Source organism: Octopus sinensis, linkage group LG3 (genome assembly GCF_006345805.1).
Source record: "Octopus sinensis linkage group LG3, ASM634580v1, whole genome shotgun sequence".
NCBI classification, from domain to species: Eukaryota; Metazoa; Mollusca; class Cephalopoda; order Octopoda; family Octopodidae; genus Octopus; species Octopus sinensis.
Window position 1 is genome coordinate 148,871,240 of NC_042999.1, and position 288,358 is coordinate 149,159,597.

Genomic DNA, 288,358 nt, shown 5'->3' on the forward strand with positions numbered 1-288,358 from the left:
TTATTAGAGTCTACCGTAAATCCTCGAATATAGGGGATTTTTAGGGGGCTGTACCTCTAAAAAACCTAAACCTTGTGTATAATACGCACCACTTCTCTAACTTGAGTCGTGCATAATTAAGCTAGCAGCACCTAGTCGAACAAACACTTCTGTGCATACCTAATACAATAATGGTGATGTTCTTAACTGTTATATGGGAATGTAAATATGTTTGCAAATTGTTTTCGTTACATGTTATTCTGTGTTCGGAATACTATTATTTTAATAAATGTTGCTTACTGCAAGTTATGGAGGATTCTTTTTTGGCTTCATTGCTTTCAGGCTTAGCTTAAGGTATTTTCATGCCCCACATCACAAAATGTGTCTGAATAAACATTGCCAGACAGCAAATAGAAACTCGGACATTGCTTGGAAAATATTTTTCATTTTTAACCTTGTATATAATACGCACTAGGGATTTTGACCTTTAAATTTTGGGAAAAAAATGCGGATTATACTCGAAGATTTACGGTATTTCCATCCATCAAGAAGCCTTTCATTTATCTGGTGGCAAGGCACCTTGATAACTGAGAGAAAATCTGCTCCTCAGTAAAATATATGAGAAGTTAAGTAGTCAAAGTAAGTTCTCAGACTCCAGATGGGTGTTATTTGTAAGTAGGGTCATCCTTCTACTCAAGAATAGCTATGTGGTTAAAAAGTTAGATTTGCAGTCATGTAGTTCTGGTTTCAATCCTACTATGTGGTACCTTTGGTAAGTGTCTTTAGCCATAGCCCTAGGAAGTCTTATGATTGGAATTTGGAAGATGAAAACTTTTAGGAAAACACACACACACACACAAATAAACAGACAGATAGATAGATAGATAGATAGATAGATATAGATAGATAGATAGATAGATAGATAGAAAGAGAGAGAGAGAGAGAGAGAGAGATACATACTTACATACATACACACACATACAGACATACACTCACACATACTGTACCATCTTAAGGCATGGGCACACTGAGTAGTTGCCCAGTGCCCATAGGTCTAAGGTCCAAATTCTAATCTATGTATGCTGTGGCTTATTGTCAGTAAGTAAATTCCATAGGGCTCAATGCATTGATTTGCCCAGGGGCCTTCAGTGGTGCTAAGACAGCACCATATACCTATCTATCTATCTGTCTGTCTGTCTGTCTGTCTGTCTGTCTGTCTGTCTGTCTGTCTGTCTGTCTGTCTGCCTGTCTGTCTGTCCGCCTCCTCTTCCGCCTCCTACTCATCATTATCATCATCATCATTCAGTTGTGAGGTTCCAGTTTGAGGTACTGGAATTGTGAGGAGCAGAGAGTCATCCCTTAGTTAACATTACCCCAAGGTCCATTCTAATCCAGAACAGTAGCACTTGTCAGGGTCTCATCAATGGGTTGGCACCTTGCTGTACTAGAACCAAAATATCTAGAAGACCTGTCCACCACAGTAGAAGCATTAATTCTCTCACCCTCCTCCAGCTGAAGGGGTTGTTTTTGTTTTGCAAGTGCCCTCATGCTGGTCCAAACAAAAAGCACCTATGCAGGTCCATGTAAAAAGTACCCATGCTAGTCCACATGAAAACCACTCATGCCCTTCCACATAAAAAGCACCCAGCACACTCTGTAAAGCAATTGGCATTAGGAAGGATACCCAGTTGTAGAAACCAAGGCAAATAAGGCTGGACCCTGGTGCAGCTGTTCATCTTACTAGCCCTGATCAAATCATGCAACACATGCCATCATGGAAAACATGTTAAATGATTGTAGGCAAAGCTATTTGAAACAGGTTCGCTTTGCCCACAAAATATTACTGGGAGTCAACTACAGTTATCACCCCTGTTGAATGTTCTAGAACATTCCAAGCAACCTTGTTTAGCTTCCCCTTTGCTAGCATAAGAGGTGTAACTGCTAAACTACACACTGTAGGGTGTGAGAGGTAACCTCGACTACTTAATAGTGAACTCCAATTGAATCTCTCTCTCTTTTCTCTAAGATGTGGCAAAGTCAATATCAGAGAGAGAGCCAAGCACAAAGCTTCAATGTTTCTTCCACCAACAACTCCCTCATGCACTGATACAAGTGTTTGTCATCACTTACTGCACCAGAGGTATAATACAGCCATTGAAATAATGACCCAACACAGTCATTAAATGATGATTATGATGGTTATGGAGGCTCCTGCTACTTCTGACAAAGCCCTTAGAAAGGTAACTCTTCTTATTTCTTTATTGCCCACAAGTGGCTAAACATAGAGGGGACAAACAAGGACAGACAAATGGATTAAGCCGATTACATTGACCCCAGCGCATAACTGGTACTTAATATATCTACCCCGAAAGGATGAAAGGCAAAGTCGATGTCGGCAGAATTTGAACTCAGAACGTAACGGTAGACGAAATACTGCTAAGCATTTCACCCGGCGTGCTAATGTTTCTACCAGCTTGCAGCCTTGGGAAAGGTAACTCTTCTAGGAGAAAGATGCCTAGACATAAAACTTGCTGTCAAAATAGTACCAGCCATCTTTCAATGTTTGAACTAGAACCTGTTGTGGTGTCTAAGAGAGTATCGGAAGTGTTGGAGATGCTTTTGTCACTGAAATCCAATGACGTACAGATGTCTCTCCAGTTTTTCATTCCTTGATCTGTTTTGTATTGTATAACACCCTATGGCAATGGACATTTGCTCACATGCAAGGATGAAAGTAAGTCAGAACAATCAGGTTGAATGTGAGACAGCTATCATCTGACAAGATGAGGCAATGTATATATACATTTGTGTGTGTGTGTGTGTGTCTGTGTATGTTTGTGTATGTATTTTTATGTCTCTATGTATATAAAGTGTGTATGTGTGTCATGAATATGTGTTTATCGTGAACACACATATATTTATATGGAGAGAAAGAAGAGCAAGAGGAGGGGAGAGAGAGGAGCAAGGAGAGGGGAGAGAGAGGAGCAAGGGGAGGAGAGAGAGGGAGAGATGATAATCGTCTTGGCATGTAGGATGTTGAGATCAATGAAATCAACTACTTGTGCTCGCAAATATGTGTGTGTGACTATATATGTATATGTATATGCATGTGTTTTATGTATGTGTGTGACAACTGGTAGATCCAATCATTACTTATAATAGATTATAATTAGTTAGTCAGAGGCAGGGTCCTTCCCAAACTGGTGCAGTTGATATACTTTTTAAACATCTGTAGATAATATCTGCAGGAAACGAATAGTTGGGGATGGGATTCCAAAGGCTGCAGTTCTAGAAAGGTCTTGGGGCCATTTAGTACAAACTGTACTCTCGCAAACTTAATTGTCTGCTCACCTTATCTAATACACACACACCTGTAACTTGAGAGGGTGCTCTGAAATATCCTCTTCACCATTTTCTCTCTCTCTTCCCTTTCCTTTTCCAACAGGGGTAGCCATGGTATCTCCTCTATTGCAAGACACCTATTTCTGTACCCATATTCATGCCCTAACTTCCCATCCCCTGACGCAAAGCTACATCCACATCCCTCGATACTATATGCCCCTCATTTCAGGGGGCTTGTCTAACAGGTTACCTGGTAACCTCTCTGGTTCTGGTGCTACAGAGAAAGCACTCAATATGCTTTAAAATGGTTGGTGTTGGGAAGGGCATCCAACCAGAGAAACCATGCCAATTGGGAAGAGCATCCAGCCGGAGAAACCCTGCCAAAACAGACAGTTGAACTTGATGCAATCCACTGACTTGCCAGTTCCTGTCAAACTATCCGATCCATGTCAGCATGAAAGAAGGGCATTGAATGATGATAACGATGATATTAATAATATACAGGGGTTGGACAATATAACAGAAATGTCATGATGTAGCTATTTTTTTCTATTGGCAATATGAAAAACTCAAAATTGTTCTTAGTCTTTCTATATATATGATTTTTTTTTAGGTTCTTTATGTAGTCTATAAATACCTAGCACTTCATGATACAGCCCTCTATTTCTTATTTTTAGCAGATTTTTATATTTAAATAAGTTGAACTACATGATCTGTCTGATTTCCAAAGAGAACAAATTGTTGGAGCGGAGCTTCATTCACTAAAACTGCTGAATTGTTTAATGTTTTGAAAGGTACAGTCACTAAAATCATGTTGACATTTCAAAATCAAGTTAACACCAACTCTGGTATGCATAATTTTTAATGGAAAGCAAAGCTCACAGAGAAGGGCTACATAATAGTGAAATATATATTGTGTCTAAAAACAACTGAACTACTGCAGCAAAAGTGACAACAGAACTAAACTGCCACTTTACAAGCCCCGAGTCAACCAAAACTGTTTGACATGAGCTCCATAAAGCTAGGTACCATGTGAGGGCTACAATTGCTAAACCTTCCCTGTCCTCCATCAACACCAACACCAGTCATCAAGTGGTGATGGGGGGAGAAACATAGACACAATGACTCACACACACACACATGCCTGCATGCACACATATGGTAGGCTTCTTTCAGTTTCTGTCTACCAAATCTACTCACAAGGCTTTAGTCAGCCTGAGGTAATAGTAGAATACATTTGTCCAAGGTGTCATGCAGAGGGACTGAACCTGGAACCATGTGGTTGGGAAACAAGGTTACTACTGCTCAGCCATATGTATATATCGGGGGGGGGGGATCAAGGACTTTTTTGGGTGGGGTATCGCCCAAAAGTATTTAAAAAATACTATATAAGGTGGAAATCACAATTTGTAACAAATGGACACTTTTTATGTATTCTAAGTTTGTTGTAGCAGACCATATGCATATGAAACAGTAATGCTGGTAAACTGCTGGAAATAAGATAACAATGTTATTATATTTGCAATGGCGTGGTTAGAAAGAGGTTGCCCGGGCAACTAGGGCAACACCCCTGCATCTGCCACTGTATATAAAAAGGCTCTCCAATTGATTCAAATGGAGTATTTTACAAACACACTTGAACTTCTGATCCACAAATATGCTGTTTCATCACTATGTTTTTCTACTGATTCTTCTGTAGCTACTGTTCCTTGGTGCTAACTAGTTTTGTGCTATCATTTAGGCCCACTCAACTCATCTGTTTTATAATAATATAATAATAATGAAATTATTGTATACAGTACTCAGGTGCACTATAACTGTTAAAAGTGTGTATAAAGCATATGCAGTAATGTACAAATGTCTGGGAAGTGAACAGTGTATGAGTCAGATACATGCTTGTGTGTGTATGGAGGGGAGAAAATCTGGTGTAGTGTTGGCGATTCTCAGGAAGCATGGAAGTTTTGAAGGATGCAGTGCTCCAACAACTAACAACTGATGCCGGCAGTTTGTTCCATACTTCAGCAACTCTTAGCGTGAAAAAATGTTTCTGAAAGTCATGGGAGCTCTGCTGTTTTCTGACTTTGTAAACATGTCCACGGGTGTTAGATAGGTGGAGTTTAAAAAGGTGCTCAAAGTTATTGTTAGTAAGATGGTTAATAATTTTATGGGTGTCTGCTAAGTCAGTTGCCAGATGGCAGAGTTTCAATGTGTCCATGTCCAGGGAACTTAGGCGTTTAGAATATGGCAAATGCTTGATGGAGGGTATTCTCTTGGTTGCACGTCGCTGAACGGTTTCCAGACGATTGCAACCCCTTCCTTCCAGAATAGTAGTACCCTTTACGTTTCGATATTTTCCCTTTTTCATGCGACAGTCATCAATTTGCAGTGATTGAAAATAAACGCGACTGCTATGGGCGCAACACCTTCCTCCAGACTAATTCACGTTCACAAAATAAATAAATAAATAACAGGAGGAAGAAAATCAAACAAAATTTGAGTTAAACTTTGTTCTGAAAATCAACATCAGAATGTCTGGCAATTTACCATCAATAACGGGTAAATGTTTCCTGTAGAACGGCATATCAGTTGAGAGAGAGAGAGAGAGAGAGAGAGAGGAGAGAGAGAGATCGCCAGGAATGTATTTATAAATGTATTAGAAATATAACAGCTACCACAGTAAATCAATATCACCTGTTCCCCCTAAGCCAGTGATTCACCAACGGTGCGCTGCAAGGGGTATCTAGGTGCACCGCGGATTTTAAAAAATATTAAGGTTTTAGAAAATCTATACCAATGCCTGAGTGTCTTGAAAAACGTTGTTCTCAGTTTTGTTAAACACAAATATGATTAATAAAACAAGCTACGCAATAGTTTTTATCATTTTTTCTGAATTTTCAACTTTAAAGTATAGTTTATTTGTTTGTTCGTTTGTTTTTTTTTTCTAAATTTCTATGTGAAATGTGCCAATATTTTTTTATTTAATCTTCAATGCATCATGAAATAAAGAAAAAAAAATTAAGCAACAGTACTATGCGAAGTGCGCGTGTGAGCGAACGCACGCGTTCTGCAAGTAGCGCACTAAAGAATTAAGCGTGTGCACACTAGTTAATTACCTAAAACAATGTAGTAATTCATAATTATACACATTATACAGTCAATGTGCACATACTTTTGTCACAGTAGGTAAAAAAGTACATCATGAGAATTACGCGCGCACTGACTGCTAAAAATTAGAAGGAAAATCAAAACAGATGTTTCTAATTATTTTATTATTATTGTGAACACAAATTAACTGGAACAAAATGTTTCAAAAAGTTTAATGCTTTAAAAATTTTTTGAACGAAAAAATAAAAAATAAAGAATACAGATAATTATTTATGAAAATAAATTAATATTGGAGAAATGCGGCGCGGATTTCAAGTAAAATTGTACGTGGTTATATTCCCTTATGAAACGAACTCTTTAAATATAAAGTTAGCTTTGCTATAACAACGTGTATGGCGGTTTCTTGACAAATTGAAATCAGTTTAAGACGAGTAGAAAACGTGTGTTTTATATTAAATGTAAGTCCTTGTGGTTGTAAAATTTGCTACAACATACACATTTGTATTTTCAACGATTTCTTTTGTTATTTACCGAAAATTACCTGTCAGTCTTTACAGTTCGACCGGCAATTTGTAATTAGCCGGGGGTCTTCGAATGCATGTGTGTATTTATTTATTTATTTTTCTGTTGAATCAATTTGTCTTTTAATTAAGTTATAACTTAATTTTAACTAAATGGAATTTGCTTTCTAACTTCGTATAGAGAGGACACCCCTGGTAGAATGCAATTAATGTCTTGTGGGTTTATTATTTCAAATTATAAGCGGCTCTTGTCCAGGTTGCCTTCCTTTTTGAAAGGTAACATTCATATATATATATATCATTAATATATACCTTCTTTTGTTATTTACCGGGGTAGCCACTTGCACGTCACTAATATATATATATATATATCAAAAAGAGATTAAAATAGAACATTAATATTAACCGAAATCTACTTAACACCCTAATTATTCTGACAACGTGATCTTTTATCAACAACGTTTCGTGTAGGAAGTAATAATTTTAAGCTAAAAAGTCTTGCATAATCTTTAGGTGACCAAATATTTGAACTTTTAGAAACATGTGATCAAAATGTTTCCAGTTTGGCTCTTCAAATTCTTGTTTAGATGGGGTAAATCCCGATACATTGCATACAGGTTGTTTCTCCCATTATCCCTGCTTTAAAATGTTTTCTAAATGTAAAATCTGCGTGTGTAAGTTTTCGGTGATTTGTATATGAATTGTTAATTAAAAAAATATTGTAATAGTGGGATACCCGTAAGTTAATTTTGAAGTAGGTGTGGCATTTATTTTTGAGTCAGTCATAGATGTAACTTTGATGTTCAGAAGCAACTCACGAAACAGAAATACCTTGTTATTGTACAAACAAACAAAATGTATTTTTTTGACTGCTTAAGTTATAAATAAAAGAGCTATAAAGATGTTCAACATAAAGTGTTATTTAGACATTAGCACCAGTTTGGGACAAAAAGAAAACGTGTGTGTGTTTGGACCTTAGCATCACTTAACAACTTGTATTGGTTTGTTTGTGTCCCTCTTAGTGGTTCGTTGAAAAAGTGACTAATAAAATAACCTTTGGGAGCAATCTGTTCAACTAAACCCTTCATGGTGGTACCCCAGCTGGGCCATAGTCCAATGACTGAAACATGTACAAGGTATATATTAATGGATTGATCTGGAGGAAGGAACAGATCTCTGATGTAAATTTGATGCAGTGATATTCCACTTGAAAAACTGCAGGAAAAACATGGGCCTGGAAGACCTAATTATCATTGACTTCAAGGTGTCAAACATTACCTATTACTTGTGAGTGAGAGTTCTCTTGGATTAAAGCAGTGATGTGTTACAATGATACAGTTGGAAAAATTAGTAACAAATGTATCATAGGAACATGTGACTTAGTTACTCTATTCTTGATATTTAATGAGTCTAAATTTTTAACTAGGTTCTCTGAATTTCTCTTTCTTCAATGAATTAAAGTATAATATATTGAAGAAATAGGTAACTAAGTGCAAGCATGGCTGTGTGGTTAAGAGGTTTGTTTCCCAACCCTGTGATTTCATGTTCAGTCCCACTATGTGGCACTTTGGACAGGTGTTTTCTTCTATAACCCTGAGCCTACCAAAGCTTTGTGAGTGGAATCAGTAGATGGAAACTAAGGATGCTCATTATATGTGTGTGTTTGTGTTTCCTTGTCTTAACATCACAATAGTTGTATGACAAGCATCATCATATAAATGGTCTCATTTGTTTCCAATCTTCCATGAAAAACATATCTTGCCATGGGGAAATATCTTGCTTGGAAACATGTAAAGATTGGCAACAGGAAGGGCTTTGACTGTAGAAATTCTACCTCAGAAAATTCCATCTGATCCATGCAGGCATAGAAAAGTGGATGTGAAAACAATGATGATGATTCATTACAGAAATATCTGTTTTTAATTGTGATTTAAAATTATAAAAAAATTTTCATGTTCTTCTTTTTGCCTCCAGTTGAATTTGGTTGACACAAAAGATTCAAGATGAATATTGACGGAGGAGGTTTTGGTGATCTGCTACAGCAGGCTGAACAAATGACTGCTGAGCTTGATATTGGGATGGACCTTCCCAGAGTAGAACGTAATCCACGCCAGATTCTTAAAGAATGTCAAACCCTCCTCTCACAAGTAGCTCCTGTAAACAAGGAAACAATGAAAGTAAAAGCGTAAGTAATCTACACTTGTTATGATTCTTTTCACTTTTAACAGGTACAGGTGCCTCTGTTGTTCAGATGCTGAACTCCTAACCAGGTAATGAGTTCAGTCAAACCTTGTCCAAAGCTACTGTACTGAGCTGTGCCTCTAGGTAAAGTACTAAACTCTGCTTGTCTCAGTCTACTTGGCTGCTAATACTTTTCATTTTTACTTTACAGTTGAGTATTTAGGAAGGATATCCATATGTAAAGAAAACTTGTTTTAACAAAATGAAAATATTTTAATTTTGACCTGCCCAGACGTGACTGTGTGGTTACAAAATTCACTTAACAGCCACAGTGTCCGGGTTCAGTCCTATTGCATGGCACCTTGGGTAAGTGTCTTCTGTTATAATCTTGAGCTGGCTGGTGCCTTTGGAATGAAATTGGGAGCAGAATAAAGGGTAAAATTAGTTAATTAATTAATAATCTTACCAAGTAGTTCAGTATGTTAAAAAACCATTATTGCTAAACTTATACAAAAATTCTATAATTATAATTAGGGTTCAGCAAAAATTTGCTTCACCACATACCGAAATTTAGAAATAGCAGTTAAACTAATATTTTAGTACCATAAGAAAATCTCCCAGACAGCAATACTCAACAACTCACGCAGGTAAAGAGAAAAAACAATGAATCCACTCGGCTCTGATTAACTGTATACGCGTTTCAGAGTTAGAGGGATGTGAAAAATGTAAAATCATATTTCTACTCTCTCATTCTCCTCTTCAGTACAGTAATTCAAGATTTTAAATTTGTGAGCCCTGAAAATTAACATACTTATCTGACCAAGCGACATCAGACAACGTATATCCAACGACCAGTACTTCCGAATTCAAACAGACGAATGAGATCTCATATTCCTCCTCACTCACCTATGTGTGCCAACGAGTAAAATTCCGCAGAAAACTGCAGTTTACTATCAGGGAGAGAATTATATTATCAATAATAATAAAGGGTAAAATTAATTAATAATTAATAGTTTTACCAAGTAGTTTGGTGTGTTAAAAGAACCATTATCGGTAAACTTATACAAAAATTCTATAATTATAAGTATAATTATAATTAGGGTTCAGCAAAAATTTGCTTCACCACATACCGAAATTTAGAAATAGGTCAATCTAATTGACTGGCCCCTACCCCCAAAATTTCGGGCTTTGTGCCTAGAGTAGATAAGAATATGTTCTGGTAGATTTAAATGTGAATATCTGATTGTTATTTTTGAGACACCGTTGTGTTTCAACCTCATTGTGTGTCTCCTCAGTTAAAGCTACTCCTGCCTGACTGATGAATCTAAGAAGCATGAACTCATTTATTTCAATCATCATTGTTGTTTTAACAACTACTTTTCCATACCTGCATAGGTTAGAAGAGTTTATTGAAGCAGATTTATAAACCAACTCTTATCCATTTTCAAGCAAGATCATATTTCCCCATGGCCAGGCATTTTTTTCACAGAATATTAGAGACAGGTGACACTCCATAGTGCTAAGACAAGAAGACACAAACAGACATATAAATATGTGTATATGGCAGGCTTTCAATTTCCATCTGCCACATCCACTCTCAAGGCTTTGGTTGGCTTGAGGCTTTAATAGAAGACACTTGTCAAAGGTGATACACAGTGGGATTGAACCTGAAATCATGTAATTGGGAAGCAAGTTTCTTAACCCCACAGCCATGCAAACAAATTATTTGTTCTCATCTGCTTTCTATTTTTTTTTCTGTTTCTAGTTCTCTTGTACTTGGGAGCCAAGGATATGATGTCTCAAAGGTGTCTCAACGTCTTGATACTCTGACTGCTAAGAAGGCATTTGAACCCCTTGAACCTGTACGAGACACTGATATTGAGGTAATGTTAATTATAATCAGTATTAATTAAATATTTGATCTTTGTAACCTATTATGTAACATCATTTGACTGCTCCTTCATACAGTTGAAACCATTGATATCAAATTTGGTGACTGGCATCCGTTGCTAGTGGAGCGCTAAGAGTACCATACGAGTGAGATCGTTGCCAGAGCAACAAGCTGGCCTTCATGCCGATGGCACGTTAAGCACACCATTCAAGCGTGATCGTTACTAGCACTTACTAGCACTTGTGCTGGTGGCATGTGAAATATTTTTGCGAGGTCGTCGCCAGTGCCCCTGGACTGGCTTCTGTGCAAGTGGCACATAAAAAGCACCATTTGGGCGTGGCCATTGCCAGTACCACCAAACTGGCACGTAAAAGCACCCACTACACTCTCAGAGTGGTTGGCGTTAGGAAGGGCATCCAGCTGTAGAAACCCTGCCAGATCAGATTGGAGTCTGGTTCGCCAGACCTCAGTCAAATTGTCCAACCCATGTTAGTATGTATGGAAAGCAGACGTTAAATGATGATGATGTTGACATTGTTTACGCAATTGAAACTATTGATATTTATATAGGCACAGGTGGCACCTTGGGCAGAAACTAAAAGAAGCCTGTCATGTGGGTGTGTGTATATGTTTGTTGTCTGTTTGTCCCCCCACCATTGCTTGACAGCGATGTTGGTGTGTTTATGTCCCCTGTAACTTAGCAGTTCGGCAAAAGCGACCGATAGAATAAGTACTAGGCTTACAATGGGTTCAATTTGTTCAACTAAAGGTAGTGCTCCAGCATGGCCGCAGTCAAATGACTGAAACAAATAAAAGAATATGATATCGTTCACGCAATTAAAACTATTGATATTTATATATTGTTGGTATTTTTTTCAGGGATTCCTTAAGAATGAACGGGAGAATGCTTTACTTACCGTTATCGAGAACGCTCGAAAAAATGTGAGTGAATATATTTTATTTATGATTTCTGTATTTTGTTAACCCATTCCTGCCAATCGTCTGTTTAAACTTACACTTAATTTATAAGGATATAAAACAAATACTTGATACAAATTATGATTTGTGTATGATCTGTATCAAAGAATGAAACATGTTCTTAATGCATATGCAGTCTGTATATGTAATATGGAAATATTTTTCATTCTTTTTTTTTTTTTTTTTGTGAATTTTACATTCAATTTCAAAATTCTGATGTAAGCATGTTATGGTGATTTCAATGAAATTTTTTTCAGTTGTTATTTAGGTAAAAATAATAGTATCTGAATTTTCAAGGAATTTCATTCACTAGAAAAATTTTGGCATGAATGGGTTAATGTAAATATTTTCTTTCTTTTTGTTTTTTTTTTGTGAATTTTACTTACATTTTCAAAATTCTAATGTAAATGTGTTATGTTGATTTAAGGATAGGTTATGACTGATAACATGTACAAACCTTTTTAATTAATGTTAATAAGGAATAATTAGCTTTTGGCTGAGTATTTAGCATTGGATAAATGTGCAGATGTGACTGTGTAGCTAAGGAATTTTTTCTACCACATGGTCTTGGGTTCAGTCTCACTGGTTAGCACCTTGGGCAATTGTTTTCTACTATAGCCCTGAGCTGACTAAAGTCTTGTGAGTGGATTTGGTAGATGGAAACTGAAAGAAGCCTGTTGTATATGTGTGTGAGTGTTTGTGTCTTCTTGTATTGACATAGTTTGAGAGTTGTAAAATGTTTGTTACTGTCATACAAGCAGTGTCATTTGTTTCCAGTATTCTGTGAGACCATGTCTAGTCATGAGTAAATATTACATTGTGGAAGTTTAAGGGTTGGTGTCAGGAAGAGCATCTGGCTGTAGAAAATTTGCTCTCTTTCTTTCTCTCTCTTCCTCTCTCTGGCTGGTAACCATGTACTACCTCTACAGCAAGACATCTGTTTCGGTCTCTCTGTCACACTCTAACCTTTCATCATCTTACACAAGATCACCTCCTCCAATGCCTCCTCTCAAAGGTTCCTTGTCTGGCAACATTACTTGGTGACCCTGCCAGTGCAGGTGCTATGTAAAAAAACATCCAGTCCACACTGTAAAGTGATTGGCATTTGGAAGGGAATCTAGCTGTAAAAACCATGCCAAAACTGACCTTGCTTGTGCTGGTGCCACATAAAAAGCATTCAGCCTGCTCTGTGGTGTGGTTGGTGTTAGGAAGGACATTCAGACGTAAAAACCATGCTAAAACAGACTCAGAAGCCTAGTATAGGCTCATGCCTGGCCAGCCCCTGTGAAACCGTCCCACCCATGTCAGCATGGAAGGAGGATGTTAAATGATGATGATAATTCCGTCCGTCCCATGCATGCAAAAGTGAACCTTAAAATAGTAATGTTGGTTATATGTGTGATAGTGTTTACATGATGCTTTTTCGTAGAATGGTCTAAGATGTTTGATTTTCTGCTGCAGACTTTAGAGACCTGTGAACAAAGACTGTGGGGATCAATGGAAGAAGAGTGGGAACGAGAAAAGCAGAAAATGTTGAATGCTTTGTTAGGAACAGGACACCAAATGTTGGATTATTCTCAGGAAACTGAGGTAAGTTCTTCTGTGCAATAATGTGCCATACTTTTGATCTGGATGTAGTTTTATTGAACATACAGAGACAACTTTTTTCACAGGACTGTCTTTTAAATGGCAGATTCATCAATGTTGAAGTGAGACAGTATAACATTTTTAGTATTCATTATATTGGGTTGTCCGGAAAGTTCGTGCTGATTTTTAAAAGAAAGAAAAAGGTCAATAAATACTTGCCATTACATTTTTAATCAACCAAATGTGAACCGTTTTGTTGCACAATGCGTCTCTATCTTCCCTTTAACTTGAAAATTCCCAGAATTGAGGTGGTTTCATGGCAAAGAATTCATCAAAGTATCTTTTTACGTCATCCAAAGAATTGAAATTTTTACCATTAAGACTATTCTGCAGAGACCTGAATAAGTGGAAATCTGAAGGAGCAATATCTGGTGAATATGGAGGGTGGGGTAACACATCCCAGCCAAGCTGCAGCAATTTTTGTCTGGTTCCCAAAGCATCAAATGCCAAAAATGAACTTTCTTATCTTCCATTTTAAAGGGTTACAGAATTAACACAGGTTATAGGAACATAAATTTTCTTCTACAAAAAGATAGCTTAAACTGTGCTCTGAATAGAGGTGTAGTCAAATCCTGTTTTATGGATTCAACCATGTTCTAAAATAAGTCGAAAGGTAAGCAACTATAAATCGGCACAAACTTTCCGGACAACCCAATAAAAATAAATATTTTAAATTCTTCTAATCTTTGTTTTTCTCTCCCTTCTCTCTCTTTATACCTTCTAGTTTGATAAGTGGCCTTTGAGGCAATTTTGTAACAGTTTGACTGATTAAAGTATACTCATGTATTGCAATTTTTATTGTTCCTGTTTGTTCCCACCCAACCTTTGTATGTGTGAATGAAGGAAGCAAACATTAACCAGAAAACTGAAAAGTCTGTGCTGTTTGAATAAAGTCCCTTGCTATATTTGTTCTGCACAAATTAGAGACACTCCCTTGTCACTCTTGTCATCATGAATGCCAGGAGTAAGTGCTTGTTTAATTGGAAATTTGTAATTATTTGTTCTGTTAATCACCAGTTAAAATATTAATGTACTCACACAAAGAGAGCATGGAACTTAGTCAGTGAGGTACCAACTGAGAGATCGGTGGTTTGTATCATGTTACTGACACCACATAATCTCCTGAGAAGACATTTAGGTTTTTAACTGTTTGGTCCATCTATCTATAAATAGATATTGCAAAGTAAGAAGGAGACACTGCTGTAAACCTTGCTAGTATTCATCATCATCATCATCATCATCAGTCTATTGTCCTTGCTGGTATAGGTTGGACGGTTTGACTGGGCTGGCATGCTGGAAGGCTGTGTCAGGATCCAGTCCGATTTGGCATGGTTTTCTACAGCTGGATGTCCTTCATAATGCCAATCACTCTGAGGGTGTAATGGGTGCTTTTACATGCCACCAGCACGGGTGCTATTTGCGTGACACTGGTCTCTGCCCAACACTTGAAAGGATCTCAGCCACCTCGCCTCCATGAGGTCCGTCCATTTATTTGTCATATTGAGTCAAACTTCCACTTTATATATAGCTTGAAGGAGCATGAATACCACCAGCCTGATTTGTTCTAAACAATTGATGACTTTTTTTATCAAAGCATATCGCTGTTTTAAATTTATTTTTAAGAATCCTTTTATTGGAGTGTCACTAAAATATATGTATACATACACATATTTTAGATATGGATATGTTTTTTTATAACATGATAATACAGGGAATATTTTCAGCCTACTCCTTATCAGATGGAACTCCACAGCATCTCACTTAAAGCCTGTAGTGAGTCACAGGTTTGCCATCACTTCCCAGGTTGATAGTAATAAAGTACCGGTCAAATATTTGGGTTGATATAATTATGCTCCTCCTTGTTCTTATCTTAGGAATTTTATGATGATGAGTCATTGGTGATTGTATGTTTTCTGTATTTTCTGTTGAAAAATACATGCTGAATTTTTTCTGACCAAAATTTACAACCAAAAATGGTTATGTTGGCTTATACACCAAGACAACTTTATAGGACCAAAATCTGCATGTTAAATGCAAGATTTGGAAAGATCATGAGAATGTTTGAATGTTTATGCTACATTATCAACATCATTGTTTAACATCTGCTTTCCATGCTAGAATGGGTTGATTGAGGACTGGCAAGCCAGGAGGCTGCACCAGGCTCCAATCTGATCTGGCAAGGTTTTTACAGTTGGATGCCCTTCCAAACGCCAATCACTCTAACAGTGTAGTGGGTGCTTTTTGTGTGCTACTGGCTCTGGGGTCAGTCAGGTGGAACTGGCATCGACCATGCTCAAATGGTACTTTTTATGTGCCATAGGCACAGGAGCCAGTCAGGTGGTACTGGCAATACTCATGTTTGAATAGTACTTTGTATGTGCCAACTTGTATGCCAGAAAATACAGTAACTAAAGTGAAAATGAATGAATTAATTAATATAAAGTTTTATTATTGTTTTGTAATTTATGTTGTTTTATTGCTAATTTTTACTAATGACCTTGTTGTACAGAAGATTAAAAATATTTTTATTATCTTTTTTGTAAATTCCAGCAAAGTCTTTTATCGGATGCCATTAGCATGCAAGGACGTAGTGCTTTGAACAATGTAGAAATGGCTTATGCTAGTCAGGTAATCTTACTTTAAAATTTTTTTCACCTTTTAAAATATTTAATAAAGATTTGAAGCCAAATTTAAACACGCTTTTGAAGTGATGCTTCTGTTTGAAGTATCAGAACACCAGTAATATTGGCACATTACCTGATATATAGGGCAGTAAGGTTATTAGTAACCTATTGGGTTGTTGTGGCACCACTTGACAATCTTTCACTCTTTATATAAGATATAACTAAAGAAGTTTAATCTGTTGCCTTCTCCAGGCTCATGTTAGGATTTATATTAGCAGGCATGGCTGTGTGGTTGAGAAATTCGCTTCCTAACAACAGTTTTGGGTTCAGTCCCACTGTATGACACTTCGGGCAAGTATCTTCCACTGTAGCACTGGGCTAATCAAAGCCTATGGCTGGACGTGTTTCTACAGAAGCTTGAAAACAAATGATGCCATTTGTATTACAGTAACAACTCATTTTCAACTATTGTATGATGTCACGACAAGGAGAACACACACACATGCGCGTGTGTGCACATGAAAGGCTTCTTTCAAATTCTGGCTACCAGCTCACCCAGAATGCCATGCAGTGGGACTGAACCCAAATCCATGTGGCCTGGAAGCAAGATTCATAACCACTCAGCCTTGCACCTACAATGTGTGTATTTAATTAAATTATAATTTACACCTGCAGTAGTAGCTTAAATCTGAGTAGTGTATGTATATATTTTAACTAAAGCAGGAGTATAACTTATAAGAGAAAAATAACTTGCATATCAAAGGGACTTTCTCATAAAGATATACTTGTAACACATTGTTTTATGCATTTTAGGTTTATATATATAACAAAAAAGTCCTTGAAGGTGGCATTCGTCTGAGTTTGCAGGATTTATTCATGGAAGCTGCTAATTCCTTAGGAGATAAGGTAAGTCTTCTTTTTTCAAATACTATACTAATGTCATCATTTAATGTAGGTTTTTCTTGCTGATATGGGTTGGAAGGTTTGACAGGAGCTGGCAAGCCGGAGGATTGCACCAGGCTTCACTGTCTGTTTTGGCATTGTTTCTATGGCTGGATGCCTTTCCTAATTCCAACCACTTTACAGAGCAGTGCTTTTTGTGGTTTTTCTGAATATTCCTGCTAACTATAATTTGTTTTATTTTTCATTAAAAATGTCAAACTTTGGATGTCATCATAATCGCATATCCTTAAATAACATTCATCTTTGACAAATAATGTTTTTCCAAACTCTGTATTTTTTCTAGTTAACTTTTTAATGATTTATACAATCTGATTTAATGCTAACTTACCAAATTCTTTTCATCTGTGTCATTTTCAACTTAACCCTTTTGCATTAAGATTACTCTCATGATGTGATTGTTTAGTCTTAGAATGACATTGTAGGGTAAGTGTGAGAGGTTGGATCTGGCTGGTTTGAGCATAAAACAGAATTGTTGGGCTGGTTTAAATGCTGAAGAGTTGCTTATTCAGTCTGTAAATTCTGTTTTCATAAGTTAATAACTGTACAATAATCTCTATTTACTAATGATTTACAAAGGCACAAGCATGGCTAATTTCAAGTTCGGTCCCACTACATGGCACCTTATGTAAGTGTCTTCTGTTATAGCCTTAGGGCCAGCTAAAGCCTTGTGATTGGATTTGGTTGATAGAAAACAAAAGAAGCCTGTCACTTATTATTGGTGCCATGTAAAAGTGCCTGTGTGGTGACACATAAAAGCAGCCTTGTGGTGCCATGTAAAAGTGCCTGTGCAGGGCCATGTAAAGCACCCACTACAATCTGTAAAGTGGTTGGTATTAGGAAGGGCTTCCAGCTCTAGAAACCACGCCAGATCAGACTGGAGTCTGGTGTAGCCCTGCTAGCTTGCCAGCTCTGGTCACACCGTCCAACCCATGCCTGCATGGACAACAGATGTTAAATGATGAATTGGCTATGTGTGCTTGTGCCTCCATGTCTTGACATTACATCATAGTTGTAAACAAGTATCACTGTCATACAGGCAGCACCCTTTGTTCCTGAGGAAATATTGCTTTGCTTGGAAACAAGTGAGAATTTTGCAACTGGAAAGGCATCTGGCTGTAGAAAATCTGCCTCAACAAATTCTACAAGCATGGGAAACTTGATGTTGAAGCACTGAAATGATAATGACAACCAGTTGAATGATTTCAATTCTCGACTTAGTCCTTTAATCATTGTATGAGAAGGAAGTTGGAATCATTATCATAGAAATTTGTTGACCTTACTTTTTTTTTATATTTCAGCTGGTAATCGATAAATTGTGGTCTATGGTTGAATTCATGGTAAATGTTCCAATGGTAACATCTAGTGCTGGTCCACCACGACAGGATAAGAAACTGCTCCAAGCATTTGTAGGCCAAGCTAGAAAATACCTTGAACACATGTGAGTTGAAATCTTCAATAATTAAACTTCGTTTTTGCTAATTTTAATTAATTTTCAAATTCGTTTTTTTTTTTTGTTTGTTACTGTTGTTAACGATGATGGAACCATTATTTGATTCTTTTCAGGTATGTAAAATATGTCACAACTATGGTGTACGAGAATTTATACAAGGCTAAGCGTGGAGGCAAACCTGGTACCTACAGTTTGATAAGGAGTTTCTTGAATGTTAAATACCCTACACCAATGCGAGGAGAAGTAATTACATATTTTCTTTATATGAAATCATGAGAGAATCAACAATGAGTTAGAACAGCGCTTCTTAAACTATGGGTCATGACCCCATTTGGGGTCGTGAAAATTGAATTCAAACAGTTGAATTTCAGTTTATATGTTATTTCACAAATGCATATTTAATACCTGGGGTTGTCAAAAATGGGGTCATGAATGAAAAAAGTTTAAGAAGCGCTGAGTTAGAGTATCAGTCAAAGATTGATGTTTCTCTATGCAATCACTAAACACTGTCTGTGGACAAGATACTTAAACTTTGCTAATTCAGTTCATCTAACTTTAAATAAGTACCATGTTTAGGTAACACCTCACCTCTGTAAGTAATGAGATCATTGCATAATTCAGTGTTCCAATAGTTTGAATTGTTGTTGAGCTGGATCCTGACAAATGTGGTTATTCCACAGTTCATTCCAGCCACTCCCATTTCTATTTAGCCAAAGTGAGAGTCATTTTGAATGAAAGCGTGTACTCTTTCATTCATAAGAGTATGTTATACACTTCAGTGAAGTGCAAGGCTACTTAAAACATAACTCAAATCCTTCCCAAACACATCATTTCAGGTGCAGTCCTGCTGTGTGGAACTTTGGGCAAATGTCTTCTGCACTAAACCCAGACCAACCAAAGCCTTAAGAGTGGATTTGAGAGATAGACACAGAAAGAAGCCTTGTGTGTGTAGAAATCATTAAACTCAACACAGTCCATTTGATCTTGTCAAAATATCCAATCCATGCCAGGATGGAAGATAGATGTTAAAAATTGATGATTTCTCTTTGTTTTAAATCTATTTTTAGGATGGATTGTTAGATGGTCATCCAGTCTGGGCTGTGATTTACTATTGTCTCCGTTGCGGTGACTTAGATGCAGTTCAGGAAGTTGTTAACAAAAGTAGGTGAGTATCTTGGATGTTATTAACACAACTTGTTTAATATGGCTTTTTAGAGAGAGAGTTGTGAACAATCTGAGGTAACTGGTGGATTGGATTGTAGTTGATTCTACCCAGTAGCCATCCCAGCATGAAAGATGGATATTAAAAACGACGATGATTATATATAGCACGTAAAGAACATCTTTGAATGTTGGGCCTCATGGAGGCAAAGTAGCTGAGTTTCTTTCAAGCATTGGACCTCACAGAGGCAATGACCAAGACCTTTGGCATTATGTCCTGCTTGAGAAGAAAACCATCAAGCTGAGCAAAATCACAGTTTGGAAGATACTGGTGTCACGCAAATTGGCACCTGTGTTGGTGGCACATAAACGCACTGTGGTGTCACGCAAATGACACCTGTGCCAGTGGGACGTAAAAGCATCTATTATGCTTTCAGAGTGGTTGGCATTAGTAAGGGCATCCAGCCGTAGAAAAACCATGCCAAATCAGGCTGGAGTCAGGCTCAGCCTTCCAGTGTATCAGCCCAGTCAAACTGACCGACTCATGCCAGCATGGACAACAGATGTTAAATGATGATGAAGATATATATATATATATGTATATGTATATATAAATAAAAGCAAATCAAGATCGAAATCAAAATGGAAATTGTAGTTGTGGCCGATGCCAGTCCTGCCTGACTGGCACCTGTGCTGTGGCATGTAATAAACACCATTCAAGCATGGGTTGTTGCCAGTGCCGCCTGACTGGCTCCCTGTGTCAGTGGAATGTAAGAAGCAACATCCGAACATGGTCAATTCCAATCTTGCAGCATGGAAAATGGATGTTAAACGATGATGATTTATATATGTATATAAACAAACAATTAAATCAATATAATTGTATATTTTATTCTTTTTCTTAATATTTCAGTCAGCAGTTAAAAGATTTCCCAGAAATTATTACAGAATATATGAAGAATGACAGAAGGTTTGTCCCTGTTAGATCTATTGTTACATGTTAACTGCTTATTCTTATCCTGCAGGCCTTCTAATATACGTATATATTCATGCCTGTAGATGAGATCTCTTGCACCTGTTGATGGCTATATACATAAGCAATTAGTAGTACAGTGAAAAGTAAATAGTAAAATAGCATGAATATTTACTATAGAAGTTTTCTGTTTTTTATCATCTCTCTCTCTCTCTCTATGATTGCAGAGAAACAATGATAATTTTCAAAGTATTATTTTCTGTATTTTTCATTCCACTTGAAATTCTTAGCCTTTGTTTGGTAGAGGTTCCTACCTGCTCTAGAATTACCCACTTTATCCTTCTGTTCCCTTTGTATCTCTTTCACATGCGGCCCCCACCTGCACCACCACTACACACACCCTACCCCTCGTCCCACACTTATACATATTTTTTAGTGAAGGTGCGTGGATTAGTGGTTAGAGTATTTGGCTCACAATTGTATGGTTGTGAGTTCGATTTCCAGTGGTATGTTGTGTCCTTGAGCAAGACTCTTTATTTCATGTTGCTCCAGTTCATTTTATTTCATATTGCTTTAGTCCACTCAGCTGGCAAAACCGAGTTGTACCTGTAATTCAAAGGGCCAGCCTTGTCACATCCTGTATCAGGCTGAATCTCCCTACGTTAAGGGTATGTGTATCTGTGGAATGCTCAGCCACTCACCTGTTAATATCATGAGCAGGCTGTTCCGTTTATCGAATCAAGTGGAACCCTTATCACAACTGGTTATACACATTCTCCACACAATTTCCACACACACTCACACACCATTTGGCCACATCTCCCTCGCATACTTACACCCTTCACTTACAACAGATATTTCTATTCATTAACCATCTGGTCTTTTTTACACAGACACACACACAACATTCCCCTTCTTCCCCACTTTCAGATACAAATACACCCTGATATATGTGCGTCTATACACCCACATCTTCCCTTCCAAACTCTCCACCCTATAGGACAGCATTCCTCCTTGTTTCTTACTTTTTGCTTTCCTTCCAACATTTATTTCTTTTTCTCACCACCACCCCTTATACTTTTCTTTTCTCTGTCAAAATTTGTTCTTGTTCTTCCTAATGTTTATTGCTTTTACACACATGCAGTTGTAATATTAAACTGACTCCATGTATTGTCTATTTATAGCCTTGGGCCAAGCACACAGACCAAAGTTCGTCATTATTACCGCAGAACCATCAAAAATAGCTCTGACCCTTACAAAAGGTAACTACCATTTTGAGTTTAATATTCTTATTTTTATATTTTTTATTTTGTTGCTGGCTTGTTTTGTTAAATTTTGTTTATCTTTAAATAAATTGTAAAACAGATGGAAGAATTTTACGAAATTTTTGACTAAAAGGTAGTTTACTCTGCACGAAACATCGACTGTATGTTGTGTTTGTGGGGAATGTGAAGCTACATTGTCGTGAAACATAATCATTCAAGTAGCAAGATTTAGTCACAACTTGAGAGGATTGATCCTAATATATATAAGACCATTTATTTTGATACCACCTCACCTTATACTACCCTCTAGTTCTTTAATACAAAATCCCTGTTTTAAAGTGATCTAAATAAAAACATTCAATTAAAATTCTATATTAACTGCATGGGAACTACATTATCTGATGTCTTCTTTTCTTTTTTTTCATAAACCTGTACAGAAGGATTTAAGGGAGATTTGGTTGCTGTTTCTAGCAAAGCAACCATGTAGAGACTCCAGGGTGTGAAAAGAATTTTGTATTGTGCACTTAGCCAAACCTCCTCAGCGTTGGTGATAACCAACCATAAACAGCCTATCTTTTGTATAGCCAAGATTACATATTCCATTATATCCTTGCTTTAGGAGAATAGAATATGATTTTAGGGAGATTTTATTACTATCTCTAATAGGTAGATGCCCTACATTTTGTTTGCTTATGATGTAGTTACAGCACCATCTCTCTTTCTCAAATTTGCTCAGTCAGTATTGTTTTTCTGTCTTGTATATTTCACATCTTATCTATATATTTTACAGAGCTGTGTACAGTGTTATCAGCCAGTCAGATCCATTAGAAGCACATGCAGAGATTGCAGATAAAACAGAAGATTACCTATGGTTGAAGCTTTGCCAGATCCAGTTTGAAGTGGATCCATCTGGCCAAGATCAATACACACTCCAGAAACTACAGTCTTTATTGTATGAAGAATATGGTAAGTCACTACCTTCTACCACTACCATTTTCTCCACCTCCAGTACTAGTAGGTGCAGGTGTGGCTGTGTGGTAAGGTGTTTGCTTCCTGATCACATGGTTCAAATTCAGTCCTGCTGCGTGGCACCTTGGGCAAATAGCTCCTACTATAGCCTTGGGCTGACCAAAGCCTCGTCAGTGGATTAGGTAGACAGAAACTGAAATAAGCTGAGCTAGCAGAAACGTTAGCACGCTGGGCAAAATGCTTAGCGGTATTTCGTCTGCTGTTACATTCTGAGTTCAAATTCCACCGAGGTTGACTTTGCCTTTCATCCTTTCAGAGTCAATAAATTAAGTACCAGTTACGCACTGGGATCAATGTAATCGACTTAATCCCTTTGTATGTCCTTGTTTGTCCCCTCTATGTTTAGCCCCTTGGGGGCAATAAAGAAATAAGAAACTGAAAGAAGCCCATCTTATTTGTGAGTGTTTATGTCTGTGTTTGTCCTCCACCACTGCTGGACAACTATTATTGGTGTGTTTGCATAGCTGTAACTTAGTGGTTTGGCGAGGCTAAACAAAACTACCACCCCCACACTGCTTCTGCTTCATCAGTGTACATAATACCTTGTTGATATTGATAAACCACACAGGATGGTGAGATGGCAGAATCATTAGCACACCAGACAAATCCTGAGCAACATTTTATTTGTCTTTACATTTCTGAGTTCAAACTCTGCCAAGGTTGACTTAGCCTTTCATTACCTTTTGGGCAGGTTGATAAAGCAAGCACCAATTGAGGGCTGAGGTTGGTGTAGTTAATCAGACTCCTCCTTCCAAACTTCAGGCCTGGTGCCTGTTGTAGAAAAAAATACTATCACATCTATATACCATCCTGTCACTTGTTATATTTTACAGTTGCACATCATTCTGTGCTTCACTATACCATCTCTTGCCTTAACATGAATCTGCATTTAACATACATGTGTTTTTTGGCATTTTTACTTGTATGCAAACATGTGCAACTGTTCATTTATTTCTTGTCTATTGTTGTTACTATTAGTCAATGAAAATCCTTATCAATCATTAGTCTTACTCTTTATTCACTCACTTTGATTAAAGCTGCTTTCTTGTGATGCCAAGCAGTTTATTTGATGATCACTCATCTCAGATGAATCAAAAACCAGTTCCAAAGAAACAGACAGTGGTTTGGATATGAGATGTTTTGATGCCACCTATTTGCTGTGGCTGATTTGATGATGCCTTATCTGACATCAGACATCTCAATGGTTTTTCTTCTCCTTCCTTCCCTCCAATGGACGAACACTTGTTCGTGTGGGTTTGAACTCCACTCGTGCTAGATATATGGTATTTTTTATAGACGCAGAAATGGTTGTGTGGTAAATAGCTTGCTTACCAACCACATGGTTCCAGATTCAGTCCCACTGCGTGACACCTTGGGCAAGTACCTTCTACTGTAGCTTTAGGCCGACCAAAGCCTGGTGAGTGGATTTGGTAGATGGAAACTGAAAGAAGCCTGTTATATATGTGTATATGTTTGTGTGTCTGCGTTTGTCCCCCCCACCATCGCTTGACAACCGATGCTGGTGTGTTTATGGTCCCCATAACTTAGCAATTCAGTAAAAGAGAATGATAGAATAAGTACTAGGCTTACAAAGAATTAGACCTGGGCTTGATTTGTTCGACTGAAGGCAGTGCTCCAGCATGGCCGCAGTCAAATGACTGAAACAAATAAAAGAGTAATGATTTATTGTTCTGTTTTAGGTGAAAGCCACTTTAACGCCTACCAACAACCATACCTCTATTTCCAAGTATTGTTCCTTACGTGTCAGTTTGAAGCTGCTCTTGAGTTCCTCTCTCGTATCGATGCTCTACGTTGTCATGCTGTCCATGTTGCTTTAGTATTGTTTGAACTGAAACTGTTACTGCTTCCATCCTCAACACAAGTCGCTCTCTGTAAGTATTGTTTCATTCTGCTGTTCTGTTTTTGATGCTATTCTTTTTTTTCTTTGAAGCTGTTCAGCTTTTGGCTGATAGATTTAAGCTTTTTAGGAAAAAGAAACAAAAATGAAACTTGAAGTTGTTCTAAATTTTCGTTTATTTGCATTATACAGAATGTTCTCTGCAGATATCTGTTTGTTACCGAAGTCTTTATCTTCATTAAAAGGCCTAATTTTTTAATGTAAATGTTTCAACACATAACCAGCTCTAATTTGAAGCAGGAAAATGGCAACAGACTTACTGGTGGAGCATAAACCATGTATCTGTCATTTGTGGAGTTAAAATACTGTCATCACCATTTAACATCCACGTTCCATGCTACATTAGATTGGATGGTTTGAGAGGATCTGTGTCAAGCTCTAGAATCTGCTTTGGTATGATTTCTATGGCTGGATACCCTTCTTAACACCAACCACCTTAGAGTGTACTTGGTGCTTTTATCAAGCAACCAGCATTAGTAAAAAGGCCATGCAGCTTACAAGACTATGAACCCTGAGTGGGGGCACTTTGGGCTGAGCAGGTTTCTTGTAGAGGAGCTACATGGTTATTCACGTTTAGAAGAAAGCGTGAAATGATCAGTTGGAGCTGCAAAGAAATAAATAGTGCTAATGTGGTTTCCAGGTGGCCTCTCAAAGCACTAGGGACATTTTATCTAACAAAAGGAAGAGCTGGAACACATTTGATCCTTGTGCTTGTGCCACATAAAAAAACAGCCATGCAGGTGCCATGTATAAAGCACTGGTGTCACATAAAAAGCCCCCCGGTACACTCTGTAAAGTGGTTGGCGTTAGGAAGGGCATCCAGTTGTAGAAACCATGCCGAAATGATAATTGGTGCCTGGTGCAGCTCCTGTCACACTGTTCAACCCATGCCAGCATAGAAAACAGATTTTGAATGTTGATGATGATACTTAGTCAGAGTTGGCTTGGTGCTAGATAACAGCAACAACTTCTAATCATGTAAATTCAGATAATTGACTTTGTTGATTACTTTGCTTTGTAGAATGAATATATATATATATAAACAAGTCAAATTGCGATAAAATAAATTATTATCGCTGGTATTTCTAGCACAAGCCATATATTTTTCATATATCAGTACATTAAGGCGAAATATGTGCTAGAAACACAGAAGCTAGATAAATTTAGTGAAATGAAGATAAAAACATTTACTAACTCGGTTCCTCTTAGACTGCAGTTTCGTTCTTTTCAGCAATAAAGATAATTTATTTGCTCAGGGAGAATTCATCGGTAAGAGCCCTGTTGTTCTGAGATCCTAACTCACTAGAAGCATGTGCTTCTAATGATTTGCTCTCTCTAACTAATCAGATCACTGCGCAGACTCAGAACGTCCCGACAAAACTAGGGATTTCTGGTATATTGTCTAACGCTCAAAATTTATCGAGAAATATGTAAACAAGTCAAATTGCGATAAAATAAATTATTATCGCTGGTATTTCTAGCACAAGCCATATATTTTTCATATATCAGTACATTAAGGCGAAATATGTGCTAGAAACACAGAAGCTAGATAAATTTAGTGAAATGAAGATAAAAACATTTACTAACTCGGTTCCTCTTAGACTGCAGTTTCGTTCTTTTCAGCAATAAAGATAATTTATTTGCTCAGGGAGAATTCACTGGTAAGAGCCCTGTTCTGAGATCCTAACTCACTAGAAGCATGTGCTTCTAATGATTTGCTCTCTCTAACTAATCAGATCACTGCGCAGACTCAGAACGTCCCGACAAAACTAGGGATTTCTGGTATATTGTCTAACGCTCAAAATTTATCGAGAAATATGTAAACAAGTCAAATTGCGATAAAATAAATTATTATCGCTGGTATTTCTAGCACAAGCCATATATTTTTCATATATCGGTACATTAAGGCGAAATATGTGCTAGAAACACAGAAGCTAGATAAACTTAGTGAAATGAAGATAAAAACATTTACTAACTCGGTTCCTCTTAGACTGCAGTTTCGTTCTTATAACTGTTCTAGTATTATTATTATTATTATATTCAGTAATTGCCTGGAATCAAACTTGGAATCTTGGGGTTAGTAGCCCATGCTCATAATCACTACGCCATATGCCCGTGGGCATATGACATAGTGGTTAAGAGTGCGGGCTACTAACCCCAAGATTCCGAGTTCGATTCCAGGTAGTGACCTGAATAATGATAATAATATTGGAAAAATACCTTAGGAATGAGAACCCAGGTTCGAAATTCCCCCAGGTCACCTAATGAAGGCTGGAGAGTACATCAGACAAAACATGTTAACAACAAATATCTGTCAAATGTATATAATATATATATATCTATTAAAATATTTTGTTTTGTGATGCAGTAACTCAAGATCCTGCAGATCCATCACCACAACGCCGACTGAACTTTGCTCGTCTCGTCATGATGTACACACGAAAGTTTGAAGCCACAGATCCACGAGAAGCTCTCCAATATTTCTTTTTCTTGCGGTAAATTGCTATGTTCATCATCTCTTTTTCTCTCCTCCCCCCTTATGATGGTTATAAATGAACTTCACTGTCATAGAGTAATATTGTTTGTTTCCAGTTTTCTCTGAGAAACATGTTTTGCCTTGGGGAAATATTACCGTGCTTGGAAGCAATTGAGAGGTTGTAATGGAAAGGGCATTTCTTGTAGAAAATCTACTTCAATAAATTCTGTCTAACCCTGTCATGCAATGGAAACATGAACATTAAATGATGATGATGATTATATGCAAACACACTCAATTACATATTTCATCATCATCATCATTTAACGTCCATTGTCCATGCTGTTACAGGTTGGTTGGTTTGACTGGGCTGGCACACTGGAAGTCTGCACCAGACTCTAGTCTGATTTAGCATGGTTTTCTATGGCTGGATGCCATTTCTAATGCCAACCACTCCGAGGGTGTAATGGGTGCTTTTATGTGCCACCGGCATGGTTGTCATTTGCCTGACATCAGGATGCGTTTACCTGCCAGTTTGTGTGACACCAGTATCTGCTGCATAACTTTAAAGTTGTTGGGTTGCTGCTGCAGGCTGTATCTTTACAGAGTGTTTTGTGAGAGAATTCAACCTGGACACTTGTCTGCGGTGCTACACAGTGGGATTGAACCTAAAATCCTGTGGTTGGAAAACAAACTTCTTAACCACACCGCCATGTCTGCATCAAGATTTGGTGTATCATTTCCATGGCTACAGCTTGACTCCAGTCCATGCCATTATGGAATAAGGAATGGCAACAACAAAAAACATGTTCTCTGGTTTATTTAACATCATATTCTGTATTCACTAGTGGTCAATGCCAGTGCCCCCTGACTGGCTCTCATGCTGGTGGCACGTAAAAAGCACCATCCAACGTGGCCGATGCCAGGTCCGCCTGACTGGTTCCTGTGCATGTGGTTCGTAAAAAGCACCATCTGAATGAGATCGATGCCAGGGTCACCTGACTGGCTCCTGTGCCGGTGGCATGTAAAAAGCACTATCCGAACATGATCGATGCCAGGCCTGCCTGACTGGCTCCTGTGCCAGTGACATGTAAAAAGAGCACCCACTACACTCTCGGAGTGGTTGGCGTTAGGATGGGCATCCAGCTGTAGAAACACTGCTAGATCAGATTGGAGCCTGGTGCAGCTGCTGGTTCTCCAGAGCTCAGTCAAACCGTCTAACCCATGCTAGTATGGAAAACGGATATTAAATGATGATGATGTTGACGCATATGTGTGTTACTCTTTAATGTCAACACTTGTTAAAGAATAATATGTATTCTACAAAAAGTATTGATAATTGATCAGTTTAATGTAAAATTGTTTCATAACTTGATATAAAAACAAAACATTGATATGCCTGTCTGTCTGATTGTCTACCTTTATTTTGTTCCTATTTTTCAAGGAATATAAAGTCTTCCACTGAAGGAAACCTTTTCATGTCTTGTGTGACAGAACTTATTTTTGAAACTAAAGAGGTTAGTACTTGATCATTTATTTTGTTTGATAGTATTATTATATGCTCTCCTTCTTTTATGTCATTAAATCTTAAAAGAAGCTAACAACGTATCCTCTACTACATGGTTGCTCAACCTGCTAGATACAGCAGCCAAGTCTCCCTCAAATGACACCCTGTCATATTTAAAGCAAACACCTTGAATAATGTGGTTCTAGATACATTACACCTGAAAATAAGATGTACTAGTCATGACTGAAATGCTGTTAGTCATAACTCTGCTTGATCAGATCTGACCTTGGGTTAAACAAGAAATCATTTTTAAAAGTAATTAGTTTTTAGTTTTGTCCCTTTATATGCTGAGCTCAACTTTGCCTTCTATTGTTTCATAGTTAAGAAAATAAAATACCTGTCAAGTACTGAGGGTGATTTAATTGAGTAATTTCCTCCTCCGAAATTTCAGGCCTTTAGCCTATCTTAGAAATTATTATTTTGCTTTTAATCTGCTATAGTCCAGGCATGTGCCGTCAGTAATTACTTAGGGTAGGCAGTTAGTGATATTTATGTAGTAAAATTTGCAAAAAAATAAGCAAAACACATGTGTGCGATTGAATTGAAGGCAGAATTACTTCTGCCTTTATAGCACAGAGAAAACATTGTTGTAGGAATGTACGCAACATGTGTATTACAGCATGTGGTTTTAATACTGAAATAGAAAGGCAGGGGCGAATTATTCCTACTTAATCTACAAAAAAAAATAAGGTATTTTGCATTTTATGCATAGTATCAGAGTAACCTTCATAATTTTATTGAATTAGGTGCATATTTTGCCACAAAAAGGAAAATACTACTATCAATTTTAAGGGGAGGAGGGGATTAGTTGAATGCAATAACCCCCAGCACTTGACTGGTACTCTACTTTATTGACAATAGGATGAAAGGCAAAAGTGACCTCAGTAGGATTTGAACTCAGAATGTAAAGGAATTGAAGAAATGATGCTAAGCATTTTGTCTGATGTGTTTACAATTCTACCAGTTTGCCACTTTATTAATAAAAATAAATAGGCACAGGAGTGGCTGTGTGGTAAGAAGCTTGCTTCCCAACCACATGGTTCTGGGTTCAGTCCCACAAGTGTCTTCTATTATAACCTCGGGCCAACCAAAGCCTTGGGAGAGGATTTGGTTGACAGAAACTACAAGAAGCCCATTGTATATATATATATATATATATTATATATATATATATATATATATATATAATGTGTGTGTGTGTATTTGTGTGTCTGTGTTTGTCCCCACACTATCACTTGACAACTGATGTTGGTGTGTTTATGTCCCCGTAACTTAGCAGTTCAGCCAAGCAGACTGATAGAATAAGTACTAAGCTTACAGAATAAGTCTTGGGGTCAATTTCTTCAACCAACACGCTTTAAGGCAGTGCTCCAGCATGGCCGCAGTCAAATGACTGAAACCAGTAAAAGAATAAGCTTACATAGTCAACCAGTTCCATCCATCACCAATATTCCTATTCTGGTGTTGTTGAATGAAACCAATAAATATTTTGCTTGTTTTTTATTGATTTTTTTTCAATGATTTCTTTCCAGTTTGAAATGATGCTGGGTAAACTCAATCAAGATGGTATTCGTCTGGTAAGTTTATCAAATTGCTTTTGTCATATAAATTTTTGTTAAGTGCTCTCTTATTTCTTTTCTTAACCCTTTAGCGTTCGCATTATTCTGCCAAAATTAATCCTTTTTTATCCACATTGCCTTGAACTAATCAGGCATTATCTTGGAGCTATGAGATTTTGATGAGGTACCTGTTAATTTTTAAAATGATATTGTAGAGTTGGTGTGAGAGACCAGATCTGGCCAGTTTGAACATAAAACAGGCAGAATACTTTTGGCCGGATATGGCCGGTTTAAATGCTAAAGGGTTAAATAAATATTTGTTAATTATTGATGTCATAAGAATTTATAAACATCAAAAGAATGTGAAATTAGTAATTTTTGGAACAGTGTCTTGAAGCAGATAAAGCTATAAATAAACAACATCTAAATATTAGGTTTAAAAAAAAACCCTTTGGGTGGAAAAGTCAAAGGCTGCCAATGAGACATAGACCCTACAGGCTGCCTTTTTCTCTCCAAAAAGGGTTTTTTAATCCAATATTTACATGCTGTAAAGTGGCTAACTGACAGAAACATTAGAACGATGGGCGAAATGCTTAGCAGTATTTCATCTGTCTTTACATTCTGAGTTCAAACTCTGCCAAGGTTGACATACTAGGGTTGATCTAATCGACTGGCCTCCTCCCCAAAAATTTTGGGCTTAGTGCCTAGAGTAGAAAAGAATATTTACATGCTGTTATTTATAGCTTTATCAACTTCAAGCTATACTGTTCCAAAAAAAAGGAATAGTTATGTTTTCTTTTAATTAAATTTCATTCAAAATTTTAATGATTAAGTCAAGACTTTTCTCTTTTCTTTGTAGCCTGGAGCAATCGACAAATTTCAAGCTGACAGTGAAGACATCATAAAATTAGTGGCAAAAAGTACCCAGGATAAAGGTTTCTTTGAAGAAGCTGTTAAATTATATGACTTAGCACATGTAAGTTATTTCTACCTGAGTCTTTTAATTTCTCAATTCATTTGGAATCGTCTTACAGTCTAAGATGATGGTGATGAGAACTTACACCTAAGTTAACATGTTCAAGAAGGTGAACAGAAAAGAGAGTGTGGTGACGGAAGAACCAGAAACCAGAAGGTTGGGGTTGCAAGTATGTGTATGTGTGTGTGTAAGAAGAGAGATGGGAGCGGGTGATGTATATAAATGGAAAAGGTGGTGATCAGATGTAAATAACTAAAATGGAAAATTGCCATTTTGTCAAAAATGTTTTGGGACCAGAATAAAATGAATTATAAAATTTGGGAGAATTTAGGCAGAGGTGTGGTTGTGTGGTTGAGAAGCTCATTTCCCAACCATGTGGTCTTGGGTTCAGTCCTACTGTCCAGCACCTTGGGCAAGTGTCTTCTGCTATTGTCCCAAGCTGATCAAACCCTTGTCAGTAGATTTCAGTGGATGGAAACTGAAAGAAGCCTGTTGTGTGTGTGTCTACTTGTATCTTCTTGTCTTGACATTGCATGATAGTTGTAAATGAGTGTTACTGTCGTACAAGCAGTGTCAGTCATTTCTGATACAATATCTGTTTCAACACAAGATTTCACATCAAGAATCTTGCAAAACAAATTATATATATATAATATATGGATCTTTACCTTTTGTCCTACAGATTTAAAAAATTATTTTTTCTAACTAAACACTTTGAAACTTCAAACACTGGTAGAATGTATCATATAAAACATGTTTTACTCTTAGCATTTTTGAGAAAAACATATTTATGAAGATATTTCACCTTAAAGTTCTCGTATTTCGGTAATTTCACTCAATAAATGAAATGTATTCAGCTGAATAAAATTACTGCTGTTGTTTGTCAAAAAGGACTTCCGGCGGTGTATATTTCGTTTGTCACTGTTATTTATGACAACCCTAACCCTAAAACATTAAAACCAGTACAAACGCACGGACGATGTCATAAATAACAGTGACAAACAAAAAATACACTGCCGATAGTTGTTGACAAACAACGGCAGTAATTTTATTCAGCTGAATACATGTCATTGATTGGTTGAAATTACCGAAATACGACAACTTTAAGGTGAAATATCTTCGTAAATATAAGTTTTTCTCAAAAATGCTAAGAGTAAAACATGTTTTATATGACATATTCTACCAGTGTCCGAAGTTTGAAAGTGTTTAGTTACAAAAAATTATTTTTCAAATCTGTAGGTCTAAAGGTAAAGATCCATATATATATATATATATATATATATATACACACACATACACACACACACACATGAGTTTTTTTTTCCAGTAGATGTCATTCTCTGTCATAAAGTATTTATGAAATGCTTCAGATTATTGGTAAAAACTGTAAAGGATATTTTGACCTTAAACAATGAACAATATTTTTCCTCCTTTTCAAAATGACTTCTTGTTTATAGAGGCCAAGGAAACTGGAATTAATACCTTTCAGAATATAATTTTATTCTTACAAATTCTGAATCCAAATGATGCTTGTTTTAATTTTGTTACTTCTACTTGCATTGTTGAGAAAACCAATACCAGTTATATACCAGTGTTAATTAAATCAGCTCTATTTTGTCCTGTAAAATTTGAGTCTTGTGCTTTCTTGAAAGAGATCATTATATTGAATTACCATTGCAAATTGTGAAATAATTATTTTTCAGTCACATGATCAAGTGATGATTTTATTAAACAAACTGCTGAGTGATGTTGTTTCCCAACCTAATTTACCACAGTCCAACCGAGAAAGACTCCGAGCTTTGGCATTAGACATTGCCCAACGGTAGGTATTAAAGCTTCTTTTAATGTTTTAGAAGATCTCTTATTGTTTCATATTATGTAATATATCCATTTCCAAGTAGATTCTCTAGTCTTGTTGCAGACAGCTGCTCTAGCATCTGTGGCTCAATAAAATGTACCCTGTCTATGTTGTAAAGTGTTGGCAATAGGAAGAGCATCTAACTGTTAATAAAAAGAAAGAAAAAGCTCTGCCAAAACATGACATACACTCAAAAAGCAGGTGGTGGTTTCTTATACTGCTCTGTGTGTGTGTGTGCTAGATGATGAAAGACCATGGCAAGGTGCAATGAGAACTTTGCAAGCAGTAAAATTAGAAGAGACAGAGGTAAGAAACTTTGTTTGTGAACTGGAGTTTGAAGACTGATCTCAAAATGCTGAGCTTTATGAAGGAAATGACAAAGGACAGAGATATGTGGTGTGTTGCTTATTCAAGAAGACCTGCTCATCACAACAGAATTGATATCTAAAAATCACAGTGGCACTTAAAAAAGCATTGGTGATGGTACCATGTAAAAAATTCTGGTGCTGGTGTCACATAATAAGCACTGGAAATGGTACCGTATAAAAAGCACTGGTGATGGTGCCACATACAAAGCACTGGTGATGGTGCCACATACAAAGCACTGGTGATGGTGCCACATAAAAAACACAAGTGATGGTGCCACATAAAAAGCACTAGTGATGGTGCCACATACAAAGCACTGGTGATGGTGCCACATAAAAAGCACCGTGATGGTGTCACGTAAAAAGCACTGGTGATGGTACCGCATAAAAAGCACCCTGTACATTAAAGTGGTTGGCTTTAGGAAGGGCATCTAGCTGCAGAAACCATGCCAAAGCAAACTGGAATCTAGTGCAATGCCTGGCCTTGCCAGCTCCTTTCAAGTCATCCAACCCATGCCAGCATTGAAAACAGACATTAAAGATGATGATGGTGAGTGAAAGCTACTGAAGTAGAATTAGAAGAGATAGAGGAAAGAGACTGATTCTATAAGTCAGCGATTGGTGTGTGTGTGTGTGTTAGTGAGTGAAGGCCTTTATCAATCAAAAAGCTGTCTTTTAGCTGGTGTGTGTGTGTGTATCGGGCAACAGCAACAATCTTCAGTCTATGAGTACAGTACTTTAATCTTTTCTTAACATGGGCAGAAGTTTCATCATCATCATTTAGCGTCTGTTTTCCATGCTAGCATGGGTTGGACGGTTCAACTGGGGTCTGGGAAGCCAGAAGGCTTCATCAGGCCCAGTCAGATTTGGCAGTGTTTCTACGGCTGGATGCCCTTCCTAACGCCAACCACTTCGCGAGTGTAGTGGGTGCTTTTTACGTGCCACCCGCACAGGAGCCTGACTGAGCTGGCAAACGGCCACGAACGGATGGTGCTTTTATGTGCCACCGGCACGGGGGCCATGCGAGGCTGGCAACGGACACGAACGGATGGTGCTTTTACGTGTCACCGGCATGGGGGCCAGGCGAGGCTGGCAACGGGCACGAATGGATGGTGCTTTTACGTGTCATTTGTGCTTGCGTTTATCTGATTTAAAAAAAAAACATTTTTGCTATCAGTATTCGGTATCTATTTTTCCACACCAACCAGCAATGATGATTTCTATGCTTACCACTTCACACGCACTCACATGCTTATGTGCATATATGAGTGTGTGGAAGAAGCAGGGTGGTAAACATTTTACAATTGGATGCTTTTTCTTAACCACTAACTTTCCTAACTATGGAGCAGAATCTGCTAAAGCAAGCAGTCTGAAGCACACATACAATTTCTTTAATTAGTCATGTGATTTCAACGAATCACTAATTTGTAACTCCCTTACTGAGAATTATTGACATCTGATTACAATGAACTTTATTAAATTAGATGATTAAGAAGTAGATTTATATTGATTTTTTTTTTTCCTATTTTGTTTTTCATTTTATTTTAACATTTTTAGCTGAGCTGTAAAAGTAATTGTAAATATTTATAAGTGAATTACAAAATTTGCAAAAAATTAGATTTTTATTAAATTAGTTTCTTCAATTCTAGTTTTTCAGGAAATGAAAAAAAAATTTTATTTATGAAAGTCTGCTCTCTATTATGTGTGTGTATATATATATATATATATATATGTGTGTGTGTGTGTGTGTGTGTGTGTGATTTGATTTGTGTATGTGATAGAATTATAGACCATATTAAATAATGGTAAATTCTTGAGAATGGCTTTAAGAGCAACACATTATTTTGGATAAATATCGTGGCAGAATATTGAGTGATGATTGACTATAATTAATTTTATTAATTGTATGATTGAAAAGACTATTTTGATTTACAAACTTTTTTTTTGAAATTATAAAGGTAATTTGAAATTACAAAAGCTGTGAAAAATTCAATTAGAAAAAATTTTTCACTTTGTTTTTTGTTTCTTCAATGAGTAGTCTTAGGTTACAGAATGGTTAAGGTTTGTTCCTTCCTATGGAAGTGGTGGCAGTTAGTGTATTGACTTTAAAAAATGTACAAGACATTTTAGTTGCAAATCTCTTGACTAAAATTTAAGATGTTAATGTTTCGAATAAAAGTTAGTTACAAGCAAAGCTGTGCAGTTAAGTCCACTTTGTAATCATATGGTTTCAGGTTCAATCTCACTGTACAGCATCTTGGGCAAGACTCTTCTGCTATAGCCCTGAGCCTTGTGGTGAATTTATTAGACAGAAATTGCAAAGAAGCTTGTCACGTGTGTGTGTATGTGTCATCATCATTGTCCTCATCATAGATCTGCTTTCCATCCTGGCAGGGGTTGGATCAGAACTGGTGAGCTGCAAGGATGTGTTGAGTTCTAATCTCAGCTTCCATATTGTTTCTACTCTGGATGCACTTCTCAATGCCAAATGTGTGTGTGTGTGTGTGTGTATATATATATATGTGAAGGCGCATGGCTCGGTGGTTAGAGCGTTGAGCTTACGATCGCGAGGTTGTGAGTTTGAATCCCGGACCGGGATGTGTGTTGTGTTCTTGAGCAAGACACTTTATTTTACGTTGCTGCAGTTCGCTTGGCTGTAGAAATGAGTTGCGACGTCACAGGTGCCAAGCTGTATCAGCCTTCGCCTTTCCCTTGGATAACACTGGTGGCATGGAGAGGAGAGACCGGTATGCATGGGCGACTGCTGGTCTTCCATAAACAACCTTGCCCGGACTTGTGCCTGGAAGGGTAACTTCCTAGGTGCAATCCCATGGTCAGTCATGACTGAAGGGGGGTCTCAGCATATATATATTTCTGTCTTACAGTACTAAGTGATCCTGTCAGTGCAGGTGCCACTTAAAAGCACCCAGTTCACACTGTAAAGTGGTTGGTATTAGGAAGGGCATCCAGCTGTAAAAATCTTGCCAAAACAGTCACAGAAACCTGGTGCAAGCTTCTGCCTGGCCAGCTCTTGTAAAACCATCCAACCCATGCAAGCATGAAAGATGGATGTTAAACGATAATGATGATGAACAAGAGGTTGCTGGTTTTAAGGGTATTGTGAAAGGCCTGGTTGGAGGTCCAACCTTCTGAGTTCTTTTACAGGGTTTAGAAAAACTGAAGGACCACTGCAATAAGTGTGTGAATCTGAGAGGTGAATTTGTTGAACAAATTTGTAATTAACTGATCCTCCTGTATTTTCTTTTACCTAAAGCCAGGAATTTTTCAGCATCCCCCCACCTCTCACTCTCTCTCTCTCTCTCTATATATATATATATGTATGTTGTTTTTCTTTACAGATACCAGTCACTTGGACATAATGCAACAAGGGATAATACCAATACTTTCTTCCTCATGTTAGACTTGATGACCTTTTTTGACCAATATCACAGTGGTAACCTCTCTGGTGCCTTGGAGGTTTGTCTTTGCCTTAATCTCTCTTCTATGAACTGAAATGAAGTATCTTTCCATCTCTGTGCCTAAACAATCAAGCTTAATCCTTTTGTTATCATACTTCTATTGAAATATGTTACCTTTGATTCGATTAATTTTTAAAATAATGAAGAATTTATCACAAAGATCATTGCAGACATTTGGATATGCTGCAAGAAGCTTGTTTCCCAACCACATGATTGTGGGTTCAGTTCCATTGCATGGCACCTTTGGCAAATGTCTTTTGCCATAGCTCTAGGCTAGCCAGAGCCTTGTGAGGGGGTTTGGTAGATGGAAACTTAAAGACTGTCTGGCACCTGTGCAGGTGGCACGTAAAAAGCACCCACTACACTCACGGAGTGGTTGGCGTTAGGAAGGGCATCCAGCCGTAGAAACACTGCCAAATCTGACTGGGCCTGATGAAGCCTTCCGGCTTCACAGACCCCAGTTGAACCGTCCAACCCATGCTAGCATGGAAAACGGACGCTAAATGATGATGATGATATAAGTAAATAAATGTACAGGGGAAGAATTCACAAAAAAAAACAAAGACAAAGACAGGTGGTGTAGACAACAAATAGATGTATTAGTATAACACTCGGGAAGTGAAAATGTCTTTAATGTTTCGTGACTATACTCTTCCAGAGAAAGGAACAAGGAGAGAAAATAAAGAATGTGTAGTGGCTAGCGATCTATCATGGCGAATGGATAAATAAATGTATATATGTGAGTGTGTGTGTGTTTGTGTCTCTTTGTCCTGTCATCACGTGATGGTTCACTATCATCTTTTCAAGTGTTGGGCCTCATGGAGGCGAGGTGGCTGAGTTCCTTTTGAACAGGCCTCATGGAGCCAAGGTGGCTGAGTTCCTTTCGAACATTGGGCCTCATGGAGGCGAAGTGGTTGAGCTTTCGAGTGTTGGGCCTCACTGAGACAATGACCAAGAGTTTTGTCGTATCTTGCTTGAAAAGAAGACCCATCAAGCTGAGCAAAATTGCAGTCGTGGCAGATGCTGGTGTCACACAAATTGGCACCTGTGTTGGTGGCATGTAAAGCCACCCCAGTGTCACGCAAATGGCACCCACGCCTGTGGCACATTACAAGCACCCATTACATTCTCGGAGTGGTTGGTGTTAGGAAGGGCATCCAGCCATAGAAAACCATGCCAAACCAGACTGGATCCTGGTGCAGCCTTCCAGCTTGCCGGCCCAGTCAAATTGTTCAGCCCATGCCAGCATGGACAACAGACGTTAAATAATTTTGATGATGATACAAGCAGTGTCATTCATTTCCAATGTCTTGCATCTGGAAATATTACCTGCTTGGAGACAAGTCAGAGTTGGTAATAGGAAAGAGATCTGGCCATAGAAGATCTGCCTCTAAGCAAGCATGGTAAAAGTGGATGTCAAAATGATGATGACTTCATCATAGTTTAAGCTGGTGTTTAGAACCAAATTAATAAAGAAAGGATCCAGAAAGAAATTTTAATGGAAGGTTGCAATTTTGGACAATTTAAAAAAAAATCTATCTCGACTTTATATATCTTTTTATATCTCTGTTAGAAGAACATTGGTGAATTAGTAGCTGTAATATACTGGAGCTATTTATTTGTTACCTAATCAAATTAATCTTTATCCTTCCAGGTGATTGGAAAATTGAAAGTTGTTCCGTTAGAAGTTGATTGTGTAAAAGACAGCATCACCAATTTCAATTATTTCTCAGATGAGGTAAAATATTCTTGTGAATCATTAAAAAGCAATCTGACATACGTTTGCCGTAGTTTTATTGTTATTTCAGTATCATTCTTTCTTTTTCATACAATACGTCATCTGTCTGACTCTCTTTCTAAATACCTGTTTATTTATTCTAGATTCGCAAATGTTTACCAGATATCCTATTAGCCACAATGCAAATCCTTAATGCCATTTACCGACAAACAAGGTGAGTTTGCATTTTTAATAACTGACCTTGTATTTGTATTTTGAGTTTTCTTTAGGAACAGGCATGGCTGTGCGGTAAGAAGCTTGTTTCCCAACCACGTGGTTCTGAGTTCAGTTCCTCTGTTTGACACTTGGGGTAAGTGTCTTCTACAGTAGCCCTTGGCCAACCAAAGTGGATTTGGGAGGTAGAAATTGTAAAAAAAACCTGTCACACGTCTTCTTTTCCTGACATTGCATGATAGTTATAAAATGAATGTCACTGTCCTACAAACAGTGTCATTTCTTTCCAATCCTCTGCAAAAACATGTCTGGCCATGAAGAAATGTACTTTGCTTGGAAATAGACGAGTCATCAGGCATAGAAAATATGCCTCAATAACCTCCATCCAACCCATACAAGCATGGGATTCTTCATGGAGACTAAAATTTGAAGTGGGGAAGAGAATTTCTTTATTACTGGTTTTAATGTAAACAATACAACCATCTTGTCACAAACGTTTATAACATTATATCCAATTTTTATAAAAATATAACATTCAAAACCTTACGCAATAAATCACCAAGAATGATAAAAGATTTGCTACATGGGACACCATGAAGATTTCTGGATAAAAACAAAAATATCAGTGTATGAACTTTTTTTTTCAGCAAGTTGTGTTGAAACAAATTTTGTTATGTCTAGGGAAAGTCATTATGTCAATATTGATAGACTCTGGAAGACCTGGGATGAGGTAGTGAAGCATGACCTTTGAATGTTGGGTCTTACAGAAGCAATGACAAGAGACCGTGACCTTTGGAGACATGCTATGCTTGAGAAGACCTGGTAAGCCAAGTGAGACCGTAGCCATGGCCTATGCCAGTCCGACTGGACTGACTCCCATGCCGGTAGCTCATAAAAAGCAGCATACAAGTGTGGTTGATGCCAATGCTGCCTGACTGGCCCCTGTGCCGGTGGCATGTAAAAAGCACCCACTATACTCTTGGAGTGGTTGGTGTTAGGAAGGGAATCCAGTTGTAGAAAGCTTGCCAGTCCTTAGTCAAACCATCCATGGAAAGCAGATGTTAAATGACAAAGGTGATGATGGTTCAGTTCTACTCCTTCATTATTAGTTAATTGGTTAATTACCTATCCATTTAACCCATTAACATATAAATGAGTGAAATTGAACCACTGTGTGTGCTATTAATATTAGTATAATGACATTCTCATGACACAAAATTTACTTACATGCATGAATTCACATAAAGAATTGTGCAAACCAAATGCAAAAAGGAAGTAAATCAGTGTCTGATGTTCTCCAGTTCATGTATTACATAATGATTTCACCCTTTGGCATTTAAACTAATTCTATGAAGCTCAAAAATACTATTGTTTCATGTTCAAACTGGTTGAACTTGGCCTCTTACACTTACACTACAGTGTCATTCTAAAAATACACAATCACATCATCAAAATCTCAAAGCTACCAGATAATGCATTTCAAAATATTTGTGGAAGATTGATGATAAGCTTGTTGACTTATAGAGTAAAACAAAACATAAAAGATGACATTGTCTCGATTATTGTTGCAGTAAAGTACCAAATATGTGGATTAAGAGGATTTTTCCTGTTTTACTGCATTCCTAATTCCTTATTTGTAATTAAACCTGAATTTGAGTTTGAAAACCACATGGCTCCGGATTCAGTCCAACTGTGTGGCACTTTGGGTTACTGTCTTCTACTATAGCCTCGGGCTGACCAAAGCCTTGTGAGTGGATCTGGTAGATGGAAACTGAAAGAAGCCCATCACATATATATATGTATGTCTGTGTTTGTACCCCCAACATTGTTTGACAACCTATGTTGGTGTGTTTATGTCCCTGTAACTTAGTGATTCGGCAAAAGAGACTGATAGAATAAGTACATAGCTTACAAAGAATAAGTCCTGGGGTCAATTTGCTCGGCTAAAGGCAGTGCTCCAGAATGGCTGCAGTCAAATGACTGAAACAAGTAAAAGAATAGTTTCATCATCATCATTGTTTAACGTCCGTTTTCAATGCTGGCATGGGTTGGACAGTTTGACTGGGGACTAGCAAGCCAGCAGGCTGCACCAAGCTCCAATCTGATCTGGCATTGTTTCTACAGCTGGATACCCTTCCTAATGCTAACCACTCTGAGAGTGTTGTGGGTGCTTTTTACGTGCTACAAGCACAGGAGCTAGTCAGGCGGCACTGGCATCGGCCACATTTGGATGGTGCTTTTTACGTGCTCCCGGCATAGGAGCCAGTTGGGGTGGAGTGGCTAGTATTGACCACGTTTGGATGGTGCTTTTAACGTGCCAACGGCATGGGATAATTTGTTTCTACTTCTTTCGTTAGGCTTTGTGTTGATGTTGATTTATGAAATCTGTCCTAACATTGTGATTGACTTCAGTTTTCCATTTTCTTGATAATTTTTTTTTTATATTTCTACAGAAAGTCTTTTCCTCAAAGTCCAGGACCAATCAAAGCTATGGGAAGTGGTCAGGAAGCTGTAAGTATCTGTTAAGTAACCAGTATATGAAGAGTGTTTTTCTGGGTAGCTGTTTTAAATAGTATAATGCTGTGGCCAGAGATAATAGATAAACCTGCTGTTTGATATAGGATAAGAGCAGAACAGGATTTCCTTCTATGTGACTAGTCATACTTGCAACTAAAGATGGAGGAAAAAAATGAATTTATTAGCATTTGACAAACAAAGCCTTAAATAGTTGCTAAAGTATTAGGTTTGTCTCATTAACTTTACTTTTTCTTTTTTACATGAATTTAACACTAGGGTCTTATATCTATGATGGAAATGATTCTATTTCTTGTGCTCTGAAAAATCTGTTTAATTATTTCTATAAGGTTATGTATATAAAAAAAACAAAACATTTAGCATGAAATGTTTCTATTTTGTTCTTCACTCGTTTATTACTGTTCTTATTGTCACTCATGTCCATTGTCTGGAAATCTTTCATCACACATCTGTGACTTCTTCGTCTTTGTGTGTGCTCCTCATCCATTTACTCCATTCTCTGAATGAAGTAGAGCAAAAGCACACACGTAGACAAAAAGTGTCGCTGAGTGATGAAAGATTTCCGGACGATGGACACAAGTTAGAATAAGAACAGTAATAAACAAGTTTCTGTTTTATTTTTCCTTTAAAGATCCAATGAAAAGCTTTGGGTTCTGAGAAACTAGTTTGTTTGCTTTGTTTTAGTAATTATTAATATTTTATGTAAGCAGGCTCATATTCTTCCAAATCCAACTTTGCTTTTATTTTATTTTATTTTAAACCTTATGTATCTTGTCCATGTGACAACAATGGATATTGTGCAAAATAAAGTTTGAGTTCAATCCCTGTCTTAAGCACGGAAAATATGGTTCTTGGCAGTGAATAGTTCAAACTGAAAGATAGTGTTTTATAAAACAGAGAATATGAGGGTAATAGTCTGAAAACACTAATATATTTTGGTCTTGTCATTTTAAACTGAAAGGAGTGAACAAAGTGCTCCCAAAAGCCAGAGGTGAAGTTTTTCCAGTGCTGGTGTCACTGTAAACACATATAGTCTGTTTTGCTTCCTTTATAAAGTTGAATCCAAGATAAGGTGGAAAACTTCTTTGTTGTTGCTTTCACTGTAAACAACAAGACCACTCTTTCACAGAAAGACTATCTAGTTATAAAAATATCCACCCAAAACCACATTCAATACATCACAGAAGTGAGATATATGAAAAGATGCGGCCTCGGAAGACTGTAAATCTAGACACGTCAGTGCATAGGGTTCCCCACTTAACATTACATAAAATTTTGGCTAAGACCTTCATTCAGAATAGGGCAGGTTTGGGCAGGGGTTTTTTTGGTTGTTGTTGAAGACTGGCAGTTACCCATGCATGCAAATCTTCCTTCATTGTGTTACCACTCTGCTGCAAGGAAAAGGCCACTGCTTTTAAGGCCAAAACAACATGACACCAGTGTTATTGCCAGCATTGTTGTTTGAGCCCAAAGGGTGTGAGAGGCTGGATCTGGTCAGTTTAAATGCTAAAGGGTTAATGGTTTATTGATATCATCATTTAACATCTGTTTTCCATGCTGGCATGTGTTGGATGGCTTAACCGGCACTGGTGTAGCCAGGTTCTGCACCAGGCTCCATTGTCTGTTTTGCCATGGTTTCTACAGCTCGATGCTTTACCTAATGCCAACCACTTTCCAGAGTGTACTGGCTGCTTTTTACATGGCACAAGCACTGACAGAGTAATTTTGTTTTAGTTCTATGATGGTAATCCAAATAAACAAGAGCAACTTTCTCATCAGATACTGCAAGGCATCTTCATCCAATGTTCCAGTGGTTCCATCAATCCTATGCAAATTGATAGTAATTAGAGTTGGATAGAATGGCATGTAGTGTTCCAACCTTGTGCTCTAAGTTCAAATCATACCAAGGCCAACTTTGCATTGTTCTGGGGTTATTTAACGAAGGAGTTTAGGCATGCAATTAACTTTGAATAACTTTAGAAAAGTTTGCCTGAAAGATATTTTAATATGCTAAAGTCTTTTTTTTTTGTATTAATTACTTGTAGGGACACTATTTTGTTATGAAATTATAATACACTACAAGGTATATTTTTCTTTTGTTTTTTTATCCTTCCAGAGTTTAAATCAGTTGAGAAGTAAAGCAAAAGCTCTGATTATGTTTGTTGGAATGTTACCATATCGACTGCCGGGAGATACAAATGCTCGCTTGGTTCAGTTAGAAGTGCAGATGAACTAAAGTGAAACGCCCAGATTTGTTGATCTTGGAGGAATGTAATCTGGAAAGACTTCTAAATTCTTTCCACACATTTGTATTTGTAAAGAGGAGGGAAACTGTATGAAAAAATTTTTTACGTATTAAAACAACCAATTAAAAGTAATAAATCATATATAATACAATATATATATGTCTTTGTAAGTTGGAATTTTTTTTTTTATATAAATCCTTTAGCATTAAGATTATTCTGTCAAATGTCATGAACCTCTCATAATTCTCTGTCTCCTCATAGCTGTTAACCTGTACCTTTTTGAACTTGCATATGACGAAAGTTCTCTTTCATATGTTCCTTTACCAGTCTTAAACTGGTAGTCAATGACCTGAGAATAAATTCTTCAACAGAAGAAAATTTAGTTTTCACAATCATTTGTCTCATTTCCTGGTGAGTATTAAGTAGACCTGGCTTGCAGGGTGGATCACTGGACAACATGATAGATTCAACGTTTGTCTTCCATGCCTGCATGGGTTGGACAGTTCGACCGGAGCTGGTCAGCTGAAGAGCTGCACTGAGCTCCACTGTTTGTTTTGGCATGATTTTTATAGCTGGGTGCCCTTCCTAATGCCAACCACATCAGAGTGGACTGAATGCTTTTCACATGGCACAAGTACTGACGAGGTCTCCAAGTAACTTGCAAGATTCTTTGAGAAGGAGTGGTTACTGGAAGAAATGAGTCTTGCTGTAGAGAGAATACATGGCTACTCCAGTTAGAGGGGAAGGGAGAATGATTAAGAATGTGAGAGAGAGATGGTAGCAATGTGCCAGGGCATACTCTCAAGGTACAGTGATGAGAATGTAAATGGGATGGCACAGCAATGCCAAGAGTAGGGAGTTCACATGAATGCAGGGCTGTGGGGTGTAGTGATTGGTAAAAATGGTATATGATGGGAAGACAATAGGATAGCAATGACACAGTGGGAAGGATTGGGCTACAGTAGTGGGGAGAGAGAGATGAGCATAGTGCATGAAGAAGACTTGTAGTTTGGTTTATTGAGGTAGGGTGAGCGAAAAATTTTATGTAGGCATAGGAGTGTCTGTGTGGTAAGTAGCTTGCTTACGAACCACATGGTTCCAGGTTCAGTCACACTGCGTGGCACCTTGGGCAAGTGTCTTCTACTATAGCCTCAGGCTGACCAAAGCCTTGAGTAGATTTGGTAGATGGAAGCTGAAAGAAGTCCATCGTATATATGTGTATGTGTATATGTTTGTGTGTCTGTGTCCCCCCAACATCGCTTGACAAACGATGCTGGTGTGTTTAGTCCCCGTAACTTAGCGGTTCGGCAAAATAGAGCGATAGAATAAGTACTGGGCTTACAAAGAATAAGTCCTGGGGTTGATTTGCTCGAATGAAGGCGGTGATCCATCATGGCCACAGCCAAATGACTGAAAACAAGTAAAAGAGTAAAGAGTTACATGTAGTTGGAACACAGTGCTTCCAGAACTCAACTAAAAAAAAAAAAATGTAGCTGAAGATACCCTCCATCAGACACCTACCATATTCTGAGCGCCTTGTTTCCCTGGGCATGGATTCACTGAAGCTCCGGTGTCTGGCGACGGACTTGGTAAACACCCACAAAGCTATCAACCACCTCACCAACAACACTGAACACCTTTTTGATCTCCATGTGTCTAACACACGTGGACATGCCTACAAAGTCAGAAAACAACACAGCTCCCATGACTTTCGGAAACATTTTTTCATGCTCAGAGTTGCTGAAGCATGGAATAAACTGCCTGCGTCAGTTGTTGACTGCCATGACACTGCATCCTTTAAAGCCCTCATGCTTTCCGAAATCCGCTGAAACTACACCTGATTATATATACACTTTAGATGAGTTGTAGTGCACCTGAGCACTGTACACAATTATTATTATTATTATTATTATATTAAGTCTGAAAAATAAAAAAAGGGTGTCTGCTGGAACATTTTTCATTGCTCTAGTTGCTCAAAACACCAACATTCATATTGGTATAAATCTTCCTATTTAAACTAGCACATATTTAAAAGAAAGCGAGAGGGAAATTTATTTGAAAGTTACACAGATATATCAAATTGAATCTTCATGCAGCCATTAATTCAATGATTTCTATTATATTTCATTCATGGCTTGAACATTATGAAGTTAAACCCCCCACTCAGTCCTTTTTTGAAAATTTAAAATTGGGAAGGTAAAATATTTTTGTAAATATTTATTAGGCACTTTTTTTCCATATAATTGACTTCCATGCAATAAATGTAGGATATCGTATCGTTGTGTATGGCCCCCACCCCTTTTTTTTAAAAAAATGAATATAAATGTTAAATCGTTTGGCAGCAATTGTTCTTTCTTGAATCATTCCATCTATATACACTCTCGGCAGCTACAAGTGACTCAACTTTGGGACTGTTTTCTTAGAAGATTAGTTCCACAAGAAATACTCCAGTACTTGGCACAAGTTTAACCTCACCCTTAAAATGAATGATGGTTTGAAGACAGTTTTAGTTAAGAGGTTGGGCCTTCTGTTGAAAATGATGTAACCATTATACCGCCACTTAAGTCCACAGTTCGTCCCTCTTTTGCCTGGAGAAAAAGATGAGATTAAGACATGGCTTTAGAAAAACATCATTTCAAAAAAATCCTTTTCATTATGCTAACATAGTTGTGATGGTTTTAACCCTTTAGCATTCAGTTTATTCTATCAAATGTAAAGCTTATTAATTCACATTCATCATCATCGTTTAACGTCTGCTTTCCATGCTAGCATGGGTTGGACGGTTCAACGGGGGTCTGGGAAGCCCAAAGGCTGCACCAGGCCAGTCAGATCTGGCAGTGTTTCTACGGCTGGATGCCCTTCCTAACGCCAACCACTCCGTGAGTGTAGTGGGTGCTTTTTACGTGCCACCGACACAGGTGCCAGAAGGGGCTGGCGAACAACCACGCTCGGATGGTGCTTTTTACGTGCTACTGGCACAGAGGCCAGGCCAGGCTGGCAACGGCCATGATCGATTGTTTTGAATTAATCTCATAAGTTCAAGAAACCAGATCTGGTCAGTTTGAACATGAAACAAGTATAATACTGGAGCCGGAGACAAAGAGTTTCAATGTTAAGGTTCATAATTTGCGTATTTGTACTTACCTTTTCACACTTAAACTGACCAACACACGTGGGCATGCCTACAAAGTCAGAAAACTGTACAGCTCCCATGACTTTCGGAAACATATTTTCACACTCAGGCCGTTGCCAGCCTCGCCTGGCCCCCATGCTGGTGGCATGTAAAAAGCACCATCCGTCCGTGGCCGTTTGCCAGCTCCGTCTGGCACCTGTGCGTGTGGCATGTAAAAAGCACCCACTACACTCACGGAGTGGTTAGCGTTAGGAAGGGCATCCAGCCGTAGAAACACTGCCAGATCAGATTGGGCCTGATGCAGCCTTCTGGCTTCACAGACCCCAGTTGAACCGTCCAACCCATGCTAGCATGGAAAGCGGATGCTAAATGATGATGATGATGAGAGTTGCTGAAGCATGGAACAAACTACCTACATAAGTTGTTAGTTGCCGAGACATTACATCCTTTAAAACCTCCATGGTTCCTGAAATTTGCCAACACTACACTTGATACACCCTCCCTCCATATGCATGCATACATGTATATCATGACTCTTACATTGTTCACTTTCCTGACTTTTGTACATAATTCTGTGTACTGTAAGTCTACCTTTGATGAGTTTTAGTGCACCTGAGCACTATATGCAATAATTTCATTATTATTATTTTTAACCCATGTGTTTTTTAAAACCAAACTTTCACACTTACCCTACAGTCTCATTTGAAAAGTAAACAATCACATCATCAAAATCAAAAGGCTATGTGGTCATGCATGATTAATTCAAAACAATGTGAATAAAAAAAAAAAAGCATTACGTTTGAGACAGTAATCTGAATGCTAAAGAGTTAACAGACATAGTACTGCCAGCTCATAGCTCAGTCCAACAGTAAATAAGCACTATACTTAGACAAGTGAGAGCACTCTACATCCGGCTTTTATTAGCTTGCAATGCTGAGTCCTAGTACTCTTAAGGGTTCACAATACTTACTTAGGTCTGCCATGAGCCCTAGAACTCATGAGGACAGAGATCAACCCAGTTTCCAAGACTGGAAAGGGGACTGTTATAAACTCTTCCTTGAAATGAAAGCCAGTCCATCACAGGGTCAACTCCCTATCTATCGCAGGAACTCATTTTCAGATGAGTGGACTGGAGCAATAAGAGATGAAGTTTGTTGCTCAGGAATGCAATGCACTGCCCAGTTCAGGAATTGAAACTGCTATCTTACAACACTGAGAGCAACATCACTAGACCATGACCCTCCACAGGGTTCACAAAAGATAAGAGAGAATCATTCTTAAAGACAAAGATGTCTAGCTAACATGTACCATGCTTTCACTAATTGTATTAGGTACTGAAATCGAAATCAAATTCGATGACTGGCATCTGTGCAAGTGGAGCCAGAGCAGCAAACTTGCTTCCATGCCGGTGGCACGTAAAAAGCACTATTCGAGCATGATCATTACCAGCATCGCCTTACTGGCACTTGTGCCGGTGGCATGTGAAAAACAACATTCAAGTGAGGTTGTTGCCAGTGCTGCTGGACTGGCTCCTGTGCAGGTAGCACGCAAAAAACACCATTTGAGTGTGGCCGCTGCCAGTACCACCTGACTGGCCCTCGTGCTGGTGGCACGTAAAAGCAACCACTACACTCTCAGAGTGGTTGGCATTAGGAAGGGCATAGAGCTGTAGAAACTCTGCCAGATCAGATTGGAGCCTGGTGCAGCCATCTGGTTCGCCAGTCCTCAGTCAAATCGTCCAACCTATGCCAGCATGGAAAGCAGGCGTTAAACGATGATGATGACTGATGTAGACACAGAGCCCCTATCGGTACCCCTGCTCTTCACCCAGTGGTACATCCAAGATGTGACAGCCATAGGGAGAGAGAGAGAGAAAGAGTAGCACCAGCACGCAGCTGAGTAAACTAGAGCAGCAGCATGAAATAAACAGAATGCACACAGCCTGGTCCAGGAAATGAATTCACAGGATGAGGAATCAAACCACTCAACCACACACTTTCACTGTCTTAAAATATTTAAGAAAATAACAGACTGACACTCACAGCTTTATAATCCAAAATCATTTCTTTGAAAGTGAGAAAATCGCTGAACGTAAGTAAGAGTTCAAATATTTCTCCTTCTAATTCATTCTTCCGAGCACTGAAAGAAGAGTAAAACCAATTCAGATGAAATGCTCCTAGAAATAATAGATAGGCTTAACGATTAGCTAAAATAATAATAGATTTTGTTGTATCTTGGGAGGGTCATTATACCAATAAACACAAGTACTGTTTCTGTTTCACTTCTTTGTTATTATTAGTCAATTGGTTAAACATTTAAGTAATTAATCAATTGTTTGATGAATCATTTAGTCAATCAACCAGCTAGGTTTGTCAAAGTCCCTTCATTACCATTCTTCACAACTGGAGTAAAGGCATGTTGTTGATGAAGTTGCAAATAGCAACAAAAGGCCTTTGATAAACTTAGCTGACTGATTGATGACCAAATAATTAATCAAACAATTGATTATTAGTCAAATTGGTTAACCGATTGGCTAATAATAACGATTTCCAATTTCAACAGAGGACCAACAATTTTTTAGGATGAAAAGCAAAGTCAGCTTTGGCAGCATTTGAACCCAGTGTGTGCGTGGGCATAATGACCCCCCCAAGATACAAAAAAAAAACAAAAAAATGTTTCAATACAGAAGTTCACATCAAGAATCTTGCAAACCAAATACAAAAATGAAATAAATAACATTTAAAAACCAAAAGGATTCACTAAATACTGATTACTCAGCAACTATCCTTTCTTTTTTGTGCTTACATGTTGAAGCATCTGAGAGACTGGTATATCAGACATAGTTGAATGCTTTACAGATGATAACAAGCACAAAACACTGTTTTTACCCAATTTCTCAAGAGAGAACAAGCTGGTGAGTGACATAGGGGAATGTATCCCTTGTAGTTCTGGGTTTATTAATGGCTGTGTGGTAAGAAGTTTTTGTACTGAACCTGGAATCATGTGGTTGGTAGACAGATACAGAAGAAAGCCTGTCATATATATATATATATATATCTTTCAGTTATTTCTTCTTCCTACTTGTGGAGAGTCACTCAAACTTTCTTAAAAAGCAGCAGGTTACACCAGAGTAAGCAGATGAATGTGAAACAAGGTGGGGGAAAATAGTACTCAAATACCAGAGGTAGAGTAATATGCTTTATTAATAAAGCTCTAAAGACATCACCAAAACTGTTACTCAGAGTTTCACACTCCTATTCATCGGACAAAACTATCCAACGAACAGGTATGTCATTATCCGACAAACGGGAATGTGAAACTCTGAGTAACAGTTTTTGTGATGTCTTCACAGCTTTATTAAGAAAGCTGGCAGAAATGTTAGCACGCTGGGCGAAATTCTGTCTGTTGTTACATTCTGAGTTCAAATTCCGCCGAGGTTGACTTTGCCTTTCATCTTTTTGAGGTCAATAAATTAAGTACCAGTTATGTACTAGGGTTGATCTAAGCAACTGGCTCTCTACCCAAAAATTTCTAGCCATGTGCTTAGAATAGAAAAGAATAAAGCATATTACTCTACCTCTGGTATTCAAGTACTATTTTTTCCATCTTGTTTCACATTTATGTACTTACTCTGGTAATATAAGCATGTACATTCACATATAAATGTGTGTCTTTGTGTTTTTGTCTCCCACAACCAGTATTGGTGTGTTTACATCCCCATCACTTTGTTGTTCAGCAAAACAGACTGACAGAATAAGTATCACGCCTTAAAAAATAAGTCCTGGAGTCAATTCATTCAACTAAAAACTCTTGAAGATGGTGCACCAGCATGGTTACAGTCTAAGTCTAATGATTGAAACAAGCTACAGATATTTGAGATCTTGGAAGCACTTATTGTTTGACCCAGTTTAGACCTGACCCAGCAAAGTTTTAATTAAAGATACTCCAACAGTGGCTAACTAGTTTCTTCCTTTGAGATACAGTCTTTCAAAAACTACATTATCCAACATGTCCTGTTAGTATGAAAGTGGGATGTGATCCGAGGAAGATTTGCCTATTATTTTTAGCAGGTTAAGGCTTCCTTTATTTGGCACAAAGAGTGCTTATTTAAATGGTAACAGAGCTTCATATGATCACAACATTTAGAGTAAACACTTGTATGCTCAAAGTGCTGCTGTACTCTTTTTCTGAATGAAGTAGTCAATGTCTCATGAATGTAAGTAAGAGTTCAAATATTTCTCCTAATTCATTCTTCCGAGCACTGAAAGAAGAGTAAAACCAATTCAGATGAAACGTTCCTAGAAATAATAGACAGGCTTAACGATTAGCTAAGATAATAATAGATTTTGTTGTATCTTGGGAGGGTCATTATACCAATAAACACATGCACTGTTTCTGTTTCACTTCTTTGTTATTATTAGTCAAGTGGTTAAACAATTGCTTGATGAATCATTTAGTCAGGCCATCCAACCCATGTCAGCATGGTTTGTCAAAGTCCCTTCATTACCATTCTTCACAACTGAAGTAAAGGCATGTTGTACTTCACAATTGAAGTAAAGGCAGCAGCAAAGCTACCCAGGGCTACCAACTGATGTTAGTGACAAGGATCGCCAGTGTTTATTTTAACAGCTAGGTGGACAGAAAAAGTATAATAGAACCAGGCTACAATGCAACATCAATAGACTGGTGACCCTTAATTGTTCAACAATTCAGACATATTCTTGAAAACTGCAACTTACATCATCTGGTGCATGAAGTCAGACATGGAAAACTGTGGCACTTTGCTTACAAGGCGCTCATTGAGGTATTTTTCCACAAGGTTTATCTGAAAAGTAATAATATAATTGATTAATTTATGGGTGAATTGGTGTGAATTATAGTACTGGGATGAGGAAAAAGTTTGTGCGCCATGAGTCACTATTGAACATGACATGAACTGAATGAACTCACACACTACAAAAATATATTTATTTATATATGCGCCCTTTTCAAGCCTAGCCAGGCTCATGGGCCTGGTTTCCTGGTTTCTGTGGCGTATGTGCTCCCCCTAGCTGAACGGGATGCCAGTCCATCGCAGTGTTACTCAAGAAACAGGAAGAAAGAGTGAGAGAAAGTTGGGCGAAAGAGTACAACAGGGGTTGCCACCACCCCCTGCTGGAGCCTCATGAAGCTTTAGGTGTTTTTGCTCAATAAACACACGGTCTTGGAATTGAAACCGCGATCCTCCGACTGTGAGCCTGCTGCCCTAACCACTGGGCCATTGCACCTCCACCAAAAATATATAAAAAAGCATTATTTTAACATGGCACACAAACTTTTTCCTCAACCTAATATATACAAGTTTCAAACATGTATTTCACAGAATCATTTTTGTGAAGAGGGATTTTCCAAATTTGAGGAAAAGAAGGCCATCATCATCATTGTTATAATGTTCACTTTTCCATTCTTTCATGAGTTGATGATGGTTACTGAAGGAGATTTGCAATGGGCAGATGCCCTTCCTGTTGCCAAGCCAGGTGATACATCTCAATGATAGACATGTTTGCATAGGATACTGGAAGTGAATGGTGTTCATTTACAACCATTACATGATGTCAAAATAAGGAGACACAAACACATACATCTATATAACTGGCTTCTTTCAGGTTCTGCATACCAAATCCACTCGCAAACAATTGGTTGACCCAGGGCTAAAGTAGAAAACATTTGCCCAGTGAGACTGAAGCCAAAACCAAATGGCTAAAAAGCTAATTTCTCAATCGTACAAACATGCCTATGTCTAAAATATATAATATTTTAGTACTAAAAAAAATTAGTATACTTTCAAAAGTTGAATATGGATTAAAGGGATATCTTATGTCCTGACTGTGTAGGATATGAAAATGAAATTCTAATTTCTTAAAAATTGAAACTGAATCCTCAACGCTCCTACATCAGCTCTCACCCTCCTCCTCCTCATCATTTAACGTCCATTGTCCATGCTGGCATGGGTTGGACTGATTTGGCATGGTTTTCTACGGGTGGATGCCCTTCCTAATGCCAACCACTCTGAGAGTGTAATGCTTTTACATGCCAATTGTGTGACACCAGCATCCACCACTTCTGCAATTTTGCTCAACTTGATGGATCTTCTTCTCAAGCACAAACATAATGCCAAAGGTCTCGGTCTAAATCAATAACTAATAAGTAGAACTCCATTCTATACAGTCACTCAATAATAGTTAAATGCATTTTAACACAAAATAGAATTCCCAAGAAGAAAGCAAAAACAACTATTCAACTTACATATTCTCTGTGTATATCTGTGTAAATGAATTTATTCTCTTCTGTATCAATAAATTCATGAAAATATCTCTCTAAAAAATTATGCTGTAACATTTGAAATTCCTCCTCTGAAAGCAGAAATCAATAAATTTCATATTTTAGCAATATTTCAAAGCAACATTGAATACATGTAACCAAGTAAGAGATAGATCATCATCATCATCATCGTTTAACGTCCGCTTTCCATGCTAGCATGGATTGGACGGTTCAACTGGGGTCTGGGAAGCCAGAAGGCTGCACCAGGCCCAGTCTGATCTGGCAGTGTTTCTACAGATGGATGCCCTTCCTAACGTCAACCACTCCTGAGTGTTGTGGGTGCTTTTTACGTGCCAGACAAGGCTGGCAACAGCCACGATCGGATGGTGCTTTTTACGTGCCACCGGCACGGAGGTCAGTCAGAAACACTGAAGTATTTTAAATGAAATATTTCAGAAAGTGTTGTAGGATAACTTACACTGAACTTTTGAATTTATTCATAGCACAAATCTTTCAACTTGAAAAATGTACAAAAATGATTGAAATCTTGATCAAGGAGATGACAGAATTGAGATATGTGCCCACCACAATAGAACTGATATCCTAAAATCAAGGTGCCACGTAAAAAAGCATTGGTGTGGGTGCTAGTACCACATAAAAAGCACCAGTGATGGTAACACATAGAAAGCACTGGTGATGGTGCCACATAAAAAGCACTGGTGATGGTGCTGTGTAAAAAGCACCCAGTACACTCCTGTAAAGTGGTTGATGTTAGGAAGGGCATCAAGCAGTTTAAACCAAGCCAAAACAGATAATGGAACCTTGTGCAGCCCCTGGCCTTGTCAGTTCCTATCAGGCCATCCAACCCATGTCAGCATGGAAAACAGGTATTAAATGAAGATGATGATAGTTATTTCTAGCAAAAGCATAAAACCTCAAATGTGGAGAGACAGGGAGAGAGTACAGTTAAGATTGACTCTAGGTTCCTGAGTGGTGTTTATTACATTGTTCCTAGAAGGACAAAGTTGACCTGGCAAGATTTGAAACTAGAAATGAAAGAGATCAATTTTCACCACTTCCTCCCACATCTCCCTCTTCCAAAGGTCCCATTTCCTCTGGAAATTAGCACTTCTTAATAGAACTGCCCTTTTCCATATGTGTCACATGCTCATACCAATGTAGTCTTCTCTCTTGCATGCAATATCTGATTTTTCTTATATCAAAATTCTGCATGTTATTGGATGCTCTACCAATTCCGTCAATTCACTGCCCACTATTACAACATCGCAATTGAAAATATAAAAGAAATGACAGTAAAATTAACATACCACTATAATATATAATTAAAAACAACAAAATTAATTAGGTAAAGTTTTTGCAGTTTTCAAAAATAATTCCTCAACTAGAAACTTTATAATATACCACAAATCCACACCAAGTCCTGATGCAACCAAAGAATTTTGCCACTCATGGTTTGCATTGTATATTCAACAAAGAATTACGGAAGCAATAAGGAAGTTTCATATAATATAGTTTTGACAATGAGAAATGTAAAAATAGCCTTGAAAGAAGAATGGGGGACAAAAGGAAAAGTGGGTTGATGACATCAACAATCAAGAGAAGACCCAAGTTCAACTTTTCAGCCTCAATATTCAGAAAGAAAACTAAGTTTCTTGGGGATAGAACTAAAACATAACATGTGAGATGAAGTAGAGAGTATAATGGGTTGATGGTGGTGGTGGTGGTGGAGGCTTTTTATCAGATCAGATTGAAGCCTGGTGCAGCCGCTGGCTTTCCAGACCTCAGTCAAACCGTCAAACCTATGCTAGCATGGGAAACAGACGTTAAATGATGATAATGAAACAAAAAGGAGATATAGTTCAGTCATTTTGTGGAAGCGCTTCAACAAACTTTGTTCATGGTTTATGGAATGTGTCAGCTATGAAGCAGTGATAACGTTAACCTAATTTGGAGCACAGTGTGAATGAAAAGGTTGGACTTTTGAGTTTTTTTGTCACAGCACCAGCTGCTGAGGAAACTTATCATAATTTAATGTCCGCTTTACACACACACACACACACACACAAGTATGTATAGTAGTTATTTACTAACCCATTACTACATCCTCTATGGCACCAATAATCATATCGAATTTTGCGTCACTACTACTTGACCTGTACAAAGAAAAGAAGAAAAAAGAGATAAAGGTAGAAGCAGCAAAATATTGCTTGAAAAATGTCAACTTAGCAAATAAAAATTACCAAATATTTTAATTATTGGGTCATCCCATGAATAATGCGATTTTTTTATACTTCAAAATTAAGATAAACAAATTTCTCTTCTATTCTAAAATATACTCTCCTTCATTTTCTACAATGCTCTTCTATCTTTCTGGTAGACTTGCAAGACCCCTCTTCCAAAATTCACATATTTGTGACACCAAAATACTCCTCCACTACTGTTCTGACCTCGTCTATAGAATTCATATTCTTTCTGTCCAAATGATTTTGAAGAGTGTGAAGTAAATGATAATCAGATGGAGAAACGCCCTGCAAATATGATGGGTGGGGCATCGTTTCCCATTCAGACTGTTCTAGCCTTTGGAATGTCATCCTCACTGTATGTGGCCAAGCATCCTCCTCATGGAAGAAAACATTTTGTCTTGAAACCAATGATGGTCGTTTTTCATCTAGCGCTGACTTGAATGATCAAATCCAAGCTCCTCTGCTAGTTCCTCAACAGTTACAATGGGATTTTGTTCCACCAGGGTTTGCAGGATGTCCTCATCGAGCTCTACAGATTTTCCAGGGCGAGGCTCATCTTCTAGGCTGTAGTTTCTGGCTTGGAATTTCTAGAACCACCATTGACACTGGTTTATGCTTATTGTCCGATCCCCGTAAACTGCTTTAATATTCCTCACACTTTCCATTGCATTGTTGTCTTTACTGAACTACACTGAATATGCTCCTTTGTCACTTCCATTGTAGTTTTGAAAAAAATAACTGTTAAAATCGAACTGCACTCTTCAAAACTTGCACTAAAAATAAGGACAAGGTAAAATTATTACCTGCTTTTATAGCAAGTTGATTCAGGTAGTTTATCCCGTCCCCATCCGACTTTTAGTTCATGCAATTGAAAACAATCGCATTATTTATGGGATGACCCAATATATTAAAAAAAATTTTTTTAATTATGTTTTATGTCAAGAGAAAAATCTCAAATACCGAGATACTGCTAAGTTTTCTTCTGCTGTTTGTAAGTCCATTCTCCTCAAATACCTAAGGAAAGAAAGTGTATAAGTTTCAGACACTGAGCTCATACAGATGTTTTAGTTTATGAGTAAAGTTTCAAATGCTTGTAGCAGGAAAATTTAGCAATCAGATCATTATATCCAACGTCCTGATTCGCTAGAATATTACCTGCATCATAAAAAATATCTGACCAATCAAGACTTGGCTCCAACAATAATTTCACATTTGGTGTGCTTCTTTCTGAGCCAAACCACCACTGTATATTCAGCGTAACTATCCCCATTGACAACAGATGGCAGTTGACCCAAGCAGTGACATAACACAAAAGCAATGAACAGATAGCAAATGAAAAACATTAGAAGACAGTAGCACAACCAGTGGCTAACCACAATGGAATGGACAAACAGCGACAGTAACACAAGAACCAGCTAACATTTTGACTGCTGTTACAGTAACACCAATCCAAGAACAATAATCTTCAAGCCCTCTTGATGTTTTTTCATTCATAGTAAAAACAAACATTCCCTTTGTTTATAAAAAGAGTAAATATTTTTGGAATCAAAAATCTCACAAGATTTCAGTGTTTTTCCTTTGTAACATGCTTATCAGCAGTTTAATACCCACTGCTTTACAATAACAAATCTTCATCTATTCTCATTGTCCATCCATGTAAAGCAAGACACCTATCCCAATACCCTTATCACACCAACCCTACAATATCATTCTAAAAATCAACAGTTATCTCATCAAAATCTCAAAGCTACAAGATACTGCATAATTAATTCAAAATAATGTGAATGAATAAACATTACTTATTTCAGAATAATGTGAAAGCTAAAGGGTTAAACCACATCCCTCAATAACCCCTTTTCAATCAAGGCTCCAGTCTAATTTGGCTTGGTTTCTACAGCTGGATACCCTCCCTAATACCAACCATTCTGAGAGTGTAGTGGGTGCCTTTTACATGTCAACAGCACTGGCCATGACTTTGTTTTCACTTGGCTTGACATGTCTTGTCAAGCATAACAAATTGTCAAAAGTCTCAATCATTTATCATCATCTCCACGGGACTCGATTCAACATTCGAAGATCATGCTTCATCACCTCATCCTATGTCCTCCTGGGTTTATCGCTTCCACAGGTTCCCCTCACAGTTAGACATCAGCACATCTAACTCGTGCATATGCATCACATGACCATACCAGCACAGTCTTCTCTCTTGCACACCACATCTGATGCCTCTTATGCCCAATTTTTCTCACAAGATGCTTACATTCCATTGCATATGTGCATTGACACTGCACATCCAGCAAAGCATACTAGCTTAATTTCTTTCAAACCTATGCATTTCCTCTGCAGTGACAGTGCCTGTTTCACTGCTGTGTAGCATGGCTGTTTGCACACAGGCATCATATAATCTGCCTTTCATTGAGGGAAAAGCTCTTTGTTACCAACAAAGGTAGAAGCTCTCTGAACTTTTCCCAACCTATTCTTATTCTGGTAGTTACACTCTTGGAGCATCCACCTCCACTGCTGACTTGGTTACCCAGATAATGGAAGCTATCTGCTGCTTCTAGGTATCCCCCACTGGCATTTGGTGAAGTCTATTTTCTGTACATTTCTAGTGTTTATTTTACCTATACATCTGTCACACGCAGATTACTAAAACAGATTACTCGGAAAACTACTTTCTCTATCAACCTACTTCTGCTATTGCTGTGTCTCTTATGTGTCTATAGCTTGCACTAAATACCTATGCCTTTTCTACATATCAAGCAGGGCCATCTCCCTGAAGGAATTTGTGATTTGTCTGTTTTCCTACTAATCAGGACTTTGGTCTTTACTAAATTAACTTGATTCCATACCTTGCTTTCACACCTGGAATTTTTTCTCTAGTTCTGGTAGTGAATCATCTATAAGAACAAGATCATTAGCATAGAGGAGCTCCCAAGGGCAGCCCTTCTCAAATTCCTCTTTATTGTCTGGAGGACTATGATGAAAGAGAGTGGGGGGCTGAGGACTGATCCTTAGTGAACTACTTGTACACTGACTTCATTGCTATACCTGTTGCCAGCCCTTACTGACAGGATCTCTGTACATGGCTTGTACAGCTCTCACCAGCCAGATAAGGGAGTGGGGGAACTTGTCAAAGGTTTTCTCCATGTCAACAAAAGCCAAATACAGAGGTTTATTTTTGACTAAGTACTTCTCCTGCAACTGCCTTAACAGGGATATAGCATCAGTGGTGCTTCTCCCTGGCACAAAACCAAACAGCATCTCATTTAGACGAACTCCCTTCCTAATAAGTTGATCCCCTCCATAACTTTCATCACCTGGCCCAACAGTTTGATATCTCTATAATTATTTCTGTCTAAGGCATCACCTTTACTTTTGTAGCAGTTGACTATGGTGCTGCTACACCAGTCATTGGGTGTGACTCCCTCATGTACAATCTAATTAACTATATGCATAACTGGAGTATAAATCACACTGCCAGATCTTTTAAATATCTCAGTGGTAATTTCTGATGGGCTGAGGGCTTTCCCCGTCTTCATATCCTTCATGGCCTTATCTACCAAGTTACTGTCTATTTAGATTGCTGGTCCCTCTGTTGGATCTACATTAGGCAGACTCTCCTTCTCTCTACATTCAGTAGCTTTTCATAGTAGCACTTCCAAACCTCTTTCTTTGCAGAGTTACTATCTGCAAGTGAACCATCATCCATGCAAACTCACTTCTCTCCCACAACATCACAATTTTCCCTGGCACACTGTCTTGCAAACCAAAATACTTCAAGCTGCTCGTCCTCATGTCACAGAACATTGGAAAACTTCTTCCTTTCTGCTTCACCTCTGGCTTCCTAGTATACCTGCTTCCTAGCTTCCCTCTTGGCTACCTGATGTAGTTCCTTGCTACCACCATCCTTCCAGGTTTGTTTCTTTGCTCTAATGGCCCTGTCAACCAACTGCTGGGCCACCATGTCACCCTAGACCTGGTACGAACTTTGCACCAGCCACAAATTTGGTCTGTGGCCTTCAAAAATATCACCCCGTGTCCAGAATGCGTAGTTGGGGATTCCATAAGCGTTAATGCACAAACAACTACTTTTCCTGAATAGGCATTGCTAAAATTGGGGTGTGTTTAATATAGCCGTGCGTCTTCAAAATGTGGTTGTTCCTATGTGATTGCTCGACCCGCTAGAAATAGTAGCTAAATCGCCCTCTACTGCCTTAGTCCAAGGTATACCACACATAGAAAAATAAATAAAGAAAAAAAGGGTGAGTATGTCTTTCTATTATATTTGTACTTGACCAAAGGTTGATTTGGAGCTAAACAACAATCAACAACAATTAAAAACAATAAAAAAAAAATGCAAAAACATTAATTTTGTAATACATTCGACCTGTGAAAATGTTTGAATTAAACACTTCTGAATCCTGTATGACAGCTGTAAACTACAAAACAAAATAGTAAATTTCAGAAATATCGACAACTAAAAACAGATAACTCGGAAAACTTTAAAATTATTTTAGTAGGGTATAAATAAGTTTTTGAAGTCAGTTGTCGTTCCTTCAGAATAACATTATATTATATATAACATCGTCATTCGCTTTATTAGAAATGAAAGCAAAATTAAAAGATAACTTAAACATTATCGAAATATTATATATATATATATATATATATATATATGTATAAACCAAAAATATTGACGCTACTTGAGAAATGTATGTGAGCTCTAAACGTTAACAGAAAATTTTAACTTAATGTTAATTTAATTTTCCACCCCATCAGAAAAATAGGGGCAAAAAAAACAGATTAAATATTTTGGTAAAAATCTAAACGATAAAAATAAACAAGTGAAAAAGAATGATTAGTAAAACTGAGAGGCAGTTGAATATTCAAGCCTGTCACAGCAAGTCTGATGATAATGAGAGCAGGAATAAGCAAATTGTCAATAACGGTTTAACCAAGTTTGCTGCTGACGTGAAGAAGCTGGTCTTGAAGGATAATTATCTTAGCTACAGAAGTATCAAAACATCTCGTATAAAATATTGTTGTTAAACAACAATGTGTATAGAAGATATTCTTGTAAAAAATTACGTTCTGCTTTCGAAGAAACAAGAGGATGAAATAATCTTTTGAACATACCTTATTGATAATATTTTTAAAAAAATTCAGTAATGAATGATGTTCGTCAATAAGGAGAACGGTGTCTCTACTTGTTGGAGTCCATTTTGCAAAAATAACCAGTGGCAGTTGCACTTCTAAATAGTGGGAATACTGTGTAAGTCAACGAATCCTATCTGACAGCTTTTAATAGCCTTTTTACAAACTAAAGTCAATTTAGGTACACAACAAATTTCAAGAAACAGTTTTTGTGCTGCCAGTCCCGCGTTTAAAGTCATTGCTGTATAATAAACGCCACGGGAAGACGGAATGTTGCTGTTAGGGATTTTTCTAATCGTCACCGAAAAAAACAAAAACTTTCTCTTTGTTGTTATGGCTTTAATTTACATTCAACTGATCGGTATTTCGTTTGACTATTCGACAACAGACTGGATAGTTACTCTAATTATTAACGTCTCTCTTTAATGAAAATATTATTTGTATATTTAAAAGGAAAGAGACATCACATTTAAATAAAATACGCATATTGTGCTCAGACATATCCGTCATGTTAGGATGCTTACTGTAAAGCCACGTGGTTATGTGTTCGATCTCAAAGCGCTGTACCTCGGCCGACTATCATCTTACTTGGGGTGCCTAATTATGCTTTGGGATCTTTTCGGTTTGAACGGCAGTTTTTAAAAAATAATTTCCACGTAACTAAACACTTTTAAACTTCGTATACTGGTAGAATGTGTTTATAAAACATCTTTTTCTCTTGGCTTTATTGAGAAATTCTATAATTTGTAAGATATTTGTTGTTTTTTCTTCAATTTCTGCAATTTCAACCAATCAATGACGTCTATTGAGGTGAAAACATTCTGTGCCGTATGAATATGTCCCTCGTTTAAGAAACAGATTGGGTTTATTTACATTTCTGAAGAAAGATACCCTTCCCCTCACCCCTAACCCTAAAACAGATTGAAATGCAACAGATCGATACTAGGGTCATAATTATGGGTGACAATTTCATATGACACCGCTAGAAAAAACTGCCGTTCAAACCGAAATGGTCCATGCTTTGTGATTGAAATTTGTTACTTGGAAACAATATGTATGTGTGTGTGTGTGTGTAGGCACACCTACACAAGTGTGCTCCTCACCGTCTTTGTTTCCTCATAACTTTCATAAAAATGGATATTTTAAAATGAAAATTTCCACAAATATACTATAGATTGCGGTTATATGTGAATTTGTTGTAAGAAAGTTTTTCCAGGGAGAGGAGTTTCGGAAAATCCACATAACTCGGCTTTGTTTCCTCATAACATTCAGAAAAAAGGGTATTTATTATTGAAATTTACTACAAATATCTTTCAGAGTGTAGATTAAGATTATTTCAGGATTTAATATGAAAATAAAAAGAAGAAACGTGGGCACACACAGGGGAGATGAGTGAAGACAAGCTAATGCAAGTTGGAGATGACCCTGACTCTTCCCCTCTCTATATTGGCTCCAACATCATGGAGTTGGTCAGCTTCTGGACTCCACAGTTACCAACAATGGAGACTTGACCCTGGAGATAACCACAGATGTCTGACCACTGGGGTCATGTATTCCCTAGGGAACCCCCTTTGGTGCCACTTCACTATCACTTGGAAGATGAAGCTCTGCATCTACAATGTATTGGCCTTCTCCATTCTCCTCTATAGTGCAGAAATATGACTAATGTTGAAAACCCTGGCAAAGGGGATCAATGGCTTCGATAGCAGAGCCCTGAGAAGCATTGAGATCAGATGGTACTATTGCATTACCAACAAAGAACTATATGTTTGCACACATTGGCCCACAGCCTCCAACCTCATAATTATCCATCGCATGTGCCGGTACAGATATGTCCTCTGTCTCCCACAATATCATCCTACCAGGTCTTTACTTTCATTCAATGCAACAACTGTGGGCTGGAAGAGGCCTCATGGCAGGCCTTGCACCAGATGGCTGCACATAATTGGGGAAGATCTCTGGAGGCTTTAATTGTACACATCTTTATTTTAATCATTGCTGCTTAGTGTACTTCTATTAACTAAGCAGTTTAAGATGTAGGAAAGAGCCAGACAGGTAGACAAAGAAGCAATATATTTCTTTATTGCCCACAAGGAGCTAAACACAGAGGGGACAAACAAGGACAGACAAAGGGATTAAGTCAATTAGATCGACCCCAGTGCGTAACTGGGACTTTATTTATTGACCCCGAAAGGATGAAAGGCAAAGGCGACCTCAGAGGAATTTGAACTCAGAACGTAACGGCAGATGAAATATCACTAAGCATTTCGCCTGGCGCGCTAACATTTCTGCTAGCTTGCCGCTTGGCAGAAACATTAGACAAAGAAGCAATAAAGAGTATCATGCCAGCATGGAAGGTGGACATAAATGATGATGATAGATGGTGTCGTTGTGCCATGTGCATCGGGTCCAGCATGAAGGCTGGCGAAAGGGTCAAGCAGTAAAATGGACAATCCAAGATTCCAGGAGATCAAAAGGCCTAAGTTTACTTGGCTGAGAACAATGAAGTAGGACGCAATAGGTGGAAGCTGAAACAGAAGCACAGAATAGACAAGGCCAGTGAGAATACATGGAGTATAAAGTAGTGCTTGAGGTAGTAACAATGACTTTGTAGTGACGCCATTTTGGAAGTCTTCAGTGCGCATGCACAGAGTTGGATTTCTTCTGGGAGGCCGCCGGAAGTTCCCTCATGCGCATGCGCAGAGAACTACCAGCAGCAAAACTCCCCGTGTATTGATCTCTCTTGCGAAGCTGACACCGAACTAAACAGACGCATTATCGCATCTCTCCCAAGCTGCCAACATGTGGTGAAGCTACACTATGCTGGAACGAAAGAGGTTTTGGTTCACGCCACTTTACTGTGACAAGCTCCATGGCTACCAGTTTGCCCTGAAGGAAATATATATGTAATTATTATTGCAAATCCAATAAATAAATAAATAAATATTTATGCTGTTGAAGATATTCGAAGTCTTGATTTTCCTTTGACAAATAATTTAATGTAATGGGATGAGACCTGTACCCCTCAAGTGTTCCAGACCTTTCATCTTGTTACAACTTATTCTTTATTTCAAAAAATATTTCAAAGTGAAGAAGGGCTTAATGGAGAAAAAAAGACGAGATAAATTTTCAACTCCATGCATGGAGCAATGAATAGTTCTAAATTTTAGCTCTTGTATAAGTTATTTGTTTGGTAAAAATATGGTATTTGTGGCATTGTACTGGGGTTACTCAACAAATGTTTCCAAATCTGTATAAATAATTATAAGAAAAACCATCATAGAAATGGAGTTAAAATGCTTTATTTTCAGAAAGTGAGAAAAAAAGTTTAAACCAAAAAGTAAATAAATGTATGCAATGTAATCACAGCAAAAAGGAGATTCTTTAAAAATATACAGAGCAAAATAAAATAAAAAGTGGCATAATAGTTGTGAAAATAAAGTGGCTGATACATTGGCCATTGGTGGTAGGCTTTGTGCCTACTTCCAAATGACAGGTTAGATTTAAGAGGTGCATACACCTGTATAAGCAAGTGCTGCAGTGTATTAATATGGAAAATGTACGTCAAATTGTGTTAAAAAAAAACTTGAAAAACTTATGAACGGAATGTTTACAGATGAAATTTGTAATCATCTTCACTCTTATCACAGTAAAATAAAGCCATAATGACAGAATAGCCTGGGCACTCTGCTGGTGACAAAGGGCCTCTCGCTCAGAGTAAAAGGTAGACTGTATGATGCACATGTACGAACAGCCATGCTACATGGCAGTGAAACATGGGCTGTGACTGCTGAGGACATGTGTAAGCTTGCAAGGAATGAAGCCAATATGCTCTGATGGATGTGTAATGTCAGTGTGCATACTCGACAGAGTGTAAGTACCTTGAGAGAAAAGTTGGACCTAAGAAGCATCAGATGTGGTGTGCAAGAGACGACTGCACTGGTATGGCCATGTGGCGAGAATGGATGAGGAAAGCTGTGTGAAAAAGTGCTACACCCTAGCGGTTGAGGGAACCTGTGGAAGAGGCAGACCCAGGAAGACCTGGGTTGAGGTGGTAAAGCATGACCGTCAAACATTAGGCCTCACCGAGGCAATGACTAATGACCAGGACCTTTGGAAATATGCTGTGCTTGAGAAGACCCGGCAAGCGAAGTGAGACCATAACCTCGTGGCCTATGCAAGGGGTGTAACCAGCCCACTTATGCGTACCTTTCCTTCATGGGACACTAAACACTGCTTGCGAAGACCTGTTGAGGCAAGTGAAATCAAAATCAAATTTGATGACTAGCATCTGTGCTAGTGGAGTGCTAAGAGCACCATCCGAGCGTGATCGTTGCCAGAGCTTAAAAGTCCCTCCGAATCCTCAGATATGTGATGAATGGTGTGTATATATATATATATAGAGAGAGAGAGAGAGACTTTCTCAAGTCCTGTATGTACAAGTGCAGACATATAGCCAAACCTGACTGAATGCTGGCTGCACAGAAAGCATGATTCCCATGAGGTTCTGCGCCTGCTATTACATCCCACCACTGTATCCATGGATTTTACGCTCACACTGACCTAATAAACCACCTCAGGACCCACAAAGTGTAAAGTTACTAATCTTTTCATCTTCAGAGACATGAAATATGAACATTACACCAACAGCAACAAAACCCAACTCTGAACATCAGATGCTTTTAAGTACCAGAGAATCTGAGCTGATTTTTGTGTAAATCAATACAAATTTGAATAGTGAAATATTTCTTATGCAATAACATGCTAGTTCTGTGGTCTTCATCCTCATTCAAGGAAATCTTGTTTACCTTGTAAGAGTAGCAGCATTGGGTTAGAACCAACATCAGTCTCTCAATGAAATACAACATCAGTATATGAACAATCCAACATAGGTTATAGAAATTCTGTTTCTAAGTTGATTGATTTTGGACCAATAGACAGTTTAACCACATAGGAATTGGTGGCTTCACTGCAACTTTATGTACAAAGCTGAAAGACTATTCACATTAGGTGAGATGGGTAGGGCACATGTTTGGACTTACCACAGCTGGACAACCAACGAGAGGTAGTTGAACTGTATTTTATTCCTCATATCACAGTTCCTTCGTACCACAAGCTATTTTGGCTCTCGTGTATAAATATATTTTTCCATTGTTATTGTCCCCTTCTACAAGATGGCAATGAAGATAAGAATCAGCTGCGATGCCGTCAGACCTTTCTGTGGTGAAGGAGATGTAATCACCTGGATCCGTAAGATCAAGGTGGTGGCCAGGCTACAAGGCATCGATGATGTAGCAGGCCTCACGGCCCTGAACTTGAAAGGATCTGCTAAGCTGGGAACAGGTCGATGAGTGTGCTGCTGAGGTTCGGAGACTGGTCATGCTATCTGTTTTTACTGGAGAGGGTCTAGAGAAGGAGGCACATCTGGTCTTTGTAAATTGCTTTCCCAACGACATATCACTGTGACTGCAACAACTGCCAGGTAGTGAGAAAATGACGATGAGCGAGCTCATTGCTCAAGGCCACATGTCAACACAAAACACCAGGCAGAAGGCAGTGGTGTTGGTAGCTGCAAAAGCCTGTGACGTAGTGCAACAACCGGTAAAGAATGAGGAGGGAAAACTGCCATGGAGCGACAGTGACCATTCATGAGCCGGTGCTTCAAGTGCCAGGGACGAAGCCCGGAGCCATTTGTTACTGGTGCAGGTAGACTGGGAATATCACTTGAAACTGTAGCCAGGGAAAAGGCCACAGGAAAGTTGCTGCCTCTCAAACTTACCCTGCAAGCAAGTAGAGGTGCTTGTGCAGTGGTGACAAATGTTATGATAAATGTGAGTCTTTACTTAATCTTATGATAAATCTTAATCCTTGACTTGATGTTTCCTTATAAATCTCATATCATTTATACTGTTGTATATTCTCACTAATTATCCTAGCTTATTGAATAAAAGATTTACTTCAAAACTTCTTATAACACATGTATAATAACAATCCATTAAATCAGTGTTTCACTGAAGGTCATAAATATCTCTGTACAGATATAAAAAAGAATTTTATGGCTTTAGAGTCTTTGTTAGCCATCTCCTTCATCAATCACGTTACGCTATACATTGAATAAAGGGTCATAACAAGACGTATAACTGGTGACACTAAAACTGTAAACAGGGGTAGGCTGTAATATTGCAGGTAAAATGTGAAATCTCGAATTGACATGATGTCAAAGATTCTGAGGGTGCCTCGGCTGGATGGGGGTAGACATCTGGTTCGCCAGTAAAACAGAACATTCTGGAAATATGCTGTATCGTGTTGTTTTGAAAGAATCATTCCCTAGAAATAAAATTCGATAAATAATTTAAATTTTATACAAACAAACAAATGAAGGTTCATCAACATCATCATCATCGTTTAACGTCCGCTTTCCATGCTAGCATGGGTTGGACGGTTCAACTGGGGTCTGGGGAGCCCGAAGGCTGCACCAGGCCAGTCAGATCTGGCAGTGTTTCTACAGCTGGATGCCCTTCCTAACGCCAACCACTCCGAGAGTGTAGTGGGTGATTTTAGGTGCCAGACGAGGCTGGCGAACGGCCACACTCGGATGGTGTTTTTTATGTGCCACCGACACAGGTGCCAGACGAGGCTATACAAAATACTTCTTCAAAACTGATCTGATATTTAACATTCAAAATGGTGTATATGCACACACATATACAATTTCCCCCCATGTTGTCTAAACTCTGAACTCTGTCTGAAATGTCAGAAACTCTATTTCCAATGGCAATTTTATCTCTACTCTTTCTGTCACATTTTTCAAACAACACAGGTCTTGCTGAAGGAGAACCCTACCAAATCTTCTGCCGTTTTGTTTGATATACAAATACACACTCATACATACATACATATATATATATATATATATATATAGTTGAAATTTATAGTGAAACAAAAGACGAAAACAGGTGTATGAACAACCAAATGCATTAGTTTGATGCTTGGGAAAATGAAAAAGTTTTTTATGTTTCGAGCCTACACTCTTCAACAGAAAGGAGTAAGAGAAAATAAAGAGAGAATGAAAAAACTTGTAGATTTCAGCAGTTCAACATGGTGTGTGTGTGTATGGGTGAGGACAGTTGTGTAAAGAAGTGCCAATTTCTAACTGTGGAGGGAACCTGTGGTAGAGGTAAAGCCAGGAAGACATGGGACGAGGTAGTGAAGCATGACCATCAAACTTTGGGCCTCACAGAGGCAATAATTAGTGACCAAGACCTTTGGTAATATGCCATGCTTGAGAAGACCCATCAAGCCAAGTGAAATTGTAGCCATGGCCACTGCTGGTGTCACGTAACTGGTACGTAAAGAGCATATTTTGAATGTTGGGCATCAAGGTGGCAATTACAAATGACCGAGACCTTTGGTATCATGCTGTGCTTGAGAAGTCCTGTCAAGCCAAGTTAAACCATAGTTGTGGAGATACTGGTCATGCAAATGGCACTTGTGCCAGTGGAACCCATTACATTCTAGGAGTGGTTGACATTAGGAAGGGCATGAAGCTGTAGAAATCATGTCAAATTAGACTAGAGTCTGGTGCAGCCCCTCAGCTTACTAGCCTTGGTCAAACTGTCCAACCCATGCCAACATGGACAATGGACATTAAATGATGATGATGATGTGTGTATGTGTGTGTATTTTACATATATGTTCATTTATCTACATGTGTTTTCATGCTTGCATGTTGCATGAACATTTTATTTAAGGTAGTCTTTTATAGCTGGATGCACTTCCTGATGCTAACCTTCACCTGTTTTGCAAAGAAGAGATCACTTATTCTACACAGCTTTAAAGGCATGAAGTATCTGGATGATTTTTTGACAGGACAAACAGAGCAGAACACTGCCCGTCATACTTTCTCACATGCAATTGTATATATAAACAAGCACACAGATATATATGCAAGCATAAACAGACAGACATATACATACATAAAACAGTCGTTTCAGTATTTCTCTACCAAATTCACTCACAAGGCTTAGGCCAGCCTGTGGCTATAGTAGAAGGCATTGCTCAAAGTGTTGCACAGTGGGACTGAACCAAAAATGATGTGGTTGGAAAGCAAACATCTCAACCACATGGCCATGTCTACACCAATGTAAACTCATTCTCATTAAAGATAAAACCACGCAAGAAATTATTACTAATAATTACCATAACTTCGTTTAAATAGTGGACATTCGATTCAATCAAGCCCTCTAGGTTCTGAGCAGATTTCAAGAGAAACAGCATCAAAGCAGTCCAGCAGATAATGACAGCCAATATGGAAACCCTGGAATACATAATTAATAGAAATGTGAATCTTCCCATGAAACAATTTGCTCTTTTTCCACTTATGTATTTTTAACCCTTTTGTTACCATATTTCTTATCAAGATGCTCTGTATTTCTTCCAATTAATTTACAATATAACAAAGAATTTAGTAAAATAACTTAGTTATCATTAAGCTAGGGTTAGGAACATAAATTGTGACTAAGGTTTGGTGGAAGATTTTAATTCAGAGCTTTTGAAAACAAGACATTTGTACTACAGAGCCAGAGGCAGTTTCAGCCAGATTGGTATCAAAAGGGTTAAATAACATCATACAATATTGTCATAAACTTTTCGTTTTTTTTTATTATTAAATGTTGATAATTATTTTAGTAACCATGAGATACATACAAAATATATTTTATTGTTTTCAGGTTTATATTTAAAAATAATTTGCTATATTTAGACCTGAAGATTCATAAAAGGTTGGTCTGCTAATCCTCTTCAGCTCATAAGGATCCATAGGACTAAGCATGTAATTATGATATCTATAGTGTAATCAGCCTTGTCACATTTTATGTGTCATGCTGAACCTCCATGAGAACTATGTTAAGGGTATGCAGGTTTGTGGAGTGCTCAGTCACTCACATATTAATTTTACGTGTAGACTGTTTCATTGATTGGATCAAGTGGTACCCTTGTCATCATAACCAACAGAATGCCAGTAGTGTAGGGCTAATGCTCCTACCTAAAAAAATAGCACAAGCTCTAATTGGGAAGAGTACCTGTTGAAGGGTAGACCCAGCAAGATGTGAGTCGGAGTAGTGAGAAAGGATCTTCGGAAGCTGGGCCTCACTGAGGAAATGACAAGTTACAGGGAGATGTGGTGATTAGTTGTACTTGATAAGACTTGTCAAGCTAAGAAAAGTTGCTGTCTTCCACACATACAGGCTTGTACTTTCAGGTGTTGGCGCCACTTAAAAATCACTCATGCTGGTGTTGCATTAATGCACCTGTACTGGCACTACATTAATGCATCCAGCACATTCTGCTAAGTGACTGGCGTTAGGAAGGACATCCAGCCGTAGAAACCATGCCACAACAGACAGTTGGAGTTTGGATAACTCTCTGCTGGCCAGCTCCAGGTCAAACATCCAACCTACAGCAGCATGGAGAGCAGATGTTAAATGATCAGGATGATGATTATGGGAGCATCAAAGACAATTCAAAACCAACAAGACTGAGACGAGGAAAAGAGGAGAAAAGTCACCGAAAGCCTATGTTCTATATGAAGCAAAGGGTTTAAATAAGTATTCTATTTGAGGCTCTAATAATTCTGCCAATTTACCTCCATTAACAATTTCAATTAGTCAGAGCTGGAACTGGTTACAGTAAAAGTATAGTAGCTAGGGTAAGGAGAAGTGCAGAGGATGTATAGTCAGCACTGGCATTGACCACGCTCGAATGGTGCTTTTTACATGTCACTGGCACAGGAGCCAGTCAGGAGGCACTAGCATCAACGACGCTTGAACGATGCTTTTTACATGCCACTGGCATGGGAGCCAGTCAGGCAGCACTGCCATCGACCATGCTCGAGTGATGCTTTTTATGTGCCACTGGCATGGGAGCTAGTCAGGCAGCACTAGCATTGACCATATTTGAATGGTGCTTCTTATGTACCACTGGCATGGGAGGCAGTCAGGAGGCACTGGCATCGACCATACTTGAATGGTGTTTTTTATGTGCCACCAGCACTGGCATCATACCAAGTAGAAAAAAAAAAGGAAAATTTATCTGATGACTCAGTTTAAAAAGTTATCAAAGAATCACACCTATTTCTTTACTATCCACAAGGGGCTACAAACAGAGAGAACAAACAAGGACAGACAAACGGATTAAGTCGATTATATTGACCCCAGTGCATAACTGGTACTTATTTAATCGACACTGAAAGGATGAAAGGCAAAGTCAACCTCGGCAGAATTTGAACTCAGAACGTAGTGGCAGACGAAATACCACTAAGCATTTTGCCCGGCATGCTAATGATTCTGCCAGCTTGCCGCTTCAAAGAATCACACCACCATCTCATTCTATTTGGTGAAAATACAATTTTGCTGTATTTTTCAGAAAGTAATAAATAGAAAAAAAAAACCCCACATATAGATACAGATTTAAATAGATATCAATGAGTCATACCATCGTCTGATTCTGTTTGGTGACAATTTGTTTTTAGCATAAATACTTTCAAAGAGGTAATAAAACAGAAGCATAACACCACATATGTACAACAAAATATAGATTTGGTAACGCCGAGAGGGATGTGACATATCAAATGATTCAGTTATCTCTGCCTAAAAGAAGAAAAGAGAATTATATTTACTTCACATACCATATTATCAAAACTGTTATCATCATCATCAACAACAACAGTGTTATTTTCACATGCTTTCTTTTTAATGCTACAAAGGACTGGGTGTCTCTTCCTGCAATTAGATCTTTCATTATAGACATAGGTATGGATGCACAATCACCTGGCTGCAAAGTGAAATTTGCAACCAGGTGATTCTATTTTTGATATCACTGTGCAACATCTCGGAAAGTGTCTTCTACTACAGCATCAGATTAGCCAATACATCATGAGTGGAATTTGGCAGATGGAAACTGTGTAGAAGCTTGTCACGTGTGTGTGAATCTATCTATCTATCTATCTATATAAATATATATATAAATTAGAAAAAAACCCACCTTTTATCAATTCAATAATGAAAAATTAAATTATTCCATTTAGAAAAATTACATATTATAGAAAGATTAGATATAAGATAAAAGACATAACAATGATTAAGTAATGTGCAAAATAATAAACAAACCATACATATTTGGTAAAATATATTTGTTATTCTACCAAATGTATACAGTTTATAATATAATATAATATATAATTTTTCTAAATGGTATAATTTAATTTTTCATTATTGAATTGATAAAAGGTGTTTTTTTTCCTAATTTATATATATTTTGTGAAATTTGATTTAGTATTTCTAAATTTAATTTTTCCCTGTAAGTTTGGAATAATATTCCCTCATATATATATATACCTGTGTCGGTGGCACATAAAAAACACCATCCGAGCGTGGCCGTCTGCCAGCCTCGTCTGGCACCTGTGTCGGTGGCACATAAAAAAACACCATCCGAGCGTGGCCGTCTGCCAGCCTCGTCTGGCACCTGTGTCGGTGGCACATAAAAAAACACCATCCGAGCGTGGCCGTCTGCAGCCTCGTCTGGCACCTGTGTCGGTGGCACATAAAATCACCCACTACACTCTCGGAGTGGTTGGCGTTAGGAAGGGCATCCAGCTGTAGAAACACTGCCACATCTGACTGGCCTGGTGCAGCCTTCGGGCTTCCAGACCCCAGTTGAACCGTCCAACCCATGCTAGCATGGAAAGCGGACGTTAAACGATGATGATGATGATGATGATATATATATATATATATATATATATATATTTCTTTTCTTTTACTTGTTTTAATCATTGGACTGCAGCCATGCTGGAGCACTGCCTTGAAGGATTTAGTTGGACAAATTTCATCCCCTTAGTACTTATTCTATTGGTTACTTTTGCCTAACTGCTAAATTATAGGGATGTAAACAAACCAATGGTGGGGGACAAACACATACTCATATACATACAGGGCATTTGAGCTAAATTTGATGATCTTTTTGCCTTCTTTTTTTCAGAACAGCTTGATGCATTGGTGAACAGTGAATGGTATTGTAGAGCATAAAGATTAAAGTCGTAGTTGAGAAAAAGTTAGCTGATATGGAGGACTGGAAACCATCTGAATATTGGAAAAAAATTATTTGCATCATGATTTGCACTGGGCATTAAAATGCTGACATCATGACTACTGCTCAATGCTCTGTGAACACTGTATAGGCTGTAAGACAAGATACAGACAGCAGCAATGGAGATTAGAAAACCATGGCCAGCAGAAGAGGCCACAACTGACTCTGACTGTGTCCACACACCGGAATTCGTCCTCACATCTTTGAATAAGGCCTTAGGTTCAATTCAGACAGCTATGTGAAGCTACTGGAGATTGGAGTCAATTCCTGTTTGGAGAAGGTTGTTGTTGATGTCCATGGGGTCAGTATATGACTAGAGTTATATTCAAGTTTCTGTGGAATTATGTAAATGAGAAGAAATCTTTTCTAGGAGAGGACAGCAGTTTAGTGCAGTGGACCTCTACCAACTGTTAAGATAGAGTGTCTCACTAAATACACAATAAAACAGCTGCAATAAATTTGACTTATTACTTAAGTCTTTTGTCTCCAATGAAGCATTGGCCATTGATGTTTTTGTTCCATTGTTCTTGACTCTGGCCTGCCTTTCTACCTCTTTTGTGGGTTCGTGTGTTTTTCTGAGGGAATGCTTTCCTCTCCCATGCCTTGCTGATTTTAAATTATCATAAATGCTTCTGTGTGGCCCTATACACATCCATTTTAACCACTTGGAAGTGGTGGCCCATATTATTCTAGCCTCTATGCTTTGACCTGTCCAGCACAGGAGGTATTACCAGGAGTTTGTGCTCAGCTAGCATAGCTCTCAAGGTCATCGAGACACACAAGCCATAAGGACTGGACCTCATGGTAGAAAAGATTTGAGCACATGACCTACGAATGGACAATTCAATACCTTATTCACATTGTCATTTACCATTGAAATTTGAAAAGAAATACTCACCAACAAATTTTAAATTATCATAGAGTAGCCCTATACAGATCCATTTTTAACCACTCGGAAGTGGTGGCCCATATTATTCTAGCCTCTATGCTTTGACCTGTCCAGCACAGGAGGTATTACCAGGAGTTTGTGCTCAGCTAGCATAGCTCTCAAGGTCATCGAGACACACAAGCCATAAGGACTGGACCTTGTGGTGGAAGAGATTTGAGCACATGATCTACGAACAGACAGTTCAATACCTTATTCACATTGTCATTTACCATTGAAATTTGAAAAGAAATACTCACCAACAAATTTAGAAAATCTGCATGCCAGAAGACTACACTGTCGTGGAATTTGTTGTAATCAGAAGATATTAAAATTGGATGACTGATGGAAAAATTATTTAGTTTCTCAGATAACATCTGTAATTTTGTAAATGTATAACCTGAAAGAAAAGATAATGATACTTAGAGTACTGACCTCAGTTTTAATCTTCCACCAAAATTTCATATTAATTTATGTTCCAAAAACCAGCTTAATGTTTATAGTAATTTCATTAAATTCACCAATACCAATGCCATATAAAAAGGACCCATGCCATCATCATCATCATCGTTTAACGTCCGTTTTCCATGCTAGCATGGGTTGGACAGTTCGACCGGGGTCTGGGAAGCCAGGAGGCTGCATCAGGCTCCAGTCTGATCTGGTGGTGTTTCTACAACTGGATGCCCTTCCTAACGCCAACCATTCCGTGAGTGTAGTGGGTGCTTTTTACGTGCCACCGGCACGGAAGCCAGTCAGGGTGGCAAGCATCTGTGCCAACTCCATGTAAAGAGCACCTGTTCCAGTGCCACATAATATGCACTCATGCCGGCGCTACATAAAAGGCATCAATACACTCTGTAAAATAGCTGGCATTAGGAAGAGCATCAAGCCATAGAAACCATGCCAAAACAGATGAATGGAACCTGGTGCAGCTCTCCAGCTGGCTGGCTTCTGTCAAACCAACCAACCCATGCTTACATGGAAAACAGGTGTTAAATTATGAATTTCCATTATTTTCAAAATTAATTGAAATAAAGGCAGTGCATTTCAACAGAAATACGGTAACAAAAGGGTTAATGAAATAAAGTTTCTTACCATGAATTTTGAAAAAGAAGTAGGCAGCAACAAAAATGAGGATAATGAAAAGGGTTATCAGTTGGAGTAGGTCAAACTTGTTTAATCTCATCTTTGCCATATCTGGCCAAATGGAGACACCACCACCAACAGCAAGTTTATTGGAATTTTGTTTGGCAGCAGCATGTTTATCAATAAGTATTTTACGTTTTTCTTCAATAGGTCGACCTGTAAGATATGAGTGTATTATAACCATAAAATGTTAATTTGTTTTCTGTAGTTCAAAGTGCCGATTACCACTCCACTCTTTCTGTACTAAAATGATCCAATGAGAGAGAGAGAGAGTGAGTCACATCACAAGCATGCAATCTGCTAGAAATAGCAGCCAAATCTCTCTCAAATCACATATTACTATCTTGAAAAAAGGGACGGACATATTGGATAAATAATAGTGTAGCAAATGGGGGTGGGGGCAATGGTTGAAGGCCCACTTCAGATGGCACTTTTAATGGGGTGACCGTTTTGAGTCTAATCTCTCTTTCTGTGCTAAAATGATCCAATGAGAGAGAGAGAGAAGAGAGAGAGAGAGAGAGAGAGTCACATTACAAGCATGCAATCTGCTAGAAATAGCAGCCAAATCTCTCTCAAATCGCCTTACTATCTTGAAAAAAAGGAAGGGCATACTGGATAAATAATAGTGTAGCTGGTGGGGGTGGGGGCAATGGTTGAAGGCCTCCTTCAGATGGCACTTTTAATGGGGTGACTGTTTTGGGTCTAATCTCTTTAATGCCTAGTAAATTTATAAGAAAACAGCAAAACAAAACAAAAAGACAATAAAATTTTTTGCTTTACCTGGTGTAAGTCGTAACTGTGCTAAAGTAGGACTCACAGTTTTCTTTGAATAACCAAGTCGTGTCTTTGATTCTAATTCCTCCAGAAATTTCTGTTTGATTATATAAAAATCAATTTCTGAAGACTCTGGTGGTTCTTGTTTCTTGGACCTGTGTCTAGGCTCTGAAGCAGTTACAGTTAATGTAGGAGTGCTTAGACTGGCTTCTCTTCTCATGGGAGTACTAGACTTGTGTGATATACAAGCGGTTGAAGAAAATTCTCGTTCTCTACAGCTAGTCCGCATCTTGGTAAGATATGATCATCTCTGATACAAGCCAGATAAATATTTCTGAATAAAGAATCAAAAACAAATTTAAGAGTTAATAATAGTGGTTCTCTTCACAAATCTTATGATTGGTGGAAATGATCAGAAAGACAACCAGCACTCCATTGCTTGATCCAACCAATGGAACAGCCTGTTTGTGAAATTAATGTGCAAGTGGCTGAGCAATCCATAGACACATGTACCCTTAACCCTTTCGTTACTAACCTGGCTGAAACTGGTCTTCACTCTGTAGTACAAATTCTTTGTTTTCAAAAGTTCTGAATTAAAATCTTTCACCAAACCTTAGTCACAATTAATGTTCCTAACACTAGCTGAATGATAACTAAGTAATTTTACTAAATTCTTTGTTACATTTAAAATAATTGAGAGAAAAACAGAGAATCTCAAAATAAATACAGTAATGAAAGGGTTAATGTAGTTCTCAGGGAGGTATAGTGAGACACAGAATGTGACAAGGCTGGCCCTTTGAAATACAGGTACAACATTTTTTCACCAGCCAAGTGGACAGGAGCAACTTGAAATAAAGTATCTTGCTCAAGGACACAATGCACTGCTAGGAATTGAACTCACAACTTTGTGATCATGAGCCAAATACCCTAACCACTAAGCCATGCACCTTCACAGGAAGACAACACATTGCAGCATTTAGTTTTGTTTCTTCAATTTCTAAGTTTAAGCCTTTAAAATAATAAAGTAAATGCGCCCTTTTTAAAGCCTAGCCAGGCTCATGGGTCCGTTTTCCCGGTTTCTATGGCATATGTGTTCCCCAGCTGGACAGGACACCAGTCCATTGCAGTGTTACTCATTTTTGCCAGCTGAGTGGACTGGAGCAACGTGAAATGAAGTGTTTTTCTCAAGAACACAATGCGTTGTTCGGTCCAGGAATCGAAACCACAATCTTACGATCATGATGCTGACACCCTAACCACTAAGCCACGTGCCTCCAAGTTTAAGCCTTTAGCATTCAGATTATTCTATCAAATGTAAAGCTTATGCATTTACATTGTCATAAATTAATCATGCATTATCTTGTAACTTTGAGATTTTGATGATGATGGTAGTTTAATATCCGCTTTCTATGCTGGCATGGGTTGGACAATTTGACTGAGGACTGACAAACCAGTAGACAGCACCAGGTTCTAATCTGATCTAGCAAGGTTTCTACAGCTGAATGCCTTTCCTGATGGCAACCACTCCGAGAATGTAGTGGGTGCTTTTTACGTGCCACTGGCATGGGAGCCTGTCAGGTGGCACTGGCAACAGCCATGATTTTAGGTGTGAGAGGCTGGTTCTCACCGGTTTGAATGCTAAAGTGTTAAAATTAATAGATTAATTTATTAGTGGAGCACTGAACTAAATTTTAAAAGTTAGTCAAGGAAATATGGGCAGTGTCCAAGAACTTAACAGGCCCATTCAGACTGTTGCAGTGTACCCCGCCCTCGATATGTGCAAGTAAATGTCTCGAGGAAAAATATAGGCAGGAAGGAAATTGGTGTCTGGTTGAATGCCTGCACCAGAGTGGACTCTGTTAAAGACATCAAAAGACCAGGTAATGATGTTAAATCATGCAGCTTAATGTCATTATTTGTTAGCATATTACCATTGTTTGATATATCAAAGAGTGACAATCAAATTATATAAATTACTTAAGAATAGTAATACAAATTGCACATCTATGTATATTATGTGTTTAGGTTGAACATGTTTCTGTATATGCTCAGGAAACATTTTCTAATCTGGTATGAATCATAACAGATATTGCTGGTGCAAGATCAACAACTTCTCATAGGAGCCAATATGTGTTTGGTTCACTTGCTAGAAATAGTAACCAAATTCCTTTCAGGCATCCCTACACAAGTGTACCTCACTGACTTTGTTTGCTCATAACGTCCATGAAAATGCATATTTTTTAATTAAAATTTTTACAAATCTGCTTCAGATTATGCAGATTTTGATTGTATCAGAATTTGCAATAAAAATGTTTTTTCAAGAGTGGGGAGGGGACTTTCTGAAAAATTCACAAAGGTTGATTTTGTTTCTTCCTAACTTTCAGAAAAATGGGTACTTTTTTTAAAGAAATTTCTACAAATATCTCTCATGGTATAGATTATAGTTATATCAGAATTTATGAAAAGAAAAGAGAGAAAAAAATAAAAAAAATGGTGGGCTTGTACACGTATATACTGACAAACATACCAATTTTTTTTAAAATTTCAAGTTTCATTGTGATGTGAACCCACCAATTTTTTTCCCTATTAATTTCCAATATAATCGTATTATACATAATTTGAAAGGTATTTATAGAAAATTAAAAGGCGTAAAAAGGAGACATTTGTCACCAACTCCTTACGTACGGTCGTTATTCCCTACATGAAGAAATAAAGTCAACTGGTGTGAATTTTCTGAAACTCCACTCCCCGTCCCCAGTAAAACGTTTTCCCCCCAAATCCTAAATTTTCTGAAACTCCTCTCCCCGTCCTCAGTAAAACGTTTCCCCTCAAAATCCTATATAATCGGAATCTACACCATAGAACGTTTCATTTACAAATATCTATGTTCCTAGAAGCTACGAGGAAACAAATTCGGGTGGAGGAGGGGACCGAGGATGGCACACTTGAGTAGGTATGCCCCCCCTCTTGAATAGTCCTCTGCTGTCTTTAAAAAGAGAATACGGGATCTTTTCGGTTTGAACGGCAGTTTTTTCTAGCGGTGACATATGAAATTGTCACCCATAATTATGACCCTAGTATCGATCTATTGCATTTCAATCTGTTTTAAGGGTAGGATTAGGGGTGGGGGAAGGGTATCTTGTTTTTCTTCACAAATGTAAATAAATCCAATCTGTTTCTTAAACGAGGGACATATTCATACGGCACAGAATGTTTTTTTTACCTCAATAGACGTCATTGATTGGTTGAAATTGCAGAAATAACAACAACAAATATATCTTACAAACTATAGAATTTTCCCAATAAAGCCAAGAGAAAAAAATGTTTTATAAACACATTCTACCAGTATACGAAGTTTAAAAGTGTTTAGTTACGTGGAAATTATTTTAAAAAAACTGCCATTCAAACCGAAAAGATCCAGAATACGTACTGGAAAAATGTAGTCTGCAATAAACTATGACTGAAAAGATGAGATGGCCATGGCTAGAACGCCTTTGATCATAGTGCTGCTGGACGTGGTATAATCTAGGGCTAAACTATTCACTATCCATCCAGATAAATCCAAAATTCTTGATTCATAAAACATTCTAAATTTGATCTCACCTATCTGTCAGGTAAATTAAGGGGTGTGGGTTTAATCCGCCCTTTAAATCAAAAGCAGATATACTTCTTTGTGTGTGTAGTGGTGGTGGGGAATCAAATAACTGTATAAAAATGGAAAGAAAAAGTTATTTTGCTGATATTTGGATCTCACAGAGCAATTAGATTACTTTTAAACGATTTGTCGTTAATAAAAAGAAACCGGATTTTCTTCTGTAAATGTTTAAAAATCACAAATTTAATTTTTTCGACTTAGCACCTTTTCAACGCAATAAGACGCAATTTTCTATTTGGTAAAGAATATTAAAAAACATGCCAGGAAAGTTGTTTTCATAACAAAGTTTATCAAATTGACAAAAGTAATTGAAATTATTAAAAAGAATATTAACATACATACAAATAAGGCAATAAATGTAGAAATATGAAGTAAAATTAATTAAACGACACAAACCTAAACTTTTGAAACATTCAGTCTGGTCAAAATATTGTCAACTCAGAACCCGTATCTAAAAGTTTGGAGACAATTAGTGAGTTAAAGAATATATTTATTAGTAAGTGTATCAATATAAGGGTATTACTAAAATATATTTACAAATATATTGACCCCTCTAAAATATATTCATACCTCTATATTTGAGTATTAACAATGAAAAGCATTTAGTGATATTAGATATGCGGTTTTATTTCTGAAGCTAGCTCCGGTTGTTTAAATTCCCCGCCACGAACAGGAATAGTTTTCTTTTCAAAACTCGTTTGTCCAGTTTGTAAGTAACCTTAGCTTTAATAATTGATCTTTGAAAGATTTTTTTACTTCCTTCACTGAATTATGTTATGCTGTAAATTATTCTAGTGTTTGAATGTGCAGTAAATTGTAAACAACCCAGGACTCGCTATTCTTACATCGCTGTTAGAATTAGGAGTTGGGGTTTGGAATAAGATGAAATGGTCATGGCTGGAACACTTCTGATCAAAGGTATACTCGATCAAGGCTGACCAAAGGGACTGGCCTGAGCAACAATTACAACTTCAACTCCAACCCTTAAGTTTAATATTCTTCATTAATTCCTATGGCTCGAGCATCCCTATTTTAATTTCAGATTGTACACATCCTTCTAGATCAGTGGTTTTCAACCAGGGTTCCGTGGAACCTTGGGGTTCCGCCAATACAGTCCAGGGGTTCCGCAAGAAGTTACAAAACTGCTAAAATCGGCAGTAATTTTTAAGTCTCCTGTGCAGATATGTGTGCATAAGACTATTAAATTATTGCACAGGGGTTCTCCGAGCCAGTGGAATGTTTCCTTAGGGTTCCGCTCCAGCAAAAAGTTTGAAAAGCACTGTTCTAGATAAATGATCAGATTTACTGTTTTATTCTGTTCAAAACCAAACAGAATGAATCAAGAGTTGTGTTTTATCTATTTCTAGTGATGTTTGTTTACTTTTTACAAACCAGAGTTCATATTTAATTTGCATCCAAAACAGTCGAAGCTAACATTCATTAACGGCACAATTATTTTAAATATATATATTGTCACAGATAGAAAATTATTTTATTTGGAAGTTAGCTATCATCCGACATAAGTCGCATTTAAAAAATATTCTTATACTGCTAAACTTATTGTCATTCTTAAAAACTAACAGTTCAAGAAAATAAAAATAAAATGTTTCCTAATAAGCACCACATAGCAACTGCTTTTTCGGAAATTTATTCGGATTTCTCTATTTTAAACGTAGTTGTAAACCAAACAAATAGTTACAAGTGAAAAGAAATATGTTTCTAAAATTTTCAATTGGTTAAGATTTTTCCAGTATAATTTCCCTCTCTAACGTACTCCTTTCAGAGAGTTACAGGTTCCTGAGTCACCACAGTGAAATTCTCACGTAGGCGTGTAAACACTTGCTTTATGCAAAGTTTTTTTATATACATATAATAATAGACTACATATATTTTCACCTGGTAAATATATAGTTTCGTGACTGCTATTGTGTCAGTTAATTCGTGGTGGAATCATAACCAGGTTGGTACATCATAAAGTCATGGAATTTTAATAAAATTTACAAGGGAAAAATTATGTTTTTATAAATTTTCTTTTTTTCAACCGCTCATCTTCTTGTAGCTGATAACTAAATACACTCTTCCATTCTAATCGCAGTTTTATCAAAAATAATTCTTAACATCAACCAAAATTCACACAAAGTTACCTGTGAACAAACACCTGCTCTAATTGATATACTATGGCACCTATCAGCCACAGCTCTGCTTCCTTGTGGGTAATTTTAGGAACATAAAGGTTAGGAATCGCCACCTCAGAGGAAAACAAGATGTGATGGTAAATTTTCAGCCAGTTTCTGACAGATTTGATGCCCATCTGTGTCCTTTCACAAGGAGGAGCTACTAGTCGTCTTGGATCTCCTGTACCACTGGACCCATCTTCACAGTAGAGGTAGTGATGTTAAACTTTGTGAATCTCTTCTGCTTATTTCACACAGATGATAGTTCAAATTGTTGTTGGAGGCCAGAAATCTGGGCCCTTCAATTTAAGAACAGGAGTCAGACAATGCTTTTTGCTGGTTCCTGTGCTTATTAATATTTTCCTTATCATTTCCGCACTGTTATCAGGAGAATGGGAAGGTAGACGGGACAGTATTGACTTCAGACTCAACAGGAACCTTTTCAACATCAGAAAGCTGCAGGCTAGTTTGTGTTTGTTAAGCTGTACATTCAGGACCTCCAGAAGATCTTTTCAGATCACAAGAATCAATACCTCCAAAATTAACTCTACATTACATGGGTGGGTTTGACATTTCATGTGCATGTTGGACTTGTGTTTTCATCATAGGATCCACTAAAGCTAACTATAACATGGAATTGGTTGGAAGACCAAAGAAATGGTTCAAAGCCTTCTTTGAGAAGAAACTACACCAACCCTCCAAGAGTGGAAGATCACACTTCATGTTGCCTGTTTTGACAATTTCACTGTTGAAAGTTGGGGTGGGAGTTGAAGAAAAGAGGGGGCAATGAATTCATTTAAATCCATCAGGAAATACAAGAAGAGTTTTGTGCACACAGTTACACCTGGACTTCTTAAATCATTTACATGTATAGTCATCAAAAGATGAACAAACGAAAGAGATGGCCATCATCAGATTCTGCAGACAACCATAATCAAAGAGAAAGGGCCATATTGATTCTGAACAGCCTTAAGCAGTAACTATACTTGTGTAGTGATTGTCATTAATGTTTTCAATAAGTATATATAATTTATATCTTATGATGTATAAGTAATTTTTATTTCCCGTTGTCTTTTCAGTGTGGTTACCAGAAATGAAAGTTAAGAAATGTTATAAAAATTTTGTACTGAAAAACAATGAAGATATAATTGGAAATTCTCAATAAAAGGAATGTAACTCAACAAGGAAATATTGTAAGAAAATTTTCTTTATTTCTTTAATTAGAAAACCATTTTTATGTTAGTCATCATTACTAAATACCCTGCATCTTTTGATATTATTCTCACTACAGTAATCCCTCGACTATCGCAGGTGTTACATTACATGGGCAACGGACATTAAATGACGATGATGACATTGTTACAGCTTATAATTAATATAGTTTATTTTTTTAATGTTGTTTCTAATTTAATACTTATAAGCTTTCCTTAATTTAAAAATATTAGTGGTCCTCTTCTCTAAGGGCTTAAATGTTATTTAACTCTAGTATACACATTTGAAGCAGTATTTAATTAAAATTGCCAGTTACTACAGTATGTCCTGTCATAACATCTCTTATGAATGTGCAGCGTTAAAAGTATAATAAATATCAGAGCAAGTGGAAAATTCATCATTGCAGCAGCCAGCAAGAATACTTGATGCATTCTGGCATTTTGGTGGCTGGCGTTTTCAATTTTTATCTCTCTCTGATATTTATTGTGTTTTTAACACAGCACATCCATAAGAGATGTTATCTCAGGGCAAATACAGCAGTAACTGGCCTATCAACTGTGTATATACATTAAGTATGATATATAGATGGCTATTATTTAACTATGTCTTTTGTTTTGTCTTTTAGGTTTTCTGCTTACAATTATGTCTGAATCATCTGCTGACTCAGTTTTTTCTGAAAAAGATAAAGAACTGTTTAATGAAGATGATTTAGAGAAGTTATTGGTCATCAAATCATCATTACGTAATCGACTGAAAGATGAAAAACTCTCTGAAAAAGCAGGTATTTGTAAATATTTACTAGTTTTTACCTTGATTTTCTGCATTATCATTGTTTAATGTCCATTTTCCTTCTATGGTTGCATGAATTAGATGGAATTTGGTGAGGCAAGTGTTATACAACTGGGTGCCCTTTCAGTCATCAACCCTCACCTGGTTCTTAGCAAGGTAGTATTTTTCCATGGCCAGATTTGGCCGATGCTGGTGTCACGTAACTGGCACCTGTATCGGTGATACATAAAATGTACCTTTCAAGCATTGGACCCCACAGAGGCAAGGTGGCCTATGCCAGTGGCATGTGAAAAGCACTTTTCATGTGTTGGGCCTCACGGAGTCAGTGACGAATGACTGAGACCTTTGGCATTAATTCAAAGCAATGTGCATAAAGAAGAATTAGATTTGGTAGATTAATCTGAATGCTAAATGGCTAATCTATCACCTGATTTAAAACTACATGGTATTTTGGGTGTCTTTAGCAGAGTCCAATTTATTGCAAGTGTTTGGGTCAAGTCCTCTGCCTTCCTTCCTATCAGTCACAGAAGCTCTGTAAAGTTTCATAGGCACTGTCTTATCTCCTGACTAAAAGATTAAAAAGAAATTGCTAATGCCTTTCATAAAGGTATGAGCATCATGCAATCCTATTGCTCTGTCTATAATTCAAGTATCTTTAGCTTATCTCGTCATCGTCGTTGTCATCATCATCATCATCATATGTCTGTTTTCCATGCTGGCATGGGTTGAATGGTTTGACAGAAGCTGGTAAGGCCAGGGACTGCACCAGGCTCCAGTGTTTGTTCTGGCATAGTTTCTATGGTTGGATGCCCTTCCTGATGCCACCCACTTTACAAAGTGTACTGGGAGCTTTTTACTTAGCATTAGCACCAGTACTTTTTATGTGGCACCATAACCAGTGCTTTTTATATGGCACCGTAACCAGTACTTTTTATGTGGCACCGTAACCAGTGTTTTCTACTTGGCACCAGCATCATTGCTTATTATAAATGTGATCACTGTAAAATAGGAGTAAATCTAGTTATTAGAGTTGATAACTTAATTTTGATTCTTGGTTGTAGTCATTATTTAATTCTCTTGCTTCTTTCAACCCATTTGATACCAACCTGTTTAAAAACTGTCCCTAGTTTTGGGTGTAAATTCTCTGTTTTGAAAGGATTTACATTAAAACCTATCATAATTTCATGGTAATTTATGTTAACTGTGCATCTTCTCTATAGGAAGGTGCTTGTGTATGCCCTATCATACTTCAGCCTCTCAGCACCTTGTATAAAGGTCTCCCCTCCACTCCCTTTTTTATTTTTTATCATTTCCATTCTTTTTTTGGTTTTGCAGTTTGGCAACCTCACTGGTGTCAGTGGCATAAAAAAACACTCGGTGAACACTATAAGGTGGTTGGAGAAGGGCATTCAACTATAGAAACCAAAGCTGACACTGGAGTTTGGCATGTCCCTGTGGCTTGCCAGATCCTGTGAAACTGTCCAACTCATGGAGGATGGTGATGAGGATTTTACTAAATTCTTTGTTATTTTCACAATTAATTGAAACAAAGGTGGTGTATTTTGCCTTTGTGCTATGTCACATGCATTTCACAGTTTTATTTAACTGGCATTCTGTTGGTTATGATGACGAGGGTTCCATTTGATCTGATCAACGGAACAGCTTTCTTTTGAAATTAATGTGCAAGTGGCTGAGGACTCCACAGATACGTGTAGCCATATAGTTTTCAGGGAGATTCATTGTGAGATAAATAAAGTGTTGTGCTTAAGGACACAATACACTGCCATGAATTGAACTTACAACCTTGCAATCATGAGCCAAATACTCTAAAGATTTCTGCATTGTACCTTATGTAAGAAACAACTACATTAGAGTAGAAATCTCAAGATTTACAAGAATAAAATTTTTCAAGTCATTTTGTTGTCTTTTTGAGCATCACCTGACAAGCCTCAGTTTGTTTCACTGGAAATAGGTACCATTTTCACATTGTTTGTATAGCGTTAGTAATATTCTGCTTCAACAATTCCTGCTCATTCACCCTCCCAGCTCTCAGCTAATTCAGGTGGTAGGCTTAATACAGTTCCTTGTTTAACACCATTATTGGTCTTTGGATGCCTTCAACAGAGTTTAGTTTGTTGCCAGCATTCAAGTCAAGACTAAGTTTTTCCTGCAAATCAACCATGACAACCTCACCAGTCTTGATGGTCAAAGTTTATGGGTAGCCACTGACCCTCTTATTCCGTGTTTCTGCTATTCATTCTTCCTCTTTTTCCGAGTTAACCTTGATGGATTGTTTTTTGTTGGAGCAATTGTTCTTACATTCACTCAGCCATGGAAAGAATGAAACTTATATTAATAATTAGGCAATCACTCAACTGCGATGTAACAATGAATCCTATATCATAGATTTAGGAATCACACCACCTTTGATAATTAGACAGTCCAGAACTAGCAGTGCCTTTCTTAGTGGCACACTACATTTACTATAACAAGGAATAAACCTATGACCAAGTGCTTGGTAGTCCTGCAGTTTAATCTCAGTCATTACACCTCCTCATCATCATTTAATGTCCTTGTTCCATGCTAGCATGGGTTGGATGATTTGACAGAAACCATTGGACCCAATGCCTGCATTGTGTTCCAATGTCTGCTTGACATGGTTTCTACAGTTGAATGCCCTGTCCTAATACCAATCACTTTAGAGCAGTAGTTCCCAAAGTGGGCAGTATTGATCCCCTGGGGGTAGTGGAAAGATCCATGGGGAGATTGAAGAAAAGTGGGATGATAATGGGGTGGCCAAAATGGGGTGATAGATGTAAAAAAAAAAAATAATAGGTTAATTAGGTTTAAGTTTTCTTTGTGAAATACAGTTGTTTTGAATTTGCTGTAGAAAGTGGTCTATATTTGTAGTGGGGAGTGTTAAGGGGTCACTAGGAATATGGCCTGGGTGCCAAGTGGGCAGCAGCCTGAAAATGTTGGGGAACTATTTGTTGCTTTAGAATGTAAACTAGGTGCATTTTTTGTGCCACTAGCTCTAATGAAGTTGCCATGCAACTTTCAACATCATGCCAACCCCCTAAGTAGGGAAGGGGCATATTTCTTAAGATTTCTTTAAAATGTAACTGGTTTATATATTGCTTAAAGAAAAACAATTTTTTTTTTGTAGAAGCGACTGTATTAGAACCAGAAGCAGAATCCAAGTAAGTGTGGTCTGTAAGAATTTTTTTATTGTTTTCATTTTGTTAACAGTTACACCAAGGCCAAATTTGCCTTTCCTCTTTTTGAAGTCAATGATGAAATAAGTACTGGTTAAGCACTAGGGTCAATGTAATCCTCTAGCCCCTCTCTCCCAAATTTCAGGCCTTGTACCAATCGTAGAAAAGATGATTATTATTATTATTATTATTATTATTAGTGGTGGCGGCGGGGGTGGGGGAGGATTAGCAGAATAGTTGGAGCATCAGAATTGAAAAACTTTGCCGTTCATCCTTTCGGGGTTGATAAAATAAGTACCAGTTGAGCGCTGGGGTTGATGTAATCGACTTACACCTGAACTTGCTGGCCTTGTGCCAAAATTTGAAACCTGTTATTATTTATTATTGGTGGTTTAATAGAATTGTTAATGTCAAAATTGGAAAAATTAAAAGCCTTATGATATTTGGCACTTTACATTCTAGGAAGGAGGTGTCAATGTAATCAACTACCCCCCCCCCACCAAAAAAGTTTTCTGGCCTTGTACCTTTATTAGAAACAATTATTATAGTTTATGGCTTTAATATATAGCAGTGTGATTCTCCTAAAATACATCATTAATCAAGCTTATTCGATTGAGAAATAATTGAAATAAAAGTGAATTATGTTATCAAACTCTATTTTTTTAGAATCAGTGAATTGATGAAAGAAGTCACCTTACAGACTTGTCGAGAATCACGAAGGAAGCTGATGATAGAAAGGTGAGCTTTACTCTTAAAATTACCTTTCAAGGTTATGTTTTGTCTTTTATCATTGTTGTTGATCTCGCCTCCCTGCAGGACATTATTGAGCTTGATTTGAAAGAAATTTGACTGTTATTTGTATTGACTGTATACTAACTTGCAAAGGCGGCAAGCTGGCAGAATTGTTAGCACACCAGGTGAAATGCTTTGTGGTATTTCATGCTGGGCGAAATGCCAAGCGGTATTTCGTCTGCGTTACGTTGTGAGTTCAAATTCCGCCGAGGTTGACTTTGCCTTTCATCCTTTCGGGGTCGATAAATTAAGTACCAGTTACGCACTGGGGTCGATGTAATTGACTTAATACCTATGTCTGTCCTTGTTTGTCCCCTCTATGTTTAGCCCCTTGTGGGTAATAAAGAAATAGGTATTTCATCTGTCTTTACATTCTGAGTTCAAATTCTGCCAAGGTCCACTTTGTCTCTCATCCTTTCAGGGTTGATTAAATAAGTACCAGTTATGCACTGGGGGTTGATGTAATCAACTTAATCCCCTCCCACAAGCTGCCCTTGTGGCAAAATTTTATAATCATTATTACTAACTTGCAAGTCGAGTGACTGTAAAAAGATTCTTTATTGGTTCATATTACTGTTTTGTTGTTTTCTGTTTATGCAACTCTCTTCTATATTAGTTACTGACATCCATCTCTCTTTCATCATCATTGTTTAATGCTGGCATGGGTTGGACGGTTTGACTGAGGTCTGGTGAGCCAGCGGCTGCACCAGGCTCCAATCTGATCTGGCAATGTTTCTACAGCTCACTACTTACTCTCTATCTTAATACCTCCCAAATTCTCTTTCTAATACACTTACTTCCTCTCAAAATCATTCTATCTTTAATCTCCTTTCTGTCAACACCTCAAATATAAAATTCTTCCCTGAAGATGGAGGCTGGTATTATCTGATGATAGAATCAATTTACAGTCATTATTTTGGGCCACCAAACCCCAAGAAACAGCTGTTGGACTTGTAATACTCTTTTCCAACCCTTTTAATTCCTATCTTTTCTAGTCTAGCATGGATAACAGATGTTAAATGATGATAATGAGGATTTAACTTGTATTTTTCAGAGTGCAAATTGGTCAGGTATTGATTGAAAATCTCTTTGAGAAAGATGAATCCACTGATGTCAAAGTTAGGTAAGCTTGAAATATATTTGTTTGAATAAATGCACATTTGTTTTCTTTCTCTCCCTCTCTTTTCATAAATATATTTTATGATGAATTTAATACTTTTTAAAACAAATGTTTATAATATTCATTTGTTGTCTTTGTAGCAAAGAATTAGAATCAGTTTTGGAAAAACAACGTAAACTATCAGTAGATATTCTGAAAAAACATAAGGTAATTTTCTTTTGCTTTTGTTTTGTTTTCACTTCTGGATTTTTTTTCTTCAGGTGTTTCTACTGTCATCATCTTCATCATTTAAAAAGTCTGTTTTCCATGTTGGCATGGGTTGGACGGTTTGGCAGGACCTGGCCAGCTGGAGAGCTGCATCAGGCTCCAATTGTTTGTTTTGGCTGGATGCCCTTCCTAATGCCAACCACTTTTAATGAGTGTACTCTTTCACTTGTTTCAGTCATGTGACTGTGGCCATGCTGAAGCACCACCTTTAGTCAAGCAAATCGACCCCAGGACTTATTCTTTGTAAGCCTAGTACTTATTCTATCAGTCTCTTTTGCCGACCCGCTAAGTTACGGGGACGTAAACACACCATCATCAGTTGTCAAGCAATGTTGCGGGGACAAACACAAACACACATATATATACATATATACGATGGGATTCTTTCAGTTTCCCACTTTTTGTGTGGGACCAGCTTGGGTGCCTTTTACATGGCACCAGCACAGGTGCTTTTTATGTGGCACCAGCATAGTAACTATCTGTTTTCAGGAAGCATAAATTATGTTTTGTTGCAGTGTAGATATCCATTTTTATATTCTTGGCCAAGTTGTTCTTTATTAATTGCAATCTAGAATGAATCTTGCTTTTTTTTTATACCAGACGTTTGTGATTTGTTTTTCTGATGAACTACTATTTTACTGACATTAACAGCATTCTGGAATATCATTGCTGGTAAAACAAGTCTCAATCAAAATAATTGGGCTGATTTAATTGATGGGAGCCCTCTTTTAAAAATGCGTGGCCTGGGGTGTATCAAATAGTTGAAGGAACTAAATGCTGTTTCCCTTACTCTCAAAGACGTGCAGGAGCACCTTTGCAGGTGTCATGCAAAAAAGCACAGTACACTCTATAAAGTGGTAGGCATTAGGAAGGGTACATATTATCATCATCATACATCTGTTGTCCACGCTGACATGGGTTCGACGGTTTGACTGGGTTGGCATGCTGCATCAGACTCCTATCTGATTTTGTATGGTTTTCTATGGCCAGATGCCCTTCCTAACACCAACCACTCTGAGAGTGTAATGGGTGCTTTTACATGTCACTGGCACTGGGGTGCGTTTGTATATATATACATAGAGAAATATGCCATTATTAATAATAATGATATAAGTAGCCAAAGCATGAACCGAACAGGCAAGTTTAAAAATGTAAAGGTACTTTAAAATACCAACTTTGCTATAAATAGGAGTGAAATATACTCCGATGAGTATCCAGCCTTAGAAACCATGCCAAAACAGACATTTAGAGCCTGGGTAGCTCTCCAACTGGTCAGCTTCTGTCAAACCGTCCAGCCCATGCCAGCATGGGAAATAGACATATGAGGACTGTATTTGAGAAAGGCACCAACATCCACTTTGTTGCAAGCTTTTGGGTCAGTTTGTAGAAACTTCTCTCCCTTCAACCAATCTCGGAAACTTTGTAATGGTTCATAGACACTACAATCCTCTGCTGACAAAATTAAAAAAACAAAAACAAAAACCCTTGCCAAGTTAGCTATTTCATACTGCCACCTGCACACTCACCATTATTCTTCTTGTCACCCATACTGTGTTCCACTGCCCAGGTCCTTGACTGACCATTATTTCTTTCCTCAGTCCCATTGTATGACAGCTTGACAGAATTCTTTTCCATTCCACAATTTTTTCTGTAAACATCAACCTTAATCAGTTTCAGATTAAGCTTAAACAAATCCTGTTATGGTGATTGATAAGCTGGACTATTAATCTAATGGAGATATTTAATGTTTTACTGTATTATTGTTTCTTAAGAAACTATATCAGAATACATAGTCCACTTATCTGTAAATGGGTGACCCGGTGATGGATTGGTGTTCCATTCAGTGGAAATGTTGGCCTGCCCTGTAAGGAAGTACATTGTGATCAGCTGTGTATAACAATATGTGGTAGTTTGGTTGATATATGAATATACTCAATCTTGATCGAATTCAAAAATTACTTTAAATTCAGTTATCACTATGGTAACTGAATTCATTCAACTGATTGTTTCAGCCAAGCTCTGTTTTTCATGCTGTTTTCTGTTTTCCCCCCCAGCAAACTGTTTTTTTGTTTTCTTTCCCAACCTTGCTGTTTCTCATGCTGTTTTCCAGCCAAGCTTTTTTTTATGCTGCCTTTTCCTGGTTTATTTAAAGCCAAGTTGTTTTTCATGCTGTTTTCTGTTTTTTCAGCCAATAGTTGCTTTTATGTTTTTTAAGCAAACTGTTTTCATGCTGTTTTTCTGTTTTCTTTCCCAACCTAGCTGTTTCTCATGTTGTTTTTATGCTGTTTTTCTGTTTTTTCAGCCAAGCTCTGTTTTTCATGCTTCTTTATTGTTGTTGTGTTAAAATATGGTGTACCCAATAATATTGTATTTAGTTTATTATGCAATGGAATTGAATAAGATTTCTGAATAATATTTAAATGACATATTTTTACAGGCACTGACTAACATTCAGTCTAAAGTCGATCAAATGAAAGTTGAGAACTTAAGTAAGTGAACTATTTTTTTTAAATCTTGATTCTGGCTGTAACTATGCATCAAACGTAAATTAAACCAATAGTACATTGGGAAAAATAATCTAGAATTTATATTTATTAGTGCAAAGGAAACAAGCTGGCAGAATCGTTAGCACACCAGGCAAAATGGTTAGTGACATTTTGTCCATCTTTACATTCTGAGTTCAAATGCTGATGTCGACTTTGCCTTTCATTCGTTTGGGGTCAATAAAATAAGTACCAGTTATACACTAGAGTTGATGTAATAGACTTACTCACTCCCCTGAAATTGCTGGCCTTGTGTCAAAATTTGAAACCAGTATTTAGCAGTGTTCCTCAAAGATTTTATTTTAAAATACATTTAAATAATCTTTGATCTTATAATAAAATACAGATAGGTTTTACTGTTTCAAGTCTACCCACAGATTAAGTGTTCCAAACATGACTATCCAGTCTTTCTTTTCAGGTATTGTACATTTTGTGCTACACTACTTAATGTACTTTTAGATAACTGTTTTTCAAGAGACTAGGGTGTCATCGTTTAATCTCCGCCTTCCATGCTGGCTTGAGTTGGACAATTTGACAGGAGCTGGCTAGACAGAAGACTACACCAAACTTCTGTGTCTGTTTTGGCAGGGTTGTTATAGTTGGATGCCTTTTCTAACACCATCCACACACAGAGTGGGCTGAGTGTTTCTTATGTGGCACAAGCACAGGCGAGGTCAGTTTTGGCATGATTTTTATAGCTGGCAAATGCCAGCCACTTTACAGTGTCAACTGTAATTTAAGGAAACTTTGGTTGCTATTTCTTGCAGGTCTAGTTATTACATAATGGATCCCTAGACATTGCAGTTGTTCCATCTTGCTGTAGAAAAATCTGCCTCAAAGACCTAAAGACATCATGGATGATGATATCTATAGGTGTTCGGGTCTCTTTGTCTTGACATCATGTGATGGTTGTCATATATGGGGTGTCCATTATTTCCAATCTTTTGTGAAAACATTTCCAGCCTTGGGGAAGTATTATGCTGCATAGTTTTGTGTTTATGATTCCACTAATTGGCAGAAATATCTCTTATTTTCCACTGTAAATGAAACCCTGTGGGTGCCTGCTTTTATATGTTCCAGGGATAGGGTATAGTCAGATGAATTTGTACTTGCTACGGTATTCTTAGAGATTAAGAATAACTGATTTAAAATTTTGCTTAAATATAGGCACAAAGGTAGCTGTGTGGAATCTTGGGCAAGTGTCTTCTATGGCCATAGGCTGACCAAAACCCTGCGAGGGGATTTGGTAGACAAAAACTGAAAAAAGCCCGTTGTGTGTATGTATGTATGTATATTTATATATGTGTGTGTGTGTCTTTGTCCTCCACTGCTTGACAACCAATGTTGGTGTATTTATGTCCCTGTAACGAAGTGGTTCAGCAAAAGAGATCAATGTAATAAGTATCAGCTTTAAAGTATTGGGGTTGATAAACAGGGTTCATCTTTTTTCTAGAAACAAACTGCAGTACTTGCACTCACTGCTTGTCAACATTGTGGTGCTGTCACTGGTCACAGCAACAAGTTGTCTATTCTAATAACTTGTTAAGTTGTTATTTATATATTAGTAGATGGCTCCAATGCCGGTGGCATGTAAAAAGCACTATCTGAATGTGATTGATGCCAGGCCTACCTGACTGGCTCCTGTGCCGGTGGCATGTAAAAAGCATCCACTACACTCTTGGAGTGGTTGGCATCCAGCTGCAGAAACATTGCCAGATCAGATTGGAGCCTGGTGCAGCTGCTGGCTTTCTAGACCTCAGTCGAACTGTCCAACTCATGCCAGCATGGAAAAGGGACGTTAAACGATGATGAGGTTAGGGGTTGATTCATTTGACTAAAATTCTTCAAGGTGGTGCCCCAGCATGGCCACAGTCTAATGACGGAAACAAATAAAAAAATAAAATGTAAATGCAGTTTTCAATAAATGCCCTTCTTTTTCCTTCAGGAAACATTGCTCAGAATCGTGAATTAATGATCTTTCTGGAACCAACAAATCAAAATCTAAAAACTGTTGTTGAGAAATACAATACAAAATCACAAGAGAGCAGGTAATTAGACTTTGTTATGTAAACATATTTGTTTTGTTGGATTTTTACCCTTTGAACGACAGATCAAGACATTAATTTTTTGTAACTAAACACTTTCGAACTTTGGACACTGGTAGAATGTGTCATATAAAACATCTTTTACTCTTAGTGTTATTGAGAAAAGTTTGTATTTTCAAAGTTATTTCATGTTAAAGTTGTCGTATTTCGGTAATTTCAACCGATCAATGACATGTATTCAGCTGAATAAAATTACTGCCGTTATTTGTCAACAACTTCCAGCGGTGTATATTTTGTTTGTCACTGTTATTTATGACATATTTCATCTCAGTTACGTTTGTATGAATAAATGAGTGTATCTGAAGCATGTTTACTTCATGGCACCACCATAATCGTTCGTCCATTTCTACTGCTTTTAGTTTGTTTTTTTTTTCCTGTTTTTCAGCTACTATTTTTAGAATGACTCTTTTGCCCCCCTCCCCCTCCAATTTCATCATTTTTCACTTTTTTTCATAACTTTAACCCTAAAACCCTAAAGCTAAAACCAGTACAAACGATGTCATAAATATCAATGACAAACGAAATATACACCGCCGATAGTTGTTATTGACAAACAACGACAGTAATTTTATTCAGCTGAATAAACGTCATTGATTGGTTGAAATTACTGAAATAAGACAAGTTTAACACAAAATAACTTCGTAAATATAAACTTTTCTCAACAACACTAAAACAGTAAAAGATGTTTTAAATGACACATTCTACCAGTGTCCGAAGTTTGAAAGTGTTTTGTTACAAAAAATTAATTTCTCGATCTACAGTTCAAAGGGAAAAGATCCGTTTTGTTACCTATATCTGCTTAATAAAAAACTAAAACGATTGATTCAAAATTTCAGGTTTCTGGAAGATTTAGCCAAACTAAAGAAAGAGAACAGGGCTTTCCAATATATTCTCCAAAGCTTAATTGCAGGAAGCAGTACTGATTGGGCAGCTGATCCAGAATTACTTTCTATTATGTTAAGGGCTGGTAAAGAGCTTTGACTAGAGAAAAAGACAGTAAAGCAAATTATTAATTAATGAAAAAAATTTGAAATTTTTAACGAAAAGATTTTATTTGGTTACATTTTGAGCCCATTATGGGCTAAACTGTACACCAGGATTGTTGGATAATCTACTGGTATGGTCCAATATTCTACAATACCGTTGATATCCTAAGGGGATTGAGATCTTTGGTTTGTGGTAGCAGTGATGAGGATATTCCTGGAGGGATGACTGAAAACTCATTCAACTAAAAATTCATAACTCATTCAAAGTTGTTTTTAAAATAAAAATGTAATTAAAATTCAAATTTAAATATATATTTTTGCTATAATATAAAAAAAAAAGGATTTTGTCTTTAAATAAATGTTCACAGTGTGAGATGACAAGAGTTGAGTTTTGATCTCCAGTGAGCGCGAAATTTGATATCTGTGCCTAAACCATTGATTGCAGAATATATCACAGTTCGGGATGAGTTATCATAGCCTGAAATAAAATATTTAAAAAATTTCAATTCACAGGATTACACCAAGATTTAAACAGTAAATTACATTTGGTCTTCAAGACAGCCTAATCATCTTGAGAGAGTTATTATGTACTGTTACTATTTCACTTCTTTATTTTATTAGTCAATTTGTTAACCAATTGACTAATCGTTTGATTAGTCATTTGGTTGATCAATTTATCAGTTAGGTTTGTGAAAAGTCCTTTCTGTTTGACAGATAGACCTGAAAAAGAACTGGAATAGAGGGCTTGTCTGGCAATGAAAGGACACTGACAAACATAAATGACTGATCAATTAACCAAATGATTGATCAATTAGTTAATTGGATAAGTAGTTAACCGACTGACAAATGTGAAATGAGAAAGTAAATAGAACCAGTGTGTGTTTTATGCTGGCATTATGACCTTTGCAAGATGCATAAAATGTTTCAAACACATGAGTTCACACCAAGAATCTTGCAAACCAAATACAAAAATGGAGTGTGTGTGTATATATATATATATACATACACTAGTTGCCATGATAGATCGTTAGCCACTACACACATTTTTTTCTCTCCTTGTTTTTTCTGTGTCCCTTTCTGTAGAAGAGCGTAGGCTCGAAACATAAAAGACTTTTTCTATTCCTGAGCGTTATACTAATACATCTGTTTGTTTTGTACACCATCTGTCTTCGTCTTTTGTTTTTTTTGTAAACTCTTCCTATATATATATAAAGATTCATTAAATTCATATGATCAGTCACATTTCTGAAGATTCAGTATTATAATGAAACTTGTGTACCATTATTGGTAATGGGTTTATATGAATATTTCAGGAGTTCTTGCTCCTTCTTGAGTACCACGTCCAATCCATTAACCATCCATGTACACATTCCTTAAACAGCCACTAAGTTTAGCAGTGTAACACTATTAGACAATTTGCATATCAGACACATTCCTGGCAAATGGTATGTACATATTAATTGCTGGTAAGGACATCATATTCCATTTTGAAACCATAATATACTACCAAGTATATCAAAGTATATATAAGTCAGTACTGTGGAGGCGCAATGGCCCAGTGGTTAGGGTAGCGGACTCGTGGACATAGGATCGCAGTTTCGATTCCCAGACCAAGCGTTGTGAGTGTTTATTGAGCAAAAACACCTAAGCTCCACGCGGCTCCAGCAGTGGGTAGTGGCAATTCCTGCTGTACTCTTTCGCCACAACTTTCTCTCACACTTCTGTTGGCCCGCTCACTTAGCCAGCGTGGTGGCGTTGTCTGAAGGCTAAAACAATGTGAAGCGCATTGTGACTAGCGATGCGTAGCAACATCTGATAGCCTGATCGGTCATGATATGTCAGTACCATGCTCTACATTTTGGGTTAGCCTTGAAATTCAGTACTTTTAAGTTACATCAACAGATTTTCTATAGAATTTAGAGCCAGCATTTGAAGTCATGTTTTGTATATGAATCATCACCATCATTGTTTAACATCTGTTTTCCATGCTGGTATGGATTGGACGGTTTGACTGAGGACTGGGAGGCTCCAATCTGATCAGGCAGTGTTTCTACAGCTGGATGCCCTTCCTAACACCAACTCCGAGAGTGTAGCAGGTGCCTTCTTTACATGCCACTGGCATGAGTGCCAGTCAAGCGGCACTGGCATCAGTCGCACTCAAATGGTGCCTTTTATGTGCCACTGGTACAGGAGCCAGTCAGGTTGCACTGGCATTGACCATGTTTGAATGGTGCTTTTTATGTGTCACTGGCACGGGAGCCAGTCGGGCGGCACTGGCATGAACCATGCTTGAATAGTGCTTTTTGGGTGCCAGTCAGGTGGCACTGGCATTGGCCACAACTACGATTTCACTTGGCTCAACAGGTCTTCTCAAGCACAGCATATTGCCTGACGGTTGAAATGCCTATGTAATCAATGGTTAAGATGGAAAAGTAGGTGGCTATGAATTCTACATTTGCTACATTGGATTTCCTTCAGCTTCATGAAAAAAAAAATCCAAACTTTTACCATTTTAATAAAACAGCAGCTTGTTTATAGACTAAGATTACTTACCAACCATTTGAGGGGTTCTGAATCTCCCTGTAATATACATTTAACCAAAGTAAAAATCCCAATTTCCTGATTAACACTTTCTTTTATGTGTTCATTCTCTTTCCACTGAAGTCGCAGCATTGGGAGTCTTTTCCTTTTGAATGCAGTGTGACTATGAAGATCCAGTTTCTGCAATACAAATCAAAATATTTTTAGATATCCAAAAAGGATTGTTGTGGTGGGAGTAAAAATGTGGAGGACCTCAATCTAATTGTTAAGCATAACGTATTGCTATTATTGGTTTAAAATTTTTGGGACAAAGTCAGGGCAGTGGGTAAGTTGATTACACTGACCCCCGTACATAACTGGTACTTATTTTAGTGACCCTCGAAAGGATGAAAGGCAAAGTCGATCTTTGTAGGATTTGATCTCAGAGCGTGAAGATGAAATGCCACTAAGCATTTTGCCCTACTTATTGCCATTATTAATTAGCATTAATTAAACAGGTTTTGAATTGATTTTGGACAGTAACATAAGTTGAACTAAAACGTTTTAAACTGATTCATCTGCTTATATTATATTAATTTCTTATTATCAATGCCATATTTTCCCCTTTTATTTTGCTAAAAGGGGCTCTATCCTTGCACTACCAATGAGGTTGTTTAACCCCAGGTCACACCTGATTGATAAAAATTATTTCAATCATAACCATCCTAGCATTCTGTGGACCTACATCAGCTGATGTCCTTCCTTTAAGATGACAGGCTGGGTGATTAGGGAAAAGTTTTTTCTTTTCATTTACCATGTTTCTGTTGAAATACATTGATTTGTTTAGAATTAATTTTGAAAATAAAGAATTCAGTTAAAAAAAAAACTTTTTCATTATTATATTGGTGCTTGGAACATAATTTAACATGAAACTTTCGGTGGACGGGTTTAATTTAGATTACTTTTAAACTATAACTTACATTGCAGTAGACTCTTTTAACAACTCCAAGCCTGAGAATGTATACATCAAATGAATGGTCAAGGATAGCCATTACCATTCCTTTCTCATATAAAGGACCACTTGCCTGAAACATAGAACATTAATCAAATTAACAAGAAAGCAGTTGCAAGTAAGTTAAACAAAATGAGATTCTTTTCAAAAGAGAAATATGACTGCCATGTATATTTCCATCTACTGTCATGTTAAATGCAGTTGAGATCAGTCTAACCCTTTCGTTACCAACCTGGCTGAAACTGGCTTTCTCTAGTAAATATGTTTTGTTTTCAAAAGTTTTGAATTAAAATCTTCCATTAAACCTTAATCACAATTTATGTTCCTAACATCAGCTTAATTATAACTAAGTTATTTTACTAAATTCTTTGTTATATTTAAAATTAATTGAAAGAAACACATAACATCTCAAAATAAATATGGTAACAAAAGGGTTAAAATATATAATAGAGAAACAATTCTTAACCCTTTTGATACCAAGCCAGCTGAAACTGCCTTTGGCTCTGTAGTACAAATGCCTTGTTTTCAAAAGTTTTGAATTAAAATCTTCCACTAAACCTTAATCACAATTTATGTTCCTAACATCAGCTTAATTATAACTAAGTTATTTTACTAAATTCTTTGTTGTATTTAAAATTAATTGAAAGAAACAGAGCATCTCAAAATGAATACAGTAACAAAAGGGTTAATGCGATAGTTTAACCTACCGTTGTTGTCAGCCTTATTATACCAATCAATATTCACTAACATCATAGTCTATTTAGTATTTGTTTGGATTGTTCTTGGGAAAATGTCAACCAGATGGTAACTAAGGAATCTCCTTTATCACATTTCCTAGCACACTACAAATAAAGCTAGTATTATAGTTTTATCCATTTATTAACATCTCAACAAAGTGGTTTCATAATATCAACAAAGATATTTTTTCGCTGTTATTTCTTTTTAATATCTGCATTGTCCAGTAACCTGCTGCTTACTGATAGATTCTTCTTGTTCTTTGGTTAGGGGTGGAGTGTTTGAGATTGCTTAGAGAAAACAGATTTGATATTAACACAAAATAATCACTTGTAATGTTAGCATGAGACCACAATTTTGAGGCTGGAGTGGACAGAGGTAAGCTCAGCTGATTCAGTTGACCCCAAGTATTTGACTGCTATTTTTATTTTATCTCCCCAAAAGGAAGAAAAGGAAAGTTGATCTTGGTAGGATTTGAACTCAGAATGTAAAAAACCAAAAGAAATAGTACAAGACATTTTGTCTGATTCTGCAATAATAATAATCAGAATCTCGATCAAAATGGAAATTGCAGTTGTGGCCGATGCCAGTGCTGCCTGACTGGTTCCCATGTTGGTGGCATGCAATAAGCACCATTTATGTGTGGGTCAATGCCAGTGCTACTTGACTGGCTCCCTGTGCCAGTGGAATGTAAAAAGCACCATCCAAATGTGGCTGATGCCAGTGCCACCTGACTGGCTCCCGTCTTGTTCGTACATAAAAAGTACCCACTACACTCTTGGAGTGGTTGGCATTGGGAAGGGCATCCAGCTGTAGAAACCTTGCCTGATCAAATCGGAACCTGGTGCAGCCTCCTGGCTTGCCAGTCCCCAGTCAAACCGTCCAACCCATGCCAGCATGGAAAACGGACATTAAACGATGGTGATGATGATTGTATAGCACAGGTGAGCTCTGATCAAACCAAATCATGGTATTTAACCCTTTCAATACCAACCCGGCTGAAACCGCCTTAGCCCTGTAGTACAAATGTCTTGTTTTCATAAGTTTTGAATTAAAGTCTCCCACCAAACCTGTAGCTTAATGAGAACTAAGTTATTTTACTAAATTCTTTGTTATATTTAAAATTAATTGAACAAAACACAGAATGTCTCAAAATAAATATGGTAACGAATGGGTTAAGTAGCTAACCAAACATCTAGACATGACCCCCCACTTCCCAGTTATACAATATTCTCCAGTTTTTTCCTAATCATATAATACTTTCTCCACCTAACTGAGAACCATATTGCACACTCTGATGCTCAGTGTTGAATTGTTTGGGGTACAGTGCAATAGTTTGGACAAGTTGCAATCCCTTCGTCCAGTCAATATATTTGCTCATTCTGGTGGTGGTCACAGCAGAGGGGAGCAGCAAAGTGGACTGAGCTGGAGTGTGGCAGTAGCTGTTTCCCTGCACTTGCTGGTGGTAGTTATCTCAGCACAGTGTTTAACCATTTAGCATCCAGATTACTCTATCATCATCATCATCATCGTTTAACGTCCGCTTTCCATGCTAGCATGGGTTGGACGAATGACTGAGGGCTGGCGAACCAGATGGCTGCACCAGGCTTCAATCTTGATCTGGCAGAGTTTCTACAGTTGGATGCCCTTCCTAACGCCAACCACTCCGAGAGTGTAGTGGGTGCTTTTATGTGCCAATCAGGCGGTACTGGCAACGACCTCGCTCGAATCTGAATCTTTTACACATGCCAGCGGCACAGGTGCCAGTAAGGCGATGCTGGTAATGATCACGCTCGAATGGTGACTTTTCGTGGGCCAGATAGCTGCTGCGGCAACGATCACGCTCGGATGGTGCTCTTTAAGGCGACGCTGGTAACTCTATCAACTGTAATATTGTTTTGAATTGATCCTGTTGTAACTTCAAAATTTCAATGATATCATTGTTTTTACAATGACATCGCAGGGTAGGCGTGAGAGGCTGGATCTGGCTAATTTGAACATAAAACAGGCAGAATATTATGGCCAGTTTAAATGCTGAAGAGTTAAGGCCTTATTTGAATGTTTTCTTGATGGTAGATGTTGAAACCAAATTTACTGAAATGAAAAATTATAAATAACTCCTTAGCTTCTCATATACAGAAGTTTCTCATGAAATGATTATAAAGAAATAAAAATATGTGGCAACTAAATGGCTAATCTGATGAATATTTGAAGAACTTACCTGAATAAAGGCAGCAAGGAAAATTTCACAGCTTAGCTCCTGTGCACGTTTTGAAGCAGTTTTCTTATCGTTACAGTGCTGTGCTTGTTTTTCCATCTCTCTCTCAGTTTGTTGAATAGGTGGTGTGTATCCTATACAATAAATAATATGTGTAAATAACTCACAACATTATATTATAGGGTAATATTAGAGCTGGAATAGGCTTAGATGTGGACATTGACAGAGTTAAAAGAAGCATACATGTGTATGCACACATTTAGAAATAAAGAGCCTGGTTTTACCAATATTACCCTTTTGTCCTATATACACATACATCTTACATCTACAATCATTACACCACTCACATGCTTCTAAGTAATCACTAGATTTGCTAGAAATAGCAGCTCAATCTCCCTTAAATTGCATCTCACTATTTTAAAGCAAGAACACATTAGATAATGCAGTCCTAGATGTCTTGAAAAAAAACAAAACAAAAAAGAAAAATAGGTGGAATGGTCATGGTTGGAATGCCTTTAATCATAGGTCTGTTTAACCCTTTCGTTACTGTATTTATTTTGAGATGCTCTGTGTTTCTTCCAATTACTTTAAATATAACAAAGAATTTAGTAAAATAACTTACTTATCATTCAGCTAGTGTTAGGAACATAAATTGTGACTAAGGTTTGGTGGAAGATTTTAATTCAAAACTTATGAAAACAAGACATTTGTACTACAGAACCAAAGCCGGTTTCAGCCAGGTTTGTAACGAAAGGGTTAATTAAGGTTGACCTGGATTAAATAACCATGACACGAACACAAAACAATCCAACCAAATTTCCCTCAAAATCCACCCTATCATCAACTTAAAAACAAAGATAATGTTCAAATCACATTAAGCTTAGATAAACGGTCTGAAAAAAAAATGACAGGATGGTCACATCTGGAAAAAATTTGACCATTGACTGGCTGAATCAAGGTTTGCATAGAGGTAAACAGCAACATACATTTACAGATATTCTCAGTTTGTAGAGTAGGGAAAAAATGCAATCTTACCAAGGGCAGCAGCTAACAATCTGTGCACAATGACATCAGCGTATCGTCGAATGGGTGATGTGAAGTGAGTATAGAGAGGTACGTTGAGAGCATAATGTCGATATTCATTCTTGTCAGATATTGTTCCAGAACAGAAGTATTGAGCCAGCTTCAAAAGTGAGAGTGAAGAGATACATGGCCATTATTATTAACAACAACAAAAACAGTAATTCTAATTTTAGGGATGGGGACAAGTCAATTACATTGATCTCGGTACTTAATTGGTACTTTATCTTAGTGATCCTGAAAGGATAAAAGGCAAAGTCAACCTTGGTGGAATTTGAAATCAGAATGTAAAGAACCAGAGGAAATGCTGCTAAGCATTGTGTCCTAAAGTGCTACTGATTTTGGCAGCTCACTCTAGCTACTTTGTATAATAATAATAATAATAATAATAATCTCTTCTACTGGAAGCACAAGGCCTCAAATTTGGGGGAAGGAATTAAGTCGATTACATCAACCCCAGTGTGTAACTGGTACTTCTTTAATCGACCCCGAAAGGATGAGAGGCAAAGTCGACCTTGGTGGAATTTGATCTCAGAACGTTGCAGCAAATGAAATACCACAAAGCATTTTGCCCAGCATGCTAATGATTCTGCCAGCTTGCCACCATCATAATAATAATGGTTACAAATTTTGCCACAAGGGCAGCAGTTTTGGGGAAGGGAATGAGTCCTTTACACCGACACCAGTGTTCAACTGATACTTACTTTGTCGACCCTGAAAGGACGAAAGGTAAAGTTGATCCTGGTGGAATTTGAATTCAGAATGTAACGGCAGACAAAATGCTGCTAAGCATTTCGTCCAGCATGCTAACGATTCTGCCACCTCGCTGCCGTAATAATAATAATAATCTTTTCTACTAAAGGCACAAGGCCTGAAATTTTTGGGGAGGGAACTAGTTGATTATATTGACCCTAGTGTTTCACTGGTACTTATTTCATCAACCTTGGCAGAATTTGAACTCAGAACCTGGCAACTGATGAAATAAGCATCTCACCCAGCATGCTATCATAATAAGGGGTGTTAGCTTAGTTCACTGGTAATGAACAGCTGGCACTATAGTACATCTCCAGCATTAGAAGCTGTGCAGAGACAATAAATAATAATAATGCATTGGGAGTGATAAAGGGAGCTGAGAAACACACCAAGCAATTCCCTGGTAATTCCAATCTCCATAAACTACAACAGATAACCTTGATGGTCCATATACAACGAAAAGACTCTCCATCTAAAATGGAATAAATGTGGTGATAATTTTAGCAGGCATAGCAAAACAAAAGTGCCCTTGCTACTCTTGGCCTCCGGAGGATGCCCAGTACTAAGGCAGCTGAAATAAAGTTATAATGAAAGGGAACCATAAATGATGATAATAATAATATCAATTATTTTTAATAAACACATAGGGTCTGAGATTTTGTGTAGAGGAATTCACATCAAAAGGGTCAATGGCAAATGTCTGTAGTAAATCTTACTTTCATTGGTTTTGAACACTTGGCTATGAGGACTTGGAGTCTTGCTAAAGAGTATTCATCATCATCACCTGAGTGTTGCAGTAGAGATCTCTGAAAAGAAATTTTTTAAATATGACAAATCTACTTTTGAAAAACTGAAATCAATTTTATAATATGACTAGCAGTATCGCCCGGCGTTGCTCGGGTTGTAAGGGAAATAACTATATAAGCATTTTTAGAGAGTTATAGCCAAAAAATAGCAAAAAAATGCATTAAAAATTGAAAAAAAATTAAGGTAAATTTTTTTTTTAAATCGTTGACACATCGTAGATATTTTTAGAGAGTTACTTCCCTTATATAAAAGCGAAAAAAATGCATTAAAATGGAAAAATATGATGGTAAATTTTTTTAAAATCGTAGACTCATGCTAATACCCAGAAGGGCTCGATATGAATCACGACTATAAGATACCCGCTTTTGGTTAAACTGCACCGCAAAATGTGGGAGTAGTTACGAATCTAAATCGTAGGAGACAGACACACAACTTCACTCTTATATAAAGATGCTTTTTTTTTCAGTCATAGAGTTAGATTTATGAAGGTCTTCAGTAGAAAATCCTTCGAATTCTGACTCGCTGCTTGATATAATGAAATTCGTATCCATTTTTTGTCAGAATTACAAATTTTGAAAACACAATAGGAACAAATTTCGGAAAAAAATCTCCCATAATTCACGGAATTAAAATTACACTTCGATTTTTGTACAAAACTGTATTTGAAGTGTTTACGAAGTATAATACGTGTTTTCACGAATGTACTAAAGAGATTTACTCTGATATTCTCATTTAAATATGAATAGGTAAATTCGGGCGGTTTGGTAATGAAAGGGTTTATATAAGTGTCGTCTGTTTATACATAAACACTGTTTCATACTTTCAGTTTAGTCTTGCTCAAATCACTGTCGCTATTTACTCTCTTCCAAGAACATTTTCACTCACTCTTATCTGTTAGCTTGCCATACATTTTACTCATGTATCTATCAGCGTGATAGACAGAAACAAATATTACATCTAGTTTCACTTTATTCGTTGCACACTGTGTGTGTGCGTTTGCGTGTGCTGTAAACCAGACTAAGAAAAGCATTTGACATACACACCAGAATGTGAGTTTTCTGTAAATTTTGCTTAATTGGAGTTTAAATTTTAAAAACTGGACCTGGCAAAACCCGATGCATTCTACTCTTAAAAATGCTAGGTAAATTGTAATTGAAGAAATCCTATATTGTAGATTTCTATAACTGACAAAGGGAGGCAGATAAAATCTGCCTTTTATAATAAGAGATAATGAAATTACTGTGTATAGTGCTCAGGTGCACTACAACTCATCAAACGTGCATGTATGGTACATAAAATTATGTACAAATATCAGGAAATTGAACAGTTTGGGAGCGATTATATATTTTACAGTGAAATATCCTCTGTAACAACACAACCCGAAGGTTGGTTTGTATGGAAGCTAGTTTAATGTTCCTTTCTACTAAGGTGTCGAGCTGGCAGAAACGTTAGCACGCCGGGCAAAATGCTTAGCAGTATTTCGTCTGTCTTTACATTCTGAGTTCAAATTCCACTGAGGTTGGCTTTGCCTTTTGTCCTTTCAGGGTCAATAAATTAAGTACCAGTTGTGTACAGGGGTCAATCTAATTGACTGGCCTCCTCCCCCCAAAATTTTGGGCCTTGTGCTTAGAGTAGAAAAGAACATTCCTTTCTATGAAAGGCACAAGGCCTGAAATTTTGAGGAGGGGAGTTAGTTGATTCAATCAACCCCAGTGCTCAACTTGTTTCATCGACCTTGAAATGATGAAAGGCAAAGTCAACCTTGGTGGAATTTGAACTCAGAACATAAAGACGAACAAATTGCCTCTAAGCATTTTGCTCAGCATGCCACTGATTCTGCCTGCACAGGAGACGTCCACCCCATCAGCTGTTCAGAGGTAGGTTTTAAGTGATGATCATCATCATCGGTTAATGTCCATTTTCCATGCTGGCATGGGTTGGATGGTTTGACTGAGGTCTGGAGAGCCAGCGCCTGCACCAGGCTCCAATCTGACCTGGCAATGTTTCTACAGTTGGATGCCCTTCCTAACGCCAACCACTCCTGAGTGTTGTGGGTGCTTTTTACATTCCGCTAGCACAGGAACCAGTCAGGCAGCCCTGGCATTGGTCATGTTCAGACAGCGCCTTTTACGTGCCACCGGTACAGGAGCCAGTCAGGCAGCCCTGGCATTGATCACATTTGGATAGTGATTTTTACGTGCCACTGGCACGAGATCCAGTCGGGGAGCACTGGGCATCGATCATATTCAGACAGTGCCTTTTATGTGCCACTAATCATGGGAGCCAGTCAGGGAGCACTGGCATCAATCGTGTTTGGATGGCGCTTTTTACGTAAACAAAAAAGACATAAAAAGTGCAATAGGATCTCAAGTCAGCTGAGATTGCACTTGTCTGTGAAAGTGTAGTCTGACAACGATGCATACTATGGGTGTACTTTTAAAGTACAGTGGGATCTCAGGTAAACTGACACAGAAAATTAGCAGCAAGGACATTAAAAAATGCAAACTTGTAATGCAGTTGATAGCTTCTGTTTCCAGGGTGACCCAATCAGCAAGGACAGTGGATGTTTTGAAAGCATTACAAGGATGGGGTAGAAAAAGTTCAGAGAGCTATTACAGTTTCTGGCAATGAATGAGTGTTTGTGTACAGAGTGAGATGTTACATATTAGCAAGACATGAGTGAAGTGTGTGGAGGATATGTAAAGATAAAAAAAAAAATAAAGAAGGAGAACATACTTAGTTTGATGTGTGATGTTAGAGTGACATTTAGGATGGAGCAAAAGTGTGACGAGAGAAAAACTAGGAATTAACAATAACAGTTGTCGTGTGTAAGAGAAAACTGTGTTGGTATGGAGATGTGATGGATATGAAGAATGACAGGTGGACGTAAAAATACCAAACAATGTAAGAGGTAGTTTGTGGAAAAAGAACATCAAAGATATGGTAATATTCTTCATTTCAGGATGTTGTACCCCACAAAAGAAATGATGAAGGGCCAAAACAAGTTTAAAGATATGTTGAAACAGAGCTGTCCAACCTACCCATATAAGCACAGAAAAGCAATTGTAAAAATGATGATGTAGATCATAATGATGAACTAATATATATATATTATATATATATATACATACACACATATGTGGTATGTAAAAAGCACATTTCGAGCAGTGGGCCTCATGGAGGCAAAGTGGCTGATGCTAGTGGCATGTGAAAAGCTCCTTTTGAGTGTTGGGCCTCATGGAGGCAATGACGAATGACCAAGACCTTTGGCTTTATGTTGTGCTTGAGAAGAGGACCCACACTCTCAGAGTGGTTGGCGTTAGGATGGGCATCCAGCTGTAGAAACCATGTGGAATCAGACTGGAGTCTGGTGCAGCCTTCCAGCTTACCAGTCCTGGTCAAACCACCCAACCCATGCCAGCATGGACAATGGACATTAGATGATGATATGCTTTATGCTCTGAATGATTTCATTCTTTCCTCTATAACTCATTTCATAACTCTGTCAACATTCCACAACACTATTTTCTAAATGAGACAAACATAAAATGTAAGCCATACATACATGAATAGCACCGGCACTGGTTATATCCATTTCAATGTTTGTAGTTCTACAGAAATCATTCTGAAATTTAAAAAAAAAAAAAAGATGATGACATACAACAATTAATGTACCTAAACTTTCAAAATTCATGGCAAATTTGCTAACATTAAAATTTGGTTTTGCCTTATATTTATTAAATTCTGCCAGTTTCTTGATTTTTTTTCTATCACAGTTATGTACAAAAGATGAAATATACAAAATTATTTTTATCTCTTATGTAGGGAGTTTTAAGGATAAAAGACCCAGTACAGAGAGAAAGATTAATTTTGATTTTCTTAAATACATTTTTTTGCTTTCCAATATTATCAGACACAGACTCTCTCACGGTTATAAACATTATGAGATCCAGTCATTGCTTTAATTTGATAAATTGGAGACAAAATTTATAGAAGACATTACACAATATATGAAATGTTAAATTCTGTAACTAAAATAGTACTGAAGGATTTGAGCTCAGGTTCTGCACAGGGGCAGAAGAATTTCCCTTAGAAAATAATATGATAGCTTTCATAAATTTGTCCCCTATTTAAAAACAAGCTAACAGAAGCATTGTCATTCATTTGATAAAGAGAAGCTGAGAGAATAATTGGCCTTAGTTATATCGAAATTGTTGAGGATTTTAATGAGAAGTGGCATAAATAATTCTCCAAGAAACCTGATTTCAGAATGGTTAGTTTCTCAGGCTCAAATAATCTAAAAAGGTTGTTGTAACATTAAATAAAGCATAAAGAGTTCCCACTTTGTTGCTTAGAATATTGGAAAATGAAAGTAAGGAAGAAAGTATTGATAATGTTATCTCACCAAGCTGTCGATCATTCTAGTTTGGGGCTCAGGATGGCGCCGAAGTAAACATTTCTCCGGGAAACTTTTATGAATGCGGTGAGCAACAGCCATGTTGGCTAGCAACATGAATTCTTCTATTAATCTATAAATCAAATGAAAAATAAGATATAGAGAAAAAGAAAAGAATATAATATAATAGAAACAGAAGACATAGTTTTAGCTAAAGTATTCTGCTAGTGAGTAAATAACTAAAATAATTGAACAATTGCGAAAGGATGAAATATAAAAGGAGAGAAAAGTAACCAAAAGCACCGAAGAAAAGTAAATTGTAAAATTATATTTTGAAGATTAAATAAGCTGGCAGAATCATTAGCACACTGGATGAAATGACTGGCGGTAGTTTGCCCGTCACTACATTATGAGTTCAAATTCTGCCAAGGTCGACTTTACCTTTCATCATTTCAGGGTCGATAAATTAAGTACCAGTGAAACACTGGGGTCGATATAATCGACTAGTCCCCTTCCCCCAAATTTCAGGCCTTGTGCCTTAAGTAGAAAGGATTATATTTTGAAGATTAAATATTTTTTATCTGGGCAGACATAAACATAATCCATAGAGATTAGATATTCTGGGATACAATAAAAAAAGGGTAAAGACCCGCTTCAGTCATGAATGACCATGAGATTGCATCTAGAAAGTTCACCTCCAAGGCACAAGTCCAGACAAGGCTGTTTATGGAAGACCAGCAGTTGCTCATGCATACCAGCCTCCACTCTCCATGCCACCGTTATATGGATGTAAACACACCAACACCAGTGATGCTAGGGGACAAGCACATGCACACACATACACACGCGCATGTGTGACAGGCTTCTTTCTGTTTCCATCTACCAAGTCCACCCACAAGGCTTTGGTTGGCCTGAGGTTATTGTAAAGATGCTTGCCCAAGGTGCCATACAGTGGGACTGAACTGGAATGATGTGGTTGGGAAGCAAGCTTCTTACCACACAGCCATGTCGACATTCTGACTGATTGATCTATACTTTCAAAGACTAGTGGAATAAAAAAAAGTCCCTAACTTGCAAAACAGGTAAGAGTTGGCAACAGGAAGAGGATCTAATTGTAAAATTTTGTCTCCAATAAGTCTCGGAGTGGTTGGCGTTAGGAAGGGCATCCAGCAGTAGAAACTCTGCCAGATCAAGATTGAAGCCTGGTGCAGCCATCTGGTTCACCAGCCCTCAGTCAAATTATCTAACCCATGTTAGCATGGAAAGCAGACGTTAAACGATGATGATGATGAAGTCCCCATCCAGCCTATGGTAACACAGAAAAACAGATGTTTAACAAACGAATGAATCAACTTACTGATTGCTTTCTCTCCGTTCATAAACAAAGTAACCCATTGGTAAACTTGTCTCATTGTTTAACAGCCACTGTAGTTTCACCTTGTCTAATCTTAGAGCACCACCTTCAAAACGTTTATCCCTTAAAATACATGCTATCTGTTTCAAGGAAGATAAAAACAAGAACATTATATGATATTATAAACAGATTCATTAAAATGTGCATATCAAAAACCCCCCAACAAATTGATTAAAAGATCTCACCAAACCAGCTTGGAGGAACGTTTATAGCAATGTAAGCTGTAACAAAACTATATATGTAGATGTAATCTCCAGGAGAATGGGCCAAAGGAGCTTAAAGTTCTAGGCAGTAGCTTGAATTGCTAAAACTAGCAGCCAAAACTCCCTTAACCTGTTAGCATTCAGATTATTCTATCAAACACATTGCTTATTCATTAACATTGTTTTGAATTAATTGTGGATTATCTATTAGTTTCAAGATTTCGATGATGTGATTGTTTATTTTCAGAATGACATTGTAGGGTAGGTGTGAGAGGCAGAATCTAGTCAGTTTGAACATAAAACAGATGGAATATTTTGGTTGGATATAACTGGGCTAAATGCTTAAAGGCTTAAATCTCAAATCACACAAAGGAAGAATACATCAGGTAATGATTGCAGAATAGTTTGGTGAGTTCGTTGTGAGTCAGGAAGAAGTTAAGACAGAAAAAAGAAAATGTTATTTCCTTGGTTGCAAGCTAACAAATGAAGTGATTAGATATTCTGGGATACAGTAAAAAAAAAGGGTAAAAACCCCTTCAGTCATGAATGACCATGAGATTGCATCTAGAAAGTTCACCTCTAAGGCACAAGTTCCGACAAGGCTGTTTATGGAAGACCAGCAGTTGCTCATGCATACCAGCCTCCACTCTCCATGCCACTGATGTTATCAGAGGGAAAGGCAAAGGCTGATACAGCTTGGCACCAGTGACATCACAACTCATTTCTATAGCTGAGTGATCTGGAGTAATGTGAAATAAAGTGTCTTACTGAAGAACACAATACATAGCCCGGTCAGGGAATTGAACTCATGATTGGGAGCCTGAAGCTCTAACCACTGAGCCATGTGTCTTCGCATTGGGATACAGTATGCTAAAGAAAAAGAGGGGATGGTCATAGCTGGAATGCCTTTTGTTCACAGGTAATTTTGATGGGGGCCAACTCAAGATTAAACAACAAGGATAAATCTCCAGAAGGTGCAAGAATGAAAGACAGCAATGCTTAACCCTTTGGCATTCAGAATACTCTGTCAAGTGTAATGTTCATTTACATTGCTTTGAATTAATCATGCATTATCTCATGATAATCTAGTAGCTCTGCATCAGCAAGACTTGAAAAAATATAGAAAAAAGTGAACTTGCCACGAGGAGTGAATATCCAATGTTTCGGATTCAATCCTTCGTCAAGGGGCAGAGAAAAAGAGAAGAAAAAGAGGAAAAAGTCAGAGTTTACATACTCTCAGCTTGAAAAACTGTTTTGACTTTTTTCTCTTCTTCTCTGCCCTCAACAAAGGATTGAATCCAAAACATTGGATATTCCACTCCTCATGACAAGTTCACTGTACCCATTTCACTTTTTTCTATATTTTCTCATGATAGTTAATAACGCATTCAATGATGTGACTGCTTATTTTTAGAATGACATTGTAGGATGTGTGTGAGAGGCCAGCTCTGGCCAGTTTGAACATAAAACAGATGGAATATTTTGGTTGGATATAACTGGGCTAAATGCTTAAAGGCTTAAATCTCAAATCACACAAAGGAAGAATACATCAGGTAATGATTGCAGAATAGTTTGGTGAGTTCGTTGTGAGTCAGGAAGAAGTTAAGACAGAAAAAAGAAAATGTTATTTCCTTGGTTGCAAGCTAACAAATGAAGTGATTAGATATTCTGGGATACAGTAAAAAAAAAGGGTAAAAACCCCTTCAGTCATGAATGACCATGAGATTGCATCTAGAAAGTTCACCTCTAAGGCACAAGTTCCGACAAGGCTGTTTATGGAAGACCAGCAGTTGCTCGTGCATACCAGCCTCCACTCTCCATGCCACTGATGTTATCAGAGGGAAAGGCAAAGGCTGATACAGCTTGGCACCAGTGACATCACAACTCATTTCTATAGCTGAGTGATCTGGAGTAATGTGAAATAAAGTGTCTTACTGAAGAACACAATACATAGCCCGGTCAGGGAATTGAACTCATGATTGGGAGCCTGAAGCTCTAACCACTGAGCCATGTGTCTTCGCATTGGGATACAGTATGCTAAAGAAAAAGAGGGGATGGTCATAGCTGGAATGCCTTTTGTTCACAGGTAATTTTGATGGGGGCCAACTCAAGATTAAACAACAATGATAAATCTCCAGAAGGTGCAAGAATGAAAGACAGCAATGCTTAACCCTTTGGCATTCAGAATACTCTGTCAAGTGTAATGTTCATTTACATTGCTTTGAATTAATCATGCATTATCTCATGCTAATCTAGTAGCTCTGCATCAGCAAGACTTGAAAAAATATAGAAAAAAGTGAACTTGCCACGAGGAGTGAATATCCAATGTTTCGGATTCAATCCTTCGTCAGGGGGCAGAGAAAAAGAGAAGAAAAAGAGGAAAAAGTCAGAGTTTACATACTCTCAGCTTGAAAAACTGTTTTGACTTTTTTCTCTTCTTCTCTGCACTCAACAAAGGATTGAATCCGAAACATTGGATATTCCACTCCTCATGACAAGTTCACTGTACCCATTTCACTTTTTTCTATATTTTCTCATGATAGTTAATAACGCATTCAATGATGTGACTGCTTATTTTTAGAATGACATTGTAGGATGTGTGTGAGAGGCCAGCTCTGGCCAGTTTGAACATAAAACAGGTGGAATATTTTGGTCTGATATTTTTTCTTGTACTTGTTTCAGTCATTAGGCTGTGGCCATGCTGGAGCACCACCATTAGTTGAACAAAGCGACCCCAGGACTTATTCTTTGTAAGCCTAGTACTTATTCTATCAGTCCCTTTGGCCGAACTAATTTACAGGGATGTAAACACACCAACATCGGTTGTCAAGTAATGGCGGTGGTGGGGGGCACAAACACAGACACACAAACATACATATATATACATATATATACACACACACACACATATATATATATATATATATATATATATATACACGACAGGCTTCTTTCAGTTTCCATCTACCAAATCCACTCACAAGGCTTTAGTTAGCCTGAGGCTATAATAGAAGACATTTCCCCAAGGTGCCACACAGTAGGACTGAAATTGGAACCATGTGGTTGGGAAGCAAGCTTCTTACTGCACAGCCACTCCTGCGCCTATATGATATGGTCAGTTTAAATGCTAAGGGGTTAGACAGGATTAAAATCATGACAAAATGGAATTGAGAGAGATTTTGTAGGGTTATAATCACAAAATTAGAGAAAATAAATGAAAGGAAAAGATAGAATATACCTTGTTTAGAGTTAATATTCTGTTTTTTATATCATTTATAGAATAACCTGTAATAGGTGGCAGCTGTTCTTCAGTATATTCATGGGAAGGATCATTAATAAAACCCTTGAAAGAAAAATAAATTTATCAATGAGTAAAAACAGTTGAAAAGGAGAAATGATTCCCTCAACCCCCTATCTAGAATCATCCCCCACTCTCCTTTTAATTTTTTTCTCATTTACGGAGGTTACTTTAGAGTAGTGGTTCTCAGATGGCGTCCATAGGAATAGTGAATGAGTTGTTAAAAAAAATGGGGAGGGGGCAGACATCAGGTATACTGTTGGCAAATTTCAGGAAGCATGGAGGTTTTGAAGGAGTTGGATTGCTCCAATTCTTCAACTTCTAGATTTTCACCAACTCAACCTGACAATACTGTTACAAACATCATCATCATCATCGTTTAATGTCTGTTTTCCATACTGGCATGAGTTGCACAGTTTGACCAAAGACTGGCAAGCCTGTAGGCTGCACCAGGCTTCAATCTGATCTGGCAAGGTTTCTACAGTTGGATACCCTTCCTAACGCCAACCACTCCAAGAGTGTAGAGGTGCTTTTTACTTGCCACCGGCATGGGAGCCAGTCTGGTGGCAGTGGCATCGACCACATTTGGATGGTGCTTTTTACATGCCATCGGCACGAAGAGCCAGTCAGATGGCACTGGTATCGACCTATGCTTGAATGGTACTTATTACATGTCACCAGCATGGGTGCCAGTCAGGCAGTACTGGCATCGACCACATTCAAATCCATTAATGATTAACTTGAATGAAGATAGTTTCAAGTGATAGTAATTTTTTCGGTAATATTTTCTATTACAGAACATGGTGACCTGGCTGACTCATTAGCATGCTGGCCAAAATGCTTCGCAGCAATTCGTCTGTCTTAATGTTCTGAATTCAAGTTCTGTCAAGATCAACTTTGCCTTTCATTCTTCCAGGGTCAATAAAATAAATGCCAGCCAAGCACTGGAGTTGGTATAATCGAACTTTCCCCTCCCACCAAAAAATGCTGGCTTTGTACCAAAATTTGAAACCAATAAGGAATCTGCCAGTTTATAAAATAAATGCCAGTTGAATATTGGAGTTGATGTAATTGGCTTACCCCCCCCCCCAAAAAAAAAAAATTGCTGCCCTTGTACCTTAGTTTGAAATATTTTCTATTGCATACAGTGAAAAAAGTTATGTGTCCATGAAGGTAAATAAAGTAAAAACTTACCTGAGCATGATCATAGCTGAGTTTGGCACAAGAATTGATGATGGAACGGCCAAACCATTCATTTACGATCTAAAATGAGAAGCAGAAGATAGGTGAATATAACTGAGTGGAGATAGATTGGGGTTGTTAATGAAAGATAGAGCAACCAAGTCCACTTACTTCAGCTTTGTCATTTATGTGCCAGATCACAGAGAACGTAAGACGAGGTTCATTCGGGTTCAAACTGCACAGTTTCTCACAAAGGATTTGTGGTAACATAGGGATTACCTGAATTAAGAGAAGTAATTAATTAGAAATCAAATCAATGTCAATAAAACAAGGAAATCTGCAAATATTTTATGAAATATTGTCCTCTGTGAAAAGTTTTGAACCAAAAACCCAATAATTTTGCTGTGTTGGATATCTTTTATCTTTTACATGTTTATCTTCTCCATCACAAAATCTTGCCATATGCCTTCACTTTGAAATTTGAAAGTTGAAGCGAGGAGAAACTAGGAGAAGCCATATATGTATATGACCATCAAACATTTGGCCTCACAGAGGCAATGACGAAAGACCGAGACTTCTGGAGATATGCTGTGACTGCGAAGACCCGACAAATGAAGTGAGTTCATGGCTCGCAGGACGGCCTGCTGTATTTACCTTGGATCGTAGGGCAACCTGCAGTGCTTGAGGAGACCAACTGAGTCAAGTACATCAACATTAAAATAAAAATCAAATGGAAATTGTACTTGTGATACCTGTGCCGGTAGCACATAAAAAAGCATCATTCAAACGTGGCCAAGGCCAGCGCCGCCTTGACTGGCATCTGTGCCGGTGGCACGTAAAAAGCACCCACTACACTCATGGAGTGGTTGGCATTAGGAAGGGCATCCAGCTGTAGAAACACTGAAAGATCAGACTGTTTGAAGGACAGAGGGAAATATTATTTCACTTGAAATCAGATGAGGTCGATAAGAAAAGTCTGGTCATTGAAAAATCTGCTTCTACGAAGTTTCCTCTGACCTATGCGAGCATAGAAAAGTAGGCATTAAAACTATGATGACGACAATGATGATGATTATGATGATGATGATGAATAATTTTCATTCTAATTAAGAAAATTTAACAGATGATACTTACCCTTTGAGTTAAATAAACACTTGTAGCTCTGGAGGCAGCAATTTTGTCAAGACTAGTAGCCTCTTTTAAGAAGTAACTAACATCAGCTATATGAACGCCAACCTCATATAATCCTGTTAATTAGATATAGATAAGTAAAATACATAAATGCATTCATTTTAATAACATGTTTATATACTAATGCAGATAATGCAGCTGTTGATAGTGGTGCACTTACCTGCTTAGCTAATTACGTTTGCTTAAAAATGCAAATATTTCAGTTTGAAAGAATCTGAATAGGAGGAGGGAGAGGGAGAGAGAAAGAGAGAGAATGTGTGTTTAAGTTTGTGTGAAGAAAAATAGTGTAAGTATACATGTGTAAAAAGTGTATGTGTGTTGATGTAGACAGAGAAAGAGAGAGATATTCGGTGAGTGTAAGTGTAGGTGTGTGCATGTGTATGGAGAGAGAGAGAGAGAGGGAAAAAGAGAGAGAGGGAAGGAGAGAGTAGGCATAAACATATTGAGTCATCCCATAAATAATGCAGTTTTTTTAATTGCATGAAATAAAAGTTGGAGAGGGACGGGATAAACTACCTGCATCAATAGGTAGTAATTTTACCTTGTCTTTATTCTTAGTGCAAGTTTTGAAGAGTGCAGTTCGATTCTGACAGTTATTTTGTCAAAGCTATAATGGAAGTGACAAAGGAGCATATTCGGCATATTTTGCTTTAGGAGTTCAATAAAGGTAACAGTGTAATGGAAAGTGCAAGGAATATTAACGCAGTATTTGGGGATCGGACAATAAGTGTAAGCCAGTGTAACAGTGGTTCCAGAAATTCCAAACCAGACACTACAGCCTACAAGATAAGCCTTGTCCTGGAAGATCTGTAAAGCTTGACGAGGACATCCTGCAAACCCTGGTGGAATGAAATCCCATTGTTAACTGTTGAGGAACTAGTAGAGAGGCTTGGATTTGGTCATTCAACCATTCATTGACACCTGTGTGCTATTGGAAAAGTCAGCAAATTGGGTGAATGGGTTCCTTACAAACTTTCTAAATCTAATTGTGTACAGAAAGTGAATGTGTGCTCTTCTTTGCTGTCATGTCTCACGAATGAACCTTTTGGGACTGAATAGAGGCTGCTGATGAGAAAAGGACTCTATAAAAATGTCAAGCGCTGAAGACCATGAGTAGGGAAAGGAGAAACACCAGCACCCTAATCTAAAGAAAGTCTTTACCCACATAAGGTGTTGTTATCTGTTTGGTGGGATATGAAAGGTTCAGTCCACTTTGAACTTTTAAACACACACCAAATGTTAACAAAAGGAGATCTGCTGTGAGTAGCTTGAGCGGCTTAAGTCAGTGCTAGAAGAAAAATGACCATCTTTGGTTTCAAGACAAAAGGTGTTCTTCCATCAGGATAATGCTCAGCCGCATACAGCAAGGATGACATTCCAAAAGCTAGAGCAGTTTGAATGGGAAATAGTGCCCCACCCACCATATTCGCCGGACATTGCCCCATCTGTTTATCACTTATTCTGCAGTCTTCAAAATCACTTAGATGGAAAAAATATGAATTTTGTAGACTAAGTCAGAATGGTACTGGAGGAGTATTTTTTGTCACGGACAAGTGAATTTTGGAAGAGGGGCCTTGCAAGTCTACCAGATAGATGAAAGAGCATTGTAGAAAATGAACGAGAGTATATTTTAGGTTAAAAAAGAACTTTGTTTATCTTAATTTTGAAAAATAAAAGAAGTATAAAAAAAAATGCATTATTTATGGGATGACCCAATACTTGCATAGAAAAAGAGACAGAGAGAAAGTATGTGTTTGTGTGTATGTAGAAAGAGAGTGAAAAGGAATTTGAATGCATGCATATAGGGGGGGGGAATGCTTGAGTGTGCATGCTCACTCAGGTATATATTGAACAATAGAAATGACAGAAAACCCTACCTTCCTCTAGTATTTCACAAGACACAGCATCATCTAAATCCCGTGCTGACGCTGGATCTATTGTAAATATACACTGTTTAGTCAAATCTCGTCTATTACTGTATTCTTCTTTCGGCACCGTCCATGGTTTGCTGCAGTCTATTGGTAAAGAATCTGTGACCTATAAATAGAAACCAATACGTTTACTTCCATATATATATATGTGGCAGGAACAGTTAGCAACTGAACCTGGATCACTATGTCCAATGCAAGGAAAACAACTCAAAAATACGACTGTGATTCACTAGACCACCAATCTCTACATATATAAATGGCAAAATGTCTGTCTGTGTGTGTGTGTGTGTGTGTGTGTGTATCCTTTATACAAATTCACAATTTTTCAGTTAGAGGGCTCGCACTTTCTATGGTCATTCAAAACCGTCCAAGGGTGGTCGTGCACATCTTTACATTTCCCCAGTCACCCTGCAAATCCATTAAAAATCAATAGAAGTGACTTTTTTGTAAATTTTCTATCCAAAACCCAATCAAAATGCCCGAAACTTGATACACCAATTGAATGCCAGCTAGCTGTATGTGATTGGTCAGAGATTTGCATATACAGTACCAGCTGAATATGCATGTACTAGCACTATGACCTGGCGTTGCTGGGTCATAGTGCTAGTGTCATAATAAAATGTGGCCAATCAAGACTTCATGTGGAACTAGATATAACAACTATTTCATCTTTAGCATGCTTTTTCTGAGCAAGACCACCCTATATATTCAGCACATTTTAGCACCAACCGACAGATGGCGAATGGCAGGCATCAGAGCAGACATAGAATATAGCAGTCAGCAAACAGCAGCTGGCTAGAGCACTGTGACAACAGAAAAACAATGGATGGATTGTAATCATAACACACAATGATCAGCTAACATCAGGACAGTGACTACTATCATGTCTGGTCCAAGACCAATATGTACCGAATTATCTTGGTGTTTGATGTGTTACCAGTGCCGGTGGCATGTAAGAGAACCTTCCGTTTCACGACCGTTGCCAGCGCCGCCCCGACTGGCCTCGTGCCGGTGGCACGTAAAAAGCACCATCTGTTCGTGTCCATTGCCAGCCTCGCCTGGCCCTCGTGCCGGTGGCACATAAAAAGCACCATCCGTTCGTGGCCGTTTGCCAGCTCTGTCTGGCACCTGTGCGGGTGGCACGTAAAAAGCACCCACTACACTCACGGTGTGGTTGGCGTTAGGAAGGGCATCCAGCCGTAGAAACACTGCCAGATTTGACTGGGCCTGATGAAGCCTTCTGGCTTCACAGACCCCAGTAGAACCGTCCAACCCATGCTAGCATGGAAAACGAATGCTAAACGATGATGATGATGATGATGATTTGGCATTTGTAGTAATGACATTTTTTTAATGATAAAAATAAATGGTTTTTTTTTTATCAAAAATCTCAAACAGATTTCAATTTTCTTTGAAGAAATATACACATACACACATATATTTATGTAAGAATATAATTTTTATGTAGCATACATTCATTTTTCTACCCTAGCTTGGGTGGGGATAGTCTTTGCAAATTTGCCACGTGACTGTTGAAGCTATTGTTCTTACATCTGAAAGAAGTTTGTAAAGTTAAATCAGCCAATTCTACCATTGGTATGAAAGCAACATGCAATCAACTAAGAAAACTAAGATGGATATTAGGAAAGACAAAGAGTTAAAGTAGCTTAGCTTTAATAAGGAATTTCTTCATTCTGATGAAAGACGTATGGTATTATACTCACTTTCCCTTTCTTCTCAGCAGGTTCTGTTACACACTAACCTCAAATTCTCAATATTTATTGCCCTTCTCAGCCTCAAGAGCCTTATTCTCAGTCCTATTTTTTCCAGCCAAAGTGCCTTTCTATATGAATTAAGACCAACATTCTTTTCACCTGATCTGAGTATAAACAAAATTCTAAATCAGTCTTGGGGAAAACTGCAGCCAGTAGGACTTTCTGAATGGCTTAATGAGAAATTAGTTTGAATTCTTTTTAGTAGTGTGGCCTATCTGACGATGAGCCATGTTTCATATGGCCTGCTTCTTAAAAAGGTTGCCCATGTCTGTTCCAGACCTCCTCAGTATAGTTGACAACGTCTAGTTGTATACATCACTACTATAGGGTTGTTGCCTGAGTGGTGCAAATGTTGTCATCTGCCAGGAGTAGGGAATCACTATTACAATGTATCCTTCCACAGGATGATGATGATGATGATTATGTATCTACAATAGATATATCATCATCATCATCATCACCATCATCATTATTATCGTTTTAATGCTCACTTTTCCATGGGTTGTATGGAGGATATTGTTGTAGATTTTCCCTTCAGATGCTCTTCATGTTGCCAGCCTTTACCTGTTTCCAAGCAATATTTCCCTATGGCCACATATGTTTTCACAGAAAATTGGAAATGAACGACATTCATTTACAACAATCACATGACATCAAGACAAGGACACACACACACATGATGGGCTTCTTTTAGTTTCTGTTTACCAAATCCACTCGCAAAGCTTTGGTTGGCTCAGTGCTACAGAAGACATTTGCCCAAAGTGCCATGCAGTGGGATGAAACCTGAAACCAAGTGGTTGGGACGCAAACTTCTTTAACCACACAACCACACCTGGACTCGTAAAATATTTTTGTTATTTTACAGATACCAGTAAAATGAAAGAAGAGAATCAGAAAAGTTCACAGAAACGAATATTGAAAATATTTCAAATCAGTTTTAGATTTACCGAATCAGGAAATTCACTCTCATCAATGTCATTCTCTATGAGAATTCCTTTTGTCTCAGTTTCAATGTCTCCCGATTCTCCAAGGCATTGTAAAAGACTCCTGAAAGAAGAAAATATATATTAAATATCAACATTTCTAAAACATTACGAATAACTGTCATTAATATAAGTGAAATGATTCTGTTGTTACCATTGTGATTGTTGTTGCATAACCCCTGGATAGCTTCAACTGAGCACACTTATGGCACAAAAGTGACTGGTTGAACATCTTTGTGCAAACTGTAGATAATCTATTGTTCCATGTGTGGCATGCATCTACCTAGTTGAGCACCATACGGCTCGCTTTTGGTATGAGACATGATTATCAGCTGTTAATGAAGGAGTTTAATTACTTATCAATCTTGATACTAGTGCAACAGTTAATTAACATTTGTACATGCTTGTGCCACATAAAAAGCACTAAGTCCACTCTGCTGAGTGGTTGGTGTTAGGAAGGGCTTCCAGCTGTAAAAATCCTGCCAAAACAGTCACAGAAGTCTGGTGCTGGCTTTGGCCTGGCCGGCTCTTGTGGTACCATCCCACCCATGCTAGCATAGAACACGGGCATTAAATGATGATGATGACATGTTAAAGTTAAAATTATTTCAAAGCCAATACAAATTTTAAATTATTTCAAAGCCAATACAAAACAGAACAACTGTTTACATTTTACCTTTACTTTTAAATTTCAGGTTTAAGACTCCCTTGTCAGGAGAAAATAGAGGATGGTGTCAAGCTGGTATCTTTTGCTCAGATAAGTTGGTATGAGGTTGTAGCATGCATAGGCTGATATTGTATAATGCCTTGTGCAATTCATGGAAGCATGGCTTAGTGGTTAGGGTGTTGGACTCATGATCGTAAGATTGTGGTTTTGATTGAGAGTGTGATGGACGCTCCTACATGCCACCAGCATGGGTGCCAGTTATATGACACCGGCATCGGTCACATTGCCTCTCTGAGGCCCAGCACTTGAATAGTGCTTTTTTACATGCCACTATAACATACAATAATAAAAAAACTCAAACTACACTATTCTTATTATCTCTGCCTTAGCGAAGGCAGAGGTATTGTTTTCAGTCGTGTTTGTTTGTCTGTGGACAAGATATCTCAAGAACTGCTGGATGGATTTGGATGAAACTTTCAGGGATGTTTGGCCTCATGACTGGTATGAACTGACTAGATTTTGGGATCAATCCGGTACTAGACAAGGATTCTGGATTATTCTTCTGGTTTCTTTACTTAATTTTTGAGAGCAGTCGGGTTCATTTTCAGTATTCTTGTTTGTGAGAGCGAGTTTGTTTCAGATATTCTCATTTTAAAAATCATCTCTGGCTAATCGTTGAGAGGATGCTGGTGTTGCCTTGGCAGAGGTTTGCGTTCTCTGAGTGCTCTTGTTTATATAATACTTCTCAAGTCAGGCAAAGCTTTACTAATAATTTAAGACTATTCTGTTACATTTAAACTTTAATACAAAATCATTGTACATAGAATGACTTTTGTGATTATCATAGAGACAAAATAGATTCAATTACAACAAGAATACTCAGAGAGCACAAACCACTGCTAAGGCAACACCAACGATTAGCCTGAGATGATTTTTAAAACGAGAATATCTGAAATAAACTTGATTGCACTCACAAACGAGAATACTAAAAATGAACCCAACCACTCTCAAAAATTAAGTAAAGAAACTAGAAAAATAATCCAGAATCCTTGTCCAGTACCAGATCGGTCCCAAAATCTAATCAGTTCGTGCCAGTCACGAGGCCAAATATCCCTGAAAGTTTTATCCGTATCCATCCAGCAGTTCTTGTGATATCTTGTCCACAGACAAACAAACAAACAAACACAACTGAAAACAATAACTCAGCCTTTGCTGAGGCAGAGATAATAACTAATGAGTATTTTAACTTCTTTTAAAACTAATTTCTCCTGAATAATATTTCACATGTAAGACTTTATAAATGAAAACACTTACCCTAGCGTCAGGGTTCCAGTAGCATTTTGATTGAGAATTTTGGCAACAAACAGTACTCTAGAAAAGTCTTCTGGACGTTGTAAATATTCTAAAATATGAAGAATGATGAAAGTTTAGCAATAAAAAAAGAGTTGATTGAAATTGATAATTAACACTGATTGGTTTAAAGTTTGATTAAAAAAAAATTATTCATGAAATTTAAGTGAAGTTTTAATCAACAAAGAATTAATATAATGCTTGGAATTTCAAGAAGTTATAAGTTTGTGACTTCTCAAGGAAAAATGGCAGAATCAATAAGATTCTGAACAACTACTTTACAATACAAGATGTTCTGGGAATGGTTTTCAACCTTGACTGCATAAGGAATTGAAAAAGCACTCCTCCAGTATATCCTATCCTAAAAAATTCTATAGATGATTCATCTACAGAATTACTGGAAGTTATCTTTAACAAATAGTGTTACAATTATTGTTTTTTCTTTTATATCCTTATTTCTCTTTAAATATTATATTACTGGCTCTAAGTTCAAAATATGGCAATTTTCATTCAGTTATATATATATATATATATATATATATATATATATATATATATATATATTACTTCAAAGAAATCTTGATTTATGACAGCCACTTAAACTGTCTTTTTACCCTATCCATAAAGGATAGATTCTAGTTTCTATTAGACTTGATAAATTAGTCTATAAATTAGAACTAAACCCCCCCACCACCACCACCACCACCACTAGTAAATCTGAAGAACAAATATAATCAATGATAAGCAGTGTCTTCCTTTGAAAAAAAATCTCAGTTACAACTGTTATGTTGTTGATAAAACATGTTCTTTGTGATTTTGGATAATAAGAAAACTATACAAATGAATCTTTTAAATTTAACTAAATTCTATATTTTTATGCAGCTGAAGATTGCTCTACATTTTAAATTGATGTAATGTTTGCATTGTTCAATTAAATGGAGTCGCATGAAACGATCGTACTGCATTACCTCTGGATATCCTTGTTGCTTATTTTGATTATATATATATATATAAAACTATGTTGATAATATAAATGTATTTAAAGAATAAAAGATAGTAATGTCTTCAAAGTTTGAAGAAAATTAACTGGTGTAGCTGTATGATTAAGTTCACTTGGCAATCAAGTGACTCTAGATTCCTTTGAACTGCACAGCCTTGGGTCAACAAATAATTTGTAAGTGAAATTTGGTACACGGAAACTGTGAGGATACCCATCATGTCTGTGTGCATGTGTATATGTATATATCCATGTGTATGTCTACATCAACAAGCTGGTGTAAAGCAGTAAACCCTGCTGTATTTATGCCCAACTGAACTACCTCCCCTTACACCAATGATAAATATCTTGTATCCGACAGCAAATACCAAATAAATACCCAAATTCTCAAGTTGATATAAATGACTAAAAGTCTTGAAAGTGGCGCCCTAGTTTGGCCACAGTCCAATAACTGAAACCAGTGCAAAAAAAAAAAAATAGTAAATAAAGAAGAATTTACCTTTAGGACATTCCGAAAGAGGAACAGATAATCTTGGAATTCGAGAATCAATTGGATTAAAGCGAACACATTTAATATTTGCCATGCCAAGATGGCCAATACATTTACGAGGATGTTTCTCTTCCAGAACTAACAATACCTATGGAGTAAATAAATAAAAAAAAATTACCAATATAACTTATTTTTTTTGCCCAAATTTGTGTTGGGCTGCATCTGACCTACAATAAATTCTAATGGTACAACAGTTATTCTGTACCCAAAAGTTTTATACAGTCATACACAAATAGACATATTCTTCATTTTTATGTGAAGTTATATATAAAAACTGTTGGACATTAAATTGAAAGCTCACTCAATACTTTTCAGTAGAGTGACATATTTATTAAAATTTCCTTTTTTTCTACTCTAGGCACAAGACCCGAAATTTCGGGGGAGGGGGCCAGTCAATTAGATCAACCCCAGCACACATCTAGTACTTAATTCATCGACCCCGAAAGGATGAAAGGCAAAGTTAACCTCAGTGGATTTTGATCTCAGAATGTAAAGACAGACGAAATGCTGCTAAGCATTTCGCCTGGCATGCTAACGTTTCTGCCAGCTTGCCATCTTATATTTATTAAAATATTACAAGTTGATAGTAACTGTGAAGTTTTGGTTTCCTAGCCAATATCAGGCACAACAGCGTTGATTGGTAGAATCATCAGAGCATCAGACAAAATGCCTTCAAATATCTAAGTTCCAGCCTTTTTAGAGTCTGAATTTAAATCCAATCCTGCTAAGAACAATTTTACCTTTTGTCCATTTGGAGACTGTAAAATACAATAGCAGTCAAGTACAGGGTTTGATTTAATCAACTGATGTTGGCATTTTACAGGGTTCTCCAAGCAAAAGACTATGGTTGAGAATTCTGAATGAATCTTCTGAATGTTTCTTGCATTTTGAGGGTGGAAAACCCCCAAGGGCCATAGCGTTCATGAAATGAGCAGTAACTTCAAGTTTTATTAACTTTGAAAAGTTTAACAATGGAAGAAAACCACCCGAATCCTATTTAAAGTGTTAAATGGTGCATTTATCATTGAGTGTAATGCAAGTCATCAAAAGAAGAGGTGATAACTGCTTCTTCACATCTTATCCTGAATGTCAAAACATCTGTAATGAACTTTGAAACTTTGAAGATTTGTCACATTGGCCAAGTGAACCTCATTTATAGCTACAATAGGAATATCATTTTCTAAATCACAATGTTCCATGAATTGGTGAAGTGAGTGTCTTTGGTTTCTGTAACAGAGGATGAGAGACTAATCTTCACCTGGACAGGATACTAGCCCAGCACAACTAGATTTTCCCGGTGGTAGACATAATTTGTCACCAAATTTAACATCACCACCTGAATACCTTTAGTAGAATCCACTCTGCTGCAAACATTCAAATCATGTTTCACGTCAGAGAATAACTTTCTCTCTTCATTTCATTGGGCATGGAGGCCATGAAAAACATCAAAGGCAATGCTCTTTCTGATAAAACCATTAAAAAATTCCAACAAATTACTTGTTAATTCTGCAGGAATGCTGCTGATTATAGTTATACTGCTAGTGGTACCTACTTACAGCCAGGTGGACTTAACTGTTGACAGCTGATGATCACAAACACATACATGGCTGATGACAATACAGCTTGCCCAGTACAATATAAAATTACTGCATCAGTAAGTTGAAGTACTAAACAACTGATGAATACTTCGTTAGTTTGCACTAGAAGTAAGTTCACATCTCAAAGAATTTCAAAGAGGAAACAGACATCTTTCCTGAAAGCAAATTAGAGAATCTCCACTAAATGGGCATCTCCAACTAGGAAAGATTCAGCAATTAATTAGTTCTCTTTGTCATTCTTGCACAGAAGATATCAACTGACTTACAGATATGACTTAGTACCAACTTGCTGAGCTGGTGAGAGAATACTTCTTTGACATATCCTCACGCTATTAATTAATCAGTCATCATCATCATCATCGTTTAACGTCCGCTTTCCATGCTAGCATGGGTTGGACGGTTCAACTGGGGTCTGACAAGCCCGAAGGCTACACCAGGCCAGTCAGATCTGGCAATCAGTGTTATCAATAATTTAAAATCTATATTAAATTTGAACTAAGCAATTAAAATATCTATTTTGATGCATGCATTCTGACTTTTAACACTGTTATCATTACCTTCCCAGTACGCTGAATATACATATCCACACTCTTCCGATCTTCTAACACTCGCTGCAAGTTAGCATCCTGGTTCAAATCCCCAATAGATGTGTATTTTTTCCCTGGTAGATCTTTCTTTTGAGGAGTCCTAAAAAAATATGAATGAAAATCAAATTAAAAAATTAGCTGTCACTTAGAAGTGGGCAAGATTCAGTACCTTGTTTCATGCTTTCACTAATTGCTTTAAGTGTCTATGGAACAGATAGACACCTTCTTGGTTCACTGGAACATTGAAGAAGTGGCAGCTGGGGGAGAGAGAGAGAGAGTGCTGCACCTCAGTCTGCTGGTATTCATTTACAGTTGAGTAGGCTGGAGCAATACAAAATGAAGTGACTTCCTCAAGGACAAATGTTGTGTCCTGTACATGAATCAAACCCATAATCATGATTGTCAGTCTTACACTCTTAATAACTAGGTCATGTACTTTCACTGAATATATGAACAGAAATACAAACATACATATATCGTTGCTATTATGTTAAACTGTCATATGTCCAAATTTGGCCAAATGCGTTTATTTTTTCAATATTTATTTTTGCTTGCAACAGCTGGTTCTTTTGGTCAAACTATCCTATCTCCAGCTGCTTCAGATGCCAAGATATCACCAATTGTCAAAGTGTAGTACAACGGTTTTGCTATAGAATGGTGAAACTATTTTTCTCTTTTCTGAAAAAGCAACATTTTGGACTTACGGCACTTTTGCATAATAGCAACGATATACATACACATGTATACATATATACTACTAATATAGGATGAAATTTTTTTACAGAAAAAAAATTTCATCAAAAAAGTGGCAGCATATTAAAATACCTTTAAAGGTTAAAATTATAAACAACTTATAAACAAGGGCAAAAGAAAATTATTTCTATGCCAATATGCTGATAACAGACTTTTAAATTGTCAATTTCCACATATTATTATATACCCACTACAGCACAACGTATTTCTGTAGTGGGTATAATAATATGTGGGTATATATATATATATATTATATATATATATATATATATATATATATATACATAGTTAATCAAATATATCCTTTGAGAATAAAGTGTACTGGATTTCAGATAGTTGCTCTTGATAGGAGAAATGTCTAAAACCTTAAAAGTATTTAGAGATTCAATTAAAGCGATTATATATTAGAGAGTAAAAGTAGGAAAAATTACATCGTAAAAATATAAGAATATGAAATATAACAACACCTTTACCATACGATTTTAAATAGCATCTCTTTCATTCGATTTACTACACAGAAATTCATCGTTTTCTCTGATGAGAGGATATACTTCCTAATAATTGCTATCAACTTTGGATTTCATTTCGAAAGGTAGTATGTTCATGAAACGATTGTAAGATCTCTCAAATCTTTTTAAATGATCATAGCTATACTTCATATTTTTATTTATTTATACAATTTTGTTTATATTATGGACGTATCGCTGCTGTGATTTTCATGCTATAATTTTTCCTACTTTTACTCTCATATATATATATAAAACATGTTACTAATTTTTGTGGAAAAATTATATTAATACAAAAATATATTATCCACTGAAGATAACTGATTATCGTTGAAATGTTAATATTTTAGATTAGGGAACTGATAAGAATATGAAGTCTTCATCATGAAGTCTACTGAGATCTGGAAATTGGACAGCAAACAATTTATAAGCAAACGCAATGGAAACAAAGATGTCTAAAATCTGCAGCCAAGTCTTACAGGAATGTGGTTTGGATTTAGATTTTAACCAAGCAGAAAGAAAAAAACTAAGGAGTATCACATGTCCAATGATTGAGATGTATTCTTTTATATTTTACTTGTTTCAGTCATTAAACTGTGGTCATGCTGAGGCACCACCCTGAAGAATTTATAGCTGAATGAATGGACCCCAATACTTATTTTTGTTTTTTTAAGCCTGGTATTTATTCCATCAGTCTCTTTTGCTGAACTGTTAAGTTACATGGACATAAACACACCAGCGCTGGTTATCAAGTAGTGGTGGGGGGACCAACACAGACACACACATATATATATTTATATATGATGTGACAACATTCTTTCAGTTTCCTTCTACCAAATCCACTCACAAGGTTTTGGTCAGTCCAAGGCTGTAGTAGAAGACACTTGCCGAAGATGCCACGCAGTGGGACTGAACCCAGGACCATGTAGTTGGAAAGCAAACTTCTTAACACACAGCTATGCCTGCGCCTATATTGTAGATTGTTAAATACCTACAGTATGTCAGAATCTTCAACCCTTCAGCATTTAAACCAGCCACATCTAGCCCAAATACTATACCTGTTTTACGTTCAAATTGACCATATTCAGCCTCTCACACCTACCCTACAATGTCACATAAAAAACAAACAAGTACATCATCAAAATCATCATCATCATCATCATTTAACGTCCGTTCTCTATGCTAGCATGGGTTGGACGGTTTGACCAGGGATCTGGGAAACCAGAAGGCTGCACCAGGCTCCAGTCTGATCTTGCAGTGTTTCTACAGCTGGATGCCCTTCCTAACGCCAACCACTCCGAGAGTGTAGTAGGTGCTTTTTATGTGCCACCGGCAAAGGTACCAGGCATGGCTGGCAACGGCCACGATCGGATTGGTGCTTTTTACATGCCACCGGCACAGAAGCCAGTCAAGGCGGCGCTGGCATCAGCCACGTTCGGATGGTGCTTTTTATGTGCCACCGGCATAGAAGCCAGTCTAGGCGGCGCTGGCATCGGCCAAGGCGGCACTGGCATCGGCCAAGGCGGCGCTGGCATCGGCCAGGCGGCGCTAGCTGCAATGAAAAGAAGCTGCATGAGTAATTCAAAACAGTGTGGATAAATAAGCATTACGTTTGATATGGTAATCTAAATTCTAAAGGATTAAGTTATCACTGAAGAAAGAACATCTCTGATTGAAATATTACCTTTTAAGATTAGCATCCACACTAGTATTGGCTCTGCTCTCATTTGAAGCTTCTTGACAAGTGACTGGTTGTAGGTCTTTGTTCAACAGAGCTTGTGGTGAGCTACAGCTAGAGGCTGCAGCAGGTTTTGCATCTTTGACAGCTGGGTCGTCTGTTATGCTGGTGTTAGCAAGGAGCTGTTCAATACCATCGTTATCGTCAGACTCTGATGTAAAATTTGAATCCATTTCTTTCTTGTTTACCTTCAAAATAAACAAATAGTTTTTAATTCAGTATCACACAACAAATCATCGTCATCATCATGTAACATCCGTTTTCCATGCTGATATGGGTTGGACAGTTTGTGTATGTATACGTATTTGTGTGTCTGTGTTTGTCCTCTTTCCATTGCTTAACAACCGATGTCAGTGTGTTTACGCACCCGTAACTTAGCAGTTTGGCAAAAGAGACCGAATAGGTACTAGGCTTACAAAGAATAAGTCCTGGGGTCGACTTGTTCGACTATAGGCGTTGCCTCAGCATGGCCACAGTCAGATGATTGAAACAAGTAAAAGAATATCAGACATGAACACTGTTGGACAAACCTGAGAGTATTTGGCTTCACAGATATTGTGGTTTAGGACTGAATCTTTTAACTCCAGTCCATTCCAGGAAATAAAAATTAACATATGACAATGATGTCAACTTATATTTTCATCTTCATCGTTTAACATTCGTTTTCCATGCTAGCATCGGTTGTCAACTTATATTTTATCTTCAACTAGCAGTATCGCCTGGCGTTGCTCGGATTTGTAAGGGAAATAACTATATAAGCATTTTAGAGAGTTACTTCCCTTATATAATAGCAAAAAATGATGGTAAATTTTTTTTTAAATCGTAGACTCATCGTAGACGCGCGCTAATACCCAGAAAGGCTCGATATGAATCACGACTATAAGATACCCGCTTTTGGTTACACTGCACCGCAAAATGTGGGAGTAGTTAGGAATCTAAATCATAGGAGACAGACACACAACTTCACTTTTATATATAAAGATAACTTTTATCACAAAGAGAACAAAAACACAACACTATGTAGCAGACCCAACAAACTGACTCCATGATGGAATCCCACCCTCACCTCAAACCACTAAAATACAAAAGATAACAAATGATGATGATCATTAAAGAGAATTACCTTCCATTTAGTTTTGTCATTGATGACAACAAGGACTAGGTCTCCATTAAGAGCTGAGTTACGATTCTTTGTGCCACAGATGTAGATATCTGAGTGTCCATCCTAAAGAAATTGGTTTAAAGAGAATGAAATAACAATGTTTTAATTTTTTCAAGTAATATGCATGGATTGATTGAAGAACATATTTTCAGGCATGTCTTTAAAATCACTAGGACTACTGCTTATGTCCCTCCTATATGTCCATATTTAACTTAAGAAAACAGAAAAATTATAGCCATCTCATAGAAGAAATCCCTCTCACTCTTGATCCAGCAGAACACTGAGTATGTGGCAGTTGGAGGATGAGAGGAATGTACTAGCACTCAGCTGATATTCATTTCAACTATGGAATCATCATCGTTTAGCGTCCACTTTCCATGCTAGCATGGGTTGGACGGTTCAACTGGGGTCTGTGAAGCCAGAAGGCTGCATCAGGCCCAGTCTGATCTGGCAGTGTTTCTACGGCTGGATGCCCTTCCTAACGCCAACCACTCCGTGAGTGTAGTGGGTGCTTTTTACGTGCCAGACGGAGCTGGCAAACGGCCACGGACGGATGGTGCTTTTTACGTGCCATCCGTCCGTGGCCGTTTGCCAGCTCCGTCTGGCACCTGTGCGGGTGGTACGTAATGTGAAATGAAATAATCTTTATGGGCTCTCTCGAATAAATGGACTCAATGTCATAGACATTTAACTTGCATTTTTACACACAGTGTTTGTAAAGATATAATTAGCGACAGACTTAAGTGAAGCTGTGAGTCTGAGGCAGAAAGATAGGGAAGAGTGATTAGTGATGGACCTAGGAATGATGCACAAAATGTGTGGCCAGTGGAAGAGAGAGCCAGAAGCTTTGAGTGGGTATAGTACACAGTTTGCTAGTTTCAGAAGAAACTAGCATTACGTTTGTAGTGAAGACATAATGCATAATAGTTGAGTCTATACAGATTTCTGAAGGTACTGCAGGATATATACTTTACCATTTTGAACAGTGTTAGCACTGTAGAAATGACAAACATTCTGTTGGCTGAATGCATCAAGTTCACTTTCTTGAATTGTGGAAAGCTTTTGCAATGGACTGCCATCTTTATCTCTTATCTACTTAATATTATGGAATCTATAGAGAAGAACCAACTTTATGGATGTCTGTGACCCAGGTTTAGCTTAACACGACATTCTACATGCCACAGTCAACTGAGTAAGGAATAGGTTCTAAATCTTCTGAGGATAATACTTGTAACATTGGCTGGGTATTACTTTAAATTTGGTGCTAAACATTAGGGTCTATAAGCCCTTGAGGGATTTTGCAGAAGTTTCTGTTAATATTTAACAAAAATAAACTAAAATGAAAGAAAGAAATAAACTCACTGGGTGTGGTACATAGCAATCTTTGTAGTCCTTAGGGTTGATTCGAATTTCACCCTGATGGAGGAGAAATTGAAAAAAGTTAGTGAGAAAAAGGATTAATAGGAAGGGATAAATAAGACAAAGAATAGTTTTTCTATATGTTGATGTAATGATTAACAAGATATATGTTTAAAATAAACCTTGAGTAATACAGGTAATACTTTCCCTGCTCACAGAGGTCAGGCAGAATTCATCAAGAAGGATTTTTTACAAGCCAAATGCCCTTTCCCACATAACCAAACATGTTTATATAGAAGACTGAAAACGAATGGCACTGCTTGTGTGATGGTGACACTAGTTTACAGCTATTATACAATGTCAAGACAAAAAAGGCACAAACACGCACGCATGCACACACAGGCACACATACACACAATGGGCTTTTTTCAGTTTCCATCAACCAAATCCACCCACAAGGCTTGGGGCTGTAATATATGATACTTGCCCAAGGTGTCCTGCAATGGGATTGAACCCAAGACCACATGGTTGGCAAGCAAATTTCTTAACTACAAAGCCATACCTGCACAGAAGTGTGGAATAAAATATATAAAGAATTCAGGACACAATAACAAACCCTTGTGACATTATGGTTAATCTTACATAAGGACCTTTGTGTAAGCAACAGCTTTCACAATGTGTAAAGGCTCAGCATTTTCTGAAACCCTTTCAACATCATTGCTGCTATAGGAAACACATAATATTAAAACACTGTGAGGGAAAATAGAATTATGATAAATAGATTTGAAAGAAAAGTTCTTACTATTATTAGGTTGGGATTATTTTTAACTCGTTCTTCGATGTCTTCAATTTTCTGAAAAATAAAATAAATAAATAGATAAATAAATAAAATAAAATAATCAAACGTTTATAAAAAAGTACTTTGAATTTGATAAAGTTTCAATAGTTATGTGTTGGACAGGCGGTACTGGCATCGATGATGCTTGAATGGTGCTTTTTATGTGCCAGCGACATGGGAGCCAGTCAGGCAGTACTGACATCGACCAGGCTTGAATGGTGCTTTTTACTTGCCACAAGCATAAGAGGCAGTCAGGCGGCACTGGCAACAACCATGCTTGAATGGTGCTTTTTACGTGCCACCAGCATGGGAGCCAGTGAGGTGACACTGGCAACGACCCACGTTTGAATGGTGCTTTTTACGTGCCACCGGCGGCAAAGGAGCCAGTCAGGCGGTACTGGCAATGAGCACACGAAACATGCATATATAATATATATATATGCTTCTTTCAGTTTCTGTCTACCAAATCCACTCACAAGAAAAATATGAAAGTATATTTGGCCAGCCAAAAAAAAAACCGGAAAAGACAGGTTGAACACAGAGATATCTTCTACCAGTTAACCACTTCTCACAATGACTTAATACATACTGTGTTACAATTACAAAATATACAGAATTAAACAATTCTGTTTTATTGTATCAAGAGAATGAAATCTCATTGAATCAATAAATTGCCTTGATGCAAACTTGGCTCAAGAAGAGGAAGACCATCCAGCACTCTTCCTAGAATCCTGGAAAACTTTGTTGGTCATTTGAACATATTCAACCAGAGCTATTTATATATTTATGATTACTCAAAATGTTGATATCTTTAATGTTGCACAAAGGTGTCAGTAGGGCACGGATTAACAATTACAGACCTGTGTCACTTACATTCCACCTAAAATAATAATAATAGTCCTAGAGTGAATGATATCCAAAACTATAAACAGACACTTTTGAAAAATAGAGGCTTTTTAACGTCTAATATGGTTTCTCCCTGGGACGAAACTTCTTTAACAACAAACCAAACTGCCCAACATGTTTTCAAGAAACCAACCAATTCCTTACAGCTAGATACAGTATGGACTGAATGCATTTTATCATACCATAGCACTTGAGATGTTATCTGTGAAAGGACTAAACACTTTTTTTTTTCATAATTTCTGCTCTGCAATTTGCAATGCTTTTTGTCGCTCTCATTTGTTCTTTTCTTATATATAGACTTGTGTATGTTTGTATTGTAAGTATGTGTGTATGTATGTATGTATATATATATATATATATATATATATATATATGTACATCATGAAAAATAATTTTGGATACAGTTCAGAAAATAGTCAACAATTCATTAGAAGAAAGATTTTAGAAGATCCTAACATACATAAGAGGTGTTGTTTGTCTGGTTATTCGGAGGAGGTGGTGGTTGAGCCTGATTTGACATTTTGTACATTGGTGTGAAGTTGTGAGGTGCATGACCTGTGAGAATTAAAGACAGAAACGAAAGTTGTGCATGAATTTGTGTGAAGCATGTTTCGAGAACAGAGATGAGTAGTTCTAGACTTTAAACACATTAAATACAAAAGCCAACATGTAAATAAGCCAGAAACAATTAAAACAATGGTCTCAGTGTAAATCATTGAATTACTATTTTATTTGCTTCTTTACATAGCCTTGTAGCTTTAGAAACTTAGTGGACTATAAATAATAACACTAGAAGGGGTTTATGTCTTTTTATTTTCATAGGGTTTTATCAAACAGAAAAAAAATACTAGGTCTGATCCAAAAGCATCAGGACTGTTGCTATGGTAACAGGGCTCAAGTACACAGAGTGAAGCTGCTTAGCAGATTGATTTTGAACCCTGTTGTGTATGCATTCTCACCAACATTCTCACTCACTTCTGTTGTTTATGTAAATGCTTGGTAGTAAAGGGTGTAGAGTGCAGTTATTTCACCACACCACGGAGGTTCTATCAGTGACCACGGCAGAGAAAATTGAGCAGAGAATCTGCATTAAATTTTGCCAAAAGCTTGGTCATACCTACACTTTTTTTTCTTCTTTTCCTCTTTGCAAAAATCAAATCCCACATGAATGGGAAAAGATTCCAAGATGCTGAGGAGATCCAAGAGAATGTGATAAGGCAGCTGCTCCCTATCTCAGAAAAGGAGTTCTGGGAATGCTTCCTCAATGGAAACAACACTGGATAAAGTGCATGGCTTCAGAAGGGGACAACTTCAAAGGAGACTAAAATGCTGAATTGAAGTATGTTGTAGTTTTCTTTTTATAGCACCAGTCTTGATAATTTTCGATCAGACCTCATATGTGTTAAGAATGTACACAGTTAGATATTGATAGCCATTGTGATGGATAGTGAAGAAAAAAGGTGCTTGTTAACTTCCACCTTAAATGAGCCAATGAGGCTAGAAATAGCAGCTAAATCTCCTTCGTATTACACTCTACCATCTTACAAAGGGAAAGTACACATAAAATAATGTAGTCTTGATACTTTTAAAGAGAGAGGATAATCACAGCTGGAACCTTTCTTGATTATGATGGGCTAATTGGGATATCATGACAGACTTTCTATAGCAGACAATAATGTTGGGCTCCACTACTGCTCCGGCCTCTAATGACTCCCACTAGGCAGGAAACCTTCCTGCTGCAAGGTTAACTCAAGCCGAGTGAACTAGAGCAACATGAAGTGAAGTACCTTGCTCAAGGGGAGACAACATACTGCTTGGGATGGGAATCAAAACATATAGCTTTACGATCATGAACCCAACAACCTAATGAATATGCCTTGTGCTTCCATAGATCCACTAGGGTAGCTAGAGTGTGTGCTGCCCAGGGTGGCCCTTACATTTGCTGCACCCAGACCCCACAAAAAACATATATTGCCTACAGCAATAGCCTACAACAGGATGAAAGGTGGCACCCCATTAAAAGTATTGCCTTGGGCGGACTACCCCTACTGCCCCCCCCCCCAGCTACACTAATGCATAGGTCTGCTACATTGGGACTCAACAATTGCAATTGTTGTACACCATAGAAACACACACACATTATAATTGACCTTATATGTCTTATAAGGGAAAATAAAATGAAATTAAATTAAAATCTGTGGAGTACAGATTTTAATTTAGTGTCATCATTGCAAAAATAACAAAATACTCATATTCGGTGTGTGAAAGAAGCAAAGTACCAATTCAGTTATAAGAACTATCATGGACTCTGGACTACTTATAATATTGAGTATAGTTCCAGTGTACCGTAAGTAATGTACAAACTTCAGACTGAAGACTGATGGTATTCTTTTGTGACAAAGCTCCTTTGTGTAAAAGAGAAAGTTCATGTTTTTAATCACTATTTTTTAAAAGTTACTATTTTCCATCCCTGATTGAACAAGGAAATAGCTATTGGTTGGTACAATATCTTTACTGTTCTACGTTTTTCCTATTGTTGATAATTCAACTCTCACAGTGAAACCTGTGAGTTTTATTTATTTAACCAGGCAGACTGGGACACTCACGTCTTACTCAGGGACACATGTAACACAATGGCAGCAATGTGGTCAAAGGTCAACCATATTAACCAGATGACCATTATGAAGATAAGAAATAACCATTAATGGAAAAAATATCTGGTCCAATGACTAAGTGATTAAAGAAGGCTAGACGACTGACCACAAAGTCATAAGATCAAACGTCTTTGTGTTATGCCTCCTCTAAGCAAAGTACTCCTTTGAGCAAAGTACTCCTTTGAGCAAAGTACTAAACTCAAAAACCTTTCCCTCTATGGATACAAAACATTAAAAATGCCACATTTCTCCTTTTCCTGAGAAAGAATAACATTAAACAGATAAACAGTATAGACTGTAGTATTTGCATAGTTCAAACAATGTAAATTGTTTTATACCATGAGGAAGAAGAGAAAACTTTAACACTAGGGAGCTACACTGCAAATAAAGGTTTGTGATTTTGTGTCCTAGTGTTACAATCTTTAGGTTGTTTTTTTTTCTCTTTCTGTTTCCAAAGAAGGACAAATGTCTGAAACATTAGACATCTTCTCCACACCATAAAACATATTCCATTGTTTGAACTACAGTAAGCCCTTGACTATCACGGGTGTTACGTTCCAAAACCCAATAGGTGAAAATCTGCGAAGTAAAATCAGTACTGTACTATATATATTTTTTAATTATTTTTAAAGTATATATTTATTTTATTATAAATGGAAAACAACTCCACGGAGGAATCGACGTAAGCTTAAATAATAAACTGCGATAAGTGAATCGTGATATGGCAAGGGATTACTATATTTGTATTATGGTTTTTAATGATGTAGTACATCTCTAGCTTCTTAGGATTCTACTGTTTCATTTGTACTTGTATAGATATCTAGAAAATAAATATTATTCAAGATAATATTAAGTAATTCAAAGCATTAAAAATATTAATAAGAATTACAGATATTTAACAATAATATGATAATATATATTTCAGTGAAACAAAACCATGTAAGAAGATTCTTTTGGAAAGTACATCTATCTTCGTTTATCACAAGTGTTTGGTGAAAAACAAAAACCACCTTTTTAAATAAATCAGTTATAAATGAATGATAGAACATGGGAAAAATAGGTTTTGTTCCTCGACCCCAGGTTTTCCTGAGCATTGTGGATGGCCACTAGTGCATGCTTTTGTAGTCTAAACAGAATCTTCGATTGTCAACCCATGTTATCACAGATCAATTTTTGTTAAGCATAACATGTCTCACAATAAGTGTATTGTATTATCCCAGATCAGTAACTAATGAATTAGTGATAAACGAGGATAGATGTACTAGAAAACAGAATCTACATAAAGGTTGTACAAAACTGGAGGTAACAATGAAACGGAAAATATACATTATTTTCAAGAATTATAAAAAGAAACAATATTTAATTTAATTTTTGTTTGAATTTGCAAAATGTAATTTACCTAAAATTCCATTTGGTGGCTGAGAATATGTCTGTTTAAACGGTGGTCTGTAGTTTTGTTTGTTGGGTGGCTAAAATAATAATAATAATAATCATAAACCTCATTGTTGAGTAAAAATGTCTAATACAAATGTATCAAATAACAGTGTTAATGAGGCTGGAACCAAAGGTGAAAGCCTTTCAACTGGCAGGTGCCCTGTGGTCGAGCAGCACAGGCCCAGTCGTCATCTAGAAACTGCTTGTAAACAAAGCCAGAGGCAGAGAAGAAGGTGAGATAAGGAGGCAAACCGAACAGCAATTGAATGCTGGATCAGGAGTGAACCCAGTAGAACAGGATTCCGACAACAAATGAAAGTAAAATGGAATAAAATAGGACTCTTCGAAATAAGTGGGAAGGTGAAGATAGTGCCCATTATTGTTGGATCCTTGGGAACAGTATCAGAAGGCATTAAGGGGAATATAAAAGAAATTGGAATAGAGTGCCCAGTAGAACTGTTACAAAAGGTTTGCCTCCTTGGCATAGCCAGAATAATCAGGTAAGTATCAGATAGCTGAAAACAACGGATAGCATAGTACTGCAGGACGCAGGTAGCAAGCCCACTATGAATGTAAAACTCCAGGAGCTCCAATAAAACCCGTAATAAAGAGAAATGATAATTAACACTCATTGTGAGTTCTTTATAACTGAAACTAACAAGATTATTTGGGCTGCAGCTATGGTTGCTGCAGATAGAGTTGGATACAAAAGAAGAGAACAAACAGAATGTAAAGAACCATTCTGGCGTAGACGAATTTGTGAGAAACAAACAAAGTTGAAAAAGATATTTAGGACAAGTTGATAGATTGAATAGAGGGGAATTGCATAACGAAAGCATAAGAATAATGCTGGAGAGAACATATAGAATAAGAAATAAAAGGTATGATGTGATACTGGAATAATTGAAATAAAGCAAAATTGGAAAGGTATAACTATAGAGCAAAATAATTCAGGCAAATCAGAAGAAACTGTTTCAGGAACTAAATGGGCAATTATTACACATAACAATGATACCAAATGCAGAGGAAAGCAGGGAATTTTGGAGAGGGGAACTGGGGACCAACTTGTAGAGCATAATGATGAAACAGAGTGGCTGCATGAAATCCAAGATAGGTTAAGAAATATAGAAGGCCAAGAAGACAAAGATAACTAGAGAAATGATAAAAAAGCAGTTAAAAATATTCCCAAATTGGAAGAGCCCAGGATCAGATAGAGTCCAAGGTTATTGGATGAAGAAGCTGAGAGGACTCCATGAAAGGATAGCACAACAGCTAGATGAGTGCTTGCAGAAAGGCACAGTACCCAGCTGGATGACAAAGGGAAAGACATTGTTGTGTGCCAAGGGTCCTGAAAAGGAGAATTTTGCATCCAACTTTAGGCCAATAACATGCTTTCTGCTAATATGGAAACTAATGTCAGGTGCTTTGGCTGGTGAACAGTATAGATACATGGAAAACAGTGGGCAGCTACCTATTAGAGATCCAAAAGAGGAGCCAGGGAACGAAGGATCAGCTCTTAATTGATAATCTAATTATCAGGAACTGCAAGAGAAGACACATAAACCTGAGCATGGCATGGGTTGACTATTGTAAAGCATATGGTATGATACCACACTCCTGTATAATAAGAACAAATGGAAATGTATGGAGTAGCAGAAAATATGAGAAGCCTTATATGGAATAGCATGAAATGCTGGAGAATGGAATTGACAGCAGAGAATCAAGTATTAGGAGAAATGAAAATCAAGAAAGGTATCTTCCAGGGAGACAGTGTGTTCTCACTGATCTTCATGCTGGGAATGATCCCCTTGAGTGAAATCCTACAGAAAACAAAGTTGAGGCATGATCTGGGAAGAGGTAAGGGAAACTGAACCCCTTGCTATTCATGGATGACCTAAAATTATTCACAAAAGCTGAGGTAGAACCAGACAACCTAGTCCAGTCTGTGTGGATTTTCTACAATGATATTAAGATGGAGTTTTGACTCTCAAAATGTGCTATGATGGCGATGAAACAAGGTAAGCTTTTCAGAACAGAAGGCATATGGTTGCCAAGTGGTAAAATGATGAAGGCAATTCAACCTCAATCCAGCTATAAATACTTGGGAATACTTGAAGCAGATGGAATCAAACACAACGGCATGAAGGAAAAGACAAAAAGAGAGTACCTATGGCGAGTGAGAAAAATATTGGCTTCAAAGCTAAATGTCAGGAACATAATTTTGGCAATAAAATTGTGCAGTTACAGTAGTTCAGTATGGCACTGGAATCCTCAAGTGGACAGAGGACGAACTAAAGGAGTGCTTGGTGTACCCTTGTCAGATGGGTAGTATATTGGGCTTCATATATTTGCACCTCAGTCACTTTGATGGCATGTGCTGCTCTGTCATTCAATAACACATAACATTTTGAAAATGGTGAATACCATCAGTTTTTTTACATAAAGTAAATTCTTATTCAATTTCATTAAAGCAGGGTTTATCTCATGGAACCCCAGATTTATTTTATGGAATTCTGGGACTACTTGGCATCCACTTTTGGAACATTAACCCTTTAGCATTCAGATTGGAATAATAATAGAAGGGTCAGTACAAGGACAACGCTTGTTGAGAAGCAAGTGATATTTCACTCAGTCCTTATATTGATTTTACTTGCCTGGTTGTTACAGTTCTTATTGAGATGAGGATCCATCGGGTTGGAACCACCCCTGTGCGCCATTGACGACAATAGTAACACCATCTCATCAGCAGGAAGGTAAAATAATGGCTTGTCAACTTCTTCAAGAAGCTGTGAATACGAACCTTTTATTCATATTGTTTCGAATTAATCCTACATTATCTGTGGCTTTGAGATTTCAATGATGTGATTGCTTATTTTCAGAATAACATTGTAAGGTAAGTGAGAGAAGCCAGATCTAGCCAGTTTGAGAATAAAACAAATAGAATATTCTGGCCAGATATGGCCGGTTTAAACGCTAAAGGGTTAATAATTACTGGAATAATAATAGAAGAGGACAACACTTGTTGAGAAGCAAGCAATATTTCACTCGGTTTTATATTGATTTTACTTACCTGGTTGTTACAGTTCTTATTGAGATGAGGATCCATCGGGTTGGAACCACCCCGGTGCGCCATTGACGACAATAGAAATACTATCTCGTCAGCAGGTTGGTAAAATAATGGCTTCTCAACTTCTTCAAGAAGCTGTGAATATGAACCTTTTACTTCTGTGGAACAAACAAATACTAGATAGAAAATTGCTCATGAAGAATGTAGATGATGTTGGATGACATTCACATGGAAACAAAAATAATTTAAATGCTAATAAAATCACTAGAATTTGAAAAGACAAAACAAATGTCAGACTGTGTCTGCAAGAAACAGTACATTTAGCAGCAGCAGCAGCAATAAAGATGATATATAATGATTGAGGTATGTTAGCAGACTGTGAGGAGAAGAAATATCAAACAGAAAATGAGTTTTATCACACCACACCAGCTTAAAAAAAGGGAAAGGCATAAAATAATGTAATTCTAGATGCATCTATAAAGACAGGGTGATAATAACTGCATCATGAGTCAACTTAATCAGGGTTGGCCTAGGGTTAAACAAAAACATTCAAATGTTTAAAATAAATGAATATGAATTCAGTTATTTTCTATTATAAATGATACTATTTTCCTGCACCAACCAATGTACAATATTGTACATTTCCTTAATAATTCTTTCATCCCTACTGCAACAATTATTGCAAGGTCTATGGTTCATTAATGAAGTCAGAATAAGACTCAATATGTCTGGAGTTATTTCCTCTTATTTGTCAGCAAGAATTATATTAGTCATTGAATAATATGCTGTTTTATTCTCTCATTTCTTTTAAATGCTCTATACATCAAACAGCTACATACACACACACGCATACATTGATAGATACATAGAAAAATATATTCATCACAAGGTCTGGCCTTTGTACAGTGGTAGCTTATGTGTGTGAATGACCCTAAGAGCAATGCCAGTAGGGCCTTCCATGACGGTCAGGTCCAAGGATAGAGGCTAGACAAATAGGCAGCATGTCTCCCCAGAAGTAAAAGTCAAGTTTGCACAGGGCCAACAACCCTACCTTGAAAATATCAAAGTTACAGAAGCATTGATTATAATCCAAAACCAACTCAAGAGAGGATAACCTAGAGCCAAGAACAGTGGAGAAAAGTCATTAATGGTCTATGTTCCATAGGGAACAAGGGCTTAAGTAATATATATGTGTGTGTATATATATATCATTATCATCATCATCGTTTAACATCCGCTTTCCATGCTAGCATGGGTTGGACGATTTTGACTGAGGGCTGGTGAACCAGATGGCTGCACTAGGCCGCAATCTTGATCTGGCAGAGTTTCTACAGCTGGATGCCCTTCCTAACGCCAACCACTCTGAGAGTGTAGTGGGTGCTTTTTACGTGCCACCAGCACGGGGGCCAGTCAGGTGGTACTGGCAATGACCTCGCTCGAATCTTTTTACGCATGCCACTGGCACAGGTGCCAGTACGCGACGTTGGTAATATATATACACACACACACACATACACGTAACATATGGTATAATTATAAATAGGGCAAATTTTAGCCATTTCTCCGCAGACTGGAAAAATGATGAACAACGTTAATCAATTTTCAAACCTTATTGGGTTCTCATCATAAGCATCCACATTATTTTGACAATCTCCAGAGAAACAAGCAGCCAAACTGTTTATATACTCAACAAATGCAGCAGTTACTCTATGAAGGAGTCCCTAATTTGCATACCAAAAGTGTTTAACACACTATCAATACCAGCAGCCTGTCAACGGGGATCTTAGTCCACACAGTATCAAGGTATGATATAATATATACGTAATATACAGTATATATATATATATATATATATATATATATATATAATTAAAAACGAAGAGTTGAGATATATTCACATCCAAAACTTTTTATCAAAAAAGGTTTCTACAAGCATACATAATAATGACCAACATATGTTTCAATTGCAGCAACTACATATTGCTCTGTATGCAATAATGCATCCTAGTCACTGTAATTTCATCAAGGGTCCATTACTTATGATGTTTGCAAAGTGAACTAATTCAAACAAACTTCCTGTGTTGGTATTCAGCTGAAAGTGATAGCATTACTTTTTAAATCAAATTGAATTCTGGTCTTATAATCACCTCTACTGGTATTACAGTGGAATCATGGTTTATAAAATGTTCGTTCATATTACAATCAATTGTAGTAGTTTTACTTAGTAGTAGTAGTACATGTACTGCCAAAGCGGAAAGTGTAACCTCTCAAAAGAGCTGTTCTTCACTCCTGCTCCAGAGCGTCGGCTGCGGGGTCACTCCAAAAAGCTCTATCTGCGACGATTTCATCTCAATCAAAGGAGAGGGGCTTTCTCCGTCCGGGTTGCGGATCCGTAGAATAAGCTGCCGGACGAGATAGTGAAGATGCCGACGACCGCTCGGTTCAAAGTCTCCCTTGACCACAAATGGCCTGAACTCTTTGCATGAACACCACCCTGTACATAACTCCATGTCCCCCTACATGGCCTTGCTTTTTGCTTTTTGAGCCAAAAAATTAAATCAACTTAACTTACTTACATTTTACTGTATGGAGTGCATTATTTATTCAGAGGTAAATCACTTATGTTGGGGTTTATACCCTCAGTTATTATTATTATTATTACAAAGACAAACCTATATATATATATATATATATATATAATTAAAATTAAAATGAGGGTGAAAAATTGGATATTAATTTGATAACATCAATTTTAACACCAGTGGTCTAGCATATAAAAAAAACTGAGATTCAGTAAATAGTATTATATACATAAATATAAGTGGGAATTTTTTTACCACTATGTGGAAACCCTTATGCTAGAAGAAGATCTGCTATAGTCTTAACCACTAAAAATTGTTCTCTAGAGAACAATTCTTAGTAGTTATCAAACCTATATATATATATATAGGTTTGATAAGTGCCAATGCAGGAAATCATGGTCCTCGGTCACTCTTTGCTTCTGCTAAATATTAATAATAAAAAAAATATATGAATGAATATATATGTAATTTGCCTCTTAAAATTGTGAGCAGTGAAACCTGTACAATTATACTGAGTTTCAAATATACTAAGTTTCAATTAAGCAGAGGTTTGTAACTAGATGCAAGGAAAATTCCAGTTATTTATCAATATGATAGCTGTTGAGTTGTTATTAAGTACAACCACCTGTTGTGCTAAAATTACAGACATAATCCCCATGTTATGGGCTCCTGTGAAGATCAAAACATACATAGTTATGACAAGATCAGGACTACCCCTTAGACACTAACAGCACTTCAATAAAGGATACAACAGCATTGGTAACTATCAATTTGGCATTGATAGTTTAAGAATTTAGAGAGATGCCTGAATTGCGACAATCCAGATAAGATTCACAGATATCAATCAACAATAGTGCCTTGATATATGAGTTAATATATGAGGCTGCTTGTAAAGTAAAAACCCATAAAGCAGAGCAATAATTTCCCATAGTAGCAATGTTATAAGTCGTAATTTGTTCCCAGAAAAATATTTTACCTATGAAATTTATAATGCTCGTAAATAAATGGCAATAAAATAACAGTAGAATGCAAAGTAAAATAATGTCAAGATCAATTATAATAAAAATAATATTATAATTGTTTTCACTTGGACTAGACCTGTGCACACCATCGCTTATAGACGTGATTGTTGATTCACAAGCACTCAGAGACAGACTTATAGATTTATTTTTAACATAAAAAAATAAGTCAAGAGTTGTTTACTTAGAAGAAGCTATTTTTCACCCTCTTTAAATTTCTTAGTAACATGCAGAAGCACTTGTTATAGTAGTAGAAACGTTTGCACTTCATTCAAAATTTGGATCTTGAGCTTGAAAAATTTCCATTTATCTAAATGTTGAAATGCTTCTGCAAGTCCTTTCAAATATATGGCATGAAGAATTAGCTTATAATAATCTCTCTCAACAAAGCACACTTTCAAAATAAGACATTGAAATTTTCTGCCGTCATTTTACTCCGTTGCTATATGCAGCTGTGTGGACACGTCAGAACCAGTGTTGCTACAAATACTAAATGACTGTTTGACCTTTTTATATTTATTATAAAATAAAACTCCTAAAGCTGATGTCTCATAAAGCAAGTCCTCATAAAGTGAGGCATTACTGTATATAAATATCAATTATTACTAGCAACGACTAAGGTGGCAAGCTAGCAGAATCGTTGGAGCACTGGACAAAATGCTTAGTGGTATTTTGCCTGTCGCTACGTTCTGAGTTCAAATTCCACTGAGGTCCACTTTGCCTTTCATCCTTTCAGGGTTGATAAAATAAGAACCAGTTGAACATTGGGGTAGAATGTAATTGACTCATTCCCTCCCTGCAAATTGCTGCCCTTGTGGCAAAATTTAAAACCATTCTTAGCAAAGACCCAACTGATAATAGCTACAGTAGTAAATTGAAGAACATTTTTAATGCGAAGGCAGTGGGTTGGCAAAATCACAAGAACATCAGACAAAATGCCTTGCAATATTTAGTTGTATTAGTCTGTGTTCTGAGTTCAAATCCTGCCACAGTCAACTTTGACTTTCATCCCTCCTGGGTTAATAAAACTAATAAGTAGCAGTCATTTACTGGGGGCAAGGGAATCAACTCCCCACTCCCCTGAAAACTGATAGCCTTGTGCCTAACTCAGAATCAAAAGTTGGTGAGCAAGCAGTGTATGTTCCAGATCTTTACATTCTAAGTTCAATTCCTGCCAAGGTCAATACTGCCTTTTATCTCACCAGGATCAACAAAATCAAGCACCAGGTTTGGACTGAGGCCAATGGCATTGACTAACAAACTCCTTTCAAAATTACTGGTTTCTTTCTGCCTAAATAACAATTATTATTATTATATGTTTGACTTTTGCTTTGTATTTGTACAAGTTGGCTCCAAGTTTCACCCAGAAACTTTAAGAGACAAATTAGAAGTTCATGTTGGTGTTATGCCTAGGGTGTCATATATTTGGTTTTGCACATAGTATTGTTCTAGAGAATATTTCAGAAAACATAAGAAAATTATAAGATTTGTTTTAAAATTTGAGATTACATAGCCAGTATTTTATGTAGGTTATTATTATTATTATTATTATTATAGATGTTACACAGTATACAATATCATGAGGTTGTTGATAGAAGATATTATGTCTACTGGGGGTTTGTATTGTCTGTCAAATCACAACAAAGACCTCAGATTATTATTATTATTATTATGTCAGGGTGTATGGCCTAGTTGTTAGGGTGTTGCATTAATTATCGCAAAATTAGTTTCAATTCCTCGATCAAGTGGTGTATTGTGTTCTTGAGCAAAACACTTCATCTCATGTTGCTCTGCGACCATTTTGACACCTGATGCAAAGTACACTGTACACCTGTTCAGGCAATGTCAATTTGATGGCAGGATAGAGCTTAATGTGCAGCACACCCATTCTATCATACTTTAAATTCTCATCTCCTAGAATAAAGTTGTCTCCCTTCCTACTGTAGCCACACTCAGTTGAAGGAGATCTTAGTCTTGCAAGCTACATGGTGATCTCTCTAGAGCTGGTCCCATAAAATAAAAGCACCCAGTACACTCTGTAAAGTGGCTGGCATTAGTAAGAGCATCTAGCTATAGAAACCATGTCAAAGCAGATAGAACTTGGCACAGAAGGCAGACCTTAGAACTGTTGGGTCCTGTTAAACTCTGCAACCCATGCTAGCATGGAACATGGATATTAAAAGATGGGATGACGAAAATGATGGCGATGCTCTCCATCAAGTTATATAATCTTAGTGAATACCTTTTGCGAGATGTTGGCAGCTCTAAAAAGTGCTAGTTTCTGTAAAGAATATTAGGTATTATATTTAGATTTCGATTTAATGTTGATTGAAATCGATCAACATCAATGGAAATTGTAGCTATGATACCAGTGCCGGTGGCACGTAAACGAACCATCCGAACGTGACCATTGCCAGCACCGCCCCAACGGGCCCCCATGCCAGTGGCACATAAAAAGCACCATCCGATCATGGCTGTTGCCAGCCTCGCCTGGCTCCCATGCCGGTGGCACCTAAAGAGCACCATCCGACTGTGGCCATTTGCCAGCCTCGTCTGGCACCTGTGCCGGTGGCACGTAAAAAGCACCCACTACACTCACGGAATGGTTGGCGTTAAGAAGGGCATCCAGCTGTAGAAACATTGCCAGATCAGACTGGGCCTGGTGCAGCCTTCTGGCTTCCCAGACCCCAGTTGAACCGTCCAACCCATACTAGCATGGAAAGCGGATGCTAAATGATGATGATGATTTAGAATTTTGGTGTTAGGAATAGAGCCAGAGGTATCCCACTACTTATTTAGACAAGTATTTATTTTATCAATCTTCATCAAATGGCTGAGTAACCCTTGTATATAAAGAGCTGTGATCCACTACACCATTTAAAACTGTTATGCAGAAACACATACAATAAATGCTTCTGTACAGTTTCAGGCTACCAAATTCTATTAACAAGGAATTAATGAACCTAAGGTTAGAATGGAAGACACTAGCTCAAAGTGCTGTGCAGTGGGTTCAAACCTCAAATCACATTGTGGTAAAGTAAACATCTTTACTTTTTTATACAAAACAACAAACATGTAACCATCTTGTCTTAATGTAATATTTTGGTCTACATTGTCTGTGTCCTTAGATGACAGAATGTGATTTGAAGAAAATTTGATTGTTATTTTTAACAGGTTAACTGAGCATGTTGAGGCTACTTCACTGGCTTGAACTGAGAGAATATGTAAAAGGTCTTTCACTGGCTTGCTATTTGTAATTATTTGAAGTGAAATAGAAACTTTCTATTATACTTTTTAGGAAAAGAAGCCGAATGTTCTGTCTCATTGGTATCACACACCTCCCCCATAATCTTCACAAACCAAAAATAAGTTCTGGAAACTTAGTTTTTTTTTCAATTTAACCCTTGTGTTACCAACCCGGCTGAAACCGGCTTTGGCTTTGTAGTACAAATGTTTTGTTTTTAAAAGTTCTAAATTAAAATCTTCCACCAAACCTTTAGTCACGATTTATGTTCCTAACACTATCTTAATTATAACTAAGTTATTTTACTAAATACTTTGTTATACTTAGAATAATTGAAAGAAACACAGAGCATCTCAAAATAAATACAGTAACGAAAGTGTTAATATAGATTAATATTGTGCTCTGTAGAGACAAATGTTTGTTTTTACTGACAACCATAATATCCTTTCTACTTAAGGCACAAGGCCTGAAATTTTGGGGGACGGAGGTTAGTTGATTATACTCACCCTAGTGCTTAACTGGTACTTATTTCATTGACCCCGAAAGGATGAAAGACAAAGTCGACCGTGGCAGAATTTGAACTCCAAACAAAGATAAATGAAATGCTGCTAAACATTTTGTCCGATGCGCTAACAATTCTGCCAGCTTGCTGCCTTATCTACAAGCACAATATCAAAATACATATTCTGTGACTAAGTCTATTTAAGGCTCTATAAAAGTGCAACTCATCATTTATCATCATCATCATTTGATGTCCGTTATACATGCCGGCATGGGTTGGATGGTTTGACCGGGCTGGCACACTAGAAGGCTGCACCAGACTCCAGTCTGATTTGGCATGGTTTTCTATGACTGGAAGCCCTTCCGAATGCCAACCAATCTGAGAGTGTTTTATTATCCATTCATTTGTTAGGCAGTGAGCTGGTAGAAGTGTTAGCATGCCAGACAAAATGCTTGGCAACATTTCTTTTGGCTTTACATTCTGAGTTCAAATTCCTCCGAGGTTGACTCTGCCTTTCATCCTTTCAGGGTTGTGAGCACTGGGGGTTGATGTAACTGACTAACCCTGCCAAAAAAGTGCTGGCATTGTGCCAAAATTAGAAAACATTATTCATTCATTTGTTATATGTCTGTTTTTCCGTGATGGCATGGGTTAGATGAATGTGTTATTTAAGGCATTCTTTCACAGTTGAATGTTTTCCTGACACTAAGTCTTATCTCCATTTTAAATAAGAGACTTTTCAAGTAAGAAAGTTATAAACATTAAAACTGGCTCCTGTGCCGGTGGCATATAAAAAGCACCATCGAAATGTGGCCAGTGCCAATGCACTCTGACTGGTTCCCGTGTTGATGGCACGTAAAAAGCACTATCCGAACGTGATCAATGCCAGGCCCGCCTAACTGGCTCCTGTGCTGGTGGCATGTAAAAAGCACCCACAACACTCTTGGAGTGGTTGGCATTAGGAAGGGCATCCAACTATAGAAACATTGCCAGATCAAATTGGAGCCTGGTGCAGCTGCTGGCTTTCCAGGCCTCAGTCAAACCATGCCAGAATGGAAAATGGACGTTGAACGATGATGATGGTGGTAGTGATGGAAATAAATAAGTGCTAGGTTAACCCTTTCGATACTATATTTCTGTTGAAATAAACTGCTTTTATTTTAATTAATTTTGAAAATAATGAAGAATTTACTAAGCGGTCGAAAAAAAAAAAGAAAGAACATCAGAGATGCTTTACCCCACACAGAAACTACAGAAGCTACTCAGAGGTTTTGCAAGCTCTTCTAAATCTATTGCAATGCTGGAAAGCCTTCTGTATCGTCAGCTGGTACCTCAGGGTCACAAGCATTTCATCCCTTAGCTTGTAAGCTTCACCTGAGTCGGGCAGCGAGGAGTGAGCTGGTCTTCACCTACAGAACAATTTCACTCGCAGTCTCTTACCATCATTAAGCTGGTGCTTGGAACATTTACTAACATGAAGTTTTGATAGAAGGTTTTAATTTAAATCACTTTAAACAATAAGTTTCCATTATAGAAGCAAGAGTCTTCTCAGGTCAGTAGGTGCCAAGGGGGTTGAATGGGTTGAGATATTTAGTTACTCCCACTTTACAACTTAAGTTCAAATTCCACTGTGGATAGCTTTGTATTTAATTTGGTGGTGGTGGTGGAGGGGAATTTATCTGATTGTATTTTATTCTGAGGCCAACTTTACCTTCTGTCATTTCCAGGTCAAGGGTCAATGTAATCACCCTTGCCAGTACAAGAAAGGGTTATTATAATTCTTATTTCTTTACTGCCCACAAGGGGCTAAACACAGAGAGGACAAAGAAGGACAGACAAATGGATTAAGTCGATTATACCGACCCCAGTGCGTAACTGGTACTTATTTAATTGACCACAAAAGGATGAAAGGCAAAGTTGACCTTGGCGGAATTTGAACTCAGAACGTAGCAGCAGACGAAATACTGTTAAGCATTTCCCTCCAGCATGCTAACGTTTCTGCCAGCTTGCCGCCTTATATTATAATTCTGTTGAGGTCAACCTTGCCGTTTATCCTTTCCAGGTCAGTAAAATAAGTAACAGTTGAACACTGGGGTTGGTGTAATCAACTATCCCCTTCCCGCTAAATTTACTGGTTTTGTGCCAAAAATTATTATTTTTGCACCCTAACCACTAGGCCACGTGCCTTAGTCCAGGTGGTACATTGTGTTCTTGAGCAAAACACTTCATCTCACATTACTCTGCAATCACTTCCACACCTGACGCGTGGTACACTGTGCACCTGATTAGGCAACATTGATTTGATGGAGAGAGGGAGTTAATGAGCAGCATGAATATTTGATCGTTATAAACAAATCATTTGTGCAGGTTGTTTCACAAAAGCTGAGCACTCACATGTCATCTGTGATGGGAAAGTCCATTGTAATTATTACATATTAATTACTTACTTATATCCTGTTACCAATCTAAGAAATACAGGATTTATACTGCATCAGGTGATTCTTTAATAGGTCTCCAGTGATATTAAATGATTAAAAATAACAATTAAAAATTTAGTAAAAGTTGTATCTATTGGATATAGTGAACAATAATTGTGCAGCAATAATATAATACAGAAAGATAGTAGGACAGTTTAGTAAGTAATACAATACAATTAAATTTCTGTATTATATATCACACTAGCTGGTCCTGTGCCATAAAAAAATGATGGCTAATTGTAGTGTTTTATATACAAATATGGTGCAAAATAATCACAGATATAAACATTCACATACTTGTACATGCACACAAATACACAGGTATACTCACACAGAGTTGAAATGCTGTTTGATTTTTCTTTTCAGCGTTGAATGTTCACCACCCCACTTCCATTGCACACACACACACACAAAACAAACATTCACATGATTCCCTTTTACACACCCACACATACTAACACTGAGTTGAAACGCTGTTTGATTTTTCTTTTTTCACTGCAGCACTTCCATCACAACACTACCAAGTTCACCATCACCTTCCTTATTCATCTATCACCCCTTCCTTTCTCATTCCTATGATGTGACGGAGAAATACACAAGAGTATTATTATAGTAGATACCTTGGTCTGCTCAGTGGGTGAAGGCTAAGGAACAAGAGAAACCAAATTTAACATCCTGGAGTTCAGTGTCCAACTACTTAAGTATATTATAAGCTTACTAAGACAGGTTTAGCACAGTAGTAAGTTACTAAAGAGACCGTTGTCTATAAAGACTGGTGATGTACCATGCAGTCAGACTATCTTTTAATTTGACATTCTGATATTTATAGGTGTATATGCGAGGCTCACCAATGGAGAAGTTCTTATCCGGATCAAGCCAAATCTGTCGCTGGAAGCTAGAATTACCAAGCATAGATTGGCATATTTTGGTCATATTATGCAGAGGAAATCCCTGGAGAAGGACATCATGCTCAGAATGGTCAACAGCAAGAGAGGAAGAGGCTGACCAAGAATCCGCTGGCTTGACACCATTAAGAGTGACATGGGAATGGCCATAGCCAATCTGAAAGAAGCGACCCAGGAGAGAACTGGCTGGAGAACACTGATTCATCGAGTAACCGAGAGTTGACTTCGACTGAGCAGATAAGAGAGATATGTGACTGTGGTTAAGAAGCTTGTGTCCCAACCACATAGTTTCAGGTTCAGTCCCACAGCATGGCACCTTGGGCAACTGTCTTCTGTTATGGTCCCAAAGCCTTGTAAGAGTGGATTTGGCAGAGGGAAACTGCAAGAAGACTGTAATGTGTGCATGTAGGTGTGTATGTATGCAATAACACATGTAGATACAAGTGTGTGTGTTTGTTTGGGACTTATTGCATTGACATTGTGTGATTGTTGTAAATAAATGTCTTTCATTTCCAACATTCCGTGAAAACATGTCTGGCCATGGAGAAACATCTCCTTGCTTAGAAACAGTTAAGGGTTGTCATCAGGAAAGGCATCCAGTTATAGAAAATCTGCCTCAATAAACTCCAACTGACCCATGCAAGCATGGAAAAGTGGACGTTAAACACTGATGATGATATTAAATTTCATGAAGAATTATAGCTACAACTTTGTATGCCCTACAAGATCAGGAAAAGGATCTTTAGCTATGAATTTCTGAAACTCTCCTACTCTCGTTTACTTGTTCCAGTCATTTGACCATGGCCATGCTGGAGCACCACCTTTTAGTTGAGCAAATCGACTCCAGGACTTATTCTTTGTAAGCCTAGTACTTATTCTATCAGTCTCTTTCGCCAAACCTCTAAGTTATGGGGACATAAACATACCATTGTCAAGCAATGTTGGGGGAACAAACATAGACACACAAATACATACATATATATATATATATATATATATATATATATATATATATATATACATACGTATATATATATACAACGGGCTTCTTTCAGTTTCCATCTACCAATCCACTCAAGGCTTTAGTCAGCCTGAGGCTATAGTAGAAAACATTTGCCCAAGGTGCTACGCAGTGGGACTAAACCTGGAACCATGTGGTTGGGAAGCAAGCTACTTACCACACAACCACTCCTATGCCTACTTATCTCCTGATAAGTTCATCTTCAAATGATTTATCGGAGAAAAGAGGTCATGGATTCTTTTAGTTACTTTTGGAAATGGTTGCTAGAACAGGTAGCTCACCTTGTTTGATTGCATCTTGTGCAGGATTTCTTTGATATTTCGGGATGATTTTAAAGGGATGACTTTACTTGTATGTTAGAAAATGACCCTTAGAAATTCACTCAACAGTCTAACCTAAATAACACAAATTAGTTTTGGATTGAAAAAGACTTTTAAATAAATTCTTAACCATTTTATTGTTTATCTTGCATCCTTTACTCACTTCAGTCATTGGACTGCAGCCATTGCTGCTATCACCATTTTGATGGAGATATTTTATACTGAATACACCTGTATTTTCCCTTAATAATAATAATAATAATAATAAAACGTCATTCAACACAAAATATCCCTACAAGAATATGGCTCTTTGAAAATAACTTAACGGTCAATGAAACCATTCCAAACAAAGTAAAAAAAAAAATTCAACAGAAGCTTTATTTTTTTTTTTGCTATCTTAAGAAAATCCAACTGTCATTGCATACAAACAGTAAAACTAAATATATCTCTAAGCAATCTTTGAACTTGTTACATCTATCTGTGTCCTGTTCTGTTGAGTGTTCTATATTCAAATACCTAGGTTTTTGTGAGAAAGTGAAAGTATGTAAATGAAAATGGATAAACACAAAATGTCAAACAGAATGAGAAAGAATTTGTTATGAAAAGAACCAATAAATGGATGAATAATACTATAATATCAGCAGAAAATGGTCTTTCAGTGAGAAAGAACTGAAAGACACACATACCTTTAGTCTTAGCCACAATACATTTATCGGATGGTTTTTGCCCATTGTCCAGTTCACTGGACTTTTTCTTTTTCTGTTTTTTCCCTGTACACTGAGTAGAAGAAAGTTGTTTATGGTCTAAATTTGAGAACTGTTTTACAGATTGTTCTTCAACTATATACATTTTATCGTCACTGATTTCCAAATCTGTTGCTACACTTTCACCAATTCCTGAGCATTTTATTATTGCTGTGTCATATAATTCTGTTTCTATACTCAACGGTTTTTTCCTGGATTTTTTAACCCGTCGTCTCCTACGTTTTTGTTTCAAAGAAGTCTGACTACCTTCCTCGGAATTTTCACATTCACAGCTTTCATTATCAGAGTCACTGCTACCTTTCAGTTCACAAAAGTCATCTTTCTCTCTAGAAATACTCTTCAATTCGTTTCTTTCTTCAAAGTCTTTTGTAATTGTTTTCTCTGCATCAGAGTTTTTCTGAGTATTTATACTTTTATGAGATCTAGACTTTTTGTTTTTTCTTTTAGTTTTAATTGCTGATAAATTTTCTCTGACTAATTGAATTTCTGAAACTCTCCTGATAAGTTCTTCTTCAAATGATTTATCGGAGAAAAGAGGTTGAGGATTCTTTTGGTTACTTTTGGAAATGGTTGCTAGAACAGGCAGCTCACCTTGTTCGACTGCATCTTGAGCAGGATTTCTTTCAATTTTACAAGACTCCATCATAAAAATAATAAAATCTATTTACACTTTATTTCTTTAAAAATGTTATATTTGTCCATTATATTTAGTTAAAAATAAAAGAAAGAATTTCAAATTCATATGAATTGAAATATATAAATATGGTTAAATTTTCAATATAACTGTTTTTCTAATAATTTTATGAGATTGAGTTAATAGAAATTTGAATGAACATTTTAAACTGAATTTAAAAGTTAGGTTAATGTTGAAATAAAAACAAATGTTAGAGATCTTTCATTATAATTTCTGATGTATTTTTTAAAAAGGATATGTTGATATAAGGCAGATTTTGATTCTTGACACCAAAGGGATGTATATGGCATATAAATTGAGTGCCTTGAGTTGATACGAAAAACAAATCTGGTAGCCACAGTAGAGTAGACGCAATGCTGACAATGGCGATGATAGAAAATATAACCCAGTCTTATTGTACGGTGACCAAGGATGGCATATATTTGTCTTTTTTCCTAGATACTTTTCTTCTCAATAATTCCCCAAAAACCTTTCCACTAACAGAGACGATGCCTAGGAATAAAGAAAATATTACAAAATAGTTTCCCAGGAATAAGAGTATTTACAAAAGTAGCGAGGACAAAAATAGTTTACTTGGAATTTTTGCGAAAGCAGGGAAAAGAGAGAAACTTTAGTAGTTATGAAAGTTTATGGACCAGTTAGGACAAATTGTGGAAACTCAGGGAAGGCAAGCAAAAAGACTTGTAGTGAGCAAGTGAGCAATTATAGAAGCATTAAACAAGGCTTGTAAACAGTTGGTCAGTATTAGATTAAAAAATGAAATTAAACAAAAAAAAAAAAAGAAAAAAGAAAAAGAAAGAAAACTGTCAGTTTATTTGAAATTAAAACATGAAATGACTTTTGAGAGCTGATGATAACAGATCATTGTGGTCATGCTGTTACATCGATTGCAATCTGATGAACAGCTTTTCCACAGGTTTTAAACTGCCATTGTTATCATCAGTAAGTATTTACATATTAGATACAAAGTTCATATTAGGGGCTCTATATTTAGACATTTTTTGTTTTCATCCATTTTACAATGCTAGTGCAGATGGGTTCGTTTTTTTTTTTTTTTTCGTTTAATGTCCGCTTTCCATGCTAGCATAAAATATTTAGATATTTTCATATCACCAAAGTAATTGTTTCAATGCAGGCACAGTCGATTGGTTATCATATAATTGTTGATGAATAACCAGTTAAGACAATAAATTAATAATGGTATTCATCAGTTAAATTGCCAGTCAGAAATATATCACAATCAAATGTTGTAAAGGTAGCAAAATGAAAGGAGGAGGGAATCAGATCAGAAAAAACATGCAAAATTAGGGAAAAATGTGGAAATTCAGGCTAATAGCATTGAGGTTTTAGGATAGAGAAAATATTGATGAAATATAAGAAAATTACTCCAATGCTGCTTGTAACCCCTATTTGCAATCAAAATGGATACCAATATACAGGAAGACGGTAGGATTAAAATATAGAGCAGCATAGCAATCAGATATTTACTTCAGAATTATGGTGCAGCTGTAATATAAGATAGGTTTTGGATTATTCAGTCAAACGTAATGCTTGTTTATTCATTGTTTTAGGTTAATTATGCATTACCTCATAGCTTTGAGATTTCAATAAGTGATTGTTCATTTTTAGAATGACAGTGTAGGGAAGGAGTGAGAAGCTAATTCTGCTGGTTTTAACAGAAAACAGGCAGAATATGGTTGGTTTAAATGCTAATGAGTTAAAGCTTTAGAGTTAACTTTCATTTTAATTAATGATTTCCTTGAAAAAGTGGGATACGAACATACACAAAAACATAGAGAGAGAGAGAGAGAGAGAGAGAAAAGCAGGGAGAGGGAGAGCATGGGGGATGGAGGGAGAGGGAGGAAAGAAGAAAGTAATCTTTAACACTAAAATGTAACAAATGGCAGGAATCATTACAAAATCTGTTCAAGATGTACAAAAAAAAAAAGGGCTGGCTTCCATCAATCAGGATTGATCTTATATATGCACCTGTATGAGGGATTGTCTCTGAGATGAGTGTGTTTAGAACCTCTACACAGAGTTTTGTCTATTGCACAATTAATTCCAACATATCAATATTTTTCAACTCAGTTTGACGTATATGAGTCTTTGCCATGTTTGTATTTAGTATACAGACAACTGTCCCGAGGGATTTTTATTTTTGTTACCTCAGCCCTATTATTATAATTAGCTACTCTAATTCTGGTGTGACCAGTGGCTAACACTCTAAAGGTCATAGGTTAAAAGTCCAAGCTAAACAAAGTATGCTAACGAAAACAGCATATTATATTTAGCTTGAAAATGAAGACATAATTTCTGTATATCTTTACACAGGAAATGCTTACAGCATATAAAATTCAAAAGAGAAATTACCTCTATTTTATTCTACATTTCTTGACCTTCAGAAATATTTTGTCTGCATAAAGTGATTAAACAATTAATATATTTCTGTATATAGTCCAAGGAAGGTGGTTTTTTAAAAAACTTTTATTGTTTCACACAGAATTTTTTTATGGGTTCAGTCCCACTGTGTGGCACCTTGAGCAAGTGTGTTATACTATAGCCTCGAGCCGACCAAAGCCTTGTGAGTGGATTTGGTAGGCAGAAACTCAAAGAAGCCTGTCGTGTATATATATATATATATATATATATATATGTGTGTTTGTGTATATGTTTGTGTGTCTGTGTTTGTCCCCCCAACATCGCTTGACAACCGATGCTGGTATGTGTTTATGTCCCTGTAACTTAGCAGTTCAACAAAAGAGACTAATAGAATAAGTACATGGCTTATAAAGAATAAGTCCTGGGGTTGATTTGCTCGACTAAAGGCGGTGCTCCAGCATGGCCACAGTCAAATGACTGATACAAGTAAAAGAGTAAGGAGTAAAGAGAGTAGTACAAGTGAGGGAGTTTTTTTCTAATGATTTAGGACAATTTGAATATTGTTAGAGCAGTTCAGGTGTTACAAAAGAGATATTTAGAGAGAGTAACTGGAAGAGAGAGACAGGTCACAATTGATTTGGAGTTACTTTTATTAGATCTATATTATTACATTTCATGGATAATATTATGAAAACAAAGGACAGGGGAAAACTTCTCAATTACACTTGTCTAAACTATGTCAAAAGAGTAAGGCAGAAATTAAATTCATTATAAATGATGATGATGATGATGATGTTGGTGGTGATGTTTAACATGGTGATGATGATGATGAAATTGAATTTAGAAATGTTAAATCTTTTTTCTTTGATGCTAAAATAGAAACTGAAATGATATATGATTGATGCTAAATAGCAAACACATATACAAATAGCAAAAAAAAAAAAAAACAAAAACAATAACAAAACTTTGCTAGCTGGTCACTGCAACCTGCTGTGAAATGTGTCCGATGAAATTACCTTAGTATAAAATATCAAAACTGACATATTTGTCATATCAATGTGATATTGTGAAAATGGCATTCAATGTCAACTTTCATCAAACACTAATTAAAAATAAATTAAATAAACATTTATATAAGTAATAATCATCATCATCGTTTAATGCCTGTTTTCTATACTGGCATAGGCTGGATGGTTTGACTGGGGACTGGCAAGCCAGAAGGCTGCACCAGGCTCCAGTCTGATCTGGCAAGGTTTCTACGGCTGGATGCTCTTCCTAATGCCAACCACTGAAAGTGTAGTGGGTGCATTTTATGTACCACCGGCACAGGAGCCACTCAGGCAGCACTGGCATTGGCCATATTCGTCCAATATATTTAACAACATTCTACATTTAGTAACCAAATAAAACAGCTGAGCCAAATTATAATCATAATAAACGAGGATTTATATTTTCATAAAAAGCACCATTCAAGCATGGCCGATGCCAGTGCTGTGTAATTAGCACCTGTGCCAGTGGCACATAAAAAGCACCATACAAGCATAGCCGATACCAGAGCTGCCTGATTGGCAGACATGCCGGTGGCACGTAAAAAGCAGCAGTTGAGCGTGACTGATGCCAGTGCCACCTGACTAGCTCCTGTGCCAATGGCATTTAAAAGGCACCCACTACACTCTCAGAATGGTTGCCATCAGGAAGGGCATCCTGCTGTAGAAACCTTGCCATATCAGATTGGAGTGCAGCCCCCAGGATTACCAGTTCTCAGTCAAACCGTCCAACCCATGCCAGCATGGAAAGCAGACATTAAATGATGATGATGGTGACTTATAGCTATTTTGTAAACTAAAATATAAAAAAAAATATTAGCCACACAATCACAGTAAATATACAATGAAAATGTTTTAATTTTCTTAAATTAAACAAGGATGAAAATTGATAAATGTAAATGGGTCTTTGTTGGGTTTTAACAATGAGGATTCACTTATTTGGATCAGTGAATGGCTGAGCATTGCATAGACATATGTACTTTGACTCTTTAGCATTCCCTTTATTCTGTCAAAAGTAATGCTTATGATTCAAATTGTTTTGAATTAATCCTTTTGTTACCATATTTCTGTTGAAATGCTCTGTGTTTCTTTTAATTAAATACAAGAAAGAATTTAGTAAAATAACTTAGTTATCATTAAGCTAGTGTTAGCAACGGAGGCGCAATGGCCCAGTGGTTAGGGCAGCGGACTCGCAGTCATAGGATCGCGGTTTCGATTCCCAGACCGGGCGTTGTGAATGTTTATTGAGCGAAAACACCTAAAAGCTCCACGAGGCTCCGGCAGGGGATGGTGGTGATCCCTGCTGTACTCTTTCACCACAACTTTCTCTCACTCTTACTTCCTGTTTCTCTTGTACCTGTATTTCAAGGGGCCGGCCTTGTCACTCTCTATGTCACGCTGAATATCCCTGAGAACTACGTTAAGGGTGCACGTGTCTGTGGAGTGCTCAGCCACTTACACGTTAATTTCACGAGCAGGCTGTTCCGTTGATTCGGATCAGCCGGAACCGACAGAGTGCTTCCATCCCCATCCATTAGTGTTAGCAACATAAATTGTGACTAAGGTTTGGTGGAAGATTTTAATTCAAAACTTTTGAAAACAAGACTACAGAGCCAGAGGTGGTTTCAGCCGGGTTAGTCTCAAAAGGGTTAAGAATTGTTTCTCTATTATACATTTTAACCCTTTTGTTACCATATTTCTGTTGAGATACTCTGTGTTTCTTTCAATTAATTCTAAACATAACAAAGAATTTAATAAAATAACTTAGTTATCATTAAGCTAGTGTTAGGAACATAAATTGTGACTAAGGTTTGGTGGAAGATTTTATTTCAGAACTTTTGAAAACAGAGCCAGGTTGGTATCAAAAGGTTTAATCATGCAGTATTTTGCAGCTTTTAAAATTTTGATGCAGGAACTGTTTATTTTTAGAATGATATTGTAGGGTTGGTGTGAAAGGTTACATCTGGTCAGTTTGAGTATAAAAAAAGAAGAATATTTTGGCTGGATATGACTGGCTTAAATGCTAAAGGGTCAAATGTAATTCCTAAGCACAATCACATGACACAGTGTATGAAAAGGCTGTACTTTTTAATGAGGAAAAGAGAAAGCTGTGCAAGAGGGGCTAGGGTTCCTGTTAATAGTAGGAAAGTAATATCCGATTTTAGAGGATGTGATGGATTTCATTAAATAAGAATAAAAGGAGACATCAAGAATTCCCATGAATGGTGGGGGAGGGGACCAGAGAAAAATGCCCAATGAAATCATAAAATCACAACAATCCATAGATGCCATGAGTAAAGAAATAAACAACAGATCAATCAATGCATTACTGTTATTAATATCATTAGAGCAGTGGATTGGGAGAATTGTTAAGGTGCTGAAGAATGCTTTGCAGTGTTTGTTCCGGTTCCTTACATTCTGAGTTCAAATCTTACCAAGATAAACTTTGCCTGTCATCTTTTAACTTTGATAAATTTGAGTACTAGTCACATGCTAGGATCGATGTAATTGATTAAGTCCTCCCTTTTCCCTTCAAAATTGCAGGCCTTGTACCAAAATTAGAAACCATTATTATTATTATGTTGAGGGTCGTGGATCCTTAGCGCATAGGACAAAATGTCTTGAGGTATTTCTTTTGTTCTGAGTTCAAATCCCACCAAGGTTAGCTTTGCCTCTCTTCCTTTCAAGGTGAATAAAATACAGTATCAGTCAAGAACAGGAGCCAATGACACTGACTAATTCCACCCCAACAAATTTCAGGCCTTGTGCCTACGATAGAAACAACTGTCAAGGGTGGAGGATTTAGCAGAATTGAAAGAGCATTGACAAGAAAAATCATGTGGTATTTGTTCCAACTCTTTACATTCCGAGTTCAAATACTGCTGAGGTGAGCTTTGCCTTTCATCCCTCCAAGATTAATAAAATAAGGTATCAGTCAAGTTTTAGGTTCGATGGCATCAACTAAGGCCTCCTCACATCCCATCAAAATGGTTGGCCTGTGCCTAAATCATAAACGGTTTATTCTGAAGAAAGAGAAGTGGTAGCAGATCTAGCAAGATGTCTTTGCATTAGTGTTGTGATGAAATATCACTGGTTGTCAGATGACTTTTGAGTATAACAGAAGATCCTCATTAATGAATTAGTCACATATATGTTCTGAGTTCAAATTACACTAGTAATCAACCTTGCACTTCACTGCTTCAGCTCACTAAAATTAGTACTAAATGTATACTGGTATCAACTTATTAACTATACAGCCTTTCTACAAATTTGTGGCCTTGTGCCAATGTAAGAAATACTTATTATGAGGGTTGTGGGTTGGCAGAAATGTTAGAGTGTAACTACAGATATTTATGTTTTGAGTTCAAACTTTACTAAGTTCGACTTTGCCTTCCATCCTTCTGGGGTTGATAAAATAAAGTGTCAGTCAAATACTAGATTTGATTCCAATTGACTACATCAGCCACCAAAATGTATGGCTTTGTGCCAATGTGAAAAATCCTCATCATCATCATCACGACATAAGAAAGGTTGTACACCATATTCAGATACTGACATGAAACTGTTTATGTCTTAAAATAAACTAATAACAATGGTAAAAGTAAAACTTTCCCTAAAGCTAACTAGGAAAGACCAAGATGTCTGGTGATATGAGGTTATTGGAAAGACATGTCCACATCAGTAAAACTGAGTTCTAGAAGCTTTGTGTTCCACCCACACGTAAGAAAACTTTCCATACTCCCTACCCCAACAAACCAAACTCACATTTCCACTTCATTGAAAGAAAAATGACAACGCTATTCAAAAGAAGATTTGTTTTTTTTAGCTTGGAGCTGAGAAAACTAATAAGGAGGGTACAGGAGGTGGTTGAAAAAACCAGCTTCTATATATGGCTGAAGCGAGAAGACCAAAAATGGCTTGAAAAGTCATGACATGCTGGCGGAAAATAACATCACTAGGTGAGACAAGCTGACACTGAATTAGCTTCGCTGAATGACAGGTGACAGTCGTTCAGAGAATGCGTGGGCTAAGTCTATGAGCCTTCATTGGTCAGTTAAAGTTGAGACAGTGTCACATGACAACGTGCTGGGGCTGCCTGCTGGAGCCTAGCAGCAGGTATTTAAAGGGAAAAATTTGACAAGTCAGTCAGTCGCCCGTTAACACTCATTGACATTACATCAAAGAGGCCAGGTAACAGAAGAAAGAAGACATGCACCCAACACCAGAGCTGAAGACACCTCCGAAAAGGGGGGGGCCCTGCCACGTCAAAACGGTAGAGGAGTAGGGGCCAAAACCAGATGTGGTTCCTCTTGATGATGTCTTGAGCTAACCTAGATTCTATATAGGAGCTGTTGTGGTAGCAGACCACGAAACATGGTTGAAATACCTTCCTGCTTATGTCCCACTCCCTGATCTTGTCCTCTTGGCCCTATTTCACATATCATTGCTATCTGCTAACTCCCCCCCCCCCGACCTGTGTGTTCCACCCACATGTAACAAGAAAACTTTTCACACACCCTACCCCAACAAACCAAACTATATATCTACATCTCTTCTCTTCCTCACATTTCCTCCTTCATGCACTATGCACACTTCTCACCCCTCAATCTGGTCCTCATGGCCCTGCTTCTCTGTATCATTGCTATCCAGTACCTCTCCTCCTCATTCTATATACCCAGGTTCTCACCACTCACTGCATTCCCCTCCCCACTCTCTTATTTGGCAATGTCCTGCCACTTATGACGTTTGAACCTCAAGAGTATGCCCTGGCACCTGCCACCATCTATATCTCTCTCTGCCTTTACTTGACCATCCCATTTATATTTTGACCCCTGTCCCTTGTGAGTATGCCCGGCAATTTGCCACTATCTCTATCCTGCTGTCTCCCACTCTTTCTCTCCTTCTCCTGCTCTTCCCTCAGCTTGGATAACCAAGAATCTCCGTTGGGTAACCATCTCCCTTGTGGCAGCACACCTGTTTCTGTCCTCATTCCTGATCTCTCTCTGACCAGGTAACCTTGTACCTCCTCTACAACAAGACACCTGTTTCTGTCTATCTGTCTCACTATAACCTTTCATCATCCAACACAAGATCACCTCCTCCAATGCCCCCTCCCCTCTCAAAAGATTTTTGTCTTGCAAGTTACATGGTGACCCTGTCAGTGCAGGTGACACTTAAAAAGCATCCAGTCGACACTGTAAAGTGGTTGGCATTTGGAAGGACATCCAGCTGTAAAAACCTTGCCAAAACTATAATAGAAGATACTTGCCAAGGTGCCATGTAGTGGGACTGAACCAGGACCCATGTGGTTGGGAAACAAGCTTCTTACTACACAACCACACCTATGTGTGTGTGTGTGTGTGTGTGTGTGTGTGTGTGTGTGTGTGTGTGTGTGTATATATATATATATATATATATATCATCATCATCAGCCAGTATTTTAAATCCAGGTTTTGTCCCTGCTAACAGGGGTGGCTGGATCTACCTCAATGCCATAGCATCTGAGGTAGGCAGATGCAGCCCACCCCAACCTTTGGGCTGGCTAGTGCCCATCCTCCTTTGCTATCATGAGGCTTTTTTTGGAGCTGGATTTTCTACAGGAAGCAGTTTCTAGACATGAGTGGTCCCAAGACCAAGGCCTCAACCACAATTGGGGCTGTTATTTCTGTTGGCCACTAACTGTTTCTCTCTCAGTGAAAGGAAGATTGTATGATGCATGTATACAAACAGCAATTCTACACAGTAATGAAATGTGGGCCCTGAATGCAGAGGGCGTGCAAAGTCTAGAGAGGAATGAGGCTAGTACGCTCTGCTGGATGTGTAATACAAGTGTACATGTTCGACAGAGTGCTAGTGTTTTGAGAGAGAAGTTAGGCATAAGAGGAATTGGTCGCAAGAGAGAAGACTGCTGGTTTGGTCATGTGATGCAGATGGATGCCAACGGCTCCATAAAGAGGTGCTGATCTCTCAAAATGGATGGAACATGTGGAAGTGAGAGACCCAAGAAGACCGAAGGATCGAGATGCCTGGTGCTTTGCCAAACTCAAGAAGACCCATACTCTGCAGCAAAAGTGTTAAGACCAATTCTTCTGGTGGTGTAAAATACTTGTGCTGGTGCCACACAAAAGCATCCATGTGGCAACACATAAAAGCATCTATGTAGTGCCATGTAAAAGTGCCCGTGCGGTGTCACATAAAAGCATCTGTGTGGAACCACATAAAAGCGTCCATGTGGTGCCACATAAAAGCAGTCAGCCTACTCTGTAAAGAGATTGGCATTAGGAAGGGCATCCAGCCATAGAAAGCATGCCAAAGTAGACTGGAGTCTGGTGCAACTCCCCACCTTGCCAGCTCTGGTAAAACCGTCCAACACATGCCAGTATGGATAATGGACTTTAAAAATGATGGTTAAAAATAGTGGTTAAGATCCCTGGCTTTCACCCAGGCGGTCCCAGGTTAGTTTCCTGACATGGGAAATTGTTCAGCTTAGATATACTTGGAGACTGTCAGAATGATGCAGACGCCTCTGAGGAGAACCAGATGTGGTTCGAAAATCGATTAGGGTTCTTCATCATATTTTTAATGGCAGTGCATCAGCACGGCCGCAGCTCTAAGCTGAAACTACAGAAAGAAAAATATATGTATATATATCATCATCATCATCATCATCGTTTAACGTCCGTTCTCCATGCTAGCATGGGTTGGATGGTTCGACCGGGGATCTGGGAAGCCAGAAGGCTGCACCAGGCTCCAGTCTTATCTGGCAATATTTCTACAGCTGGATGCCCTTCCTAACGCCAACCACTCCGTGAGTGTAGTGGGTGCTTTTTACGTGCCATCTGCACAGGTGCCAGGCAAGGCTGGCAACGGCCACGGTCAGATTGGTGTATTTTATGTGCCACGGAAACCAGTCGAGGCGGCGCTGGCATCGGCCACGAGTCGGATAGTGCTTTTTACGTACCACCAGACCAGGGATCCTGGCTGGTTCAATTCGATTTCGATTTCGCTTGCCCCAACATGTCTTCGCAAGCAAAGGGGGTTGGCATGGGTGCCTGTCGTACGGTTGGATTGGTGTATTTTACATATATATAGACACACACACACACACAGAGGCATGGCTGTGTGGTTAAGAAACCTGCTTCCTAACCATGTGGTCTTGGATTTTGTCCCTTTGCGCAGTGCCTTAAGCAAGTATCTTCTACTATAGCCTCGGGCCGACCAAAGCCTTGTGAATGGATTTGGTAGACAGAAACTGAAAGAAGCCTGTCGTATATATATGTATTTGTGCATGTATACTCTTCTCTGGACATCACATGATGGTTGTAAATAAATATCAGCATCATACAAGCCGGCTTGTTCATTTTCAGTCTGCCATGAAAAACACGCCTGGCCATTGGGTAATATTTCCTTTCTTGGGAATAGCTGTAGAAAATCTGACTCAACAAATTCTGTCTGATCTATGCAAGCATGGAAAAGTGGACATTAAATGATGATGATGATGATGATGATCTGTTTAAATTGCAATGATGTTTATATCTTGTTATTTAATGATTGTGATGAAGAAAGAAACCTTGACCATGCTAGTTAGATAAGACTGGAACTTGTACGAGACAAAATACTTTCATTTTAAGCCTATTGTTGTTTGGTGTCAAGTCAGCTCAGATCAAGTCAAGTAAACTTACAATCAAAAACATTCGAGGCCATAATCACTCCATCTCATTTTTGAGAAGAGAGAACTAATGGGTACTTTATTCAGTATGTTCCTTTTGTTCCAGTGTGCACAAGGGGTTGCTGAAAAGTTCCTGGCTTTAAGGGTATCCCAAAAGGCCAGGACTTAGAAAAACTGAAGGACAGCTGCAATAGGTATGTAAATCTGAAAAGGGAATATGTTGAATAAAATCATAATTAACTGATCTGCCTATATTTTCTTTTACTCAAAGCCAGGAACTTTTTAGTACCCCCTTGTATAAGGGAGATGTAGGTTCTGTCTCTAGCAGGTTCGGTCTATGTAGAGGCTCCCTCATCAGAACAGTTTTCTTTATGATGATGATTTCATCATTGTCATCTTTTAATGCCCACTTTCCAATGCTTGCATGGGTCAGACGAATTTTGTTGAGGCAGATTTTCTATGATGAAACACATTGTCACAGAATCATCATCATTGTTTAACGTGCGCTTTCCATGCTAGCATGGGTTGGATGATTTGACTGAGGGCTGGCGAACCAGATGGCTGCACCAGGCTTCAATCTTGATCTGGCAGAGTTTCTACAGCTGGATGTCCTTCCTAATGCCAACCATTCCGAGAGTGTAGTGGGTGCTATTACATGCCACCAGCACGGGGCCAGTCAGGCGGTACTGGCAACAACCTCGCTCGAATCTTACACATGCCACCGGCACAGGTGCCAGTAAGGCTATGCTGGTAACGATCAAGCTTGAATGGTGCCTTTTACATGCCACCGGCACGGAGGCCAGATAGCCGCTCTGGCAATGATCACGCTTGAATGGTGCTTTATACGTGTCACCGGCACAGAAGCCAGTTAGCTGCTCTGACAATGATCACACTCAGATGATGCTCTTAGTGCTCCACTAGCACAGATGCCAGTCATAGAATTTGATTTTGATTTCACTTGCCTCAACAGGTCTTCACAAGCAGAGTTTAGTGTCCAATGAAGGAAAGGTACTCATAAGTGGGCTGGTTACACCCCTGGCATAAGCCACAGGTTATGGTCTCACTTGGCTTGCCAGATTTTCTCAAGCACAGCTTATTTCCAAAGGTCTTGGTCACTAGTCATTGCCTTGGTGGGGGCCTAATGTTCAAAGGTCGTACTTCACCACCTCATCCCTGGTCTTCCTGGGTCTACTTCTTCCACAGGTTCCCTCAACCGCTAGGGTGTGGCACTTTTTCACAAAGCTATGCTCATTTATTTTTGCCACATGACCATACCAGCGTAGTCGTTTCTCTTACATACCACATCTAATGCTTCTTAGGTCCAACTTTTCTCTCAAAGTACTTACACTCTGTCGAGTATGTCCTGCTGGACATACTGGCTTCATTCCTTCAGAGCTTACGCATGTCCTCAGCAGTCACCGCCCATGTTTCACTGACATGTAGCATGGTTGTTCGTACACATGCGTCATACAGTCTACCTTTTACTCTGAGTAGGAGGCCCTTTGTTACCAGCAGAGGTAAGATCTCTCTAACTTTGCCCAGGCTATTCTTATTCTAGCAGCTACACTTTCAGTGCGCCCACCCCATTACTGACTTAGTCACCTAGGTAACGGAAACTATCAACTACTTCTAGTATTTCTCCCTGGAATATGGCAGAAGTTGTTCTCTGCACATTTTCAGTGCTTATTGCTCCTGAGCATCTGCCACATACAAAAACTATCTTCCCAGCTAGCCTTCCTTTGATATTGCTGCACCTCTTATGTGTCCATAGCTTAACATCTTATAGGATACATCTTATAGAGTTTCTACCTACGCCTTTTCTACAGATTGAGCAGGGCCATCTACCTGAAGGAATTTGTGGTTTGTCTGCCTTCCTACTTACTAGGACTTTAGTTTTAGCTGGGTTGACTCTAAGGCCCTTCGATTCTAATCCTTGCTTCCACACCTGAAACTTCTCTAGTTCCCTGCCCAGAAAATTTTGTACCTGTGTTCTTTGCTTGTGAGGAACCTAGCGGAACCTCCTCTCCACCTTATTTCTTGGAGGCAGCTCAAATCGACACATCTCAACAATCTTACCAGACCTACATTTCAGTGTGCCGACATTGAGAGTGCCAACCCTGAGGGTGTGGGAGGTGTGGGCTTGCGAGACCCTGGGACGGGGGACAGTAGCATCATGTACCTGAAAAGAAAGTTCGCATTTGGCAGAATTCATAAACAAACAATAGCCTTCAATTCAACCTGCATACACTACACCATCATATTTATGCACTATATGATCACTACCTTACATAGGAGATAAACCCTAAGTAGTGGGTCATCGGAGACAACCAAAGGATGACAGAAGAGAGGAACTCACGGTACAGGTTGAGGGGGTGGGAGGACAGGCGTACCGCGAACTAGCAAATTTAGACGAGAGCATCTTCTGGATACATATTCTTTTGGCGGAGGTATTAAAAATCGAGTAGGGGAATCCAAGTGCATGTGCTAGTTTATATAGGGTGGTGGTGGTGAAGTCTTGGCAAAGCAAGTGGTAATCAGAAGAGAGAGAGAGCCAGACATATATATATATATATATATATATATATATACACACACACACACGACAGGCTTTTTCAGTTTCTTTCTACCAAATCCTCTCATAAGACTTTGGTCTGCTGGGGCTATGGTAAAAGACACTTGCCTAAGGTACTGTGCAGTGGGACTGAACCCAGAACCATGTCTTTGGCAAGCAAGCTTCTTAACCAACCGACCATACCTGTGTCTATTTACAAATATTTCACCATCATATGAAATATATTGATTTGTTATCTGAACACTATTCAGCTATATTAGATTAAGCACAAGGCCACAAGTTTATGTTATAAATGATGAATGGCAAAGTCAACCCTGGCATGACTTAAACATGGAATGTAACTAAACACCACAAGCTCTACCAGTTCTGACACCACTCTATTCATTTCTTCAAGATATTAAAATGGTATTTTGATTTATTATAAAAGAAGTCATTAACCCTTTTGTTACCAACCCGGCCAAAACCGGCTCTGGCTCTGTAGTACAAATGTCTCATTTTCAAAAGTTCTGAATTAATATCTTCCACCAAACCTTAGTCACAATTTATGTTCCTAACACTAGCTTAGTGATAACTAAGTTATTTTACTAAATTCTTTGTTATATTTAAAATAATTGAAAGAAACACAAAGCATCTCAAAATAAATACAGTAACGAAAGGGTTAAGATATTTTTTCTTCCAAGTTTGAAATATTCTAATACCATAATTTGGGTAAAGGAAATATTCTATAAACATCTTTGTCGGGCAGTTCTGAGCAACTCTGAACCAGTTTATTATAAATCAGTGAACAAAACCAGTAAATATGAAGACCAGATTTTAAAATATTGAACAGTGGTTCTCAACCATTTTTTACCTAAGGACTAGTGGCAGCTCATGTATAGGAACTGTAGAACTGCAGCACCCCCTATTTCTGCTTGATATTATCTACAACATTCAATACAATGAGTCCTGTTATCTTTAATTCTTTCTTTATACTTGTACATTATATAATCCTTAAGCTTAATGTCAGTAGACATCCCCTAGTTTATGAAAAAAATACAAAACTCCTTGTATAAAATATGCTCTTCACAGTTCCAGCAACGCGGTGATTGGCTATTGTACGCATGTTCACCTATTCGAGGGAAAGAGAGCACTACGCGAACGACAGTGTTGACCCCAGTGTTCCAGTGGAAGGTAGTGTTTCTTTTTGACTATATATATCATCATCGTTTAACGTCCGTTTTCCATGCTAGCATGGGTTGGACAGTTCAACAGGGGTCTGGGAAGCCAGAAGGCTGTGCCGGGCCCAGTCTGATCTGGCAGTGTTTCTACAGCTGGATGCCCTTCCTAACGCCAACCACTCCGTGAGTGTAGTGGGTGCTTTTTACGTGCCACTGGCACGGGGGCCAGACAAGGCTGGCAAGGGGAGAAAGAAAGTGAACTTTGAGCGAAAAATTAAAAAATAACTTTCAGGGACAGTAGTGGTTTATCGAGGGGGAAGGTTGTGGATTTTTTCCATATCGAAGTATAAGCTGAAAGAGTTCTTTTTATATTTCACGGTAGGTGACCAGGGTTGCCAGGTGTGCGAATAAGAATACAGGAGTTATGGATTGGAGTAGGTAAGATCCAGGTTATGTATGTTTCATAGCAAGCAGAACCTTAGAAGTGGTAAAAATCCAAGCGAGGTGTATACCATCAGGTAGGTACACTTCAGGCCAAGGATATCTTGATTAAATTTGAATCTGATTGAATTTTCCATGCGTCAACATGAACCTCCTTGTGACAATGTAACCTTTAATTTAATCAAGATGTCCTTATCCTGAAAAGTACCCAGTGGTATACACCTCACTTGGATTTTTACCATTTCTGAAGTTACGCTTGCTATGAAACATATGTAGCCTGGATCTTACCTACTCCATTTTGTAACTCTTGTATATATATATGTATATCATCATCATCATCATCGTTTAGCATCCGCTTTCCATGCTAGCATGGGTTGGACGGTTCAACTGGGATCTGGGAAGCCAGAAGGCTGCACCAGGCCCAGTTGAGGTTTCTTTGCACATGCGCGCGATTTATACATACTGCGAATGTGCAAAAATCGAAACGAATCGGAGCGTCAAATATCTGTTTTGAAAATTCCTCTTCAACGTCTATCTTTCTCTAAAGTTCGTGACGCTCTTTTGATGTGTGCCTCGTAAGGAAGAGGCGAATTTTGCGAAATATATACCATAAGGATAAACAAAATGAGCTAAATAATGATTAAAGTTAAGTAAAGGAAATAAGGGCAACAATGAAATTTAGAGCAAAAGGGGTTTTAAGCATATCAAAAATGCAGGGTTGTATGGTAACTTTAGTAGAGTATACGTGTGTTGATGGTAAAAACATTGATCCGATATACATTTCGGAAGTTATATATAGTTTCTCATTTCTTTGTAGAAAGTTAGATCGGAAAAGAAGGCACTTTTATATAACTTGACATCGCTAAATAATTTATGCTTTTTACAGACATCAACGGAAGGGCTTTGTGCTTTTATTTACACTATTAACAACTATGTAATCATTAATAATTGGGAAAAGTGAAAATGAAAATAGTGGACGAAAACCAATGTTAGATGACATCCAAGAAGAAAGTTGTGTGTTTAATACAAAAAGAAATAATAATAATAAATGGCTAAAGCATGAAAAATGGTTAGCATTATGAATAACGCCATTCCTTAAAGGTTTAGAAGCTAAGCATTAGGAGTAGCAGAAAATAACGAGGGATTAACTTATCAAAATAGTAATAATAATAAAATACTATTGATTTCTGTTAATAATATTAATAATAAAGATGCTTTTTTTTACATAAATATTTGTTATCCTATATTTTACCACGAAGCAATAACAGAAAATATTGCAATACAAAACAACAATGAAATTGTTAAGATTTTTCTTTGTTATTTTGAAGAACCAAGTGTTTACATCATTATATAAATAAATAAATATCATGCAACAATATAAAATGTTTCGTTGCTTTATGTTTACAAAATATATATGTGTGTGTGTGTGTGTGTGTGTGTGTAAAACTGGGTTACATAAGGGTGGTGAGACAAAATGAGTAATTTCTGATTTCTCGTTATTTTCTCCATACCTGTTTCAAACAAGTATTGCACCATCATCATTTTGTATTGCTACATTATATCTCTTATGATAATTTAGGAATAAAAATTAGTTAGCATAGTTGTTGTTGTTGAAGTTCAAAATCCTAAACATAAACAGGTGACAAGTACTTATTTTTCAAGAAATTTTTCCTCAACTTTGACCCGTTTGCAATTGAGGTTGAGAACTAAGTATCTGGATAAGTTTTGGTATTTAATTTTTTCTCTTTAATTCTTTTCTCCGTTGGATTCCAAGTCATTGTCCCCCCCTCACACACACACTAATGATAATTTTCAAGTTTCAATAAAAATAATGTCTAAAGTGGGGTAAAATGAGTAATGACATGGTGTGTAAATGTATCATAAAGAGAAACACTCCAGCAGATCGCGAAGAAGCTATAGGGAATATTTTCTTTTCTTTTTTTTTATTTAGTCGACTTTCGTTAATTTCATATCATTTGCCATTTTCCCCTAATCCTCTTTCATTTGACCTAGATATTATTTTTTTTATTTCTGATGTCTAAGGATGAATATCGATGTATATGAGTGTTTTCAAATGTAATTCTGGAGAATTGAAGTAGCAAATTTTACCTTATCTTGTCTTACTCATTTTGCCCCATCCAAATTTATCTTTTATACGCTCAAAGAGAACAGCGATAATTTTCAGAAAGCGATCAGATTATGTTATAATGCTTTTAATGCATTTCGGGAAGGCCAATTCCTTAGCTTATATAGCTTTTGTAAAGAAGTGAACATTTATAAAAAAATTTTTTTTTGTCAAAAATTCAATAAAAACTCATCGTGCTCCCCCACACCATATATAAATATATACATACACACGTACACAAATATTATGCAAGAACACTAGTGTCTCGTGTACTTATATGCGTGTATATATATATATATATATATATATATATTATATATATATACATATATATAGTATGTGTCTATGTAGTGCCGTCTTAAAATATTGGCATACTGGATAGTTGCCCGGGTCCTCAGAGGTCTACGGGCCCAATTCTGATTAATGTATGTTGTGGTTTACTGTCAATAAATGATATAGGTCCTAGTACTTTGATTTGCCCGGAGGCCTATAATGCTACTAAAAAGGCCCTGTATGTACACACACAGATATCTATCTATCTGTTTATACACTGTTCAGAATATATATACTTGTGTGAAGGAATGGAGGTAAAAATAAGCAAACAGAAATCGATGAAAATTTATAGATTAACGGGATTTCGTTATCGTTAAAAAAAAAAAAAAGAGAGAGAGAGAGAGAGAATAAAGAATCAATCATTAACAATTCTCTCTCCCTTCAAATCACCAATAAAAATTAAAATAATTATAATCAGAATTACAAATATGGTAATAAACACAAGCGTAATTATATACATGTAGAATACAAAGAAAAATTGATAAGATTAAATATAAATATAATAATACTAACCGATGTTTTAGTCTTGAAGTTGTGATAGCATAAAAGTAAAGGCTAAAAATGCAGTATATATATGTGGTGTGTATATGTATAATATATATATATACTTCAATATATATTTATAAATAGGTATGTATATATTATATGTGTCAAGGCAGCAAGCTAAAGTTAAAAATTTGGTGTAAGTCTTAAAAAAAAAAAAAACAGCTGCCACAATTTTTTAGAAAATGATCAGAAACGATGAACTATAAACAACTGCTTAACTCGCGTAGTCTACCACAGTTGCTGGCTGCTACAGGGAGCTTCAAGTGAATGACATCGAGTGACGAGTAATGTGCGAATGTAGGTTTGGGCGAGTCGGTTTATGGTTTATGTGCTGTGTGTATTTCTCTCACACTATTTCTCTTTCACACACATACACACATAGTTCTCTCACTCCACGTGTACGTGTGTATATATATATAATATATATATATATATATATATATAATATATACACAACTGGTTTCTTTCAGTATACATATATATGTATATATATATTATATATATATATCATCATCATCGTTTAACGTCCGTTCTCCATGCTAGCATGGGTTGGACGGTTCGACTGGGGATCTGGGAAGCCAGCAGGCTGCACCAGGCTCCAGTCTTATCTGGCAATGTTTCTACAGCTGGATGCCCTTCCTAACGCCAACCACTCCGTGAGTGTAGTGGGTGCTTTTTACGTGCCACCCGCACAGGTGCCAGGCGAGGCTGGCAACGGCCACGGTCGGTTTGGTGCATTTTACGTGCCACCGGCACGGAAGCCAGTCAAGGTGGCGCTGGCATCGGCCACGATTCGGATAGTGCTTTTTACGTACCACCAGTCCAGGGGTCCTGGCATCTGCCGGGTGCCAGTCATAGGATTGATTCAATTTCGATTCCGATATTCGATTTCGATTTCGATTTCACTTGCCCCAACATGTCTTCATATATATATATATATATATATATATTATATATATATATAATATATATATATATATCATCATCGTTTAACGTCCGTTCTCCATGGGTTGGACGGTTCGACCGGGGATCTGGGAAGCCAGAAGGCTGCACTAGGCTCCAGTCTGATCTGGCAGTGTTTCTACAGCTGGATGCCCTTCCTAACGCCAACCACTCCGTGAGTGTAGTGGGTGCTTTTTACGTGCCTCCTGCACAGGTGCCAGGCGAGGCTGGCAATGGTCACAATCGGATTGGTGCATTTTACGTGCCACCGGCACGTATATATATAAGTGAAAGAATGGAGTCGAACGACGATTTTAACAAAATTCCTTTATTCTCGACATTTTGTTAAAATCGTAGTTCGACTCCATTCTTTCACTTATTTATAGTTAAAAAAGCACACAAATTTCCACACGAAAACACATGATTTCTGCCCCTGCATGCAGCTTCAACCGTGTTTTCTGACGTGAATTCGCTACCCGGGTATCGGTTAGCCGAATTGTCCATACTAAGATAATCCATTCACCTACTTATATATATATATATATATATATATATATATATATATATATATATATATATATATATATATATATATATATGTATATATATAAAATATATAATATATATATATGTGTGTGTGTGTGTGTGTGTATATATATGTTGGCGTTAGGAAGGGCATTCAGCCATAGAAACCATGCCAGATCAGACTGGAGTCTGGTGTAGCCCCGTTAAATGATGATGATGATGATGTGCGTTTGTCTTTCTGTCTGTGCCTATACAGGCAATGTCGATTTGATGGCGGGTGTGAGCTTATGTAAACACAAACATTTGTTCCCTATAATGTTTGATCACTATAAATTATTTGTGTTATTTTTCAGCAACAAATTGAGGAACCCTCATCCATCATTTAATGATGGGAGAGTTCATAATGTGTGTGTGTGCATATATGTTGATGTTTGTTTTCATGTTCAGTTATGATAAAAACAATTTTACATAAATCTGATGGGTTTCTCTGTACTTTTGTAGAGTACAAATTTATTATTCTCAAACAAGTATATTATTGACAGGGACAGTGGCCAATTAAACCATTGTTGGACTGTGATGCCTTGAAGTTAATCTTGGCTGCATATAATCTCTGTTGAGTTAAAATCCTCCTTGGTGTTTGGATTTTTGAGAGGAGTGGTAATTAAGTTTTTGGGTGGGTTGTTAAGGAGAGGTGTTTTGGAGAAATTTTTATTGATTAGATCTGGAGTTCTGTCATTGTTTAGAATTTTCTAATGTATGTAAAACTTTTAGGTGTGATTTTTTTTTGCTTGGTAGGTATGGGATATATCAGTAGTTTTAGTTATTTCTGGTTTTGGTAGATTTAATCCTTTTCTTTCACAATGTAAAGGTCAAAGGTTCAAAGTTTAGTTGTTAGTATAGAAATTTGTTTATCATGGGCTTTGCTATTCACAAGAGGATGTGAGTTGTAAGGGTTTTTGGTCTGTATGTTTCTCTCTAGATATTCATTGCTCTGTAAGCAATTTGATTAGTATGATGAAATTTTAACCCTTGTGTTTTATGGGGGTAGAGATTGTGGGCTGTGTGTTTATAAATATTTCTTCAATTCTGTTTTGAACATAGATATTTTATAATGTATTGTTATTACTTGACAAATATCCTCACCTTCCAAATAAAAACAGGAAATACACTAAATAACAACAATGACAAATAAAGAAACTGACCAGATTAAACATTTAGGAGAGCTACATGAGTATCTCCCCTACAGCAAGAACCTTTTTTTGTCCCACCCCTTCCCTCATACCTATTTCTTTACTACCCACAAGGGGCTAAACACAGAGAGGACAAACAAAGACAGACAAACGGATTAAGTCGATTATATTGACCCCAGTACACTACTGGTACTTAATTTATCGACCCTGAAAGGATGAAAGGCAAAGTCGACCTTGGCAGAATTTGAACTCAGAACGTTGTGGCAGACGAAATACCGCAAAGCATTTCGCCTGATGTGCTAATGGTTCTGCCAACTCACCGCCTTCCCTCATACCTTAGCCATCATCAACAAGCATAAATCCCTCCCCTTAGCGTTCATGGGCTCGCAAATTACTGATGGTACATCAAAAGCACTCATTGTGCTCTGTAAAGGGACTGGGATTAAGAAAGGCATCCAGATGTCGCAAGCATGCCAAAACAAACCCTGGACCACAATTCTGTCCTTGGACCAATCGGATCCTGTCAAACCATCTTCCCTATGCCAGAATTGAACATGGATGTTAAATAGTGATGCTAATGATCATATATATATATATTTATATATGTATGTTTATATACAGGATGTGGTGAATAAATTGTCATCTATATTTTGCAAAAATGAAAATGACACTGACATCTCGTTTTAACAGATATATTTACCAAAATTACATAAAAATAACTTGAATTGCCATTGGCTTCAACCATGGCCTCCAGATGACTTCGGAATCTCTTGAACTCTTCTAGAGAGTCTCCTTGTTTAACCCTTTTGTGTTAAAACTGGTTGTATCTGGCCAAAATATTCTCCCTGTTTTATGTTAAAACTGGTCAGATATGGTCTTTCATAGCTACCTTACAGTGTTTTTTCAAAAATAAACAATCACATCATTGAAATCTCAAAGCCATGAAATAATGCATGATTCATTTAAAATGGTGTGCATACATAAGCTTTACATTTGACAGAATAATCTGAATGCTAATGGGTTAAGTTGGTGAATGCTGCCATAATCCTTGCTTTCTGTTCATCTTTGGTGTTACAAGGAGTTTTGTTGGTCTCTTGCTCAACTGTGCCCCACACATTATAATCAAGAGGGTTACAGTCTGGGGAGTTAGGTGGCCAGATGTTAGGGGTGATGTGGTCACAGAAATTGTCTGACAGTCATGACTGGGTTCTGTTTGTGTGGCATGGTGCAGAGTCCTGTTGCCAGACATAGGGTCTTCTAGTAGCCACCTTCTTGACCTGGGGCAGCACTGCCTCCTCCATGCACTTGATGTAGGCTTCCATGTTGAGTGTGAGGCCATGTGGGAAGATGAATGGAGGCATAACATCGCCATCACAAGTGATCACTCCAAATACCATGATGTTGACTGGATGTTTGATTTTTATCATTCTCACTACATGTCTTCAGATTGACACCCAGACATTCTGAAATGTTCCTATTGGAGCTCCTAGTGTGAATGCCAAGCAGTACAGTATATTGTTTCCAAATTTCTGTCAGAGTGAATTGCATCATGGTGCTGTTTTTCTCACAGACAGTGCCCAATTGACCCTACTATACTGTGCAGTCAACAAAATCAAGAACAAACAATGCACATGTGTGAAATTAACAATATAAAATGTCGACAATTTACCCATTGCACCTTGTATATTGCCCAGGAGAATACCTAGATGTAGTCTGTAGTTTCTATTACATTAGTGGTCTAATAATCAGTGGAGGAGAATGTACTGAAAATATAGTTGTTAGAATATGAACCAGCTGGAGAAAGTTCAGAGTGCTATTACTTTTGTTAGTAATAAAAGGCATCTCTCTCAGAGTGAAAGACAGATTGTGTGATGCATGTGTATGAGCAGCAATGCTACATGGTTGTGCAAAGCAGGTCATGAATGCAGAGGACATGTGAAGTCTAGAAAGAAATGAAACTTATCATTCAGCCTGCAGCCTCTTACCTCATAGCTATCTGCATGGTCGTGTCCTCTGTCTTCTGCTAGGTCATTCTACTAGGTCTTTATTCTCATCTGGTGCAGCGGCAGCAGGCTGGAAGAGGCCTTGCGGAAGGCCCCAAACCAGATGACTAGACATGGTTGAGGAAGATCTCAAAAGGCTCAATATCACTTTAGAGGGTACAGAAGGGCTGGCATGGGGCCACCAGCGATGGAGAGCACTGGAGAACCTGGTCAGTTCTATGCATGATGAACCCTCTGGGGCCACTAACTTGGAATGACCCTAGCCCCATCAAGCAAGAGCATGAAGCCAAGCCAAATCAAACCAGTTCTGCAGGATGTTCAACATCAGTGTACAACAAAGTGCAAATGCATTCAGAGAAAAGCTGGGGATAGGAGGCATCAAGTGTAGTGTGCAAGAGAGAAGACTGTGTTGGTTTGGTCATGTGATGCATAATAGCTGCATAAGGATGTGCTGATAGCATAAAGTGGATAAAATTTATGGAAGAGGGAGACATGGAACAAGGTAGTGAAAACTAACCCCAGGTTGTTGAGCTTCATGAAGGAGATGAAAAAAATTGAGATAATTGGTAATTCATTGTGCTTGAGAAAACCTGTCTACCTCAGCCAAAAATAAGAAAAAATATGGTCCTAAAAGCATATTGTAACATCTGCTCCTAATTTGTACCTGTCAAACCTTCTCCACAACTCCTTTTTGTAATATGCATTCCTCCTTCAAAGCTCAAACTACAGTACTATTTCCTCAGCTGCTGTAATTACACAAGAGTAGATCTGCTGCCAGTTATTCCTCTCCTTGGTACCACTTCCCTTGTCACATCCTGCATTCTTAACACCATCCTGTACCACTTAATTTTACACTGAATGCCTCTTTCCATAAACACCCTCTCATACCTACCTTTGTTTGTTACTCAATATATCCACTTCTACATGCTTCTAGCCTCTGTCATTCTGCACCCCCTCTCTCCATCACACATCACATCATCTCCCTCCACTTATGTACTGTCATCTGTCACCTCATCCGCCTTGATCCACTCCTCTTTTTCCTTTTTCAAAAAGAACAGATAGCATGGTACTGTAGGCTACAGGTAGCAAGCCCACTATGCATGCAAGAGTCCAGGAGTTACAACAAAACCTGAGATAAAAAGAATAAATTAAAACAACAACAAAATGCCCTGATGCAGTACTAGGCAGTGGCGCTCATGGCTTTTGATCTTAACTGATCAGAAGTGTTATCATATACATTGTTTTGTCTTGGTATAAAAGATAGGCTACAGACACACGGATGGGCTGTCAAGATTGATTCCTAAATACAATGAACTGTTAGAGGACATGGTAATAACAGCATTAAAAGCTGAAATCTTCTTTCACATTGATTCTGTTGTCACCAGGGCTTGTTATATCGATTATCATGCATGTTCTTTCTTTTTTATTCACCACAACAATGTCTGGTCAGGTGATCACACTGAATCATTGCATCCCTCAAGATTTTGCAATTCTCATTTTTGGTGACTCCTTCAGGGGTTTTCTCATACCATGCAAAAGTTCTTTATAGACTGTGATTTCCACAGAGCTCCCAATGGATCATTCTTACCACATTGTCAGTGTCCTATGAATTTGTGTTGTGTCAATTTTGGGCATTCACTAACGATGTGCCATACCATTTCACTCCTCTCACATTCTACATTTGTTGCTGTCAGTAGTGCTGTCTATTCTGCACTTCACATAGTTGGTCCTTAATACTTGCTCTTGAGCTGCATATATGAGTTCTTCTGTCTCTTTCTTCAGGTCACTTCTCTTCATCCATAACCACCAGTCCTCTGCATCTGTCTTGGCATTCACATCTCTTGCAAACTGATCGTACATTTTTCCCTTCCATGCTTTTCCTTTTTTTTGTATTCATTTCTTCTTTAAATTTTTTTCATTACACAATTTTTAGTCTTGATGATGCTGGCCTTCTTTATTTGAACATTGGCTCCACAGCAATATTCATATACCACTCTAAACTGTATATTATTATTATTATTATTATTATTATTAATATTATTATTATTATTATTAATATTATTATTATTATATTATTATTATTATTATTATTATTATTATTGAGTAAGAGAGCAGTGCATGCCATCAAAGTGACACTGGGGTACAAATATGCGAAGCCCAGTATACCCATCATGACTACCTGTCTGATAAGGGTACACCAGGCACATTTATCATAACCATATGTGCGCGACATGGTGATCTCATATCAAGATTAACAGTGCATGACCTTGCGGATGGAGTCCAGTTAGAATTTTCTTCAGGTTGGGTAGCTCATCCCGCTCAAAAGATCCCTGAATAAGGGTTGTTTAAGGATGTTGAACAAAACACTCATGTTTCCAAAGGTGAATTATCTAAAACCCAAAGAATTCCTCTCAACACATGGCTATGATACTCCCCCACTACTTCTGCTCATGATCAGAGATGCACATATCGTCAGCCACTAAGGGATATGCTCAACTGGTTAAGATCAAACAACTGACAAACAAATCTGTGGTATTAAGCAGAATATTTGCTGTAGCTCATCTTTTATACCAAGACAAAACAATGTACATGATAACACTTCCAATCAGTTAAGATCAGAAGCCATGAGAGCCATTGTCTGGTACTGCACCAGCGCATAGACAAAACAATGTACATGATAACACTTCCAATCAGTTAAGATCAGAAGCCACTGTCTGGTACTGCATCAGGGAATTTATTATTATTATTATTATTATTATTATTATTATTATTATTATTATTATTACTATTATTATAATACACATCTATTCTTTCATTTTGGTTCTTAGAAATGGTTTCACTTTCATTTTATACATTTCAAGTAATTTTATCAATTTCTGAGAAATACACACACACACACACACACACACACACACACACACATGTTCTTTCTCATGTGCTGTTAAATATTACGCATAATTTCCTTTTATTCATTTCCATATATTCTGGAATCTCAAATAAAGATTTTTTTTCCCCAATTTCCAACAAACGAATCAAGCATCCATTCTCCTCATGTTATGATCTCACTTCATGTATGCTTGGTCATTGTCATCTTCTTTTAATGTCTGTTTTCCATGCTTGCATGGGTTGGACAGTTTGACAGGAGCTGCCAAGCTGGAGGCCTGCATCAGGCTCCAGTCATCTGTTTTGGCATGGTTCCAACAGCTGGACGCTTTTCTTAATGCCAACCACTTTGCAGAGTGCCCCGGGCTATTTTTCTAATGGCACCAGCATAGGTGCTTCTTATGTTGTGCCAGCACAGGTTCTTTTTCCATGTAGCCAACATGGGTGAATTTTATGTGGTACAAGCGCACAAGTATTTTAATTACAAAAGCACTATGACACAGCTGTTTTTCTTTTCTTTAGTTATATCCACATAGTCATGCTTGCGCTTATTACATACATACATACATACATACATACATACATACATACATACATACATACATACATACGTACGTACATACTGCAATGTATCATCAGATGAAAGGATGAGCGTATATGAGCAGAAGAACATGCATGAATTTGTTTGTAGAAATCTCTGGGATGATAGTAACATTGACCATCAAAGCAGTCTATCATGGACCAATAACCAGATTACTAACTCCCACTTTGAAGGGAATGCATTTGGAATCTGGGAATAGGAAATATCAACCAAATACCTGATGTACAAAGGGACAGAGACATGGGAAAAACAGCAAAATGTGATAACCAATGCAGACTTTGTGGAGTTAACACTGAAGATATTACCTACATCATAAGCAGTTGTCCAAATATGTCATCATGGTATTATCTACCAATGAGACATGATGTTGTAGCTAGGACACTCTGTAATGAGATCCATCAGAAGGATAACCCTGAAGCCAAAGAAATAAGAATCCACAGTATGGAAGAAGCCATAACCACTCATAATAAAAAGGAGTATTGGTGGAACGTCCCAGTGAAACCCTCAATAAAATGTAAATGTAATAAACCTGACATAGTAATTGGGGATAGAGAAGAGAAACTCTGTACAGCTGTCCAACAGATGTTAACAAAGCTAAAGATCAGTGAAAAAGAAAATACCTGTGCTGAACTACTGAGAAATCTGCAGTTACTCTATCCAGATTACAAGTTCAAGTTTATACCTGTAATTATTGGAGCACTGGGATATGTAGCATATTCATTAAATACCAATTTTGAGAAATTAAGCTTCTCAAAAGCAGAAAGGAGACAGCTGATTTGAAAACTACAGATCCAAGCTATCACTGGAACTGTAAAAAATCTATAGAACTTTCTAGAAGTTTATCATTAAAGTATATATGAGCATGTCTATACATGCAACTATATGCATGAGAATACATACATAAAACAAAACATACAAATCTGCACGTTTGCATACATGCAAAAAAAACCCTGTTGATGTTGTTGAAATTCCAATGAAGGAGCTTTGGTTCTAGGTTAGAAACTGACTCTGTCTCTATTGGCTGACTGAATGACTGACTGACTGACTCACACACACACAACTACGGACAACTGCTTCAAAACATCCAGTTTCTATATGCAGATTATGAATTCACATTTATCCCAACCATAATTGGTGTCCTTGGTTTTGCGAATAAATTCCTAAGAGACAATGTGGATAATCCAGGGTTTTCAGAAAATGAAATCAACTGACTCATGCATTACATATACAAACTTTAAGTAGAACAGTGAAAATATGCAAGATTTTTCTCAAGCTTAAAATATGACATTATATAGTTAACTACATTCTTACAATGGGGCGTTGTATCTTTGCTACAAACTGGTTCCTTACTCAGAGGAAGAATTTAAATAATTAAAAACAGAAGAGAACATATATACACACATACATGGATACATATATCTTTATAATCACAATCATTATCACCATCATCATCTTCATTTAACATCTGTCTTCCATGCTAGCATGGGTTGGACGGTTTGACAGGGGTCTGGTAAGCCATGGGGGCTGCACCAGGCTCTAGTCTGATTTGGCAGTGTTTCTACAGCTGGATGAGTGTAGTGGGTGTTTTTTACGTGTCACCGACACAGGGGACAGAGCAGGCTGGCAAACAGCCACGATTGGTTGGTGCTTTTATGTGCCACCAACACGGACGTCAGTCAGGCGGTGCTGGCATCTGCCATGTTCAGATGGTGCTTTCATGAATTTTATGTTTTTTTCCCTTGCTTGCATAAATCAAATGGTGTTTATAGGGTAGATTTTCTATGGTTGGACTGGACACTATTCCTGTTGCTAGCCCTCTCACCTGTCCCCCAACTCAGAAGAAAATGGTAAGATTTCTTCGTGTCTGGAGGTGTTTACACAAAGGATACTATCTGAATGATGGTGGAACTTGCTTACAGAGGACAAGGAGACACAAACATTCACATACACACATGCATACATTAAGCATACATACAGGAGTGGCTGTCTGGTAAGAAGCTTGCTTACCAACCATATGGTTCCGGGTTCATTCCCACTGCGTGGCACCTTGGGCAAGTGACTTCTACTATAGTCTTGGGCTGAACAACGCCTTGTGAGTGGATTCGGTAGACGGAAACTGAAAGAAGCCCATTGTATATATGTATATATATATGTGTGTCTGTGTTTGTCTCCCCAACATCGCTTGACAACTGATGGTAGTGTGTTTGCGTTCCCATAACTTAGCGGTTCGGCAAAAGAGACCAATAGAATAAGTACTAGGCTTACAAAGAATAAGTCCTGGGGTTGATTTGCTTGACATAAAGGCGGTGCTCCAGCATGGCCGCAGTCAAATGACTGAAATAAGTAAAGAGTAAAGAGTATACAAATACACACACATACACATGCATACACACACAGACTCATGCACACAGATAGATGAGATAGATAGATAGATAGATAGATAGATAGATAGATAGATAGATAGGTAGATAGGTAGATAGATAGATAGATAGATAGATAGATAGATAGATAGGTAGATAGATAGGTAGATAGATAGATGATAGTAGATAGATAGATAGCTAGGTAGATAGATAGATAGATAGATAGATAGATAGATAGATAGATAGGTAGATAGGTAGATAGATAGATAGATAGATAGATAGATAGATAGGTAGATAGATAGATAGATAGATAGATAGATAGATAGATATGTTTCTTTATTAGCCACACAGGGCTGCACACAGATAGAACAAATTACAAGGTAGAGCTTTTCTTTTGAAGGTTTAAAAAAAAAAAAAAAAAAAAAGAAAAGGAAGGGGGAGTTTCGATCAAAAGGGATCGTAAAAGGAGAGAAAGAGGACAAAAAAAGGGGGGGTTAAAAAAAAATTAAAAAAAAAAAAAAAAGGGGGAGAGGAAAAAAAATGATCAATAGGGATCGTTATCACAGAAACGTCAATATGAAGTGTAAAGGGGAGGACAGGTGAGGTCTACCCGTGGAAAGAAAAGCCTACGGAAAAGACCACGGTAACCTCGGTCAATGAAGTCACATTTTATATTTCTTTTTTTTTTTTTTTTTTTTTTTTTTTGGCAAATAGCAACTCTCTGTATTCGATTTCTGGGTTCATAGGACTATGCTCAAGGTGGCTTCGTCATTCATACGTGCCATTCTTGCTACATTCACCAATCTTTTTTTAAAACATTCGCTAGACAAAACTTGCCTCTCTACTCTCACTTTCCTTTTCAAGTGGTACTTGAAGAAGTTGATGAGAGATGACCAGAGAGGAAAGTGTTTGTCTCCAATCCTTTCAGACGCGTCCACCAGATACATTCTTTCGCCATAGCCACAAGGATGATGAAAATAGCTCTTCCTTCCCGTTTTGAAGGAAGGAGGCGTGACAATATTGACGATAGACTCAGTGATAAACCGACTCGTCCCACACGTGACAGCAGTTGTTCGACATAAGCCCACAGGTCGGAAATTGTTGGCACTGACCAGTGCGTGCAGAGAACGGTTTCGTCGCTGACCGCATTCTCGGGCAGGTCGGCCCCGTGTTTCTCGAGCCGTGTCTGTAGAGCTTATCCCGAAACGGGTAGCGCTTCTCGGTAGCACTGCCAGGCCAGGGATCTCTGGAAGTTGTCATGGGCCCTGGCCGAAGTCGTCCCGAACAGGCAGTCAGGTACTCCTCGTCGACGTCCAGGTTCGCCCGAGCTCGTCGTCGTACCTCCCCCACTAAACCCTATAGAATGCTTGGTTGTTGTTGAAGTCAGATAGATAGATAGATAGGTAGATAGATAGATAGATAGATAGATAGAGAGGTAGATAGATAGATAGATAGATAGTAGATAGATGATAGATAGATAGATAGAAGGTTAGATAGGTAGATAGAAGATAGATAGATAGATAGATAGATAGATAGATAGATAGATAGGTAGATAGATAGAGATAGATAGGTAGATAGATAGATAGATAGATAGATAGATAGATAGATAGATAGATAGATAGATAGGTAGATAGATAGATAGATAGATAGGTAGATAGATAGATAGATAGATAGATAGATAGATAGATAGATAGATAGATAGATAGATAGATAGATAGATAGATACACATACATACATACAGGTACAAGGTACATTCCAGAACTTTTGAGATATTTATTAATTTATTAATTTCAAAGAAGTACAAAAGTCTAATCTCCTCCAAAGTAGGATTTTCTGACTTCAATGCACTTGTTGTGAAGTCCAGCCATTTGAGAAGGCCCAATGAAAGTCCCCTAAAGTAATAGTATCCAGGCCCCTTGTCAGATTCTCCTTCACTTTCTCCATCAGCTTGGGAAACAATCAAAAGTCACCGGTCTGGACTGTAGGGAGGGTCACCTCTATTAAGTAGTTGGCTACCAGGATGGAATAGTAGATTGGTACAGGTACTCTAGTATTGTCCTGGTGCAAGCAGCACTGACCCAAGTGGAAGCGGTCTGGTCTTTTGTAATGAAATCCTCAAAACCTTCACAAAATACTTGGAAGGAACCCAATGGATGTAGATGGTGCCTTTGCAATTGATATGATCTTCCAGATGAACTTGCCTCTTGTGCCCTATAGACATACCTGTGCCTATCCTTCCCTGATGTGTGTGTGTGTGTGTGTGTGTGTGTATGTATGTATGTATGTATGTATGTATGCATGTATGTTTGTGTGTGTAAAATACGTGCATGCGTTTTTTTTCATAGAGTATGGTGGTGGAGAGAAAATATGATAAAGGACGTGGGGGAAGAAACAAAGAGATCTTAAACAATGGAACTGTAGCAGTGGCATCAGCAAATAGTTAAAAAATATTGAGAATAATCTCTGTCATAAGTTTATAAATTTTTATAATATAGAAATTTACTCATCTGCATCCTGGTATTTTCTACCCCAATTACTTGAATTCTGTAAGAATTATGCAGTCATCTCAGAACTAGATATGAACGTTATTCTTAATATCAGAAAGTCACAGTTATTCTACTATCATTTCTTTTGGGTGAAGAAGCATGAAGAATTAATTACCAAGTCTTCCCTTTAGACTGTATTGCGATGATAGGTTGGGTACAACCAAAAATCATAGAAGCTGCCAACTAATAGAATAAACATCTATTCTAACATTCTACTTCTTTTATCTGTTCCCCTCCTCCACACAGCTTTTATACACTCCCACCTTTAAAACGATGTCAGGTTATTGTTGATTCAGTTTAACACTGAGCAAGCAAATCTGTGATCAAAGATTTTCCAGTTACGTCAATAATATCTTATTTATTTTTTATCAAACCCTAAATATAAGAAGACATCATCCAACATATCCTTCTATTTTTAAGACGGTGCCATGACGTTTGATGGAGGTGCTACGATTTTTCATTTTTTTAATGTACAATAGTGAAAAAAAATCAAAATATTTTGAACAGCCGATGCAAGGGGAATAACTCCATTTTAAAATATCATTGCTATATAATACATTTCACAATTCTAAAAGACGGTTTGTTTGTTATTAAATAATAACCACACAATTAAACGAATAATATAGGGGTTCAACTTGCAACGTCAATGGAAAATAGTCAAATACAGCAAAGTATTTGTTTAGATAACACACTGCCATTATAACCTGTGTAAATTTTATTTTATTTCAACTAAACATTTAGGCTCCGTACTTTAGAGCAGACAAGAGGAGTAGATATCTTATCAACTGGTATTTCCCATTGGATAATTTTACAATAGAAGATAATATAACAATGATATATAGGGTTGCTGACTTCGTTTTTAAGCAAACATTTCATAGCACGAAAGTTTATGTGGTGTTTATTTTATTCTATTTATTTTGTTTTATATTTATTATTCATCCTTAGGGAAAGGTTCATGGCTATATATTTTTTTCTTTTAATCGTTGGCCCTCACCTTACAAAGAGTTACTTTTGTTAAGCAAACACTTATCAGCTTTGCTTGAGATACCATCTTTAAATTATTTATGTTAAATTATTTGTTAAAGGAAATTCCAGAGAAATATGCTGATAAAATAATAAAATAAATAATGCAAATAAGACCAACATTTCTGAAGTTGCAAAGATTGCAGACATTTATAAAAAAAAGTTGAAGATAGGTACAGGCATGGCTTTGTGGTAAGAAGCTTGCTTTCCAAACACATGGTTCCGGATTCAGTCCCACTGTATGGCACCCTGGGTAAGTAGCCTAGGGCTGACCAAAGCCTTGTGAGTGGATTTGGTAGAGGGAAATTGAAAGAAACCCGTCGTAAGCATGATCTTTCTTGCACAACACCTTACTTTCCTGTCTCCTGACTTTCATCTATGTTTGTTGCCACAAGGCTTCCACTTCACATGTCAGCTTAACTTAACTTGTCCATTTAGTCAAAAGACACCTGTTGTTATTCTTGCTATTTGTAATTGTGTAACATTTTCTCTGTTTTCTCGTTTTTTTGTCTGTGTTGTCACACATATTCACTTGCTTTCTTCCAAAAATTTAATGCCCTTAGATTAAATTTTTGGGGTCTACCAATTTTGAACAGTCACAAGTGTAACAGGCTGAAACTGTAATGATGATGGAAGCTTGACTGATAAATAGAAAGCCATGAATGTTCCATCCTGGTTTTGCTGTCCATCTTTGTATCGTCCATCTGTCTGTATGTTTTTATTATCGTGCGTTACGTTCTTGTTCCGTATTTTGAATATATATATATATATATACATATATATACACACACACACATGTCTGTGTTTCTGTGTTTATCCTCCCCACTATCGCTTGACAACTGATGTTGGTGTGTTCATGTCCCTGTAACTTAGTTGTTTGGCAAAAGAGACCAATAGAATAAGTACATGGCTAATAAAGAATAAATTCTGGGGTCAATTCATTTGACTAAAGGTGGTGCTCCAGCATGGCTGCAGTCAAATGACTGAAACTAATAACAGAAAAATATTGGTTTCAAATTTTGTCATAAAGACAGCAGTTTCGGGGAAGTGGCTACGTCAGTTACATTGACTCCAATGCTCAACTGGTACTTATTCTATCAACCCTGAAAGTATAAGAAGTAAATTTGACCTTGGTAGTGTTTGAACTCAGAACATAAAGATGGACAAGATACTTCTAAGCATTTTACCTAGTGGGCTAACGATTCTGCCAGCTTGCTGCCTTTACTGAAGACATCATATTCAGAGGCCAAAGGATGTGAAAATTCATTTGTTTGTTTTACATCTGTTTTTCCATACTACCATGGGTTAGAAGAATATATCGCTAAGGTATTGTTTTACAGCTGGATGCTCTTCTTTATGCTAACACTTGCATATTTTTAATCAAGGGGTCATTGAATGCCTCTGGAGATAGACATTGCCTGTCTATCTCCAGAGGCAATGCACCCAAACTATCGGAATTTAAGATGGTAGCTGAAAGCAGCACACTTTACCTTTCCTGTAAATAAACCAGTTGTAAATAGCAGTTGTACTTGAAGTCTTTTCTCTTTGCCTGCTGGAAGCCTAAACTACATAAAGAACCAGAAAGACGATGGAAGGAAATGATATTCTTCCGATACTGTAAACCTTGCCTTCTATAGATACAAATCAATTATAGACAAGGATGGTTTTCTAAAATTTTTTGCATTGTGCTGCCATAGATTACAATTGTATTAAATAAATGTAACCTGATTTTATTATTTTGTGCCATGAATTTTCTTGAAAACTGTAATCAAATTTTTATTAATACTGTACAGATTTTAGGGTTCTGTTCAGCACCCCCAGCTATCAAGGTAGCACCCCTCCCCTCAGTTACAATCGGCTGGCTATGTGCCTGCCATGGGGATTCTCTTGTAGAAGGAAGCGGACAACAGCTCAACAAGAACTGCGTGTTTTTTAGTAGGTTTATCAAGTATTTTATCCCATTCAATTCTAGAGAGAGAGAGAGGGGGAGTGGTAGAGGAAAGAGGGAGGGAGAGAGAAAGAAAGAGCGAAGGAGAGAGAGATGGGAGAGGTGGTGGTAGAGGGAAGGAGGGAGGGAGAGAGAGAAAGAGAGAGGGAAAGAGAAAAAGAGGGAGAGAGAAAGAGAGAGCTTTGTTGTTTAATTACAAATGCTAGTTATACAGTGACTACATGCGTCTTTACTTAAGATACACATGTAAGTTTATTTACAATTTTTAATTTACAAAAAGTCTCGCCATCTGTTCAACTCGAGGTATTTCCTGTAACATAATGCAATAAAGTGGTTTTCTGAGGATCCATTGTGGTTACACACCCAATTGTACATGGATCATCTAATGCTGAAGTTTCAGATAACCACAATGGAAAAACGTACATTACTGAGAATAAATAATATATGATATAATAGTAGTAACAATAATAATAATAATAACCACTCCTCTTTTGTCTAGCATTAATACCTCTCTTGAAATTGCTTGATGATGTACAATATGGCTATAAAATGTTTGATAAAAATATCTCTTTTACATGGATGATTTAAAGCTCTTTGCCAAAAAAATGGCCAACAAATACAGGGTTTACTAGAAATTGTTAAACAATTCAGTGATGACAGCAGGATGAAATTTGGCCTCGATATATATGCAAAAACTACTTTTTTTAAAGGAAAACTGACAGAAACATCCATTGTTAATCTTGACCAGCAGAATGTCATAAAGGAGTTGGAACCAGTGGAGAGCTACAAATACCTAGGGATATTTGAAGGTGATGGAATCAAACATTCAAGAGAATGTTATTACAGGGTAAGTGCAATACCCAAGACAGAGCTGAATGCAAGAAACAGGATTGATTGATCAATACTTCAGCCATACAGGTTGTGACTTACAGTTTAATATCATTAACTGGTCAATTACTGAAATATGAATCTTGACAGAAAAATACGAAAATTGTTGATAATGCATAGAATGCACCACCCTAAGGCAGATATAGAACGACTTCACCTGTCAAGAAAAGAGGGTGGACATGGACTTTTACAACTGGAACTAACAATGAAGATTGCCACAATTGGTCTCAACACCTGCCTGAAAAACTCTGATGACTGAATGTTAAAACTTGTCTCAAAGCATGAAAATAAGAAAGCATCATACTCAGTAACAAAACAGGCAAAGGAATATCTAAGTGAATTCCAAATACAACAAATCCTGGAATTAAATGTACTGGAAACAAGCACAAATAAAGCTCAGCATATGAAAACCTGTGCTAAAACTGCTGCCTTAGATATTCTTACTGATGAATGGTAAAAAAAAACACTCTCAGTGGCAAATACCCCAAGAGAGTTAATGATGCCGATGTTGACAAAGCCCTTACCTGCCAATGGCATAAAATCAGAAACAGAAAGGTTTATCATAGCATCCCAAGATCAATGTCTACCTACATTGTCAAGATCAATGTCTACCTACCAGGTCAACATAAACAGTAGTAGCCCAACATGTCGTGTATGTAAACAACAAAATGAAACCATTGATCATGTTGTCTCCATGTACAGTCTTCTTGGGCCTACAGAGTATCTCAACAGGAAGGTAGCGAGCTGGTAGAAATGTTAGCATGCCAGGTGAAATGCTTAGCGATGTCATCTGTCTTTATGTTCTGAGTTCAAATTCGGCTGAGGTCGACTTTGCCTTTCATCCTTTAGGGGTTGATAAATTAAGTACCAGTTGCGTACAGGGGTTGATCTAATCAACTGGGCCCCTCCCCCAAGATTTTGGGCCTTGTGCCTAGAGTAGAAAAGAGTATCTCAACAGGCATGATAGAGCAGCACAGTATATTCACTGGGTAATTTGCAAACACCTGGACCTGCCCCATGATAAAAACTGGTGGGAACACAAACCACCTCCAGCGCTTGAAAATGACCACATCTCACTCCTCTGGAACTTCACCATTCAAACTGACAGAAAGATAGATGCAAATAGGCCAGACATTATATTGAAAGACTTCAGACAAAAATCATGCCTCCTCATTGATATAACTGAACCACTCGACATAAATGAATCTGTCAAGACCTACCAAAAACTGAGCAAGTATAAAGATCTTGAAATCGAAATTTGTAAAATGTGGAATCTCAAGACTAAAACAATACCTGTTGTCATAGGTGCCATAGGGATGATAGCAAAAGGGGCTGATTCCTACCTAACTCAGGTACCAGAAAAACCCAAAATAGCAGAGATTCAAAAGACAGTGCTCATAGGAATTGCCCATATCCTACGTAAAATACTGTCAATGTAATCACAAATTTTAAAGCAAACTTATAGAGAATGTTTTCTTAAACATTCTCTAGAACAATACTATGTGCAAAACCAAATATATGACACTCTAGGCATAATACCAACTTGAACTTTTAACTTGTCTCTTGAGGTCTCTGGGTGAGACTTGGAGACAACTTGTGCAAATACAAAGCAAGAGTCAAACATATGATGATGATGATGATGATAATAATATGCCTCCTAACAGAGAGGGATACACACACATAATCAGTTTGAGAAGCACAATGCACACACATACATCATAGTATGTATGTGTGTAAGTGTGTGTGTGTGCATGCGCGTGTGTACTTGAAAAAGAAAAAAAATCAGGGACTGAGGCGGACAATAAGTTCCAACTTTGTAATCTTGTATATTCTGGAGGGATTAATTCTCAAATAGAATTAATCATATCAGAGCCAAACAACTTTGCCATAATGACCTTGAAATGAAACTAAATACGAACAGACACTGTTTGGTACAATAAATTACAATATTCACTTGAAAATTATTTCCTCCTCCTCCTCTCCCCCTTCTTCTCTCTCTCTCACATGTCTGTTATTCTTTCTTTCCCTATCTCCCTCTTCCTCTCTCGTTCTCCCTTCTCTTCTCTCTCTCAAAAAGTTCACAAATTTTAAGTTCAAATCCAGCACAAGATGTTTTGTTTTTTTGTTGGGTTTGTAGTCAGGCCCCTTAACTTGTATGTCACTCATTTCACTAATGTATAAAGAACAACAGAAACACTTGATCTTCGAGGAATGGAGTTATGGTTCTGCCTGTAAGGCAACATTCTATTCAAAAGGAGGATTTCTTGGTAATTTCCTTCGTGTCATCAACCCTATCTAAAACTCATTTACAAATATATAAAATTCCGATGTATGTAAGACAAACAAAGTTTGCTTTTTTAGAAGCATTGAGATCATCATCATCATCACCATAACCATCACCATCATCATCATCATTTAACGTCATTTTCCATGCTAGCATGGGTTGGATGGTTCGACTGGGGTCTGGGAAGCCAGGAGGCTGCAGTCTGATCTGGCAGTGTTTCTACAGCTAGATGCCCTTCCTAACACCAGCCACTCCTTGAGTGTAGTGGGTTCTTTTTACATGCCACCGGCACAGGGGCCAGAAGAGGCTGGCAAACGGCCAAAATCGGTTGGTGCTTTTACATGTCACCGACACGGGCGCCAGTCAGGTGGCGCTGGCATCTGCCACATTTGGACAGTGTCACTGGCACGGGTATCATAACTACAATTTCCATTCGATTTTTATTTTGATGTTGATGTTGACGTACTTGACTCAATAGGTCTCCTCAAGCACAGCGGGTCACTCTACGATCCAAGGTTAGCACAGCAGGCTGTCCTGCGAGCCATGAACTCACTTCATTTGTCGGGTCTTCACAGTCACAGCATATCTCAGAGGTCTTGGTCTTCGTCATTTCCTCTGTGAGGCCCTACGTGCCACCAGCACACAGATATGGAAACCGTTAACAGTACTAGTATCTACAAATGCTATATTGCAGCTATTGGTTTCCATCAAAGTGAGAGAACCAACTGACTTAGTAAACACCCACAAAATTATTAACCATCATGCCAACAACCAACTTGAGCACCTTTTTGAGCTCCATATGTCTAACACATGTGGACATGCCTACAAAGTCAGAAAACAGCACAGCTCCCATGACTTTCAGAAACATTTTTTCACACTCAGAGTTGCTGAAGCATGGAACAAACTACCTGCATCAGTTGTTAGTTGCTGAGACATTGTATCCTTTAAATCCTCCATGCTTCCTGAAATTTGCCAACACTACACCTGATATCCCCCACCTCGATATGCATGCACACATGTATATCATGACTCATACACTGTTCACTTTCCTGACTTTTGTATATAATTCTTTGATGAGTTATAGGGCACCTGAGCACTATACACAATAATTTCATTATTACTATTGAGTAAGAGAGCATTGCATGCCATCAAAGTGACACTGGGCATAAAATATGTGAAGCCCAGTGTACCCATCATGACTACCTGTCTGATAAGGGTACACCAGGTACAGGTATCACAACCATATAAACAGTGCATGACCTTGCAGGTGGGGCCCACTTAGAATTTTCTTCAGGTCCCATTCAAAAGGTTCCTGAATAAGGGTTGTTTAAGGATGATGAACAAAACACCCATGTTTCTGAAGGTGAATTATCCAAACCCCAAAGAATTCTTCTCAACACTACTTCTGCTCATGATCAGAGATGTACATATCGTCAGCCACTAAGGGACATGCTCAACTGGTTATGGTCAAACAACTGACAAGCAAATATGTGGTATTAAGCAGAATATTTGCTGTAGCCCATCTTTTATACCAAGACAAAACAATGTACATGATAACACTTCCAATCGGTTAAGATGAGAAGCCATGAAAGTCGCCTTCTTCTTCTTCTTATTATTATTATTATATCTTCTTGTTTCACCAGATCATTGGATCATATCCAATCCAAACCTTTCAAAGTTGCCTCTACACCAGAAATTAGCACTTCTTTTGGTATCAATTCCCCTTCATAGAATCATAGATAGCTTATTGATTCCCATCATGCAATTTTTAAAAATGAATTTAAAGAGTATAATTAATAAAATGTCTTGTTTTAAAAGCAATAATTCCTTTGTTCTTTTGTGTCATTCTCACATTTTTGATCACAGATATTTAAAAAAATCTAGCAGAAGTACTTAATGATATTGATAAAGAATAAAAATTCAATCATACTATATGAATATTATATGAATTGGGATATCTAATGAGAGACATGTGCTGGTAAATAGGATTTATGGCATTGATATTTGGTTGAGAATTAGTGAATTTTAGCCTTAAATTATTATGCTCCCTTAAAGCTCTGGTGTTTATCGATCTCTTGAATAGTTAATCCCTGTGGTACATGGATGCTTGAAATACTAGAAATAGCAAACAAATCTCCCTGAAATTCTATAGTTTTTTATATTATATTATAGAAAACGTCTAGTGGTTCTGTAAAAAGGCAGGATGATCATAACTGGAATGCTTTTGTTCATAGGTATGATCGATTAGGGTTTGCATGGAGCTGAACAACAATAACAAGAATAAAAACTAATCCTCTGAACCAAGGTTTAATTTATCTTTAACTCTTGACCCCCTATCGTATCCTCCTTCCTCCCTTCTATTTATTTCATTGATTAAAATCAAGGAAGCCCGTCAAAATGTCCAAAACATAAAAAATAAACCTATAAGAAACTCATGTATCTCACCTTCAAATGAGACGGGTGTAATAGTTAAAACACTATTACACCCGTCTCATTTACAAATCCGTGTTGTGGGTGGAAGGGATTTTCTAATCCTAACTACACCCACCATCAATATCTCTCAACTTAAAACAATCGATGCCAAGGTTTTTTTTTTGACAAATGTGACGATATTTCCGTGGGTGCAGTCACAAGAGAGACTGAATAAACATCTAATTCAATGCTTAACAGTAAAAAAAATATACTTGATTTACAATTACTTCAACAGGGGTAGCTTATCCTGTTCAGGTTATATTATTAGCATTATCCTGCGTTTGAGAATTTAAAATCACTTCTTTAACTTTCTAATTACTTCAAAGTTTAGAAAATAACTATAATTGATATAGTTATTACCAATAATTATAACTATAGGTAATATACTGGAATTGATATATAAAAGAGACGATAGAAAATAGTATCTATGAGAATGAAGTCAAACAGTAAAGACAGCATAAATTCTCCTAGGCAACTTTGTCTTGCATCTTCGCCAATTATATATTAGGTCGATCGATTCAACGAAATGAACCCTTAGAAATACCTAGTGAAAAGATGAATACTTCTTGATGATTTTTGTCGATGTACTAAACCCAATTGTTAACGACCTTTCTCAAGAGAAATCAATATTTTGAAATGCCATACCTTTATTTTTTTGTCACCGTCTGTTGTTTATGTTAAAGATTGTATTTCAAATTATTAACGAACGCTATGTACTCTAATATATTATTAAATATGTTTTAATGATTATCCGATAAAATCGATACATAAATGTATTTCCAAAAATAAAGTAGGTAGGGACAAATTACTACGTTTAATAAAATTAAAATAGCTTTAAACCCCACAAAATTGCTCTAACATTGCTGGTGGTGGTGGTAGTTATAGGACAGACGTTGGTCCCCTTGTGGGTAGTAAAGAAATAGGTATATGTCAGTTAGGGAACAGCTGCATTGGATTGTCTGCTAAAAGTTATTTATAAACACACACACACTCATACTAAGGTCGAGTTTCCTAACACGATTCACAATTCATAATTGAGGTCAGCCGGGAAAATGTCAAAGGTGAGAGTCTCGTTTTCATACTTGACACCGGCTTCACGTGGAGTGCGGTGATAGGTTGAAGGCAGCTGAGTTTTCTCAATAGTAAGTGTGTTCAGGTTTACAGTTGTAATCGTGTAGTTGTGGCTGGGAAACCTTCCCAAAATCTCATCGGACCCGCTTCGTTGCATTCCTGCAAACGTAAAAGCTGAAGAACAATAGGAACCTTATAGAATTAATATGGCTCGAGGGCTGCATCGGTGGTTGGTAGCAGTTATTTCCCTATTTGGTTTTGTTAGTGTTGTCCTAAGTGACGAAGAAAGCACCCAGTTTGATGTCAAACCCGGAGGACAAGTTAACGATTATGTGAAAGAATGGGTAAATAAATAAACACACTTCTATAATTTAACATCGATATTTTTTACTATATTCGAAAGTCGATCGTTACTCTTAACACGTGTCATGTACATAAGTTTTGTTTTGATTATAAACCATCTGTTTTCTTAGCGGTTGCTTTATCTTTAACACGCAGCACATACTTCAACAGCGGGATAACTGCTTTACTGTTCTTTATATATATATATATATATATATATATATATATATATTATATATATATGTATATATTATATATATATATTATGTATATATATAATATATATGTATATATATATATGTATATATATATATTATGTATATATATATATATATTATATATATATATGTATATATATATATATGTATTATATATATATATGTATATATATATATATGTATATATATATAGTATATATATATATAGTATATATATATATATATGTTATATATATATATATATATGTATAATATATATGTATATATATATATATATGTATATATGTATATATATATATATATGTATATATATATGTATATATATATATATGTATATATATATATATATATATATATATATATATATGTGTATATATATATATATATATATATATAATATATGTATATATATATATGTATAGAAATTAAATATAAAATATAAATTACAAAGTGGGACAAGAACGCAAAAACACACAAGGAGACGACACAAAAACACAGACGGGTCACTCGAAGCCTCTAATCTTCAGTCGGGAACATATATATATATATAATATATATATATATATGAGTTCGTGATCAAATTCCACCGAGGTCGACTTTGCCTACCATCCCTTCGGGGTCGATAAATTAAGTACCAGTTGCGTACTGAGGTTGATCTAATTGACTGGCCCCCTCCCCAAAATCTTTTCGGGCCTTGTGCCTAGAGTAGAAAAAAACGAGTTCGTGATCTGTTGATCTACGCGGAAATGTTACATTGTTATTAACTAAAAATATCTTTCATGGTTAGATTTGGTTATTTCCGTATCTGAAGATATCTACATTTCACTTCTATTACAGATATATGTAGCTATATATATATATTGGTTAAATCCTGGTGTGATAATTTTCAGCTTGTTTTTTTTATTAGTTACTTATTTGTTTTGTTATAGACGACATCTCTTCCTTTTCCCAGCCAGCTGGTTGTGGCCTTACTGGGACACACTGAACCATATTTATATGCAGAAATATGAAAACCCAAATAGTTCTGGATGTTATTCAATGAAAAGGGCAAATCAGAAACCAAGTTGTGATAGTTCTAATATCCACATTTCATTATATTATCCTAATATCGATTTTTTTTTTTTACTTTAATAAGCAATCTAACATTATTGATCTTCCCAATTTGTGTCAACGTGACCCAGCTGAGATCCTTACATCAGATTTGCGATATATTAACGGGTATATCTTGAATTCCTAATCGTTTTCTCCCCTTTCTCCATTTCACATTTTTGTTCATAATATTTTCATTGCGTTTATTTAATTTCATATATTTAATTCAGTGCATGTACCCAACAAAAACAAACTCCAAACCCCCCAGGCGGCGAATTCTCCGAGTTGTTAGATCGTTAGCCAGAATGGTTTCGGGGTATTTCTTGTGACCCTCTGCACTTTGAGTTCAAATCCTACCGATTTATATATATATATAATATATATATATATATATATATATATATATATATATATATATATATATATATATATAAATATATGTAATAATTATTCGGTTGCCATAATAAGACTCCAAGTTTCGGAGTCTTATCACAGCAACCGAATAATTGTCACTTATTATATTCATCTATTTACATAATATAGAGGTCTCATTCATTCTTTTGTTGTCTTACCATTATTATTAATATATATATATATATATATATATATATATATATATATATATATATAATGTAATGTGAACAACTTATCTACGCTTCGCGGACAAGATGACAAAAATATTGTCGAGAAGAGCAGCTAACATCCTTGTACTATCCACTCTACCTTTACGAGATTCTTAGGTGCTACGCCTTCATCCCAATTCAGCGGAGGAGAGATGCCGTTCGGTGGAGTGAGGACACTGGGGGGCTCAACAGGGATCTCTGATAATGACTGGTACTTAATCATCATCCACTTAGGTCTATCGGCGAAGCGACAAAGTTGGCGCTGGTGAATAATTCGTAACACATGGCGTACCAGACGAGCGATTTCCCCCTTTCAAATGAGAAATGGATTACCCGTCTGGACGCGTGCTTTCGTCACGATCAAGGCCCGCAGACTCCAGATTTGACGGGATATCAGTAGCTCCTTTTAAAGCTATCGTTCAGTGCAGCGCTTGAGGGAGCCGTTCTACACATGAGAAGGAATGTTATAGTTTGTTTTGTATATACTTTGAATCTTTTCAGTTTGAACGGCAGTTTTACTAGCGGTGTCATATGAAATTGTTACCCATAATTATGACCCTAGTATCGATCTATTGCATTTCAATCTGTTTTAGGATTAGGGTTAGGAGTGGGGGAAGGGTATCTTTTTTTCTTCAGAAATGTAAATAAACCCAATCTGTTTCTTAAACGAGGGACATATTCATACGGCACAGAATGTTTTTTACTTCAATAGACGTCATTGATTGGTTGAAATTGAAGAAAAAAACCCAACAAATATCTTATAAAGCCAAGAGAAAAAGATGTTTTATAAACACATTCTACCAGTATACGAAGTCTAAAAGTGTTTAGTTACGTGGAAATTATTTTTAAAAAACTGCCGTTCAAACCGAAAAGATCCCAAATTTGCCAATTTTATCAATTTTATGATGTATCGATTTATTGAATATTTATAAAATATTTAAACTGAATGGAATTAAAAAATTATATATATTTGCAAATGTGTTGTAAAAGATTTATTTACAACAAATGTCAAGCCGAAATGTCAGATGATTTATTGCTAATGTTTATAAATATTCAGATTCCTCATCTTTCAGGATAAGGCATTTTAATATATTTATATCTTCATTATGCTTTTATCTCTGATCGTCATCAGTTTTCTATTCCTGGATATATGTATCGTATCAGACTGGATCTGAAATAGAAACCCTTATATTTAGACTAAAATTTAGGTATAATTATAGCCTGGCGTCATGTAGGTATTTAGAAACAGACATCTGATGCAACCACATGGTTCTGGGTTCAGTCCCACTGCATGACACCTTGAGCAAGTATCTTCTACTATTGCTTCGGGCCGACCAAAGCCTTGTGTGTGGATTTGGTAGACGGAAACTGGAAGAAGCCCATTGTACATGTGTGTGTGTGTGTTGGTGTCTGTGTTTGTCCCCCACCACTGCTTGACAATTGGTAACTTAGCGGTTCGGCAAAAGTACCCAATAGAATAAGTTACCAATCTTAAAAAAGAATAAGTACTGGGGTCGATTCATTCAAGTAATAATTTTTCAAGGCAGTGCCCCAGCATGGCTACAGTCTAATGACTGAAGGAAATAAAAGATAAAAAATATATATATTTCTCTTTTACTCTTTTATTTGTTTTAGTCATTTGACTGCGGCCATGCTGGAGCACTGGCTTTAGTCGAGCAAATCGACCCCAGGACTTTGTAAGCCTAGTACTTATTCTATTGGTCTCTTTTGCCGAACCGCTAAGTTACGGGGACGTAAACACACCACCATCGGTTGTCAAGTGATGTTGAGGGGACAAACATATAAACACACATACATATATCATCATCATCATCATCGTCGTTTAACGTCCGCTTTCCATACTAGCATGGGTTGGACGATTTTGACTGAGGGCTGGCGAACGAGATGGCTGCACCAGGCTCCAATCTTGATCTGGCAGGGTTTCTACAGCTCGATGCCCTTCCTAACGCCAACCACTCTGAAAGTGTAGTGTGTGCTTTTTACGTACCACTGGCACAGGGGCCAGTCAGGCGGTACTGGCAACGACCTCGCTCAAATCTTTTTACACATGCCACCAGCACAGGTGCCAGTAAGGCGATGTTGGTAACGATCACGCTCAAATGATGCCCTTTTACGTGCCACCGGCATGGAAGCTAGTTGGCTGCTCTGGCGACGATCACGCTTGGATGGTGCTCTTGGCACCCTACTAGCACAGGCACAAGTGCCAGTAAGGCAACGCTGGTAACAATCACACTCGAATGGTGCCTTTTATGTGCCACTGGCACAGAAGCCAGTTAGCTGCTCTGTCAACGATCACGCTCGTATGGTGCTCTTTGTACCCCGCTAGTACGGATGCCAGTCATCGAATGTGATTTTAATTTCACTTGCTTCAACAGGTCTTTGCAAGCAGAGTTTAGTGTCCAAGGAAGGAAAAGGTATGCATAAGCGGGCTGGTTACACCCCTGGCATAAGCCACAGGTTATGGTCTCATTTGGCTTGCCGGGTCTTTGCAAGCACAGCATATTTCCAAAAGTCTCAGTCGCTAGTCATTTCCTCAGTGAGGCCCAATGTTTGAAGGTCGTGCTTCACCACTTCATCCCAGGTCTTCCTGGGTGTACCTCTTCCACAGGTTCCCTCAACCGCTAGGGTATGGCACTTTTTCACACAGCCATCCTCCTCCATTCTTGCCACATGACCATACCAGCGCAGTTGTCTCTCTTGCACACCACATCTGATGCTTCTTAGCTCCAACATTTCTTTCAAGGTACCTACACTCTGTCTGCACACTGACATTACACATCCATTGGATCATACTGGCTTCATTCCTTGTGGGCTTACACATATCCTCAGCAGTCACGGCCCATGTTTCACTGCCATGTAGCATAGCTGTTTGTACACAAGCGTCATACAGTCTACCTTTTACTCTGAGCGAGAGGCCCTTTGTTGCCAGCAGTGGTAAGAGCTCTCTGAACTTTGCCCAAGCTATTCTTATTCTAGCAGCTACACTTTCAGTGCATCCACCTCCACTACTGACTTGGTCACCTAGGTAATGGAAGCTATCAACTACTTCTAGTTTTTCTCCCTGGAATGTAGCGGAAGTTGGTCTCTGCCATGTTTATTGCTCCCGAGCATCTGCCACATACAAAAGCTATCTTCCCAGTTAACCTTCCTTTGATATGACTGCACCTCTTATGTGTCAATACACTGGGTACATCTTATAGAGTTTCTACCTACGCCTCTACTACAGATTGGACAGGGCCATCTACCTGAAGGGATTTGTAGTTTGCCTGCCTTCCTACATATTAAGACTTTGGTTTTAGCTAGGTTGATTCTAAGGCCCTTCGATTCTAATCCTTGTTTCCACTCTTGAAACTTCTCCTCTAGTTCTGATAGTGACTCAGCAATAAGAGCAAGGTCATCAGCATAGAGGAGCTCCCAGGGGCATCCTGTCTTGAATTCCTCTGTTATTGCCTGGAGGACTATGATAATAGGTGGGGGCTGGGGACTGAACCTTGGTGGACCCCTACCTCTACCCTGAATTCTTCAGTGTACTCGTTGCCAACCCTCACCTTACTTACAGCGTCCCTGTACATGGCTTGCACAGCTCTCACTAACCATTCATCTATCCCATTGACCACCAGATAAGGGATCGGGGGACCCTGTCAAAGGCTTTCTCCATGTCAACGAAAGCCAGGTACAGGGGCTTATCCTTGGCTAGGTATTTCTCCTGCAGCTGTCTCACCAGAAATATGGCATCAGTGGTGCTTTTTCCTGGCACAAAACCAAACTGCATCTCATCCAAGCTGACTCTCTCCCTAATCAGTTGGGCTATGACCCTCTCCGTAACCTTCATTACCTGATCCAACAGCTTGATACCTCTGTAATTATTTGTATCTAAAGTGTCACCTTTACCTTTGTAGCAGTTGACTATTATGCTGCCACACCAGTAATTGGGTATGACTCCTTCGTGTATCACCTGGTTAACTATACGGGTGACTAGGCTATAGCCAACACTGCCAGATATTTTGAGCATCTCTGCAGCAATTCCTGATGGGCCTGGAGCTTTCCCTGTCTTCATGCTTCTAATATATATATATATATATACATACATATATATGACGGGCTTCTTTCAGTTTCTGTCTACCAAATCCACTCACAAGGCTTTGGTCGGCCAGAGGCTATAGTAGAAGACACTTGTCCAAGGTGCCATGCAGTGGGACTGAACCCGGAGCCATGTGGTTGGTACTTAAAAACGTTGAGGTTAATAAGACCCCAAAACTATAATTATACAGAGATGACCCAAAGTTACCTGACAGTAAATAAAAACCATTTAATTCCAAGATTAAAAAAAATTATTTTATTTGCAACTTAGCTAATAAATAGACAAATGTTGCAAAAAGAAAAAAAACGATGATTTTAACTCATAGCATTCAATTATTAAACATTCATAATTGGAATGAATAAATGAAATGGAATATTAAGTAATTATCAAATTTTGATTTATTGTGGGTGACTTTTGGCCAACCCTATATATAATAATTCGTCATCATCAATTAATGTCTGTTGTCCATCTGGCATGGGTTAACAGTTTGACTGGGCTGGCATGCTGGAAGGCTGCACCAGGCTCCAGTCTGATTTGGCATGGTTTTCTACAGCTGGATGCCCTTCCTAACACCAACCACTGTGTAATGGGTGCTTTTACTTGCCACTGGCCTGGGTGCTATTTGTGCGGTACCGGCATCTGCCATGATTGTGATTTTGCTCGGTTTGATGGGTCTTCTCAAGCACAACACAATGCCAAAGGTCTTGGTCATTGTCTCTGTGAGGCCCAACACTTGAAAGGAACTCGGCCACTTTGCCCCCATGAGACCCAACACTCAGCCACTTTACCCCCATCAGTCCCAATACTTGAAAGGAACTCAGCCACTTTGCCTCCACGAGGCTCAAAGCTTGAAATTTTTGTGGAGGAGACTGGTCAGTTACTTCAACACCAATGCTTGACTGGTATTAATTTCATTGACCCCCCAAAAGGATGAAAAGCAGAATTTGAAGCCAGAAGAAGTGCTGTTAAGCACCTTGTCCAGTATGGTAAAGATTCCAGCCTGCTTGTCACCTTATATAAGCCTAATCAATCAATGAGTATTCATGTAATTTTTAATAATGAAAGCATGTGGCTGAGTGGTTAGGGTGTTTAGCTCATAATCATAAGGTTATGAGTTCAATTTCTGGACTGAGCAGTACATTGTATTCATGGGTATAGCATGCCATTTCATGTTGTTTCAGTCTACTTGGGTGAAAATGATTATTGTCCAAGTGCTAGAGCAGCCTCTTCTCCCTCCTGCTGTCACATCTTCAATGTTTCACCGGGTTAAGAAAGTGGAGGGCTGAGTTGGTGTCTATATTTTCTCCCAACTGCAGAGGCTCCTTAAATAATTATGGAAGCATGATACAGGCTACCATGTCATATTCACTTGTGAGTGATGGTTAAACTGATGTTCTTTCTTTTTCTTTTATTCTTTTACTTGTTTCAGTCATTTGACTGCGGCCATGCTGGAGCACCGCCTTTAGTCGAGCAAATCGACCCCGGGATTTTTCTTTGTAAGCCCAGTACTTATTCTATCGGTCTCTTTTGCCGAACCGCTAAGTGACGGGGTCATAAACATACCAGCATCGGTTGTCAAGCAATGCTAGGGGGACAAACACAGACACACAAACACACACACACATATATATATATATACATATATACGACAGGCTTCTTTCAGTTTCCATCTACCAAATCCACTCACAAGGCATTGGTCGGCCCGGGGCTATAGCAGAAGACATTTGCCTAAGATGCCACACAGTGGGACTGAACCCGGAACCATGTGGTTGGTTAGCAAGCTACTTACCACACAGCCACTCCTGCACCTATATGTTCTTTAGATTTCAACAATATAGTTAGCTGCATTGTAGTTTTTGTACATGACTGTAGTGTTTCACTAATAAACTATATTCTTTTCTACTCTAGGCACAAGGCCTAAAATTTTTGGGGAGGGGGCCAGTCGATTAGATCAACCCCAGTATGCAACTGGTACTTGATTTATCGACCCCCGAAAGGATGAAAGGCAAAGTTGACTTTGGCAGAATTTGAACTCAGAACATAAAGACAGACAAAATACTGCCAAGCATTTTGCCCTGCATGCTAACGTTTCTGCCGGCTTACCACCTTTGCCCTGACTTAAATATTCTTTTCTACTCTAGGCACAAGGCCCCAAAAGTTTTGGGTAGGGGCCCAGTTGATTAGATCAACTCCAGTACACGACTGGTACTTAATTTATCGACCCCAAAAGGATGAAAGGCAAAGTTGACCTCGGCGGAATTTGAATTCAGAATGTAAAGACAGATGAAATACTGCTAAGAATTTCGCCCGGCGTGCTAACATATCTGTCAGCTCGTTGCCTTAAAATAGTTATATTCTTTTCTACTCTAGGAACAAGGCCCGAAATTTTTGAGGAGGGGGTGGCCAGTCAATTAGATCAACCACAGTATACAACTGGTACTTAATTTATTGACCCCCAAAAGGATGAAAGCCAAAGTCAGCCTCAGCGGAATTTGAACTCAGAACGTAAAGACAGAAGGAATACCGCTAAACATTTTGCCCAGCATGCTAATGTTTCTTCTGTTTTACTAATAAACTATATTGTTGATGATGAGTGTTATTGGTGTTTAACCTCACAACAGCATTGATTGAGATGCATGTCCAAAGGCATTCCAGTTTTGACCAATCTGGTATTTTATTATTATTTTTTTTGTTATAATGTGCCATGGTCTACACTATCCAGTGTGTCTTTCCTATTTTAGAGCAGTTTGTGTGAGTTGAGGAAGATTTGGCTGCTATTTCTAGCAGTTCATACAATCCCGTTGAGTAGTCATGGGCAATCTGCAGCCTACAGAATATTCTGAATGGCACACATAAACAAAAAATTACCTTGAATTCTTTAGTAATGCTGCCCACCTGGTAATGAGCCATGTCTCATGTGGCCTGTTTCTCACAAAAGGTGCCCATACCTGCTGTAGAGGCTCCTACAGTTACATATAATCCTTTCTACTATAGGCCCAAATCCTGAATTTTGGGGAAGGGGGCCAGTTGTTTAGATCGACTCCAGTATGCAACAGGTACTTAATTTATCGACCCCAAAAGGATGAAAGGCAAAGTCGACCTCAGTGGAATTTGAACCCAGAACGTAGTGATGGTCGAAATACAGCTAAGCATTTCGCCCAGTGTGCTAATGATTCTGCCATCTACAGTTCCATTTAATGTTGTGACATTGTAGTTATGTATTCAGGTGTTTTACATTAACTTTTTACATTACAGTTCTTTCAATTTCTATTTTTGATTTCAAAATCTTTTCTTTTCCTTTGCAGAAAGGCTTTCAGTGTAAATTTACATATGTATGTCAAGGAGGAACCAAAGAGGTATGTTTCTAATATTTTAGATTTAAATTTCAAATGAAGATTTTATAAAGTTTATAAGCTGAAGATGTGTGAAGGTAAATGGCTTAGTGGTTAGGGTCTTCAGCTCATGATTGTAAGGTTGTGAGTTTAATTCCCAATGTCGCTTTGTGTCCTTGAGCAAGACGCTTTATTTCCTGTTGCTCCAGTTCACTCAGCTGGCAAAAATGGGTGGCAAAAATTCTGTCATGCTGAATCTCTCTGAGAACTGTGTTAAAGGTATGTGTGTCTGTGAAGTACTCAGCTCTTCTCTTAGGCCTCCGTTGGTCATGGCTGACCATGGATGATGTCATTCATCCGTTGAGTTGTCTATTCAGTTTTTGCAATGCCTCCTATGGCTGTAGAGACCGATGCGAGAGTGGCAGTCTCGTTTGCAGCGGTCATACCTATACGTTGAATCTGGTCTGTTGGCTGTCATTTTTTTTCTGCAGGCATGGTTTTCAGCTGCCGCCACCCACAAATTCTCTTTGCCAGTCTGCAGTTGTTTGTGAAGAGTGCCTCTCCAGCTGGTTCGGTTGGCTGCGAGATTCTCCCAAGAATTGGTGTTGATGCCAAGTGCCTTCATATCCCTCCTGCACACATCCCTGTACCTCAGCTTCGGGTGGCCAATTTTTCTCCGCCCTGCGACAAGCTCGCCGAAGAGGATATCCTTTGGGATCCGACCATCTTCCATACGGCGAACATGGCCAAACCAGTGCAGCTGACGTTGTCTTAGCATGGTGAGCATGCTCACCTTACTCAGCTACTGGAGCCCTCATGAAGTGTCGATCACTGAAAGTGGATGATACCTGTGGAAGAGGATGACCCGAGGAGACATGGGATGAAGTGGTAAGGACTGATCTCAGAAAGTTGGGCCTCATGGAGGAAATGACAATGGACTGAAATGTCTGGCGATATGAAGTTCTTGAGAAGACCCTTCCACGTGAGCGAAAATGAGTTCTAGAAGTGCTGTGTGTCCCACCTACACTTGACAAGAAAACTTCTCACACACTCTACCACAACAAACCAAACTATGTCTTTGCATCTCTCCTCTTCCTCACATTTCCACTTCATGTACTATAATTACCTCCCACTTCCCAATCCTGTCCTCTTGGCCCTGTGCCACTGTATCATTGTTCTCCGCTAGCCCCCAACCTGTGTGTTCTACCCACATGTCCTGTCTCACTCTATTATTGCTATCTGCTAGCCCCCGACCTCGGTCAGCCTGGGGCTATAGCAGAAGACACTTGCCCAAAGTGCACGCAGTGGGACTGAACCTGAAACCACGTAACTTGGAAGCAAGCTTCCTAACCACACAGCCATGCCCGTGCCTACTAAAATGTATGTACATAAGCGCAGCACTATTCATGTGGCGAGCTTTCTACAGCTGGATGCCCTTCCTGACGCCATATATTTGGTGAGTTGTAATGAGATTGTGGTCACATGACCTGATAGATATAGAGACAGTTACAGTTTGTTATAGATTTTAGTTTGGAGGTGGGAAAGAGGTGTTTCTCAATGGTGTTCAGGGTATCTCAATGTCAATCTGAGATACATATAGGGGATGAGGCAAGTTGGAAAGAGAGTTGATAGCAAAAATATTTGGTTTCTGAGCTGGTAGTATTGATATGAGATGAGTGAGAGAGGGGTTATCATAATAAAAGGAATTTTCAGGATAAAAAGAGAATATTTACTAATAATAGAGTTAAATATATTATAAAAGCTAATTTCATGACCTGCATGTGCACATACATAACACACACACACTCGTGCAGTTGTGTGTAAGTTATGCGGACACACACACACACACAGGCATGCACACACATCTTCATTAATATAAGCCTCACTGTGAAAGTAGGCCCCATGGTTAATTCACAGGGTTTGTTTTTACACTGAGTTGAAATATGTATCTTTATGAAACATATTTACGTGACTCGTCAAGCATAATTTATTCATAGCCCAAACTGTATTAGTACTCTAGCTTATTACCAGGAAAAGTTGGTTCCAAGATAATAGCCATATGTAATAATATAATAATAATAATAATGAAATTATTGTATACAGTACTCAGGTGCACCACAACTTGTCAAAAGTGCGTATAAAGCATATGCAGTAATGTACAAATGTCTGGGAAGTGAACAGTGTATGAGTCAGATACATGCTTGCGTGTGTATAGAGGGGAGAAAATCAGGTATAGTGTTGGCGAATCTCAGGAAGCATGGAAGTTTTGAAGGATGCAGTGCTCCGACAACTAACAACTGATGCTGGCAATTTGTTCCATACTTCAGCAACTCTTAGCGTGAAAAAATGTTTCCGAAAGTCATGGAGCTGTGCTGTTTTCTGACTTTGTAAACATGTCTACGGGTGTTAGGTGGAGTTTGAAAAGGTGCTCAGAGTTATTGTTAGTAAGATGGTTAATAATTTTGTGGGTGTCTGCAAGTCAGCTGCCAGACGTCGGAGTTTCAATGTATTCATGCACATGTTTTTGTATCGTAAATTAATTTGTAAAATCGTTGAGTCGTTTATATTCCAATGCTATCTCTTTATTTCAGGAATGGATGATCACTTTGAAACGAAAGAAGAAATCTTTCTCATGTAGTGTTTATCGTCCAAGCGGTTCATCGTACCTGTTCTTTCAAGAGTTCAACCTTCAAATCCAAGGGGCACAAATCCAGGAAGCCAGTGCTTTTGTAAGTTGTCTTTTCCTGTTTTAATTCATTGAATGATTTCTTCTCGATTTATCTTTTTTTTCTCTTCTATCACCCATAATCCAAATCACTTGGGTAACTTTAAAAATAAATAACACAAAAGCCACCACAAAATGTTCTTAATTTTTGCTTAGTAATGATATCATTGATGAAAATATTTTGGTTTTGTTGGCTTCAATCGTTTTGGCAATATCAGATTGGACACCAAAGTAGTCTGTTAAGCAAACAAGTGAGATAAAAAAACAGAAGCATCTAATTATTTGATGTTTGGATATATAAGATGGAGGAATGATAGTAGTAGGGCAAAATTCTTAATAGGTTTAATTACTCTGGCAATCTCCAAACTATTATAATAACTATAATTATTATAACATTAAACAACTTCTATGCAGACTTAGTGTTTCTAATATATTTTGTTTCATTTTCTTTTATACCAGGGCAATAGCAACGCTCTCAGTGCTGATGAATATCAAATTGACAAATCACAAAATTCTGGTAAGATTTTGAAGTTGTAAATCTTAAAAATGAAAACATGTTACTTATAGGTTGAAAGTGTTGACTTTCTAACTGAAAGATTGTGTATGTAAACTTTGTTGTTACTATTATAGTGTGTGTGTTTGATGACGAAGATTGATAGTTTTTTTCTCTGTTATTCTGTATCACTGGATGACAAAGGAGCATGAAAAATGTTGAGACACAGTGAAACCATGGAACTCTTGTCAGTGTGGTAAACAGATGTTAGATGATGATGCGTGAGAGATGAGAGGATGAATAAGTGGAAAGCTGTATGACCCTATTTATTTCAATCATTTTTGCTGGAATATATAAATGCTGACTGTGTGGTTAAGAAGCTAGCTTAAAACCATATGGTTTTGGGTTCAGTCCTCTTGTGACACTTTGGGCAAGGATCTACTTCTATAGGCCCAGATTAACTAACGCTTTGTGAGTGAATTTAGTAGATGGAAATTGTGTGGAAAGCCTCAGTTATATATATCTGGAATTTGAACCCGTTTTATCTGACTTTGTGCATTTAAATTATAATAAAGTGTTATTAGAATATTAAATGGAAAATAAAAATGAGTGAATTCAATATTAATCAGGTGAATATATTGGTTCATTTGTTTCAATATGTAGACTCTTCTTTTGTTTGAGTATGTGGTTTGTGCTGGATCATGTATATTTGTATCTTACTGAATAAGTATAAATTAAAGTGTCTATATCATAAATAGGAGACAAAGACTAAAGCTACTGTACAGATGCATTTATTGTCCCTTACCGTGCCCTTTGTCGGTTACGAAGACGAGTGTTTCAAGTTTCATAAAACACTCAGAGCTGGTCAAATTGTAAGCAAATAAAAGCCTAAGTTCACTGCTTTCTTTCTCGAACTGTCGGTATACTTCAGTATGCAAGCTTTTATAACTTCTATTAACCAAAATTTCATTTCCAAAGCATTATTCAACCCAGGACTATGGTAGAATACATGCAATGTTCCATACAGTAAGACTGAATGGCTATTTTTAAATTTTAGGTAATCAAACGGCTGAATCTGAGAACTATAAAATACATCAGAAAGCCTTTCTACACTCTATATAATTACATAAAATATCAACACATGCATGTATGTATTGGCGAAAGACATACACATTGTTAAGAAAGTGTGAATAAATCGGTGCATTTCACTGTTCCCCTTAAAAATGAAGTGAACCTCTGATTGGCTTACTGGAAACCTATGTCACAATTTGTTCTCAAATACATAATTTATCAGAATAAAAGTAGCTAGTTACTTCCCTTTATTTTCATCATTTCTTCTAAAGCCTATTTAACTTGTTACCTCCCTTCATTTTTAATTCTCCTTTTCTGTGTTCTTTCAGTGTCACACGTAAGAGGCAAATTCAAATCAGAACTTACAAAGATAGTAGTCAAGGGTTCATTACAAAAGAAGAAAAAGGAATTATGATTTTAAACGCACTGAAATTCCCTCATGTTCTAAATGGCATTTCTTGGAACTGCCTGTTATTGATCCTGTTTTCAAAACTCAGGAAACTTGTGTGTACGTTTGAGTTTGTATGTTTTATGTTTTCATGTATGTATAATATGTTTATAATGTATGTTTATAAATGAAGAATATATTTGAGGTTTTTTTTCTAAATAAACATTTGAATAATAATTTTTAATTTCTTTATTCTTAATTGGGAGGATGTGTTTCTTGACTGAAAAACGAGGGCAGAACGTCCATAAGAATGACTGTTTTAAAAAGAAAATTGTTTCGGAATTAAATAAGATTTCTGAAGTCAGCAGTACCCAGCCTGCAATCTTGCCAGTCCTTGGAGGGTTCGCAAAGTTTGTGCTGGAGATCTGTAAATTGAGTTCAAATTTTCTTAAGTAGACATACCTTTCATAAACCAATGATTCATGGGAAAAATCATTTATAAGTAAAGAGTCCTTTATAGCAAAAAAAAAAAAAAGTTAGGAACCATTCTTTCACGTATAGACTAAGGCAACGCAAACTCTGTTAGTGAATGAGTGAGCCTCTATGTGGTCACTCGACCTGCTAGAAATAGCAGTCAAATCCTTAAATAACATTTTGCTGTTTTAAAAAGGATACATCATCATCGTCATTTAATGTCATGTTCCATGCTGGAATGAGCAAAACGGTTTGATAATTCGATGGGTCCATCGTGCTCTAATTTCTGCTTGGTTTGTATGGGTTGATGCTTTCCTAAGGCCAACCACTTTTCAGTATGTACTGGGTGTTTTTTTTCATACCACCGGCACTATGAGGTCACCATGTAGTTCCTAAGACTATAATGCTTGAGGTTGGGATGGGGATGTCTTTATGCGACAACATTAGGGGTGAAAGAATGAGAGAAAGGATGCACAGTGTAGGATGACCAGGCTCTTGCAGAGGAGCTACATAGTTACATTTAGAGAAGAGAAGGTAGACATAATTATTGGGAGCTGCAAATCCAAGTGGCTTCTCAAGGTACAAAGTGAGTAGGAGATATAGATAGGATAAGGCGGCGAGCTGGCAGAAACGTTAGCACACCGGGCGAAATGCGTAGCCGTATTTCGTCTGCCATTTCGTTCTGGGTCCAAATTCCGCCGAGGTCGACTTTGCCTTTCATCCTTTTGGGGTCGATAAATTAAGTACCAGTTATGCACTGGGGTCGATATAATCGACTTAATCTGTTTGTCTGTTCTTGTTTGTCCCCTCTGTGTTTAGCCCCTTGTGGGTAGTAAAGAAATAGATATAGATAGGAATAGGTGGAATAGAGGGTGGGTAACAACTGTAAAGATTTGATAAGAAAGAACTGCTATAATCGTAATTTAGCCTGATTAGAGTTGACCTGTGGTTATGAAACAATATATCCAGCTAAAAGAATATTCTGAAATAAACTAGCATACACAGACTATAGAAGGTAGGGATTATTGTTGTTGCTTAATCCCATGTAAACCCTGATTCAGATAATCTATACTGAAAGGATTTCCAATCATGATCAGCCATACTGCTAGGATTTTAAAAGATGTTAAGGTGTGATTTAACTGAGATTTGGCTGCTGTTTCTAGCAGCTTGAGAGACCATGTAGAAGCTTTTGTGTTGACCCAAGGAAAGGACTGCAATAAACGCTGGTTGTTTAGTTACAAGTTAATCATGACTGAGTAGCCATATGATCAAAGACATTCCAACTATGACCATTCAGTCTTTACAGGGTATGAAGGACCACATTATCAACTGTAGACACCGAGAACAATGGGAAGGTGCATGCTGAAACACTCAGATCGCAATATCGGCGTCTATTCTCTCTCTCTCTCCCTCTCTTTGTCTCTGTCTGTCTGTCTATCTCTCTCTGAGTAGATTTGGTAGATGGAAACTGAAAGAAGCTCGTATATATATATATATATATATACACTCACGGAGTGGTTGGTGTTAGGAAGGGCATCCAGCCATAGAAACACTGCCAGATCAGACTGGAGCCTGGTGCAGCCTCTGGCTTCCCAGACCCTGGTTGAACCGTCCAACCCATGCTAGCATGGAAAACGGACGTTAAACGATGATGATGATATATATATGTGTGTGTGTGTCTGCATTTGCCTCCCTCCAGCATCGCTTGGCAACCGCTGCTGGTGTGTTTACATCCCTGTAACTTAGTAGTTCGGCAAAAGAGACCGATAGAATAAGTACTAGGCTTATAAAGAATAAGTCCTGGTGTCGATTTGCTCGACTAAAGACAGTGCTCCAGCATGGCCACAGTCAAATGACTGAAACAAGTACAAGAATATATATATGTGCAGGTATGGCTATTATGGTCAGAAGTTTGCTTCCCAACCACATGGTTCCTGGTTTAATCCCACTGTGTGGTATCTTGAGCAAGTGTCTTCTACTACGGTAAATCAAAGCCTTGTGACAGGCGTCTATGTATATATATATTGTGTGTGAGTGTGTGTACGTGCACGTGTGTGTGTGTGTGTGCGTGCATGTGAGTGTGTGTGCATGCGTGTGGGTACGTGCGTGCTTGTGGTGTGTGTGTGTGTACGTGCGTGTGTGTGTGTACGTGCGTGTTTGTGTGTGTGTGCGTGCGTGTGTGTATGTGTGTGTGTGTATGTGTGTGTGTGTATAACGTACAGAAAATAAGATAAAGATAGGTAAGCGAACAATAACGTGTATGTGCCTTTGCTTTTGTTCCACTGCTTGACAACCTGTGTTGGTTCGTTTATATCCCCGAAACCTAGCGGTTCGGCAGAAAGAGAACAATAGAATAAGTACCAGGCTAAGTAAAAAGCAAGTACTGGGATCGGTTTGTTTGACTAAACACTTCATGGCCGTAGTCTAACGACTGAAACAAGTAAAATATATATAAACGTGTGCGCGTGTTTGTGTGTGTGTGTGTTTGCGTGTGTGTGTGTGTATGTGTGCGTGCGTGTAGCGAATATCTACTACATATGTGGGAAATCCTGTCCGGTTGTGTTTGGGGAGTTGTTAGTTAACTCCCCTTACATCGTTTTATCGATTTCGATTAAACTTGACACGTGAGTAGAACACATGTCAGGAAACCACATGGCATACTCAGATTGCTGAAAAAAAAAATCGATAACGGTCCCTGGAAGGGATCCTTATATATCTGATATATTTCATTTTATCAGCCAAGGGAAATAATCCATTCCTTTTCTTAAATCATTTGGTATAAATCAAATTGAGTATGCTTATTTCTTAGTATTTGAACTGTTAGAATTATTTTCGCAATTTATCCAGTACAACCCTTAAACAAGTAAATAGTATTTTCCTAAACAATAGATCCACTTATTTCGGTTAGTGACTTATTCACGAATATACCTACACTGGAGCCGCTGAGGGTAATATTCTCTGGGAACGCACAAAATCCATTTTCAGAGTTATTTACTTTGAATTGTTATTATCTCATATCTGATTAGCCTGTTATTACGTAACATGCTTCACGATTTTAGTATACATATCTTATTAGTATCTTCTCCTAAGTTCTGTATACTCTGGGAACGCATTAAAGCTCTTTTCAGGGCTACTTTATTTGAATTCTTACTATCGGATAACTAATTTCATGTTATTACATAACTGACTTCACAATTTGGGTATTCATAACTTATTGGGAATTCCTACAAACAAGATCCTGTGTAAGACAGTTCGATATTCCCTATGAATGCACAAAAACCATTTTAAGGGCTACATAATTTGTATTGTTGTTATTGGATTAGCGAAACAATTATGAGAATGGAACCAAAGGATAAGCCCAGCTTTCCCGGAAATTACCGGGTATGTCAGCTAATAATATAATATATACGCGTGTGTGTGAAGACGCGTGGCCTAGTGAGTAGGGTGTAGCACTTACAATTGTAAGATCGTGGTTTCGCTTCACAGACCGGGCGGTGCACTCTATTCTTGAGCAAAACTCATCATGTCTATTTAACACAAGACTTGTTTGTAAATAAACATGGCACCAAGAATAATAACACATTACAAAAATGAGTAAGAATACCATACCTTTGTAATCCTAACTTCTTTTTAGCTTTTTTCCTATTTTCGGCTACTGACGAGTAACGTTTGACAACCCAGATTCTTAAAATGAAATTATTGTCTTTCTGTATGAAACGATTGTATAGCTACCTGAATAAAAAAAAATATCATCCATATTAACATCTAATCTCCCCCATTTATGTAAAATATGATTGGATTTGTTGAACTTTGTTTAATAAGTTAAATCATATACTTAATATGAAATAATGGAATAATTACTATGAAGCACTGTGTAGAATATATTGTATAAAGGATCGTGGGTAAGGCCAGAACAATGCAAAGTAAATGCAAGGGAAATCACAAGAAAACAAACATATGAATTAATGTAGACTTACCTTGCATTCAATATTTCAGGGTTTTGACCCCATTTTCAAGTCAGTTTCTTGAAAATGGGGTCATAACCCCGAAATATTTATTTCTTTATTACCCACGGGGGCTAAACATAGAGGGGACAAACTAGGATAGACAAAGGAATTAAGTCGATTATATCGACCTCGGTGCGTAACTGGTACTTATTTAATTGACTCCGAAAGGATGAAAGGCAAAGTCGACATCGGCAGAATTTGAACATAACAGCAGACGAAATACCTATTTCTTTACTGCCAACAAGGAGCTACACACAGAGGGGACAAACGGATTAAGTCGATTATATCGACCCCAGTGCGTAACTGATACTTGATTTATCGACCCCGAAAGGATGAAAGGCAAAATCGACCTCGGCGGAATTTGACCTCAGAATGTAACGGCAAGCGAAATACCTATTTCATTATTACCCACAAGGGGCTAAACATAGAGGGGACAAACAAGGACAGACATAGGTATTAAGTCGATTACATCGACCCCAGTGCGTAACTGGTACTTAATTTATCGACCCCGAAAGGATGAAAGGCAAAGTCGACATCGGCGGAATTTGACCTCAGAATGTAACGGCAAGCGAAATACCTATTTCTTTATTACCCACAAGCGGCTAAACACAGAGGGGACAAACAAGGACAGACATAGGTATTAAGTCGATTACATCGACCCCAGTGCGTAACTGGTGCTTAATTTATCGACCCCGAAAGGTTGAAAGGCAAAGTCGACCTCGGCGGAATTTGAACTCACAACGTAACGCAGACGAAATACCGCTAAGCATTTCGCCGGGCGTGCTAACGGTTCTGCCGGCTCGCCACCTTATAATCCCGAAATATTGAATGTAAGGTAAGTCTACATTAATTCATATATTTGTTTTCTTGGAATTTGCTTTGCATATGTAAGCCATGCCTTGAAATGTGTAACGGCAGAAATTAAATTGTAAACAATTATATGGTAAACAATAAAATGGATTTGGTACATAGCAGGATGGAATGTCAGCGTCGTAATCAATTTGTAAGGATTGGTTCTTCGTTGATTGCCATTATGTAAAGATGAAAGAACAGTGATTGAAATTGTGAAGAAAATATTTATTTGCCGTTACACTGAATATACCTTGCCTCGACGGGCAAGAGGTAAAGTCCAAAAGCATGCGAAGTAAAAAGGTTAATTTTGGCCTCTATGTTCTTATTGTAGTAGTAAACCATAGAGAGAGATATGGTAATGTGCAGAGAAGAGAAAGTGAGTTAGTGAAAGTGAGAGAGTGTGGGATGAAACAACTGATTTGTTGGTGAGTTACCGTAGTTGTCATTTTCGTGCCCTTATCTCTAGAGACGCACATATCAGAAATAGTTTAAAAAAACTCCGTTCTGGAGATTTTTCACTCAAAGACGACCAGCGTTCTGGTCAACTTACTGAAGTTGATGATGACCGAATCAAAGCCATAACTGAATCTGAGAGATTGCAGAGACGTTAAATGTATCACACACAGCAATTGAAAATCACTTAAAATGTCTTGGACTCGTTAAGAAGCTCGATTATAGGGTTCCACGTTGATTGCAAGAGATTCACTTAACACAACGAATCAATATTTGCGATATGCATCTCAAACGCAAGGAAATCGACTGGAGGAAAAAAAAAAAAAACGACCAGAATTGGCAAATCGTAAAGGAATCGTGTTCCACCATGACAACGCTAGACCACATACGTCTTTGCTAACTCGTGAAAAATTATTGGAGCTTGGTTGGGAAGTGATGTCACATCCACCATATAGCCCTGACCTTGCACCATCAGATTATCATTTATTTCGAAGTTTGCGAAATTCTTTGAATGGTAAAACTTTCAATAAGGAGGATGACCTGAAATCGCACTTGCATCAGTTTTTGGCTGATAAGGACCAGAAGTTCTATGAACGCGGAATCATGAAGCTGCCAGAATGATGGCAAAAGGTCATCGAACAAAATGGAAAATGTATAACTGATTAAAGTTCATTCTTTGCATGAAAAAAGAAATGACTTTTATTTCACACTAAAAAAATCGAAATTACTTTCTTGCCAACCCAATACAATGGAAAATAACACGCGTTTGATCAGAAATTCACCCATAACCAATAAACATATTTAAATATACTACATTAATAAAAGTTAGGTTTACATAAACGTGTTTACGTACGTCCATGTTTGTACAGATTAACCGAATAATTCATGTTTTGTGTAAATGAGTAAATGAATGAAGCAAACAGCAAGATACTATACAGAAAACTTCAAGTTCACGTACAAATAACTAGTCTCCATTAATAGTTAACTGTTTTTCTATGTATTCTGCTTTTCTCCCATTTATTAACTGCTACCTCTTGCAACCTGTAAAGTTACTCCCCAGACACTAAATTATATTTTTTCTCAAAATACGATGCCAAAATTAAATCTTAATCTGAACTGATGGAATCGTTAACACGCCGGAAAAATGCCTAGCGGTATTTCGTCCGTCCTTACGTTCTAAGTTCAAATTCCGCCGAGGTCGACTTTGCCTTTCATCCTTTCGGGGTCGATAAATTAAGTACCAGTGAAACACTGGGATCGATGTAATCGATAAGTCCTCTTCCCCAAATTTCAGGCCTTGTACCTTTAGTAGAAAGTATTATTTATCTCTCCCACCCTTCCCCGCTTTTAGCTGTTAGCTTTGGCGGCGCGCTGGCAGAATCGTTAACATGCCAGACGAAATACTTAGAGGCATTTCTTTCGGCTTTAAGTTCTCAGTTCAAATTTCGCCGAGGTCAACTTTGTCTTTCATCCTGTCAGGATTGATAAAAATAAGTACTAATTGAGAACTAGGGTCAACGTAATCGACTTAACCGCTCCTATAAAATTCCAGGTCTTCTACCTATAGTAGGAAGAATATTTCTATAAACACTGGTTTCTGACGATGCTCTAAGGTCAAACATATCTTGATGAGGATATCTCTTTTAAATCGACTCCTGTTTTGAGTTGGTAATCATTCTTTCGACTCTAGAAAGATGAAAGGCAAAGGTAACTCAGGCAAGGGACATGACTAAATACCAATGCCAGCTCGGCAGCAGTTGAATGACTGAAACAAGTAAAAGAGTAATTTAGTCAAGCAACATTCGCCAGAGAATATATAGTATATTTTCCCCTAATATAAGTCATGCTGCACATTTATACAGCGACATTCATACAAGCTCCACCACGCCACACCACACAAAAACTGCAACACATCTATCCTCGTTTATGACGGTTGTTTGTTTACAAGCAAAAAACACCGTATTAAGTGAATCAGTGATAAATGAATAATAGAAAATATGGAGGAAATAGGTTAGGTTCCGAGATCCCAAGTTGTCCTGAGCATTGTGGTTGGTTGCTGGGGTGTGCTTTTGCGGTCCAAGAAGAATCTTTGACTGAGTGCCGACCAGTGTTATCACAAATCAATCCGTGATAAGCGTAACACGATTTACAAGTGAGCGTACTATGTCATCGAGGATCAATGATGAATGAACGTGGAGGCACATGGCCTGGTGGTTAGAGCAGCGGACTCACGGTTGAGGGATCGCAGGTTCGAATCTCAGACCGGGCGATGTGTGTGTTTATGAGCGAAACACCCAAGCTCCACGTGGCTCCGGCAGAAGGTAATGGCGAACTTCTGCTGACTCTTTCGCCACAACTTTCTCTTACTCTTTCCTCCTGCGTCTTACAGCTTACCTGCGACGGACCGGCGTTCCGTCTAGGTGGGGAACCTACACGCCATGGAAACCGGGAAACCGGCCCTTATGAGCTAGGCATGACTTGAGAAGGAACAATGATGAATGAACGAGGATAGATGTAGACAGGAAAAAAAAAGACAGAACAAAACCTAGAAAAATATTTAATAAATATTTGTTATGAGGACCCACAAGTGTAAGTTGCTGGTCTTCGGTCAAAATTTTTGCCTCGGAACTTTCGAAGTTGTGACAGTTTCCAGTAATTTATTTCCACAAGGAAAAGTGGATTACAGCCAACACTACATTGGGATAATCTGGAAAATATTTTGTCCTCGTAACAAGAGCTCGTTGTAGCTCTCTTGGTCGGCAAAGTAACAGAATTGTTCGGGCGTCGGATAGAATGCTCCGACTCTTTGAGCTCTAAAATCATTTCCATCGAAGTTAACTTCGACTGCCATCCCTTCGGATTCAATAAAAATGTACTAGTTCAAAGCAGCAGCTTGGCAAAACAGTAAAAACGTCGGACCAAATGTCTAGTGATATTCATTCCAGCTCTTTCTGTTCTGAGTTCAAATCGCATTATGGCCTGTATGACCTGTGCTGCTCGGTTTAACACAACCATTTGGCGCCTCGTGTGCTTTCAGCGGATTTCTAAGGATAACTTCCCCTTCTCTCCTACCAGAGGCTTTACAACGAGTCGTAGGTTTGACCCCCCTCTTCCTGATTAAAAGATAAAAAAAAATCTCCTAAAGAAAAACATTTTGCAAAAACAAAAAAAAAAAAGTAATTTTGGTATCTATCTCCCACATATTACGATCTCTTAAATCATAGTATTACTCCTTGCTTGTAAGTACAGTTAAATGTACAGTTAAATGTGGCAGACGAGTACAAAAGATTCTCAAGGAAATTAAAGTAAGAAATATGGTTTACTGTGTTACCAGCACTTGAAGTTTGTAGAGGCTTCCACACTAACAAATTGATGGTATAAATTATAGCCAGGTTTAATGTTTGAGTCTGTCTCAGATCAAGACACTGCAATTGACTTTACAGATTTTAGGGTTTCAAAAGAAAAGTCGATTATACATGGATCGTTTTATTTCGTTTGTGATTGTTAATCTTGTTGCTAGGGATCTTGTATCGAAGACGGATGAGATAGTGTTACGAGGTGGATTAATGTAGATGACGCTGTAGCTAAAGTTTGTTATTATAGTGACACAGAAATAATGCAGATCGTTGAAAGTCTTGAGAAAGAAAATAGTGGAGAGGAAAGCAACAATGAAAATGAGAAAGATGCAGCAGAAAGTATTTTTACAGATAGGTTAATTCAGTAAACGGGCAAAGTGTTAAAGTGTTCAGAACAACACAGTTTTATAACTCCGTCTAGCAATCTTCGCTCACTATTACTGGAGGGTCGTTGGGATAGAGTCCTCAGGGATCTTCTCCATAAGATCCTACCTGAAGCAACTGCCATTAGACTTTCCAGCTGGATTCCCAAGCTCTGACAAACTGAGACTGGATATTATCCACTCATCTCTAGGTCTCCTGCCGGTTGGCTTGGCTTAAAGAATTCGCGTTGCGATTCTTTCCTACGACATTCTAATCAGATGTCTAATCAAATGTCTGACCTTTCAATGCAGAAGAGCAGCGGTTCGACCCTGCTCTCCAATTAACGATACTCTAGAGGTCTTTCGGAGGAACTCCATTTCGGCGGCTTATATTCGCGATCGTACTCTTTCGTTCATAACTCTTTTACTCTTTCACTTGTTTCAGTCATTTGACTGTGGCCATGCTGGAGCACCGCCTTTATTCGAGCAAATCGACCACAGGACTTATTCTTTGTAAGCCTAGTACTTATTCCATCGGTCTCTTTTGCCGAACCGCTAAGTTAACTCGGAATTTTGTCAGTGAACAGGTCGCGGTCTCAAAGCGACGAAAATATTTTGACAAATTAAATTTAAATGTTGAAGTAAATCTAACGGTTTTTGTGTATTTCTTAAATGGCTTATAAACACCTTCCACGCTGCAATTGTTTTCGTTCCAGCACACGATCTCAGATCAGGTCACTTGCTATGCAAGTACATCTCAGTAACATTTTTTAGAGTTGACTAAAAATCTTGCAGCATAAAACCTGACATTTGAAAATTCAGTGTCATCGAACTCTGTTCACCCAAATGAGCTCCTGTCGTCATCACCAGTTCCTGAAGAAGATAAAAGTGCAAGTTTCGCCTCTAGTTCCTGTTATCTTAGTCACTTTACAAGATGAAGGTGGGATCCTACCATTCCTCACTTTCTCATATAAAACTGTATATTTTCAATATCACTAATAGATTGGATTTGGGAGATGTGCGTCTGTCACTTTTGCTCTTTCTATACATACGTATCAATTTATGAATGTATATATGTACAGTGCGGCAAAATAACCTTCCATTCACCTATCTACTAATTTCAGGTCTTCTCTTCGGAAGCTGCAGTGATGAACTTTTTTGTTTACACGATTCAACAAAATTACGAAACCTGTATCCTTTATTTTATATGTTCTTTTTAAAATTTCACTTACAGTTTTCTCTTAAAGTCTCTTTTTTTCCCCTTCAAAACCAACTTGTACAGATTTACTGGTAAAATGAAGTCATCAGCTGTTGTATAAATGTTCTGTATTAGTCTGGTCACCAAGGATCCAACAAAACTCACTAAACTAGCGTTCCACAGTTGTCAACGATGCTGCATTAATGACGGTCGATTGCTTATGAAGCCATGAGATGAATACGTAGCACTTAAGTCGAGCAAGGGAGCGTTTCTTATGACTTTCTACTATCTTTAGCCTATTAGAGCAAGTTGGACTCTAAGCTGCGGCGAAGGCAACAGATTAAGAACTCTTATAGAAAAGCCTAAGGTGTGTTGTTCATTAAGGTAGTAGCAAGCGTTTGTACGAACATTTTGCTATCGGCATCTGCAAAAAGATTCGCTGGTTCTACGCAAGCCTTCACCGCTGAAAACAAATCATTGGCATGGGAAGTCTAGTCTAACGGCCATAATATTAACCGTTAGACCCTCATACGTCGAAGCCAATGGGAGAACCCATTACTATGTATGTATGCATGTATGTATGTATGTATGTATGTATGTATGTATGTATGTATGTATGTATGTATGTATGCATGCATGTATGTATGTACGTACGTAAGTATGTATTTATGTGTGTTTGAGCGTATGTATGCGTGTGCATGTGTAAGAAAGAGGAGGAGAAATACAGTGAAGACAAGAGGAAGCAGTATTTTGTTGTGTAAATGCAATTGTGAATGTATGTAAATTGGTACACATATGAGCTGCATATAAAACGCGCGCGTGTGTGTGTATGTGTGCGTGTGTCTTGAGTGTTTTTGTGTGTGTATGTGATACACGATGTGTGTGTGTGTGTGTGTGAGTTGTATCTTTGATGCATGTTTTGTTTGTATAGGTGTGTATTCGCGGTCATCTATGTATAAGACATGAGCGGGAGGAGGGGTGAATGTATATATGAGTGTTAGAGTGAATGTTCGTTAACTCAGTTGTCTAATAACCCAACATGCAGCTAAGCTAGTAACTCTGGACTAATTGACATTAAGTAGTGTATAAAAGTAGAAGAGGTGATGCATAGTTTACCTGTAGCAGAGCATCAACTTAGCTTACACACACACACACATATATATACATTAATCAATAGATCTCTCTCGATCTCTATCTTCGCTATTTTCTGCTTGATTTAGGTCAGTTTAGTAGCATATGGCGACTGGAATTACACGTTAGCCGCCACCCCGAGTCGTGCACCAGCGAGCTTTGGTAAGTGTCTTCATATTTCAGACATATATATTCAACAAATAGACTTTTGAAACTTTCTTTTGTATATCTTCACTGAGAATACTTTACTTTCTCGTTATTTCACTTCTAACACCATCATTGTCTACATCTATATCGTTACATTTACAATAAATATCCATAACTAATAATGCTTGTAACACCGTTTAACAATTTCAAATAGCGAAGACAAACAATGATAGTTTGCTTGCACAATGGTTTCTTTGGTGGGGCATTTCGGCGATTGAATCAGGGATGCTTGGTGTATATTTATCGATCTTAAATGAGAGGAAAGTAAAGTGGACCTCGGTTGGATCTCGAATTTAGAAAGCAAACAGAAAACCCCCAGAAAAAAAAAAGTGAAAAAAAAAAAAAGAAAAAAAGAAAAGAAAAAGAACTCAATGAAAGTTACTCCTTTGCTTTACCATTCCTGCTAATTCTGTACGCGGGAGATACAAATAGGGCTACCTGACTAATAAACCAACGGGCGTCTGTGTAAAAGAGGAGTGAGTATCGAGTGGCGTTCATGCCTCTCTTAAAGACAGCGAACAAACTGAAATAAAATAGCTATCCTATAGTCTGGAAAAGAAACTGTGTTGGAGACTTAATTCGCAACATCCTTTCTTTCTTTCTTTTTCTTTCTTTCTTTCTTTCTTTCTTTCTTTCTTTCTTTCTTCTTTCTTTCTTTCTTTCTTTCTTTCTTTCTTTCTTTCTTTCTTTCTTTCTTTCTTTCTTTCTTTCTTTCTTTCTTTCTTTCTTTCTTTCTTTCTTTCTTTCTTTCCAGTTAAAGAAATGACGTGAATGTTGAATTTTGTCATCCAGACTATAATTTATATGGATAGATGTCTGTGTGTGTAATTTCTGCTCAGTACTTTTGTGCTAGTGATGGTGTTGGTGTCAAAGATGGACAGCATTGTATTTTCCCCCACTTTTAAAATATTCTAGCAAAAGAAACAAAAATATCATCCAGGGAGAATGTCTCGTAGAAAGAAAGTATTTTACAAATTAAAAATTTCTTCAAGTTTGTATTTCTCTCGTTTTCATATTAGTAATTCCCTACCGTTTGTTGCAACACTGACTCTCAAGTATTTATTTGTCGATCTCTGTTGACTGAATGTTTAAGTTACTTTTTCATGTAAAGGGACGCAACTTCAAACACAGTTTTGTACTGGTATACACAGGCACATACACACACGAAGGCACACAGACATGCGCGCGCGCACACATACATATGCATACACACGCACACACGCATGTACACACACATGCGCACACATACACGCACACAATACCCCATGCACGCGCACACACACACGCACGCACGAACACACACACACACACACACACTAGGACACACACTAGGACACACACACACACTCAGACTCACACACAAGGTACTCTTAAAATTGAATTAAAAACTCTTGATAACATTTGGCAACATTTATTGACAACGCAAACGCTCACTATAGGTGTAAAATCTATTTGTGGGGCAGAAATATAGTCACTATGTATGTATGTATGTATGTATGTATGTATGTATGTATGTATGTATGTATGTATGTGTGTATGTGTGTATGTATGTATGTATGTATGTATGTATGTATGTATGTATGTATGTATGTATGTGTGTGTGTGTCGTGTGTGTATGTGTGTATGTATATATGTATGCATGTATGTATGTATGTATGTATGTGTGTGTGTCGTGTGTGTGTATGTATGTGTGCATGTAAATGTGTGGGTGTACGTATGTATGTACTTACCTATGTATGTATGTATGTATGTATGTATGTACGTATGTACGTATGTATGTATGTATGTATGTATGTATGTATGTATGTATGCAAGTGTGTGTGTATGTATATGTGCATGTGTGTATGTGTACGTATGTATGTGTGTGGTGTATGTGTGTGTAATGTGTGTGTAATTTGTGCGTGTGTGTGTAGTGTATGTATGCAAGTATGTACGTATGTATGTGTGTATGTATGTATGTAATTGTGTGTGTATGTATGTATATGTGTGTATGTATGTGTGTGTATGTGTGTGTATGTATGTGTGTGTATGTATGTATGTTTGTATGTATGTGTGTATGTATGAATTTATGTATGTGTGTATGTATGTGTATGTATGTGTTGTATGTGTGTGTGTATGTATGTGTGTATGCGTGTATGTATGTAGATAGGTGGGTATGTATGTGTGTGTATGTATGCATGTGTGTGTATGCATATATGTGTGTGTGTATGTGTGTATGTATGTATGTATGTCAAATCACTTCTGAGGTCTCTCGTGAGTCCTACTGGTAGAAAGAATTCAGTAGAACTAGCTGCATGGCCGAGTCGTCGGCGACGAAACCGGTGCCCTTGCCTGGCTTGCTTGGTGAGTATGGTTGCTAGAAACCCAGAAGGACAGAAAACAAGACTCGACGAACGGATGGATGATCCCAATGTAAGTTCAATGAATACCAAACAATAACACAGGCACTCAGAAAATCCAAGTTGGTGTCTGGTGGTTGTGGAAGACCGCTCGGTGTGAGGCACCTCTCAGTTTTGTCACTTGGGGAACGTCCCTCTAATATACATCCGGATATCAAGGAAAGGCGTTGGACATTTTGGGAATCTTTTGCTTGCGCTTGAGAACATGGAGCAAGATATCTTGCTTCGGCTTGTCTTTGGATCATGTCAAAAGAGTGGAGAATGTCAATGAGGTGTCGTACAAGTCTTATTGCACCTAAAATTTTGCACAGGTATTGTTTTGTCAGTGATGATCATACTCGCCTACGAGTATGTATGTATGTATGTAATTGTTCAGTTTTATTTTAAGACTCGCTGAAAGTGACCCGCTCTACGCGCGGGTGAGAGTGTGGTTGTTACTTTCTGTTGCTTCCTTTCAGCACGTAAAAAGCACCATCCGAACGTGGCCGATTGCAGCGCCGCCTTGACTGGCTTCTGTGCTGGTGGCACGTAAAAAGCACCAACCGATCGTGGCCGCTGCCAGCCCCCTTGGCACCTGTGCCGGTGGCACGAAAAAAGCACTCATTACGCTCACAGAGTGGTTGGCGTTAGGAAGGTCATCCACCTGTAGAAACACTGCCAGATCAGACTGGAGCCTGGTGCAGCCTCCTGGTTTCCCCGACCCCGGTCAAACTGTCCAACCCGTGCTAGCACGGAAAACGGACGTTAAACGATGATGATGATGATTCTCCCTCTTTGTTTCTCTCTCCTTTCTCTCTCACTTTCCCACTCTCTTACTCTTCCTTTTTCTCGGACTCTCCCTCGCTTTCTCTTACTCTCTATCTTTATCTATCTCTCTCCCATTTATAAACAACAAAAGATCTTGAGTAAGTTGAGAAAGATCAATCATAAATATCAGGCAGTAACAACGAAAAGGTCTGCTTCAAGGCAGACAGCAAAACACTAACATTTAAAAGGGACAGACGAACTTGCGAGGTGAAAAAAAAAAAAAAAAAAAATTGGAAACCAAAGTTTGAAGGCACGAAAAATTTGCAGGGTTCTAAATAAATGTTAAAATGTAATAGATACGAAAAACCTACGTTATCACCAGAACACAAACACTTGTTGGTGTGTTCTGTTTGTATTTGCTCCATCGGCGCGTTGACAGGCAGACAATAGAATGCGATGGCGAGATATTTGTTAGAATGCGATGGCGAGATAATAATATTTGTTGTCATGATTGTGTGACGCCGTTTGACGAAGTGAAAGTGATGGGAAGATAGGAAATAGAGTGAGTGAAAAAGTGCTGGGAAGGGAGGAAATAGCGTGAGTGAGTGAGGAAGACAGATACATTAAAGAATGGGAGTGGACTTGTCGAAGTGGGTTTTTGGCCCTAGCAACGACACCTTTATGGATTTCTAACGTAGCCCACGGGCATCGTCACCTCATTTTACATGTCCCTGTAAATTTTGGAGTCAATCCGACGGGTTCTAGTGGCCTTGAAAGCGATCCAAGCGGTCGAAACGCATTTCAGTTTTATATATAGAGATTTCTTGCCGATTGAGAAAGAGTTGGATTCTAACCTAGATCCAAGGCTCCGTCGTTGGAATTTCAACATCAGCAACAGGGTAGATTTGTTTGTTTGTATGTATGTATGTATGTATGTATGTATGTATGTATGTATGTATGTATGTATGTATGTATTCATGCATGCATGTATGTATGTATATTTGTAGATTTGTATGTTTTGCTATATGTATGTATTCTCATGCATCTAGTTGTATATCTAGACATGATCATATATATGTATGTATATATGCATGCATGTATGTATGTACGTATGCATGTATGCATGTATGTATGTATGTATGTATGTATGTATGTATGTATGTATGTATGTATGTATGTATGCTTGCATGCATGTATGTATGTATCGCTTGTGACCCTGACATATGTGCTCGAGATACGGAAAACGTTTTTAACATTGCAATAGCTTTATTTTCGTTACCACAAGAGCTTGTAGTATATCTAAGTAGCCCATGCAATACCCGCGTGGGCAAAGATTCTGTTATGTTTCCACCTACACACACACACACACACACACGCACGCACGCACACACACACACACACACACACATACACACACGCACGCACACACACACACACACTCACACACACGCGCACGCACGCACGCGCGCGCACACACACACACACACACACACACACACACACACACACACACACACACACACACACACACACACACACACACACACAGATGTTCAGCAACCGACTTTCCGGACACTAACATTCTGGAGCCGCATGTAATTCGCATTAATTTACGAACAGGAATTTCAAATTCCCGCGGCCGCCATATTAGTTTAATGGTACCTTGCACAGACTAGTATCTTGCACACTAAATATTAATAAACTCGTATCATTTATACGAATTTCATTTAATTATTTAATTAGTTTGTTAACCAAGGTGACTACTTCTGGTTCGGAAAAATCAGCAATCCGGAAAGGCTTTCGAACCAAAGGTTCTGCATAGTCGATTGTTGTACCTGTACAAGTGTGTGTGTGTGTATGTGTGTGTGTGTATGTGTGTGTGTGTGTGTGTGTGTGTGCGTGTGTGCCTGTGTGTACATTATAGACACACACACACACACACACACACATATGCTGAATGATTGTATTTACAGAAACCATGCTTTATTGAAATAAACTGTGAATATGAATGTACTCCAACTGTGACCTTCACGCCATATTTTCGAATATAGTATGTCTAGGACAACATTATGTAATGTGTCCTATCTATCTAAAAGAGTTCGGTGAGATTTCATAGATCTTTGTTATTTCTAGCGAATTAGGTGGCCACGTATTTTAATACACGTGCGTAATATGTGCACCCACGCATGAATGCACATTTGTATGTATGTATGTATGTATGTATGTATGTATGTATGTATGTATGTATGTATGTATGTATATGTATGTATATGTATGTATATGTATGTATGTATGTATATAAGCTAGAAATTTTTCTATGCCCTTGCTTACAATTATATATATGTATGTATATGTATGAATGCATGCTCGTACGTATGTATATATGAATGCACGTATGTATGTATGAATTTACGTTCATATATATGCATGCATGTACGTACGTATGTACCTATATACGTATGTTCGTGTGTATGTTTGCATGTATGAATGCATGCATATATGTATGTATACATGTTTGTATTTATGTATGTTTGTATTTATGTTTGTATGTATGTTTGTGTGTGGGTGGGTGTGTATATTCATACACATATACTTACACATACATGCATACATACATACATACATACATACATACATGCATACATACATACATACATACATGCATACATACATACATATGTATATGTATATACCAATGCTAAAAGTTCTTAATCTCTTTCTGACTTCATGGCGCACAAGAGATTAAGCAGTAAGCAATTAGCAGCATACTGGAGATTAAATAAATGAATAAAAGCAAAAAAAAAAAAAACAAATCACTGGCTCACTTCACATGGAAAATTTAACAAAATTACATCTTGAAGGTAAAATTATGCAAAAAAAAAAAAAAGATAAAAAGAAAAGATCAAATGAGAAAAAAATCTATTGCGTGCTTTGTTTTAACAACCGTTTCTTTGTTACAACAAAATCCTGAAAAACACGCTCGAGTAATTAATATGAAGTTTCAAAATCCTTAAATTAACATTTTCCAAATCCACGGAGTACCGTCTAGATTGGTTTTTCTTTACCATCTTTTTGCTTATGGACCCCTTTGATTCCTATTTTATTCAGGTGGACCCTCATATCCATTCAATGCTTTTAAAAAGAATCCTATTATATTTTTATGATTAAATATTATTAGGAATTGCTTTCAAAAAAATCCTTTAAATATTTTGTGTATTGTAGAAGTGTAACCAATTTATTGAACAGAAAATTTAACAACAAAATCTTATATGAACGTTCAAGGGTTCAAGTGGACCCTGGTTGAGAGCCATTGATCTAGATACCCACCATGATACCCCGTATGAGAGCAACTGATTTATGACGTTGGTTTGCTTATGGACCCCTTTGATTCCTATTTTATTCAGGTGGACCCTCATATCCATTCAATGCTTTTAAAAAGAATCCTATTATATTTTTATGATTAAATATTATTAGAATTGCTTTCAAAAAAATCCTTTAAATATTTTGTGTATTGTAGAAGTGTAACCAATTTATTGAACAGAAAATTTAACAACAAAATCTTATATGAACGTTCAAGGGTTCAAGTGGACCCTGGTTGAGAGCCATTGATCTAGATACCCACCATGATACCCCGTATGAGAGCAATGATTTATGACGTTGGTTTGCTTATGGACCCCTTTGATTCCTATTTTATTCAGGTGGACCCTCATATCCATTCAATGCTTTTAAAAAGAATCCTATTATATTTTTATGATTAAATATTATTAGGAATTGTTTTCAAAAAATCCTTAAAATATTTTGTGCATTGAAGTGTAACCAATTTATTGCACAGAAAATTTAACAACAAAATCTTATATGAACGTTCAAGGGTTCAAGTGGACCCTGGTTGAGAGCCATTGATCTAGATACCCACCATGGTACCCCGTATGAGAGCAACTGATTTATGACGTTGGTTTGCTTATGGACCCCTTTGATTCCTATTTTATTCAGGTGGACCCTCATATCCATTCAATGCTTTTAAAAAGAATCCTATTATATTTTTATGATTAAATATTATTAGGAATTGCTTTCAAAAAAATCCTTTAAATATTTTGTGTATTGTAGAAGTGTAACCAATTTATTGCACAGAAAATTTAACAACAAAATCTTATATGAACGTTCAGGGTTCAAGTGGACCCTGGTTGAGAGCCATTGATCTAGATACCCACCATGGTACCCCGTATGAGAGCAACTGATTTATGACGTTGGTTTGCTTATGGACCCCTTTGATTCCTATTTTATTCAGGTGGACCCTCATATCCATTCAATGCTTTTAAAAAGAATCCTATTATATTTTTATGATTAAATATTATTAGGAATTGCTTTCAAAAAAATCCTTTAAATATTTTGTGTATTGTAGAAGTGTAACCAATTTATTGCACAGAAAATTTAACAACAAAATCTTATATGAACGTTCAAGGGTTCAAGTGGACCCTGGTTGAGAGCCATTGATCTAGATACCCACCATGGTACCCCGTATGAGAGCAACTGATTTATGACGTTGGTTTGCTTATGGACCCCTTTGATTCCTATTTTATTCAGGTGGACCCTCATATCCATTCAATGCTTTTAAAAAGAATCCTATTATATTTTTATGATTAAATATTATTAGGAATTGCTTTCAAAAAAATCCTTTAAATATTTTGTGTATGTAGAAGTGTAACCAATTTATTGCACAGAAAATTTAACAACAAAATCTTATATGCACGTTCAAGGGTTCAAGTGGACCCTGGTTGAGAGCCATTGATCTAGATACCCACCATGGTACCCCGTATGAGAGCAACTGATTTATGACGTTGGTTTGCTTATGGACCCCTTTGATTCCTATTTTATTCAGGTGGACCCTCATATCCATTCAATGCTTAAAAAAAAAATCCTATTATATTTTTATGATTAAATATTATTAGGAATTGTTTTCAAAAAAATCCTTAAAATATTTTGTGCATTGTAGAAGTGTAACCAATTTATTGCACAGAAAATTTAACAACAAAATCTTACATGAACCTTCAGGAATCATGTGGACCCTGGTTGAGAGCCATTGATCTAGATACCCACCATGGTACCCCGTTTGAGAGCAAACTTATGACGTTGGTGCATTTTTCTTCACCAATTTTGTTTTGTTGGTTATTTCCGATTATCGCTAGAAGATAATTGTGCCAATATCAGGATCTCTTGAAGAGAATGATAGCATCGCTTGTTGATGTCATCTCCAAGTCCGTATGACGGTCTTGAGCTCAACATCGACCCCAGTGCATAACTGGTACTTATTTAATCGACCCTGAAAGGATGAAAGGCAAAGTCAACCTCGGCGGAATTTGAACTCAGAACGTAGCGGCAGACGAAATACCTATTTCTTTACTACCCACAAGGGGCTAAACACAGAGGGGACAAACAAAGACAGATAAACGGATTAAGTCGATTATATCGACCCCCAGTGCGTAACTGGTACTTATTTAATCGACCCCGAAAGGACGAAAGGCAAAGTCGACCTCGACGGAATTTGAACTCAGAACGTAGCGGCGAGCGAAATACATATTTCTTTACTACCCACATGGGGCTAAACACAGAGGAGACAAACAAGGACAGATAAACGGATTAAGTCGATTACATCGACCCCAGTGCGTAACTGGTACTTATTTAATCGACCCCGAAAGGATGAAAGGCAAAGTCGACCTCGGCGGAATTTGAACTCAGAACGTAGCGGCAGACGAAATACCTATTTCTTTACTACCCACAAGGGGCTAATCACAGAAGGGACAAACAAGGACAGATAAACGGATTAAGTCGATTACATCGACACCAGTGCGTAACTGGTACTTATTTAATCGACCTCAGCGGAATTTGAACGTAGCGACAGACGAAATACTGCTAAGCATTTCGCCCGGCGTGCTAACGTTTCTGCCAGCTCGCCGCCTTCTCAAAGCTCTTACTACTTTCGTCAGTTTGTTGACGTGGTCTGCAGCAGAAATAAATAAATTTATTAAATAGACAAACACCTTCTCATCTCTCCTAGCCTCGATTCAGTGAAAGATAGAGGATATACCAACTGGAAGGAAAGAAGGCTGTACTAACACTCAGTTGGGTTTTTTTTTCTTTCATTTTCAGCAAAATAGTCTGGGATAGCGTGAAATTGAGTGTCTTGCTCAAGGACACATCACGCCGCCCAGTCTAGGAATCGAATGCATAACCTTATGATCATGAGATCAGCACTCTAACCCCTAAGTAGAAGAAACCAGCTGAAAGATTTGATATAATGCTAACGACTTGATACTGCTCGTCATGATCAGGTATCGTCTGCTCTCATCTAGTTGAATCGCCATCTCTTTTTTTTCTTGCCCTTATAATCCAGTGTATTTATATCTGCGCAGTCCTTGATATTATTTATCTACATATTTGGTATTCTATCCTTTTTGCCTTTGATTAACAGTCTCAGAAAATAATTTGCTTTTAATTAAATGTCCAAATTTTGTTTAGTTTTCTCTTTTTGTTGTTGTCTAATAAACTTTTCTTTGATTTTTGTTTGTCTCTTTTAGTACTTCGTCATTGGATATGGGTTCTGTTTATGATATTCTCAAAAGTCTTCTTAATGCCCTCATCTCAAAAGCTTGTAACATATTTGATAATGCTTTTGTAATGTCCTTGTTTCAACTCCATATAGTAGAGAAACATTTTCTACCAGTGACATTAGAACCATTTTTTGTATCTGGCTTCAGATTATGGTTATGGTATCTGGAATTTCTATCAAATCGAAAACATTCAATTCTATTTCACACACTTGTAGAACATGACCGATTTATTTATTTATTTATTTATTTATTTATTCATTGCAATCTAGTTAGACTTTGATTAATTCCCTTCTATGCTGTCACATTTCTGACAGTTTTCTTAATTAAAAGTTGTTCATCATATATTTAAACTCTTTTCTACCCAAAAGTGATGTGATTGTTTCTCACAATACTCTTGGAGAAACTTTTCAGACAGGTTGTGCGCCTTTTATACATAAGATTCTGGTATGCAATTAGTCGGTAGTTTTTCGCTTTGCGGTTGGTATTGTTTTCTGGATGACAATTTTGTTTCTGCCACCACCAAACACTTTGTTATGTTTATAACTCCAATAAAAGCCTGTTGGTAATGATCAATAAGGCATACAGAAGGTCAGTTCTTTTTGTACCAATGTCTGACATCAAGTCTCTTCCTGATACTTTCCTGTCCTGAAGTTCTTAAACCACAGTCCTCACCATTGATACTTTATGCTCTTGGTTAAATACAGAAACAATACTTCTGTCGGTTTTCTTCAAGCTACCCAATATTCTAATAAACTCCTTTGATCTCACTATATTGTTTTTTTTTTTTATTCCAGAGGATGTTTGAATCTTCCCGAGAAGAAACCTCTTTGACATTTACTAAATTTTCGCTCATATTTGAAAACTGCTGATTGGTTTCGATTAAGGACGTTTCCTGTTGATGCCAGGGTCTTAAAGGTTTTAATACACACACACATACACACGCACACAGGCACACATATACATGCATACGTATGTATGCGTGCATACTTGGTGCATTCCAAAGGTTTTGACTTTTTAAAGAGAGGCAGTTATAAATGTTCTAGATTATTTATAACTTTAGTATATCATTACCATGGATCAATTAAGTTGATTAGCCAACTTTTGTTATTCCAGATTGAATGAGACGGCTGTAGCAGCACTTTGAAATCACCCTACTAAACACAGCTTGTCACAACTGACTAGTTTGCAGAATGCAGCCAGGACAGGAATACAATTTGGAAGCTCTCTATGCAATAAAGTTTTGTGATAAACGAGACAAAAAACACTAGAAACTTATGAAATGCTCCAGACTGGTCATGGATTAACTTGTATGAGTCGTGCATCTGTTTTTCACTAGCACAATAGGCCAGGCAAAGCAAAACAACCGGGGAATTCATGACGAGTTCCCTTTTTTGGAAGCAAAGTCATCATTTACATCGACTGAGTTCTCTCTAGCCAGACGGCCAACAAAAAGCACTTTGTGGAGGTTTTGAGGGAGTTCAGGAAGAGATTTGGTCGCAAAAGGCCAGGATACCTGCACCAATCCACAATTCCATGACAGAGATGGGCGTCAAAATTATACCTCAGCCTCCTTACAGTTCAGACGTTGCTTCCTGCGATTTTTGGTTGCACCCCAAACGGAAGGAGAAAATGAAGGCAGCTGTGACAAAGGTCCTGGACACCTTTATGTAGGCAGACTTCCATGAAACCTTCACGAAGTGGCCATAGCACTATCACAAGTGCACTGAAGTCAGAAAATCCTATTTTGAAGGAGATTAGACTTTTGTACTTCTTTGAAATTAATAAACGCCTCTCCTGAAAAATCTTATAACTTATGGAGTGCACCCGGTGTATATGTGTGCGTGTGTATCATCACCAGGTAAAATTTTAAACAGCTAAGATTTTAAACATCGACCTGGACATAACCAACATTAGTTACTGAATATGTATGTAAACAACGACCTGTACTACGAAATGGAAGGGACCACATAGAACCTTGATGCCGGTGACCGTTCCACAAAACATTCTAATAGCTGTAAGCAATGACACATAGTTAAGAAACTCGCTTTGCAACCACATGGTTTCAAGTTCGGTCCCTCTGCGCAGTATCTTGGACTAATGTCTTCTACTATAGCTCCGAGTCAACCAAAGCCTTGTGAGTGGATTTGGTAGACGGAAACTGAAAGAAGCCCGTCGTACATATGTGTGTGTATACATATGTGTGTATATATATATATATATAATATATATATATATATATATATATATATATTTCTTAATTGACCACAAGGGGCTAAACATAGAGGGGACAAACAAGGACAGACAAAGGGATTAAGTCGGTTACATCGACCCCAGTGCAAAACTGGTACTTTATTTATCGACCCCGAAAGGATGAAAGGCAAAGTCGACCTCGGCGGAATTTGAACTCAGAACGTAAACGACAGACGAAATATCGCTAAGCATTTCGCCCGGCGCGCTAACGTGTCTGCCAGCTCGCCGCCTTTCATATATATATGTGTGTGTGTGTGTGTGTGTGTGTGTGTTTGTGTGTCTGTGTTTGTCCCCCCAACATCGCTTGATAACCGATGCTGGTGTGTTTACGTCCCCGTAACCTAGCGGTTCGGCAAAAGAGACCAATAGAATAAGTACTAGGCTTACAAAGAATAAGTCCTGGGATCGATTTGCTCAACTAAAGGCGGTGCTCCAGCATGGCCACAAATGACTGAAACAAGTAAAAGAGTTTAGGTGCAATGTCATTAAGTTCTGTCGTCATTGTGTACGTCATATATTGTCGGTTAATAGGTGACTTACGATGCTATTTGTTTAATTAACCATAGCATTAATTAATTTACTCGAAAGACAAAAAAAAAAATAGAAAACAGCGCAATTTACAAAAGTGAACAGTTATAGATTGTTTCGATTTTTCGTTGTATTTCTTTGCCTGTTGTAAATTTTCTATAGTAAAAGTCGTAATTTCATCAAAGCGTTATAAGACAAAATAAGCAAAAACGAGAGGACCTACTCCCTCCACAACACTAGTCTCAAAAAGTCTTCATGTGAACGTGACCTGGGTGTTATTGTCGACAGTGATTTGCGTTGGACAAAACACATCGCTAAAATTGTCAAGAAGGCTGAGTGTGTCTTGGCATCACTCACCAAATCCTTTGTGAGCCGCTCTCCGACTATCTATCTGCGGCTTTATATAGCTATGGTAAGACCTCACCTGGAATTTGCATCACCGGTCTGGAACCCCTATCTTGCCCAGGATATCAATCGTCTGGAAGCCGTTCAGTGACGTGCAACCAAAAGAACACCCTCCATCAGGCATTTGCCATATCCTGAACGCCTTACTTCCCTGGGCATGGACACAGTGAAACTCCGACGTCTGGCAGCTGACTTGGCAGACACACATAAAATTATCAACCATCGTACAAACAATAACTCTGAGCACCTTTTCAAACTCCACCCATTTAACACCCGTGGACATATTTACAAAGTCAGAAAACAGCACAGCTCCCATGACTTCAGGAAACATTTTTTCACGCTGAGAGTTGCTGAAGCATGGAACAAACTGCCGGCATCAGTTGTTAGTTGTCGGAGCACTGCATCCTTCAAAACTTCCATGCTTTCTGAGATTCGCCAACACTACACCTGATTTTCTCCCCTCCATACACACACAAGCATGTATCTGACTCATGCATTGTTCGCTTTCCAGACATTTGTACATTACTGCATATACTCTGACAAGTTGTGGTGCACCTGAGCACTGTATACAATAATTTCATTATTATTATTATAAAAAAAAATTTAATTAGGTATTCACTAAGCAGCGTTGAATGAAATATAGTTATGTAAGTCATATTCGATAGGTTCGTGTACATTAGAACATGGAAAAGCAATACGCTACACGAATTGTCCTAATAGACAATATGGATGTAAACACACCATTAAGCTATGAATGACGGCACTGTACCGTACAAACAAGGACAAACAAGGACAGACAAACGGATTAAGTCGATTATATCGACCCAGTGCGTAACTGGTACTTATTTAATCGACCCCGAAAGGATGAAAGGCAAAGTCGACCTCGGCGGAATTTGAACTCAGAACATAGTGGCAGACGAAATACCTATTTGTTTACTACCCACAAGGGGCTAAACACAGAGAGGACAGACAAGGACAGATTAAGTCGATTATATCTACCTCAGTGCATAACTGGTACTTATTTAATCGACCCCGAAAGGATGAAAGGCAAAGTCGACCTTGACGGAATTTGAACTCAGAACGTAACGGCAGACGAAATACCACTAGGCAGTTCGCCCGGCGTGCTAACGCTTCTGCCAGCTCATTGCCTTTATCCGCTTCATACCACTAAATTCTGGTCTCTGTTATATAAGAATAGCGAAGGGTACATTTGTTGATGTGCGGAAAACTTTGTCAAGCTGGAATAAATTAATTAGGATCGCACAAAGTAGCGTTAAATGAAATATAGTTATGTATGGTCATATTTAACATGTATGTGTACACTCGCACATATAATTTTACCGTAAAAATACTACACTTTAATGTTTAGAGTATTTGAAAGTTAAAAACAAAAGCAAAAATGAATAACTTCATTTTTATGCCCTCCTCTTCCCACGTTTTTCTCTGGTTTTAATCGATCTTCTTTAAGTAATTTTTCTTGTCACAACTCAAGCCAGTCATTGGGAATTATAACATTATTCCTTCTTCAAAAATTTCAATCTGGATGCCCCAGCGAGAAGAGAGTGAGAGAGAGAGAGAGAGAGAGAGAGAGAGAGAGAGAGAGAATTTGGCAAGAATTCATAAAGACGGCTTTTTTTCTGATTGACAGCGTTAAGATAGCAGACTCAAAGCAGTAGAAAGTAGAAAATCGTAATATATTTTTGGCGTGAATCGGTGAATACTGATAATAAAGATAAATTATCTTCATAGCACCACCATGACCACCATCACCGCCATTATCACCACTTCCTTTATCAATATCACAATTGCTATCACCACCATATCACTATACCACCACCGTTATCACCATTACGATCATAAAAACGATAGCCATAACTGCAACCAACACCACCACCACCACCACCACCACTATCACCAGACCACGACACCCAAACCACCACCACTACTACTATCATTACTGTTACCACCATCACAACCACCACCACTATCCACTATCGCCATGACCACCATCACCATCACGACTATCACCACCACCACCACCATCACCACCACCACCACCACTACTACTACTACTACTACTACTACTACTACTACTACTACTAATCAAGATTACCGCTGCCATTATTACCACGACCCCTAACTCTACAGTTAGCCTTCTACCACCATTACCAACACTACATTTTCTTCCAGTTCTTATTCAATTATTCATCTTGCATATCGCCTGTTTGCTCCACAATTACTGGCCTTAATATTTATAATTTTATTGGTACTATTTATTATTTTATTGTTATCTTTTCATTATTAATATAACTATTATATATAGTGAAGGCGCATGGCTCAGTGGTTAGAGCGCCGAACTTACGATCGTGAGGTTGTGAGCTCGAATCCCGGACCGGGCTGCGTGTTGTGTATTTGAGCAAGACACTTTATTTCACGTTGCTCCAGTTCACTCAGCTGTAGAAATGAGTTGCGACGTATCGGCCCTTGCTTTTCCCTTGGATAACACTGGTGGCGTGGAGAGGGGAGGCCGGTATGCATGGGCGACTGCTGGTCTTCCATAAACAACCTTGCCCGGACTTGTGCCTGGGAGGGTAACTTTCTAGGTGCAATCCCATGGTCAGTGTCGTGGCCGAAGGGGGTCTCATATATTATTCTCTATTGAGATTTCATGAGCATATGGCATATGGCGGGTTGGTTTCTTGCGATCACAAAGGGAAAACATTGAAAATCTTAGTAGTAATTCGCAACATACATGCATACATACATACATACATACATACATACACACATACATACATACAAATATATATATGTGCCTGTTCCCAATCACATGGTTTCGGGATCAGTCCCACTGCGTGACACCTTGGGCAAGTGTCTTCTGCTATAACCTCTGGCCAACGAAAACCTTGTGAGTGGATTTGTTTGGTTGCAGCTGTGGAAATATTTAAGTTTATTGAAATTTTTTTTTTAATTTGGTGTATTTATGTAGTTTTCCAAGCTGAATCTCAGGAGATATTTTGCTTTTTCCAGAACATTAAAAAAAGAAAAAAAATATTATAGAGATTTTGAAGCTTGATAATTTTCAGCCAGTCAGAAAACAGGATTTGGAAGCTGTCATTTTGTGTGTACTTTAATACGAAACTAAATATATCAACTTCTGCTTTACGCACGACATATATAACTCCTCATAACTTTTTTCATTTTTGGGAATCTTCAGAAAGTATTCTATACTCGGGATTCATACGATTATGCAAATAAAAAAATTGTAGGGTGCGTGATTTAAGGCCTATTTAGCCGTTATTTTTAGCACATCTCTCGACCAGGATACAAGCAACAGATGGGGACAAGTAAAACATGAAAAGAAGCTAAGACAGCAATGGTATAAAAGTGAATTGAAAGAACAATTGTCTTTTGTGAAGAACATGCATTTGGTGGTAATGTGATTGGTCTACGTAGAAATGATGTTAATTTTGCATGTGCACACGTTTTCCAATTGGGGCTTTACGGTTAGTAAATGGGGAACCGCATTGGTATGGCGGACCGGAGATTGGTCGGGAGTGGTTATGTCTATGCGACTATTACAAATACATACACATACTGAAATTGGTATTTCAGCGACATCAGTTTAAATAAAAAACTGGGATCTTTTCATTTTGAAGGCCAGATTTTCCTAGTTAACTAAAAAATTTGCTTCGTACTGGTAGAATGTGTCAAAAGAAAACAATATTGTAAACAAAATTGAAAACAAAATTGTTATTCGTAACTTAAACGTAGTTTAATTTTTACGAATTTTAACCAATGAAATCCCAACATCTTCGAATTTTAACCAATGAAATCCCAGCATTGCTGCGTTATCGATATTGATAAAGAAATATAGCAGACGCACCACACACACACACACATTTGCACAAGCACATAGTAATTAATATATAAGCGTACACACACATACACACACACACACACACACACACACACACACACACACACACACAGTAATTAATATATAAGCGTACACACACATACAAACGGACATATACATATACGCACACAAGCAAAAATACACGTTTTGCCACTTGCCGCAACAAATTTGCACAAAAGGTAAATAGACCAGAAGGGGGGGGGGGGTCAATGTTTCATCGTTTCGGGGTCGATAAATTAAGTACCAATTACGCACTGGTGTCGAGGATTTTTTCCCCAATTTATATCACAGCTTCCGACAAGCTGGGGGCATCCTTTTATGAAAAAATATTTCGCAAATTTTTACAATACGACTCACACTCCACGCACAAACTCGAGACCGATTTAGGCATATTATTGTTTTGTTTTTGTTGTTTCTGGCCCTTCGTGAAGAAAAAAAATGAAGATAATAAATATTTGAATATTTAATATGTTTTAAATATGCTTTAATTTTCGCATACAGTCTCTTTTTATTTGCATCATTTACAAATAATACAGCAAATGTGGAGGAAAACAGGAAAAAAAAAAGAGTCAAAATAAAAGAAACTGGTGTCGCTTAAGGGTACTTGGTTGTTTGTTGTGCCGTGGCTGAGAGTTGATGAATGAAAATATGTTTCTTGGCTGCGTGGTGAAATAACTTAACAAAACCCGCGAACATTTAACACAATATTTTAACATGATACATAGTGACAATCTGCGTAGACCATTTACTGATAACAACAGCAATGATTACAGACTGGGAGAGAGATATTAACTCTGAGATTACTGAGAGCTATTGATACGGTAACATGCAGTTAGTCCAGCATATCTGAAATCAACTGAACTATCTTCATGGCAACGAAGGTTCTGGGTCATCTGTCCTAGGCCGTCAGGTTGGCCGTCTGCATTGGCCATCTGCTTGGCAACTCATGTTACTCAGATGTCTCAACATTCTACAAAGAGTTTAGGCGCCAAAGCGACTTTTTATAGGATACAAGGTGAAGATTCTAGATTATATTTGTACCATGGCTTGGCGCTGGCTGGTTTTCTTACTAGACCGATTATGTGAAACTACTGTGGTTCGGTTGCAATATCTGACAGCGTATCCAGGAATACGGTTTCGAATCATCGCTACACTGGTATCATTTTATGAGGCAATCCAACTCACTCACGTCATTGCTGTTAATTGTTTTGGAAAACAACTCGACTTTAAAACAACTTTAAAATCTACTCTGAAAATAGAACATTAAAACATATACCAGGCATGTGCAACCTTTCTCGAGAAGCGGGTCACACTCGTAAAAAAGAATTCAAGGTAATTCTTCCTTAGTCGTACTGTTCAGAAAGTTCTGCGGGTTACAGTTTGACCATGGCTGAGTTATACTGTTAAAATAGTTATATACTGTTAAACTATCGCGGAAAAATTGTGAAGACGCGTGGTTTAGTGGTTAGGGTATTCGGCTGACGCTCGTAAAGTCGTGAGTTCAATTCCTGGCAACGCGTTGCGTCCTTGAGCAAGACACCTTATTTCACGTTGCTCCAGTCTACTCGGCTGGAAAAAAATAAGTTGTACCTGTATTTCAAAGGGCTAGTCTTGTCACTCTCTGAATCTGCCTGAGAACTACGTTAAGGGTACACGTATAAGTGGAGTGCTCAGCCACTTGCACGTTAATTTCACGAGCAAGCTGCTCAGTCGATCGTATCAGCTGGGACCCTCGTCATCGTAACCAACGGAGTGCTCCCTCTTTTTTTTTATCGTGGAAAATAATGTAAGAAATGAAGATTTCAGACGTTTCATCAACAGAGAATTTATTTTCAATTCATTCATAAAAATAACAGAAGAAAACAACTATCATGACGTGATACCGTTTTTCTTGCGCATTAGCGGTGCAGGTGAAGTAGAATAATTACAACCTGTGGAAGATTAACCTCCTATTTATTCTACAATGTTCGCCAAGTAATTATTAAAGAATAATAAAATAAAAGAGTAATCAATCGAAAACTCGCAAGGAGACTGATTATTCATTCTTTACTTCTTTCTCACAGTTAAAGATAATAATAACGATTTCTTTACATTGCCAAGAAAAAAAGAAAGAAAGAAGCCAAGGAAGAGAGAAAAAAGAAAGATAAACTTTAGAGTAAATGAGGAACGTTTGATGGTTCAAATAAACAATGAAGTTCGATTTATGAGCAAAATTTGGATGGGAAGTGAGCAAGTTTCTGGATTAAAAACGTAGAACAGAAAAATTCGTTGACTTTTTGCCATACAGAGCAGAATTATGTTCTCATAAGATTTATCATAACATGTCTCCTCTAGTACTTTATTATTAGAGCTATTACGGGTAGCAGGGCACCATATTAAACACATTAGTGTGATGAATTTAATCAGGCGCAGGAGTGGCTGTGAGGTAAGCAGCCAGGCGCAGGAGTGGCTGTGTGGTAAGTAGCTTGCTTACCAACCACATGGTTCCGGGTTCAGTCCCACTACGTGGCACTTTGGGCAAGTGTCTTCTACTATAGCTTCGGGCCGACCAAAGCCTTGTGAGTGAATTTGGTAGACGGAAACTGAAAGAAGACCGTCGTATATATGTATATGTATATATATATGAGTGTGCGTGTTTGTGTGACTGTATTTGTCCCTCCAACATCGCTTGACAACCGATGGTGGTGTGTTTACGTCCCCGTAACTCAGAATAAGTATTAGGCTTACAAAGAATAAGTTCTGGGGTCGATTTGTTCGACTAAAGGCGGTGCTCCAGCATGGCCGCAGTCAAATGACTGAAACAAGTAAAAGAGTAAAAGAGTAAGGAACCATTAACTTTACGTTAGTGACGTTACCGTTTCGTAGGATCAGAATAATCAAAGATAAAGTTATCGATATGACAACTTCAGTTTTCTTCAAGAATTAGCAAGAAAAGGAAGAGTAGGTTCAATCAAATTGATTAATCGCTAGTACGATCACACTTTTCCAGAAAATAGCAGACAGCCGACTGCTAGGAAATTTGGAGGAGTGAATAGTCGATTACATCGACCCAGTACTCGACTGGTGCTTGATTTATCAACCCCGAAAGGATGAGAGGTAAAGTCGACCTCGGCGGAATTTGAACTCAGAACGTAGCGGCGAGCGAAATACATATTTCTTTACTACCCACATGGGGCTAAACACAGAAAGGACAAACAAGGACAAACAAACGGATTAAGTCGATTATATCGACCTCCAGTGCGTAACTGGTACTTATTTAATCGACCCCGAAAGGACGAAAGGCAAAGTCGACCTCGACGGAATTTGAACTCAGAACGTAGCGGCGAGCGAAATACATATTTCTTTACTACCCACATGGGGCTAAACACAGAAAGGACAAACAAGGACAAACAAACGGATTAAGTCGATTATATCGACCCCCAGTGCGTAACTGGTACTTATTTAATCGACCCCGAAAGGACGAAAGGCAAAGTCGACCTCGACGGAATTTGAACTCAGAACGTAGCGGCAGACGAAATACCGCTAAGCATTTCGCCCGGCGTGCAAACGTTTCTTATTTCTTGAATGCCCACAAAGGGCTACAGAGGGGACAAACAACGACAGACAAAGGGATTAAGTCGATTAGATCGACCTCAGTGCGTAACTGGTACTTAATTTATCGTGCTAACGTTTCTGCCAGCTCGCCGCCTTTGTAAGTATATTTTCACCACCATGGATATAATCAGGAAATATGGCATACATAGAATAATTATAAGTGAGTTTTTATTAAATTTCTTGTTGCCTATGATGAAATGAATATCAACTTTCAACTGAAAAATATTTACCTTAAAGTATAGTTAAATAAAACATGTATATTTGCAATAAATGTATGTTAGTGTTCTAAATTTTTTCGACATAATCGCACTCTACTCTATCGAGGACTTATCTCCGAAAGTTTTGATCTCTCATGACCACTGTCATTTCCCCTTCCTCCTCAAGCAGAAAATATAACATGAAATTTTGAAGAAAAAAAAAATGAGGAAACAAAGCCGGCTCGTGTGAATTTTCCGAAATTCCTCTCCACACCATCGGAAAAAAATTTCTCCAACAAATTCCGATATAATCGGAATCTTCACAATCTGGAGCATATTTGTAGAAAATTTCATTAAAAAAATCCATTTTGCTGAAAGTTACGAAGAAACAAAGTCGTGGAGTGGAGTACACCTGTGAGCACCGGGCAAGCTATGGGCGCTTGCTCGGGGTCCACAAGAGTCTAGGGACTTCATGCAAATGTATGTTGCAATTGTGTTTGTAGGGTCCTCAGGACATTATTTTGTTCGGGAGCTTATAGTGTTGTTGAGGCGGTCCTAATTACTGTTTAGGACCTTTTTTAATTTCTTCCAACCACTTGCAGTATTTCAAATTTTCACCTCATTATTTATTTTTTTAAACGCATTCTGATAACGAAGATCGCATTCATTTTTTTTTCTAGAAATTAATAAGCAAGTTGCATCAGTAAAAAGTTTGAAAAGAACCTGGTGAAAATTTGAAATATTTTAAGTGGTTGGAAGAAATTCCACAAGATCTACTGTTAAGTGATCGATCGACCTGCAAGGAATAACAGCCAAATACTCCTCCAGTCACACTACCGTTTATAAAAGACACATTAGATATGTAATCCCGCGGTATACTGTGGCAGAAACCAGGGCTGGATTAAGACCCTAAGCACTTAAAAGATTTTGGTGTCCCCATAAAAGATTATGTAATTCGAAATATAAACCATAACAAACCATAAAATTAATTTTTATTTTTCGAAACGAAACAAAAGAGTAAGAGGGAAAATAATGTTTATTTTTGTATACTTCCAATTTGTTTATGTTTGAAAAGTTCCCTCCTACTTTTTTGAATTGCAAAGTCTTTTATCAGATCTTCAAAATTAATCTTTGGTAACACATCTGCATCTATACTTAGTAGAGATAAAGGCATCGCGAATATTATTTTAGCAAGTGTAAAGTGATTTCTTTTGTGTCGTAAACCATTTACCATTTCTGTGGTGTCCCTCCCCTTCTCTTGATGCCCAAAGCACGTGCTTATTTTGCTTAATGGTTAATCCAGCGCTGGCAGAAACTGGCGGGAAGGTCGTGGTTGAATCGAAAGTGTTTTATCAGAGGTCTACTCGACAGAGCAGATCTTAAGCTAAATAACAAGGTCGTTGACGCCGCTGCTGATGGTAAAGACGACGAGACAACAATAACTAGAGCAACATCAGCTGTTTGTGATATCAGCCTCCCCATTGCTAAAAATATCAAATATTTCACTTAAGTTGTTTGACCCAGAATTAATTCGACTTAGATTAAAATTTTCCAGTCTAGTAACTTTACCTTTAACTGCGTCTGCTTAAGTCTACATAACGTGTTTGAGTGTATATGCACGCGTGCGCGTGTATGTCTGTGCGCGCGTGTATATATATATTCTTTTATTCTTTTATTTGTTTCAGTCATTGACAGCAGCCATGCTGGAGCACCGCCTTTAGTCAAGCAAACTGACCCCAGGACTTATTCTTTGTAAGCCTAGTACTTATTCTATCGGTCTCTATTATCAGTATCGGTTATCAAGCGACGTTGGGTGGGGGACAAACACAGACAGACAAACACACACACACACACACACACACACAAACACACACGACATCTCCAGCGTCATCAGATAAATATTCACAGATGGTTCCAATCTTCAGTAAATTATGATTGGAGAAGACCTCACTGAACCCTAGTCTGATCGACATGCTGTAAGCTAATGGGCGAACAAAAACAAAATGTAAAATGGAGGAAAATTTGAAATGGTGCATTTTGGAAAAAAAAGACTGCGCTCAAACAACCATATTCTCTTCCTGCATGAGAACTACTGATTGCACCCAGTGATATCAGGTACTTAGGAGTGGTTGTTGAGAGGAATCTCAACTGGAATGTCCACATCAACAATAAAGTCGATATGGCTCGCAGGACGAGTTCCTGGATCCTCAGAACTGCCCGGGCCAGAAAACAAGGTGTCATATTTCCCCCTTTTCCCTCCTTTTTACGGCAACCCCTAGAATACTACTGCCCCTTGTGTTCCTCCATCACCAAACAAAACTTAACGAGAGTTGAGTCACCTCAGAGGGAATCACTAAAAATATAAAAGGCATGGCGGATCTTGACTGTCGAGACCGCCTGAAAACTTTGAAACTTTATTCTCTCTAACGCCGCATCGAGCGCTACATCATTTGTACAATGTGTGGAATATATCACCAGCAGTGTCTAAACGACCTTAACATCATTATCCATAATTCATTCAAGGCTGGGGCTGATCTTGAGAAAGTCTCATCTCTCTTCTGTCTTGGGACTCCATCAGACGTGCTGCAGCATTCTTTTGCTAATATTGAGAAAGTGAAGTAATGTTGTAGGGGGAACGTACAAATTGCGTAAAGACAAAGATATTTACGCACGACAAAATTGAAATACACTGAAGTTAATTTTCAGAGAGACAGAGAGACAGAAAGATAAAGAAAGAAAGAAAGAAAGAGAGAGAGCGAGAGCGTAAGAAACAGATATAGATTTAAAGAGAGGAAGTATTGCAGAAGATGAAAATGAGAAAAAGAAGAAGAGATACATAAACAGAGAGAGAAAAGGGAAAGAATCGCTTGAAAACTGTAGACGTCAAAGGGAGTAATCGGTTGAAAACTACAGTTTTTAGAGAAAAACACACGTGAAACACTTTTTTCCCAGTCGGTTTCTCGCATTACGCGGGAGCTCTGGGCAAATGTCTTATAGTGCATGACCATCCTTGGCACATAAGTAATGTGTATGTAAAGTTTGGTAAAAATTGGTTGAAAATTGTAGAAATGCATACGTACTACACAGACAGACACAGACACACACACAGACACACAGTCACACAGAAACATACACATACACACACACATCCTTTGTTTTATATATATATAGATTAAGTTCATATTTCTGAGCATAATCTCTTCAGAGGGGAAAAATATACACTTAGATGTTTTGTATACTCTTTTACTCTTTTATTTGTTTCACTCATTTGACTGCGGCCATGCTGGAGCACCGCCTTTAGTCGAACATTTCGACTCCAGGACTTATTTTTGTAAGCCTAGTACTTATTCTATCGGTCTCTTTTGCCGAACCGCTAAGTGACGGGGAGATAAACACACCAGCATCGGTTGTCAGGCGATGTTGGGGGACACACAGACACAAACATATACACACACACAAATATATATATACATATACATATATACGACGGGTTTCTTTCAGTTTTCGTCTACCAAATCCACTCACAAGGCTTTGGTCGGCCCGAAACTATAGTAGAAGACACTTGCCCAAGGTGCCACGCAGTGGGACTGAACCCGGAACCATGTGGTTGGTTAGCAAGCTACTTACTACACAACCACTCCTGCGCCTATGTTTGTAAATTCATCACAAATGGATCTACAAACAAACATACAAAACATCTAATTGTATATTTCCCCCCTCTGAAGTGATTACGCTCAGAAATATGAAGTCAATATTTAATTAATTTCATTGTGTATAATTGAAACAGCTGTAAGGACTGATGCTCGATTTGTTGCTGATAATAAACTTTTATTAACTTCAAAATCTCCATTTTCTTCTTCTTCCCTTACATGAATATAAATTACTCACCTATTATTTTTGGGAGATTAATTCCTCCTTAAATGTTAGGTAATTAACCAATATTTCCTCGGATGACACCATCCCTTCATGAGAGTAACATAACCTCTAACTGAATTCTCTCTCTCTCTTTTAATATATATATATATATATATATATATAACTTTTATCTTTTATCTCTGTCCTATCATGCACGAAGAGATTTATTTGCCTTTACCCATTTACACATACATATGTTCATGCACTCGGTATCTACTTAGAGATTTTTATATCTAAATGTGCACCTCTCTCTCTCTCTCTCGACACACACACACACATTCATTATTATGCATGTATTTCTATTTTTATCTGCCAAACATACATACATACCTACTCATGTAATACACACATATGTATACATACTAAGTATCGGCGATTCTCCTCATTGTATATTGTCAGGTTAAATCAGTGTTTTTACTCCCACACAGTACTTATACTTTTACAAATTTTTGTTTCATACTAACGTGTTTATATTTAAACCTACCTGTAATGATACCGAAAAGATTATAATAGCATTTTCTTGCAAATAACATATTAATACCATTTCATCATCATCGGCACATTCAAACTATTATAATCATTACATAATACAGGTAAACAATAATACTAACATGTCATTAAAATTAATCACCTTATTTTAAGTACAGTTTTGAGTCAATAAATATAGTAATATCACTTTGAACATCTTACTGGGCGGGCCAAGAGTCACGCACAAAGTAGGTTCAATACACCCCGGAATTGTCAAAGACATACTTCGATTTTTCTAAAATTGAATGACATAAGATAATGATGAGTACACACGTACTTGTACATGATGAATAAAGTTAATAATAATACTAACATAACGAGCCAAATAGCTAGTTCTAAAATTTCTAAACGAGATATAAATGGTAACACTTCTAGACGGTAACATTTTTTGCCATTATAACATGTCTGTTCTATAAAGAACTATGTTACTACATTTTAACTACAAGAAACGTCTTTTCCTGCTGGTTAACAATACACAACCTGTATCCAATATATTGTGAGTAAGGGAACGAATCACTTCTCTAACATAATCCTTTCTACTATAGGCACAAGGGCTGAAATTGTTGGGGAGAGAACTAGTCAATTACATCGACTCTGTGTTTTACTGATATTTAATTTATCGACCTCGAAAGGATGAAAGGCAAAGTCGACCTCAGCGAAATTTGAACTCAGAACATAGCGGTGGATGAAAAGCCGCTAAGCATTTTGCTTATTTCTTTACTGCCCACTAGGGGCTACACACAGAGGAGACAAACAAGGACAGACAAACGGATTAAGTCGATTATATCGACCCCAGTGCGTAACTGGTACTTATTTAATCGACCCCGAAAGGATGAAAGGCAAAGTCGACCTCGGGGGAATTTGAACTCAGAACGTAGCGGTAGACGAAATACCGCTAAGCATTTTGCCCGGCGTGCTAACATCTCTTTCCTTTAGACGAAGTCTATTCATAACATAAGCGGTTTACCGGTGCAAGAAATGAACAAACAAATTATTTGTTGATGTGTGCTAATATCTGCCTACCAGATAGATAATTTATGAGGTGCACACAGAACAGTGAGAATGCAAACAAGATCTGTGATCGTGTTAAATTCATCGGTCCAACGTGGATGATTTGACTGAGGAGTCACACAATAAGGTCGAAACACTACGGTGTCTCAAAGTCCCCTTATACAGTGAATCGTGTATGTTATGAACTCAGATCGTCTAAAGGGAGGAAATGTTTTCTGATGATGAAAAACAGCAGCGATCTGCTATTCACGTTCGAAGCCACTCGAACGTATTGAGAATGAATGCGTTATTGTTTGGATTGCCGCTGTTCTGCGTACATTTAATGAATGATTGATTGGAACTTATTATTGATATAGATATTAATTTCCAATAGTGATGCATTCCCTCAAATTTTGGAGCAGGAGAAATGACAATTATATCAACCTCTGTACTTGACTGGTACTTTATTTTATCAATCCTTATAGAATAAGGTTTACCATTGTGGGATTCAAATGTCAGAAACGTAAAGAGGTGTAACTAAATGCTGCATGATACTTCAATCAACATTCAACCAGTTCTACTAATTAATCGTCTTTTTATCTGCTACGCATCATATTCTACTTATTAACTTCTAGGTTATCCACCATTCTAACGATCCTACCAGTCCACAACCATTATATTAAGCAGTTTATTAATTCTGTCACTCTGCAGTGAATATTGTAAATATGCACACTTGAGAACAAAGGAATAATTATCGCCATCATTACTGCTTCCATTTCCTTCAGTTATTGGTTTTGTCGGGAGTGTTGCTGGCATGCCGTGTCATCAGATGTTATTGTGCTTTGTCGATGCTGCTGTGGTTGGTGTTTGAGTTATAATCAATGAAAATGTTTCATGAGCTGCGTGAAGAAGTAAATGAACGACATCCACGAACATTTAACAGAAGAAGATAAACAGCGCTGGCCTTTTACAGTTAACAACAGCAATAATTACATATTGGGTGAGAGATACTGCTCTGAGTTTACATGGCTTGCTCAACATATCTGAAAACAATTGCGCTATCTTCGTGATGACGGAAGTTTCTGGTTATCTATCTGCGCCTTCTGTCTTAGCTGCCTTCTTGGCTTGTCTGGTTGGGCCTTCTGTTAGCAAGAGTGTAGGCGCATATTGCTCAGCAACTCTTTCAACACTCTGCGATTAATTAAAAGTGGCCTTTTATAGGGCACAAAAAGGTTCTAAAGACTGAATAACGCGATGGCTTGATGTTGAGGATTGCTTAATAGACTTGTAGCGTAGACACGGGTGAAATTCCCCTCTCCCATTTATTATATATACGTGCATTCGAACGTAACAGGGAACAGCTAGCCTTTGGGCGCTATTTGGATCCCGTTGTATCCACTACTCTGATTGGTTGGTATTGGCGCAATTTGTCTCTTACTCGATTGTGCCAACTGCCGTGTATAACCAGTTGGAAGCCCTAAATAAGATCACGTGGGACAACATATTTACTTTTAGCCTACAGTTCCTTATAAAAACTCAACTTTTCCTCCTTCCACTGACCACAAGACACAGCCAGTTCCAGCGACAGCCAGACAACACCACAACAACAGCCACGTTACGACCCACCAATTTCGTCCAACAGCATTACGGCAACCCCAGTCTTCGTCGCCACATCACGTCCTTAACGTCGTCAACATCATCTCTCTACGTACACAGCTCAGCAAGTAATTCACCCAGGTTCTAACACTTCACTGTTCGTGAATTACTTCACCACGGATCAACAGCGAATATACAATCTGCATGAACTCCTGTACCAAGTGACCCAGGCAGCAGCATCACAGCCACGACTTCATGTACGACATATACCTGTAACCGGCTCAGCGTCATGGACGCGACTTCTTCATACAGTATTTTAACTACCGTGTGCTATTGACTACGAACTGGTATCATCTTTTGTCTTTGAACTTACTTCTCACTATAGACTCTTTCACTGCCTCTTTTCTTCATTGCCATCCTTATATGAACTTAACACACGCGTATACATCCATGCTTACACACACATACATTTTGTTCTCATGACGGCCTGTCTATTATTCTGTATACATGACGCACACACAGACACACATTTTAACATATCAATAAATCTTCTCTTAATCATTCTACGTGGATGTGTCTCCTTTTTCCAATTTCTCTCTATTGTATGATGTGGTACAAAAGAGCCATTCTCGTCACTTCATATTACGCGGTCCTTACAAATTGATGACCCGACTTGGAACACGCATGTCACGGTCCATTATAGACTGATCACGTAAAACTATTGTGGATCGGTCGTGATGTCGGATCGGTTACCTAGTGTTTAGGTTTCAAATCACCGCTACAGTTTCTTTTGATCGAGTATAAATGACATGTATATTTTAGAAGAGGGAACATGTTTCCAAGGACATTAACAAAATAAAAGATGTCAGTTTATGTAACCGTGCGCGTGCACGCGTGTGTGCAGATCGAAACTACGTATTGGTCTGATTCAAATGCACAAAATATAGTAACTACACAATATGTTGTACGACGTTAATTCACCGTAAATCCTCGTTTATAGTCCGCCCTTGAGTATAATACATAGGGGATTTTAAGGAGTTTGTACCTCTGAAAAACCTAAACCTTGTGTATAATACGCACCCCTTCTCTAACTTGAGTAAAGGAGGTCTATATAACGTCCTTGGTTTGTAAAAATTTATACGGTTACGTACCTTATTATTATTGTATATATAACATAATGCTACGTGTAGCTTTTTTTGTGCATTTTGTTTGTAGAAAATAAAGAAATAACAGTAATAACGTTTAATAAATGTTGCTTACTGCAAGTTATGGATGATTCTTTTATGACTTCATTGCTTTCAGGCTTAGCTTAAGGTATTTTCACGCCCGACATCACAAAATACGTCTGAATAAACATTGCCGAACAGCAAATTGAGACTCGGACATTGCTTAGAAAATAATTTTCATTTTTAACCTCGTATATAGAACGCACTAGGGATTTTGACCTTTAAATTTTGGGGGGAAAATGCGGATCATACTCGAGGATTTACGGTACTTACTGACAGGCGACATTTCATTCCTCTGATACACCAAGTGTCACATCTGGGTGTCTCTTCATTTGTCATTTTCAGCTCAGCCATAAGCAAATAAATTCTATAAATATTTCCCCTAAAATATTTCCATCTCAAACGAGCTTGCCAGCCTTTCTCGACTTCGAGAGAAATTACAAGAACATCGTGGGTTCAGAAAATGATATCTTTTATCTGAATTGCGAGCGAGTGATTAAAACCATATCCATGTCTCATTTTAGCCCGAGCCTTCCAGCCATCAATAGCTATACGTTTTGTAAAAATCTGGCTTTTTAATCTCGTATGCCTTTTAACATATATATATTTTCAACTTCCTAAAATTTTTTATCCATTTTTTTTATCAATGTATAAGGAGTATAATTCTAAAAATATAGAATTGGTTTATTTATGTGCTTATTGATAAGTCTACGTGGGTTATGTAAATATTTTTTACCGATGATTAAATCTGGATATCCGTAAATGTATACGCACGTTATCGCACGCGCGCGTACACACACACACACACATACCCATGTACATGTACATACCCACGTACACACATACCAAACACACGTATAGACATACATGCGCACATTCATACGCACACACAAAAACACCTCGTGTATGTATGACGCAGATATATGCATATTTTTACACACACACGTACGCACGCGCGCGCGCACACACATGCACACACGCACACACACACACACACACGACAAGAGAACATGTACGGTTTTGATTACACTATAAAGATGAATGAAATTCAACGGGAATACAAATTCAGTCAGCGGGAGATTAACGCATGAGAAACGAAATAGATGTCTGACCGTATTTCATTAAGATATTTTAAGATATTTTTCTCCGTCTCGTACGCATTTAAAAGACGGGATCAGTTCTATTTACTGGTTGAATCGCTTCATCTTGTTTTGCTGGAATATTCTACGAATCAGCGATAACGGGCAGAATAATCAGGGTGTCAGCTACGATCAAGAAAAGACTTCGTTACCTCCAACGCAGTCATTTGATAATTTCTTTGAGATTAGTGGCTTTTATTTTTACATTTAATGTTTTATTATATTATTATATTCATCGTATTTTTTGAATAAGAGGAACATACTGACGTCACTGAATCGTTCGCTTTATGTTTTACATCTTGTGGCATCGCTCCAAAACTAGATAACGAGGGTGCTATCAAATCTGACATCAATGCAATCCTCTCGATATTTGCAAACCTCTCATGCAGAAATTTCATTAAGATTTTATTTTCCTTCCTACGCCCGTCTCACTTTCCACTTATCATTTACCTTATTATTATTATTATTATATTTTTCTGGTTGTTTTATTGCTTTATTGCAACCATTTCCACACCTGTACAGGTACTTATAATATGTAACATTTCGTTCCCTCCTTTATTATATATTCTTCAAAAGAGATCTTTCAAAAATAGAAATAAATGGATTAATAAAATGAATTCTTGAGTGGTTTAGTAACATTCTATTAAGCATTTATCAAAACCCTCACCATTATATTGGTATGAAGTGTGAAAATTTTAAGGAAACGGAAATAAGATGTTGTGATAGTCATATCAAGAACATTAACAGCTGAGGTAACTAAAGCAGTATTGTAGTGTGGGTTTTGGCCACCCTTTCTTATAAAATTAACATAACTTCGACTACTAGAAACATGCACTAAAGGGATCACCCTGTGCGGTCCGTACACTCCGCACAGCTTATGCCAGCCACTGGAGTGAAGGTACTGATTACTCAAGCAGTTGCCGGGAGTGTCATCTGCTCGAAGATGCCACATCCTGTGTGTGGAATATATTTTTTTTCTAGAATATAAATTGGACATGAGCGATCGTTGTATTCTTTCTTGTCTTGAGGTTCACAGCCAAACGGCTGGGTGGATTCGCGTGAAAAATGGCACACATGTGGAGACGGGTGCATAGATTGGAATGCGGTTTGTATTTTTTCCCTAGCCCCCATACTTAAATCGATTAAAACTTTTTCTAATGGAATTCCCGTTTGTTCCGCCACACAGCCAGTATATACCATATCACTAGCAACAAGGGGAGTACAGGATGACAATCAGCCAAAACTTTCGCTATGCTGTCCCTCATCTTTCACCGCTTTGTGGGGTTAATAATCTTAATTTTTAGTTACAGTTTCTCATTCAAATTACATAATAGGCAGAATTGTCAGATTAAGGCAGTAGGGTGTTTTGAGGGAGATTTGGCTGCTATTTCTACTAGGTCTAGCTACCATGTAGAGGTCTGAATTTAAGTTTCATTCGCATATTTGCATTTCGAAAATTTAACATAATCTCTTCCATAAATCAACTAGCGTAAAAATGTTATACAATGAGCACGCACACATGGACGCACGCACGCACACGCACGCCCCCCCCCCACACACATATACACACACACACACACGTCCATTTCATATATCGTCTTTCAATTTCTACTCTCTGCAAATAAAATTTTTATGGATACAACTGCTTACAAAAATAGGGATTAATGTATAATTTCTTTCTATGTTCATAATTAAATCAATGTTTTAATGATTAGACAGAGGTCCAATACAATAGCTCTGAGAAACAGACTACGTACACATTCATTCTTCACAACTCCTGAAACTGTTTTCTGACAAGGAGGGGGAGGGGAGAGTCAGGAATTTTTCATACAGCTTAAGGCTCCAATAGAAACAGGGGACCTGAAATAATAAGGTTGAGAAACGCTGTTATAGATTATGCCAACCGAAAACGATCACAGCCACATCATCCAAACGGACCGGGTGAAACCGGGCTTAGCTGCTAGTTCTAAATATAAAAGGAAGTTAAGATGAAAATAATAAATGCTTTATTCCATGCCTTTATAAATGTTCATAGAAGCACGGAATAAAAACATTTTATGAAATCTCAGACTTATCTTTGATTTCTTTATTCTTAGTAACCAGATTCGCCACTCACCGAAATAAACATTTCATTCCTAACTACGTTAAGGGTACGCATGTCTGTGGAGTGCTCAGTCACTTGCACATTAATATCATGAGCAGGCTGTTCCACTGGCGCGGGAACAAAATTTGTTTACAGGATACAAACCCAGGTCCAAAACTTTTTTTACAAACAAGGTCTTAATGGTTTATCTATTTATTTTTGTTCTTTGAGAAGGAACCTAATCTACGTTTTATACAGATCACTTTTTGCGCACTGCTTTTTAAACACGAGAAAAGTATGCAGGGGTGCAAATTTTAATTTTGCAGCCCACAAAAGTTTTGGGAGGTGTGCTTGCACCCCCGGCACCTCCTATATTCGAACTTGTGGACTGTCCCGTTGATCGGGTCAACAGGAACCCTCGTCGTCGTAACCAACAGAGTACCAGTATGTATATAAATGTGTGTGTGTGTGTTTATATATATATCTTTTATTAAACTTTTAATACTTTTGATATATATTTAAAATAATATAAATTAATTAATTTTATGTATTGGCTTATGTTTTTCATTGTTTGATTTGCCTAATAGTGGTTTTATCTCTAATTTAATATAATATAATATAATATAATATATTTATACTATAAAATTGGATTTAATCCTAAATCTGATTTTTCCCTGTAAGTTTGGATTTATTCCCTAATATTTTATTATATATATATATATATATATATATATATTGGGTCATCCAATAAATAATGCGGTTTTTTCAATTGCATGAATTAAAAGTTGGAGGGGGCAGGATAAACTACCTGCATCAACTTACTATAAATGCAGTCAGTAACTTTATTTCGTCCTTATTCTTAGTTCAAGACATGGGGATCGGACAATAGGCATAGGCCAGTGTCAACGGTGGTTCCAGAAATTCCGAGCCAGAAACTACATCCTTGTAGACGATCCTCATCTTGGAAGATCTGTAGCGCTCAACAAGGACGTCTTGCAAAGCCTGGTGGAACAAAATCCCATTGTAACTGTTGAGGAAATAGCAGAGAAATTTGGATTTGGTCATTCAACCATTCATCAACACCTGCGTGCCATCGGAAAGGTCACCAAATTGGATCAATGGGTTCGTCACAAACTTTCCGAGTTTAATTGCATGCAGAGAGAATTATGTGAGGCATGTTAGTATGTATATATATGTATGTACGCATGCCCACCAATTTCTTTTTTCATACATTAAATTCGGATATAAGCATAATCTACACCATCAGAATGTTTGAGGGAGTGCATACTCATTCAATTCATTCCCATCCATGGAGACTACTCTATTTTCAATAGCAATTCATCTACTCGCAAAATTTCGTTGAGCTGGGGTTATAGAAGAAGGAGACACCTGGCCAAGGTCCTGTACTAATATCTTCTATACTCCAAATCTTCTTCCATTATTTCTTTATTGCCCACAAGAGGCTAAACGTAGAGGGGACAAACAAGGACAGACAAAAGGATTAGGTCGATTACATCGACTCCAGTGCGCAACTGGTACTTAATTTATCGACCCTGAAAGGGTGAAAGGCAAAGTCAACCTCGGCGGAATTTGAACTCAGAACATAACGGCAGATGAAATACCGCTAAGCATTTCGCCCAGTGTGCTAACATTTCTGCCAGCTTGCCACCTTTTAAGGAAGTCTTCTTTCTTATTAACCCTTTCGTTACTGTATTTATTTTGAGAGGCTCTGTGTTTCTTTCAATTATTTTAAATATAACACAGAATTTAGTAAAATAACTCAGTTATCATTCAGCTAGTGTTAGGTATATAAATTATGACTAAGGTTTGGTGGAAGATTTTAATGCAAAACTTATGAAAACAAGACATTTGTACTACAGAGCCAGAGCCGGTTTTGGCCGGGTTGGTAACGAAAGGCAATATTGTATCTCTTGGTGGAAGATTTGGCTACCATTTTTTTGCAAATTTAGTGATGCTTTGGTATTAAATCAGAATGAGTGTTAGATTTTGCTTGCAAAAATCTATATCTTTGCAAATTCTATTAATTCCTACCATATCTTCATAACTGCACTTAATACCTCAAGAGGGAAAAAAACATTTTTCTTTTCAGTCAGTAGTAAATAAAGAAGAGCCACCAATAGAAGAGCTAGTCTGTTAATTGCTTCAAACAGTTTTGACATTTTCGTTTATTAGAATATCATGTCAGGAAACAAAGCAGATTTAATTTTCTCTTTTAATTCTCTGTATACTGTTTAGTGTATACACAGATTAATCTGTTCTAATCACCTAATTCGTATAATGATCAGGTTTTTCAGGGTATTTTTCTTCCTCTCTTTAATCTGTTGGTCGATACTCTAGATTTAGTTAAAGACTTCATCAATTCGTTTGACCCAAGGTTTAATCTTACTAATATAGGAGAAGTATTTTAAAATACTTCTTTTAGGTACATAATTGTTTTGCACACACAAATACACAAACACAATACACAAACACAATCACACACTTCCAACAAACACGAACACAAACAGTCTCTTTCTTTCACTCATGCATGCACACATGCTTATATATATTATATATATTATATATATATATATATATGTATGTATGTATGTATGTATGTATGTATATATACATACATATATATATCTTAAAAGCACCCAGTCCACACTGTAAAGTGGTTGGTGTTTGGAAGGGCATCCAGCTGTAAAAATCCTGCCAAAACAGTTACAGAAGTCTGGTGCAGGCTTCTGCTTGGCCGGCTCTTGTTAAACCATCCCACCCATGCCAGCATGGAAGGTGGTTGTTAAACAATGATGATGATGATGATAATGATGATGATGATGATGATGATGAAAGATATATATATATATGACACCTCTGTCTGGCATTCGCCATGATAGATCGCTAGCCACTAAACCTTTTTTTCATTTTCTCTCCTTGTTTATTTCTGTGTTCCTTTCTATCGAAGAGCATAGGGTCAAAACGTGAAAGACTTTCTCACTTCCCGAGCGTTAAACTAATATATCTGTTTGTTGTTTACACACCCGTCTTTGTCTTTTGTTTTTTGTAAATTCTCACTATACATATATATATATTTATATTTATATATATATATATATATATATATATATATATATATATATATATATATTATTATATATATATATATAATATTATATATATATATATACATACATATATATATTATATACATATATATGTGTATATATATATATATATATATATATATATATATATATGTGTGTATATATATATATATATGTATATATATGTATATATGTATATATATTTATATGTATATATATATGTATATATGTTTATATATGTACAGATGTGCACATAATAGTAATCATTAGAAGTAAAAATACATAATAGCATAATGGAATATAATAACCGCTCTCTCAGCTAAATCAGTCAGTTGTTATACTGGACTCTCCCTGGGCAACATGTTTATCAAAACTGCTACTTAACACTGTGTGTGTGTGTGTATGTGTATGTGTGTGTGTCTGTGTGTATGTGTATGTGTGTGTGTCTGTTTCTGTATCTATATCTAAGAAATGAATATGGAGTGATGAAAGCGTATTTGCCATCAATATGACAAGTACAGCTGAATCTATTGTGAAAATAAAGAGGAAATTCCAGGCATAGAAGCTAAGCCAAGAATCAAGCGGCCTTTTGCACAATGATGACGGTCTTAGTAAGCAAGAAAGAAGACAGGTCCCAGGTACCTTCCATGAAATGGCCTTTTCAATTTTCAGAAAAGTAGTAGGTATAAACTCCGTACACTGTACCGAAAGTGAGCCATGGACACAATAAAGATGTAACCGAATCACAAGCAGACTATCAAGGAACATAAGTCTTGTATGTGATTGATGCACTGGAGCAGTATGTTCAATGAACACTCAAGAAATAGACTCCTTTGAATGCCTGGATGGTTCACTTGAAATAATTGATAGATTTTGTTACCTAGGAGATGTAGTTATTAAGGAAAGTAGTTACTTCAAAATTGTATCAACAAGAGTAAGAACAGCTATGGGTATTGGTGCCATATAAAAACACTGGTGCTGGTGCCTCATAAAAAGGACTGGTGATGGTGCCACGTAAAAAGTACCCAGTACACTCTGTAAAGTGGTTGGCATTAAAAAGCGCATCCAACTGTAGAAACTAGGCCAAAACAGACTATGGAACATGGTGTGGCTCCTGGCCTTACCAGCTGCTGTCAAACCATCCAATGCCTGTGACTTAGTAGTTCATCAAAAGATACCAATAGAATAAGTACCAGGCTCATAAAAAAGAAAAAAAAAAGTACTGGCATTGATTCATTTGACTAGAAAAGAGAATTGTTCAGGGTGGTGCTCCAGCATGGCCACATGACTGAAATAAGAAAAAGATAGAAGGTAAAATATTTTTGTCACAAGTTCCCAATCTCTGATGTTCAAAACCTAAAAATATATTACAGTGACCATTTTTCCTAACAAGAAGGAAGGAAAAAAACCTCAAAAACACAGAGGTGCATAAACAAAGCATCTCCGGTCAAGCTGTTTCAACCAAAGCACTGAGAGTTACTGAGTGCATGTTGTACCTCTAAGCAATTCTTTTGATATGTACATAAGTAATTCTGTCATTATTTCTTGCTAATCTCTAGTTAAAACTGTGTCAGATTACACAAGCTGCTTTTCTTGCTACCTTGAGGGTGAATCCATTGCAATTAGGAAAAGAAGAAAATGATTGAATTATTATTGAAGTTTGATCAACAACACAATATTTAGGTATACATAATTAATTAATTAGCTGAAAAACAAAAACAAAAAAAAACAAACAAACAAGCAGAGAAGAAGCATCAGGTGAGCTGAAACAGAATAGGAATGTTTTCTATGCACAACATTAATTTTGTATGATAGGTAATTATTGAAAACTTGTAATGTAGTTTACATAGGTGTTTTTTTTCTTTTGGAATAAGTATTTTAATGTAAAAGTAAATTTATTTGTACACACACATATAGATATCATTGTCGTCTTGGTCGTTGCCGTCATGGTTGTTGTCCTCGTTGTCGTTGTCATTGTCATCCTCCTCCTCCTCCTCCTCCTCCTCCTCCTCCTCCTCCTCCTCATCATCATCATCATCATCATCATCATCATCATCATCATCATCATCATCATCATCACCACCACCATCATCATCATCATCACCACCACCACCACCACCATCATCATCATCATCATCATCATCATCCTTTAATGTCTGTCTTTCATGCTGGTATTGGTTGGCCAGTTCAACAGGAGCTGACAAGCTGGAGGGCTACAACAGACTGTATTGTCTACTTTCACATAGTTCCTACTGCTGGATGCCATTCCTAATGCCAACCACTTTACATAATGTACTGGGTGTGGAGGCATATGGCCTAGTGGTTAGAGCAGCGGACTTGTGGTCGAGGGATCGCAGGTTTGAATCTCAGACCGGGCGATGTGTGTGTTTATGAGCGAAACACCTAGGCTTCACGCGGCTCTGGCATAAGATAATGGCAAACTTCTGCTGACTCTTTCACCGCAACTTTCTTTCACTCTTTCCTCCTGCATCTTGCGGCTCACCTGCGACAGACTGGTGTCCTGTCCAGGTGGGGAACCTATACGCCAAGGAAACGGGGAAACCAGCCCTTATGAGCCAGGCGTGGCTTGAGAAGGAACAAACAATAGTGTACTGGGTGCTTTATACATGGCACTGGCATGGGTGCTTTATATGTGGCACCAGCACACATGAGTCTGCAAGAAAAAGACCTCTCAGCTGACAAAGAGACATGCCTATATGTATGGATGGCCATGATTTTACTTAGCTTGACATGTCTTCTCAAGTACAGTAAATTGCCAGAAGCCTTGGCCCCTTGTCATCTCCTCAGCAAGGCCCAAAATCTGAAGATCTTTTCTCATCCACAATTAGAGATTGACACTTCTTTATGCAGCTGTCCTCATCTATATGCATCACATGACTACACCAGTATAGTCTTTTCTCTTGCACAATACATATGGTGCCTCTTATACCCAATTGTTCTCTTAAATCATTTACACTGTCGTACTTGCACACAAATGTTAACCACCCAGTGGACATACTGGCTTCATTTCTTTCAAGGCTTTGCATATCCTCAGTAGTCATGGCCCATGTCTCACTGCTATGTAGCTGCCTTTCACTCTGAGTGAGCTACACTTCCAGAACTATCTCCTCCAGTGCTAACTTGGTCCCCTAGGTAATGGAAACTATCTACTATTTCTAAGGATCCCACTGGGCATTTGAGGAAGTCTATTTTTCTACATTTCTAGTGTTTATTGTACCTACATATCTGTTACATACAAACTCTAATTTCTCTGTTAATCTTTGTGTAATAACGCTGCACCTCATATGTCTATGTGTCCATAGCTTGCACTGGGTACACCATATGGAGTTTCTATCAACACCTTTTCTATATATTCTCTAGATATTGATCCCCGAAGGGATCAGTGGCTAGTCTGTTTTCCTACTTGCTAGGACTTAGGCCATTGCTAAATGTCTCTCTGTTTCTCTCTCCTACCTCTCTCTGTATATATATATCTATCATCATCTTCATCATATATGTATGTGTATATATATATATATATATATATATATATATAATATATATATATATATATATATATATATATATATATATATATTGTCAGTGAATCGTAAATCCAAGAAAGAACATACTATAAGTTATAGAGCAGTAGAGTATATAGATAAAGGTAGATATGGCCAGTCTATGGAGTTACCCTGGACTTCATGTTCATAAAGCATTTAGCTTTACAATGTTTCTTCAGACACTAAACCTGTTGGCCTATGGCCCCTTTAGCAAGTGGCCTTTCTAGAAAATGGAGAAGAAAAAAACTTTGTTACTCTGCCAACAACAAGGGATTGTCTCCCTTTGACAGCTATTTGTAATGGACCCTGTTGGTGTGTGGATCCCTGGACGCCAGTGGGAATTTCCTGAAATGCAAGTAGGGCCTGAAGACCTCTGTCTGGGAGTTAAGGATGTTCCCCAGGTCAAGGAAGTCTTTTAATATCTTCATTTATTCAGCTATGCACAGTTTACAATGCTTGGTCCCATTTATGTAGAGGCCTGGATTTTTTTGAATCTTCCATGATATTACGTGGGGAGTTCTGTCATCTTTCAGCTGCCATACATGGCTAGCTAAGAATGTAGTGTATCTCCTTTCTGGGATCCTGAAAGAGGATCTGTGGTTGGAGAGGCTCTGCTTGAACATATTACCGGAACATTTGATGTATCCCCATGTGCAAGTGTTGGCGATGCTGTTCCTACTGATGTTGATGCTGCTGCTACCGCTGTTGTTGGTGCTGGTGTTGGTGTTGATATAAAGAGGGGAATTACATGGTTAAAAGTTTGTCGAAGAGGTAGAGAGAAAGAGAGAACTATAAAGTGCTTAGCAGAGGGAAGTTTCAAAATCATATAATATACTATTGTGAATGGAAATGAAATAAATAAACAAAATAAAAATAAAAATGCAAATTATTCCTTTTTTTCTTAAATAGCTTCTCTTAATCTTTTTCATTCTATGGAATATCCATGGGTCCCACTAGTACTATTAATTGGAGTTTAAAAGTTTGTGTAAGGAAGGACGACTGGCTGGTTGAGTACAAAAATATGAACAGATCAACCAAAATAATAAGAATGATGATAACGATGATGATAGTGAGTGATGACATAGATATGAATGATGATAGGTCAAAGGAGATTGGGATGGAATGTCCTGTAGAGCTTCTGTAAAAGGTTTGCCTTTTAGGAATAGGAAAGATCATCAGAAGGGTTTTGAGCACTTAATCATCATCATCATCATCATCATCGTTTAACGTCCGCTTTCCATGCTAGCATGGGTTGGACGGTTCAACTGGGGTCTGGCAAGCCTGAAGGCTGCACCAGGCCAGTCAGATCTGGCAGTGTTTCTACAGCTGGATGCCCTTCCTAACGCCAACCACTCCGAGAGTGTAGTGGGTGATTTTATGTGCCACCGACACAGGTGCCAGACGAGGCTGGCAGACGGCCATGCTCGGATGGTGTTTTTTATGTGCCACCGACACAGGTGCCAGACGAGGCTGGCAGACGGCCACGCTCGGATGGTGTTTTCTTATGTGCCACCGACACAGGTGCCAGATGAGGCTGGCGAACGGCCACGATCGGATGGTGTTTGTTACGTGCCCACAGCACGGAGGTCGATGCGGTACTGGCTACGGCCACGTTCGGATGGTTTTCTTGTGTGCCACCGGCACTGGTACCACAAAGATACAAATTCCATTGATGTTCATCTATTTTGATTTGGTTTGATTTGATTTTCATTTGATTTGATATATATATATATATATATATATATAATATATATATATATACATACGCACACACACATACACACACACATACACACACACATACATATATATATATATATATATATTATATACACACACACACATCATCATCATCATCATCAACATCATTCTTTAACATCCGTTTTCCATGCTACCATGAGTTGGACAGTTTGACTGAGATCTGGAGAGTCAGTGGTTGCATCAGGCTCCAATCTGATCTGGCAATGTTTCTACAGCTTGATGCCCTTCCTAACACCAACCACTCCAAGGGTGTAGTGGGTGCTTTTTATGAAATGGCTAGAAGAAAGAGGCTGAATAAAAGCGATACAATAATAATAATCATAATGGTGACTTCAATGAACTAAGATGCACAAGTGCATGTGCGTATGTGAAAATGGTGCGTTTGAGTGTGTATGTGTGAATGGGGGCGAGTGCATGAGTATTTTGCCTGTGTGTGTGTGTATAAGTAACTCAGTGCGTATGTGGAGTGATATGCCTTTTATGTACTGGTGTGTATGTGTGTGTGCATTTGGATGTGTGTACATATGTGTGGGGTTATCATGTGCGTGTGCAAAAACATGAGCCTGTGTGTGTGTATGTGTACAAGCAACCTAGAGTATAGGTTGTCTGAAGTGATGTGCGTTTTGTGTATGTGTGTGTGCGTGCATATGGACATGTGTGTGAGTTTAACATGCATGTGGATGTACAAACACTGGTGATTAGCAGTTGATGTGTGCTTGTTCAGGTGGTGTGCGTGCGTGTGTATGTGTCTGTGACCATATAGTGTGCATGTGTATGTTTGTGTTTATGCGTGTTGTGTTTGTGTGTGTATATTGCCTGTGTTCAGGCATTTTGTATTTTTTGGAGTGAATGCTGTGTGTTGTGGGGGACTGCATAAGTGTGAGATGGGATGGGGGTGGCAAGAGATACGGGTTAGGAGGTGGTATAGGAGTGAGATGGTGTGAGTAGGGGTGGGGTTTGTCAGATATTGGGTGCGAGTGGGAATGCATGTGAGTGTGTGAGGGTGTGGGAGTGTGCATGGTGGTGTGTGCACTGAGTTGAACAGTGCGTAAGGTTGCTCGTATAGTGGTGTGGTGATGCTATTGAAGAGTGTGCATGGGTGAGTGGATAATGGTGTGTATGGAGTGGAAAGGTGTTTCTGAGTGTGTGTATGTGTGTGTGTGATGTGAGTAATGAGTTGAATAGTGTGTATGAGTGTTTGTATAGTAGTGTCATCTGGTGAGGGTACTAAGGTAGGTGGTGTGCTGGTGTGTGAGTGAGGGGGGGCGGTTGAAAGAGAAAGGTGTGTGGGAACTTGTGTGGGGTTGGTGTTAGATGAAAAGAGGTGGTGAGTTGGGAACATAAAGGGCAAAGGAATGAAGGGAGAAGATTAGTTCCTGTTCATAGTGAAGGAGGGAGTTTGGGTGGCCTCTATGCAGAGATAATCCGAATACAGACAGATGTTGTTGCAAATGACCAGTGGAGCGAAAGTGGTGTGAGACCAGGGTGTCACTGCCGAGTCTGGTGTCTTGGAGGTGCTCAGCAAACCAGTCAACCAAGCAGCATCCCATCTGACCAATGTACAAGGAAGGACAAAGAGAAAGAGCAGGAGATGCAGTAGATAACATTACTGGAGGTGCAGGTAAACGTGTTGGTGATGTGATAGGGGAGGTGGTGGGTGCCAGTGAGGATAGTACTGTTGGAGAGGTAGGGGTAGGTGCAACAGCATGGGTGAGAGAAGGGGAAGGAGCCAGGCTGGGAGGCAGGAGTAGGGAAGAAACTGTGAACCAGGAGGTCATGCAAGTTATGGGCTCATTTAAAGGAGGGAAGGAGTATGTGTAAGGTGGCAGGGTCGAATTGGAGTCGAAGGAAGGCTCAGAGAATGGTGCACTGAAGGAGTTGAGTGGAGGAGTGATGAGGAGAAAAGGGAAACAGGTAAGGGTAGAGCATGTGCAAGGAGAGAGAGTAGAGGCATGGTCAATCGATTGTACCCAAGCAAGGGCAGCGTGGATAAGGGTGAGGGAATATCCAATGTAAGGTGAAGTAGAGAGTTGAGATTGGGTCTCAAAGTCACAGTCATCACTGCAGAACCAGGAGGAATTGAGAGTAGGGGATGGAGGGCTTGGTGTGAGGAGGAGAAATTGAAATAGGAGTGTGAGTCTGTGTTTGTAGTGGATGGAATGTGTGTGTGTGTATAATATATATATATATATATATTTATTATATTACACACACACAAAGTGTGATTAGCTGTAAGAAATTTTGTGCCCTTTCACATCAATGTTAAGGGAGGGTGGTGTGACTGCCTCCCTGAATCCCAACCTGCTATGGGTCTGGTGAATTCCTCTATATAGGGAGATGAAATCAGGGCATTCAATTCAATATTCCATCATATTGCTTCAATAATTACATCATTTATCAATTATACGTTCACAGTATAATTACATAAGTATGAAAACTTATTAGAAATTTTAAGAGGAAAAACTTTTAGAAGTTGCCTCTTTTGTGCCTTCTAGTTGGTATTGAACGTGAACAATTTTAACAACACAAAACTGAACGATTTCTGCACAGCTCCTACAGACAAGAATTAAGCTGAGAATACTTATTGCCTTACTTGGACACACAGGACAGCATTGATCTGGTTCTTCAACGTAATTGGAACATGGCACGATACACTGGAGTTCCGAGCATGTAACAGAACCATCATGGCAGATACAAGAGGTGCAGGAGTCGTCATCTGAGAACCACATTGCTCCATTCTTGTAAGAACGGTCTTTATAAGTACATTCTGCAAAACAAATATGATAACAGTAATTTCAGGACTTAGATATCATTCAACTTGCTTTTAGGGGTTAACAGGTGGCTTCAGAGAACAGTTTTGAAAAAGAAATGTGTCTTTACCTTGACACTGAGCACAACATTGTCCTGGTAATCTTTCCGCCAAGGGACAATTAAGTGGAGGGCAGCTTTCTTTAATACAAATCACATTACCATCCTGAAATTGTAGCATTTAGAAATTGAAAACTGAGAATCGCAAATTAAAATGTCAAAAGTTTCTATTTCTTCTTTTTCAACAGTTCTTCCATTTATGTTCTTGCAAAATGGAACTACTTTAGCCCAGATTTTCTTCAGTTCTATCGACAACCATTTCCAAGAGTTTAAGGTTACAGGTAGTAACCCATAACTCACATAAATTCCACAAGGGATTAAACCAATCTCGCATCAAGTTGAATAATAATAATAATGTAATTTCTCAGAAAAAGGTATACAAAATCTTTTTACCGACACCAAGTTTCTATTAATAATATAAATTTCACATTTCAATAATACTCTTCTGTGAATTCCTCTTATTTTAATTTCTTTTAACCCCACCCCTCCTCCTCACCCTCATCACCACCACTACCACCACCAGCAAGTTACTCATTATATTTCTTCCACACAATGATTCCATGCATATAATTGGCATCTACAGTTATAGAACTCAAGTCTGACTGGCAAAACTTCATAAATTAAAACAGATTAGGAGATCGAAAATCCACCTGACAAATGTCATTGAAGACATGAAACGATTGTAGTGGCAGTTTATTTCTTTATATTAAATATTTTTATGTATTGATTAAGTCTTTCCTTGTTTGTTTTGCAAAATAGTGGTTTTGTCTCGAATTAATATTATATATATATATAAAATAATATGTTACATTACTCGATAGTCAAGATAAAACTCTTGTAACATATTATTTTATAGATAAATTTCCTCTATTTACATAATATTGAGGTCTCTTTCTTTCTTTTGTTATCTTACCGTTTTACCAATATATATATATATATATATATATATATATATATATATATATGCCTCCTCCCTTCTCAAAGGATCTTTGTCTTGCAAGTTACTTGGTGACCCTGCCAGTGCTGGTGCCACGTAAAAATCATCAGTCCACCCTGTAAAGTGTTTGGCATTCGGAAGGGCATCCAGCAGTAAAAATTCATGCCAAAACTAACCTTATCTATGCTGGCGCTATGTAAAAAGCACTGAATCCACTCTGTGGAGTAGTTGGTGTTAGGAAAGGTATCCAGTCATAAAAACTATGCCAAAACAGATGCAGAATTCTGGTGCAGTCTTCTTCCTGGCCAGCACCTGTCAAACCGTCCAACCCATGCCAGCATGGAAGGTTGATGATGATGATGATGATGATGGTGATGATGATGATGATGATGGTGATGGTGATGATGATGATGATGATGATGATGATGATGATGATGATATATATTTATCATCATCATCATATGCCCTTCCTGTCACCAATTCTCACCTGTTTCCAAACAAGTTAATATTTCCCCATGGCCAGACATGCTTCCACAGAAAATATTCCTCAAAGATTTTAGATTTCCTCACAATATGTTGGAGCCAGTTCTCTTATTTGAAGTACCTTAATGCTGGTCCAAGAGACAGAAATCAAGAATTGTCTAATTCCACTTAATATATTTCGTCCTTTATTTATGGGTCCTTGCATGGACCTTGGGGTACTTGCTCTTGTTGAATGGCCTTCACATTCCCCAGACTTGACTAGCCCGGATTTTTTTTTATTGTGGGGATACCCGAAAGAGAGGGTTTATGTCAACAAACCAGAGACCCTGGTGCAACTGAAGGAGAACATCAGTAAGAAATCAGAGAAGTGGGGTCTGAAACTTTTGAGGGTATTATGGTGGAAGTTTTGGAAAGAGCATGGGCATGCAAAACTGAAAATGGCTGCCATTTAAGCGATGTCATTTTTCATATGCAAAATAGTGGTGTTGCAAAATTTGACCTATGCATAGTAATTTCTATTATGTCCTTTATTTTGTATCAAAGTTTCATGCACTTCTTTGCTTCTTTGTAAAGTTACGGAAGCTATTAAAAATTGGAATCCTTCAGTGACTTTTGGACACCCTGTATATAGTCCTAAAATGATAAGTTTCAACAGTAATTGCAACAAAGGCTGTATATTTTAACTGAAATATAGTAACAAAAGGTAAAGTCCTTGCCTTTTGTTTTCATTTTAGAAGCAGTTTATATAACTGTTACAATGAAAATTTCAGGTGTTGATAGTTTCCAGCTTTTGATGTTAATGGCTTGGATATTATTTAGTGTCTGATCAAGTAACCCAAATGTTGATATAAACATTGCTACTGTAATCCTATTGCTGGTCAAAGATTTATTACATGTAGAGAATTCTGAAAAACATGTTTTCCGGTTTTTTTTTTTTAATCCAGGTGTTAACTTTCCTGGTTTCATATTCTTTGTTACAAGTTCCTTCATATGAAGGATTTTCTTCCATCCCTAAATACTTGTAGCATTACTCATCAGATATCAGATATCAGATATGCATATATGTGTGTACGTATGTGAAGTATGTTTGTGCATATATGTATATGTATGCATGTATGTATGTATATATATGTGTGATTATATATGCGTGTGTGTGTGTGTATATATATATATACACACATATACAAATATATATACATATATATATACACACATATACATATATATATATAGATATAGATATAGATATAAATATGTTTAACTATACGTGTGTATAAATGTGTGAGTTTGTGGTCTGTTTGTGTGTGTGTGTGTGTTTGTGTGCAAGCTGATAAATCACTTCATTACTTCGTAGAATAGTGATGGAGTGAATCATCATTTGTTTCTGAGTAAATGCTACTGCATACATATATATGTATATGAATATGTATGTATGTATGTATGTATGTATGTATGTATGTATGTATGTATGTATGTATGTATGTATGTATATATACATATATATATATATATATATATATATATATATATATATATATATATATATTATATATATATATATATATATATATATATATATATATATATATATATATATATATATATATATATATGCCTGACTGGCTCTCGTGCCGGTCGCACATAAAAACACCCACTACACTCTTGGAGTGGTTGCCATTAGGAAGGGCATCTAGCTGGAGAAACTCTGCCAGATCAGGATTGGAGCCTGGTGCAGCTATCTGGTTCGCCAGTCTTCAATCAAAGCGTCCAACCCATGCTAGCATGGAAAGTGGACGTTAAACGACGACGATGATGATGATGATGATGATGATGATGATATATATATTTTGTTTTTGGATTTGGTTTGCAAGATACTTTATATAAGTGTTGAAGCATATTCTGTTGTGTCTGAGGAGAGTCATTTTCTTTTTGTGCCTTATAATTTAAAGCACTCACCAGTAAAATTTCAAATTATTTCTTATTTTTATTTTCCTAAAATTTTTGTTGCGTCTTTCAACCTTTTGAATAGTCTTGACACCATCAGGTACCATTCAAGCACTCTAGGTAGAATCTAAGTTCTGGCTAACCACATCAAATGATATGGAATACCCTTGGACTACTTAAGGTAAATTATTCCAAAGTATCTCTTCTGATGTGTAAATCCTGAGTTTGCTTCATTGGATTATAAATAGTTTACTTTGTGTGTATCTGAGGCAAAATAAATAAGGTGTTGTAACCCTTTGTCTCCAATGTCATGGTACCACCACAATATTATGACAGATGGTTTAGATACACTATACCGGTGTTGTAACAGTAAACAAGATAATGATGCAGTTGTAATAATAACATAACAATCCAACAATCTCTTCATGAATCAACATTCCAAACAAACTAACCAACTGACATCTTCTGATCACTGCGAACTCAACTCAAACTCACACAAACTTTACTCTGTCTATTACTATTTATAATCGCTCGGTCCAGTCTATTTCTCACAAGTGGGTGCTGTGACTCTCATCACAACATAAGGAGAATTATACACCTATTCAGATTTTATTATTACAATCTATTTCTTTATTGCCCACAAGGAGATAAACATAGAGGGGACAAACAAGGACAGACAAAGGGATTAAGTCGATTACATTGACCCCAGTGTGTAACTGGTACTCAGTTTATCGATCCTGAAAGGATGAAAGGCAAAGTCGACCGTGGCAGAATTTGAACCCATAACGTAACAGCAGACAAAATATGGCTATGCATTTCGCCCGGCATGCTAAAGTTTCTGCCAGTTCGCCGCCTTAATTTTATTATGACAATCATTTATGCAGTATATTCTCTTTAAACCTCTGTCCAACATATTTTTCTGCTGTATGGATAGTTTGCTTTGTAGTATTTATTTGCATCCTGTTGGTTCAGCTGCATTCTGATTTCATTATGTTTAAAAATGTATCCATGCAGATTTATTCAAGTTGTTGCAGCAATTAAAGTATGAAGTGAACTGGAGTATAATGGCTTTGACACGCTTCTATTTTTGGCTGGGACAATTAATGTTGAGTGCAAGTAATATGAATGATGGTAGGAGAAAATCTGATGTGGCTATAAAATCCATAATCAGTTTGATCCTAGGATGACCCCAGGGTTTAGATATAGAATCATGAATGTGAAGAATTAAGCTAGGTTAGAATATATTTCATCCATTAACCTTTAGCAAAATAGATAGGGATACTTTTTGTGAGAGATTAAGGGTCAATAAGTCAAATAAATTAAAAAATATAAGATACACAGCCTTTACTTGTAAGAGCTATAACAGGAGTCCTGGGATACATAACAGACCCAAGGAAGTGTGTGGTATGTCTGGATATCCCTTGTGATATACAAATGTCACATCATTCCATTTAATAGTCACTGTTCAACGGTCATGATAACACTTCGATTTATGTTACATTGACAAATCTTTTTATCAATGAATCTTTCATTAATGCTTTTTATTCAATAATTCATCATTAGCTGTTTAGTTGCCATGACATAGCTTTAAAGTATAATGACCAGCTGGTATTGTGGTTTTTGTTGCTTAACCACTGATCACACCTGAATTAATTAGCAGATCTATAATCTAATCAAAGGCCTTCCAGCCATGTCTCCCACGTCCTTCTCATGAGCAGGATCTTTTTTTCAGAGAGGACAGGAATTGAAAATAATATGAAAGACATCATGCACGTGCCAATATTTATTTTCAAGTACAGAGAGACAACAGGGGGAACACCATTAGTAGGAGAGGTTGAGAAGGTGAAAGAGGAGAATAAAGTGTAGTGTTGGAAAGGAACAAGGGACGCTAAGCTAAGAGAAAATAAGATAAGTTAATACAGTAACACAACAAAAACAACCTTGTCTTTTACTTTTAACTCTACTAAATATGTCAGGGGCAATCTATCATTAAGTAACTAGCTGACTCCGTGCTGTCAAAAATGACAGCCAACAATAGTATTTTATATATAAACTAGCAAATGCCCCTCCATCCATTGGATGGTGTAAGTTCGTGATAGGACTGAAGTATAGAACAGTGTAATTTTGCTTCTGTCTATGCTTAAAATTGAGGATTATTTGACATAGTTGAGACATTAAATCAAAAATGAGCTGGTATTCAAAAGGGGTCATGTTTTATTTGCAGATATCGGGCATTAAAATGTGAAAATATGGAAAATTATCATTTGGAATGCCGTTTAATTGACTGGATAGCTGAAGAATCAATACAAAAAGCATATACGACATTTCTATGGACATGAAGGCAATCTGTAAGAGACATGTTTAATTGCAATATGAAATTACCTGAGGCATCTGGGAATCTGTGCATTGAAATGAAAAAATGCTTGACTTTAACAACGGGCATTTGTTGAAAGATTAACATGACCTATTGTGAAGAGTAAATAGCTTGCCTCATTTGCAAGTCGGTGCTGAACCTTTGAAGTCCCTGCTGCTCGGAGACCATCCAGATTCTAAACACTTTCTTTGGAATATAAGAGCCTACAATTCTGCTTTCCAAATTAAAGTATAAACAATGGGCATGTATGTGTCAAATCAAGTGAGTCACACAAAAGTCGAAAAATACCACTCATTTTTTGTTTTATATAAGAAACTGTTAACTAAAGTTTTAGATATTTGTAACCCAAATTTCCACGTTCAATTACCAATAAATTTGTCGTTTTCTACCGTCAATTGAATTTTGTTGTGAGAAAATATTCCCACAGTTGATTGATCACCAATTAGTGCCATTTATTCATTAAAATTAATATTTTATTTCATTTTTACTTATTCAAAATAGGTGCCTTGTCTTCTTACTCTTTTGCTTCAGCTTATTTATTAAACACAGAATGACATGCCTGGATGCACGTGTTTGAGTACAGTTCATTCATCATCATCATCATCATCATCGTTTAGCGTCCACTTTCCATGCTAGCATGGGTTGGATGATTCAACTGGGGTCTGGGAAGCCAGAAGGCTGCACCAGGCCCAGTCTGATCTGGCAATGTTTCTACGGCTGGATGCCCTTCCTAACGCCAACCACTCCGTGAGTGTAGTGAGTGCTTTTTACGTGCCACTGGCACAGGTACCAGACAAGTCTGGCAAACGGCCACGATCGGATGGTGCTTTTTACGTGCCACTGGCACGGGGGCCAGGCGATAATTTTTACTACAATCACATGTTTTTTCGTAAAATTGCTTAGAAAGCTTAATGCATTTAATGCTCTGATGCTAATTAGATGAACATAGTGGCTGTACATATGTGATTTGCAGAATGATAGCCAATAAGTGCTATTGAAATCGGATTTTCCATCAAGATTTTGATTAAAAAAAGGGAAAATCTCAATTTGAAACTAACGATTATGTTATGAAATTTAACTGATGCACCCACTGTGATGTCTTTTACCTATGTGTAAAATTTCAGTGTGATCAGTTGAAAAATACGACTGTTGTAATCTTTTACACACATACAGACACACACACACACAGACAAGATATATATTATATTATAAGGTACAAAATAAGGTACATAATAATCACAAATACAAACATTCACATACTTCCCTTGTACATGCACACACATATATTCACACAGAATTGAAATGCTGTTTGATTTTTCTTTTCAGCAATGAATGTTCATCCTATTTCCATTGCACACACACACACACACACACACATTCACATGTCTCCCTTTTATATACACACACATATACTCACACAGAGTTGAAACGCTGTTTGATTTTTTTCACCATAGAACTTCCATCATCTCACTACCAAGTTTGTCATCACCCCTTCCTTCCTCATTCATCTATCACCCCTTCCTTTCTCATTCATATGTTGTGACGGAGAAATACACAAGAGTATTATTATAGTAGATAATAATGGGCTTATTGAATACATTACTCAAGCATCCTACAACTCACTGGAAAGGATAAAAGAGGGAGCAGAAAGCAAAAATAAATCAAGAAAAGACAGCAAAAATAACCAAAAGGGCATGCAGAGTATAGAGAAAAAGACAGAAAAGTGAACAGTAAAAGAGTCATAGAGAAGAATGGGTGTATAGGTATGTGAGCAGTAGTGATGGTAGATTTTAGGAAGCATGGGATTGTTGAAGGATGCAGTGTTGTGATAGCTAAAACTGATGTTGGTAGTTTATTTCATGCATCTCCCTTTTATATACACACACATATACTCACACAGAGTTGAAACGCTGTTTGATTTTTTTTTCACCATAGAACTTCCATCATCCCACTACCAAGTTTGCCATCACCCCTTCCTTCCTTATTCATCTATCACCCCCTTCCTTTCTCATTCATATGTTGTGATGGAGAAATACACAAGAGATGTTGGTAGTTTATACCATGCTTTAACAAATCTGAGTGTGAAAAAAATGTTTCCAGATGTCATGAGTGTCATTCTAAAAATGCATCAAATGCCTAACTGTATTCATTGAAATATTTATAATTCACATGAAATATTTGAAGAAATGGTCATAATCATAATGTTTTTGTTCTGAATTGCAGATAACCATCTGATATATATACATATATATAAAAGTATACATATAACGGCATCACGGTGATTCCTTCTGATAAGGGGCCTCTACAGTTAGGCCCCAGAGCAAGAATGGACCTACTATGTAGCAAGTTATTGAGACTTGGTATTCTGCAAACATTTCTCAGCCTCAGTTGTACTGTTATGGCCAGCGTTTGTCTAGACTACCTAAAAAACCAACATGTACTTGCTGCACTTGCTGGAGGTGCCCTCTTTTGCTCTTTTTGTGTAAGTATTGAGAAATTCATTTTATGAACATTTTAAACAAAAGTGATTTTATTCTACCAAATAAACGACCTAACTTTTGCTTTTATAACTCTATTTTTATTATTACTTATGCCAGCGCTGCCCCAACTGGCTTCTGTGCCGGTGGCACTTAAAAAGCACCATCTGAATGTGGCCGTTGCCAGCGCCGCCTTGGCTGGCTTCTGTGCCGGTGGCATGTTAAAAGCTCCAACCGATCGTGGCCGATGCCGGACCCCCCTGGCACCTGTGCAGGTGGCACGTAAAAAGCACCCACTACACTCGCGGAGTGGTTGGCCTTAGGAAGGGCATCCAGCTGTAGAAACTCTGCCAGATCAGACTGGAGCCTGGTGCAGCCCCTGGCTTCCCAGACCCCGGTTGAACCGTCCAACCCGTGCTAGCGCGGAAAACGGACGTTAAACGATGATGATGATGATGATGATGATGATGATGATTTTGAGTTCAAATTCAGCTGAGCTTGACTTTGTTTTTCACCCTTTCGATATCAATGAAATGAATTCCAGTTATTTACTTGGCTCAGTATAATTGACTTAACCTCTCGCCCCAAGATTTCTGGCCTCATGCCTACAGTACAAAGGATTCTTCTTCTTCTTCTTCTCTTCTTCTTCTTCTTCTTCTTCTTCTTCTTCTTCTCCTCCTCTTCTTCTTCTTCTCTTCTTCTTCTCTCCTCCTCCTCCTCCTCCTCCTCCTCCTCCTCCTCCTCCTCCTTCTTCTTCTTCTTCTTCTTCTTCTTCTTCTTCTTCTTCTTCTTCTTAAGGCAATGAACTGGCATAATCATTAGCATGCTGGACGAAATGCTTAGCGCTATTTCACCTGTCGCTACTTTCTGAGTTCAAATTCCACCAACATCGACTTTACCTTTCATCCTTTCGGGGTTAATAGAGTAAGTACCAGCTGAACACTGGGGACGATGTAATCAACTCATCCCCACTTCCTCCAAGCTACCCTTGTGGCAAAAATTTGAAATAATAATAATTACTATTACTGAGAGGTGTGTAAGACACATACAGGGACGCTGTCAGTAAGATGAGGGTTGGCAATGATTACAATGAGAACCCAGGGCTGGGTTCAAAATTCTACCAGGACACCTAATGAAGGTTGGGGAGTAAATCAGCCAAAATATTGTGGTAGTAACAGACAAGATGAGGACACATCTATCCAACGTAAATGATGTAAATAATGTAAGAATGGTATTCATCCACAGAAAATTTGTCTCAACGAATTCTGTCTGACCCATGCAAGCTTGGAAATGTGGATGTTAAAATAGTGATGATGAAGAAGATGATGATGATGATGATGATGATGGCTAACAATTATGTCCCTCCAATGATTTCTAATATTGACCTTAAACCATAAATTTGCTGCACTTTTTAGGGTTGCAGTGCAGAGTGATAATAATTCTCTCTAATTTTGGCTTGAGGCCAGCAATTTTTAGAAGAAGGGGTCAAGTTGATATTAATAATCAATATATCTACAATCAACACCAGTACACAAGCACTTTATTGGCTTTGAAGGTATGAAGGGGAAAGTTGGCCTCAGGAAGATTTGATCTCAGAATGTAAAGAAATGTTAAGCATTTTGTTTGGCATACTAATGATTCTGCCAGCTCACTGCCTGAGTGGAAGGAGATAATAATAATAATAACAATGATGATGATGATGATGATGATGGATGATGATGATGGTGATAGTGATGGTGATGGTGATGATGATGATGATGACGATGATGATGATGATGATGATGATGTTTCTCTAAAAGAAATGGAGTAACTTTCAAATTACAAAGATCTGGAAATAGAGGTAACTCAAATGTAGAGCCTAAAAATAGAAACAATTCTTATCACAGTAGGTATGATAAAAAATATTCAGACAAATACATAACAAAAACACCAGAACAAACAAGTATATATAATATTTAGGAAATAGCACTACTAGGCGCCACACATCCTATGTAAAACACTTTCAATACAGTAAAAATAAGAGCATCACAGCAAACCACAGCACATACCTAAGGCACACAGATCTGTGCTCAGTAGTGCAAAGAAAGCATGTGATAAAAATAAAACTACTGAATAATAATAATAATAATAATAATAATAATAATAATAATAATAATAATAATAATAAAATAATAGCCAAAAAGAATGAATAGCATGGTACCATTGGCTGCAGGTAATAAGCCCACTGCACATGCAAGACTCCAGGAGCTCCAACAAAACCTGTGATGAAGAGAAATTAATAACAATAATAATAATTATTATTATTATTTCCACTCTAGGCATAAGGCCTTGAAAACTTTTTGCGGGTAGGGGGCTAGTTGAATATATCGACCCCAGTGTGTAACTGGTACTTATTTCATTGACCCCGAAAGGATGAAAGGCAAAGTTGACCTGGGCGGAATTTGAACTCAGAATGCAGCAGTAGACAAAATACTGCTAAGCATTTCGCCTGGTGTGCTAACAATTCTGCCAAATAATAATAATGATGATGATAAATGATTATAGATAAGGAAAAGTGAAGTTGCTAATTTATCAACCCATCATGTCTATTTGATTCCAGGATCGTAAAGAAAGAGGACGGAAAACAAATATACAATCCCTTAAAACTTGAAATAGGAAGAATTTGGAATGTACGAACAGTAATGGTTGCACTTGTAATAATTGGTGCATTGGGAACAGTAAGTAGTGATATAGAGAAATGGCTGAAGGAGATTCAAATAGAATGTCTGGCAGAGCTCCTACAGAAAGTTTGGTCTCTTAGGGACAGGAAGAATTATCAGGAGGATTCTAGGCTCTTGAAAGACAGCTGAAAACTTGTGGATACATAAGGTTACAGGTTGTAACCCACTATCCACATAATCCCTACCAGCTGTCCAAGAATTTGGACCTGGAGATCTCCATTTCCAGCAACTTCGAGGGCCACCTCCCAGTGGTGTCGGGCATCAACAAAGAGCCCTCGACTACAAGACGACCAAAGTTTTTTGTTTTTTCAAGGTCTGGGGTCTCCCGCCTCTAAGCCCAAGACCATCACCTAATCACCCTTACCCTTCTTGTTGCTTAACAACAACAAAAATAATCCCTACCAGGAATATGACCAAATCTGAGTCAAACCATAATAATAATAAAACTAATGTCTAATATCTTTTATTTGTTTTTGTCATTAGACTGCGGCCATGTTGGGGCACCACCTTGAAGAATTTTTAGTCAAATGAACTGACCCCAGTAGCTTTTTTTTCTTAAAGCCTGGTACTTATTTCATCAGTCTCTTTTCAGACTGTAAAGTAATGTACTGAAATATTGCCAGTCATTTTGTTGATATGTATGATTAATTAATCCCTGTATATCATTATTTTTTGTTATTTACAATAACAAAACCTGTAGAAATGTGGCCAACACAAAGAGTAGAACAAAATGCATATTGGTATTTAGTTTTGTGTTCAAATTTGCATTTCTTGTCTCCAAGACTGGCAAAATAAGTACCTACTAGTAATATCTCTCTCTTCATGTGCCTTGCCTGTTTTACAGGCATCAATAATTATGGACCTCTATGCTAAAATCTGAAGAATAATGATTTTCCTTGAAAAAGGTACAGCAGCGGTTTCTTGTCTTTATTCTTTATTTACAGTTAGTTACAGTTTTTTCTGTTAGTCTTCTGCTCTCCAAAATTTATTCTTTGACAAGGACACTGGTTCATGTGACATCAGGGCAGCCCACACAATAGTTGGTCTTTGTGATATATGTCTTGGAGCTGGCCTTCACTGAGTTATGTAAGTCACAAGAACATCTTTTTCTGTTTGACTCATAACTGGGTTCCTTGATCAGTACCAACACTTTGGACCAAAGTGGAACTGGAAATAGTGGTAACTCCATACTCCACCCCACTAAACACATAAACTCTTGAGCTGGAGCCTTGCTACTGGTGAGGCTCTAGTTATTTGGTTAACTAAATTCTGGGTCTTCAAATCAAAAGTGATTGTATACTTGCTAATGTGCTAATGTTGCCAATATTATTAATGTTGCTAATGTGTTAATGTTGCTAATATGCTAATGCTGATTCGAGATTCATGAATGACAGATAGTCCCTTTTCTCTTTTCAAACCTGAGATTGTGTAACATTTTAAGCTGATCTATGTCTCAAGAGATTTTACTATGTTTTTGAACAAAAAATTAAAATAATTTAAATTTAATTGTAATTCCATTGGACTAAACCTATTTTTTTTCTCTAGCTGACAGTTTGTGGAATTATTGAAGCAGTAGGAGGAACACATTGGTTTTTCCGAAACATCAACACAGTAAGTTTTGGAGGATCTTAATGATTTTTTAAAATATCATGTTTGATGAACTTATGTTACTTAATTATGAAAAGTTTTTAGCAATTAGGAATGTATTATTTTTAATATAATGTTTGACAGTAGTGAGGTGACAGAATCAGTACTGTGCTAAACAAAATGTTTAGCAACATTTCTCCCAGCTCCTTATGTTCTCAGTTCGAATGCCATTGAGACCAACTCTGCCCTTCATCCTTTTAGGAGTCAATAAAATAAGTACAAGTTGAGCACTGGGGATGATGTAATTGATTAGCCCCTCCCACAAAATTTCAGTCCTGTTGTGAAAAGGATTATTAAAATAACAACAGTGATGAAACAGTTAAATCTTTCATCAAAGACATCCCTACTGGATAATACTGAAGATTAAGTGCTTAAAAATATAAAACTTAACTATGATTTGCAAGCAAGTGCCACTTGGTGGCTTGAATCATGCTCTTGTGTACCTATTGTGTCAGGAGCCATGATGTGACAGCTGGTGTGGTGGGAGAGAGAAAGCAAGAGATGTACACCAGTACCAGTGTGATACTCATTTTCTACTGTATTGACAAGGGCAATGTGAAATGAAGAGTCTTGCTCAAGGATACTTCACTGGTAACAGAAAAATCAGAACTTTGGGACTCACCATTTTAACAGGAAAAATTTAGGGTAAATCTGCAATGAGGTTCTTGTTACAATGTGTTTAGCTCCAGCCCTATAATCAAGGGCCCTCTACCTGTGACCATCCTATATCTTTTAGAAATTCCTAGGATTACATTAATGTTTGCTTTCAATTTTTAAAGATAAAGTTGTTGGATACAAGATAGATTTCACTGCTATTTCTAGCAGGCTGATCGTCTCATCCCAGCCTGGATGTATCATTATGTCAAGAATAGTTATTGAATTTCTGAATAATTTCTTTCTTTTTCTTGTTTCAGAAGCCAGTTTTATTCCTTGTATGTGTAGTAGAATCGGTCATCTTTGTACCAGGTGCCATTGGGTTCTTTGGTCGATTGTGTTACTTGGTAAGTAATATAATTATTTTGGTTAAGGTGGTGAGCTGGCAGAATGGTTAGCATGCCAGACAAAATACTTAGCAGCATTTCCATTTCTTTCAACTTTTTGTTCTGAGCTCAAATTCTGCTGGGGTCTACTTTGCCCTTCATCCTTTTGGGGTTGATAAAATAAGTACCCAGTTGAACACTGAGGTTGATGGAATCAACTTACCCCACCCTCGAAATTGCTGGCCTTGTGCCAAAATTTGAAATCTGTATAATTATTATGGTTGTTGTTTTGCTCTGGGTTAACCAAGATCATGACCACCAAAGACTTTATAACAGTGACCAACCAGTCATTTTAGAAGCATGCCTAGTGCTGCAGTGTCTAGCATGTACTATTCTAATTCAAAGGGTTGGGATGTGATTTGACGGAAATTTGGCTGCTATTTCTTACTGTTTGAGCAACCATGTAGAAGTTACCTCTGCCTTTTTGCAGAGCTTTCTCTTTTCTTTTCCTTTTTTCTTTTTCATAGAAGATCCCTTCCTTTCTGAGAAGTTTTTCCTTTTTTCTTTTTTTATCAATTTTATATGCTATATTTTTTTTAGTTTCTTTTCTTTTCTGTTTTGGATTTGTAGACTTGACTGAACAGGGTCTTGCTCTATTCAGTTGCCATGGCTACTGAACAAATTAGATTGTTTTGCTTATTCCGGTTTGCTTCTGTGGAAATATCTGTCTTTCTGTCTGTCTGTCTGTCTGTCTGACTATCTATCTCTATACACAAATGTGTGTGTTTGTATCATCACCATATGTTGAAGTATATATATATATATATATATATATATATATGTATGTGTGTGTATGTGTGTGCATGTGTATGTGTGTGTGTATATGTATATATATGTATGTATATATAATATATATATATATATATGTATATACGTATATATATATATATATATATATGTGTGTGGTGTCTATAAGTATGTTGGTGTCATGTAACTGGCACCTGTGCCAGTGACACATAAAAAAACACCTTTCAAGCGCTGGGCCTCATGAAGGCAATGACAAATGACTGAGATGTGTGGCAATATGCTGTGCTTGAGAAGAAGACCCATCAAGCCCAGTGAAATCATAGTTGTGGCAGAAACTGGTGTCACACAACTGGCACCTGCGTTGGTGGCTTGCAAAAGCACTCATTACACTCCTGGAGTGGTTGGCATAGGAAGGGCATCCAGCCACAGAAACCATGCCGAATCAGACTGGAGTCTGGTGCAGCCCCTTAACTTACCAGCCCTGGTGAAACTGTCCAAGCCATGTCAACATAAACAATGGACGTTAAATGATGAATTGAACCAGCCAGGATCCCTGGTCTGGTGGTACGTAAAAAGCACTATCCGACTCGTGGCCGATGCCAGCGCCGCCTCGACTGGCTTCCGTGCCGGTGGCACATAAAATACACCAATCCACCAATCCGACCATGGCCGTTGCCAGCCTTGCCTGGCACCTGTGCAGGTGGCACGTAAAAAGCACCCACTACACTCACGGAGTGGTTGGCGTTAGGAAGGGCATCCAGCTGTAGAAACATTGCCAGATAAGACTGGAGCCTGGTGCAGCCTTCTGGCTTCCCAGATCCCCGGTCGAACCGTCCAACCCATGCTAGCATGGAGAACGGACGTTAAACGATGATGATGATGATGATGATGATATATATATATATATAAATACACACACACACGCACACATACACATACACACACACACGCACACATACACATACACACACACACTCACATGCAAACACACACACACACACACACACATATACATACATACGTGTGTAAGTCATCTAAGAGACCATAACTCAGGGGAAAGATGCACTTGTCAGCAGAGTGGGTATATTACTCAAAATGTATAGTATTAAATATCCATCACAGCTGATCTTACCAATTGGTTTTGCATAAGGAATACAATGGTGTGTTAGGCAATAAACTGATCATATAACTTTATGCTCATCAAAATTAGCCTATATGGAAGGGAATATGGCAACTTTTCTCTTTTGTCAGAGGTGGATTAGCACAACCGGTAACTTAGCGGTTTGGCAAAAGAGACCGATAGAATAAGTACTAGGCTTATGAAGAATAAGTCCTGGGGTTGATTTGGTCGACTAAAGGCGGTGCTCCTGCAAAGCCACAGTCACATGACTGAAACAAGCAAAAGAGAGAGAGAGTATCTATCTAACCATCTATCTATCTATCTATCTATCTATCTATCTATCTATCTATCTATCTATCTATCTATCTAACTATCTGTATGTATATATATGTATTGTATTTTGCTCAATTTCCTGCAGATGTCTGGTTGGTTGATGGCTTGAGAAAGTGTCTCAATTGATCCATGTTTATTGATTTTGTGATGGTCACTGGTCACTTTTACTATTTCCTTCTTTTTTATTGCTGTTGTTGATATAGTTTCCTCATTGTTAACTGATTAATCTATTGTGGTGTATATTTTTAGTGTGTTGATTGTTAAGCATAGGGTCTTGAGCATATTTTAGTTCTGGATGGATACATGCTTCCCTGTTTCCATGGGAACTTATGAGGCCTTCATCCTCATTTTTTTCTCTCTCTGTATATTTAATTTTGTCTTACTGTGACCTATGTTCTTTTAATGTGTTAACGATTCTTTTGTGTTCTTGATGGCTTTTTTCATACACAAGTAATTGTTGTGAAGGGTCGAGTCTTTTGTATGATGGTTTCCACTTCCATTAGGTAGAGGGAGCTTGTGTTATTTTCTCCATCATTTTTTGCAATTTTGTTTATTTTGATGGATGCTAACAATTCTTTTGTGATGCTATTATTGCGTTTTTGAGGGCTTTTTTCATACATAAATAACTGTTACAAAGGGTCATGTCTTTTGTATGATGGCTTCCATTGTACAACTTCCATTGGATAGAGGGAGCTAGTGTTATTTGCTCCTTCATTATCATCATCATCATCATTTATATATAATGTCCGCTTTCCATGCTAGCATGGGTTGGACGATTTGACTGAGGACTGGCGAACCAGATGGCTGCACCAGGCTCCAATCTTGATTTGTCAGAGTTTCTACAGCTGGATGCCCTTCCTAATGCCAACCACTACGAGTGTGTAGTGGGTGCTTTTACGTTCCACCTGCACGAGGGCCAGTCAGGCAGTACTGGCAACGGTTACGGAAAATCGTGTTTTTTTTTTACGTGTCACCTGCAAACCAGCACAAGTGCCAGTAAGGCGGCACTGGTAACGATCACGCTTGAATGGTGCTTTTTACGTGCCACCTGCACGAACACCAGTTAGCCACTCTGGCAATGATCATGCTCGGATGGTGCTCTAAGTGCTCCATTAGCATGAATGCCAGTTATCGAATTTGATTTTGATTCTGATTTCACATGCCCCAACAGGTCTTTGCAAGCAGTGTCCAATGAAGGGAAGGTATGCATAAGTGGGCTGGTTACACCCCTGGCTTAGGCCACAAGGTTATGGTCTCACTTGGCTTGCTGGGTCTTCTCAGAGCACAGCATATTTCCAAAATTCTCGGTCACTGGTCATTGCCTCAGTGAGGCCTTAACCAGAGAAAAAGACTGAGAATGAGTGAAGTAGGCACTGCATTTACTATTTCTTGGATCACAAGATCATGTCCAACCTGTCAGATGGACATTTATTCCTCCACGTCTCACCTATGTGAAGAATAGGTGCTAAGTCTTATCCAGGAGGTGATTCATCTCTCATCTCATTCAGTGTTAGGGAAACTGGAAGTAATTATTAACTTTTTGCAATTCTGCAGTACATGGATATATTGACACACTTATGCATACATACACATACAGAAAGGTTCATACATAGATGCACATAGACACAGCTTCATATGAATACTTATTAAAACTCAACAGAAGTTACAATGAAACTGTTTATATTTAGTAGTCATTATTAGAGGCTTTTGCTTGTGCTGGCAGCTGCGATCTGTAATGAGTTAACACTTTGCCAATACAAATTTATAATTAAAGCTGCAGACAAGTAAGGATTAATTCATTGATCAAATAGAATTACCGTTATGTTACTCGTTTCATGCGAACGTTGCCAACAATGTTTTTGGCTGCATGACGATAGAAAAGTGTAAAACTGAAAACAAAAAAAAAAGAAAAAGAAAGAAAGAAAAAGCAATACCCCCCTCCTTCTTCCAGCAAACTATTTCATAAGTCAATAGGGAGCCTCTGCATATTTGCCCTCTTTGGTAGAAATAGCAGTCAAATCTATCTCATGTAACACTCTACCAACTTAAAAGGGAACGGGGATGGATACAATGGATAATGTTGATGTATATTTTAAAAAGTATAAGAAACTGAAAGATGTGATGGCCATAAATGGAGCGCCTTTGATCATAGACAGCTAATTATTTTAAAACTGGTTTCAAATTTTGGGACAAGGCTAGCAATTTTGGGGTGGGGTAAGTTGATTACACTGACCCCAGTGTTCAACTGGTACTTACTTGTACTTGTACATGTGGTGACATTAACCCTGGGTGGGTTGAGTCGGCTTCTTCTACTCATGGAAGAAGTTTCGTGGGAATATGTGGATTTCACAAGTGGTCCCCAACAATCCCGCATGTAGAGACATCCTATTTGCCGCAGATTGTCTGCAGATGCAGGGACAGAACGACTGAGGAGCCGCCGGTTGCCGAAATGGACACTCCGAGGATTTTCACCAGAGCCCTGTCTGCCGGGTTGTGGCCCTAATACCACTCGGTGTCAGACCAATCCGCCTTTGGTGGCCCTACCAGGAACCGAAGTTCCCAACAGCATAGCTCTGATACTACCTGTTGCCAGCGTCCCCACCATGGTGAGGAGGGGGATGGACTTATTTTATCAATCCCCGCTCGTGAAAGGATGAAAGGCAAAGTCAACCCTGGTGGAATTTTAGCTCAGAACATAAAGATGGATGGAATGCCACTAAGCATTTTATCTGGTATGCTAATAATTCTTCCAGCTCACTACCTTAGATTATCTTAATATTGGAGATAAAAGATTAGTATGTAATCCCAGCAGGATCCCTTGGAATTCATAAAAGCAGTTACCTAATTTCCATTCGGTACAAGTAACAAAGACCACAATATTTACTCTGAATGGTGATCCGTTTACAGCTGAGTGGACTGGAGCAATCTGAAGTGAAGTGTTTTATTCAAGAGCACAATGCACTGCTCAGCTTGGTAATTGAAACTATGAGCTAACAATTTTGAGTTCAAAACCCTAAACACTAAGTTATATGGTTAGAGCCTGAGGAAATCAATGATGGTTTGTGTCAGCTAAAAGAACTTCTGTCTCTTTGCAGGGATGGCTGTGTGGCTAAGAAGTTTGTTTCCCAACCACATGATTTTAGGTTCAGCACCACTGCATGGCACCGAAGGCAATTGTCTTCTACTTAAGCCCCAGGCTAATTATAGCTATTATAATAGAGGAGGTTAAGGCCAACAGTCCATGGGAACGCCCTGGCTTAGGCCACAAGGTTGTGGTTTCACTTGACTTGCTTGGTCTTCTCAAGCACAGCATATTTCCAAAATTCTCAGTCACTGGTCATTGTCTCGGTGAGGCCTTAACCAGAGAAAAAAAACTGAGAATGAGTGAAGTAGGCACTGTGGTTACTTTTTCTTGGATCACAAGATCATGTCCAACCTGTCAGATGGTCTTAAAGCTGTATCTGTAATAGATTTAGAGAATAAATGTCCTGTCTCAGAAGGAAAATCTGGAATGGAAAGGCCTCAACATAATCTCAGGAAAAACTAAAGTTTCAGTGAATAGAAATGAAGACAGAATGTTGCTACCAGGAGGGAAATGGTAATGCACAGTATGCAGAAAAGAGTAGGAAGAAATTCCATGTGCGGTATCTAGTTTAAAAAAGGACTTACAAGAAGTAAAATAGAATTAATGGCAGACTACCAGAAAAGGCAGACTTCATAAGTAGCAAATGCATAGGTGCAGTAAAGACAAAGAGCACAATTGGAATAGATTCTTCCAAATACCTGGACAGCTCTTTAGAAGTAGTTGGTTATTTCCTTTACCTAGGTGGTCTGTAGTGTAGTGGGAGGTGCTCCAAAAGTATGGTAGCCAAAGTAACAATGAGATGGGAAAAGTTCAGGAAGCCATTGTCTTGGCTGGTAACAAAGGCTTTCTCTTTCCGAGTGAAGGGCAGACTGTATAAAATTTATGTACCAACTGTGATATTATGTGGTAGCAGAATATGGGCTTTGAATACTGAGGAGTTGTGGAAACTTGAAAGAAATGACTGAAACTTGTAAAAGAACTAGTAAAAGGATTTAATTACCAATTAAATGACAATTGGAAAATTTGAAACAATTGTTGGCAAAAGCAAAATTTAAAACTGGTTTCAAATTTTGGGACAAGGCCAGAAATTTAATGGTGGGGTAAGTTGATTACATTGACCCTAGTGTTCAACTGGTACTTATTTTATCACAACAGTGATAAAATCTTCTCAATATCTAAGTGTTATGATAAATGTTGTGGTATATGTTGATTTATACAGAATGGTCATTATATCAACACAATGACTGGAAAACCAAATATGCACAAATGCAAATATGAACTGTAGGAGTAGAAGTCTGATATACTATATCAAATGTAGGAATTGTGGAGAAATATATATTAGTCAGACAGGTAATTCATTATCTGAATGCATATGAATACATAGGCTGAAGATTCGAGAGCCTCAAAAGAACTTTTGTATTGCCTTTTCATAAACTTTATGACTAAAATGAACAGTAGAATTGAGTTCCATTGAGAAGTCCAGTTCAGTTTTGAAGGGACAGTTATGTTCATTAAAATTTGGTTTAAGATTTAATTTGAAATAACAATCCCTGAAAAAAGATTTTAATAGACACTTGATGAAACGTCATACAGCTGCTCCCCAATATGAGAAACATAATCACTTGCAAGCCACATCAGGAGCCCACAACCACTTGTAACTGTTGATAAGCTTGAAGCTTTCTCATTCAATCAGGCATGTTTGATAAACTTAGTCGTTTATAAGGCTGATTCGCAGCAGTGCTATAAGGTAATGTAATAAAAGCAAAAAATTACAACAATGGTTTATGTATGTATATATATGCACACACACACATGCATACAAAGCAAAGTGCTATTGCTGCAGTCGAAACATATGTAGGCCAGAGTTATTTATGCTGTAGAAAACATTTTAATAAAAAAGTTTTGGATGTGAATAAATCTCCACTTTCCTCTTCATTATCAGTTATATGTACATACATACATACATACATATATATATATATACACATACATACATACATACATACATACATACATACATACATACATACATGTGTGTGTGTGCGTGTGTGTGTAGTATTGTCTCATTTTATTTGTGATTGTAATAATGGAACTGAATTGTATAAAAAGATTTTTTTCATATTTCAGATAAATGTAATTCGAAGATACAGTCCTGAAGCATCACTAAATATTGATTTTGTAAGTTGAAATAATTATCATTTCACCGTTTCTGTTGATTCTATATTCAAAGATCAATTAAAATGAATCATCAAGTGAACATATCTTACATTGGCATCATCCACATAATGGTAATTGCAAAAGAACCAGAACTATCATGTTCTGGCTGCTGTGGTTACCACCTGAACCTACTGTGGAGGCACATGGCTTAGTGGTTAGAGCAGTGGACTCGCGGTCGAGGGATCGCAGGTTCAAATCTCAGACCGGGCGATGTGTGTGTTTATGAGCGAAACTCCTAAGCTCCACGCGACTCCGGCAGAAGGTAATGGCAAACTTTTGCTGACTCTTTCACCTCAACTTTCTCTCACTGTTTCCTCCTGCATCTTTCAGCTCACCTGCGATGGACCGGTGTCCTGTCCAGGTGGGGAACCTATATGCCAAGGAAACCGGGAAACTGGCCCTTATGAGCCAGGCATGGCTTGAAAGGGAACAAACAAACAACAAACCTGAACCTACTGGATTGTGGACATGTCAAAGAGATAGCCTCTAAAAGTTTATGAGCAATTGCAGAAAAACTTTCTTCAGATTGAACCATGCCATCTTCAAAAGGCAATATGGTTGTAGTTGGACTGCAGATTTTGATTGTTAGTATCCTCAGTTTGGCCTCATCTGTAGCTAAATAACACTTAACAGCGAAAAAGAAAGCAACATGTTTAGATTACCATATGACACTCCAAATGATAAACCATAGCATGTTTGAGGGTGTAGTAGGGTTTCTCATTAGTTAGAAGTTTTGACAGAGTTGAAGCAATTGAATTACTCAATGGTTATACCTTTTGAATAGATGAGGGTTGATGGGGGTCTCAGATATGATCCTCACTCCTCACCACACACGCACACACTGTGGCCTCTTGATGCTGCTGTACATTCCACCAGGGTCCTCACCATTTAACACTTGATGTCACTGCTCAATCTTCACCTTCGTTACCTGCAGACCATTTTTTATCCACTTTTATAGGAGCACAAGAGTTCTGTGCCTTGGTGATGTGACCAAAATATTGCACTTTTCACTATCTTGTTTTCATTACCAACCTTCACTCTGATTCTGCCTCCTCCTCCTCGCCGTTTAACGTCTGTTTTCCATGCTGGCATGGGTTGGACAGTTTGACTGAGGTCTGGAGAGCCAACAGGTGCACCAGGCTCCAATCTGATCTAGCAATGTTTCTTCAGTTGGATGCCCTTTCTAACACCAGCCATTCCGAGAGTGTAGTGGGTGCTTTTTACGTGCCACCGGCACAAGATCCATCCAATAACTGATTATGGGTTGTCACTCAACAACTAACTATATCCAGAAATCTGTCCATCAGGGCTAATGTGGGGTTTAAACCATGTACGTTTTTATTCATCAATTTTGCCTCATTCATTATAACTGAAAGTGACTCACTCTTTGTTGTCTGAGAAAGATTTTATACCATTGTGTCGTACACCATTTTTATGGTGTCCCTCTTCGCTTGACACTCTAAGCACATGCTTATTTTGCTCAATGGTTAATTCAGCACTGATGTCACTGTCAGTGAACTCAAAACTCAGTGTTTGTCACTCTCTTCCAGGAAAATAGTGGAGGATGAATTCTTTTTCTACTCAAGGCCCGGAATTTTTGGGGAGGGAGCCAGTTGATTAGATCAACTCCAGTACGCAACCGGTACTTAATTTACCAACCCCGAAAGGCAAAGTCGACCTTGGCGGAATTTGAACTCAGAACGTAGTGGCAGACGAAATACCTATTTCTTTACTACCCACAAGGGGCTAAACACAGAGAGGACAAACAAGGACAGACAAACGGATTAAGTCGATTATATCGACTCCAGTGCGTAACTGGTACTTATTTAATCAACCCCGAAAGGATGAAAGTCAACCTTGGCGGAATTCGAACTCAGAATGTTGCGGCAGACGAAATACCGCTAAGCATTTCGCCCGGTGTGCTAACGTTTCTACCAGCTCTCCGCCTTAATAGTGGAGGATTAATTAACTGGGTAAAGGGAAAGACTCAGTTCAATGAACTCTTCTAGTTTTAACGATTACCAATTAATGTGGGATTTAACAAGTTTATTAAAACAGGAAGAGAAATTACATTTGGTCTTCTAAAAGTTTTGGAGTTGCACTTGTCTCGTAAGTGATGTGATCTGAGACCGTATCATGAAACTGAACGAATTAATGACGAAAGGGCCATTTTAGAGGTTATTTAGCTAATTGAAAATGACATGAAGACTGTTAAATTCACTTTCGTTAATTTCTCAAGATGTTAGTGACCTGGCTAGTTGTGCATCAAAAATTTTCACATCTCAAAATAACAATTATAAAATCAATTCAATTGTTTTTTTCGCTTTTGATGCTTTTAGATGACTAAAATAGCTCTTTTACGATGTGTTTATTTTAAAAACTCTGTTATTAATACACTAACTCTAGAGCCTTGGAGCATTTAGTCACCTCTCTTTATATTGTGAATTCTGT

At 37.8% G+C, this 288,358-nt stretch overlaps 8 protein-coding genes across 9 annotated transcripts in view; 4 read left to right on the forward strand and 4 right to left on the reverse strand.

The window, feature by feature from the left end:
* Window positions 1-6,746: 6,746 nt before the first annotated feature.
* LOC115209289 (nuclear pore complex protein Nup93) lies at window positions 6,747-44,209 on the forward strand. Its single transcript, XM_029777618.2, has 24 exons — window positions 6,747-6,884; window positions 8,922-9,132; window positions 10,894-11,011; window positions 11,899-11,961; window positions 13,459-13,587; window positions 16,195-16,272; window positions 17,082-17,174; window positions 18,530-18,669; window positions 18,795-18,924; window positions 19,749-19,846; window positions 20,756-20,812; window positions 22,000-22,077; window positions 22,871-23,046; window positions 24,810-25,001; window positions 27,396-27,522; window positions 28,948-29,020; window positions 30,603-30,647; window positions 31,489-31,605; window positions 33,309-33,427; window positions 37,188-37,305; window positions 38,962-39,045; window positions 39,189-39,259; window positions 41,712-41,769; window positions 43,910-44,209. The coding sequence occupies exons 2-24, from the start codon at window positions 8,951-8,953 to the stop codon at window positions 44,027-44,029; spliced, it is 2,466 nt and encodes an 821-aa protein (XP_029633478.1). The 5' UTR covers window positions 6,747-6,884; window positions 8,922-8,950; the 3' UTR covers window positions 44,030-44,209.
* Window positions 44,210-46,241: 2,032 nt separating this feature from the next.
* LOC115209733 (ADP-ribosylation factor-like protein 2-binding protein) lies at window positions 46,242-61,193 on the reverse strand. The gene is made up of 7 exons (XM_029778236.2): window positions 60,876-61,193; window positions 56,697-56,750; window positions 55,585-55,646; window positions 53,458-53,564; window positions 51,912-51,997; window positions 49,215-49,311; window positions 46,242-46,627 (listed from the first exon to the last, which is right to left on the reverse strand). The coding sequence occupies exons 2-7, from the start codon at window positions 56,735-56,737 to the stop codon at window positions 46,550-46,552; spliced, it is 471 nt and encodes a 156-aa protein (XP_029634096.1). The 5' UTR covers window positions 56,738-56,750; window positions 60,876-61,193; the 3' UTR covers window positions 46,242-46,549.
* Window positions 61,194-65,109: 3,916 nt separating this feature from the next.
* On the reverse strand, window positions 65,110-80,077 carry LOC115209945. Its single transcript, XM_029778584.2, has 7 exons — window positions 79,934-80,077; window positions 75,889-76,216; window positions 75,058-75,264; window positions 74,223-74,362; window positions 71,385-71,539; window positions 69,093-69,210; window positions 65,110-67,220 (listed from the first exon to the last, which is right to left on the reverse strand). The coding sequence occupies exons 2-7, from the start codon at window positions 76,169-76,171 to the stop codon at window positions 66,987-66,989; spliced, it is 1,137 nt and encodes a 378-aa protein (XP_029634444.1). The 5' UTR covers window positions 76,172-76,216; window positions 79,934-80,077; the 3' UTR covers window positions 65,110-66,986.
* Window positions 80,078-80,151: 74 nt separating this feature from the next.
* On the forward strand, window positions 80,152-95,246 carry LOC115209259. The gene is made up of 10 exons (XM_029777554.2): window positions 80,152-80,246; window positions 82,791-82,904; window positions 83,549-83,704; window positions 86,879-86,912; window positions 87,594-87,665; window positions 88,774-88,842; window positions 88,980-89,046; window positions 91,544-91,595; window positions 93,595-93,697; window positions 94,591-95,246. The coding sequence occupies exons 3-10, from the start codon at window positions 83,566-83,568 to the stop codon at window positions 94,733-94,735; spliced, it is 681 nt and encodes a 226-aa protein (XP_029633414.1). The 5' UTR covers window positions 80,152-80,246; window positions 82,791-82,904; window positions 83,549-83,565; the 3' UTR covers window positions 94,736-95,246.
* On the reverse strand, window positions 94,786-172,469 carry LOC115209258 (DIS3-like exonuclease 2). 2 transcript variants are annotated; one of them, XM_029777552.2, is made up of 27 exons: window positions 172,171-172,469; window positions 153,161-154,424; window positions 140,408-140,562; window positions 137,303-137,372; window positions 133,710-133,804; window positions 132,308-132,358; window positions 131,509-131,562; window positions 130,108-130,209; window positions 128,931-129,172; window positions 125,958-126,087; window positions 123,752-123,890; window positions 122,220-122,307; window positions 120,203-120,302; window positions 117,427-117,586; window positions 115,493-115,605; window positions 114,530-114,637; window positions 114,371-114,439; window positions 113,117-113,221; window positions 109,619-109,755; window positions 108,271-108,394; window positions 107,431-107,490; window positions 103,775-103,864; window positions 102,261-102,408; window positions 101,229-101,359; window positions 98,241-98,345; window positions 97,294-97,461; window positions 94,786-95,218 (listed from the first exon to the last, which is right to left on the reverse strand). In XM_029777552.2, the coding sequence occupies exons 2-27, from the start codon at window positions 153,882-153,884 to the stop codon at window positions 95,192-95,194; spliced, it is 3,495 nt and encodes a 1,164-aa protein (XP_029633412.1). In that variant the 5' UTR covers window positions 153,885-154,424; window positions 172,171-172,469; the 3' UTR covers window positions 94,786-95,191. The 2 variants fall into 2 exon arrangements, with proteins under 2 accessions (XP_029633412.1, XP_036357370.1); XM_036501477.1 differs by lacking the exon at window positions 153,161-154,424 and having other exon boundaries at window positions 172,171-172,463.
* Window positions 172,470-194,958: 22,489 nt separating this feature from the next.
* On the forward strand, window positions 194,959-209,560 carry LOC115209668 (myeloid-derived growth factor). Its single transcript, XM_029778138.2, has 5 exons — window positions 194,959-195,284; window positions 204,620-204,670; window positions 207,238-207,375; window positions 207,831-207,888; window positions 209,265-209,560. Exons 1-5 carry the CDS (start codon window positions 195,147-195,149, stop codon window positions 209,348-209,350), a joined length of 471 nt encoding a protein of 156 aa, XP_029633998.1. The 5' UTR covers window positions 194,959-195,146; the 3' UTR covers window positions 209,351-209,560.
* Window positions 209,561-215,064: 5,504 nt separating this feature from the next.
* The window catches only part of LOC115209826, an 84,307-nt gene continuing 11,013 nt past the window's right edge, over window positions 215,065-288,358 (forward strand). Inside the window, exons 1-6 of the mRNA XM_029778387.2 lie at window positions 215,065-215,081; window positions 221,246-221,318; window positions 272,745-273,003; window positions 277,264-277,329; window positions 278,280-278,366; window positions 285,818-285,868. Coding sequence (XP_029634247.2) covers window positions 272,848-273,003; window positions 277,264-277,329; window positions 278,280-278,366; window positions 285,818-285,868 — 360 coding nt within the window. The 5' untranslated portion in view covers window positions 215,065-215,081; window positions 221,246-221,318; window positions 272,745-272,847. The remainder of the gene's footprint in view (window positions 215,082-221,245; window positions 221,319-272,744; window positions 273,004-277,263; window positions 277,330-278,279; window positions 278,367-285,817; window positions 285,869-288,358) is intronic.
* On the reverse strand, window positions 264,366-264,928 carry LOC118762696 (kielin/chordin-like protein). The gene is made up of 2 exons (XM_036501676.1): window positions 264,796-264,928; window positions 264,366-264,682 (listed from the first exon to the last, which is right to left on the reverse strand). The coding sequence occupies exons 1-2, from the start codon at window positions 264,902-264,904 to the stop codon at window positions 264,366-264,368; spliced, it is 426 nt and encodes a 141-aa protein (XP_036357569.1). The 5' UTR covers window positions 264,905-264,928.

Coding starts and splice junctions, on each gene's coding strand:
- LOC115209289 (XM_029777618.2), top strand. CDS start 8,951: ATGAATATTGACGGAGGAGGTTTTGGTGATCTGCTACAGCAGGCTGAA. Junction 16,273..17,081: donor AAATGGCTTATGCTAGTCAG/GTAATCTTACTT, acceptor TATGCATTTTAG/GTTTATATATATAACAAAAA. Junction 30,648..31,488: donor ATCAAGATGGTATTCGTCTG/GTAAGTTTATCA, acceptor TTTTCTTTGTAG/CCTGGAGCAATCGACAAATT.
- LOC115209733 (XM_029778236.2), bottom strand. CDS start 56,737: ATGGACTTACAAACAGCAGAAGAAAACTTAGCAGTATCTCG. Junction 53,565..55,584: donor CATAGAGGATGTAGTAATGG/GTTAGTAAATAA, acceptor TTCTGCTTTCAG/AGGAGGAATTTCAAATGTTA. Junction 51,998..53,457: donor CAGATATACACAGAGAATAT/GTAAGTTGAATA, acceptor ATTACTTTTCAG/ATAAACCTTGTGGAAAAATA.
- LOC115209945 (XM_029778584.2), bottom strand. CDS start 76,171: ATGCGGACTAGCTGTAGAGAACGAGAATTTTCTTCAACCGCTTGTATA. Junction 74,363..75,057: donor CTTCTTTTTCAAAATTCATG/GTAAGAAACTTT, acceptor CTTTTCTTTCAG/GTTATACATTTACAAAATTA. Junction 69,211..71,384: donor CCAAACAGAATCAGACGATG/GTATGACTCATT, acceptor TATGTATTCCAG/GGTTTCCATATTGGCTGTCA.
- LOC115209259 (XM_029777554.2), top strand. CDS start 83,566: ATGTCTGAATCATCTGCTGACTCAGTTTTTTCTGAAAAAGATAAAGAA. Junction 83,705..86,878: donor AAAACTCTCTGAAAAAGCAG/GTATTTGTAAAT, acceptor TTTTTTTTGTAG/AAGCGACTGTATTAGAACCA. Junction 93,698..94,590: donor ACAAAATCACAAGAGAGCAG/GTAATTAGACTT, acceptor TCAAAATTTCAG/GTTTCTGGAAGATTTAGCCA.
- LOC115209258 (XM_029777552.2), bottom strand. CDS start 153,884: ATGATGGAGTCTTGTAAAATTGAAAGAAATCCTGCTCAAGATGCAGTC. Junction 137,373..140,407: donor ATAAGAACTGTAACAACCAG/GTAAGTAAAATC, acceptor TTATTATTTTAG/CCACCCAACAAACAAAACTA. Junction 101,360..102,260: donor ATTGTTAGCTGCTGCCCTTG/GTAAGATTGCAT, acceptor TTTATTGTATAG/GATACACACCACCTATTCAA.
- LOC115209668 (XM_029778138.2), top strand. CDS start 195,147: ATGGCTCGAGGGCTGCATCGGTGGTTGGTAGCAGTTATTTCCCTATTT. Junction 195,285..204,619: donor ACGATTATGTGAAAGAATGG/GTAAATAAATAA, acceptor TTTCCTTTGCAG/AAAGGCTTTCAGTGTAAATT. Junction 207,889..209,264: donor TGACAAATCACAAAATTCTG/GTAAGATTTTGA, acceptor GTGTTCTTTCAG/TGTCACACGTAAGAGGCAAA.
- LOC118762696 (XM_036501676.1), bottom strand. CDS start 264,904: ATGCTACAATTTCAGGATGGTAATGTGATTTGTATTAAAGAAAGCTGC. Junction 264,683..264,795: donor ATGTTGTGCTCAGTGTCAAG/GTAAAGACACAT, acceptor TTTGTTTTGCAG/AATGTACTTATAAAGACCGT.